The sequence below is a fragment of the Geotrypetes seraphini genome, chromosome 10 (assembly GCF_902459505.1).
Source record: "Geotrypetes seraphini chromosome 10, aGeoSer1.1, whole genome shotgun sequence".
In the NCBI taxonomy this organism is placed as follows: Eukaryota; Metazoa; Chordata; class Amphibia; order Gymnophiona; family Dermophiidae; genus Geotrypetes; species Geotrypetes seraphini.
This window is the reverse complement of record NC_047093.1, coordinates 47,005,087-47,271,158: the sequence shown is the minus strand read 5'-3', so window position 1 is coordinate 47,271,158 and position 266,072 is coordinate 47,005,087. Positions and strand designations below refer to the sequence as shown.

Sequence of the window (266,072 nt, the reverse complement as noted above, 5' to 3'; positions counted from 1 at the left end):
CCCCTTCCTTTTATATTTCCCCTAGATGGCTCTCTTTCCTATTTTATAATGTAATTCTTGACCTTAATCCTATCATTCCAGTAAGTCCTGTATGTTTTAATGTATGTTACCCTATTTTACTATTTTTATTGAGTACAAACCGCTTAGAAGACTGGCAACTGGTATACAATTTTTTATTAAACGTGAAACTTAAAAGGATGATTACGATGTCATTTGCGGTATTTTCTGACCGCGAATGACCGGGCGAGAGAGGGCAGCCGGAGAGGCGAGAGAGGGCAGCCGGAGAGGCAGGAGAGGGCAGCTGGATTGCCGGCGAGTGAAGGAAATCACTCACGGTATGCTCCGACTGCCTCTTCCTGTACTAAAGTCAGGCCTCGCCAATCAGGAGCTGCTTTGACACGCAGCTCCTAATTGGTGAAGCCCGATTTTAGTACAGGAGTGATTTCCTTCACTCGCTGTGCTCTGTCTTCACGGTTTTTCAACCTGGAACGGAACCCCCATGAATATCGGAGGAGTACTGTATAGTCCAAAGGCGTCTTTGAACAGGAATGTTTTTAAGTTACTCTTGAAGGTGTTTAGTGAAGTATTCTCTCGTAGTGGTTAGGAGCTGAATTCCAAAGCATAGGGGCTGTTACGGAGAAAATATTAGTTTGCATTGTGTTAATATGTTTTAATAAAGGAATTGAAAGCAAGTTTTGAGTAACTGATCGGAGGAATCGTTGGGGAGAATAAGGAATTAAAAGTCTATTGATGAAATCTGGTTGGCAGCTGCCTCCTCTCCCTCCCAGCACACTTACCACTCCAGTGCAGCAAAAGGTACTGCTACAAAGCCTTAGGTTGGGCTACTTCCTCCTGTCGCCTATATTCCTGGCGGTTCCTTTAAACTGCTCAGCTCAAAGGACTAGTTTTGCCTGGGATGGCAGAGGAATAGGAAGCAGCCTGTGTGACTGTGTAGCTCCTCCTTTTGCCATGGTGGAACAGTGAGTGTGTAGGGATGGAGGCAGGAAATATGGGGTCTAGTTAAAATGTAGATGAGCTGTTTGGAGAGCTAGGAAAAAGGTGGATTATATACACCTGTGCAGGGAGGGTGGCTAGGAAAAAGGTGGATGGAGTGTGTGCATGCCATAGGAAAGAGTTTGCAGGAAAGTACAGCACATGGGAAAGTCCAGTGGTGGTAGGGAGGGGATATTTTTTGTCTAGGGGGAGGTGCCAGCCTTTATAATGGTAGAATTCTGCGCTGAAAAGTTACAAAGTGTGCTTCTTTGAATGTAAATCGCCTTGAACCTTTTTGTTAAAGTGCAATTAATAAATTGTGTATTAGATTAGATTAGTTTAATAAACCAGATCAGTCAGGTACAAAGTGATGCAGTAGTTGTGGGTTCGTGGTAGGAAACACATGTAGAGCATGCATCTTTGAGTTATTTCCAATTTATATGTTTTTTTGTTTTGTTTGCAGGCATGCTTTTGTCTATGCAGTTCTTTTTCCCTGTATGTAGCCATATCTTTAGTGGAGGTGCGTTTCTGTGCCCGGGAGAGTCAATCACCTAACTTTCAGTGAATCCAGCTTTCTATGCTTCAAAAAGTGGACCTGCTTCTTCTATAGAAATGCACCAATTCATTTTTCTTGGAGGGGGGAGGAGGAGGCAGCATTATTTCTCTAGAACCCCTGATTCAGACTGACCATTCTCATCTATTTTTCTCACACGCAAAATTTGGCCTTGGGCCGTTAAATTTACAGTGCCTTTAGGCAGATGGAGAGAGTCTTACCGTCTTAGGGGCTGGAAAGAAATAATTTTTGAAACTCCTTTTTCAGTATTAAATGTCTTATATCAGTAAAGCACATGCCATTTTGCTATGACAAAGTACTGTGTGCTCCTGGAAGTAAAGGATAATAAAGAGTAGAGACTGTCTGCACCCTAAGCTCTGAGAGGGAACAGCTGGCAGTCCTCCTGTCCTTAACTCAATTCCCTGATGATCACTGGATTGTCATTTTAAAAGCAATAAAGTGGTGGTCAGAGTCATGATAAGGTCCAGGGTAAAAGTACACAAGAACATTGATATTTTCTTGTCCCTGAAGAAATGCATTTAGATGAGTTAGGTTGCAATAGGACCATGGTGGATTCATGCCATCATTTTGCTGCCCTTGACAGTTAAGAGTAAGACCCTGTTTTACCCAGCTTGGTGCAGTCTTTACCTAGCAAAGCTTGAAGATCTATGCCTGCCACACCAAGCTACCTGGCCAGATCCATTGCATCTTCAGTTGCTAGAGCAGAGGATCTCTGCCAGCTACCCTGTTTGTCCTGCAAGTTATTCTTCCCTGGTTTTTGCCGTCTGTTTCATGTGCTTTCCGCACTTGTACTTTGGGAATGGTTTGTTTAACCTATGTAGAAAGCAAAGGAATATTGCTGGATGAAGGTAACATATTACATTAAATCGGGGGAGACATGGTTTTCAAAATTTTGCATGGAGAAGCTCATACATGGTGGGTTTGGCGAATCAGTTACAGTATCCAGCTGCAAGGCTGACCACCTACGTGATCAAGTCTTGTTTTCCCACTGTGAAAAAAGGTTAGGTTTCCCAAATTATAACATAACAAAAAAATTTATTTATGAATCACCAGTACCTTTCAGTTCAAAGTGACGTAAAAAAATAAAAAAGAGCTGCTTGTATCAGGCAGGGTCTTTGTGGAATTCTTTACTATCAGCAGTTATATAAGAACACAAGAATTGCCATACTGGGACAGATCAAAGGTCCATCCAGCTCTGTATCCTATTTCCAACAGTGGCCATCCCAAGTATCTAACTAAATCCCAAGAAGTAAAACAGATTTTATGCTGTTTATCCTAGGAATAAGCATTGGATTTCCCCAAGCCATCTCAACAATGGCCTATGGACTTCTCTTTTAGGAAATTATCCAAATCTTTTTTAAACTCCGCTAAGCTAACTGATTTCACCACATTAGACTCACTGGTAGAGAATGACACAGGGCTAAATTTTTCCCTATTCTCGCAGGAACTCATTTTCCTGACCTGGCTCAGCAAGTTCTTTCCCTGTCCCTGCCCCATTCCTGCAAGCTCTGTCCTCATCTGCACAAGCCTCAAACACTTTAAAACCATAAGTGTTCAAGGCTTATGCGGTTAAGGCAGCAGAGCTTACAGGAATGGAACAGGGTCAGTGACAAAACTCACGTGGACAGGATGGGAAAATTGAGTTTCTGCAGGAACAGGGACAAATTTGTCTCCATGCCATTTTCTGCTCACTGGTCTATAATTTCCCAGATCACCTCTTGAACCCTTTTTAAAAATTGGCATTACATTGGACCCCTCTGGTACTATGCTGGATTTTAAAGAAAAATTACAAATTACTAACAATAGCTCTGCAAGTTCATTTTTCAATTCTGTCATTTAGGGTTCCTTTTATTAAGCTGCGCTGGAGTTGTATGCTTCGATGCTCATAGAATTCCTATGAGTGTTGGAGCACTTACCTCGCCGGCGCGCACTAAAAACCTCTAGTGCAGCTTGATAAAGGGAGGGGAGTTAGTTTTTAGAAAACTGCACAAAACTCTTCTTTTTTGTAAGTTAGCCACACAGAAATAAATGAGATTTTTTAATGGCATATTTTGAACTACCTTGAACTAATGATTCAGTTTTCTCTTCTTGTAATCCACAGTGAACTATCTGGGTAGCTGAAGGTTATAAACTCTATAGGTAATATAGTAATTAAAGGAATAGCAGATGACTAAGCCCCAGAGGTTGTCATTGAGTTTGAATTTTGGAACTGAATTAAGAGACCATGTTTCCTTTAAAAAAAGGAAACAATGAATACAATAGCTGCTCAATCTCATCTCTGATATTTGTAGCCTGCTCTTTAATATAGTTCAAGGTGGATAACATTGAAGTCAGTAAACAGAACTGGGAAGCTACACAACACAGTACACTTCTCCCTCAGTTTTGATTATTAGCAGTTTTTTGTTCCCTGGCTCCGCCCCCAAATTTACATTACTGCTCCCAGCGTTGCACAGAGGAAATTGCTGCTCCCCTCAGCCATCTTTCTCCCAACTGAAGTTCTGAGAAGTAGACTGTTGGATCATAACGCCTGTACTGTCCGATTGTCTCTAGCTGCCAGCGAAACTGTGCAGCAATGGACCCCATCATCTCTCCTTTTCTTAACTACTCTTTCATCCAGCATCTTTCCCTCCTTCCCCACCACCCCAGGGTTTACCATTTCTCCCATTCTCTTCCCCAGTTACCCTCCTATCCACCCCCCACACCATCCCTTGTGTCCAACTTCTCTCTCTGTTCCTTCCATCCTTAAATCCCATTGTCCACCATCTCTCTCCCTCTACTCTGTTTTTAGGCCCATTATTTCTTTCCCCTCCCCAGTCTGGCATATGTATGTCTCTTTGAACCCCCCCCCCTTCCCTCCGTTATGTCTACACCAGGGCCCCCGCCCCCAAAGGCCTGCATCCCTCTGAAGGTCTGTACTCCCCCCCCCCACGAAAGCATCATCCCCCGAAGGCCTGCATGTTCCCCCTGGCCTCCCAATCTTACCTTCACTGAATTACAGCAGCAGAGCAGCCTGCACAGAGGAGGCTACCATCGTCTTCAGAAGCACGTTCACTCTGCCGCAGTCCCGCCCCCCTCCTTTGATGTCATGGGCAGGATCGTGGCAAAGTGAACATGCTCCTGAAGATGAAGGCAGCCTGCAAGGATCGCTAAAGCACTGGTGATCCTGTGCAGGCTGCTCCACTGTTGTAATTCAGTGAAGGTAAGAGCGGAAGGCCAGGGGGGAAGCCAGAGGACACCAACACTTCCTGACTGACCCTCCACCCTTGCCTCCTAAAGCAGGAGCGGCAGCGGCAGTGGATAGCCATCAAGAGGCAGCACTGCCGCTCCTGTTGTAGGAGACTGAAGGCACGGGGAGGAGGGTTGGGCCCCAAATTGACAAGGCTGATTTTTTTCTAAATACAAATCAATTTGAATCGGAAATCAGGCAGCACTACTACAGGCCAGCACTCAGACAAGCTGCTAGCTCACTCCCTCTGCCCAACAGAAAGAACACTTTCTATTGGGGAGAGGGTACGACCTGGCAGCAGGCCTGATTGTGAACCTATGGCAGAAAGCCCAGCGCTAGTACTGAAACTGTTGTGCAGTGTCACGAAACGGGTATGAGTGCCATTCAGCATAGTGAAGGAAGGGGGACCAGACAGGAGGAGAGCCCAGGGAAGGAGGAAGGGGAGATGCTAAAACTAGTGTGAGCAGGTATAGAAGTACACTAGACACGTGCACAGACTGAATTAGCAATTATACTTTCTATTATCAGGCCAATCTAGTGTTGGACTATCGATTTGAACAGCATATGCAAAATAATTGTAATCCAAGATCTCATAAGTACTACAATTGTTACTGTACAGAATTCTTCATGGTCTAATGGATTCTTTTGTTAAATATTGATGGTCATGTTTTCCATAACGACTTGCAGAAGGCACACAGTATTTGGAACACTATGGATAGCATTTGCATTGAATTTCTTCTGGAACATATTAGCGATCCATAAATACTAATGTATTGTAATTAACTCTTTCTGGAGCAGTAATTCCAGGCACCGAGGCTAAAAAACAATCTTGTTCTTTAGCGAATCACTTCTGTTATTGATGTATCATTTCTAACTTAAGCAACCATGAAATATGTATATTTCTCAGGAAGAGACCATTTTCACATTCTCTTTCTTACAGCAAAAGGTGGATAGCCCCCTGTGGACAACAACTAGCTCTATTATTTTCAAGTTTTACTCTATTAGATTTCTATTCCCATTTGATAGAGGATATCAGCACCACAATTTTGTACAAAAAACGGTACAACTAGGCCAGGCTCAACCTGCCTGGAACAACTGGTATCATCTGATAAGCCAATGCTGGTTGAGATCAGATGCGCTCCCAAAGGTGTCCACCAGCGGGGGCAGGTTATTCTGTTGTAGGGGGCCAGAGGCTCGGTGTGGCACTTCTGGTTTTTAAATTTGAATTACATATTCTGCATCAATTCCCAAATGAGCTGTTAAGAGAGACAAAATTGTAGTTAAGATCTAACACAGCCAGCAGCATTTTTATGCCCTTTGATTGCCACTGAACCAGCCAGGATGTGCATTCACCTCTCACATACCTGGCAGTTAGATTACAGTTTTGCAGTGTTCTGGCCACAAGGCTCGCATCTCTGTGTTCAAATAGATATACAGCCAAATCATGAACGGAAGGGCTGATATACACAAAGCAATAGCCAATCGAACTCCATCAATAGCACTCCTGCAAAGAAAATATGCTATTCAGTTCCACAGAAGAGGACTAACACACAGAGAATGGCATTTTATATCTGGTTCCAGAAACACAGATCCCAATGCACTGTCCTAGAAAGCAGTGCTCATTGCAGTATCAAAAATATAAAACACAGATCAATATTCAGATACCATGGCCACCGGTTGTTGTTTTTTAATGCTAGCTACAGCAGTCAAAAAATATCCAAATATTCAGTGCTACTATCTGCACTGAATACAAAAATAATACGTTCCAGCGCTGACTGTATCTCAATGACAGCAATATTCAGTGTACTATTCAGATAACTTAGGACAGCCAGTCCTAAGATACCTAGAGAGTAAATATTGCCACACCTAGATAAAGTCTAGTCTGCCCTGGCTCTGACCCACCACCATCTATCTGCCTAGTACAGAAGTTGGTAAAGATATTCAGCTATCCAAATAATGCCTCTGAATTAGTGAGACAGTAGTAATGGGGAAGTGCAGGAGATGGGTGATCTGCATGGTATTAGCGCAGTAAAGCAATAAGGATCATGGTTTTTACCACAAGGAAGGGAAGCATTATCATGGTTATACCTTTAAAACATCAGCACATTAATTTGAAATGACAGCTACTTAAACTCAAACTTGTATCTTTTAACAGTTCCAAAAACTAGTACCTCATCTGAAAGAACATTTTCTCTCACTGGACTTAGCAACAAAAAAGGAAGGAGGGGTCCAACCTTGTCTGCAGAAAAAACCAACCAGGAGCAAACAAAAACAAACTGCAGATGTGTACAAGTTGCAGGCAGAATTTATTGTGACAAATATAAATTTATAAAAACCTTTTTACCAAACAAGGGACCCGACACGGTCCGTGTTTCAGACAAACCTTCGTCAGGGGTCCAATATGCAAAAAGGTTTGAAAAATATGCCACAAAAAATATAGAATAAAAAATCATAAACCAAAAGGTCCAATATGCCGAGAATCGCCAACTGCTGTAAAGCGTCTCACAAAATTTTTGTGGCATATTTTTCAAACCTTTTTGCATATTGGACCCCCGACGAAGGTTTGTCCGAAACACGGACCGTGTCGGGTCCCTTGTTTGGTAAAAAGGTTTTTATAAATTTATATTTGTCACAATAAATTCTGCCTGCATCTTGTACACATCTGCAGTTTGTTTTTGTTTTGTTTTTTTGTCTCTCACTGGACTTACCAGAGATGACTAAAGAGCACAGAAGAAACCCAAAATAGTTGTTGAATTCTTTTTTTACACGGACTTTAGGACATGACAAGCTATATAATCAGTACTTTTTTTTGTTAATGGTTAAACAGATTTTTTTTTTTTCCTTCAAGCTAACGTGTGACTTAATTCTATGTTTAAATTAGTGGGGATGGAATGAGAATGGAAAAACTTAATGGGAATGTAGACTCTTCATTACCATGTCACTCTACTCTGAATATCCCAAACAGCTGCACTTTATTACAGAGCAGGCACACTTTTAGCCACAAAAATGCTTCCATATATTGACCAGATAGAAAAGTGACAGGAGACAAAAGACCATACAGGCTTTCAGGATTTCCCCAATGAATATGCATGAGATCTATGTGCATGCACTGCTTTCAATGCATATTCATTGGGGAAATCCTGAAAACCCGACTGGATTGCGGCCCTCAAGGAGGGACTTTGAGATCCCTGATACAGGCCAATCCCTCAGAGATCCTAAGTGCTTGTCCCATGCTTAATTTCAGAGTGTGTGTGTGCGCTGAAAAGAGAAAAATGAATGACAGCTGTCAAAGTTTAGGCACCCTTCCAATTTATTACAAGACTTTCTATACTGCCATTTATCACATATAATAGTGGTTTATAAATTGGCCAGGAGAAAGAGGAGAGTTAGGAGAAGAGGTACACACCAGTTCTTGTACTCCATTACCTGAAATCTGTGTCAACCGTCAGTTATTGAAGAAAGGTAGAGATGTAAATGGGATGAAATTAAGTTTGGAGGGTAGAATGTCGACTATGCATGCTAGGATCAGAGCATCAATGATATCTGTGGCTGGCGTAGAACTATGGAATGCCTTGTCTGGTATCCTGCGGCTTTATATGATGAGGATGAATTTTAAGAAAATGCTGAAAATTCAATTATTTGCCAATGCCTTTTTATGCTAAGGTATATTTCAGTTGATAATCGCCTTTTAGATTTTTTTTGGACAACAATGTATGATTTAAAGCTTGCTTGTATGTCTGAATTGATTGAATTTGCACTCTATCCCTGTTTATAACAGGGATGATTAATGATGTTTAGACATATCTAGGTTATATGTGACAATCGTAGGGAAACAAGATTTTATGTATGTGATATGGAAACTGCATAGTTGTATGCGATATATATATTTTTTAATAATTTTTTTTTTTTAAACCCAAACATACAAAGACAGCCTTGAATCTAGGCAGAATAGGCTCAAACCAGATATATTCCGGTCAAAAGTTCTTCAGTAAAAAGGAATCAAAATATAGATGGCAGTCTCTGGTAATGACTCATCACACTTATGATAGAGGAGGCATTGATAACAGCTTGTCATTACTGGAATGAGGAAGACAAGAGGTATGCAGGATAAGCGACTCCAAATGAGCCTCAGGCAAGACAACCCTCATTGCTTTAAACACAATGACTAAACTAATGAACTTAATTTGTGAAACTTAGTACGATTTTTTTTTTTTTTTTTATAAAGCAGTAATTAATCAGGCCCAAAAAGTTTAGTCACTTGTTAGGCCTCCAGTTGTTCAGGTTGAAGACAAGACTCTCAGCTTGTGACTGTTGTGTTGTCTGCTTTATCCACCCTGGGCTTCTTTAAACAGCTCTCCAAACATTTGGAAATTAACATAATTCACTCTGACAAAAGCAGAAAGCAGCAATAGAAAACATCTAAACTTCCAGCTAGGAATTTCAACTAACATTATTAAGAAATGGAACTATTGAAGTCAAGGCAAGATCTGGAGGTATACCAGGTGGCTTTTCCTGAGACTTCTTGCCCTTTCTCGCCTCATGATCAGGATTTTTCTTTTGTTGTTCTCCATCTAGCTAAATACAGTTAATGAACTGAGAAAGCTCATCCAGCTCTTTAAGCTATTTATTAGCCTGGACCATATTTTCTGGTAACAAATTCCAAAGCACTTGCCAATAATGCATATCTAAAGAGAGGAGAAGGAAAGAAAGATTATAACTTTGGAAAGAGGGTGTTTTGAAGCAGCTAATTCAAAACTTTAGAAGGGGTAGAGATGTAATGACACGGGCAGATGGCTCCTTATAGATTAACCCAGTGTCCCGCAAACTTTCACGCGCCGCAGCACATTAAACGTAGTGGCCGTGGCGCGAGGCATCCGTAAGTGCGCAGATGTCGCCGTGATGCACGCGCATGTGTGACGTCATCACGTCGACGTCCATGCACGCGTGGAGGCCCTCCAGATGAGCCCTGAGATGCCAGAAACGGGTGCCAGCAGGGAAGAGGGCTGGAGATAAGGAGAGGCGCCGGCGGATTGTCTGTAGGCAGCCAGCCAGCGCCTCTCCTCCTCCCCAGTGTGCCACTGCACACCTGAAATCTCAGGAGGCACACAGTTTGCAATACACTGGACTAGCCAATGAACTGAGGCATGGGCTTTAGAGGACCAGAGGCCACATTGGGCTAGATTCACTAAGCAAACCGATCATGTACCGATCAGTTTGCAACCTGATTTTCCTAAGGCCGATTCACTAACCTCTGTCCCGGTCATCCTCCGATCCGCGCATGCAAATGATGGAGATTGGCATTAAAATGTAGGCAGACAGCGATTCACAAAACAAATCTTGAAATCCGACTGGGTTGGCCGATCAACAAAAGAAGCGGCTGCTGGGGACCAGTCGCTAATTGCTTTCCAACTGCATCTTGCTCTCTTGGCCTGGATTCTCCTGTCTGCTCTCCTGCCTCTACTCTCCTCTGGCCGCCCTGCTCCCCTCTCCTGCCTGACTCCTCAGGCCGCCTTGCTCCCTTCTCCTGCCCGACTCTACTCTCCTGCCCCGAATCTCGTCTCGCCGCCCTACTCCCCCTCTCCTGCCTAACTCTGCTCTCCTGCCCCGAATTTTGTCTCTCCGCCCTGCTCCCCTCTCCTGCCCCGAATATCTCCTGCCGCTCTCGAATCTCCTCCTCTTGACGCCCCGACTCTCCTGCCATTCCCCGCACTAAGAGCCCGTGGTTTTAACCCACAGGTTAAAACCACGGGCTCGTGAAGAAAAGTTAATCCGAAAAGTAAAAAAAAAAAAAGGTTGCTGCTCTTTAAGCATGCGCAGACCATCTACAGATCTAGGCCTTTGTTAGATGCACTCAATTGATAGCTGGATAGTCACATTAGAGCAGACATATGTTGCCATCTACAATCTCTTAGATCCTGATTAATCCTCCTTGTAAAAGTTTTTTTCACCTCTATAGATTACATTACAATACATTACATTAGGGACTTCTATTCCGCCTATACCTTGCAGTTCAAGGCGGATTACAAAAGAGCTAACTGGACATTTCCAGTCCAGTTACAACAGTTTTGGGGTTTTTTTGGTTACAAGGGAGGAGAGGTACCTGGATTAATTCTGGAAGAACTTGCAAATTGGATATTAAATTGACTGTACGTTACTGTGTGATATAACAAATAGATTACAGTTAGAGTACAAATAAGATTACGTAACATTTCAGGGATCTGAATACTTGGCTGGTGTTTTGGGGAGGAAGAGATTATTTAAGTGGAGGTTTTGAGGGAGAATTTATCTAGGAGGAGGGGGAAGGGTTGGGTTAAGATCTATCCTTTAACTGTTTGTAATGGATCCAATCAGCCTTGGTTTCTGTATCTGATCTTGCAAGCCCTCCGCCTTCCTGCACAACTCAATTCTGCAGTTAACAAGAGGAGTGCAGTGGGCTGAACCTGGGAAACTGGGTTCGATTTCCACTTAACCATCCGTTGCCCCAGGCACATAACTTAGATTGTGAGGCCCACTAGGGACAGAAAAAGTATATGTAAATTGTTCTGGATTGTACCACAGAAGACAGTATATCAAATCCATGAGCCTTGACCCCTTTCCCCCCTCCCCTCAGATTAGCAGAAACACTTACTTTTCAGAACTGCGGCAAAGTATCATCCATAGAATGATAATGACCAGTCCAGACAACTCCCTGCAAATATAACAGTTCTATCTTAAAAGAACAAGTCTTTGAGAGTATAAAATGTCAGATAAAATAAGTTCATTTTCAAGTAGCATTTTATCTCTGCAGGCCATGAGCTTACTATTGTGATCTCTAGACACCCGAGATATTACATTACTCACCTGCCTTCCTCTTCTTGTATAACATGACCCTTTTTGTGAGAGACCAGGAACCATCCAAGGCAAGTGGCACCCAAACAGCAGGCCAAAACGTGCAGATCAGACAAGATTTTCCAAAGAAAATTACCTGAATATCAGATGTGCTGGTGTTAACATAACATAACACGTCTGTAGCAACACCAATATTAAGCTTCATTTGGCTATGTGGCGCAGTGGTTAAAGCTACAGCCTCAGCACCCTGAGGCTGTGGGTTTAAATCCACGCTGCTCTTTGTGACCCTGGGCAAGTCACTTAATTCCCCCATTGCCCCAGGTACATTAGATAGATTGTGATCCCGCTGGGATAGATAGGGAAAAATGCTTGAGTGCCTGAATAAATTCATGTCCTGGGAGAACGGTATTGAAAATTGAATAAATAAAAGAAAAATAAATAAAGTTAGATCATTTAACTCATCAAAACAGCAATGAAATTAGACAGTAAAATTTGATTGAAATATGAGGTCGCAACCATATATAGTATAAATGGTATAATTTGTAACCCATTCTGAGCTCCCCTGGGACGACAGGATATAAAACTAAATTAATAAATAAATAACCATATATGGAAGCATATATACCAGTACTGTATTCGAGAAAAAGAGAGGGTTTTATTGTGTGTGTGTGGTGGGGGGTATTTTCATAAGAAAGGTTTGGACAAGTTCCTGGAGGAAAAGTCCATAGTCTGTTATTGAGAAAGACATGGGGGAAGCCACTGCTTGCCCTGGATCGGTAGCATGGAATATTGCTAAGCCTTGGGTTTTGGCCAGGTACTAGGGACCTGGATTGGCCACCATGAGAATGGGCTACTGGGCTTGATGGACCATTGGTCTGACTCAGTAAGGCTATTCTTATGTTCTTATCTCTGCTGATGCCATCCTAAACATGAAATGCTTGTTAGAATCTAAAATTAGTGATACATTGGCAAGCTTTAAAGACTCTAATATGACTGTATGAGCACATGTTGTGTAGCCTTAAGACAGCATAAGAAAAGCACCTGGTAATTACTCAGTGTCACAGGACACAGATGTTTTTGCAGTGTACTGTTGAACTATGAATAGATGTTGACTGGCTCAGGCATAAAAGGTTAAAAAGCACTCTTAAAGCACAGGAAACACAGATTACTACTCCAGAGAATCTGAATGACACTTGATGTGAAATAGAGCTAATGTTCTTAATTTTACATATTAAAGTTTATATGCTGTAGTAGCTCAAAGAAGTTTGGATAATTTCCTAAAAGAAAAGACCACAGACTATTATTGAGATGGCTTGGGGAAATCTACTGCTTATTCCTAGGATAAGTAGCATAAAATCTGTTTTACTACTTGGGATCTAGCTAGGTACTTGGGACCTGGGTTGGCCACTTTTGGAAACAAGATACTGGGCTTGATGGACCTTCGGTCTGTCCCAGTATGGCAATTCTTATGTTCTTATGATAGAACTTACAAAAATTGTCAAAATAAACTAAAAATAAAGTTACAACATACAAAATATTTGACACCCATTCCTAGTCAACCCCATAAAACCCTTCAACATATACTGTAGTTAACATGCTAATTCCACTTGAACACTTTATCTTCACTATCCACACATCCAAAGGCATTCACAAATAAAACATCCTTTTAATCCTTATGAGATTTGAAACAATCAATTTCACGTCTTAATCAACTGGTAATTTTATTCCAAGATATTGGCCTAGCTAGCTCATACCTTGCTCAGTCTCATCTCAGACACAGGAAAGGTAAATGCAGTTCCACTGGGATCACATATAAGTTGAAAACCTTCCCTCAAATAAACTGGTCCCTCACCCCAAATCAACGTAAAGTTAGAATACCTTGAAATGCCTTATGTTGCATCACATGCAACCAATGAAATTGCTTCATTGGAGCACATTGGGACCCTACCTATGTGGTCTTTTCTAGTTTTGTCAGGATCACTTTGGATTCTAATAAGAGAAAGCCGGCAAGTTTTCCATGCATGACTGCAACACTATCAGCCTGCCTTCAAACTTTTTTTTTGGGGGGGGGTGAAGGGACACGTCTTGTAGTTTTCCATATGTTGTTTAAAGCTGTAAATCCAGACTCTGTTTGCTTTCTCTTGCTGAAAATACTACAAGGACATTTATGTTTGAAAAGATATGTTCTTAACTTGTTGTGAAGTGAATTCAATTGTTTTTATAAGCCGTATTTGCAAACAGCTTTAGATTAGAGGCTCTGCTGGCCAAGGCTTTTCTGACCTTTTGGACTCCAGTCTTGAGATAGAAAAATGCTGATTTCTTTAAAGTTTCATGTGACCTGTGTCCATATATGGTTTGTGTTTACGTCACATGCTGACAACACTGATTCATGTAGAATGATATAAAAGAGATGTAAAGCTCACAATAAAATTGGACATGTTTTGGAAGATGATTTCTGGTCTTTAAGATATGTCCCCAGGTGCACCTGACTTCCAAATGGCAGAGAAAGTATGGGGCAGGAATTGGGACCTAATCCTTTTCAGGGGGGAGGCATAATTCTCAAGGAGGTGTGCATTTCCAGATGCATTCTTTGTCTATTGAGAACTACCTTGCCTTTTGGCAATGGGCTCTTCCCTCAACCACTTCTCTCTTTTTGTCCTGAGCTTGAATAGGGAGGCAGAATAGCAGGAAACCCCCCAGAAAAGACAATGAAGGCCACCCCAGAGCTCTCCATGGGCCACCACTGGCCCCCAAGCCTCACATTGAAGAGCATTGCCTTACTTAAATGATATCTAGTCATATGACCCAGCACTTTGAATTAACTGAAAGGAATGTAGTGTATATTTTAGAACAGTGTTCTTCAACCTTTATACACCTATGGACCGGCAGAAATAAAATAATTATTTTGTGGACCGGCGGTTGAAGAACACTGGGCTAAGTTGTTGGCCAGACCCCGCCCATCTCTACCCAATCTCCACCCCAGACCCCGCCCCCATAATAGTACTAATTGTAACACTATTTTTTCCATTCATTTTTCACAGATACACAATATAATCTTCTTTATTTATTTATTTAGATTTTTATCCCGTCCTCCAAGTAACTCAGAACGGTCTACAAGTGAACATACACAATGGAGTGTAATTGGACATATAAGATATACAATAGGTTTAAATGTTTGGACATACAAGACTGTGCAGTAGTTTAAATACAGGGAGTATACAGCAAATTAAGAGTAGAGTTTAAGTATAAGTAGTTTAGTTTAAATACAAGTTATTTGAGTTTAGATACAATTTATCAGCGTACAGACAGAGAGGACTATACTGAAATTTAGGGAGAAGATAGACAGGAGAGAGAAGAGAGAGGTGGGGCTTAAGGGGGGGTGTAGACTGAGGGTGACCTTTAGTTGAAGCGGAGGGTCTTTACCATTTTACGGAATGTCATTAATGAGTTCTGTAGTCTGAGTTGCGGGGGGGAGTTGGTTCCAGAGATGTGGAATGAAGTGGCTGTAGGATCGTTTGCGGGCAGTTTCTGAGAGGAGGGACCTTCCGGGGGGAATGCATAGGTGTATCTCCGATTTTGAGCGGAGGGTGCGAGTGGGGGTGTAGATGCGAAGCTTGGATTTTATGTAGGAGGGGGTTGTGGTATAAATTCTCTTATGCGCTATTGCCAGAGCCTTGAAAGCACAGCACTAGCTAATTGGGAGCCAGTGTTCAGCGCGGAGTGCTGGGGAGATGGGATCATGGTAGTTGAGGTTGTGTAGGAGGCAGATAGCTGCATTTTGGACCCATTGGAGGCGCTTGAGATTATTTTTGGTTATTCCATTAAATAGGGAGTTACAGTAATCCATTCTGGAGAGGACATATGCGTAAAGGAGTTGGGCCAGGTCAGGTGTGGAGATGTAGGGTTTGATCCTTCTCAGTTGGCGGAGGTAGTAGAAGGAGGTGGAGACTACTTGGGATATGTGGGCAGATAGGGATAAGTGTCCGTCTAAGGTTACTCCTAGGCTGTGTACCTGATCTGTTGCCGTTAGTAGAGTGGAGTCACATAATGGTTAACCACAACATTAAACTACACAAAGCACACTGACAGCAGATGTAAATTCTCAAAATTGACATAATTCAATCACTAAATTAAAAAATAAAATCATTCCCCCCTACCTTTGTTGTCTCCCTCCCTCTATGCTATGCCTTGGCCATTTTATGCTGCCCCCAGTGTTATCTTCAGGCTGGCTCCCTCTTCCTCACTGATGCAGTGCACAAAGCTGCAGGCAGCGGCTCCTTGCACGTCCCGTGCCTGAACCGGAAGCCTTCTCTCTGACGTTGCAGAGGGAAGGCTTCCAGTGCCTCAACTGGAAGCCTTCCCTCTGCAACGTCAGAGAGAAGGCTTCCGGTTCAGGCACAGGATGCGCGTAGGAGCCACTGCCCGTGGCTTTGTGCACGGAATCAGTGAGGAAGAGGTAGCTGGCTCGAAGATAACGCTGCATTGATTGCACCGTGGACCGACGGTTGAAGAACACTGTTTTGGGCTTGATGCATATGCTGGCCCTGTGGACCGGCAGGAAATTTCTGTGGACCGGTGGTTGAAGAATACTGTTTTAGAAGACCCAACTAAACATATTACAATAGCCTCGCTTATTGCATCTTACCTGTGATGTCAGGATGCAAACCCACCAGTAACGTCAGAAGTGACGGAACAGAATACAGCACCTGATCCAACAAGAAATAATGCACAAGGTTTTAGTATTATAACAATGCCACTCGGCTCCATGTATGAAAATAAAGACACAAAATTGCAATAAACTTCATGCAGGTTATTCTCCCTTCATATTCTGTTTAGGGTGTAACTGCTGTCCCATGAAGGTTACATTCTTCCATCACAACCTTTGTAGAAGTACAGTACAATTTTACTGCCATTTTGGGAAGAACCACTGTTCCCTGCAGATTATATCAGGATTTTGTTTCCCACCTCTTGCATTAATGACATCAGTAATGGCTGATGTGGGAGAAAGACGCTAGAGAATGACACGGTGGCGGTTTACCCGCGGCCACCGCATTTTAGCCGCGGGTCACCGCCGAAAACGGGGAAGAAAACTAGCAGTCGCTGCGGCGACGGGGACAAGGCCATTCACCGCCCGCGGGGCGGTGAATGGGTCTTGTCCCCGCAGTGAGGCATGAAGGATCGCGCGGTCCCCGCAGCTCACACCCGCCTGCCCAATCGATTCTAGTGTTTAGCCAGCTCTCTCCCTTCTCCTCACCTTAGTTTGTAGATTTTCTTTTTCGGCGACCCACACGCTATCAGAGAGCCGTGCACCCGCTGCTGCTCAGTTTCGATCTTCTGCTCTGACGCAACCGGAAACAGGAAGTTGCAGCAGAGCAGAAGATTGAACACTGAGCAGCCGCGCGTGTGCGGCTCTTTGGGAAAGCGTGCAGGTCGCTGAAAAAGAAAGCCTGCAAATTAAGGTGAGGAGAAGGGAGAGAGCTGGCTAAACACTAGGATCGATTGGGCAGGCGGGTGGGGGCTGCGAGGACCGTGCGATCGCTAGTGTTCCCGGCTCAGACTGTAAGGAGGGAGTGAAAGGGAAAAGGATTCTGGGCCAAGGTGATGAAAACGGAAAGAAAAACCCACAGCAGGAAAGAAAGGGAAGGACAGGCAGGTGAGCCAGATGCTAGAAGCAGGGGGGGGGAAGAAAGAGGGAAAAAAGCTAGATGGGGTTGAAAAGAAGAGACACACTGGTATGGAAGAGGAAGATAGGGGAAATCTGGACACAGGAAGGTAACAGAAAGAGGGGAAATTATGTGCATGGGGCATAGGGACAGAGACATAAAGGGGACATGCCATGGGGATGGTATATGGACACAGGGGGGGGGGACAATGGCAGATACATAGGGGAGATATTAGAAAAGTATATAAAATCGTACCCGTTTGAGGCTTTTATGTATGCAGCGGTGACGGTGACGGGGCGGTGAATGGGGTTGCAGTGGCGGTGACGGGGCGGTGAATGGGGTGGCAGTGGCGGTGACGGGGCGGTGAAGGGAATGGCGGTGACGGGGCGGTGCAGAGGATGGTGAGACGGGGACGGGGCGGTGACGGGGACCAATTTTTTCACCGTGTCATTCTCTAAAAGACGCTACCAAATCTCAGCGCTATTATATCACTCGCTCGGCATTTTGTGAGAAGGTTAAGTGAATACTTCAGTAGGCTGAAGACCCGGTACTAACCTCGACCCTGATGAAAATTTGAAACGCGTCGGTGGAGACCGGAGCAGCAACAGCACATAAAGCTAAGTCTATTAATTTGTGCAAGTATTTATAAGAAGTTATAAAAAGAAAAAAAATAATGAAAGTAATAAGTATTAATATCTAATTAAATAATTATGGGTCACACACAGTTTAAGGATCAATGAGGAGTGCTGCCACACCGTGCTAAGCTGCTCGGGTGGTGTTCTGAAAATCCTAATCTGGAGTGACAATTTAGAGTGATATAATAGCGCTGAGATTTGGTAGCATCTTTGAGTTTTGTTTTGTGCCTTAAGACTTTGGTTTGTGATGTGGGGGAAGTCATGCGACTTCCCTGCTCATAGATCCTTTTTGTTTTAATAAATAAGGAAAGCATTCAGATACATGTAAACAGGAACAATCTGGAAAATCAACAACTAAACTTAGACAGGCTTTAAATAAGGGATGTGACCATAATTCCCCTCCCACCCAATTCCTTTATACTACCCCAAAAATAAGCAGCTCCCCTTTCATGTATGGAAACTGCACTTTTGCTCCAGCCCCGACTTGTCTACACAGCTCCCCATGGTCATAAGATACCTTAATATTAAGAAAATCTTGCATGTCACCTAGTGTGATTTATTTTATTTTTTTCTATAGGAGTATCACAGCCCTAGCACTTACAGTATCTAAAAGTATAATGTGAGTGATCCAATTAGAAAATTTCCCTCCAAGTAGAAGTGATATGAGAGGAAATGCCACCAGGAAGATTATAAATGGCAAGATTTTGTAAGGAAAGTTGTCTTTCCTTCTTTTTCCGTCTCCTAGAAGCCAGAAGGGGAACTCAGAAGCCAGGAATCTCAGGCCTGATGAAAGGTTAATTCAAAGCGCTAACTCTTTTGGGGGATAAATAAATAAAGAATGATCTCCTACAGCTCTTGTGTACTTCTCTTCCCTTTCTGCAAGTGAAGAGGGTAAGGGGGTCCTGGAAGTACTAGAGTCCTAGGTGCTGACTAAAGTCTAGATCTAAGAAAAAGGAGGATAATATTGGACTTTTGCCTCCTTCACTTGGAAAGATCTGCCACAATCAACAAAAGACAATACAGTTTTAACACAAGGAATTCATGACTGGAATATTCACTCTTACTTGTACAAACAGTAATCCAATAATGTTGACTTTACTATTTGATTAGCTTGGACAGAGGCATTTTTTTAAGGTGACAGAGAAAAGCTGGAAGACTAGGAGGGAAGATAACGCCCCTAGTTTGTGCACAACCAACTAGTCACTGAAGGCCACCAATGGATCAGATTTTCAGGATGGCCATAACGAATGTGCAAATTTCTTTCATTCTTATTTGAGACGATATCCCCAAATCCTGGCCCATTAGCAATTTCAAGGACTAGAAATTAAGAGAGAGGAATGAAGGCTTTGAATAATTCTTCCCTCTGTTCTTCGAGAGTCATGAAGAGAAGTCTTCCCCTTCCACAATCTGTAGGTTCTGGAGCTGCAAGCACAAACTGGCAGCTACACTTTCATGCATTCACAGAACAATACCTAACACTTTCTAGAAGTCGTACTCACTATCCACATTCCTGCATCAGGGTCATTCACCTGCAAAATAAAGCAATGAAGATCTAATTATAGTCTGAATGTATCTAAGTTCACAGATTAACTTCTTGCTGTCTGAAAACAGGTCATTCTTACACAGATGGGAGTTAAGCTGCTCTTATGTAACCAGATTTTGTAAGGATGCAAGTGGAAGAGGACCACAGAGATTCTTCCTAGCTTTGTAGCGAATGACAGCTTCAGATATACGGACAAAACCAGGATCAGAAAAGAGCACAATCTCAACTCTCCTCTGCAACCAGTCCCACTGATTTATAGGCAAGTTCGTGGCTAAATAAAATACTTTTAGGCACAGGCAACCAGAACCTCGCCACTGACCTGAACGTAAGCAGCTAAGGCGAAGAAAAGCGCCATGATCAAATTACAAACTTTCCACGCGCAAACTCGACCCTTGCCCATACCCGCGAAACACAGCAAATCCACCACAAATACCGCCCATCCGTGACGTCACTGCCAGCCGCCCGCCTTCAGACCAATAACGTAGCGCCGTTCCATAAGTGACATCACGCCTGCCCGCCTTCAGATCTATAAAGTTAAAGTAAGCTTCCGGCTTCAGGATATGCTTATACTAAGGGAGCGAGTAGTGGTTGTGTGACTGAATCGTTTCTACGCGTTTGTGCTTGAGAAAATAGGGCACCGTGACGATCTCGTCGCTTTTCAGCCTTTGGGAATGCGGCACTGTAATTTCCCATCTGTTGTCCTTTAGATTAGAATATTTTTTGAAGTCCAAGGTGATGACTTTATAACGTTAATTCGTTCGATCACAATCGATGCAGTTTTGTAAAATGAATGTAACGCTGGAGCTGCCGGTGGTTTTCCTTATGGTCGTGATTCGGTTAAAGCTATCAACAAGTGAAAAAAAATTTAAAAACATAGTAACAGTAAACGACGGCAGATAAAAACCTGAACGGGTCTATCCAGTCTGCCCATTTGTTATTAAAAATACATGATTAAATTAACTTGTCTCTTCTTTGATATTTCTGGGCCATAGACTAAAGTTCACCTGGTATTGTCCTAGATTCGTTGTTTGCAGGATAGCTACTGTAAAGTCTGGCCTGTAAAGTCCTCCTCATGTTCCAAGTTAGTGGAGTTCCCATTGATGCCATCCCCAGCCCATCCTATACCAAATCACCATATATGGGACACAAACCGTACAAGTCTGTCCAATAAAGGCTTTAGTTCTTTATACCATTTATTTCTAATTAGAGATCCTTTGTGTTTATCCCATGCTTTTTTGAATTCCATCACCGTTTCCCTCTTCACCACCTCCCTCGGGAGGGCATTCCAGGCATCCACTACCCTCTCTGTGAAAAATAATTTCTTAACCCCTGCAACTTCAAGTTGTGCCCTCTAGTTTTACCATTTTCCCTTTTCTGGAAAAGATTTGGTTCTATATTAATATCTTTCAAGTATGTAAATGGCTGTATCTTATCTTCCCTGTCCTCTCTTCTAGAGTATACATGTTTAGGTCTTCCAATCTCTTCTACTTCTTTTGGTTCAAACTCCTTGCCATTTTTGTTGCCTTCCTCTGGACCGCTTCAAGTCTTTTTATATCCTTCGCCATCTGGCCTCCAAAACTGAGCACAATACTCCCAAGTGTGGCCTCACCAATGACCTATATAGGGACATTAACACCTCCTTTCTGCTGGTTATTCCTCTTTCTATACAGTCTAGCATCCTGCCACCGCCTTATCAAACTGTTTAGATGCCTTTAGATGAGGAGCGTACAACCTTTTGGCTTCCCTGGGCCGCATCGGTCAAAAAAAAATTTTCTGGGGCTGCACAAACGCTGCAGCAAGACAGAGGAGGAAGCCGGCAAGACGGTAAACACCCGGGGGCAGCAGAGTAACACTGCATTGCCCTCGACTGGGGCCGCACAAAATACTTCATGAAGCCGCAGGTTGGACATCCCTGCTAGATCCTCAGACACAATCACCCCAAGGTCCCTCTCTCTCTGTGTGTTTATCAGCCTCTCACCTCACAGCACATATGGTTCCCTCGGATTTCTACCCCCTAAATGCATCACTATACACTTCACATTGAATTTTAGTTGCCAGACATTAGACCATTTTAACTTTTGCAGATCCTTCTTCATGTTTTCCACTCCCTCCGAGATGTCCACGCTATTACAAATCTTGGTATCATCCGCAAAAAGGCTAACCTTCTAACCCTTCAGCAATGATACTCACAAACATATTGAACAGAATTGGTCCCAGCACTGATCCTTGAGGCACTCCATTACTCACCATTCCCTCCTCCAAGCAAATTCCATTAACCACTCCCCTCTGGCATCTGTCCATCAACCAGTTTCTAATCCAGTTCACCACTTTAGGCCCTAACTTCAGCCAGGAGTTTATTCAAGAGCCCCCTATGAGGAACCATGTCAAAGGCTTTGGTGAAATCTAAGTAAATTACATCTAGTGCACGTCCTTGATCCAGTTCTCTGGTCACCTAGTCAAAGAATTCAATCAAATTCATTTGGCACAATTTACCTTTAGTAAACCCATGTTGCCTCGGATTTTGTAGTCCATTGTTTCTAAGAATTTTACTATCCTTTCCTTCAGCAACATTTCCATTATTTTTCCAATAACCAAAGTGAGGCTTACCAGCCTATAGTTTCCCGCTTCATCTCTGCGACCACTTTTGTAAATTGACGTACTTTTATAAGCAGCAATTTTAGAAAAGGCACCTAGGTCAGTTTTATAAAGCATTTATGTGCTTACAGACAGCTGGTAATGTGTGAGATCACTATCCTTAGATTTTCAGCCCCTAGGGCCCTAATTTTAGAAACAGCACAAACAGCCTGACCTCTAGCGGTAATGGTGTAATTTACTTCTAGAGTTCTTAGAGGCCATTTGGAGAGCTCGAGCAAATGGATATCATGCTAATTCCTTGGACCTCCCCCTCCTCCCCGGTAATGTTGCCTATTTTACCCTTTAAGGGTGCTTTAGACCTTGAAGGTGTGGGTACCACTGCCTTAGGTGATTGAAGGGAGTCCTACAGTGTTTTCCTATCTGGGAGGTTTGCTGTCATGGGAAGGGTTGCATGGTGGGGTGATTTAGGGGCTAATTTCTTGAGGAAGCAGCGATTTTACAAAGTTGCTTTCTGTTGGGGGGAGGGGAATCTTTGTTTTCCCCATATTTAGCATTGTCAAATCACTGCTTCCTCTGGGTTAGAGGACAGGGTCTTGCAGCCCTGCTCCTGTTTTACAAAGGGTCTCTACATATGACAGAGCCTCTTGTCAAATAGTATGAAAAGCTACACATCCTGACTTGGACATGTGAGTCCCCTGTCCTTGTGCTTGCTAGGATCATCCGTGCTAACCTGGGTGGCAGTAAAAGAGGATCACTCAGATGCCAGTTCTGATTTCCGGTTAAGCATACAATATTTCAGTATTCCTTGTATATTTTGATCCATTGATGCTTTAAATAGGACTAGAGGCCTATGATGGTAGCTCCATATGTATAATCTATTTCTATGAGAACTGTTCTTCCTTTGACTTTAGGAATGTATAGTCTGGGCATACATAAGTGATTATACTTCCTCCGATAAAGCGGTATATAAGACATCATTAGCATTAGCATTATACTACCTCTGATTTTTCAAGGTATTTAGAGTCTTTCCACAATTCCAAAGATATACGAGAGCAGAGCAATCTTAAGCTGGTCAGTGGCTTGCATATTATTCTTTGATGTTAGAGCACATTTCAGTATCAATTTTAGTCTCCTCTAATATTCTTTCCTGGGCTTTTCTCTCAGCACTGGTCGCCGTACATGAAGAAGGACACAGTACTACTTGAAAGGGTCCCGAGAAGGGCAACTAAAATGGTTAAGAGGCTGGAGGAGTTGCCGTACAGTGAGAGATTAGAGAAACTGGGCCTCTTCTCCCTTGAAAAGAGGAGACTTAACGGGGACATGATCGAAACATTCAAGCAAATGAAGGGAATAGACTTAGTAAATAAAGACAGGTTGTTCACTCTCTCCAAGGTACAGAGAACTAGAGGGGATAAATTCCGTACAAACATAAGGAAGTTCTTCTTTACCCAGAGAGTGGTAGAAAACAGGAACACTCTTCTGGAGGCTGTTATAGGGGAAAACACCCTCCAGGGATTCAAGACAAAGTTAGACAAGTTCCTGCTGAACCAGAACGTACGCAGGTAAGGCTAGTGTAGGGATGGAGATCTGATAAGTTCTGATCCAGGGCATCAGAACAAAGGCAGGGTCAACACACAGGCGGTTCTGAACGCAGGCCAGGTCGGCACACCGACCTAGGCCCTGTGTGCGGATATAGGCCTGTGTGTGGATCCAGGCTTGAGTTTGGTTCTGAGGCCCTGTTTCTCATTCCCTCTCCCTCCTGCCACGTATACATTCTAAGCAAGGACAAGGGTTGCACCTTGAGCCCCCCGACTCTTACCACTTATTAACCTGACACAGGTTTATTCCTATCTTATCTCTTATCTTGTTTAAGCATCTCTTATATGGGCAACAATCAAACTTTGCCTGAGCAGGCATTGACTTAAGAGCTTAAGGAGTATGCATTATAACCTTTGGACTGTCACATGCTATAGTAAGATTTGAGACATATCAGAAATGTACACATTGGAAATCACTTTATTGTAACTGTTATTATGTATTCATATGTCACGTGATATAGTAACTATAAATCACATGAAATAGATAAAGTATTGTCTTGATCTAATCCTCACTGTAAATGCATTATGACATTATAACCTTGTAGAGCATTAGCTAAGTCATTAATGGAACTATGATTCTCAATAAAAGGGGGAGAGACCATCCATTTAGGTCGCCTCATCCCACTCTGAGCCTTGTGTGTGAAGCATCATTCCTACAGGCTAGTCTCAGTTAGGGCACTGAACGGACTGTTAGGCATGATGGACCACTGATCTGACCCAGCAGCTGCAATTCTTATGTTCTCAAGATCCTTCATTGACTTCTAGACATCTATATACAGTGGCATAGTAAGGGGGGGCTGTCCACCCCAGACACACTTGTTAGGAGCGCCAGCACCCGTATTCTCTGCCCCCTCCTTCTCTGCTCCCCCACTACCCCATGCGCGCACAGCTTCCCTTCCCCCAAACCTTTTTAACATTTGCGGTGCAAGCAGCAACCCAATTTTGCTGCTCACACCAGCATCAGCTCGCACCTAGGAAATAACATCAGAGGAAGAGCCAACGCTGGCGCGAGCAGCAGATTGGGAATTAGAAACATAAAACACAGTGGCAGAAAAGGGCTATAGCCCACCAAGTCTGCCCATTCCAAGTATTCGCTACCGAATTTACTCCCTTAAAGATCCCACGTGAGCATCCCATTTACTCTTAAAATCCGTCACGCTGCTGGCCTCAACCACCTGCAGTGGGAGTCTGTTCCACTGATCCACCACTCTTTCGGTGAAGAAGTACTTTCTGGAGTCTCCATGAAACTTCCCTCCCCTGATTTTCAGCAGATGCCCTCTGGTGGTCGAGGGTCCCTTAAGACAGAAGATATCATCTTCCGACTCAATGCGACCCGTGATGTACTTAAACGTTTCAATCATATCTCCCCTCTCTCTTCGTTCCTCAAGTGAGTACAGCCGCAACTTCTTTAGTCTTTCTTCATACGTTAGATCCTTTAGCCCCGAGACCATCCTGGTGGCCATTCGCTGAACCGACTCGATCCCCAGCATGTCCTTACGGTAGTGTGGTCTCCAGAATTGAACACAGTACTCCAAGTGAGGCCTCACCATGGATCTGTACAACGGCATAATGACTTCAGGTCTCCTGCTGACAAAACCTCTACGGATACAACCCATCATTTGTCTTGCCCTGGAGGAAGCCTTCTCCACTTGATTGGCAGCCTTCATGTCCTCACTAATGATCACTCCTAGATCACGTTCTGCCGTGGTCCTAACCAAGGTTTCACCATTTAGTGCATAAGTTCTGCGCGGGTTTCTCTTACCCAGGTGCATTACCTTGCATTTTTTAGCATTGAAGCCTAGCTGCCCTGCTCGCCCTGTGAACATTAGAAAGGTACGGGGGTAGGGAAGGGGCATGTGTGTGCGGCAGGAGGGGGCGGGGAAGGGGCATGTGGGGGTGGGGGACGGAGAAGAGGGTGGGGAGGGGCGCCTCTCACCCTCGCTACGCCACTGTCTATATATACCTTGCTGTTTAAGTTCCTTGATGGCACAATCATCAGTCAGAAAGATGTTTTCAGTTTTTATTGATTTTCCTCCCCAAAAGGTTGCCGTAGCACATTTGTCCAGGTCAGAAGTCATTCTGATGTTATCTGCAAAGCTTTTTACTAAATGGAGTTGTTCTGCCAAATATTGATCACTAGGACTGAAAAGAGTCCTATAAGAGATGCCTGTTAGTGTTTTATGCCTCCTTAAATTGTTGGGAGCAGTCAGAAGCTGTGCAGAGGCTCAGACTCAGATCTGCTTACATGCTGAAGATATGTACATGAACGAACAAGGTATCTGTGAAGATGTTGGGTACTTTGAAACTATTTTGCTTAGCCTTCTGAGTTTATTGTATGTTAAATGCAGCACTATGAAAAGTGTAGAAGAGTTGGAAGCTGTTTAAATGGAAATTCCTGATGCTGAAATGAAGCGGAGGAAAAGGAGAACCTGGTGTGGATTAAATTTGAGAATTTTAGCATTTATGTGTGTTTGTACGTGCCCTTGGGTCTGTTCCCAGACTCATTCCTCTGCCTAGGCGAGATTCCTTGTGGAGCCAGCACTATCTAGGGAAGTGCTGCTCTAAAGCAGGAGTTTTGTCTGCACATTACCCTGCCCACCTGGAGGCAGGCTCTTCCTCTGCATCCTAGGCTGTGGTCCTCCAGAAACTTCCTTGTCATCCATTAAAAGACCACATTCTCACATTAAAATAAAGTGTTAAGTCTTTAGTCAGCTTATTTAAATGATATAAACCTCCTTTCCACTCAGGAGGGTACGTACAAATTCTTCATACAACATGTTTTGATTCCTTCTCAATAATTAAGAACATCCACCCCAGTGTAAACAGAATTGAGCATCTCTAAGTATAAAGTTCCCACAATGCAAGGCTAATTTACCATCAACTATATTCCTTAGTCTGAGCAATAATAAATTTCCAGAATAAATGGTACTGAAAGTTTCTCACCTAATTCCTGCACATTGCATGTGCTAAACTTTGAACCAAATACCAGAGTTCATACCCCTCTCACCAATAATGTTCCCAGCCCAGTTAAATCATGGAGTGCCTCAGGAGGGGATATTCCATGGCACTTAACTAGGAGTACCACCAAATGCCCTCTCTGACCACCGTGGCACTGTCTGGGCAGAACTGGGATGTTCTAGGAGTAGAATTGGGGTGATCCCAGAAGATATGTGGGCACCGGCAATAGTAGTACTAACTTTGCCTATAACTTGTTAGCTTTGTGGCATATAGGTTGTACCCATATAACTTCATGGTATCACCTCTGACTTTAATATTCAAAGCCAGGTCTTGGACATGGCCTGGCACTGAATATCTGGGTGTAACTTGTGCCAGCTGCAGATTGATCCAATAACCACTGTTGGTAGTTGCATTCTTTATATAAGCAGTGTCAATGTTTATCTGTATAGTGACAATAAAAAAAATACACTCACTGAGGCTGCTAAAAATTGACTTGTTAGGTTTTCTGAGTGTCTCTTATTATTCATATTTATTCAATTGAGTAAAACACTGATTTACACACTAGAGTCACAACTGGCTTTGCCTGCTGTTCATTTGGTACATTTGGCATCTACGCAAAAGTCTGCTTTTTTTGCAACAGTTCCTCGAGGGCCTGTGGAATTCTCTCACAGTTACAATTCGTTCTGAGTTATCCTACGTAAAATTCAGGTCGATGGTTAAGACGCATCTTTTTGGTATAGCATTTTATGAGAAGATTTGTTTATTGGATCCTGTTTTTTGGCAACTATGTTTAATAAACATAAACATTCCAGCTGTGACCATTCATGTGATTGGGTAAGTGTATTATAATAGACTTGTGATTCTTGCTCTGCTTTAGCCATATGCCTTAACACTGTCGCTGATGACCCATCCTTTCTCCGTCTTTTGAATGTTTATATAAACTGTCCAGTTTTCAGTTCCATAATGATAACTGCTCAGCTAGGCTGTGTTAGGCAAAATTACTGATGCCCTACACCAGGGGTGTCCATCCTTTTGGCTTTCCTGGGCCGCATTGGCCGAATAAAACGTTTCTGGAGCCGCACAAACGCTACAGCAAGACAGAGGAGGGAGCCGGCAAGACAGTAAACACCCGGGGGCAGCAGAGGAAAACACTGCATCACCCTCGACCGGGGCCGCACAAAATACTTCACGGGGCCGCATGTGGCCCTCGGGCCGCAGGGTGGACACCCCTGCCCTACACCTTCCACTTGTATGTTTATTGTATCTGAATAGAGGTTTTTTTAAGCCATGAAATATCTAGGATGTGTGATGTTTTTCAACTACATTACATTATTTAACCCAAACACTTCATCATAAGAACATAAGAACTGCCATCTCCGGATCAGACCCATGGTCCATCGAGTCCGGCGATCCGCACACGCGGAGGCCCAGTCAGGTATACACCTGATGTAGTTTTAGTCACCCATATCCCTCTATGCCTCTCGTAAGGAGATGTGCATCTAATTTTCCTTTGAATCCCAGCACAGTGGATTCCTTAATAACCTCCTTTGGGAGAGCATTCCAGGCGTCCACCACTCGCTGCGTAAAGCAGAACTTCCTGACATTTGTCCTGGACTTGTCCCCCCTTAGCTTCAAACCATGTCCTCTTGTCCGTGTCGCATTGGACAATGTAAATAATTTATTTTCCTGCTCTATTTTATCGATGCCTTTCAGCATTTTGAACGTCTCGATCATGTCCCCTCGCCTCCTCTTCTCAAGGGAGAACAGTCCCAGTTTCTTGAGTCGTTCCTCATATTCCAAGTTCTCCATACCTCTTATTAGCTTTGTTGCTCGTCTCTGCACCCTCTCCAGCAGTTTTATATCCTTCTTTAGGTTGGGAGACCAATGTTGGACACAGTATTCCAAGTGTGGTCTGACCATCATCTGTGATATTCTTTTTTTTGTTGTTGTTGTTCTATGTAGGAGTTTCTTCTGGTATGTAAAATTATACTGCCTTGAACCCAAAAATCTGCTTCTGAATAACCCACTATCATTAAATTCAGTAGTGATTCCATTTATTTTACCTACTCTTGGTGTCAGATTGTCTGATAGCAGCTTCATCTTTATGTTTAGTTTTCTGAGGAAGGATGATGACTGCACAATTCACCTCTCAAATCACTTCTGTTTTCAAACATGACTGAGCAGAACAGTCAGTGGAGCTGCTGGAATATCTCTTAACTCCCTTTGTGGATGATACCATAATCTGCAATAGAGTGACCCCTAATGGTGTGGATAATATGAGGAAGGACCTAACGAAGTTTCAGAAATGGTCTGAAATTTGGCAGCTAAGATTGCTAAGAAATGCAAGGTCATGCATTTGGGTTGCAAAAATTCAAGGGAACAGTATAGTTTAGTGCAGGGGTAGGCAATTTCGGTCCTCGAGAGCCGGAGCCAGGTCAGGTTTTCAGGATATCCACAATAAATATACATGAGATAGATTTGCATCTCAAGGAGGCAGTGCATGCAAATCCATCTCATACATATTCATTGTGGCTATCCTAAAACCTGACCTGGCTCTGGCTCTCGAGGACCAGAATTGCCTACCCCTGGTTTAGTGGGTGAAGAACATTTGTGCATGAAAGAGAAGCGGAACTTGAATGTGATAGTACTGTGTTTCCCCGAAAATAAGACTGTCATATTAATTTTGGGTCCAAAAAACACACTCGGGCTTATTTTCGAGGCTGTCTTATTTTTTGGGTGTACAACGATCATCTCTCACCCATCCCCTTGTGCAGCATCTTTCTATCCCTCCCTCCCGTGCAGCAGAACCCCGAAAGCAATTTCATTGTGTTGTGTTAGATCTAATCTAAGCCTTCTATGCCACATTTTCCCTATAAAATAGAGCTTTAAATGGTTAACAATTAAACAAATTACAGATCATCCTTAAATAAACTGAATTTCAGATGTCATAACATTTCTGAACTCAAAAAGTCTTGAGATCTTTGTGGAACAGATAATATGAAGCCATTCCCCCCTGTTCAGCAGAACACCAAAGACCCCGCCAACCCATCCCCCTGCGCAGAATTTTTCCATCTCTCCCTCCCATGCCCCCATGCAGCAGAACCCTGCCGAACCTCCCACGAGGCCGATATACATCCATTCCAAACAGCGGCGGCGGCAGCACTGAACAGGCTGCTTCGCGGCCTTCCACGCCGGGGCCTTCCCTGTGCCATGTCACTGATGACATCATCTGTCATGTGGCAGAGGGAAGGCCCAGACGGGGAAGGCTGCAAAGCAGCCTGTTCAGTGCTGCCACCATTGCTATTTGGAACGGAGGTATGTCGGCCTTGTGGGAGGTTCGGCGGGGTTCTGCTGCGTGGGATGGGGATGCTGCACAAGGGGATGGGTGAGAGGGGAGGAAAGATGTTGCACCGGGGGGGGGAGGGGGAGAAAGCACTGCCACTGGTGAATTGGGGAGTGTCGGGGACATTCGGGAGGGGCTTTGAGGGTCAATTGAACTAGGGCTTATTTTTGGGGTAGGGCTAATATTAGGACCTACCCCAAAAATCATGCTAGGGCTTATTTTCAGGGAAAATTTTATTTTCGGGGAAACACGGTATGTGATGATCTTAAGGTGGCCAAACAGGTTGAAAAGATAATGGTGAAAGCTAGAAGGATGGGTGCATAGGAAGAGGTATGGCCAGTAGGAAAAAGGAGGTATTGATGTCCTTGTATAACAGTAGTCTCAAACTCGAACCCTTTGCAGGGCCACATTATGGATTTGTCGGTACTTGGGGGGCCTCAGAAAAAAAGAGTTAATGTCTTATTAAAGAAATGACAATTTTGCATGAGGTAAAACTCTTTATAGTTTATAAATCTTTTCTTTTGGCTAAGTCTTAATAATAATATTGTAATTTATAGCTAAAGAGACATATGATCAAGAAACTGTTTTATTTTATTTCTGTGATTATGATAAACATACCGAGGGCCTCAAAATAGTACCTGGCGGGCTGCATGTGGCCTCCGGGCCGCGAGTTTGAGACCACTTTTGTATAAGACTCTGGTGAAGCCTCATTTAGAATATTGTGGACAATTCTGGAGGCTGCACCTTCAAAAATATATAAACAGGATAGAATCGGTCCAGAGGAAGGCTGCTAAAATGGTTGGTGGTCTTCATCATAAGGCTCCATGGCCTCCTTCTGTTCCCTCCTCCCAGAGCAAAGCATGATTGCTGTCTGCCCCCAGCACACCCCTCCCTCCAAAGCAGCCCCCTTTCCCTCTTCCCCCTGTTGTGCCATGCCTGCCTGCTCCGTGGCCCCCTTCTGTTCCCCCCTCCCAGAGCAAAGCATGATTGCTGTCTGCCCCCAGCACACCCCTCCTCCCAAAGCAGCCCCCTTTCCCTCTCCTCCTGGCCCCCTGTTGTGCCATACCTGCCTGCTCTGCTGCTGCTGCCACCGCTGCTGCTATTCTTCAAAGCAGCCTGCTGAGGATCGCCAGCCGGCTGTAGCAAACCTCGCAGGCCACTCTCCACTTCGGTAGCACATTCCCTCTGATGCACGGGATCACGTCAGAGGGTACGTGCTACCGAGGTGGAGAGCGGCCTGCGAGATTCGCTACAGCCGGCAATCCTCAGCAGGCTGCTTTGAAGAGGAGGGCAGACAACGCAAGGCGGGAGGGGGAAGTAGCCGGTGTGTTCGAAAATGGAATTCTGCATGGAGGGACATTTCATGCTGTCAGGGAACATGCCATCGTAAGTGCTCATGAGTGCTTAGGGTTTTATTATAGAAGATATTATAATTTAATTTTTACATCATAGACGTATTGTAAAGTAAGTATGAGTTATGTTATTTATATAGTGTGATTTTTTTTTTCTTCTCCCTTTCTATTTTTAATGGAGTTCCTTTCATCATTTTAATTGGATTATTTTGTTAACCGCTTTCATCCTATTTGGCAATTTAAGCGGTATATAAAGAATTTTAATAAACAAACTATAGAAGTTTTTGCAACATGTTACTGAATAGTACCTATTATCCCCAAATTCTGTGTACGACCCCATAAGTTGTATGCACAAATTAGTGCATACAGCTGATTTGCACATAAAACTTAATTGTTTAACAAGCCCAATCAGTGCTAATTGGCAATGAACACCTCATAATTGATGGTTATTGGCACTAATTAGAAGTTAGGCACACAACTTGGACCCAGATTCACTAACTTGCCCGATCGGGCCCGATCCGGGCAGGTCCGACAAATTCAGGAAAGACAAATATGCAGATGGGATCGATCGGAAGAACGTCCCCATCTGCCTGCAGGGATCGCTGTTGTGCGATCCGCGCACATGCACAGACCATCTGTAGATGGTCTGCACACGCCCGTCTGAGCCAGGGCTGTTTTGTTTTGGTTTTTTAAAAACTTTTATTGAACAGACCCTGCTTTTGCAGCAACAGCAGTTCTAGGGTGATTCAGCAGACTAGCATGGCACCCTTCTGAACTAGGGCACACCTACTATGAGCCACAATGCCAAGGAAGCACAATAGAAAAATAACTTTTTAAAAAAAAATTGTTTTTAGCCCTGTAAGCCCATGGTTTTAACCCGCGGGTTAAAACCACGGGCTCGCAGGCCAGGGAAGGGCAGTAGAGATTTGGGGAAGATTGGGGCAGAGCAGGGCGGCATTCAGCTCAGAGCGAAAGAGGTTCCGCATCCCCACAAGTTCATTGGAAATTTCCAGGTAGCTCAAGTGATTAGAAAGTGTGCCAGGAAAAAGACTCCAGGCAGACACTGCCATATGTTGAGTTTTCTTTATAGTTAAGTGTGCATCAGTGCAGAGCAGGGTGGCATGCGGGGCGAGCAGGCAGGACAGAGAGCAGGGCTTCCAGTTGGAAAGACGTTTTCGACTGGTCCCCAGCAGTCGCTTCTTCAGTTGATCGGCCAGCCCAGTCGGATTGGATTGATTGTATTGTGAATTGCGTCCCTGCCTACTTTGTATGCGTTTCACCTCATGCGAAGGGAAAGCTACAATTCCTAAAGCTAAACATTGTCACCTACTGGTTTTTAGTAGAGATTGCACTTATTTCTAATGTGATTTGTACACATTTTCAAGAGAATTGTACAAAGCAAAGTATAACTGATTCAATGAAAACAATCAAAACTGAATGACATCAATGACAAATAAAATAACAATGAGAATATCCTCTTCTCTGTATACAAAATTCTTTTGTTGAGGAAGCACATTCCTACACAATATCAAATACAGCACCCATGCCTGAGACACTCCCTAATCCCCCTACTTATCCTGGTGTCTGATTAGATTGTAAGCTCTACTGAGTAGGGACTCTCTTGAATGTTTTAATGTTCAGTGCTGTGTATGTCTAGCAGCACTACAGAAATGATACGTAGAAGTAGTAGTAGCAAATACACTCCCTCCTCCTTATAAAACAAGATAAGGAGAAAATCTACAAACTAAATAGTCAAGCTGTAGCCTTTTCAAAAGCCACATACTTGTTCAAAAATGTTGGGTCTGATAATAGAACATTCCAAAAAATGGTAGCCCTTTGATGAAGGAGCATATATGAAGTAGAATGATGTACAGCCTTTGTTCTATTGCTTAACTTGTGCAACAACTGTTTTTGCCAAATGCTACACACCCTCATCGTGCCACCCTTGTATGTATTTAATAATTATAACCCCCTTTTACTAAGGCGTGCTAGTTGATGTAGTGTGCGCTAAATGCTAACGTGCCCATAGAATATAATGGACACATTAGCATTTAGCGTGCACTAAATCGGCTAGCGCGCCTTAGTAAAAGGACCCCTATGATTTAAAACTATTTAAAAAAACAGTGAAAGACAGTGAAAAAGTCATAATATTTCTACCAATGTGTCCCTAAATGATACACAGTCTAAAGCAGGGATCTCAAAGTCCCTCCTCGAGGGCCGCAATCCAGTCGGGTTTTCAGGATTTCCCTAATGAATATGCATTGAAAGCAGTGCAAGCACATAGATCTCATGAATATTCATTGGGGAAATCCTGAAAACCTGACTGGATTCCGGCCCTCAAGGAGGGACTTTGAGACCCCTGGCTAAAGTATGAAACTTTTCAACAGAAGCTGAAATGTATAATGAACTTATCTTTGCTGAGCTGTCGGCATTTCAAAGAGATGTCAGCATAGCTGATTGTTTGACAGATTTTCTTGTAATTAACTCTCACTTTTTTAGGGGCCGCAAAAGCTAGTTCTGCTGAGCTGGGTTTCGGGACTAACCCCTTCATCAGGAACCTTGCAGTTCTTAAATTTTGACCTTGAGAGAACTCAAAATAATGAATGGCGGAAATATGTGCACTCCCGGTAAGAACCCGTGCCCGAAAGGAAGGAATACTGAGCCATCGCCTTTCAACGTTTCTCCCAATGATGGATTGATGGATGATTAGATTGATATTTATAGAATCATATCTAGCGGCGCCTAAGAGAACTCAAGGGCCTCTCCATTAGGCCATCTTTTCTCTCACCTAGTTTGGCGGCACCTATGTCAGACATCTAACAACGCTTAAGTCAACCACACCTATTCTTCACCCATAATCACGCCTACTCTTTAACATAGGCATCTCTAGGCGTTGGTTGGTGCTTCCACGTAGGCGTTGCTAGGCACCTTAAGAGTTTGTTGCCAAACTCTTAAATTGAGGTTTATTTTTTGTATTGGTTGAAAACTGGCGTAATCAATTACCTCGCCAATTAAAAAAATAAAGCTCAACGCTGATCCCAAACTTAGTCGTAACTAGGCGGCCATGATTAGGGCACCTAGCAGTGCCTAAATGGGCACTGTTTATAAAATATGGCTGTTAGTGCCACCTAAACAGTGTTAGGTGTCATAGCTTTTAGGTGCTTTTAGGATTTTCTTGGCTTAAATGCCTATGCCTAAGCATGTGCCTAAGTCTACCGCTAACCATGCCCACTTTTAGGTAGGCACTTTGGACTAGGCACATATCAAGTTGTGTGCCTAACTTTCAATTAAGTCCAATTAACATCAATTGTCATATCCTACGATTTGTCTTCCTACCAATTGTCTTCCTACCATTTGTCGGGATCCTACATCTACCAATGGCCCTATTTTGTTAGAAATGTCAAAATTAAAAATCTAGTTAGTCAAATCTTAAAATAGGATTTGAGAACGACATTAATTCTGAATTCTTCAATTTCCAAGAAAAATGACTTGGAAACCAGAAAACTCATAAGCTTACATGAGCTTTCAGTCTGTGTTTTGTTAGAAATAAGAAAACACTCTATTTTAGGTAGAGAAAGTTCCATGTCTATGCCAGTGCTCTGTAATGCTAGAACATGAAATTCGGAATTTGGAACATTTAATTACTTGGTTAGCAACAAGAATTTCAAGCACAAACTCAGAGAAAAGCACACTGGTTTATTTGTCAATGTGTGAAGAACAAGGAGCTTAATATTTGAAAACCAAAATAGAAGGTACCAGCTGGCTTCCTCAGAGGAACACATTGCAAACTGGGGCAATTTTTGTTGCTTTTTTTTAAATCAAGTGCACTGCCTGATTTTTTTTAATAAAGGATATTTTTAAAAATCTGTTTTATATTTCTAGGTTAGCTGTTGGGTTATTTTCTGTGGTGAAAGCAGTTAGCTTAACAGGGTTTAAAAAAGGGTTGTATAATTTCCTATAAGAAAAGTCATAGAAATATAGAAACAGAGAAAACTGAAGGCAGATAAAGACCATATGGCCCATCTGGTCTGCCCAACCATGCCATCTATTATCTCCCCCTCTCCCTTAGAGATCCTCAAGCCATTATTGAGATGGACTTGGAAAAAGTCATAAGCAACAAAAATCTGCTTTAGTCTTTTGGGATTTTGTCAGAACCTGTGTTGGTCACTGTTGAGAACTGGATAGTGGGCTTGATAGACCTTTGGTCTGTCCAGTACATGGATGCTGATGTTCTTATGAACTTAATAAATAGCTAAGAGACAAGTGCAGTTTAGATATATAAACTGGCAAGAGTGGTGATAAGTAAACAAATGGCTAAATTTAAGGCAAATTATATGTACAGTCGAATAAGGGATGTAGGTAAAAGATATGTGGCCAGATAGCGATGTGAATTAAATAGATTCAGTGGTTAGAACTACAGCCTCAGCACCCTGAGGCTTTGGGTTCAAATCCCATGCTGCTCCTTGTGACCCTGGGCAAGTCACTTAATTCCCCGTTGCCTCAGGTACATTAGATAGAATGTGAGCCCACCGGGACAGATAGGGGAAAATGTTTGAATGTAAACTACTTAGGGACTCATAATCAAAATAGAAATACGTCTAAAAACCCGCCCATATTGGCACTTGGATCACCTGGGTACTTAGACATATTCAGAGACTTTTAGGCCTCTGAATCCTGCTGTGCGCCCAGAGCTGAAAGGGGCATTTTTGAAGGAGTGGTTAGGGCATGATGTGGGCTGACCTAGACTTAGTCGTGCTGCAGGGATAATTGAAAGTTTGACGAGGATGCCTGGATGGAACTTATACATTGTGACTTAAGCGATCTAAAAACAGGTCTAAGTGCCCAAAAGGTATCCAAAGTGACCAGATAACCACTGCAGACACAAAATACAGACCCACATACACTCCCGGTGATCACTGACCCCCCCCCCCTAAAAATCAGAATAAAACGTACATATCTGCCTCCAGAACATCAGCACCTGGCATAGGAAAGCCTAGTAGAGCTGCACAGAGGTGGCTTAAGTAGTCTGGGGGGTGGGCTAGTGAACCATAGAGAGGAGGACCCAGACCCATAAGCCACTCTAACTACTGTATTCATGGTGAAAAATGTGAGTCCCCCAAACCCCCCAAAACCCTACTGTACTGCCATATAGGTGGCACTTGCAGCCATAAGGGCTATTGGGGTTGTAGACAGGTGGGTATAGTAGGTTTTGGGGGACTCACCATGACTTGCTATAAATACTAAAAATAAATAAATAGATAAAATATTTCCTTAAGACAATTTGATTGGGAGGGGGTAGTTAATGAAAGTGTTTTATGACCTCTAACACATATTATTTGCCCCTCAACACATGATAAAAGGCAATAATATGTGTTCTATTACCAAAACACACATAACAATAAGTTCCATGGGACATGCATTCAAAATACCTCATCACTATGTAAATCAAGGTGAGTTGTAGTGAACACTGCAAGCCATGTTATTTCTGTAAAAATACTTCCAGCAAAAAGGGAGCATCAGGTTGTAAAGCCATATTCCAGTGCTCCAGGCCTACTTCTTAAATGGACCAGACAGTAGTAATCCTTGCCCCCCCCCCCCCACACACACACACATGAGTGCCCCTCACTCCCATAGGCTTCTCAGGTAGGACAGGATCAATCCCTACTCTCTCCTGCCCATTCCGGTTCTGGGTTCAAATGGCACTTATGACCTCTACTGGTAGTCTAACCTTACTTCCACTTAGAGTTATCATATGGCTCCAGAAAAAGGAGAACAGATTGAGACATCAGGGTTTTGCTTCCGTTGCTTTCAGTGGAGTACAACCCAGATGCTTCAATCTGGCCTCCTTACTTCCATTGTTTTCAATGGAAGTAAAACCTGGATGTCTCAATCTGTCCTCTTTTTTCTGGAGCCATTTGTAACCCTACTATTGCTAGTAGTCAGGTTTCTGTATAAGGGTCTTGCTTGCCCTTATATGGTAGCCTGACTCTTAGTGGTAGTGCTGTGAGACCACCACTAGGGGTTATCAGCACCATTTTGCTCCTGGCACTGGATGGGAAGAAGTGAGTGGAGATTGTTCCTGCTCCAAACACCCCCTCCCAGGATTAACCAGATAGGCCCAGGGGGGCCTAAGGGGAGGTGGAGTGGGGGGGGGAGATGGTGAACAGGGGAAAACTTGGAGGACCCTGTAGGCAGAAGGTAATTGGAGGCTGAGAGCTGGGAGGCATGGAAGGGGAGCTCTGAGTTGAAGGATAATGGGGTGAGGGGGTCTGGCCAAGAGGGGGAACATTGGAGTGGAAAATCACTACCGCTAAGTGGCTAAGGAGCACAGAGAGTGGTAGAAAACTGGAATGCTCTTCCGGAGTCTGTTATAGGGGAAAACACCCTCCAGGGATTGAAGACAAAGTTGGACAAATTCCTGCTAAACTGGAACATACGCAGGTGAGGCTGGACTCATTTAGAGCACTGGTCTTTGACCTGGGGGCCTCCGTGTGAGCGGACTGCTGGGCATGATGGACCAGCAGTGGCAATTCTTATGTTCTTTGAGGCCCTGTGCTCCCAGGATGAAAAAATTACTCTGCTTGTGAAATTCATCCCAAGATGTACCAAGAAAGTGCCTGTGGTACTGAGCAACTGCAGGTTAAATCACTCCTATGTGAAATTAAGGTACGATAAAAGTATGACTTTATGCATTTTATCAACTACCTTCTCAATGACCACAACTACGGATGAACCAATTGATTCACTTTCAGTTGGAGTAAAGCACAGTTTGGGGCTGGAATCTGAGTTTTGAAATAAAGTCGTCCTTCATTATTTTTGTGTCAAGAATCATATAATCATACGAAAATAAAAAGACAGAAACTTCCTGCAAGGGTAGATTGCTTTGAAACATCAGAGGGGGGGGGGAGGTACAATCACAAGTTACTGGAACAGAACATTTCTATTCAAGAACCTAACCTTTGTAAGCTAGATATTCTTCATACAAATATTATAGCAGCAATTAAATATAACCACCAGCTTTTCCTTTTCTTTTTTAGATGAATGTTATATAAAGCTTGCTACGCAATATTCAAATCACTATGCTTAAAGAGAAACTCTTGAGTTGGATCCAGAACTTCCCAAAGGAAGATTACGTTGACATTTTATTTAACTTTATTGTTCTATTCATTGGTAAGTAGTGTGCCAACTGTTAAGAAAAAGGTTTGAAGAGACATATTCTCGGTTTTACATACCGTATTTTTTGCTCTATAAGACGCACTTTTTTCCCAAAAAAAGTGGGCGGAAATAAGGGTGCATCTTATGAAGTGAATATACACACACACAAAACCCCCCCGAATTGAGCAGCCATTCAGAAGTGGCGCCTGCCCACCAGCAGCGTGCTCAGGTATTTGGTTCAGAATGGGGTTTTTTCTTGTTTTCCTTCTCTAAATCTGGGGTGCGTCTTATGGTGAGGTGCATCTTATGGAGCAAAAAATACGGCATATATTACGTACAGCCTAAGGAACAGGTATTAATATACCCAACACCAAATAAACAATTCAGAAAACATGGTTTTGCAACTCAACGTGGTCTCTTGTTTGGTTGATGCTTTGGCTTTTGATTTGATATAGCATTATAACTGCATGAGGAAGAATGGCTCAATAGGAGGAAGAACTGCCCTGAGTATTACATGCTGCATATAATGCTCTGTGTCCTTTTAAAGAACATTTTTCAAAACTACAGTAATTACCAAGGAAAACTGCAATCTAGGCATGTAAACCTGGTTGTCTGATACTTATCAGTCAATATGGCCAAATATGCATGCATCAGCCTACAACATGTAGATCTTAAGCCACATAAGTGTTCCAGGGAAGCATGTGTTTTCAGCAGACATGGAAAATAACACGTAGATACAATACAATACATTTCTTATATTCTGGGAATTTCCAGATCCCTTGTTTGTCATGGATTACAATAAAGACACCAATCAGTCACTAGGAATTTATAACATAAAATGAAAATTACATTATTAGAATTCTTATAGCCCACAACCTCTTTCATCCCAGCAATTCAACCTCCCCTCTTCTCAATCTAATCTAATCTAATACACAATTTATTAATTACACTATACTAAAAAGGTTCAAGGTGATTCATATTCAAAGAGGCCGTAAAATCTATGGGAAAATACAAATGCAATCAATAATTAAAATATCATCATACCATGAATATTACAAGAAGTCATATAAAAAAGTTTTTCCATTTTTACGAAACCTTAAGTAATTGATATCCTAATGTGACCAGGTAGTTTATTCCAAATTGTAATAGCAGCGTAAGCAAACGAAGAGTTGATTCTGTCGTTTATACCGTACTCCTGTAATCTGTGGAAAATGTAGTAATAAAGTACAACATAATATCTACAAATATTCAACACTGGGAACAGCAATTGAAGTTTATACTTCGACTTTACATCTCACCCACACGAGCTTACAGGATGGGCATTTCTCAGAGTCATCGCTGCCCTAAATGTTCTCAAACCAATGCATCCTTGGGCCATATGTTTTGGTCTTGCCCTGGTGTTTTTCAGTTTTGGCTTCGTTTGGGTTCTTATATTTCCGTTCTTTGGGGTCGGCGGTGGTCTCCGACCCCTAGAGCGCTTTTTGGATTCTACAATGTTGTCTCTCCAAAACCTAAAAGGCCTTTCAGCTTTTTTGGCTCGAGCTATACTACTTGGCAAAAAGGCTATACTTACACAGTGGCTGGCAAGTGATGCCCCGACTTATAGTCAATGGAAATCATTGATGATCATACATGCCTCCTTGGAACGTAGACATTTTATTGATCTTGACTCTGGACCGGGGCGCAAATTTACTGTGATTTGGGAGCGATTTTGGATGGCCCGGAGTAGACTTTTGAACTCCTAATTCCCTTTTTTTTTTGCTTTCTTTTATTCAGGGATTTTCTGTTTAGGTTTTTGTTGGGGGGGTGGGGGTTGGGAGGGGTGCTTTGGATTCTGTGCAATTATGTCTGTATTCTGCATTGTTTTACTACGGTTGTTGTTGTTTTTTGCACATTGAAATTGAATAAACATATTTAAACATAAAGTACCACATAATCTGGTGGAAGAATAATGCAAATGAGAGAAAAAGCAAAATCAGATTATCTGAATAGACATAGCAATATAACATCTCATAATACAGACGCACTGACTTTTACAATTCTTTATTCCAACTAAATACATTTTTTCTAACTTTCATCGGACAGCAGTTTAGTGAATCGGGTCAGGGAACAGGAACGATCACAAAACCAGTAAAACTGGTTTGCGACCATTGTTACAGGATTGGTAAGTTTAGTGAATCTAGCCCTTAGAACATCCCAAGTAGATTACATTACAGTAGTCCAATTATGAAAGTAGTAGCAATTGAACAATCAGTCTGATTAGAGTATGACACAGGGACAAATTTTTCCCCGTTCCCATGGAAACTCATTTTCCCGTCTCATCTCCACGAGTCCTTTTCCTGTTCCTGCCCCATTCCTTCAAGCTCCGTTCTCATCTGTACAAGCATCAAACACTTTGAAATCATAAGTGTCCGAGGCTGGTGTAGTTAAGGCAGAGCTTACAGGAATGGGGTAGAAACAGGGACAGTGACAAAAATCACGGGGACAGGATGGGGAAATTGAGTTCCTGCGGGGACGGGGGATTTTTCCCCGTGTCATTCTCTAAGTCTGATAATATGAAATTCAACATATTTCCTAACTTAACTTAATTTCCTTAATAAAACATAAAGGAAGTTTTCACTATTTTTTCACCTGAATTTCCATAGACAACTGGTTATCTACCTGAAAACCCCAAATCCAGACAGATAGTGGTCAGAATTGATACAAAAAGGTTCAGTGGCCAAATGCGCTCAAGATTTCCAAGTAATAAAAATCTTTCCTCTGTTTAATTTTAGTTATTAAGATTATATCAACTATTCAGAACCCCAACGCTGGTGCTAGAGGCAATTATCGCCAGACTAGCGCTGCTGACATAGAAACATGATGGCAGATAAAGGCCAAATGGCCCATCTAGTCTGCCCATCTGCAATAACCATTATCTCTTTCCCTCTCTCTGAGAGATCCCATGTGCCTATCCCAGGCCATCTTGAATTCAGACACAGTCTCTGTCTCCACCATCTCTTCTGAGAACTGTTCCATGCATCTACCACCCTTCTTGTAAAAAGGCATTTCCTTAGATTACTCCGGAGCCTATCACCTCTTAACTTCATTCTATGCCCTCTCATTGCAGAGTTTCCTTTCAAATGAAAGAGTCTCAACTCATGCACATTTACCTTATGTAGGTATTTAAACATCCCTATCATATCTCCCCTCTCCTGCCTTTCCTCCAAAGTATACAGATTGAGATCTTTAAGTCTGTCCCCATATTCCTCATGATGAAGACCACGCACAGTTATAGTAGCCTTCCTTTGGACTGACTCCATCCTTTTTATATATTTTTGAAGGTGCGGCCTCCAGAATTGTACACAATATTCTAAATGAGGACTCACCATAGTCTTATACAAGGACATCAATACCTCCTTTTTCCTACTGGCCATACCTCTCCCTATGCAACCTAGCATCCTTTTAGCTTTCGCCGTCACCTTTTCAACCTGTATGGTTACCTTAAGATCATCACATACAATCACACCCAAGTCCCACTCTTCTGTCATGCACATAAGTTCTTCATCCCCTAAAATGTACTGTTCCCTCGGGTTTTTGCTGCCCAAATGCATGACCTTGCATTTCTTAGCATTACATTTTAGCTGCCAAAATTTCAGACCATTCTTCAAGCTTTGCCAGGTCTTTCTTCATGTGTTCAGAGGTCACCAGCACATGAAACAATGTGGGCACTGAAGAACAGTGCAAATATCATGTAAATATAGTCAAATGATGCTCAGATCAAATGCAGACCTATTCACAGGAATCCTAATACCAGCTCCGAGTTGGCATTAAGATAGGATTTCAAACAGGAAAGGGGCACCAGTGTAGACACACTTCAGCTGGAGGGATCCTAGCCCAACATTACAGCCATTCAGCTGGAGGGGGCACAGAACACAATGTTCCATGTGTTGATGTCATCTTCTGTCCCTCTTCTGGCCCATTGCCCCCTGGTTCCACCCTGCTGATCCTCCCACAGAGAGGCAAGTGATAAGACTTTCCCTTGGTATGGCACTGCAGAGTGGGAAACAGCTGGGGCTTGGGTAGCTAAGCACTGTGCCCCCCCTCAATCATCAGCAGTATGAGCTCCTCCTCCTCCTAGGCCACCAACACTGCTTCACTGATGAAAAAGGGACTGTTTTCTTCCCAGCTCCCCCGTTCCTCAGTTTGACTGGGCATGCGCACAAGAGCTTTGATTAGTGTTCAGCTTTTGTTTGCATGAGCCAGGCAGGTTCCGAAAAATAACTTTCTGATGCTTAAAACAAATAGCGCATATGATTTGCATGCTATTAGTGCTGAATATTAGGAAATTATTTTTCAGCGCAGGGATTCTGAGCATCGGTCTGTGAGTGCGCAATTTCATACCTAACTTTGGGCATGCCCAATTACTGTCAGTTAAGTGTGGAAATTAAAGTATTCTATAACTGTGTGCCAAACTCTTGCCCATGCCCTTGCCCTAGCCATGCCCTCTTTGGAGTTGCGCGCAAGGTAACAGACATAGGTTATAAGATGGGGGTGGGGAAGATCCAAGTATAACTTCTAATTACTGCCAGTTGGCACTTGTTAATACCAATAATTGATTGCTATCATTTATTTACCCAATTCGTGTATGCATGGATGGTTATGCTTATGTCTGTTGATTTGTTATCCGCAAAGAAAGCAATTTACATACACTAGTTTCAAAGAAAACATCTGCAAATCAAAATTGTGTGCCCACCCTTTAGGTGACTTATATAGAAACTGGGGGGATAATGTGTTTCAATTTTCATATCCATAGGAAGCAATGACCAAACTTTTGCAGTTTGATATGAAAACAAAGAAGAATCTGTTTATGTTTAAAACTACTTGGTGTAGGAGAGTTGAGCAAAAACTGAGATGTTCTATACCAGTGTAGGGGGTCAACAGTTGACGCAGAGCTAGAGGCAGTGAGATCTGGAGTGGCAGGAGTTATGGTCAAAGTGACAATCATCAGGAGTCTCAGGCAGTATCAGTGTTATTGTGCTGTGAGGAGAAGTTCGGAGTATTTTTAGATTTGAGATGCTTTCTGTTTTCACCCTCATGTCCACCTGGGAGATTATTAACGGTTTCAGCAAAATGCTTAACCACTCGAATCCCTTCTTTTGGAACATGAATTCAAGTTTTGGAGAAAACCGTTTAGGAACAGTGGTCTCGTCTCTCAGGCTTATGTAAGATTGAAAGATGAAAAATCTTTAGGAGATGCTGATGAAAGATATGACTTAGCTGGAGGCTAAACTGGAAAATTTTCAACAACTGGTGAAAAGACATAATTTATGTTTGAGTCATTTTCCCAAGATTAAAGATGTAACAGCTACTATGGGTATGCTAGAAAAACCTAAAGTTGGAAAAACTATGTGAACTGAAGTTTTTCTCACGAATTTGATTGTGCTTGAGCAGAAAATATTTTTAAAGCCGATCCTGGGGTTGCTCAAAGCCACTGATTACATAAAGCTCTGTTTTTCTTAAAATTTGCAATTATTTTTGCTTAATGGAGCAAATTTCTTGGTGTTATAGCTATACTTTTATGTTTTCACCCTCAGCAATTATACATTGATAAAAAGACATTTTATGACAAGTCTGTTTTATTGAAAAAGAACAATAAATCAGTACAGAAGTAACACTAGAGTCTCCAATATGCTTATTATAACAAGTGGGGTCGGATTCCTTACAACCCCACTAATACAGGGCTCCTTTTACTAAGCTGCGCTAACCCCACGCTACGTGCCAGAAACTAACGCCAGCTCAATTGTGACATCAGCATCTAGCGCACAACTCCACTCTCGAAAAAAATTCGCTGTTCTTCTTCAATTCGACCTCTCCGCAGCCTTCGATGTCGTTCACCACGACATCCTTATCTTCCAACTCTCCGAAATAGGCATAAGCTCCACAGTCCTTGACTGGTTCTCTAAATTCCTACGTTTCCGCTCCTACACCGTAAACACAAACGGCTCCTCATCCCCCGCCTGGAAGCCGAAATGTGGAGTCCCGCAAGGCTCACCCCTCTCTCCTATTCTTTTCAACATCTACATGTCCTCTCTGAAACTCCTTCATCTATCCCCCCTAGAAACTCTCTACTCCTATGCTGACGACATCCTCATCCTCCTCGAAACCGACGCGAACCTCTCGAACCTCACTGAGAACATCTCCACATGTATTACGAACCTCCAATCCTGGGCCCAATCTGTACAAATGAAACTGAATGAGTCCAAAACCAAACTCCTTTGGCTCGGCCCAATTTCAGATCATTTACCCACCTCCATCCCTCTACCTTCCGGCCCCACTCTTCATCTTGAGTTTTCAAGCAAAGTCCTAGGCATCATCTTAGACTCCTCTCTCTCCTTCAACGATCAACTCAATTCCCTAGTAAAAAAATGCTTCTTTAGCCTCCACATGTTAAGAAAAGTAAGATCTTGTTTTCATCATTCCCATTTCGCCATCCTCGTCCAATCCACCATCCTCTCTAGACTAGACTACTGCAACTCCATCTATATAAGCCTAACTAAGAAAAACCTCCATAGACTTCAGCTAATTCAAAACGCCGCTGCCAAGCTTATTTTCGCAAAGGGCAAGTTTGATCACGTTTCCCCACTCCTCTCCAAGCTTCACTGGCTCCCAGTATACTCCAGAGTCCTCTATAAATGTGCCTGCTTAGCCTTCAAGATTCTACATGGCGTCCTTCCCCCCGTTATCCCACTCTTTTGGAATTCATCAAACCCACTCTCTTCTAGACCCTCCCAAAAACTGAAACTATCTTTCCCGTCTATAAAAGGTATATCCCGCGCAGGAAAACTTGGAACATCCCTCCCCTTTAGAACCACTAAACTCTGGAACAACCTCTCATCCCCGCTCAGAAATTCTAGCTCCTTCCAAGCCTTCCGTAAACGCTTGAAAACTTGGCTTTTCTCAAAAATCTAATCTCCTCCCGTTCTCTAGTACCCTGCCCCTCTCTATCCTCTCTGTCCCTCTCCTATACCCCTTCTTTGTAATTCCTTTCCTCTTATCCTCTGTAAACCGTGCCGAGCTCTGCGCTTGCGGAGATGGTGCGGTATACAAACCTAATGGTTTAGTTTAGTTTAGTTTAGTAAAAGGAGCCCACAGTATTACAACCACAAAAGAAGAGACAAACATTCTCCTGTCATCAAATAATGATAAAAAGACATTTTATGCATAAAGAAAAACTTCAATTTGCACAGTTTTTCCAAAGTCAGGTTTTTCTGGACAATTCTAAAGGAAATGTTTCAGTGGGTATTTGATTGAAGTTCTCAAGGTTTCTCTTCAGGCGCTGCCCTCTCTTTCAGGAATGTACTAACTTCTCCATTTAAGAAAAGTGAGCCTGCTTAAAATGGATGACAACTTAGATTTAACAACTTCCCTAAAGATTTAAAAAGCTTGCCGTACTTTCTACTCTTTATGGGGTCCTTTTATCAAGCTGCGGTAGGGGTTTAACACGTGGAATACTGAGCAGGCGTTAGTTGTTTAGCCAGCCGCGGGGGGTTAGTGCATGACGAAATGTCCCACGCGCTAACCCCACCAGCGCGGCTTGATAAAAGGACCCCTAAGATGTGCTGATTATTAGCATATGCTAAACACTAACCCCTTCCCCCCCTTTTACTAAACTGCGATAGCGGTTATTATCGCAGGGAGCCTTGCTTAATGCTCCGCACTGCTGCCGACGCTCATAGGAACTCTGTGAAAGTCGAGAGCAGCGCTGCTCCCTGCGCTAATAACTGCTATCACGGTTTAGTAAAAGGGGGGGGGGGGGTAAGATATCCATAGTAACATAACAGCCTACTGAACATATTAGGTCCTGATTCTGTAAACGGCGCCTAAGACATAGGCACCTGACAATCTTTGCTTAGGTGCCATTTATAGAATCGTGTCTAGCAGCGCCTATAGGGGTCCTTTTATCAAGCTGCGGTAGGGGTTTAACACGCGTAATACTGCACGTTAAACCGCCTGCCACGCTAGCCGCTAATGCCTGCACTGAGCAGGCGTTAGTTTTTTAGCTGGCCGCGGAAGTTAGTGCATGATGAAATGTCCGACGCGCTAACCCCGCTAGCGCGGCTTGATAAAAGGATCCCATAGTGGCCTAGGCACCAGCAGGTGGCTGAACTGTAGGTGCCCCCTATTTATGCCAGGGTTTTCTTCACCTAAATACCTGTGCCTAAGTTAGGCGCCTAACATGCAAAACGCACACAAGATCGGCCCATGATCCACCCCCTAACCACACCTACTTCCTGGTAGGCACCTTGGGCTAGATGCCTACCAAATTAAACCCCCCCCTCTCCTTTTACTAAGTCGCAGTAGAGGTTACTACCATGGCCTGGAGTGCTAGAACGGTGGAGCATTTAGCACCCTGGGACACAGTAGAAACCTCTATCGTGGCTTAGTAAAAGAGAACCTAAGTGCCTACCACCCAATTAATTATACATTAAGCTAATTATAAAGCGCTAATTGCTTGTTATCAGGGCCGATTAAGCTTTTTAAATAATTAAGGGCTCCTTTTATCAAAAAGTGGTAGAGCTTTTTACTGCAAGCCATAGAGGTAGATGCTCCGACTCTCATAAGAATTGAATGAGCATCGAAGCATTTACCTTGCTGGCCTGCGTTAAAAAGCTCTACCGTGGTTTGATAAAAGGAGCCCTAAGTTAGGTGCTCTGATCTAGGTGCCTAACTTTAGGCGTCTATTATAGAATCGGGGTCTTAGTATGTGCTAACTGTTAGCGGATGCTAAATCGATTAGCGCACCTTAATAAAAGGACCCCCTTAGTTTCCTAGGCTTTAGAATTGGATAGTCTGTTTTTTAAACATCGAGAGAAACTTTGGGGATTTACTGTGAGAATTTTTCTGGAATTTTCTAAGTTTACCCACAGGTTATTCTCCCCCTCTAAAATTTATCTCTTAGTCTTAGGTATTCTTTTCTCTTTCTTTCCCAGGTATTTAAGGTAAATAGCTCATGAACTTTGGATGTCTGTTTTAATTGAATGTTTTTAATACTGTCTGCTGTGTTGTATATATTTTAGTGCAAAGAGTTGTTTATCCTTAAAGTAAATAAATAAAGAAATTATTATTATTGATGAGACCAGGAGGGGAAGGCTTTTCTAATACACTTTTGTGTAAATGTTTTATCAAATATAAAACTATTTTATATTTTGATCCCTCACAATTGACTATGGGCTCCTTTTACAAAGATGCGCTAGCGGTTTTAACGCATGCACCGGATTAGTGCGCGCTAGCCAAAAATCTACCGCCTGCTCAAAAGGTGGTAGTGGCAATTTAGCATGCGCTATTTCGTGCGTTAAGGCCCTAGCGTGCCTTTGTAAAAGGAGCCCGATGGGTTCCTTTTAGTAAGCTTTATTAGGTGCTAACGTGTGCCTAATGTGGGACATGCTAGACTACTGTGTTGGTTTTGGAATGTGCATGCAGTAGCCATACAGTAAATATTTTTTGGGAATTTTTTAAAGGGTTGTGTCAGGGCCAGAGAGTGGGCATTGCTGCCCTAACCATCTAGATAATGTTTATGTTTATTAAAAGTTTTTAACCGCACTTTGATATATCAACAGCACGGTGTACAAAGCACAGTTACTTACCGTAACAGGTGTTATCCAGGGACAGCAGGCATATATTCTCACATGTGGGTGACGTCATCTACGGAGCCCCGACGCAGACAGCTTTTCAAGCAAACTTGATTGAAGATTCAAGTTTGCTGTGCTGCACCACGCATGTGTGCCTTCCTGCTCCACTAGAGGGCGCATCCCCTCCTCGTGGTCTCCAGTTCATATAACCAGCAAAGAAGCCAACCTCGGGGAGGAGGGCGGGTTGTGAGAATATATGCCTGCTGTCCCTGGATAACACCTGTTACGGTAAGTAACTGTGCTTTATCCCAGGACAAGCAGGCATGATATTCTCACATGTGGGTGACCTCCAAGCTAACTAAAATGGGACGGAGGGAAGTTGGCAATTCAAGAAAACAGATTACGTAAAACCGACTGGCCAAAACGGCCATCGCTCCTGGACAGTAGTGAGAGGTGAAAGTATGAACCGAAGACCAAGTGGCAGCCTTGCAAATCTCCTCGATAGGCGTTGACCTGAAGAAAGCTACAGAAGCTGCCATCGCTCGGACCTTATATCCCGTGACCCGACCATGCAGCGCGAGACCAGCCTGAGCGTAGCAAAAGGAAATACAAGCAGCTAACCAGTTGGACAAGGTGCGCTTGGAAACAGGGCGTCCCAACCGATTAGGGTCGAAGGACAAAAACAATTGAGGAACCGTCCGATGAGACTGAGTGCGTTGAAGATAAAAAGCCAAAGCCCTCTTACAGTCAAGTGTGTGAAGCGCCACCTCGCCAGGATGAGAGTGGGGCTTGGGAAAAAACACCGGAAGAACAATGGACTGATTGAGATGAAAATCAGACACTACCTTAGGCAAAAACTTAGGGCAAGCAGGAAGATCACCTTCCAAGTGAGAAACTTGAGATGAGACTTATCCATAGGCTCAAACGGAGGTTTCATAAGTTGAGCCAAAACCACATTAAGATCCCAAACCACAGGAGGAGGCTTGAGAGGAGGATGGACGTTCAAGAGACCCCTCATGAAACGAGAAATCAAAGGATGAAGGGATAGGGACTTTCCTTCAAGGTGCCGGTGGAAAGCAGCAATCGCACTAAGATGCACCCGAATAGAAGTCGTCTTTAGACCGGAATGAGACAAATGAAGCAAATACTCTAGAACCAAAGACACAGGAACTGACACAGGATCCAGATGATGAGAAGAACACCAGGACGAGAATCTGGTCCACTTCTGAGAGTAGCAGAGTCTAGTCGAGACTTTACGAGAAGCCTCCAACACCTCCCGGACTGACTGAGACAAAGGAAGAGAAGTCAGGGGGAAAGGAACCAAGCTGTCAGATGTAGAGACTGAAGATTGGGATGCAAAAGAGAACCCTGACTCTGAGATAGCAGAGAGGGAAAAACAGGCAGAAGCAGAGGCTCCCTGACGCTGAGTTGAAGAAGCAGGGAGAACCAAGGCTGGCTCGGCCACCGAGGAGCAATCAGGATCAGAGTGGCCCGCGCAGACTTGAGATGTACAAGCGTCCGCAGGATCAGAGGAAAAGGCGGAAATGCGTAGAGGAACTTCCCCTCCCAATCGAGGAGGAAGGTGTCGGCCTCGAGACGATCCGGGGAGTACATCCGGGAACAAAAGAGAGGCAGTTTGTGATTGACGGGGGAGGCGAACAGATCTATCTGAGGGGTCCCCCACTGCTCGAACACCTGTCGCAAGACCCGAGAGTGCAGCGACCACTCGTGTGGCTGGAGAAGGCGGCTGAGCTTGTCTGCCAGACAGTTCCGCTCCCCCTAAATGTAAACCGCTCGAAGGAAGATGTTTTGGGAAATCACCCACTCCCAGAGACGAAGAGCCTCCTGACACAGGGGCCAGGACCCCGTACCCCCTTGCTTGTTTACATAATACATCGCCACCTGATTGTCCGTACGGACCAGAACCACCCGGTCGTGAAGCAGGTGCCGGAAGGCCACAGCTGCCAGATAAATGGCCCGAAGTTCCAAGACGTTGATGTGACAGCGGCAGTCCTCCACTGACCACATCCCCTGAGTGCGTAGCCTGTCCAGATGAGCCCCCCAAGCATACTCCGAAGAGTCTGTGGTCAGGACCTTGTGTTGCGGAGGGGCGAGAAAGAGCAAACCCCTGGAAAGATTGGAAGAGTTGGCCCACCAACGGAGCGACCGTCTCAAATAAGGAGTCACCGTCACGGGACCGGATATCGGGTCACGATCCTGACGCCACTGAGAGGCCAATGTCCACTGAGGTATCCGCAGATGCAGTCGAGCAAACGGTGTGACATGGACGGTAGAAGCCATATGACCTAGCAGAGCTATCATGCATTTCGCCGAGACTGAGGCCCGCAGCAAAACCTGCTGACTCAGACTGACCAGCGCCTCCAATCGAGGAGGAGGAAGGAAGGAACGGAGGCGAACCGTGTCCAGCACGGCCCCGATGAACTGCAAGGACTGAGAGGGGCACAACTTGGATTTTGGGAAGTTTATCTCGAACCCCAAATCCTGAAGGAAGATAATAGTCTGTCGGGTCGCTGAGATAACCCCCTCCCTGGACGGCGCTTTGATCAACCAGTTGTCCAGGTAGGGAAATACCTGAAGACCTCGAGACCGCAAGGATGCTGCGACCACCACGAGACACTTAGTGAAGACTCGAGGGGACGAGGCCAGACCAAAGGGGAGGACCCGATACTGAAGATGGTACTCCCCCACCTGGAAACGCAGACACCGGCGATAAGCGCAGTGTTTTCCCCAGAAATTTTTTCCAGCCGGGTGGCATGAAAAAGTAGCCGGGTGGGGCGGGATGGGGAAATTTGGTGGTGGGGAAAATTAACCCCCTCTTTTACTAAGGTGCGCTAGCATTTTTAGCGTGCGCAAACCCCTGCGCTACGTGGCAAAACTAGCGCCAACTCAATGCTGGCGTTAGCATCTAGCGCGCATGGCAATTCCTCCGCGCTCTAAGCGCACACTAAAACCACTATCAGAACTTAGTAAAAGGAGCCCTAAATGTATACTATTTTTATTAGTTAATTATTATTATTATTTTCCAATGCTCAATAAGACTTCCTTTTTTAAGGTTTGACACTTGTGCCAGAATATTTTTACTAAATTTAAGAAGTATTTGCCCTCTTTCAAATTGTATAGAGGTCTAAAAAAGGGAAAGGCATTAATGAAGTCATTAGGTTCAATCTAGCCATTTATTTCTGCATGAATTTAAACAACTAAAAAAAAGATAAATATAGCTCATCCAGTCATACAAGAAATGACTGTACAGCAGGGGTGCACACACTTTTTGGGCTTGCGAGCTACTTTTAAAATGACCAAGTCAAAATGATCTACCAACAATAAAATTAAAAACAAACAAACCACAAAGCACACTGTACGCAGAGAAAATGTTAATTATCATTTATATTCTGCGGGTTTTCAAAGAGGTCAAGGCAGACGATTCTATGCAATGTCACCTCAGGAACAACTATACAAAAATAGACAAATATACCCCCTCCCTTTTTACTAAATTGTAATACTGGTTTTTAGAGCAGGGAGATGCACTGAATGCCCTGCGCTGCTCTCGATGCTCATAGGCTCCCTGCGCTAAAAACCGCTATTGCGGTTTAGTAAAAGGGGGCCATAGTGCAAAATATAGACAGCAGATATAAATTCTTAAAACAGACATATTTTGATCACTAAACTGATAATAAAATCATTTTTCCTACCTTTTTGTCTGGTGATTTCATGAGTCTCTGTTTGCACTTCCTTCTTCTGACTATAAATCCAATATTTTTTTCTTTCTGCCCCTCCCCTTTTCTTTCTGTCTCTCTTTCTTTCTCTCACCCCCTGCCCCCCCCCCCAAGCCATCGCGCCAATTTCTCCACTTCCCCGATTCTTTCCCTACCTCCTAAGCCACCATGCCGATTTCTCCCTGCTTCCACGAGCCAGACCAGGAATGTACAAGCGCTGGACTCACAAGACTTCACCTCTGATGTCAATTCTTACGTTGGAGAGGAAGAGCCAGGCAGCGATTGGCTGGCCCAGAACTTCCTCTCTGATGTCAGAATTGACGTCAGAGGTGAAGTCTTATGAGTCCGGCGCTTGTACGCGCCTGGCCTGGCTCAGGGAGGTAGGAAGAAAAAGATTGCCAAGGCAACGCGATCGACTCACATTGCCTTTGTGATCTACTGGTCGATCGCGCTCGACCATTTGGGCACCCCTGCTGTTATGGTATGGTATCCTGTCCTGACCTGAGGAAAGGGGTTTAGTCCCCAAAAAACTGCCTTATTTCCATTTCCTATTTATAAACTTTAATCAATAGATACAATACTACTTGATTCTACGTAAAGCAACAAAAAAAAATTTTCTACCTTTTGTCGTTTTTGCTTTAATCATCTTGTCTTCACTCTTCTTTCTAGCCAGCATCTGTCCGCTCTGTCTTCCATGCAGCATCAGCCCCTTCCATCCACTGTCCGCCCTCTCCCCGTTCCATATGGCATCTTCCCTCTTTTTATGCTCCTTCAATAAACTGTCTATCCTGTGCCCCTTCTCTTCTCCTTTGTACGATTGATTTCAGCTCTGCCACCTCTCCATTTTTCTCTCTCTGTCAACACCCCGTCCCCTATGATCTGGGAACTCTCTCTTCTCTTTTCTTTCCTTCGCACCCCATAGTCTGGTATCTTCCCTTCCCTGATTCTCTGGCATCTCACTTCTTTCCTTTTCTTCCATCTTTCCCTCTCCCTCCATGCTCTGACATCTTCTTCTTCCTTTCCCCCTGGTTTGGCATACTTTCCTCCTTCCCTCCAATCCCTGGCATCTCGTTTCATTCCCTCCCTCATCTTTTTTCTCCCTCCAGTTGGGTGCAGCAAGTCTGCTCCCTTTCCTCCTCCTGTCACCCAAGGCCTGGCGTCATGAACTTCTTCAGGCAGCAGCATTCACAATTTGCTACTGTTGCCAGCTTCGGGCCTTCTTCTCTGTCGGGTCCTGCCTTCATAGAAACAGAAGTAGGCAGGACCCAGCAGAGAGGAAGGCCTGAAGCTGGCAACAGCAGTGAATTGTAAATGCTGTTGCTAGCCGAAGAAGTTCATGATGCCAGGCTGAGTACCCGGGGCAGACTGCTACTCTCCCCCCCACGACCTTCCTATCTCTTCCTCCCTCCCATCACGAGACTCTAAACAGCACTGCTCTACTCTAAGCAGGCTGCTTCAGGGCTTTCTCCTGCCGTGATTCCCTCTGGCACGTCACTGATGAGGGAAGGAGGGAGAGATAGGAGGGTCAGATCGGGTTGGGGGGTGCCCGGGATGATGATGAGGCTGCTGCTGTCAGCGAATCCAGCAAGGGTGAGGCCCCAAAGCACAGCACTGGCGGGACCCCCCTGACCATTTCAGGCCCTAGGCCTGTGCCTACTGGGCTTATCCTTTAATCCGGCCCTGCTTCCCCTCCCCCCCGTATGCCATGACATCTCTCTCTTCCATTCCATGGTATGGTATCTCCTTTCCCTCCCTCCCATGGTCTTTGCATCTCTTTCCTCCTTTTCCTGATCTTCCTTCTCCCTCCTTCCCTCTCTCTCCCCAATTGGGTGCAGCAGTATTTCTCTTCCCCTCCCCCCATTAGGTACAGCAGTATCATCAGCATTTCTCTTTCCTCCCCCCAATTTGGTACAGCAGAAGCAGCATTTCTCTTCACCCTCCCCCCTAATTGTGTGCAGCAGCATGACTCTTCCCCCTCCCCCTATTGGGTACAGCAGCAGCAGCATTTCTCTTAACCCCCCCCCCACAATTGGGTACAGCAGAAGCACCAGCATTTCTCTTCCCCCTCCCCCTCTAACTGGGTACAGCAGCATTTCTCCTCCCATTCACACCCCCCCCCGTCTCACACACCCGGCAGATTCGCTACAGACAAAGGCAAGTTGCAAGTTTCCCTTCGTCGCTGACCTATCTCCCAAAGGTCAGCGACAGAGGGAAGCTTACAACTTGCTGCTCTTGCTTACTTCGGACCTTTCTCGTTGCCGGGTCCTGCCTTCGCGGAAACAGAAAGTAGGCAGGACCCGGCAGCGAGAAAGACCTGAAGTAAGCAAGAGCAAGTAAGCTTCCCTCCGTGGCAGGCCTATCTCCCGCATGCTCCGGTGCTCTAATGGTCCGTGCCGGCTTCTCTTCTCTATCCCGTCCCCCCCCCCCCGACGTAACTTCCGGTTTCGGAGGGAAGCCGGGTTCAAGTCGCTTGCTGGGTTTTGTTTATTTTAAAGTCCGGCGGGAGTCTTTCGCCAGCTCTTCAGGCTGCGCGTTAAGCAGTGGTGGCAGCAGGATTCGGCAGATGACAGCCGGGCGGCAATCTAAATTTGCTGGGCGGAGCGCCCGGCTGAAAAGCGCTGGGGAGAACACTGAAGCGGGATGCACCGGAACATGCGTGTAGGCCTCCTTCAGATTGAGGGAGCAGAGCCAATCCCCCTCGTCCAGCAAGGGATAAAGAATCGGAAGGGAAAGCATCCGAAACTTTTCCCGCACAAGGTATTTGTTGAGGCGTCTCAAGTCCAGAATCGGGCGCAGGTCCCCTGTCTTTTTCGGTACCAAGAACTAACGGGAGTAAAACTCCCGCCCCCATTGACCAGGAGGGACCACTTCCACTGCCCGCAGGCGAAGAAGATCTCGAGCCTCCGAGAAAAGGAGGGACAACTGCGCACGCTATTCCGCGCGTTAAGGCCCTAGCGCACCTTTGTAAAAGGAGCCCTTAATATCTATAAAAAAATTTTTATAAAAAGATTTTTGTTTTTATAAGTCTTCAGTATTTGTCTACCACCAGCCTAACAATTTATGGCTGAGGTGTTTGTTGATATAGATCAGAGAACAAATTAAATCAAGTTGTGTTCAATTACCAGACCTCAAATACCCGAGACACTACTCAATTGATTTCCCCTTACTGGGGTGGTATACTCATCATCGGTCTTTGGTAAAGTGACTTGGGCCTAACAATTTATGGCTGAGGTGTTTGTTGGCAAGTTCATCCTCATCAGACTTATTTTTCTTTTTCTGTGTGTGACATCTTCATTAAAAAGCATTTTATTTCATTTTATTTGATTTATTACTATTTTGGTAAAGTGCCCTCCAGTGAGATCTGTGTTCTTAGGAATTAAAATGAGGATCCATAGAGTGAGCGAGATCTTTGGTAGTTAAAAACGATCCCTGGGGACCACAGTTCCCTCTAAGCTGTGCGCTTGTGCGCGCGCACACAACTTGCCAAACCCGCGCACACAAATTAAAATAGCGCACACAAAAATTTTTTCCTAAAATGATTTTCACTGCTAAAATGAAATGTTGCAGAAGACCAGCTGTTCTGATTTCCCATTTATCACATTTATTGAAGCGCTATAATATAAATTTTAAGTCATTCACGTGATTCCGTTATCTTTGGCAGTTGAACTTGACACGACACGTGCCCCATAGGGCCATAGCCTATGGCCCATAGGATATGAAACACTTCCGATTCTTTGACTTCCTGAAGCTCCGCCATATTGTTTATTTCGTGGAATCGTAGTGTGCAGCGTGGTACTGCGGTTGTATAACTGTATTCGTTTATTAAATTGCAACCAGATATAACTCTTAAAATGTCTAAACCGCGAATGGTGAAAAGTGTAAAACGCAAGAGAGCTGCAACAGCTTTTAGGTCTGAATGGCTTGAAGAAATTGTTGAAACGGAGACACCAGAATCTTGAAAGTGTTCGACTGTGTGAAATATTTACCTATGACGAAGACGATGGAGTTGTGTGTTGTTATTGTCAAGATGCCAAAGCAACTGGAAAATTCTCTACTGGAAAAATATGGGATGATGTTTGGAAACTGGACTTTCTGAAACGCCATCTATCAAGTAAATCTCATACCGACAGTATTAAGAAACTCAGAAGTAAAAATCTGAATTTAAGAGGGGACTGGTTAACATGTTGCTTGAAAGCCCAACCAAAAAAGAAAACAGGCAAATTAGTAATGAACGGAAGCGTTCCAGTCTTGATGAAATTAAGGTTCTTGTCGACAGTGTTGTGCTGGCCATTAAGATGAATATCTCAATGCTCTCTGTTCAAGATATCAATGAGCACATGGCGAAGTATGTTAGTATACCTGATAGCTGGAGAAGCAAAAACTATGCGTTTGAATTTCTTGGAATTATCAATGGCATCGTGCAAGATGATCGTATGGCAGACATTAAATTAGCAACGTATCATACGTTAACTGTTGATGAAAGCACAGACATTTCTGTCAACAAGTACTTAATACTCTACTTTAAGTATCGGCCAGTCAATTCAAATGAGTATAGGACATTTGGTGGGATGCTACATTTGGAAGCATGTGATGCTACATCAATAGTAACAGCAATTAGGGAATTCTATAGGAAACATGAACTTGACCTGAATAAAATGGTTATGTTCACCTCTGATGGTGCCTCTGTTATGTTGGGCAAAATAGATGGTGTTGCAGCACAGCTGAGAAAAGACATTCCACATTTAGTGCAGCAACATTGTGTTGCACATCGAGAAGATTTGGGACTTTCTGATTCATGGAAAGAAGTAGAAACTGTAATGAGAAATGTGTACATGGTGTTCTGTCGGTCTTCTACTAAACGATGCAAATTTCAAGAAATAGCAGATGCATCTGAATGTGAATCAATTGCTTTCAGACCTCTGAATGAAGTGCGCTGGTTATCTAGACACTTTGCACTTAAAGCAATTATTCAAAATTATGATCCCCTGTTAAAATATTTTGAAGACAAAGATAATGATCCTATTGCAAAGTACTGCTATAAGAAGCTGAACAGTGAACAATTTCATATTACATTTGAAGTTTTGAATGATGTCTTATCAGAACTGGCTTCCTTAACCATGGCATTTCAAAAACATGGTTTGACACCATTGGAAGCTTATCATCTTGCAAATTGAACAAACTTCGAATGCAATACTTAGGCGACAAGGTTAAGTGGAGTGATAAAGTCAACAGTCTTCTTGACAACAGGATGAGGTCTGGAGAAAAAGTTTTAGTGGATACTAATTCCATATTAACCTTCATCAACATCCTATGTTTGCATCTGGGTGAAAGATTTCCTGAAAATGAAGTTGAGGAATGGTCTGCTTTTGACTGTACAGCAATATCAATATGCGACTTTGACTTCAGAATGCGACTATCACAATGCGACTTTGACTTCGGACATATCAGATCTCTTTGTTTCAAGTATAAACAATTTCTTCCGGAGGAAAGTGTTATTATTCAGCAATACAATGACTTTAAATTCTTTGTTGCAGAAAAAAATCAAAAGCAATCTGATAAACAGCTTTCCAGATATGATGAAATTTGCATTTCAGAATGATCAATTTGCAGATTTAGCAAAATTGATGGACATTGGTGCCATATTCTTAGCATCTAGTTCAGATTGTGAGTGTGGTTTTAGTCTAATGAACAATTTAAAGACTAAACAAAGGAATCGTTTACATTTAGAGCATTTGGAAATGCTGATGCGTGTTAAGAGTCACCTTCAAGATGGAGGCTCAACAGATCTTGACAGAATTTATTCGGACTGGATAAATATGAAAGATCACAGGAAAAAACTTTGAAAACTAAATTGCTGTTATTTTCTAAATTTTAAGTATAAAGTACAATGATACCTTATTTATAGGTAGCACTCAATGAAACATTTCAATGAAACATAATTTATGTTTATTGAAATGAGACTTTATGTTACATAAAGTGTAACTAAAATTACATTGTGTTTTCGTTAATTCAGACTAAACTCAAAGACCTGCCCATAACTGAACTCCAGGCCCTCTGGCAATCATTTTTATAGCGCACACAAATTTAGTTTTTCTTGAAAATGCGCACAGATGAAATTTTTTGCGCACACAGCCTATGAAAAATTAGAGGGAACATTGCTGGGGACCCCAAACCACGGCTGCTTTCTTTTTAAGGCCATGTGTTTTTAATTCTGTGGGGTCTGCATTTTAACGTCTACTCTTGCTGGTTTCTTTCTGTTTGTGGTTGGAATTCGTGGTGGTGAATAAATACTGCATGAATTTCCTGCTATCATATCCTAGCTCTCCCTTTTATTATGTCCAGCTTTTCTGCACCCCAGTGCTCCAAATGCCTACTACCAGATCCCAAGAAGCTAAAGCATACAGCCTTAAAGAGAAAGCGACTGTGGCATTGAATCCGCAGGGATCCTCATTTTAACTCCCGTGGACCTCACGGATCCCTCACCCCTGAGATAAGCAGATTTTTAATGCCATGTGGTTGAGATCCACGAGGTCCGCATTTTACCCCACACCTGTGGAACAGGACACTAGGATATTACCCTGGGTGAGGGGGGACTCCAGATCACCTGCTAGTCCACCCCCTGACATCACTGTTCACAATTGAAACATGCTGGACTGGGGAGCAGGGTTAAATACCTGCATATATTTCCAGAATACTGCAAATAATGCTCTGTTTAATATGCCCTGTTGTTTTGGTGCAGTATTGTGATTTTTTTTTGTGTGTGTGTGTGTGTGTATGTGTATGGAGTGCATTCAGTGAGGTTTAGGGTCTCTCACCCCCTCTTCCAGGAGTGCAGGAATTTATGTCTCTTCTCACACCCTCCCAGGAATGCACAGCTGATAGCTCTCTCACACCTCCTTTCCCGGAAGTGCAAGAACGCGGGCTCTCTTCTTGTCACCCCAATCCCAACCCCCGGGACTGTAAAGATTTTGATTCTCTCACACCTCCTTTTCTCGGGGTTGCAGAGATTAATTTAGGTTCTCCCATCTTCTCTCTCGGGACTGGAGGTGCAGGAGTCACCGTGACGTCTTCTCGCACCAACCGCCTCTCCCACGAGCGCAAGAGGTTTTGGATTTTCACGCGCCCCTTTCCCGGGAGTGCAGGAAAGCAGAGTTAACCGTCTCAGCTCCGCCCCGCTGCATCGCCCGGCCCAGCCGCTAGGGGGCCGCTGCTGTCGGCCGCTTGCTGCATTGCAGCGTCGGAGCTGCGGTGCTGGAGTCTCTCACAACAATGGCGACTCCCAACCCGGGCAACAGCTCCGGCGGCGGCAGCCCGAGTGCGGCCTTCCCGGGGACGCCGCCGCAGGCCCCGGAGCTCAACAGCATGCAGGGTAAGCGGGGACAAGAGGGGGGCCCTTCCCGGAGTCGCCTCAAGTTGCCCGACCCGGGCCTCGGTGGAAGCTGGGCCGCAGTCGGCTGAACACGCCGGTCTGGCCGGCTCCGGGCTTCAAGACAGGCGGCGGTTCCGGGGCCTGTCCGCGCAGAGCCGCTGCCGAGTACTATCTTGCCCTCCTCCCCGGGAATATCGCCGCTTTCGCTGGGTTTCGCTCCACTTTCTGTGGCAGCGGATACGCTAGAGGAGCCCCGGGGAGAGGGGGCAATGCAGAAAACCCCCAAAGGCCTGAGAGAGCACCTAGGAAAAGGGGTGAGGGGGTGATGCTTGAGCCTTTTCCTTTATCCCAAGGAGAACCCCAGTAGCTTGAGAGTTCCCCAGGGAGAGGGTTGATGTAGCATTTCCCCAGTAGAAAATTCCTGCTGGCTAAGGGGCTACAGGAAAGGCAAGAAATTATGAGCCTTTTTTTTTTTTTTTTTTTTCCAAAACCGTGAGTACTTAGAGAAGGATGACTTTGGAATTGTTTTGCAGAAAATTCTCTGTCCTCCTTGAACTATTGTAATAATCTTTTTACAGACTTCCATACTTCTTCTCTACAAGCCTTTCAATATATTCAAAGTGTAGCTGCTCAGCTACTAAGTGGGACAAAAATGTGGGGGCGTATTTACCTTATATTGGCATCATTTCACTGGTTCCCTTTTGAGCCATTTATTTATTCAGTTTTCCTATACCGTTCTCCCAGGAGAGCTCAGAACGGTTTCCATGAGTTTATTCAGGTCCTTAAGCATTTTTCCTTGTCTGTCCCTGCAGGCTCACAATCCATCTAATGTACCTGGGGTAATGGGGGGATTAAGTGACTTGCCCAGGGTTACAAGGGGCAGCGTGGGTTTGACCCCACAACCCCAGGGTGCTGAGGCTGTAGTTTTAACCACAACGCCACATCTTGCCATTTCTACAGCCTTTCAATGCTCTAGAAATGATAAATAGTATTAGTTCTTCCTTTGGAATTAAGGTTTATGTTGAAAATACATCAGCCTGTTAGGGTGCTTGGCCACACAAACACAACTAGGGCTACGTTCAAGTGTCTACTTTGAATTTAGCAAAGAATGTAAAGACCCGCAAATGTGTGTTACCTTCTGCTGGCTCTCAAATTTTGAGCCTCATTGCTGGCAGTACTTAGGATGACGGATGATACATTTGATTTTAAGGAGAATGTTGAAGGCTCTTTTTGTTGAAAAAACTTGTCTCTGCTATAAGATAGATCAGACTGGATAGGCTATTTCACCTTTATCTGCCATCATGTTTCTATCAAAATCATATGTTGTCATTTAGTTTCATGAATGTGATTAATTCAAGTAGTTGTTGGTATTGTTTTTATGTGTTGTATTCTTGTATTATGACTGGTGGAGGGTTTGGAACACCCCTAAGACTTTAGATTGGTCAAATATAAATATAGTACATATAAGATGCTATTACTATAGAATGTTTTTATACTCATGAAACTGGATTTTTTAGGTTAATTTTGAAAGTGTGGCAATCTATTTCTGATGCATATGTATGTATGTATTGTTATCCCAGACAACCCCCTCCCCAACCTGATACGGCTTTAAAGACAAGTGCTAAAAATACTTTAGATAATTTTCAAGAATTCAAAAATATTTATATTTATTAAAAAAATGCATATTTAACAAATGTGGACTGATGAAGAAGTGATGTTCATGCATTATGTGCAGTGAATACCTCTGATGGTCCAAAAACACTAAAAGGCATCTATTGAATGTGGTTATGTACTGTTTTGTTTGGGATACTAAGGTGCTGCATACTTTGGAAGAAATATTAAGTTGGGTGCTTTCTGCACTATACAGTATATGTATTGTTATGATACTTTATTTGCGAATTGTATAAGACTTTTTGTCCTTTCAAAGGAAAAAAAAGTAATAAGGGCTTGCATTTTGGATGGTGTGAAAAACTAGTCTTAGGGCTCCTTAACGCGTGGAATAGCGCGTGCTAAAATGCCGTGCGCGCTACCCACTACCACCTCCTCTTGAGCAGATGGTAGTTTTTTGGCTAGCACGCACTAATCCGGTGCGTGCGCTAAAAACGCTAGTGCACCTTCGTAAAAGGAGCCCTTAATGGTTAGATTGGCAGACTAAGAACTCAGATTTAGATTGTGCTAATGCTCCTTTTTACCTTGGGCAAGTCAGTTTTCCTTCTGTTGTCTTGGGTACAGACTTGGGACTAGATTTACTGAAGTATTGTATACATTACTTACCTTTTTAAAATCCAAGCTTAAAATAAGTAACCATTTGGTCAGTAGCCTGTAAAGGATCTAAGGGGCTCCTTTACTAAAGTGCAGTAAAGTTTTACACTACAGCATACAAACAGGAAAAATTAATGCCCAATAAGTGCAAAGCCTTTGCAGTAAATGCAGGGGGACAAACCCAGCACCTGCCTTGTATTTATCACACAGGACAGAGCCTTACCAAACAAGTACTGTGTTATATGCCTGGGCAGATTTGTGTGGGGCCTCGCTATGTAGCACAGGCCTATGCAAAAACTGTAGAAATGGAAAATCTTGGGCCTGGATTCTCTAACCCAGTGGTTCCCAACCCTGTCCTGGAGAACCCCCAGGCCAGTCGGGCTTTCAGGCTAGCCCTAATGAGTATGCATGGAGCAGATTTGCATATCTGGCACCTCCATTATATGCAGATCTCTCATATGTATATTCATTAGGGCTATCCTGAAAACCTGACTGGCCTGGGGGGTCCTCCAGGACAGGGTTGGGAACCATTGCTCTAACCAGCGCCACTAGGTGCCCAAGCTCAGTTTGAAAAAAAAAGTTTAAATGATGTTTTTAACTGAGTTTCAAGATGCCTAAAATAATTGGTGCCAGAATCATGCCTCTGTAGGCGCTTTAGGCCGCCTAACACCATTGTAGGCAAGGCTAATGCTGGAAGTGGCATTAGGCGACCTAAAGTGCCTATAGAGGTGCAATTCACATCAAAGGTAGGCACCAGAAATGTAGGCCTGGAACCCCATGGCCTATATTTTTGGTGCCTACCTTTGCCAGAGGTGTGATTCTGTACCCAGCACCATCATATGATTGACACGTGATCAGCGAGCACTTTGAAGGCAGCTGCTCAAACAGTGATTGAATCTGGGTCTCAGTGATTGTGCTACCTGTCCCCTCTGGCCCTGCTTGTTTTACCTTTCATCTGATTCCCCCCACCTCAGTATCCATTTCCCCAAAGATCTCCTCCTCTAAATTAAAGCCCTGACCACATGTGCACAAGTTTTCACAATTCTTCACCCCCCCATGACCCCCCTTCCCATTATCTCCTGGACTTATTTGAAGGTGATCCTTGGTTGTGTAAAGGGCTGGAGTGGTCACCCTCCATGTCTGCTCCATTTGTCTCTGAGTTCCAAATGATGCCCATGACTCCTAATGGTAGTCTTGTGGTACTGCTGTTGGGGGGAGGGGGGGGGTCACTTTTCCATATAAGGGCATATTGCCCTTATGTGGAAGACAAACCTTTATTTGATCAGGGGGTGGGGGAATTACATCATGGGGTATGAGAAAGTAGTCAGAAAGATTAGATTGGAGGGGGAGTATCAAGAGCTTGTTGGCCAGGCTATAGCTGCACTTTCTCCTCTTCAGGTTGTGGTACATACAGCTGCATTATTGACAGTCATGAAAGTTAGCGTGTGGTACTGCACTTTTCGCTAGCTGTCACCAGTGGCCACTCAGCTCCATTTTTTTCATGCCTATTCACTGCCCCTACCTATACTGCTTCAGCAAGTGGTCCCAGACCATCCCCATAGTCTTGAAGTTATAGAAATGTACACCCTTTTGAGAGGAATTTAAATGCCCATCATATCTCTCTTCTCCCGCCTTTCCTTCAAAGTATACCTAAAGTATACTAAGTATACTCTCAGTTATCTGGCACCCTTGAGGATTGGTAGATGCTGGATAACTCTAGTTTCTGGTTGCTTGAGAGTTACTCTAAAAATAGTTTTTTATACCTTCACACCTCACTCTCTCTATCATCCCCCCATCCCCACTTGTAGATCTAGCATCTGTTCCTCCCTTCCCACCCTCCTTTCTGGTGTGGGTCACTTTCTCTCTTCCCTCCCTCCAAACTTATGGGTCCAGCATCCATCCATCTCCCCTCCTCTGTCCTTCACCCTGCTGGACCCCCCACCCCGGGTCTGTCCTTCCTTCCTCCACGTGGGTCTAGCCTCCTGAATCCCCCTCACTTACCCAAAGCAGCAGAGATAGTGTTGTAAACAGGCTGCTTGCGGCCAGCCTCTCTGGGAGAGGAAAGGTCCTCCAGGGCTGACTGTGAGCAGCCTGTTTACAGCGCTGCCTCTGTATCTGGCTGTCGCTGCTGCCAGGGAAGAAGGGGGCTTGACGGGTCAGGACTACTGCCACTTCAGGTAAGTGAGGGGGGAGGGTTAGATTTGGACTGCTGTTGCTTTTGGTAAGTGAGGGATGAAGGGAGGGAGGGTGGTTGGTGGGTCAGGACCATTGCTACTTTGGTTAAGGGAGGGAGGAGGGGAGTTGGCAGGACAGTGCTGCTGCTGCTTCAGGTGAGGGAGGGAGGAAGGAGGGTTGGTGGGTCATGACCACTGCCGCAGCTGCTGCTTTGGGTAAGGGAGGGAGAGGGTTGACGGGTCAGGGCTGCTGCTGCTGCTTTGGGGGCTGGAGGGAGGCTGATTTTCTTTTTTGCTGGCAACTTTTTTTGCAGTTGGGTGAGTGACGGTTGCTTCAGTACCGGATAATCAGGATTCTACTGTATTAAGGTTAATGGAGATGGGGACAGACTTAAAGTCTGTGGGGAGAGACAAAGATAATGAATTTTGAAGACTGTCACAATATTTTAAAAAGTTATTAATCTGCAATATAAGGGATAATACTATTTAAAAAGTGCAGAAGGGAAAGTATCTTGTGTATTCTTTGTAGTAGCTAGCTTATGGCCCTGGTTTTCTAAGCCTGCTGACCTCTAGCCCAGAGCAATTTTAAGTCAGATGCTTTGAAAATATGACTCTTTACAGCTCTGTGACAGTAACGAAACCTAAATGCTGATCCAGTAAAAGGTGTAAACAACATAGCCTAATGTGTTTCTGTCAAACTTGGTATCAAATACAGCTACAAATTACTTGTGTTTGCAGCTTTCTTTGCCAAGGACATTTCTGAGGAGCCTGTTATGGTGGGACGAGCCACCTCACATGTAATAACTTCAGAATTAGCTTGTTTGATTGCTGTAGTGTAAAGAATTAGTTTACTGCAGTCTCCTAACAGGTGTTCTGACTGAGGAACTGGTGATGATTCCCCATTACTTTATGTGCTCCATGTACTGATGTGTTATGACACTATAGTCATAAGGGAAAACATCCACTCTTTAGCGTTCAGGCTGCATCACTCTGACTGGGTTGTATTTCCCTGCCCACCAACAGATTGAAGTAGAGAAACTGACTTATCCCAGTGACGTCACCAGTGTGCTCTGTGGAAAACTCCAGTATTTTCCAGGGCTGTGCAGTTGGTACATAAAACCTTTAACTCCAACTCCTTTATGGTATCTCCACTCCCACTCCTTTATTTATTTTTCTGCAAAGTGTGGCTTCTTGGGATTTTGGTTTAATTTGTGGTGTTCATTTTTGGTCAGCTATTAATGGATTTGCCATTTGTGTTTTGTTTGTGTGAGTTGAGCTTTAACTTATTACTGCGCTACACCGTTAGGTTTCTTGCAGTTTACAGAGTATCTAAGGGCTGTACAGGACCAGCATATGTTTATATTATAAGTCGTGGACATTACGAACAACATATATCACTGAATGATGTACCAGCTTGAGCCTTAATACAGATGAAGAGAAACATTATGACCAAACTAAGGACTTCATGCACCAGTACCTACTGTCACAGGCTAAAGAAGACCTGCTGAACAAACATCATGCCAGAAGGCTAAGAGATCCTATATATAGAAGTAATTCAACAAACCATCGTAACGGTGTTTACCTGGTAACTCAGTTCAGAAACAGAGTCAGTACCAAGCAAATTTTCTACACTGTCTGCTTGAAGAAGAAAAACCAGTTAAAAAAAATTATTTTGCCTGCTAAACCTTCTAGATGCTCCCCCAGTTCTTTTGAGAGACCATCTCTCTCTTTTCTCTCAGCGGAATGGCCAATTACATCCCGTTCTCTGCAGTCTCAGTTTGACAGCCTGGAAATTGAAAGTTTACTACTAGTTCATCTTCCACTTGCTCAACCTGTGAAGACAGATCTCTTTGCAGCAAGGCACCTTTCTACTAGCGAGTTTTATTACTCTTAATGGAAAAGCTTTTTCTTTTTTTTTTCAGTTCAATAATTTTTATTAAGTATTTTAAAGGATACAAGAATCATTTAAAGTACATAGAAACAAAATAAAGCTTTCTGTATATAAAATATATAAATCTATGTTTAACTGTATAGGAGCAAAGGCTCCAATTATTAAAAATGTATGTAAGGGATATATAAGATAAAGATGAGAGAGAGCAGTAAAGGAAAAAGGAAAGAAAAATGAAAGAGAGAAGAGCGTACATAGGAATCTAAGAATGACCATGGAGATTTGTTGTATTTCAAGTTCATGCAGGTTCGGAATGTAACTCTCTTCTCATATGCATAGGATTCAAATCTATGATACATACTCAGAGAGTTCCACCAAAAGGTATAATCTAGTAGCGAAGGTGATTTCCAATTTTTTAGGATGTGCATGAGAGCAGTCACCAACATGGTATCAATGAGTTTAGGTGGACAATTTGATTGTGTGAAACATGGGTGTTGAGAGCGAAGGATTACAATGTCCATAGAGATTTCTTCTGAGCAGTTAGTAATAGATTGTATGGTGTTCCAGACGTAGGTCCAAAAAGAACGGACTAGAGTACAATGAAATAACATATGATCAAGAGTTCCTTCCTCTTTCAAACAGTTCCAGCAAACAGAGTCTTGCTTTAAGTTAGCTTTCCACATGCGAAGTGGGGTCCATATTGCCTGCCACATAAGAAAGTACATTGATTGTGATACTCTAGAAGATAAAAGCGGGCGATTTGTGGATGACCAGAAAAGCTCCCAATCAATGTCAGAAAGCGGAGTGGTAAGTATAGCGTCCCAGTGCTTCATAGAGTGAGGTGAAAAAGTGAAGGAGTGATCTCTTAAAATACTGTAGAAGGATGATATCGCCTTGCCTTTTAATAGAGACAGAGAAGACCAGTTGTAAATAGTATTTTTGGAAGTCATATAGTCAAATCGTATATGCAAAGAAGGCAACACTCCAGTGAGAGAACGCCATTGTGAATAAGTAGAAGGAGGCAGCGAGTATGTAAAGCACAGTATATCGAATGGAATTAACGAGTTGAGGGTAAACAATTGATGGACAAACCATATACCTGCCCGCTGCCACCTTTTCCATGATAGAGATTTGTCGTGATTTTGAATTTTGGGATTGTTCCAAAGGGACATGAGTGGACTAACATTAACTGAGATTTCAGTCAATGTATCTATAAGATAAAGAGCATGCTGCGTTGCACCCAATAAAGAGTATCTTTTTAAGTGCCTTGGTATTGACACCGTTAGTAAGCATGAGATGTGTAAAGGCATACATAAAAAACATTCCATTTCAAACCAGGCAGGAAGATCTTGAGTGGGAAGATTTTGAGTGGAGGAGTTAGTGAGCCAGTAAGCTCCATATTTGGCTAATGAAGCAATATAATAGTGATAGAAATCAGGAAAGTTAAGACCACCGTTGATCTTAGAGGCTTTCAGTTTGGCGAGAGCAATTCGAGGTTTTTTCTTGTTCCAAATGAATTCAGATATTTTCATATTTAGCCAATGAAATAATGATTTCCGGCATAACAGAGGAAGCATAGAAAGGATATAATTAATTTGAGGGGCCAGAGTCATTTTGATGGATGCAATTCTACCCCACCAGGATAAAAAAAGTGGAGTCCATCGAGATGTAGTGTTTAGAACTAGATTTTTGACTTTAGATATATTAAGATCTTGAGCATGAACCGAATCTTTATGTATTAAAATCCCCAAGTATTTCACAGCTTCATGTGACCATGAGAAAGGAAAATGAGCCAAATCTGATGGAAGTATATTATCATTTAGAGGGAAGATCTCTGATTTCTCCCAATTAACAGAGTATCCGGAAAGGAGGGAGTATTGAGTGATAATATGAATAAGATTGGGAAGGGAGAGTAAAGGGTCCCTCAGAAAAAGTAAAACATCATCAGCATAAGCTGCTAATTTGAAATCTCGATCAGAGGAGGGAATACCTTTAATTGAGGGACTTTGTCGTATAGCTGAAAGGAGTGGCTCCAACACTAAATTAAATAGCAATGGTGAGAGAGGACAGCCTTGTCGAGTACCTCTATGGAGGGGAAATTTATTGGATAAAGAATTGTTAATCCTAATACGAGCTGTGGGTTGATGATATAGCGTTTTTATGCAGTTTGTAAAAAATGGGCCAAAATTATACCACTTCAGGACACGGAAAAGGAAAGGCCACTCCACTCGGTCAAAGGCTTTTTCAGCATCAATAGCTAGGCCTATTACAGGGTCTGACATAGTTTTAGCATGAGCGTTAATATAGTGAAATAGGCGCAGGTTGTCTCCTATATATCTTTGTTTAATGAACCCTGTTTGATCTTTATGTATAAGCAATGGGATTATTTTGGTAAGTCTTAATGCAAGTAATTTTGCCATTATCTTGTAGTCTAAATTGAGGAGAGAGATGGGGCGAAAGTTTTTAACCAAAGTGTCATCTCTGTCAGGTTTAGGGATTACTACAATGGTGGCCTCGGTGAAATTGAATTGCTTGTCCGGAGTGGAGTGGAGGAAGTCATAATATTTAAGGAGATGAGGAGCTAGTAGGGTGCGAAATTGCTTAAAGAATTCGTTCGTGAAGCCGTCTGGGCCAGGGGCTTTCCCAGCAGGTAAGGAAGATATGGCAGTTTCAATTTCTAATATAGTTATTGGAGAATCAAGTTCCAATTTAACAGATTCTGGAATGGTCGGATGAGTTAAGGAGGTAAGAAATGAGTCTATATCTGCTTCAGGAGTGGTAGATTCGGATTGGTATAAAGAAGTATAGAATTTTTCAAATTGAGAGGAAATTAGAGATCTGGTTTTGACTAATTGACCTGATGGATTCTGAATAGCCGTTATATGTAGTCTTTTAGATTTATTTTTAAGGTATCTGGCCAAAGGACGACCCATTATATTATCTCCCATGTAATGACCAGAGTTAGAGATAAAAATATCACGCCTAGCTATATATGAAACTAAAGTATTATATTCATATTTAAGATTTTGAATACGTTGGAAAGTATTTGGGTCATGTATGTGATTAGACATATGTTGTAATTCTAAGGTTTTGATGGAGTTTTCTAAATCTTTTTCCTTTCTCATGGACTGTTTCTTTTTCCAAGAGGCAATGGAAGGGCAAATTTCAGGATCTTTAGAATTATTTTCAAAAAAATCCGCAGTGAAAGAATTGATTTTTTCAATAATTTCCTCGTCTAGCAGTAAGGTGTTGTTTAGTCGCCATGAGGGGGATTCCTTATGTGGGACTGAGATGGATATATATAAAGAGATGGCAGCATGATCCGTGAGAGAGATTGGATGTATAATGGTATTGGTGAGATCTTGAATAAGAGAAGGGGATAAGAGAAAATAATCAATTCTCGAGTATGTATTATGTGGAGGTGAAAAATGTGTGTATTCTCTACCTTTCGGGTAAAGCAAGCGCCAAGGATCCACAAGAGAAAAGGCGTCCTTTAAAGCATGAAGAGCTGTGAAAGACTTGGATTTGGAGGGTTTACAAGAAGAAGATCTGTCAATATATAGATCTTGAATTTGATTAAAGTCCCCTCCCAATATCAGAGAACAAGTATCAAATTCAACTATCGCCAGCTGAAGCTCTTTGAAAAAGTCTGGGTGGTCTTTGACCGGGCCATATATATTAAGAAAAATAAAATTAGTTGAGTGTATCGCAGCATGTACTAGACACCATCTTCCTTCCGTGTCTATTTTAAAATTGTGAATAACGGGAAATAGTTTATCATTGAGAAATATTGACACACCATTTTTCTTTTGATGAGTTGCAGGGGAATATAAGTGAGTTGAAAATTCCTTTAGTTGAAATTTCGAGGCAGCAGCGGGTAGGAGGTGGGTTTCCTGCAAATAAATTATATCAGGATGTTTATTGGATACATAATTAGCTATCTTTTTCCTTTTAATGGGATGGTTAAGACCATTCACATTAAAGGAAAAAACATGTAAATCAGCCATAATATATGATATATATTGTTGAATCATAGATTATATCTCCTCTGTCCAGAAAAAATAACTGATATAATTGTAAGCTCGGGCAGACACTCCTGTCTAAGAAGAGAGATAAAAAAAGTGTGAAAGTAAAAGAAAAGAAATCAATAATATCAGCATAGTATATGGTCAGAAAAAGAATGGACCACACTATTCTACATATTTTAAAACATTTTAAATGTGATCCTGTGACCACGGAATAATAACACATATGGAACAACTAGTAAATTCCACACCTATTCAATAACAGAAAATTTGAGATTAGTGTGCTTAATTTAGCAGAATATATGACATAGTATATACAATTCATTACGAATTATAAGAAGATGAATAGACAAAATAGACAGTGAATTTGGAACTATCCAAGCAGGATGTCATATCTCTATATTGATCAATCTAAGGTAGGTTTAAAAGATGCAAAAATAAGATGAGTTAAACCGTTGGATCCATCGCCAGGGCGCCGCCAGCTACTGTCACAGGTATAGAATCTATAAATTGTTGAACAGCTATTGTGTCTGTGAAGGTGTGTGATTTCCCATCATGCCAAATGCGTAGGGATGCAGGATATATAAGTGCAAATCGCACTCCTCGATGATGAAGTATGGAGCATAGTGGTGCCATCGCCTTACGAAGGGAGGATACATGTAAAGAGTAGTCATTGAATAGTAGCAATTTTTGTCCTTTATATTCAAGCCGGCCAGATTTCCGAAAAGCTTGCATGATAAGCTCCTTTTCTTTCCAGTTGATGTATCTAGCAATTGTTGTTCGCGGGTGGTTGTTATCACTTGTACGTTGGCCCAAACAGTGTGCCCGTTCGCATAAAAAACCAGTCGTTGGGGTCACCAGGCCAAGTTGCTTTGGTAGCCAAACTTGAAAGAAATGATAGAGGTCTTGGTCTTCTTGGAGCTCAGGTAGCCCCACTACTCGTATATTATTACGACGCTGACGGTTCTCCTGAGCATCTAAACGTTCTGTCAATGCTGTCACCTGGGTCTGTAAACTAATCACACTCTCCCGTTCATGTAGTACTGCGTCCTCATTTTCAGATATCCTCTGTTCTACTGCTGTAATACGGCCAGCCTGTGTTTCAAAGCGGTCATTAATGCAGTCAACTGCTGATTGTAATTTATGAAGTTTATCTTCCAAGGATTTAATGACCATTTTTGAAATTTCCTGTGCCCATTCACTCCAGTGTATCGAGGTTGGAGTGGGAATTGGTGACGCTGCCATTTTGAGCATGGAGCAGTCAATTTTGTGTTTCGGCGTTTTCGCCGATTTTACTGGCATGTCGGGTTGTTGCGCACTAAAAGAGGGCTCACTTACCAACAACCGTCGACAGGGACCCCAGTTGTGGCGATCTGATTTGTTTTGTTTATTAGGCAGACGAGTTCAATAACTCCGAGATATTCGGTTTCAGATACAAATTAAAGTTCCTTGCATCGAGTTCTCTCCGATTGTATAAAAATATAAGATATAAAAGCACGGTTTAATTTAAAACTAGGTGCGGGTGTAAGGAGCCGTTACACCATATGTGTAATCATCGCGGCAATCAGGCCACGCCCCATTTTTTTTTTTTTTTCTTTCCCTTTCCTTTCCTTCTTTCTTCCCTTTCTTCTTCCCCCTCGGCGGCCCGCAGTGGGCTGAGAAAAGAAAAAAAAAAAAAAAAAAAGCTTTTTCTATCTGGCCGCATTCTCACCAACAGGTTCCTCTACATCAGTGGTCTCAAACTCAAACCTCGGAGGGCCTCAGAAAAAAATAGTTAATGTCTTATTAAAGAAATGACAATTTTGCATGCAGTAAAACTCTTTATAGTTTATAAATCTTTCTTTTTGGCTAAGTCTTAATAATAATATTGTAATTTATAGGTAAAGAGACATATAATCAAGAAACTGTTTTCTTTTGTGATTATGATAAACATACGAAGGCCTCAAAATAGTACCTGGCGGGCTACGAGTTTGAGACCACTGTTCTACATTGTCCAATTAACTACATTTTATTATATCCTCTACATCTGTCAGATTCTGGTCTCAAATCAAACTTGCTCATATTTTATCTTGCAACTATTTTGGCCTTCCATACGTTTGTGGACAGTAAACCAATTTCACCCTCTCATTTCTCATCTTATGAGAAGTCTTACTAATCTTAGGCCTCCAGCGTGGGACCTGCATTTGGTTTGGGATCTTTTAATGCAGGCCCCCTTTTCAGCCATTGGGCTCATGCTTCACTGACATTCCTTACTTGGAAGACTGTTTTTTTTTTTCTCACTACTTAAATTCCGCCAGAAGAGTTAGTGAACTTCAGGCTCTGGTTACATATTATCCTTATCTCCAATTTGTTCCTAACAGACTACAATTATGAACACATGCTAAATTCCTTCCTAAGGTTGTTGTGGTCTTTCATCTCAACCAATTTATAACTCTACCATCATTTTTTCCTCCTCCGCATTTCTCTCCAGCAGAGCATAATTTCCACATATTGGACCAGAAAAGCATTGATTTTTTTTTTTTAAATCTCAAAGCAACTGCTCAATTCCGTCAGCCCACTCAGCCTTTCATTTCCTACAGTCCAGCTACTCGTGGAACAGCAGCATAAAAGAGAGATCTTTCCTGTTGGATAGCACATTGCATCATTTGCTGCTACACAAGAGCACACCTCTGACTGCTGGCTTCAATTGGGGCTTATAATGTACGAGCTAAGGCTTCTTCAATAGTGAAAGTAAAATCCATTCCCATTCAAGATATTTGCACGGCTGCAACTTGGTCTTCAGTGCATACTTTTGCGAAGCACTGTGGCCTGGTTCAGAGCTTAGCACACGATGTACGTTTTAGACAATCAGTCTTACGGAACTTGTTTGCACTATGGCTATTTTTTGCCACCACCCATCTCCTCCTTTGAGCTTAAGACTCACCAACTAGTGTGCCTGCATATCCCCTACTTGTCTCCAGAGAAAGCAAAGTTGCTTACCTGTAACAAGTGTTCTCCGTAGACGGCAGGAGAATGCAGCCACACTTGCCCGCCCTCCATCCCCTCATCTCAATCCTTTTCATTGCTAGAGACAAAACTGTCAAACTGAGAGGAGGGGCTCTGGGTGTAGGGACTCCTGCACATGCCCATAAGCTCAAAAGCTTACCTAGCTAGGGGAGAGCACCGGCACTCAGGTTCAGTCAGAGGATTTCACCGTGTGGCTTTATTCCCCTTCTGTCTAAGGAGAATACCTGTTATAGGTAAGAACTTTGCTTTCACTCAATATCTTTAAAGAATTTGAATGCTGTTGCTAAAAGTTTGGCTTTTCAGCTTAGCATATAGGTTAAAATTTGAGCCAACTTAAGCGTGTCTGGTTTGTGATTAATGTTGTCTTTTCCTCCTAGATTCTTCTTACTCTTTCGTTATCTACTTCTGTTTTAAGTTTAATTGCATGCTCTCTTGTTGTTATAGGTTGTTCAACTTTCCTTTTTTATTTTATTGTAAACCCCTGAGATCTATTGTGTGTAGCCCAAGCAATATAGCAAATTTTAAATAAATCATAAACTATTATCGGTGAAATAAGAAATTTACCCCGCTTTTATGAAGCTGCATTAGGGTTTTTTATTGCAGGCTGCAGTGGTAAAAGCTCTACGATAAAAAATCTTGATGCAGCTTCATAAAAGGGGGGAGGGGTTAAGTATTATAAGTGAAAGAACACTACAGGTCATGGACCTGGGGGGCCGCCGCGGGTGCGGACTGCTGGGCACGATGGACCTATGGTCTGACTCGGCAGAGGCGATGCTTATGTTCTTATGTGCATGACATACAATTTATTAGGAGTCAGAGTTGGAGTCTGCACATTTTCAATGACTCCAGTAACCCAAAAATTGCTTCTGACTGACTCCACAGCCCTGGTATTTTCTCCATTTCCAGTAGATGGTAGGTTGTTAATGCAGATGTTCCTGGTCTCTGGCCTAGTTCCCAGCCATGCAGGCTAAAGCAGTATAGCTAGGTTGCGCATAATACTATTGCTACTGATCATTTCTATAGCACTGTTAGATATACACAGTACTGTACATTAAACATGTAAGAGAAAATCTCTGCACAAGAAATAAGGAAAAAATCCAACAAAGGCTGCAGTGAAATAAAACAGATGAGAAAACAAAAAAAAAAAACCTGCAGACAGAATGTACAAGATGCAGGCTATGTTTATTGTATCAAATATAAATGCGGTTAATAGTACCATCCTTTAAAACAAACCTAAGGACCCGACACGGTCCGTGTTTCTGTAAACATGCCTTCCTCAGGGGTCCAGTGTTAGTAAGGTTTGCAAGTTTCTGCCGAATGTGTCGGTGCGCGATTAATTCTACGCTTATACAGGCTTATGTTTAATTCATATTGCGGTTTATTTCAAACCTTACTAACCCTGGACCCCTGAGGAAGGCGTGTTTACTGAAACATTGACCGTGTTGGGTCCTTAGGTTTGTTTTAAAGGGTGGTAATATTAACCGCATTTATATTTGATACAGTAAATATAGCCTGCATCTTGTACCTTCTGTCTGCAGTTTTTTTCTTGTTTTCTCAGAGACAATCCCTGCACAATAGAGCTTACAGTCTAATTAAAACAGGGTTAAGTAGGGGGTTAGGGAATTTCTCATAGAAGGAATGATAAAACAGGCATCGGTACTTTACAAGTGAGTGGAAGTTAGGAGTTAAAAACAGCCTCGAAAAAGTGAGCTTTTAGCTTAGATTTGAATACTGCCAGAGATGGAGCGTGACGTACTTACTCAGGCAGTCTGTTCAGGCATACGGCACAAGATAGAAGGGATGGAGTCTGGAGGTGGCAGTAGAGGGGAAGGGTACAGATAAGAGACTTACCTGATGAGTGGAGTTCCCAAGGAGGAATATAAGGAGAGATAAGAAAGGAGAGATACTGAGGAACTGCAGAGTAAATGTACTTATAGTCAGTAAAAGGAGTTTGAACTGTATGCAGAAATGGAGAGGGATAATGTGAGCATTGCGACACTGCTAAAATATAAGTCATGCAACAGAATTTTGAACAGATTGAAGGGGGGGAGGGATGGTTTAGTGGAAGACCTGTGAGAAGCAAGTTCCAGTAATCTAGGCATGAGGTGATAAGGGTTTTTTGGTAGTGTGCTCAGAAAGGAAAGGTTGGATTTTGGTGATATAGAGAAAGGAACAACAGACTTTAGCAATCTGTTGAATTTGTGCAGAGAAAGAGGGAGAGAAATCAAAGATGACCCTGAGGTTGCGAGCCAATGAGTCAGGAAGGATGAGAGTGCTATCCACAGAAATAGAGAATGGAGGAAGAGAAGTGGGTTTAGATCACAGGTGTCAAACTCAAGGCCCACGGTGCAAATCCGGCCCGCCTGGTCGTTTTATGTGGCCTGATGTCCCCAGTGTTACTTTGTTGCCGGCTCCCTCCTCCTCACAGTCGTAGTATGCACGGAGCTGCGTGTCCCACACCTCATCCAGAAGCATTCCCTCTGATGTTGCGACGTCAGAGAAAAGGCTTCCGGTTCAGGTGCAGGATGCATGAGTTGCTACTGCACTTGGCTCTGTGCACACTACAGCTGTGAGGAGGAGGGAGCCGGCCACAAGGTAGAAGGAGGGAGCCGGCCACAAGGTAGAAGGTTAGACACCCGCCAGAGGGAGGCACAGCATGGAGGGAGGGAGAATGATTTTATTTTCAAGTTACCGTAGTATTTGAATTGTGTCAATTTTGAGCATTTTAATCTGCTGTCTATCTTTTGCACTGCTCAGGAAGAAATACAATTGTTTCTTTTTCTCTGGGGGTTGTACTGCATGCAGAATCTTGAATCTTAGGGTGTTTTTAAAAAAAAAATATTAGTACTGTACTTTTAGTTTTTGGTCCCTTATTTGCATAGGAGTTATCTGTGTTCTGGTAGGAATGAATGTTGAGAAGTATATAGTGTGTTTTGTGTAGTTTAATTTTGTGGTTAACCATTACCATTATTACATTACATTAGTGTTTTCTATCCCGCCAATACCTTTCAGTTCTAGGCGGTTTACAAAAAGATGTTAATAAGATTATATTGTGTGTGTATATATGAAAAATGAATGGAAAAAATGGTGTTATAATTAGTATTATTATGGGGGTAGGGTCTGGCCCTCGAATTAGCCTGTGTTTTGGATTTCTGTCCCTTAATGTGATTGAGTTTGACACCCCTGGCTCAGTCTTGGCCATGTTCAGTTTTAAATGGTGTTGAAACATCCAGGCAGCAATGTCGGACAGGCAGGCTGAAACATGGGCCTGGATTCCTGTAGAGATTTCTGGTGTAGAGGTAGATCTGAGAGTCACCAACAGATAATACTGAAAACCATGGGAAGAGATCAGAGCATCGAGGGAATGAGTATAGATAGGGGAGGGGAGGGGGGAAGAAATGTTCTCAAGACAGTGCTCTGATGTACACTGATTGACAGTAGAATGGCAGTGGAGGAATATCCACTATTGCATACAATAAAAGTGTGATGAGAGAGATAAGAAAACAGAGCCCTGAAATTCAAGTGAGGACAGCATATCGAGGAGTAGGTGGTGGTTTTTCCTTCATGATGACCGGGGTACAGGCTTCCATGTGCTATGGCTATATGAGACCTTCTACAAAAATGAAAATCTAATGTTGTAATAAAATATATTAAGAGCATAAATATTCAATGATAGTGCTCAGTGAAAGCCATTCAGAACTTCAAGGCATGAATAGCACGGGACTCTACCAGTTCTGGCTTAAATCCATCATAGTGCTATGATGGATTTAAGCCAGAACTGGTAGAGTCCTGTGCTCTTCATGCCTTGAAGTTCTGAATGGCTTTCACTGAGCACTATCATTGAATATTTATACTCTTAATATATTTTATTACAACATTAGATTTTCTTTTTTGTAGAATGTGTTAACTAGAACAGAAAATTTATATTTATATATTTATAATTCCCAAGAATATTGAGTGTATGGCTATATGAGAACCATGTTAACGTTGGCTATGCAGCTGTCAGGGTCTTCAGAGGGGACTGATTTTGATTTGTTGTGTATTCAGTGGCCTTCACAATGGTTGCATGGAGATAGCTCTGACTGCTTCATTGGGCTATGGATGCAGTATCTAAGAAGCTTCTCAATTGTCCTTCAGAGGCTGATTCTTGGTTACTTTTTGGAGAGTATTTTGAGAAGTTAATCAAGAATGTTGGGGGCTCACCCTCTCCGTCTCCCAGAATTGAGCCAGAAAGGGACACAATGTAATCCCTTGGTTAAGTCTCGTTCTTGGGGTGTTAGTTGCTTATGCTCAGCTAAGTAGCAGTCTGGTTCAGTTCCTTTCCTTAGCAAGCCATTTTAGTAGGGCCCTTTTCACAGCCCCCATAAGATCAGGAAATCCAGGGCCTTCCAGTGCTGCCAGAGGCTCCAGGAATTCCGAGTGAGGGTGTGCCAGGCCCCTCAATGGCTCAAATAGGGTTAGATTGGCCCTCTTCAGCCACAAGTGGGCCCTTATTGCCTTGGACCAGTAGGTACCCAAGGTGGTCAAGCAGAACTATGTCTTAGTTTTCTCATCCAAATGGGAGTATATTTTGTGATATTTCAAACTTAGTCTTTAATAAACTGAATCTTCAGTGGCTTTGGCATAAATATTTGATTTGTGTTTCATGGGATCATCACTTTCCATTCATTTTGAAATCCCCCAGATACTTAGATTTCTTTCCTGATTCTACATCTTTCAAGTTTCAGTTCAGCCTGCCCTCTTCCATTTGGCAGTGATGGCGTTTTCTATTGGGCCTAAACTCAGATTCATAGAAACACTGGCAGTTCTTCTCTTTGTGCCAAGCCAGCAGCAGTTGCTGGCTTATAGATGCTTGGGTGATCTGGTGCCCAGGAATTTTCCACTTCTAATCTATTAATTTCTGTGTAATAGATATGCTATTAAATATCGGAGACCGTTTTTTTTCTGTATAGAAAACTAGGCAAGAAATGGAATTAACTGGTGATCAGACATTGTGTATTTTTACAGCAGTTTAGCTACTGATTAGTGTGTGCTGATTTCTCTGTAAATTCAATTGAATTGGATTGTTTTCTCTTAGGATATTGAGGATTTTTTTTTTAATAGATAAGTTAGTAAAAAGTTTGATCAAATTTGGAATTCTACTTGCTGAAATACTGTAATCCTATTCCACAGACTTTTGACACTGTGGTGTTAGTTCTTAAAGTTAGTAGATGGAGAGAAAAACATAGAAACGTGATAGCAGATAAAGGCCAAATTGCCCATCCAGTCTGCCCATCCGCAGTAACCATTATCTCTTCCTCTCTCTAAGAGATCACACGTGCCTGTCCAAGGCTTTCTTGAATTCAGACACAGTCTCTGTCTCTACCACCTCTTCGGGAGACTGTTCCACGCATCTACCACCCTTTCTGTAAATCACTGAAAATCATTTATTTAAAGTGGAGAAAAAGCCTCAACCATAAATACTATACAGGCGGCAATCCAATGAGTTTTTTTAGCTGTTCTAATTCAGTATCATAGGCTTCTTGTTCTTTTCCCTTTTTCCCTGGTGAGATGTTTCCCTGTTTTGAAAATTACATTTTTGATAATTATGGAGTTTTTTTTGCCTATCAATACAGACTTAGAATGGCTAAAAAAACTCATTGGGTTGCCGTCTGTATAGTATTTATGACACGCAGCTCCTGATTGGTGAGGCCCGACTTTAGTACAGGAAGAGGCGGTCGGAGCATATGGAGAGTGGCTTCCTTCACTCGCTGGTGCTCCGATTGCCCTCACCTGCCTCTCCAACTGCCCTCTCCTGCTTCCCCTTCTCGGTCGGAAAATACTGCGAATGACTGGGACCACAAATTTACGGGGGAGCACTGTACCACATAAGTCAGACTTACCAGCCTGAGGTTCCCTACTTCTTCCTTACTACTACTATTTATCATTTCTATAGCACTGAAAGGCATAAGCAGTGCTAGACAGTTAACATTCAATAGACAGTCCCTGCTCAGAAGAGCTTACAATCTAACGGCCCGCCAAGGTAGTCTTTAATGCAACATCCTCAGATTCATTCACGACTGAATATGGTATCCCACAGGGTTCAATTTTATCTCCTCTACTTTTCAATATCTTTTTGGCCCCTCTTTTAATACAGTATAAGGTTTCATGATGTTCGCTTATGTGGACGATGTCCAACTAGTTCATCCGATAGATTTAAATAACCCAAATGAAGCAATGCTCATAAACCAAAACCTGGGAAAAATTAACTCTTGGCTTGATTCTAATATGCTTTCCTTGAACATCAAAGTCCAAATTGATGATTTTTCCCATCAAAGAAGGACTTTCCCTGCAGGCTCCTCTAAAACTCAAAACTCTCTCAATGATGTACCGTCATTAAAATTACTTGGAGTCACTTTTGATGCCAAATTTAATTATCTTCATATTAGTACAGTGGTCCAGCGTTGCTTTTATCAGCTGTGCATGATTAGATCTCTATCCAAATTGCTACAACCCACCTCTCTGAATATTCTGATCCACTCCCTTGTGATTTCTTGTATAGATTATTGCAATGTCCTTTACAAAGGCATAACAAAAAAAAAATAAGAAGACTCCAGATCATATTTTTTTGCTTTAAATATAATTTTTACTGCAGTGTTCTGTACCATCACGTTACTCCCCTTTTACATAATACTCACTAGTTACCAGTAGAACACAGAATCACTTATACAGTAAAATCCTTTTGTTAACATTCAAAACCTAATAAAATAACCAGCCAGAATTTATTAATAATCTTCTTATCCCATATAACCCATCTAAGACTCTTCGATCGTCTGCTCAAAATCTTCTTTCTATCCTGTCATTAAAGTACATAAACACAATGAGGTCTACCATTTTTTCCGTGAGAGCTCCCTCTCTTTGGAATAGTATCCCGACTTACTTACACGAAGAATCAATTCTTAATCATTTCAAGACAAAGCTAAAGACATTTCTATTTCTTGACGCCTTTGAGATCTAACTGCCCTTTTTAGGGTGACCTAGAATGATTTTACCCTCCTATAGTTTTTCCTCTAAATATTATCTTTTACCATGAAAATTGTAGTTCTTGCCTATGTACCTTTTGTCCCCGTTTGTCATGGTTTTATGTCTTTGAATGTTATTGTCGTCCCTAGAGATGCCCTGTCATCTTAAATCTGTATTTTAGCCAATGTATGCTTTTGCGAATTTGTACACCGCCTAGAAGGCTGATTGGGCAGTATAAGAAATTTAAAATAAACTTGAAACTTTTGTGGAGAGGGACCACATTTGCCCTTCTCCAGTCCTCCTGTACCACTCCTAACTCCAGAGAAGCATTGTAAAGGTTAACCAGCAGAGCTGCCAGAATTTACCTAATTTCCTTCAGTACCTTTCGATGTACACCATCTGGCCACATTGCTTTGTCCATCTTTAGTTTAGGTAGCTTCTCACGGACACAATCCTCTAAAAATCTATTATGGGCTACCACACTTCCATCCCTATTTGCATTTGTCTTCTGTGGTCCTGCTCCTGGCGATTCAACTATGAACACAGAACAAAAATATTTGTTAAGCAATTCAGCCTTACCTTTTTAGAAGCTTCTACGTATTTCTCCCCTTCACCTTTGAGTCTCACAAAGCCACTTTTGCACTTCTTCCTATCACTAATATATCTAGAAAAAAATGTCTTGTCCTCTCATTTTACCTTGTTGGCTGTATTTTCTTCAATTTGCATCTTTGCTTTCCTGACTACTCGACCAGCCTCTCGTAACTTTTCCAGAAATTTTTGCCTATCTTCCTCTTTCTACAATCTTTTTGTAGTTTATGAAAGTTAATCTCTTATTCCTTACCTTCTCAGCTACTACTTTTGAGAACCAAAGCGGCCGCTTACTTTCATTACAAAATGGTTTGTTGCCCTTACAATAGCTCCTTTCAGTTTTGCCCATTGCTTTCCTACTTTTTCCAGGTGTTCCCATCCAGCCAACAATTCCTTGACATAATCCCCCATCTGAACAAAAATTTTTTTTTTAAAAAGTCTAGAACCTTCACTTTTGAATGAGCCCTCTCTACACCAGTTTTAATATTAAACCACACCATGCAGTGATTTCTGGATACCAGATGATCACCCACTATAACATCAGAAACACTTTCCCCGTTTGTAAATATGAAATCCAGTATGACCCCATATCGCATGGGTTCCATTACTAACTGCTAGAACAGTTCTCCTTGTAGAGAATCCAGGATCTCCATACTTCTAGGATACCCCACAATAGGGATATCCCAATCAACAACTGGCATGTTAAAATCACCTGTCTATAGTACTTCCCCTTTTATAGCTATATTCTGAATGTCTGCTATTAAATCTATCCACTTCTATCTGTGAAGGAGGCCTGTATATTACACCAATGTATAAGAATACATTTTCCATGCCCTTTTTCCAGATTGCCTCTTGCTTACTCTGTAGAGCACCATCCGATTGGTGAGCCCAATTTGGGGGGGGGGGGGAACGAATTGATTCAAATCAACGAATCGGGCAGTACTAGTGTAGACTGGTGTAGCTGGATACTAAGGAAGGTAAAATTTAGATATACCTGTTAAATTTCCTTTTTTTTTTTTTTAAGTCCTGCATCAGTCTGTGACTTGCCCTAAAATATTTTGGTTCAAGAGACTCATCAAGTTTTCTGTTTTCTCTTTAATTGGTTTCATTAAATTTTTTGTTTAAAAAAAGAATTGCTGCAGTGACTAGATGGGGTGTGAGCGTGATATATGGGACCTTCTGCTGCTTTGGCAGAGGCATGCTAGAGTTTTCCAGAGTGCACCTTCCTATAAAGCAGTGGTTCTTAAACCTGTCCTGGGGGACCCCCGCCAGTCGGGTTTTCAAGACATCTGTTATGGATGTGCATGAGGCAGATTTGCATATAATAGAGGTGACAGACATGCAAATCTGCCTCGTGTACTCTTGAAAACCTGACTGCCTGGGAGTCCCCTAGGACAGGTTTAAGAACAACTGCTATAAAGCATCAATGCTGCTGGAAGAAATTAATTTCTCTACCTCCATCTGCTGGTAGGAGTGGAATACTAGCTGCTTGTGCAAACTGGTGCAGCAGGACTAAAGGAAAGAAAACTAACAGGTATGAGTAAATTACACCATATTAAGGTAATAGAACCTTGTATATCTACTTTCTAAAGATGAAATGGAACAGAATCTTTAGTGAGTTTCTTTGCTCTTTGGCTGACTGGCTCTGGTCTTAGTTGAATTTAGTTTTAGTTTTAGGAGTTTAATGAATACTGAACTCAAACTGGGTAGTGATAAAACAAAGACTCACAGTAATAATAGTGACCAATATAATGCACTTATAAAATTTCAGAGGTGCCCAGCATGTGCTTCTTTAATTCATTCTGTTCTGAATAACACAACTTTCTAGGCTTCAGGCTGGCAGGGCAGCAGCCTTCTTACTGTTTTATCTTGTATCCTGCCATCTAGAGCAGTTTTGAGTTTCAAGTTTCAAGTTTATTAATTCTTTTGATTAATCGCTTAATCATAGTTCTAAGCAATGAACAATTTAAAATACATTCAAAGGGAAACAATACAATACAAACTTGAGACAATACAATAGTCATCAAATTCATAACATAAGGTAAAAAAGGGATAATGAAATACAATTTAATATAGGAAAGTAGTTTGTTTTACTTCGTATTTATTGTTATTTATCAGGTAAACGCAAAGCACTGAAGTTGAATTTCGCCAATCCTCCTTTCAAATCGACTGCAAGATTTACCCTTAGTACCACAGCAGCTCCCTTCCAAAATCCTCACATGTGAGTATTCTGTCTGCAGGCACCAAACCAAATGGGCTTGCTAAGTGTAACATTGAGTGGAAGCATGTTCTGTGTCCTAAAATGGTATAAACTTTCTACACATTACTATTTGATTCCCCTGCAATGCTTGTTTTATGTTAATTTGTGTACTTTGCTAGATTTGTCTCACTGAATTTCATGTCTAAGTGCAAAGCCAGCAGACAAAATGTTCAAAATGTTTTGGTTTTTTTCTTCTGAGCAATGTCCTGGTTCAGTTGTGGAGTAACTGTTCTTTTTAAAACGTGTTTTGTGTAATGCCTGTTTAAAACTTCTGCTTTGCTGTCAAAATCTGTTTTTGTATCCCTAGCCTAGTCAGGGTAGTTTTATATTTATATGAACCACACTAGTATCTGTGTTCATTTCACCTTATATCAGATAGCATTATAACAGTGTGAAGGACTTCCCTAAAGTGCTGAAGAGAGGTTGAGAGAAGGGCCAGGAAGAAACAAGGCAATAGGCAGGGGAAAAGAACAGAGAATATACTGTATAAAAAATAGAATACAGGGAATAGAGAATGTGTAGGACCTTCTGAAGAGATGTCAAGGAGAAGGCAGAAGTAAAGTATGAAAAAACTGCTAAGGCGCGAGCAGGGCTTCAGGGGGAGGGTTACTTCTGGAGGGTAAAGTAATATCTTTTAAGTAGCTAACTGATATGCATTTTCACTAAGTAAGGCACTTTCCCTTTGTAGAATTAATTTATATCACTTATGTGGTGCCCTAGACCAGTGTTTCTCAACATCCGGTACATGTACCCCTGGAGGTCCGCGGGTCGATTGTTGGGGGTATGCGGCATGGCCTCGGCGGAGAATGTTTCCTGTCTGCCTGTCAATCGAAGCTGTGCTGCCGCCACCGGAGATCCCTCTTTCCTGCTTGCCCCACCTGCTGGAATCCCTGCCTGCCCCCCCTCCCGAATCCGACCCACAGGGCTTCCCTCCGATGTCAGAGCTGACGTTGGAGAAAAGCCTCCAGGTCAGCGGATGTGTGTTTGTGTTCCCAGTTACCTCATTGCCATACTTGCTCCTTCAGCCTTCAGCATCTTGTTGGGGGGACACGCAGCCGGTATGGAGCTGTTCACACACACATAGCTGATCCAGAAACCTTCTCGCTGACATCGGAGGGAAGGCTTGTGGGTTAGTCGCGTGCAAATCACTGCTGGCTGCGCCTTCCCCAACAAGCCGCTGAAAGCAGATGGAGTGAGTGCAGCTTGAACAAGTAAAGGGGCATGATCTTTCTGGGAGAAAGGAACGGGGGAAAGAGCATGTTGAGGCATTTGAGGGGCACAATTCTGGGACAACAGCTGGAAGGCAGGGGGAGGGGATGCAAACTTGACTCAGAAGGAAGGGAGGTGGCATGAACATGGGACTTGGAAGGGAGGGAGGAAGGGGGCACTAACTTGGTACATAGGAAGGAGAGAATAGAAAGGGAGACTTGTTGGGCATGAGTGTGTGAGTGAGAGGAAAAGAGATGGTTGCACATGGGGAAAGGAAGAAAGAGTAAAACTGGGCATAGAGAGAGAGGAGCGAGGTAGAGATGTATGGGAAAGAGAAGGATGAAAGGGAAAAATGTTGCATATGGTGGTTAAGAGGCGATAAGCTCAGGAATAAGGAAATACTTTTTTTTTTAAATAGAAAGGGTGGTAGATATATGGAATAGTCTCCTGATAAAGGTGTTGGAGACAAAGACTGTGTCTGAATTCAAGAAAGTGAGGGGCAGGCACGTGGGATTAGAGAATGACACGGGGGAAAAAATTTGTCCCCATCCCTGTGAGCTTGTCCCCATCCCCGAGAACCATCTGATCCCATCTGCACAAACCATCTCCCTTCTGTGTTCCTATTTTCCCCATTTCTAATATCTCCTCTCTGTATCTGTATACTCCTCCTGTGTTCGGAGATACAAAATCTGTTTTATTTAATGTTATAGCCTGTCCTGCCACAAAATTTGCAATTTGATATAGTATCATGGGAAAAAAAACAAATTTGCCACTCCTACCTCCATCCATACATATCTGGCCTCCACTGAAGCTTTGAATTTAGCTCTCAGTACTTTAGTACTCAGTCCTCCATAGCCCCAGGTATGTTAGATAGATTGTGAGCCCACCGGAACAGATAGGGAAAATGCTTGAATACCTGATTGTAAAACCGCTTAGATAATAATAATAATAATAATTTTATTCTTATATACCGCCAAAGCCATGAAAGTTCGAGGCGGTTTACAACAAGAAAAGCTGGACAATCAGCGAAGTGGTCACAGTATAAAGTCATCGAATACAAGCCATGGTAGTTCAAGGTATAAACCTTGATAGGCGGTATATAAACACCTAATAAACTTGAAACTCATGCCTTTTTCAGGATGACTTAAGATGGGGTAGGTGGTGGTCTTGGTGTTCTTTATATTGCTAATTACATCTGTATGGACCTCAGATCAATGCTACTTGGAAACATTATATTTTTCTATACCTAGGGCTAGAGTGAAGCCTAAAGAATAGAAAAAATAAATACATATGCTGATTTTTTCAAAGGTCTTTTATCTGAATATCTAAAAGTAAAAGTAGCTCAGTCTTCTCAAAGTTGACGAAAATAACAAATGTATTAACAAGAATTCAGAAACATAAATTTGTTTTATGAATCAGTTCTGTATCAATTAGACAACATAGTCAGATAAACATTTTTCCACATACAAGTCTAGAATGCAGCAATGCTGTAGAAAAACAACAAAATTAGTGTAGTCCTGCCAATGTCAGTTTCTTACTGTCTGGATAAATCTGCCACTGCTGCTCAGTTTTCAATAAGAACTGATGTTGTGACTTTGATTTTTGTCATGAGAGCAATGTCACATTCAGCCTGTTCATTCACCACTGTAATAGCACAGATTGTCTCTACATTCTGCTGGAAGTCTTCTCATGATTCCTACATATCTGAGTCTAGATCTAGAGAACATAAGAATTGCCACTGCTGAGTCAGACCAGTGGTCCATCATGCCCAGCAGTCCGCTCACACGGCGGCCCTCTGGTCCAAGACCAGCACCCTAACTAAGACTAGCCCCACCAGCGCACGTTCCTGTTCAGCAGAAACTTGTCTAACTTTGTCTTGAATCCTTGGAGGGTGTTTTCTCCTATAACAGCCTCTGGAAGAGCGTTCCAGCTTTCTACCACTCTCTGGGTGAAGAAGAATTTCCTTACGTTTGTACGGAATCTATCCCCTTTCAACTTTAGAGAGTGCCCTCTTGTTCTCCCTACCTTGGAGAGGGTGAACAACCTGTCCTTATCTACTAAGTCTATCCCCTTCAGTACCTTGAATGTTTCGATCATGTCCCCTCTCAATCTCCTCTGTTCGAGGGAGAAGTGGCCCAGTTTCTCTAATCTTTCGCTGTACGGCATCTCCTCCAGCCCCTTAACCATCTTAGTCGCTCTTCTCTGGACCCTTTCGAGTAGTACCGTGTCCTTCATGTACGGAGACCAGTGCTGGACGCAGTACTCCAGGTGAGGGCGTACCATGGCCCGGTACAGCAGCATGATAACCTTCTCTGATCTGTTCTTGATCCCTTCTTTATCATTTCTAGCATTCTGTTTGCCCTTTTTGCTGCCACTGCACATTTTGTGGACGGCTTCATCGACTTGTCGATCAGAACTCCCAAGTCCATTTCCTGGGAGGTCTCTCCAAGTACCGCTCCGGACATCCTGTATTCGTGTATGAGATTTGTGTTACCGACATGCATCACTTTATACTTATCCACGTTGAACTTCATCTGCCATGTAGAGGCCCATTCCTCGAGCTTGATTATGTCACGTTGCAGATCTTCGCAATCCCCCTGCGTCTTTACTACTCTGAATAACTTCGTATCATCCGCAAATTTAATCACCTCGCTCGTCGTACCTATGTCCAGATCATTTATAAAGATATTAAAGAGCACGGGTCCAAGCACCGAGCCCTGTGGCACCCCACTGGTGACACTCTTCCATTCCGAATATTGTCCATTTACCCTCACTCTCTGTTTCCTATGCTCCAGCCAGTTTTTAATCCACGTGAGTATTTCACCCTCAAATCCATGGCTTGCAATTTTCCGAAGTAGTTGTTCATGCGGAACCTTGTCGAAAGCCTTCTTCTGAAAATCCAGATATACAATGTTGACCGGATCGCCCTTTATTGAGTGACTGAACATGGGCCATGTTCCTGTGCAAATGCCCGTGGCAGAGGTCAATGCAAAGAGGTCTTCAATTTGATAAAATCCAGGAATAGAGAGCTCTCAGAATGGACATTATTAAGTAGTGTGTGATTATAATCTGGGGATTACTGCTAAAATCTGGCAGTCTTCAATCGCGCCAAAAGAAAGATTCACAGGCTACTTAGAAAACTCTGAAAAAGGACTTTATTATTTCTGTATTTTATCAAATTGAAATTCTCTTTGCATTGACCTCTGATGCAGGCGTTTGCACAGAAACAAGGCCCATATTGATTCGCTCAATAAAGCGAACTCAATTTTTCCCCATTCTACAGTGCCCTTGGTTCTTTTCTTCTCTTGCTGTTTCGTGTGTACTTTGACTCCCTCTCATCATTGTCCTTTCTATTGGGTCTTCGTCAAGAAATGCATCTGGAAGCTCTTATCATTTGAAATAGTGTCTTGGACTTGATTAAGACAAAATCTTCAAGACTCTTGTCCTAGAATGACTCAATATCATCCTCATTTTTTATGGCACTTATCAGCAACCTCTTTGCTGAAGTACATAAGATCATAAGAATTGCCATACTAGGACAGACCGAAGGTCCATCAAACCCAGTATCCTGTTTCCAACAGTGGCCAATCCAGGTCCCAAATACTTAGCTAGATCCCAAGTAGTAAAACAGATTTTATGCTGCTTATCCTAGGAATAAGCAGTGCATTTCCCCAAGCCATCTCAATAATAGCCTAAGGACTTAGTAAATGAAATGACGGCAGATAAAGAAGACCTGAACGGTCCATCTTGTTCAGGAAATTATCCAAGCCTTTTTTAAACCTCTTCCTCTCTAAGAAAGCCTGGGACAGGCACATGTGATCTCTTAGAGAGAGGAAGAGGTAATGGTTACTAGGCAGACTGGATGGCTCATTTGGCCTTTATCTGCCATCATGTTTCTGTGTTTTAAATTTGGATGTTTGTTATAGTTTTAAATGGCTTGCCCTAAGTTACTTTGATGCTCCCCAGTACTGTTTGCTTTTCCAAGGGTAAGGGGCTGTTTTTATAAAAGATGTTTTAATCAATTATCATTTCAGGTTGCCAGCTAGGGCACTGATTTTTGTTGATTATCTAGTTCCACTTCTTATTTATAGTTTAGGAAATTGCTGAAAGCCTACTTGTATGCAAAGTTTTTAGAAGATTGATTGTTGCATTTCACTGTAGATGTTCAATATTTGTTAAACCGCATAGAACTGTAAGGTATTGCGGTATACAAATGGTATTTTATGTTATGTTATTGACATATATTTGAGGCAAGCCTTTCTTCCCTTTTCTTGTCTGTTTGGATTGGTTCATAGACAAAACCGCCGAAGACAAAGGCGCGCGCCGACAACTGAGCGCAAGACGGAAGCGCGCACCGAAGAAAAAGAGTGTTTTTAGGGGCTCTGACGGGGGGTTTTGTTGGGGAACCCCCCACTTTACTTAATACAGATCGCGGCGGCGTTATGGGGGGTTTGGGAGGTTGTAACCGCCCTCATTATACTGGAAACTTAACTGTTTCCCTGTTTTTTTAGGGAAAAAGTGAAGTTTTCAATTTAATGTGGGGGGTTACAACCCCCTACAACGCAACGCGATCTGTATAAAGTAAAGCGGGGGGGGGTTCCCCCCACACACCCCGTCGGAGCCCTTTAAAACATTCATTTTCTTCGGCGCGCGCCTCCGCGTTGCGTTCAGTTGTCTGCGCGTGCCTTTGTCCCGGCGCGCTTTTGACCTGACACTGTTTGGATTATGTTATTTAGGAACAAATGGGAACGGATCTCATCCAACCAACATTATCGGAGAGGGGCACAGGATCAAGTTTTATTTACCCCCCTCCAGGTCTGTTCCTCGACTCCATAGCCGGACCGCCAGAGAAGTAGGTCAGAGTCCGAGCAATAGTGCAAAGACTCAGACATTTGTGCTATAGAACCAATTCCCGAAGAAGAATTGGGCTCAGGCAGATACTCTTTATACTTCATAGTGCTCAAGAAAGGCACAGAAGATTAGAGGCCCATTCCCTTGCTTTCACATGGAAATGGTCAGTTCCCTCATAACGGTGATGGCTCCGGGAGAATTCCTTGCCTCTGGATTTGATGGAGGCATATTTTCAAATCCCTATCTTTCTGGCTCACAGGAAGTATCTGAGATTTCACGTGCTTCAGTACCACTTACAGTTTGTGGCACTCCCCTTTGGCTCCCTGCACCTTTACCAAGTTGAGGGTAGTTGTAGCAGCCTACCTTCACTGGATGATGGCCAGGTGCATCCTTACCTAGACAATTGACTGATCAGGGCTACCTCGCTGGCATACTGTAAATGCCACAGTCCAGCAGGTGATGGTCCTCTTACAGGACCTGGGCTGGATAGTCAACTTTCGGAAGAGTCTTCTTCACCTGACACAATGTTTGGTGTATCTGGGAGCCCTCTTTGACATGGCAAAGGGCCATGTTTTTCTTCTTGAACCACACAAACAGAAGCTTGGGATGTAGATCCTTGCAATCTTGGCCCTTCCGTGTCCCACAGTCTTGCAATATCTGTAGGTGCTGGGATCGATGGCAGCCTCCTTGGAAGTGGTGCCCTGGGCAAGAGCTCATATTCACCCTCTCCAGCCCTCTCTTGTATTCAGATGGTTCCCGCAATAGCACTCCCTGTAGATGTGACTCTCGTGGACGGCGGAGGCGAAGCACAATCTTCATGGGTGACTCCAAGGGGAGAACTTATTGAGGGGCATACCACTCTGAATCGACACGTGTGACCCTCATGACTGACGCCAACCTCAGTGACTGGGAGGCCTTCTGCTGCATTCACCCTCTCCAGGGCACTTGGTCCCCGTTAGAGAGCAGATGGCCCATCAATTATCTGGTACTGAGAACAATTTGGTTGGCTTTGCTACGGTTGCAGTCTTTCCTGATAGGAAAAGCAGGATGTTTTCAGACAATGCCGCTGAGGTCTTACGTAAATACAGGGGGGCACCAGAAATACAGCCCTTTGTTTGGAGACTCAGAAGCTGTTCCAGTGGACAAAACTTCACTTGCAGGCCTTCTCAGCAGCCCTTGTGTCAGGAATAGAGAACGCCTAAGCCGACCTTCTCAGTCGGCAGATCCTGGATTCTGGAGAGTGGTCTTTGTCTCAATGGGCGTTTTCCCTCATAGTAAAGACTTGGGGCAAACCAGGCATGACTCATGGCCATGGCCAAGCATGCGAAAGCATCTCGCTTTTACAGTCACAGAGTCGAACAGGAAAGCATAGGGCTAGATGCCCTGGTTTAACCTTGGCCCACAAATCTGCTTCTCTGTGTGTTTTCACTGTGGGTCATGGTGGGTCGGGTCATCCATGGGATAGCCACCCATCGGGATCTGGTAATCTTGGTGGCACCAGCCTGGCCCCCGAAGAACTTGATACGCAGACCTGTAGCATTTAATAATAATAATAATAACTTTATTCTTATATACCGCCACAATCTTGCGACTTCTAGGCGGTTTACAATGAAGAGAAACTACAGACAGCGAATTACAGAGTATAGCATTGAACATAGTAACAGGAGAATTACAGGGTCTGTGTATTACACGGTTTCACAATGAGTAGCATTATACAGTCGACGGTATTCAGAGCATAAGTAGGAGAAGAGAAAGGAGATTGTGCTTTGAGTTACAAAGGTGCAAGACTGCAAAGGTGAAAAAGATAACATAAGATGTTGATGAGAAGTAAGTTGTTAACTTGGTACATTTGAACAAAGAACGGGCACCAGTGGGAAAACTGGTAACAATTAAAGGTAGAAATTTTGGCAGAAGAGGGTAGACGGACTTCTTGAGATGGGAGGAGGCTCCAATTTTAGGGGAGAAGTCTGGTTAGGTTATAAATTTCTTAAACAAGGTGGTTTTTAGTTCTTTCCTAAAGATACTATATGATTCTCTGGCGGCATCAGTGAAGTAGCCTATTCAAGTTTGCAGTCTACCTGCTTGGAATTTGAATGTTCTATCAAAGAAGGTACGATATCTACAGCCTATGATATTTGGGTAGGTAAAGAGGTTTCGGTTTCTGGTAGGCCTAATAGAGGAGTGGAATTCGAAGTGAAGTAGTAGGTAGCTGAGGGCCAATCCCCAGATTAGTTTATAGCAGAGGCAGGAGAATTTGAATAGAATTCGTGCTTCAATTGGTAACCAATGAAGGAGTTTGTAGAATGGACTAACATGATCGCTCTTCTTTAGTCTGAATATTAGACGGATGGCCGTATTTTGAACTATTCTCAGTTTTCTCACATTTTTTTTAGGTATTCCCAAGTAGACAATGTTACAGTAGTCCAGGGTGGATAAAATCAATGATTGTACCAATATTCTGAAGGATAGCGGGTCGAAGTATTTTTTTATGAGAAGCAGACCTCTGAAGTTGCCTGTTCACCCAGGGCTTCTCAGTCAAGGCCCTGTTCCAATGAAGAAGCTGGAGTGCTTTGGTCTTATGACATGGCCTTGAGTGCACGGCCTTGATTAGGGAGGGTAATTCAGAGGTTGTCATTACAACTCTCCTTAGGGCCAAGAAGTGGCGATAATTGTAGCTTATGTTAAGACCTGTAAGACCTTCCAGTTATGGTGTGTCAAGGAGTGGGTGGAACCAGAAAGAGCTCCTGTTTCAGTGATCCTTGCTTTTCTTCAAGCTGGCCTTAAAAAGGGACTTGCGGTTTTGTCTCTCAAAGTGCAGATAACCAATATCTCGTGCTTATGGGCTCAGAGTGGCCTTCGATCTCACTAGGACCTCACTCAGTTTATGATGGGGCTCTCAGGCTGAGACCCCTGTTGCACAGACCATTCCTATCTTTGGACCTCAATGTGGTCTTGAAGGGTCTGACCCATACTCCTTATGAGCCTCTTTTGAAGGCTACCCTGCTAGACCTTATGGTCAAAACAGTGTTTTTGGTTACCATAGTCTCGACAAGAAAGATCTCGGAATTGCAGGATCTCTCCTACAGGGAACCATTTCTCTGTTTCATCAAGTTGGGTGTTTCACTGCGCATGGTTCCTTTCTTTTTTCCGAAGGTGGTGTCTGCCTCCCATGTTAATCGGGAGCTTGATCTGCCTGTCTTTTTCAGCTTATGGGTTCAACCAAATAAGATAAACTTCTGCTCAAGCTGGATGTGAACAGGGTCCTGCGCATCTACCCGGAGAGGACTAATGACTTAGGCTTTTTGATCATCTTTTTCATACTGACCAGTCACTCGAGATGGGGCAGGCCAGCTTCCAGGGCGACCATTGCCAGTTGGAGCCACATGGTGATTTCTTCTTCCTACATTTCCTGTGGGGAAACAGCCTTCTATTTCTATTGCAGCACATTCCGCAGGAGGTTTTGCAGTCTCCTGGGTGGAGTACCAGGCTGTTTCAACTGATGAAATCTGTAGAGCAGCTACTTGGGCTACTCTTCATACTTTTGCAAAGTTCTACAGAGTAGATGTGGCAACTTCAGAGGATGCTACCTTTGGGCCTTGGTCCTGTGGGCAATCTCATCTGTCCCTTCCTAGACTTATGGCACAGTTTTAGTACATCAGCTCCCATATGGACTCCTGTGTATCTGCAAGAGAACAACAGATTAGGTTCTTACCTTGGTAATCTGGGTTCTATTAGGATACACAGGAGTTCATACTATCCTCCCTGTGTAGACTTGTTTTGATTCACCTTTTTTCTGCCTCAGACATTGTCTTGGGACCCATGCTATTGTACCTAAGATAAATAAAAGATGTGTTTCAGATATTGGGTATTTCCCTTCTCTTTCCTCCTGGGAGGGTGGGGTCCCAAAGCTCCAGCTTGTTATGCTTTGCAAGTTGGATCTGAGTTACTCATGCGAGTGTTAGTTATTCTCTGTTAAATGTTTACTGATTGCTATTATATTTTCTGAGTTTCAGAGTAGAGCAGAATGTATTTTTTGCCAGGGAAGTTCCCTATGCCTGTTCTTCTCTTTTCTTATGTTTCAGTGGAGTTCGATTGCTTTGGTACCAACTGAGGAAGGTGCTGTGCTCCTCCTGCAGTTCAGAGAAATGGGAATCAACAGCTCAAGTATGGATTCCTGTGTATCCTAACAGAACCCAGATTACCGAGTAAGAACTTAATCTGTCGTTATACCTATTTTGTACTTTATTATACTGTAAGAAAAATTGAATTATTTAGTTTGTCTTTTTTGTTCCAAAGAAGACTGGTTTTAGTTTAGCAAAGGCATAATGGCAAGAACTAAAGCCTCATTTTTTTACACCTGAGGTTCAGAAATGGTTTCCTAGCATTTATATTTACATATCTTTTTAAAAAAAAAAAATTCTTTATTCATTTTAAATCATAAACAACTGTACAATAATATATCCATTAAATTTCAATGTAACACTTGAAAATCTTAATCATATCATCAAGAACAAAAGTATATATCCCCACCCTACTGAAGTTAAAATTCATGAATCATTTTCAAACAGACAATAAGTGTACAGAAATACAATCATTATAGTTTCAATACAACACTTGAACATCTTTCCAAATCATTTACATATCTTAAAACTTGGCTCAGGATCCTGCTGTAGATGTTTAGTTATTTACAAAATTGTCATCTGATGTCATTACAATGGTGAAAGGTGTGACTTGCCATCCTAAATCTAGATGCTGTTTGGCATGCTTTCTATATCCTTGATGTGCTCTATTTTGATAACATCATCAATATCTTCCTTCTCCACCCCGACAATATTCATTCTTCTCCTTACTAAGGCCTGTAGAGTATAATATTATGATGACAAGCTCATAAATTGAGGAATGTATTTTGATCAATATGTGCAGCCAGCCCTTAGAAGGTAGTAAACTTTAAAACTGAAATGAATGACAAGTCTATTGTTGAAATGTAATCCTGAGAACAATTGTAAATGTTTTTAATTTTAGCTTAGCTAAGACAGTGAATTAATTCTAGATTTTGCTTTTCCATCCAGTATATTGTTAATTTATTTCTTTAGTAGAACTGTGCATATTTGATCAGTGAATTTTTTAGTAAACAGCACCATTTAAAAAGATGTATCTACAGACTTGATGGATGTCTCATGGCTGGATTTGATTTTATTTTGTTACTGTAATATTCATATCCACCAAAAAAGTATTGAAACCTAATGGCAGATTCTGAAGATTTACCCATTCCTGCACAATAAAAAGGTTTTCTTTGTTGTTTTTTAAACTTTCCTAAGGATTCAGAAGCAAGATACAATAAGAAATCTAGAGGCACCTTACAAAATACAAGATGCGAGGATGACTGGCGGCAAGATGTACAGCACAAATGAACAGGCAACAAAAAACAGGCTGTACGTGCTTTGTCAACAGGCTGTGTGCCATGTAAATTTCTGAACATTTCTAATGCGATCAGAACTCTGCCCCTGGGTCCCTGTCAGAGAACTTTCCTATTAAATAACTCTCTCTCAGGTTCCTGGAAGCATACCCACTGCTATGAGGTCTGAAGTATGTTTCACAAATAGCAGGATTTTTCCTGAATATTTAATGTTATATGACGCACAACATTATATCTGCTTTAAAGCCCTAATACATCCAGGGAATTTAAGTGTCAAATTCAAATTTATGCATAATTATCTGAATATATGTAATGAATTGGTGGGCTGGAATTGATGTCTTTTAGCTCTCTTAATCCCTTCCCCCAGTGCAAAAAAAAAGAAAATTACCATGGTGCCCAGTGTCTTTCCTCACACTTCCCATTTCCTCACCTTCCATTTTCCATCTCCTCCCACCCTCCACCTCAAAATACTTGGTGGCTTCATTATACCCCTCTCTGAACACTCCTAAAAAATCTGTTTTGGCGTAAGTGCCTTCCCCCACTGCCAGCCCCGTAGTAGCAATGTCCAATTGCTCCTGCCCGTTGCATTGCTACCTTTCAAAATAGTGGTGCCTGGTCCCTAGCAGTGTGCTCCAGTGCACCAGTAAAGGTCAGCCATCCAAATATAGTAGTGCTCCCCAACTTGGTCAGATAGGGAAGGGAAGCATTCCTGTATTTGACAGACTGCTAGGGGTTCAGGTACTGCCATTTTATAAGATGGCTGCCAAGAGGCAGGATGTTGCTTCGACTGATCCCAAAAACAGGTCCTGGGGTCTGTGTGGGAGGGCAGGGTTCTGCCAGCATCAAAGATTGTTTAAGCTAAAATCTTCCTGGGCTTGGGTATCTGGGTCAAGAACGTCCTGGCCCAGATAGCTCTGGGGGTGGGGGGCAAATAATACAGAATTACATGATTATATGCACCCTCATTAACTATACAGGAAATTATGGATATGCACATAGGATGCACCTGAATGCATCTTGTATTGCAGATGGAGACTTACAGTAATAAATACTTGGCACTTGTGTGTATAATTTATAGTTGTTCATTTTATAGAACTTTGAGCTTTTAGGTTAAACTTGAAACCTGTGGAATAAGATACTGTTGATCATCCATAAAAAGTAAGAAGGTGGCTGTGTTGCTAGTTTATTTCTATGCTGTCATTATGGGTCAACAACAACACACTCCTAATTTGCCAAACAAATCCTAAACTAGAAAAAACAAGGAAGGCAACCAAGTCACATCAAGGTCTGCGAGGGGGAAGCTCAAAGTGCCTAACTTGGCTCACAACTTACAAACCAAATATAGTGTAACATGTCAGAAAACATGTCACATTATATGATGTTATAGGGCGCTCTCAGTGTGAACCCTCAGTGATAGGAGCACAGCTCCGACACTTCACTTCTGGGTCAAGGCAATAAGCCTCCACCCGCACACCATCATCGAGCGCCCTGTGTGTGCAAAAATCAAACCAAACAACAATCAAAGTGAGTAAATGAAACTCAACACGAACAACCTGAGCGACCCCCACACAGACCCTGCCAGCCAAACCCCCTCAAAAAGCTCACACAAAATCACAAACAAAGTCAAAAGCCATACCAAAAAGTGAAAAACATATCCAAAAGAAACAATACTTATCCAAAACTGTCACACAAACGGAAAAACCGCGCCAGGAGGAAAGGTTCATGCCTCACAAACTTGCTTTACTTCTTCGAGGGAATAAACAACCAGATAGATAAGGGGGAATCCATAGACATCATTTACCTTGACTTCCAAAAAGCCTTCGACAAGGTACCTCACGAACGGTTATTAAAAAAGCTGTGGAACCACGGGGTGCAAGGAGATATCTACCGATGGATCAAACACTGGTTGGCAGGCAGGAAACAGAGGGTTGGAATAAAGGGCCAATATTCAGACTGGCAATGGGTCACGAGCGGAGTTCCACAGGGGTCGGTGCTGGGACCTCTATTGTTTAATATATTTATTGATGATCTGGAGACCGGGACAAAATGTGAGGTTATCAAATTTGCTGATGACACCAAACTCTGCAGCAGGGTTAGGAACACAGAAGACTGTGAAAACCTGCAAAGGGACCTAACGAGACTGGTAGACTGGGCAAATAAGTGGCAAATGAGTTTTAACGTAGAGAAATGCAAAGTCATGCATGTAGGGAAAAAGAACCCGATGTTCAGCTACAAAATGGGGGGAACACGGCTAGGGGTGAGTAACCTTGAAAGGGATCTGGGAGTTATGGTTGACACATCACTGAAACCATTGGCACAGTGTGTGACAGCCTCAAAGAAGGCAAATAGAATGCTGGGCATCATCAAAAAAGGTATCACAACCAGGACAAAGGAAGTCATCATGCCGCTGTATCGCGCAATGGTGCGCCCGCACCTGGAGTACTGTGTTCAATACTGGTCGCCGTACCTCAAAAAGGATATGGCGGTACTCGAGGGAGTGCAGAGGAGGGCGACTAAACTGATAAAAGGTATGGAAAATTTCTCATACGCTGACAGGTTAAAAAAGCTGGGGCTGTTCTCCCTGGAGAAGAGGAGACTTAGAGGGGACATGATAGAAACTTTCAAAATCCTAAAGGGCATAGAGAAAGTGAATAAGAACAGATTCTTCAAACTGTGGGGAGCCACAAGCACTAGGGGTCACTCGGAGAAATTGAAAGGGGACAGGTTTAGAACAAATGCTAGGAAGTTCTTTTTTACCCAGAGGGTGGTGGACACATGGAACAAGCTTCCAGAGGAGGTGATAAGCCAGAACTCTGTACAGGGGTTCAAGAAAGGTTTGGATAGGTTCCTGGAGGATAAGGGGATAGAGGGGTACAGATAGAACTTGAGGTAGGTTATTGAATTGGTCAGTAACCACTTCACAGGTCGCGGACCTGATGGGCCGCCGCGGGAGCGGACCGCTGGGCAGGATGGACCTCTGGTCTGACCCAGTGGAGGCAACTTCTTATGTTCAACTGCGCTGGTTTCGGGAGGAGCCCTTCTTCAGGAACCTAGCCTCCAACAGAACATAAGCAGAGAGGAAGGCTGGAGGGCGGGGTGCCCGGGAGGGAGAGCACACCGGCTAAAACAGATCCACAGGTGACATCATACACGAACCAACCAATCATACTGTGCCAGCACTCAACACAATCAGAACCACAGAATAGAGAGAGAGAGAGGGGGGGAGGGAAAGAGGGAGGGAAAAGGGAACACCCACCAATAGGAACACCACAATCAAAAGAGTCCCCCCCCCCCCCCCCCACACACACACACACACAAGCACACCACACACTGCATCCAAAATCCACTATCCAAAAAGAGCCAAAAACCCTATTAAACAATGGTATTCCATTCCACACTTTCGTTAAGGCCATTCGGCTGAACAGATTGTAATTGAAAAATACAATATTGTTCCCTGAGATTCAGATGAGCTTGACGATCCCCCCTAAAGTCCCAAGGGACTTGCTCAAGCACAAACCAGGATAGGTCAGTAAAACAGTGACCAAGATCAGCACAGTGGGGTACCAGAGGGGCAGACTGGGATCCAGTACGGATCCGGCTTCTATGTTCTTGCAGTCTGACCCTGATACTTCTGCTGGTCCGTCCCACATAGCACAAACCACACGGGCAGATGATGACATAAACTACCCATTTAGAATCACACGAAGTTTGCGCTCTGAGGTGGTAAGTGCGTTGAGTCCAGGGATGATGCCAGGTAGAAATTGACAGAGATAAATGACACATATCACAATGGTTTTTGGTATGGTTTTTGACTTTGTTTGTGATTTTGTGTGAGCTTTTTGAGGGGGTTTGGCTGGCAGGGTCTGTGTGGGGGTCGCTCAGGTTGTTCGTGTTGAGTTTCATTTACTCACTTTGATTGTTGTTTGGTTTGATTTTTGCACACACAGGGCGCTCGATGATGGTGTGCAGGTGGAGGCTTATTGCCTTGACCCAGAAGTGAAGTGTCGGAGCTGTGCTCCTATCACTGAGGGTTCACACTGAGAGCGCCCTATAACATCATATAATGTGACATGTTTTCTGACATGTTACACTATATTTGGTTTGTAAGTTGTGAGCCAAGTTAGGCACTTTGAGCTTCCCCCTCGCAGACCTTGATGTGACTTGGTTGCCTTCCTTGTCATTATGGGTCAGACATGGTTTACTAAATTCTAGATATATAACCACAAAAAAATATTCATAAGATAAATCAACACCAGAGAAAAGACCTTAGTGTTTCCCAGGAGCATACCCGGGAAACTTTCTATGGCAAGTATTCAGTTGCCACAGAGAAATACATCCTCGGTCAGAGAAAAACTCAGTTTCAAGAACTATAATCACAAAACTTTTTTTTAATTAGATTTTCATAAAACAGTAGGAAACCAGCACTTATCTTAGGTGATCACTCTATATCCTCTGATATTGAAAAATTCTCCGTAGTTGAACCCTAGTGCTGTATAGTTGTAACGCACAGGGGAATGATTTAGAAAATCACACACTTTTTTCCTCTGCTCCTCTCACTTGGCTGAGGAATACAGAGCCCCCTACAGTTTTTATTTCTGCAAGCAAACCATGCAGAATATCTGGGAGTCCGGTTTGACACTATCCAAGGATGTGTTTTTCTTCCCGAGCCATGCAAACAGAAGCTTCAGAAACAGATCATGGATCTCTTAGCGCTCCCGAATTTCACTGATTGGCAAGATTGGGGTCCATTGCAGCCTCCCTGGAGCTTGTGCCCTGGGCCAGGGCGCACATGCGGCCTCTGCAAGAGTTCCTCTTGTCTTGACTTGCAGCATCATCCCTTTCAGATGCTACTTCCCTGGATGAGCAGCCTTAACTGGTAGATTCAGGGAGAAGCTCTAGCATGGGGCATGCTTCTTTGAGTCACAGAGCGGATTACTCTCATGACCTACACCAGTCTTTCTGGTTGGGATGCTCATTGCGGGGATCGCTCCATCCAGGACCAGTGGACTCCCCATTAAAAGGATTGGTCAATCAACATAACATGATAGTGAATTTCTAGACCACATAGCCATTAGTTCAATGTGGTTAACAAAAGATTTTTTCTCGTGTTGTTTTTTGTGGTTTTTGTTTTATTACCCTTATTTTATATTTTTAAACTGAATTGTAAACTACTTAGACTTTGAGATAGGTGGTATATCAAATAGAAAATAAATTTGAAACTTGAGGGAAAAGTGTGTGAGCTATCATATTGACTCCATCGGGAACTAACAGAAAGATGATTACCAAAGGTAAGAACCTAATCTTCCATTCCTACAGAATGCTATTCTTTCATATTTCCCTTTCTCTCATTTGAAATGCCAATACCCCCAACTCCCAAACTATTTTTATCTCATCTCCTTCAGTGAGCATCAGTAGCCTTTAAGTATTTTAATTCTGCTAAAATTAGTAAAAAGTAGTATTGAGAATAACATATTCATTTTTTTTTTAAAATAGAGAGAGGTTGCGAACACACAGCATCGAATCATCAGGAAAGTTAAAGCTCTCGCCAGAACAGCACTGGGATTTTACTGCTGAGGATCTTAAGGATCTTGGGGAGATTGGACGAGGCGCTTATGGTTCTGTCAACAATATGATCCATAAACCCAGTGGTCAAATTATGGCAGTCAAAGTAGGTGTTGAACAAAAGGACTGCATTTGTGATTTTGTTTGTGTTCATTAGAGGATTCATTTGTAAGAAAGCAATAATTCTGCATGATGATTTTGATTAGATTTAGTCCTTGAAAATCATATTTTAAAACATAGTGAATCTAATATAATAAACACTAAGCGCGCATGCGCACTCTTACCTGCATGTTTCGTTTTCTGTGAGCTGTAGGGCCCTGCCGGCAAGTGTGCGCATGCGCGCTTCTACTCCCTCCCTCCCTCCCTCACTGTAAGTTCGCCGCCGTCGTCGCCCCCTCCTCCCCTGTGCACCCTTTCCCAGCGCACACGAACCCCCATTGACCCTCCCACCGTGAGACGCACAAACCTACTGGCTCCAGCAGCGGTCGCATCATACTAAAAACACTGCTTCGCGGCCTTCCCATGCTCTGATTTTCTCTGCCGGCGTCTCTGATGACGCAGCAGAGGAAATCAGAGCATGGGAAGGCCGCGAAGCAGCGTTTTTAGTGTGATGTGGCCGCTGCTAGAGCTAATGATGGAAATAAAACCCTAAATTAGTCTATCCAACTCAACTGAGATCCCTCCGCTTTGGATAGATGAGCATATTAATCCCCATTTCCATAGCATCCTTCCTACTATTCCAGACTAGTGGGATAGTCTTGCCCATCAACCAGCAAGTGGAGATAGAAATCACAAAGAGCTGTCTTTTTATATAGGTCCTATCTGACCACAGCCCTTCAGTATTTTCCAAGCAGGTGGATGGTCATGACTATCGACTCTGGATTTTGGGTAGGCCGCTCCTGGTCCAGTTGGTCAACTGTCTCCAGTTGAGTCTCCTGAGATGGGCCTTTGAGGTGTATGCTTGGTGGTGCTATCCTCTGCCTCCTACCTCTCCTCCTTTTCCCCAATTTTCCCTCTCCTGGGTGCCATCAGTTCTTTGCAGCCTCTTCTACTACTTAAAAAAAATCTAGTGTTGGCCCTTTAAATTTTTCAAAAAAAGAGAAGGAAAAAAAAGCACACGGGACCGAAGTCAGTGAGGCTCAGACACAGGATTGGCAGTATAGACTTCCAAATTGGTTGGGTGAGCTGTACCAGTTGGGAGATTGCAGTGCAGAACTGGAGAGAGGAATAGTTGGGGTGAGTCAACAGTTTCGGGGGAGAGGCAGAGGCAGGAGACTTGTGGCGGCTTCACAGTAGAGCAGTATTGGCTTCCGTAGAGTCAGCAAAACGCTGTTTGCACTGTGGAGTGTGGTGGGAAGCTTTGGGCAAATGCCCCTATAAGTCTCTGAAGGTCCGCTCTGAGGGGGACAGTTTGGGGAGAGTGCCGAAGGGAACCACATACCACAGCAGTTGGCTTCACAACCTTCAGTTTCTGCAGAGTTCTTGGGAATAGTGGCCATTTTGATGCCATGTGGTCCTGCAAAGTCTATTACTTCACACCTTCATGCATCTCTTGGAGCTTCTGGGCCTTCCTTCTCTGGGATCTTGGGCATGGTTTGCCAGACTGATGCCTAGTGCAACACCAGGACAATCTCCTCAGGCAGGGTCTTCAGGTCCTTCTTTGGGATTTCAGGCTCTGATGAAGGCCTCGGGTCCTTGCCTGGTGGGGGGGCCCTGCTAGGCCTCTGGCTCCCAAATGTCCCTGTTTGGACCTTCAGGGGAAGGGAGCAGAGAGGGTTTGCTCTCCCTACCTCCTTTTGAGACTGCCTCGATCTGTTCAGAGAGGGCTTCAGCTAGAGAGCCCTTGGAGTATGGGGAGCTTCCCCTGAGTAGGAGAAGTATTGCTTCTCATTCATTCAGCAGTTGCAATAAAGTAACTTATCTTACTATTTGATGCTCCGGTCATTTCACTTGAACTTCTTGCTTGTAGTAACTTATTTGAATGAATGTGAGAAATACAACGTGCCAGATGTAATTTGCCCTGAAAGCAGCAGAAGGAAAAAGTGATCTGCGAAATGCTGGCTGCATCTGGGCTCTACTTTTAAGTCCTATACTTGGAAACAGGCGTAAAGAATAATTTACTGCAAGCAAGAAGTTCAAGTGGAATGACCGGAACATTAGTTAATAAGACAAGTTACTTTATTGCAACTGCTGAATGAACGATTGCATAGATTGTTACAATGTAACTGGTAAAATGAGTAGTGCTGACCTTAGCTTTGAGAAATAATTAGGAATTTCAGAAACGGGTTTAAATCAATTTGATAAGACTACCAAGTATTTCAGAGAAAAAAAATAAAAGAAAGAAAAGGGTTTTGTTTTTTTTTGCCAATGACTGTATGAGCCAAAATTGGCAGTTTTGCTGAATCACGTGACACTGGTCAACAGTGCAAGAGGCTCTTAATTCTGAGGCCTTTTCCCCCTTGGATCAGATTAAAGTTAATATTTGAACTAAATTTCTGATATAATATACTGAAGTACTGGGAAATCAATAAGGAACAGTACCACTCTCTAGTGGAGTTATATATTTTGATTAAGGATGGTTTATATTACCTTTTGAAAGTGCTGGCTAAAGTTTCAGTGTATTTTATTTCGGTCCACGGAATGTTTTTGGTTCGGCAGTGGGCTGGTGATTCCACCTCTAAAGTGATGCTGGCCTGGCTGCCTTTCAAGAGGCAGATACTGTTTGGTAAAGGGCTGGATGACCTCATGGATTCGGTAATGGATCAGTGTCCCAAGCCCATGCCTGACAGTAGAGCTAGATCTCGTGGGTTCTGTGTGTCTCCTTTTTTGGGGATCCCGATAAAATTTTTGGAACTACAGGACATATTCTCCTTCCTCGTTGCTGAGGTCTTTTCAAGGTTCCAGGGATCACTTTGCGGGCTATAGGCGCTCTCAGCCTGTCGTCACCCATCCTGCCCGACCTCCCTGAACTTCACAATGATGCCAGGGAGCCGAGGGCCCCTCTGTAGATATGGGGTTGGCTCTTGGAGTTTCTGCCTGCCTGATGCGCATTACGGCAGACCAGTGGGTCTTGGAAATTATTCGATCTGGCTACAAGCTAGAATTTGTCCAGCCGCTGACAGACTGGTTCGTGTCTTCTCCTGCCAGGAGACCGGCCAAGGCGAGGAAAGTCCGGGCTACGATTCAGCACTTGCTGGATATTCGAGCAATAGAGCTGGTGCCTTGCAACCTTTCAGGATCAGGTAGATACTCTATTTACTTTATCGTATCGAAGAAAGGATCAGACGATTGGAGACCTATTCTGGATCTGCAACACATGATGCATTGGTTCCAGATGGAGACCGTGAGGTCATTGCAGTTTCTGGACTCCCTGGATCTTACGGAGGCATATTCCTACATTCCCATTTTTCCAGGGCACCGCAAGTTCCTGAGATTTCATGTGCTAGATCAGCATTATCAGTTTTCAGCTCTGCCATTTGGTCTGGTGATAGCACCCTAGACATTCACCATGGTGGTTGTGGCGACTCACCTGAGGAAGATGGGGCTACAAGTTGACTTGTATCTGGATAACTGGTTGATCAGTGCGCCCTCATTGGAAGAGGGACGCTGGATTGTCAACTTCAATAAGTCATCTCATGCCCACGCTGTCTCTGGAATACATGGGAGTTCTGTTCGATACGGCAGTGAGCCATGTTTAATTGCCCGAGGTGTGCACACAGAAGCTGTGTGCACAGATTTCAGAGCTATTGCAAAAGGTGGCGCCTTTGGTGTGAGACTACCTGCAGGTTCTGGGCTCCATGGTGGCCACGCTGGAGGTGCGTTCTCTTCAACAGGCATTGCTCTCTTTTTTTTTAAAATCTTTATTCCTTTTTATTTCTCTCAATAAGTGTACAATATTATTACAATTAATTCACATAACTCACTTGACATTCTTAAACAATATTATTATACATGTTTTAATTCCCCCCCCACCTCCCATCCCTTCCCATATCAATAAAATAATCTATCCAAACATATACATACTTAGACATCCCCTTCCATAATACAATTAATCATACATTAACCTATCCCTCCCCCCACCCTTTCTTCCTCAAACTCTTTTTTCATTTTATTATATACATTAATGCACAACAAATATATCTCATCATATTACATATATCCCCTAATATTTCATAACAACATATTTCCAATAATTTTACCCCCTTTCCTTTTCTATTCATACATATATACCATGTTTCTTATATCCATTAATCAGTTGAAATATACCACTATTTAATTAAATTATCCTATCCCCCCACCCCACCCCCATTTCTACAAATTATCCCCTAAGGAAAAAGAATAAATCTTAATCATTATAATATTCAATTAATGGCCTCCACACCTCCTGAAACCTTTTAAAATGCCCCCTCTGCACTGCAAGAAATCTTTCCATCTTATACATATGGCATACTGAGTTCCACCAGAAACTACAATTCAGTCTAGAACAGTCTTTCCAATTAGTCGTTATTTGCTGAATTCCCACACCAGTAAGAATCATCAGTAATTTATTGTTTGCTGCAGATATTTGGCATTTAGCCCTCATGCACATTCCAAAAACCACTGTGTCGTAGGACAATGCCACATGACTCTCCATCATTAGGTTAACTTGATCCCAGATTGATATCCAAAATGCCTGAATACATGGACAATAAAATAAAAGATGGCCTAAAGTTCCAACTTCAATTTTACAATGCCAGCATCTGTTAGACTTAGAGCAATCTAATTTTTGTAATCTAATAGGGGTCCAGAATGCTCTATGCAACAAAAAGAACCATGTTTGCCTAATAGATGCCGACATCGTACCTTTAATTCTCCAAGACCAAATACGTGGCCATTGAGATGCATTAATCTGATGCTTAATCTCAATGCTCCAAATATCTCTTAATCCATTTTTAGGTTTCTTATTCAAATAATTAGATATAATTTTATACCACTTTGCGGCCTGGTGTCCCAGAAAATCTGCCTGGAAACATAAGAATTCTAAGCTGTAATGATCATTTAAAGATTTCCATTCAGGGAACCCAGGCATTGCTCTCTTGCTGGGCATCCCACTGAGATGCCCTAGAAATGAAACTACCATGGACTTTGGGGGTCAGAGCAAGCATGACCTGGTGGCTTCACCCTCATTCGCTCTGTTAGAGTGTTCCATTGCACATTACCTCCTGGATTGTGATCACAACGGATGTCAACCTTCAGGACTGTTGGACTTGGTCGTAGAGGAAATGACCCATCAATCGTCTAGAGCTCCGGACCATTCATCTGGCTCTGCAAGATCTGCAGCAGATCCTGGAGGGCAGGCTGTCTGGGTCTTCTCCGATAATGCGTGGAGGCAGGCAGAGCAGGCGGTAGCTGAGGAGGAGAGAGCTGGGAGAGAGGTAGGCAAGCAGGAGGAAGCAGGACACGGTGGGAACGAGGAGCGGGTAGCGGCGAGAGTTAGCTCCGCCCACCCGCACCGCGTCATCACCAGCGTCGGCGCCGGACTCCCTTAACAGGAAGGGAGCCAGCGGCGCGAAGAACTTAGCTAGACCGCGTGGAGGCAGGCAGAGCAGGCGGTAGCTGAGGAGGAGAGAGCTGGGAGAGAGGTAGGCAAGCAGGAGGAAGCAGGACACGGTGGGAACGAGGAGCGGGTAGCGGCGAGAGTTAGCTCCGCCCACCCGCACCGCGTCATCACCAGCGTCGGCGCCGGACTCCCTTAACAGGAAGGGAGCCAGCGGCGCGAAGAACTTAGCTAGACCGCGTGGAGGCAGGCAGAGCAGGCGGTAGCTGAGGAGGAGAGAGCTGGGAGAGAGGTAGGCAAGCAGGAGGAAGCAGGACACGGTGGGAACGAGGAGCGGGTAGCGGCGAGAGTTAGCTCCGCCCACCCGCACCGCGTCATCACCAGCGTCGGCGCCGGACTCCCTTAACAGGAAGGGAGCCAGCGGCGCGAAGAACTTAGCTAGACCGCGTGGAGGCAGGCAGAGCAGGCGGTAGCTGAGGAGGAGAGAGCTGGGAGAGAGGTAGGCAAGCAGGAGGAAGCAGGACACGGTGGGAACGAGGAGCGGGTAGCGGCGAGAGTTAGCTCCGCCCACCCGCACCGCGTCATCACCAGCGTCGGCGCCGGACTCCCTTAACAGGAAGGGAGCCAGTGGCGCACAGCCGTTCGGCGCGCGGCGAAGGCGAGCGGCAAAGGCGCTCGCCTTAGCGAGAGCGCCTTTGCGAAGAGCCGTAAGAAGAGCCAGACCGCTACACCCTAGAACACAAGGAGAGGCAGCACGGTAAGTGGTAGCAGGCACACAGGGAAAGGGTAACAAGGGCACAGGAGGAAAGCCGCATACAGACAAGAGAAGCAAGAGGGACAGAAGGCACTGAAGACAGGAAAACAGGTAGGTCCAGGGAGGCCGCACCCACACAAAACAAAAAAGTAGCGACAGACACAGAGGGCATAGAAGTGTAGCAGTAAGAACAGAAGACAGATAAAGGACAGGCATAGAGAGCACAAGAGTGTAGCAGTAAGAACAGAAGACAGATAAAAGAGACAAACCCAAGAGGTAACAGGGGGAACTCACAAAAGCTGAAGGCAGTGGTGGAGGGTTAAGAAAAGACAAACTCAAGCAAAAAGGTTCTGACAGGCAGAGAGGGCTACGAAGAACAGGACAGGCGGAAGGAAGCAGAGGACAAAGAGGATCAAGAAGAGCCAGGATCAAGAGTGAGTGCGCAAGCAAAGAGCATACGAACCTCTAGAAGGCGGACAAGCATGGAAGCTGAAGGAGCCCAGGGATTGAGCTTCCCAGTGTTCTGCACGGACTGCCACATGTACGACTATCTCCCCTCGGGGAGACAGTTGTATGTGTGCGGACGATGTCAGGAACTGAAGAGCTTGAAGAGTGAGGTCAGTCACCTGAAGCACAGGATCCAGGAACTAGAGGGACTCTACATCTCAGAAGACCCATTCCTGACAGCCGATTACCCAACGAGAGAGAGGCACTTCAAGGAACAGGTCAAGGAACTTGAGAAGTTCATTGAGGATGCCTACAGGAGAGTAGAAGAAGAACCCGAGCATAGCACGCACAAGGAGGATGAGCTGAGCGAAGGACACGAGCTATCCGACATGAACGAGGAAGGATCCCATGGAGGGTACTCGCAGGAGGAAGAAGCAGGATCCTACCAGAACCTAGAGGGAGAAGAAATGAGTGCCACCGAAGACACTGATATGCGACCACAGCGAAGACTGAAAGAAGGGAAATCTGCAATCCTGGTGGGAGACTCGATCTTGAGACAGGTGGACAGTCACATAGCAGGAGGGAGAGAGGATCGGCTGGTGACCTGTCTCCCAGGAGCAAGAACCAGGGACATCATCGACAGAATCGAAAGGATCCTGGAGGGAACAGAGACGGAAGAGACGGCAGTGATGGTCCATGTCGGGACGAACGATGTCGCCAGGAGAGACTACAGCAGGAAGACACTCACCGAACAATTCATGATCTTGGGAAGGAAGCTGAAGATGAGGACACAGAGGATAGCGTTCTCGGAGATCCTACCAGTACCGAGGGCTGATGTGAAGAGGCAGACGGAACTACAAGCAATAAATGCTTGGCTGAGGAGATGGTGTGAAGAAGAGGGGTTTCAATTCGTTAGGAACTGGACAACGTTCTGGGGAAAGAACAAGCTCTACAGGAGAGATGGATTACACCTGAGCACGGCGGGAACTAGACTACTAGCAAGCAACATCAAGAGAGGAATAGAGCAAGCTTTAAACTGAGAGGAAGGGGAAAGCCGACAGTCAACCAGATGTTGATGATTCGGAAGACAGTATCCCAAAAGGATACTGAGTGGGGAAAGTGCAGGGAAGACACCAACAACGTCAAACAAGCAATGGAATACCAGCAGAGCCAGACAAATCAGGAAAGGGATAGGAGGAATCTACTACATGGGGAAGTCAACAAGGGGCAAGAAGAAGAAAATGAACGTAATGAAGAAACACACCACGCCCCACAGGAGGAAGACAAGAGAGACAATAAACAAAAGTCTGCAGAACAAGAAGGGGACGGAAAGGAAAATGGATCGCAGGGGAAACCAACAAGAAAACAAATCCATCGAGACTTAAACTGTATGTACACTAATGCAAGAAGCCTGACAAACAAAATGGGGGAACTAGAAACCAGGGCCAAAGATGAGAACCTAGACATCATAGCAATCACGGAAACATGGTGGAACGAGGACAACAAATGGGACACAGCACTACCAGGGTACAAGCTCTACCGAAGAGACAGGACACATCAGAAAGGAGGAGGAATAGCACTTTATGTAACGGATACAATTCAATCGATCAGAGTGGACACACCAACAATTAATGAACAACTGGAATCAATATGGGTTAAAATACCAGGAAGAAAGGGAACCGAGATAAAGATGGGGCTGTACTACCGCCCGCCCGGACAAACAGAAGCAATAGATGAAGAACTGAGAGCTGAGTTGAGGCGAGAATGTAAAAACGCTAACACCATAGTTATGGGAGATTTCAACTACCCAGGGATAGACTGGAGCCATGGAGTTTCCAATTGTTCAAAGGAATTGGAGTTCCTAGAGGCTGTAGGGGACTGTTACTTGGAACAGCTCGTCAAAGAACCAACGAGAGGGGCAGCTATTCTGGATTTAATCCTTAATGGGCTGAGAGGACCTGCCCAAGAAGTGGAAGTAGCGGGACCTTTAGGGAACAGTGACCACAACACGATCCAATTCAAAGTGGAACTAAGTATGCCAAAGGGGAAGAGAACCACTGTAACAACGTTCAACTTCAAGAAAGGGAACTATGATGCCATGAGACACATGGTAAAGAGAAAACTCAAGAACAGCACCAGAAAGGCACTGACGGTGGACCAAGTCTGGACCCTTTTTAAGGACACAGTGAACGAGGCGCAAAGCCGATATATACCCAGATTTAGAAAAGGGGACAGAAAGAATCAAGCAAAGGACCCAGCATGGTTAACAAGAGAAGTTAAGAATGTGGTAGGAGATAAGAAAAAATCCTTCAGGACATGGAAAAAGGATAAAACTGAGGAAAATTGGAAAAAGCACAGGAAGCACCAAAAAGAATGCCACCGCGTAGTCAGAACAGCAAAGAGAGAATATGAAGAGAAACTTGCAAAAGAGGCACGAAACTTTAAACCTTTCTTTCGATATGTGAAAGGGAAACAGCCGGCGAGGGAGGAAGTGGGACCCCTGGATGAGGGGGATAGGAAAGGAGTGGTAAAGGAGGAAAAGGAAGTGGCGGACAGATTAAACACGTTCTTCTCGTCGGTCTTCACAAAAGAGGACACATCCAATGTTCCGGAACCGGAAAAATTCTTCAAGGGGGACCAAGAGGAAAAATTATCGTGCATGGAGGTAAGCCTCGAAGACGTACTCAAACAGATAGATAGGCTAAAAACTGACAAATCGCCAGGCCCGGATGGAATTCACCCAAGAATACTAAGAGAACTTAGAAACGAAATAGCGGAGTTACTGCAACAGATTTGTAACCTATCCCTGAAAACAGGGGTAATACCGGAAGACTGGAGGATAGCAAATGTTACACCTATCTTCAAGAAGGGAACCAGAGGCGACCCGGGGAATTATAGACCGGTCAGCTTGACCTCGGTTCCGGGGAAGATGGCCGAATCATTGATCAAGAACAGTATCAGTGAGCACATAGAGAAAAATAAGCTGATGAGAACAAGCCAGCATGGTTTCTGTACTGGAAGATCCTGCCAAACGAATCTACTGCACTTCTTCGAGGGGATAAGCGGACATTTGGACAAAGGTGACCCCATAGATATAGTATACCTAGACTTCCAGAAAGCCTTCGACAAGGTACCTCATGAGCGCCTTCTAAGGAAACTGTGGAACCACGGGGTGGAAGGGGACATACACAGATGGATCAAAAACTGGTTGGCAAACAGGAAACAGAGGGTAGGAGTAAAGGGACACTATTCTGACTGGAAAGGGGTCACAAGTGGCGTCCCACAAGGGTCAGTGCTGGGACCACTGCTATTCAATATATTTATTAATGACTTGGAAACAGGGACAAAGTGTGAAGTTATAAAATTTGCGGATGACACAAAACTCTCCGGTAAGGTTGGATCTGTAGAGGAATGTAAAAAACTCCAAAGGGATCTGGACAAACTGAGTGAGTGGGCAGATAAATGGCAGATGAGTTTTAATGTGGAGAAATGTAAAGTTATGCACATAGGGAAAGGGAACCTGATGTACAACTACATGATGGGGGGGATGACATTGGGAAAACGCAACCTAGAAAAGGACTTGGGGGTTTTGGTGGATAAAACAATGAAACCGGCAGCACAATGCGCAGCGGCCTCAAAAAAGGCGAACAGAATGTTGGGCATTATCAAAAAAGGTATCACTACCAGAACCAAGGAAGTTATCCTCCCGCTGTACAGGGCAATGGTGCGACCGCATCTGGAGTACTGCGTCCAGTACTGGTCGCCGTACCTAAAGAAAGATATGGCGATACTCGAGAGGGTCCAGAGAAGAGCGACAAAAATGATAAAGGGCATGGAAAACCTCTCGTATGCTGAGAGGCTGGAGAAGTTGGGGCTCTTTTCCCTAGAAAAGAGGAGACTTAGAGGGGATATGATAGAAACTTATAAGATCATGAAGGGTATAGTGAAGGTAGAGAGAGACAGATTTTTCAGACTGGCGGGGGCAACAAGAACTAGAGGACACTCAAAAAAATTGAAGGGAGATAGTTTTAGAACAAATGCTAGGAAGTTCTTCTTTACCCAGAGGGTGGTGGACACCTGGAATGCGCTTCCAGAGGGGGTGGTTGAGCAGAGTACGGTTTTGGGTTTCAAAAAGGGATTGGACGAATTCCTGAGGGGTAAGGGAATCCAGGGGTACAATTAGAGGGTTACTATACAAGACAAAATGCTCTTGAGTAATAGATCACTACAGGTCATTGACCTGGGGGGCCGCCGCGGGAGCGGACTGCTGGGCATGATGGACCTATGGTCTGACTCGGCAGAGGCCATGCTTATGTGCTTATGTGCTTAATGCGACGGCGGTGGAGGAGGAATCGACAGGGAGGAACCAAAAGCTCTCCCTTGGCTCAGGAGGCCCATCTTCTTTTCCTTTGGGCAGAGCATTATCTTCTGGCACGGACAGCGGCACATGTGGCCGGAGTGGACAATGTTCAGGCGGACTTCTTTAGCCATCAGACTCTAGATCCCGGGGAGTAGGCCCTGTCACTTCAGGCATTTCAAGCAATTGTACAATGCTGGGGGCAGCCCCGCATCGACCTCATGACCACGGCATGGAGCAAGAAAGTGTCACTCTTCTTCAGCTGCAGATCAGAGCCCAGAAGTAAGCGGCTTGATGCTCTCATACAGCTGTCACCTCCAGACATTCTTTACGTTTTTCTGCCCTGGCCGATGATCGACTGGGTCCTTTGGAGGATTGCAAATCATCTGGGCCGGATAGTCATAGTGGCATTGGACTGGCCTCGAAGACCATGGTATGCGGACCTGATGCAGCTGCGGGTAGGGTGCTGTCTGCGCCTGAGCGCCTACTCAGATCTTCTCAATCAGGTTCCTGTTGCCATGGACAATCCGGGTCGCTTTGCTTTTACAGCTTGGCTCTTGAGCTCGCCGCCTTAGAACATAAGGGCTATTTGGAACTCGGGATCGATATACTTCTCAGATCTATGAAGTCCTCCACGGTGTCCGCTTACGCTCAGATGTGGAAACTTTTCAACAGTGGTGTGCACAGGATCAGGTGTACCCTTATTTGGCTCCTGTGTTGCGGGTCCTTGCCTTTCTTCAAGCTGGTCCAGATAAGGGCCTCTTGGTGGCATCTCTGCAAATCCATGTGGCTGGTCTGTCCAGTTTTCGATCTCTAAAGTCGGTTCTCGTTAGCTTCGCATCCAGATGTTGCTTGTTTCTTCAAAGGGGTTCTTTGGTTCCAGCTGCTGCTTAAGAATACGTTCCCGGCCTGGGACCTTAATGTGGTGGGCTTTGCCGAAGCTCCTTTTGTGCCTCTTCGGGATGCTTCTCTCCTGGATTTAACACTCAAGACTGTTTTTCTGGTTGCCATCACTTCAGCCCATAGGGTTTCTGAACTATAAGCATTGTCTTGTCGAAACCCTTTTCTCTGAATTTCGGAGACTGGGGTTTTGATATGGACAGTTCATTCCATTTTGCTGAAAGTGGTTTTGGTTTTCCATGTCAATCAGGAAATATACTTGCCTGTTTTTCATCCGACGGGTTGCAAACATCAGGATCGACTCTTGAAGAAGTTAGATGTACACAGGGTGCTTCTGCATAATCTGGAGGTCACTAACAAGTTTCACCTTTCTGATCATTTGTTTATTCTGATTCATTCCTTGAAGCAAAGTGCTCCTGCTTCCAAGGCCACAATCTAAAGGTGAATCTTTTGAGCTATTTCGTCCACATACATTCTTGTAGGGAAACAGTACATTCTACTCAGAGTGTGGCTTCTTCGTGGGCCAAAGCTAGATATGTTTCTCCGAGGGAGATTTGCAGGGCAGCAACGTTATTGTCTCTTCACACGTTTGGCAAGTTCTACAGCAGGGGTAGGGAACTCCAGTCCTCGAGAGCTGTATTCTAGTCGGGTTTTCAGGATTTCCCCAATGAATATGCATTGAAAGCAGTGCATGCACATAGATCTCATGCATATTCATTGGGGAAATCCTGAAAACCCGACTGGAATACGGCTCTCGAGGACCGGAGTTCCCTACCCCTGTTCTACAGAGTGAATGTTGCTGCCAGACAGGACTCGGCTTTTGGGTCTTTGGTCTTAAAGGCTAGCGCAACAAGCCCACCTTGCCTATTTGGGGAGCTGCTTTGATACGTCCCTATGATCTAGAACAGGGATAGGCAATTCTGGTCCTCGAGAGCCACAGGCAGGTCAGGTTTTCAGGATATCCACAATGAATATGTATGAGACGGATTTGCGTGCACTGCTTCCTTGAGATGCAAATCTATCTCATGCATATTTATTGTGGATATTCTGAAAACCTGACCTGCCTGTGGCTCTCAAGGACCGGAATTGCCTACCCCTGGTCTAGAATATCTCACCTATTGCAGTGGTCCCCAACCCTGCCTTGGAGGACCACCAGGCCAATCGGGTTTTCAAACTAGCCCTAATGAATATGCATTAGAGATTTGCATATAATGGCAGTGACAGGCATGCAAATCTGCTCCATGCATATTCATTAAGGCTATCCTGAAAACTCTATTAGTCTGGTGGTCCTCCAGGACAGGGTTGGGGACCAATGACCTATTGCACTGAAAAAGGAGATTATGTACTTATCCTGGTAAGCTCTTTTTCAGTAGATAGGTGAGACATTCTATACCCTCCCCCCCTGCCCTTTCCTTGCTGTGCCTGCTTTCAGTTGTCAGAGTTCAGTGCCACGGGGAGACCTTTGGGGCTAGGAAGAGTTTGTAAATATGGTCCACATTTTATGGGAGTAGTTCCTGAGCGCCTTTGAAGCCTATGTTGGCGGTTAATGGTACTATTTAGTTGTTTTTGAGCAGAACATTAGTTTAGCCTGTCGTTACAGGTGCCTCTACTTCACAGATGTTAGTGCATTTATATGCTTGGGTACTGACTGATGGGAGGAGCTGAGCTAGCTTGTGAAGTACACTAGAGACGGAGTGAAAAGCTTGGAGTGGATCTTCTGCAGCCCATTCAGCAAAGCACATGAAACATATTTAGTATACTAAACCTCATTCCCAAAAGGCTAAGAAAATAAGAACAGAATCTTTACTCACAGTGCTGTGGTTCAGAGCAAGTAGACATGGCTGATGTACAATCTTGACATCATTGTGACATCATCAATATGCACCTAGATGGAAGATTATCACTAAATAAAAAATAGGAATATGTGCTGGGGTTCCTGACCATACTAGGGATTTGCACCCACCACCTTGGCAAGATGCAAGAAGTACCTTTAACCACTGAGCCATTGGAAGAAGTGCCTTTAACAACTGAGCCACAGGAGGTTTCTTTTAGGCAGTGGTTCCTGACATGTAAGATGATACCTTAGGAGATCATAACCATCTCAGGAAAAGAATGTTTCCCTCTGGATCCTGTAAATGACAGAGTGCAAATGTAAATGACAAAGTCCACAACCCATACTTTCTTATGAGACCAAAAAGAAACTGTTAAGGTACCGGGGGGGGGGGGGGAGTGTTGAACTTATGACCTATTTAAGAAATGCCTTTAACCACTGAGCTACAAGAACTTTTGTTTAGGCAGGGGGTTCCTATTATTTTTTTTGTGACATTCTGCCATCTAGGTGCATATTGATGTCACAATGATGTCAACATTGTGCATCAGCCATGTCTATTTGCTCTGAACCACAGCTGTTGTGAGTAGGGATTCTCTTCTTTTTTTCCTTAGCCTTTTAGGAATGAGGTTTAGTATACTATATACGTTTCATGTGCTTTGCTTAAGTAATGCATTATTAAACATCTTTTGATCTTAATATTAAACTCGAGTCCTCTATACCCCCAAAAATAGAAGCCCCATTCACCTATATTCGGATACCTCTGGCACACCTAACTCGCACCCAACTCATGCTCAAAAGTAGACCTGCTTTTGCAATGCCTACATTTTAGGTGTTAGGTAGATGTGTTAGAATGCTGAATGGGCATGCGATTCTGTAAATGGATGACTATTTCAAAGCAATGTCCACGCCTATCCCGTTAAGTGCAGCTTTTTTCGATGGGCATCCACAAAATTGTGGATGTTTATTTTGTGAATTGCATTCAGCCTTTGACTATCTAATTTCCAATTATTGCTTATTAAAGTTGTTAATTGGGCTTATTATCCACTTTATTTGGACGCCTAAGTCGGTGGATGTCCACATTGTGGATTCTTAAAGTTAGACGCCCTTTACAGAATCTGCCCCTTAGTGTCCTTTAAGCTTGCGAAATATATTTTGGAATCCGTGGCTCCTCCAGCTAATTTGGGACTCTGACCTCCTAGACATGCTGCTTAGACCTGCAGTCACAGAGTTCCTGTTGAAACTCCACTGACAACATCTTGGGAAAAAAAACAAAACAACTCCCCTCCTCCTCAAGAAAACACAAAACAAACTGCAGCCAGTACAGGAAAGCAGCCATTGTGGTTTTTTTCTTGCTATCACTAGCTGCAGCTGCCACTATTGCCTTCATTTCTGCTATGTGGCTGCTGCCATTCTTACATAAAGAATCTTTTTACCATTCATGTTGTGGTTGCAGGCAGTTGGACTTTAAAGGGCATATTTGCCTTTGCACCTGATTGGTTTGTTTGTTTGTTTAATTTAACAAACAAGTCTCCCTAAGGATATTTGGCAGGCCAAAGTGTTCACAACATTTTAAGTATATTCCATCAGGTCTCTTCAGTTTCCTTTTTAGCAGTCAGAGTATACCTCTGTATAAGATGGGTATGCTCTGTTCTGATGTGGCTATTAAACTTTGAAAGCTTTAAAAAAAGAGAGAAAAATCCAGAAGGAAATTATGATTCTTGTTGGATTGCCAGCCAGGATAGACTTCCTTGATAGATGCTAGATGCATTTAAGAACATAAGAACATAAGCAGTGCCTCCGCCGGGTCAGACCACAGGTCCATCCTGCCCAGCAGTCCGCTCCCGCGGCGGCCCAAACAGGTCACGACCTGTCAGAATCATCAGAAGGGGCTCCCTTGCCACCTTGGCTTCCCATTTAAGTCCTGCCTTCCTATCGAAGCCCTAGCCCTCCGGTCTTTCACATGCACGACCTGGTTGGTTTTTACTCATTACCTGGTTAACTTTCTATACTTGTGTTACATCCCAGCTCCTCCTTCAGTATCCCATGATCCCTTTATCCCTCAGGAATCCGTCCAATCCCTGTTTGAATCCCTGGACCGTACTCTGCCTGATCACTTCCTCCGGTAATGCATTCCAAGTGTCCACGACCCTCTGGGTGAAAAAAAACTTCCTTGCGTTTGTTTTGAACCTATCTCCCTTCAGTTTCTCAGAATGCCCCCTCGTATTAGCTGTCCCCTTCAGTCTGAAGAATCTGTCCCTATCCACCCTCTCTATGCCCCTCATGATCTTGAAGGTTTCTATCATATCTCCCCTGAGCCTCCTTTTCTCCAGAGAGAAGAGCCCCAGCCTATCCAGCCTCTCGGTGTATGGGCAGTGTTCCAGCCCTCTTACCATTCTCGTTGCTCTCCTTTGGACTCTTTCAAGTACCGCCATGTCCTTCTTGAGGTGCGGCGACCAATACTGAACGCAGTATTCCAGATGTGGGCGCACCATCGCTCGATACAGTGGCATGATGACTTCCTGTGTTCTGGTTGTTATGCCCTTCTTTATGATGCCCAGCATCCTGTTGGCTTTTTTCGAGGCTGCCGCGCACTGTGCATTTGATAGTTGAAATATTCCAGCGCCTTTTGGTTTCACTGCAAGTATGATTTCAGATGTCCGATAGAGCCATTTTGGTATATCACTGCCATCTATCAGTTTGACTTTCTGGAAATATCTATTGCGGTAGAACAGCTAGCCTGCTACACATGTTGTTTTGATGACTATTAGGAGCAGAAGTTAAGTTCTTACCAGCCTCTATGTTTGATGCCATCAGATTGGCTACAGTGGGAGTCTCACTCCCCAACGACTCGGCTCCCACTGCTCCTCCAGGGCTGTCCAGCTGTCCCTCTTGCCAGGTAAGCAGGAATGCCTCTCCTTCCACAGAGCCTTCTCTCACAGTTTGAAGAGGAGCCTGAATCTTGATTGGGCTAAGAGAATCCCGATTCAAACTAAGGTTCGCCGTGAAATCTGGCGTTCTTCTCGAGGCTGGTAGTGTCTCTCTCTGATGATGCTTCACTCCAGCGTCAAGCATCGTCTGAGGTTTCTGGAGCTTGCGGCAGCCGGAGGATTCGGCTGCGTAGCTCCCTTCCTCTTCCCCATTGAGCGCTGAGATAAGACCAAGCAGCTAAAGCCGCGAAGATCAAAAATAACAATCTGAGAGCAAGCAGGCTCAAAAGACACTCAACCCTGCGCCTCAAACACAGAAAAATACAGCCTCCAACGGAAGAAGAAGGAGTAAATCAGAGGCCCTGATACAGAGCTCATCGCCAGACGTCCAACTCGAACGCCATCTTGGATCCTTCGAAACTAAAGTATTTTAAAAAATAGATTCCAATAAATAAAGAAAAGATAACTTTCAATAGAATAAGCTAACAGCTGCCAAAGTTTTCTTTGGTCCTATTTCCTGATGAAGCTAACAGTTTGAAGCTGCTAAGCGAAACTTGATGGCTACTGTCGGTTGGACCATTGTTTTCAAGCTGAAAGAGAAGATATGCTTTTGAAAGTTGTCTTTTCTATATTTGGTGGAATCTTTATTTTTGGTGGTCATCATGCTTCCCATGTTAGTTTCCTTTAGAGACCATGAGACGGTGCTGTTTGTGGATTCATCTGGAAATCCAGATTTTTGTCATATCATTTCATTCTTAAAGACCTCATTCAATCATAGTGTTGCTGCATCTAAGGCAGTTTGTTTTTTTTACTCAACCTTTCGAACCCACAGGCTTACTTCCAGGTTTTTCCCTTGGCCACCATATTCCTTTTTGGTGGCATCACATTCCGTTCTCTGGGGCTTTGAGACTTTTCATTCTGGACATCCTTTAGTCCCTGCGCATTTTTGGGCTACATTTGCGAAGGGCACTCTGGCTCACTTTTACCAGTACTGTTTAGCAGTCCAAATATTACCTTCCTTTTCATCTCTTCCTTGAAGAGTTGGATTCCCTATGTAGCTAGTTAGTTCCTTTTTGAGGCTTGCAATTTGTGTTGGGACTTGCTTGCAGTTTCAAGTTTTCAAGTTTATTAAAAATTTTATATACCGCCTAATCAGGCTTCAAGGCGGTTTACAGAGTTAAAAAGGGGAATTAAAAAAAAAGTATACATAATGAATAGGACAGACAGTACGTAGCAATGAAATACATACTAAAAATGAGACATTAGGGAAAATGGGGAAGGAACTACATTATTTAAAGAGAAAAAAGGAAGTAGGGAGGAATAGGAGAAAGGGAAAACACAAAAATTGGCAATAGTGCAGGTCTAAAACACATGTAAAACATCCTTAAAACGACGGTCATAGTCCAAAGGCATCTTTGAACAATGTTTTTAGGTTGATCTTTGGGGTTGTGCATCGTAGTTCTCTCTTTTTTCTCTCTGACTTAGGAGCATTTGGCTTACAAGAAATTCAGGCAGGAGAGCTTCACCTGGCTTCTGCCTCCCCCCCCCAAGTTTCTTTTGCCTTTACAAAATTCATAAGAGTTAATGTTCTGGGGGCCTCACTAGCAATGCATCCAGATGTCTGTTTTCTTTAGGGAGTAGTTCACTTTGAGCCCCTTTGAGGGCTGTTGTCCATTTTGGAATCTTAATGTTCTTTCTCTGGATAAGCTCTTTTGAAGCATCACTTTTGCTTTGGCCAGGCTTGCGGCAGTGTTATGAGCCTGATGCTGCCAAGACAGTTCCTCATTTTATTTTTCTGATGCAGGAGTCACTATCTAGTTTGTTCCTTTGTTTCTTCCAAGGGTGAACTTGTTTCCATCTGAATCAGCTGACTTCTCTAAGCATCTTTTGCAGAGAGGGCTATCTGAGGGAGTTCATTCCCTTAGGTGTTTGGATGTTCGCAGAATTATGATTGCTTACCTGGAGGTTGCCATGGTGGTCAGGCACTCTTGACTAGCTGTGCTATTTACGGACGCAAGTAGAGCGACCAAGCCTCTGCTAAGTTATAGTCATCTTCTCATCAGCTTATATTTTAGTGGGTAGATGTCTGTTGAGTCTGAAGGTGCATACTACGAGAGCATAGGCTTCTTACTTTATGGAGTTGTCATTGATTTCTTTTGAAGAATTTTGCAGATTTAAACTTTAGTTCTCTGCCCTTACCTTTTTGAAATTTTCTGTTCGGATATTTTGACCTCAGGGGATTTGGTGTTGGGGCCTCAGTCCTTTCGGCAGGGATTACATTGTCCTGTCCTACTTGAGGACTGCATTTTTTTTTTTTTTACATCCTGCAAGTCTTTGGATTGATATGTGGGATGAAATAGGAGGAAACATTAGTTCTTATCTGATGATGTTTTTTTCCCTTAGTCTCAACAGATCATAGGCCCTCCCTTGGACATGGTGTCTGTCTTCTTGCCTGTGAGTTTTTATCAGGGTTTGTTCGCAAATGCAGTTAAATATAAAGACAATTTAAAAGAATAAAGTTAAGTGGCTAGGAACAACGTGTGTCTACTGTGGAGAGTATGACCTCTGGCAGATTTGATTTGTGCTGTTTTCCTTTTCCAGTTTCTCGAGTCATTGTTCCCGTTGCCTTTTTTTCCTTTGTCTGCACTGCTTTGTTATTGGAAATATTGAAGGAACCTGCTACACAATATCCTATATGGCAGGGTTCTGTTCTCTCTATCTTTACTTGCTGGTAGATGGATATAACCTGCAAGTCTCTGGATTGATCTGTTGGGACTAAACAAAGTAAAATTATCAGGTAAGAACTAATTTTTCCATGTGCAGAAAAAAATCTACTTCTGTTGTGTGATGGAATAGCTCAGTTTACATTATAAAGTAAACTTAATGATCCAATTAGTTGAAAATGCTTAATAGTGAAACTAATAACTTACTGGTGGCCATTTACTGATACACAATGTCATTTTTTAATTAGAGGATTCGGTCGACAGTGGATGAAAAGGAGCAGAAGCAACTCCTTATGGACTTAGACGTAGTAATGAGAAGTAGTGACTGCCCTTATATTGTTCAGTTCTATGGAGCACTCTTCAGAGAGGTGAGATATCATGTCTATTGCAATGAGCTCTCTAAAACCCATTTAATAAACAATGTGCATAAATCGTGACTCATGCACCACTCATAATATGCCCATACCTGAATTTGCAGTTGTAGTTTTATAAAGAGGCATTCTGAGTATATACAAAGGCATATTAATGTAAAAGCTTCTATAAAATTATACCTGTATTTGTTCAATTCTATGGAATATTTACTGCCCTGTGCTCTTACTCCCAGTGAAATTCTGTTCAAAAAAATTATTAATTCTGTGCACAAAATTAACGAATCTGCAGTTTGTCAAAATTTAAACAATATTTTTGCTAATTATCCATATTTCATTTAAAACATTTAAAATAAAATGTTTTTCTTCTACCTTTGTTGTCTGGATGTTTTATTTGTCCATGATGTTGGTTCCAATTTCTTTTTTCTGCTTTCCTGTCATCTGCTAATTCTCCTTCAAGCAGCTGCTATCCTTTTGTTTTATCTACTCTCTCCTGTCTATTCCCTTACTAAACTGCCTCTGACATATTGATCATTCCTTTTTAGCTTTTTCTGCCTCTTATCCTTCTCTTCTTTTTCACTTTTCAACTACCTATCAAATTTCTATCTTCTCTCCCATTTCCCATCTTATTCCTTCCTAAGCCCTCCATTCCTTTTCATCTTCAGTGTACCCCCATTACCATATTTCTACCCTCTGTTATATCTATCCTCTTATCCATTTCCTTGCCACCCTCTCCTCCCTCTCAGGGTTCTACCATTCTCAGTGTCTTCCTTCCTCCACCCTCATAACCTGACATCTCACTCTTCTGTCTTCCCTCCTTCACTCTCCCCTATGGTCCAGAGTTTCTACCACTCTCTTCCTTCACTCCCATTGCCAGTCGTCAGTCCCATCACTCTATTCTGCTCCTGGGTCCAACATTTCCCTCCTCCTCACTCTCCATCTCATCCATCCCCATGTTCAACACCTGTCTCTCTCCCCCCCATATGCAGCATTCTCTCCCTTCCTCTGTCATATTCAACATTTCTGATTCTTTCCTACTGTCCACCATTTCTCTCTTCCCCTGCCTTGTGCCCTGGGTCAAACCTATCTATCTTCCTCCCCATATGTGGCTTCCTCCCCTCATCCTATGCCAGCATCTTTCCTTCCTCTCACCCTCCCCTCCCCTGTGCCAGCATGTTTTCTTTCTCTCACCCCTCCCCTCCTCGTGCCAGCATATTTCCTTCCTCTCACCCCTTCCCTCCTCTCCCTGTGCCAGCATGTTTCCTTCCTCTCACCCCACCCCTTTACTCTTCCTAGTAAGGCTTGCTTCATCAGGTTAAGGTGTTGGCAGTGATTCTCACATGCTGCCTGCTGCTAACCCGGAAGCCTCCCCTCTCTGCGAAGAGACTTACGGGTTAGCAGCAGGCAGCATGTGAGAATCACTGCCGATACCGTGACCTGATTGCCAATGGATAATAAGGGAGGGGGAACACCTCCCCTGACAGTGTCTTGGTGGGGGCATTGGCTCCTATTCACTTCCCACGCCACGCTCATGCTCCCCCTCCCTGGTACATCTTTAAATCTTCACCAGTGCGAGCATCTTCTCTGGCCTGCTGCTTACGCCGGCCTGGCTTCCCTCTTAAATCACTTCCTGGTCTTGGGGAGAGCAGCAGGCCGGAGAAACTGCTCGTGCTAGCAAAGATTTAAAGAGCTATGGGGGAAGGGAGGTTGCATGGAAGGAGGGGGTGAAGAGGAGGGAATGGGGGTGCCATTGCCCCGGGCGCCTCCTACCCTCGCTATGCCACTGCCAGTAGCTGATACTTTCCAAGATTCTGTGCAGGAAAAGGGAAATTCTTTGTAACTGTGCAATTCTGCGTAAATTCTGTGTTGTGCAGTTGCGCAGAATTCCACCAGGAGTACACTTTGTGGTGGGTGCTCTTGGTAGTGGACTAAAGCCTATGTATCTCATTCTATGGAGCATTTTACAGAAAATATTGGTGTTATTGTCCTCAGTTCTAGGGAAAACATTTTAGATACAAATTACATTTCTCCCTCCATATTTGTGGGTTCAGCATGTGCAATTTCGATTATTCGCAGTTTTCATCTTGCTGACTCCGTCCCCCAAATGTCATTGTTCTGGAGTGCCGAGAAAAAAGTTCAGTGCTTTTTGTCAGCATGGTCGGGCAACTGGCAGTGTTGGAGAAAGTGTGCAGAGAGAAAAGTTCAGCACTTGCTTCAGTGTGGTTGGGTAAACGGCAGCGTTTGGGGGGTGCAGAGAGAACCATGCAATACAGTATCTTGTTTTTAAAACAATTGCAAATACTAACGATAAAACTGTATTCGTGATTTCATGGTATTTGCGAGGGCTATACCACAAATCCCCACGAATATGAAAGCGAAAAGTTATTTACCTTTTTTTTAGTATTTGCGATCCGTCTTTGACACTATAACCTACGAATATGGAGGGAGACGTGTATATTCACAGAGAGGTAAGATAATGCTCTTGCATTGTTTAATGGAGCATTTTTCAGAATAGTTATTTAGAGCTGTACTGAATATTCATATTAAGTTCAACCTCAAATAGTGCCCTGAATACATTATTTGTATTTGGCTGAATAATGATTTAAATTTGACTACAAATAATCTGGGGCTGTACAGTGCTAAATCATACTGAAATAAACACCTGATTTTTTAATTTCATGTTGCTTCTTTTATTATTTGTTAGTTAAAGTTCAATACTCATTATTTGTATTTGACTAAATAGTATACTGTTTGATACAGTTCTGTTGTTTACCATCACTTTATTATTCTTTGAAGGGCCTTTCAAGAGATGAGAGAATATTTCTCATTAAGTGTTTTGGAATCCTCCTATTCTCTTTAATGAATGAATGGATTGATTGATGTCTCCCACTGTTTAGCATAATTAATCAGTAATCATATCTAGTAGCAACATGAGCACTAATAGAAACAACCAAAATTCCTGGAATCTCTCATGGTCTTGAGGAAGGAGGGGGGAGAAGAGAGGCCTATACAGGTGAAGATTTTAAGTCCTCCATGATACTGGAGGTGAAGATAGGCCCCTTGAAATCCCCAGGATGAAAGAAATAGGCCAACACTGTTTTAAAGGCCTAAGAATTAAACTGTCAGCTTTTACACAAATTGTTCTTGCTGAGAAAGCAAGTCAAGTGGAACTTATCCTTCCACCTAGAAGCTAGCCTGACCATCTGCTGGAGAGTATCATAAAAATAAGGAAACGAATATAAGAGGGATTAGCACATACTATTAACCAAGAATATAAAATTAACTATTACACAAGGAAAGTCCCGGAATAGGCCGACCCTTTACTCAGTGAATTGATGACCTTGATATTAAAATGGCATTTGACGGGACATAGGTAGCATTTTTAGTAAACAGGACGTTGTGCACAGTATGACTCAAAACAAGTAAAATTGTAAACCAATTAAGAAACTAAGTGAAATGACAATTGTAAGTAACCAATAGAAACTAGAAATGTAATATCTACCAACATGGCCTTAGGCTGCCAAAATGTATATAAGATAGCCTTATGCTGATATAGACAGAACAGATCCGAGGTTTTGTCAAGGCGACTTGATATACCTATACTCTGTTACTCCATATGCTGAAAGGTTTATTCTTGTAAGCTGTTATTGTTTATTAATAAAATATATATTACTTTACCAGCATATTAAGTGTCATGAGGTCAATTATTGAAGGCCCAAACAGGGGGCTTCTCAGTCTTAAATGTGTGTGCACACCAAAGAAATAACAACTGTGGTCCATCATGCTATAGATTTGGCTTTTCCTCTTTTGAGGATTTCTGCCAAACATAGTCCTATCAGGTTTTCAAAAACTGTACTTGACTTACTTCAATTTTTTTGATATGCCATGTTTTGAACTTTACTGTAAAGTAGGGAAAATATAAAGAAAACAAGCAATATCAATGAAACCATTCCAGAGTAAATGGAGCAATATGTAAAAGAGTTGAAAGCTGGGAAAATTGCTGTTTGTGTTCTGGAGTGGAGGAGTAGCCTAAAGGTTAGTGCAGTGGACTGAGATTCCCTACGCTAAGTGTTCAATCCCAACCTGCAATCCGGGAGTTGCAGAAATCCAACACTTTTCTGAGCTCATTCTCCACCCCTTTGGCCTGAGAGCTAGCAAACATATCCAGTTACAATTTCTGCAAACAATCCGTGCAAAAGTCTTTGCAATTGCTCTGCTTCTTTTTCTTACTTTTTTGCTTAAAGTTCGTTTTCTCGGTGGCTTCAGTGCCTTGAAACCCCTTCTGGTGGTCCCCTATTGGAGGAAAGGACTTGGTCCCGTGGTACCAGACTGCTTCTTCACAGAGAAACTTAGGTGGATCTGTGGAGCCAGCCTGCTGTGTGCCACTGTTCCTAAACTCAGGGTCCCTTCCCCTGGGAGTTTGCTGCCGGGTGACCTTGTCACGGGTTTTAAGTGCAGGCTGTATGCATCTGGAATGAAACCCATTTGGGTTTCAAGTCGCAAGCTGCCTTTTCCGCCCCTGACTGCTTGACACGATCCGAGGGGTGGAGGTCATAGTCGGTGTCTGGCTGACTGGCAGTCTGAGGATTTTCATCTCTAGTCATTTGGAGCAGTTTCTGAGGCAGAAAGTCCTTTTTCTCCCTTCAGCTGTTGTTAAAATCGCTGACAAGAAAGCCACTGCAGAATTGTGAGTAACCCTCCATGTTTTCCAATGGGAACTTAAGGGGTGGCTTGTCCAACATTTTTAAGATCATTTTTTTACAATTTCTGAGGCTAGGGTTCAGGTCTCCCACCTCCCCAGACTCAAATTGCTATTTTTTATTTTTGTTTTTTTGGTCTTTTTGGTGCAAATTCATGGCGGCAGCCATCTTGGATTTTAAAAACTATCTTTTTTTCTAACTTTTAATTTTTGCCTCAAAACCCCTTCATTTGATTAAAAATTGTTTGGGATGGACTCCCTAGTCCCTAATCTGTTGAATGTGGACATTGAGGCCCTGATTCTCTAAAGTGCATCCCGATTTTAGGCGTCCTACAGCTGTCTAATCAGCCAATCGGGATGCACGTTTTTAAAAAAAAAAAAATGCTCCCCAGGCAAGCCTGAAGGCACCTCCGGGAGCCTAGGGAGACCCGCAAGATGCCTAAGCTCGTCTAAGGGCCTTAGGCGGGCCTTAGGCTGAACCTAGGCGGCCCTACGCGTCTCCCTAGTAGAGGAGAAGCTTAAAATGTAGGCTAGCAAAATGCTGGCCTACATTGTAAGTAGACGCGGCCGCTATACTTATCGCGGCAAGGGATCTCTCTGCCGCTATAAGTATAGCGGGCCGTGGCCCCCTGACCAGGAGGGTGCCCAAACCCTCTGCCCGAAGACGCACCCCCTCCGACACTACCGACCGCACCCCCCCGACACTACCGATTCCCCCCCCCCCCGACAATATCGATAGCTGGCAGGAGGGTGCCCAATCCCTCCTGCCCGAAGACGCACCCCCCCGGCGCTAATCCCCCCAAACCTCCACTCCACCAAACCTGTTCTTAGAAGGGTCTTGCACGTCTTAAGCCGGCAGGCACGCCTTGTCGAAATGAAGCGGGCCCGCCCCTTCCCGGCCAATCCCACCGAAGCCTAAGGCCTGATTGGCCCAGGCTCTAGAAGCCTGGACCAATCAGGCCTTAGGCAAAGCGGGTCCACCCATCCCCACTTAATCTAAGGCCTGATTGGCCAATCAGACCTTAGACTTAGTGGGGATGGGCGGACCCGCTATGCCTAAGGCCTGATTGGTCCAGACTTCTAGAGCCTGGGCCAATCAGGCCTTAGGCTTCCGCGGGATGGGCCGGGAAGGGGCGGGCCCGCCTCATTTCGACGAGGCGTGCCTGCCGGCTCAAGACGTGCAAGACCCTTTTAAGAGCAGGTTTGGTGGAGTGGAGGTTTGGGGGGGGTTAGCGCCGAGGGGGGTGCGTCTTCGGGCAGGAGGGATTGGGCACCCTCCTGCCAGCTATCGATATTGTTGGGGGGGGAGGGGGGATCGGTAATGTCAGGGGGGGGGTGCGTCTCCGGGCAGAGGGTTTGGGCACCCTCCTGGTCAGGGGGCCGCGGCCCGCTATACTTATAGCGGCAGAGAGATCCCTTGCCGCGATAAATGTAGCGAGCTGTTTCTAATCTAACCAGTTTCTCTAACCCGCGTCTGTAACATGGACACCGGTTACAGAATCGGGGTTTAGTTTAGGCCGATTCTGAATAGGACGCCTCTCCCGGGCGTCCTATTTAGAATCAGGGCCTAGGTGTCTTGCGGGCCTCGCCTTCAATATAGGCGGCCTGCCTGGGGAGCATTTTTTTAAAAAAACGTGCATCCCGATTGGCTGATTAGACAGCTGTAGGACTGTAGAATCAGGCCCTGATTGTGCCGGATTGGCACTGAATCAGCAACTGTGTATCGCGTGTTGTAGCTGTAAGGTTTGTTAGAGGCCCCCACAATGTATGGTTGGTGGGGTCACTTGAGAGGCGCCCTTACAAACGCCAGGTCCCAGGTTCAGTTCCCTCACTGAACATTCACCAGGAAGTAGAATCAAACAGGCACAGCCAGAGGTGATTGCATAAAGAATATATTATAGAAATAGGCTTACAGAAAAGCAATATTTATAAGCATTACAATTAAGCATTACAATTAATGAGAGAGCAACGCAGTTTCCCTGCCTTACAGAGTTCAGAGGAAAAGAGAGACATAGAAGCCTGAAGTTCCAGGGAAAGGCAGAGAGAGAGAAAAGGGGGATAGGGTGATGGTCCAAGCTTCGTGTTCCAAAGAGAAGGATAGACAGAGAAAGAGAGAGCTCAAGAGATAGAAGAGAGGACCAGAGTGCCAAGAGTCAAGAGAAGAGAGGGGGGTGATGCTGCAAGGGGGCTTTTATAGCTTGGAATCTTATTCTGAATATAGAAACTATTGAGCTAGACAGCCGAAGAATAGGCTATGGTCAAATGTAATTTCCAGTATGCCTCTGACAATAGTTTCTGATTAACTTTAGTTATCTGTGCACCTGGACCCATTGTCCTAAGCACCCTCTTAATCAGACATTAACACCTTTTAGCTAATCATGATTTAATCAGGGCTACTTAAAACCATCTTTTCGGGCGATATGAAACAGTGTGCCTTCACTCAGGGTCTATCTGCATTCACATGCCAGTCAGATTGATATAATTTCCCATAGGCCTTTGCTGACATCAGTTATGCCAATTGAAAATGCTGAATGCCAGCAATAGCTATGCTGACAGTAGCATGCTGGGGGAGGGAGTCGGCCTGGGTCCATGCCTTTGGAAAAAAATCTCACCCTGAGGCCGTCCTGGAGTCTGGTGAAAAACAGCTACATTCCAAGTCTACGAACTCTTTTGGTGCGGCACATGTGTCTCAACCGAGCTCTGCCATGATTGCAGGATTAGCATTTTCACCGGATGTTATTTGGCATCTCTGAAAAGCATTGTCTTCAGATCCAGTCTGTTGCGCCTGTGGCGGAGCTTTCTGTTCGGAAGCCCTCTCATCTGGCTATGTCAGACCTCGATTGCAGTAGTTGCCATGCAGATATTATGACTTCTGTTTCCTGACACCGCTTCTATTTTGGATCTGGCAGATTTGGGTGCTGACCCTTCTGTCGCAGATTTTTAAATAGGGTTCTATATGCCTTTTTTATTGCTGATCTGAAAGAGCTCCATTTGAATTCTCCACATTCCACTTCTCAAGCTTTGGTCATGGACCGTTCTCATGTGCCTTTTTTCCTTCTCGTCCACAGCTCCTTGGTCTGGTTTCAGAACAATGTGATACCCCAGAAAGCTCTTCCCGACCTTTGAATGCTGTGTCTCAGCTTTATCCCTTGGATCCTGATTTTATTCTATTGCAGTGCAGGATATCCAGTGTGCAGCCCCCCCCCCCCCCCTTAGTGATGGGGGAGTGAGGTTTAAGGACTCTCAGGATTGCAGTGTGGATATTATGTTGAATATTTTTTTTTTCTAGTGGCATTTTTGTATATCAAAGCTGCGGTGTCCGCTTTCTTCATGGCGCGTGTCCGTCTTTCCGGCCTGCGCAATGCGTCCTCTGTGGAGATGCATGCCTGTCCTCCACTGGTGCTGGATGGTGTGGATTTTGTGCTGGATGCCCTTTATGATCTCATTCGAGTTCATAGTGCATTCTCTGCTTGTGCAGTGTCTGTGTACTGGACTCTTTTGATCTTTCTTTGGGCTGGGGACGCTGCCTCAAGGGCCTCCTTAAGCAGATGTCCTTTCAAGGGCCAGCTTCTTGTTGGTACAGATCTGGTTGACCTCTACACAAATGTTAATGAGTGCCACCCTAAGTCTCTCCATATGAATGTTTTGCCGAGCATCGGGAGGGGATTGTAGTGCTTTTCGTTCCTCTCACAAGTGTCGGGGATCCACAGATTCTTCCTCCCAGAGGCATTCCCAGGACTACGCCCCCTACAACTTTTCCAATTCCAGACTTCCTCAGGCCTCAGATTCCCGTTCAGTGGCTGCACCGAAACAGCTCTGATGATGCTAGGGGTCGGGTGGGGTTTCCTTATACGGAGGCCAACTTCTTGGTTTTATCAGGAGTGGACTTGACTTTCCTCAGATCGATGGGTGCTGGCCATCATTTGGAAGGGGCACAAGTTAGATCTTTTTCCTGCGTCAGGATTTGATTCTGGATTCTGGCAAGTCAACTGGAAAAGAGTCCAGGATCCACGACGCTCTGCAATGCTTTTTAGACAGCGGGGTGCTGGAACCTGTTCCAGAACACAAATTGGGCTTAGGCAGATATTCATTAGACTTCCTCATGCTACAGACAGAGCCTGTGGAGTTCCATTCTGGATCTAAAGTCGGTCAACCTCTTCTTGCGGATTCTTCTTTTCCGCATGAACACAGATCGCACAGTACTAGCTGCTCTCTCTCTCCAGGAGAGATTCGGGCGTCCTTGGATTGCACAGAAGCTTTCCTCCATATTTCGATCTACCCAGACATCGCCGATTTTTGTGTTATCCATGGTCTACAACAGCTTTTCCAGTTCGCAGCTATGACCTTTGGCCTTGCGAAGGCACCCCACATTTTCACCAAGGTGATGGTAGTTTTGGCGGCTTTCGCCACTGGCAGGGGGGGTCCATGTCCATCTTTCCTTGGACAACTGGTTGATCCGAACTCCATCTTGTCAGGAGTGCGAAAGTGCAGTCAAGATGGTAGTGTGTCTGCTACAAGCGTTAGCAAGTTCAGGAAGAGCTACTTGACGCCTTCCCAGTCCCTGGAGTACCTGGGCCTTCTCTTCGACTCCAGACAAGGCCATGGGTTTCTTCCCGAGGCATGCAGATAGAAACTTCAAGAACAAATTAGAGATCTTCTGGACTGTCGAGCTCCCACGGCATTGGTATTATCTGTAGGTTCTGAGGTCTAAGGCAGCCTCCTTGGAGGTGGGCCCTTGGGCTGGAGCACACATGTTCCCTTTATAGGAATCCCTCCTCTCTCGGTGGTCTCTGCAGCGTCATCCCCTTCAGATGCCGCTCCCCTGGACAATGCCAGCTCGCAGCAGCTTGAGCTGGTGGCTTCAGGGGAGGCTTTCTGCCAGGGCTAGTTTCTTCGGATTTCTGAGTAAATGACTTATGATTGATGCCAGTCTGTTGGGTTGGGGTTCTCATTGCGGGGACTGCTCTGTTAAGGGGCAGGGGTCTCATCGTCAGAAACGTTGGTCAATCAATTGTCTGGAGCTTCGGTCAATTCGGCTGACGCTACTCGTTCTCCAGCCCCTTCTGGGAGGCACAGTGGTGCGAGTTTCTCCAATTACATCTCGGTGGTGGCATTCGTAAATCATCAAGGGGGGTGCACAAGAAGCTCTCCTTTGGGCCAGCAGGCTCGCATGCTGTTCCACTGGGCGGAAGCACATCTTCTGTCTCTCTTGGCAGCCCATGTGGCTGGAGTTGACAATGTTCAGGCAGACTTCTTCAGCCGACATGGTATGCAGATCTCGTCCATCTTCATTGGGACAAGAAACTCTGGCTCCCTCTTCCTCGATATCTTCTCAGTCAGGGGCCGGTGCTCATAGAGAACCCACGGCATTTTGGTTTTGCAACATGGCTCTTGAGCGCTCAGCTTTTGATGAAGCGTGGTTTTTCCAATGTAGTTGTTGTAACTCTTTTACACTCGATGAAACCCTCCACTATGGTGTCTTATGCCAAAGCCTGGAAGGCTTTCCAACAATGGTGTGCTAAGGTTCATGTGGAGCCTAAGAGGGCTCCCATTTTGGTGGTCCTGGTTTTTCTTCAGGCAGACCTAGAAACAGTTTTACCAGTGGCCTCCCTTAAAATTCAGGTTGCAAGACTTTCATGTTTTAGAGCGTGCAGAGGCAGTAGTTCGCTTACTGCTCATCCAGCTGTGTCTAGGTTTATGAGAGGGACACTTCGTATGTGACCTCCTTTGCATCTTCCTTTTCCTTCGTGGAATCTTATCGTTTTGCAGAGCCTTGAAGAGGCTCCATTCGAACCACTGAAGGATGCTTCTCTTCTGGATCTGACAGTCAAGACTGTCTGGGCGCCATTGTCTTGGCCGGCATGTTTCAGAGCTTCAGGCTTCTTTGTGCTGGGATTCCTTTCTCTGTATTATGGATGCGGTTGTGGTTCTCCGTACTGTGCCTTTCTTCTTGCCGCAGGAGATTTCTGCCTTCCATTCAACCAGGCAGTTTGTTTGTCTGCATTTCCTTCCATAGGTTCCGGGGCAATAGGATCAGATCTGGAGCAAGTTGGATGTCAGGAGAGTCTTCCTCAATTGTTTGGAGAAGACTAGTGGTTTCTGGCTGTCTTATTGCCTATTTGTCCTGACTGCTGTGCCTCGCTGGGATTGGCTGGCATCCAAATTTTCGATCGCGTGATGGTTTTGAATGGCAATTTCCACGATTTACTTCGCTCACAGCAAGCAACTGCCAGTTTCTCTTAAAGCCCACTTGACTGTTTCTGCATCGTGGGCGGAGTCTCGCGTGATTAATTCAGATGAAATTTGCAGGGCAGCTACTTGGTCCTCTCTTCATACTTTTACCTGGTTTTCCCGGGTGGATGTGTTGGCTCGTTCTGATGCTGTTTTTGGGACCTCTGTGTTGAGGGCAGGTCTTCTGTCCCTCCCTAGATGCTACCATTGCTTTGGTACATTACCTAGTGTATGGAATCCGGAAGGGACATAACAGAATGGAAGATTAGGTTTATATCTTCGGTAATCTTCTTTCCATTAGTGCCTGTAAGATTCCATACGATCTGCCCTCTATGTGTATACTCAGCTGTTTGGCATAACCTGCTTCTTTCTGCCTTGATTATTCTCCTTACAGACTTGAATGCTTTCCAGCCAGTTGACAGATCCTGTGGTGAGTTTTCTTTGAGAGTGTGCATTACCGAAGGCTTTTCTTGGGGTGCTCGTCGCACATAGCGGATTAGTTCTACATTGTTCCTCAATGTTTTTTTCTGAGTTGCCTTTGTGCCTGTTTATTACTTGTTCATGTTTTCCAGGACAACCAGTTCAAGAATTGTTTGTTGATGGGGATCTTCCCCCGTAACCCCTTGTCATGGATTTGTTCAGGTATGTGACTTGGCTTTGGGACTTAACTGGATATGTTTGCTAGTTCTCAGGCTAATGGGGTGGAGCATGTGCTCAAAAAAGTGTTGGATTTCTGCAACTCGTGGATTGGGATTGAACACCTAATGTATGGAATTCTACAGGGACAGAAAGAAGTTTATCGAAGGTATAAACCTAATCTTCCATTGCTCTAGGTACAAAAAATCTTATATTGTAAGCCAACTAGGGATAGAGAAAGGACCTATATATGTATAAAGCACTGCATACATCTATAGTGCTATAGAAATGATAAATAGTACTGGTGTGAGAAAACACTGCAAATATAATAATTCTGCTGGCCATTAAATATAATATGGGTTTCCTGTGAATTGGAAGTAGAAGTTGACTAAGGATATGGTTAAACCCAGTTTGCTGAAACTGATAAGTATATGGCCTTAAAATCAGGCACGCTGCTGGCCTCAATCACCTGTAGTGGAAGACTATTCCAGCGATCAACCACTCTTTCAGTGAAAAAGAATTTCCTGGTGTCACCTCGTAGTTTCCCGCCCCTGATTTTCAACAGATGCCCTCTTGTTGTCGTAGGACCCTTGAAAAAGAAGATATCTTCCTCCGCCTCGATGCGGCCCGTAAGATACTCGAGACGTTCAAGTATCTTACGGGCCGCATCGAGGCGGAGGAAGATATCTTCTTTTTCAAGGGTCCCACGACAACAAGAGGGCATCCGTTGAAAATCAGGGGCGGGAAACTACGAGGTGACACCAGGAAATTCTTTTTCACTGAAAGAGTGGTTGATCGCTGGAATAGTCTTCCACTACAGGTGATTGAGGCCAGCAGCGTGCCTGATTTTAAGGCCAAATGGGATCGGCACATGGGATCTATTCACAGGGCAAAGGTAGGGGAGGGACATTAAGGTGGGCAGACTAGATGGGCCGTGGTCCCTTATCTGCTGTCTATTGTTTCTATGTTTCTATGAGTATGAAAAAATGAGGTGGATGGGGAGAACCTTATTTTTAGATACTCTTGGACAGAATTGCTCTTATTCTTCCTGTAGCTGCTTAAGTGCTACCTTTTAATCACGTTCTAATTTATTAGGTTTATACCATTGCCAAGCGTGTGATCCTTTTGATCAGACACTGTAAGGTCTTCATGCTATTTTTCTGAGTAGTATAATTTTTCTTTTTCAGGGTGACTGCTGGATCTGTATGGAACTTATGTCTACCTCGTTTGACAAGTTTTACAAACATGTATATAGTGTATTAGATGATGTTATTCCAGAAGAAATTTTAGGAAAAATCACTTTAGCTGTAAGTATATTCTTTTTTAATCTTATCATGCTTTATATTTTAACTAGTTTTATTACAATGAATCACATTTCAGGGAAGACGCACAGAACTCATATCAACCTTAGTCCCCATTTTCATAAGCAATTTACCCACATATTTTCTAATCCATGTACATTGCTCTTTTAAAACTTTTTCAACTCCCCCTCCCTCCCCAAATCTACAGCATATTTGGAGGGCAATGGAGTTCCTACTGCTTTCATAAGCAAAGGTATACACCCCAAAAAGCCCAGCCAGCTCCACAGCCAAAACTAGGGATGGGGTTTTAACTGTCTTCAGCAGAGCAAAGCCTCCAAATTGCCCAGAGAAACCATTAAGTTTAAGTTCTCAACATCAAAAATTGCTTACTAAGAAACTTTCTTTCCCATTTCAAGCCAATGTGGTTGAACCTGTTCCATTGTGAGAAAGAGGGAAGATATTTTTTCCTGATCACAAGGCAGGGGAATTTTGTCCCATCCAAAATTTAAGGGTCCTAAATAAGTATCTGGTCAAAGAAAAGTTCAGGCTGAGTTCCATAAATTCTTTCATTCTTCTAGAAAAGGGTGATTTGTTATGCTTTCTGGACCGTAAGGATGTTTACACCCACATATAGATACATCCAAGTCACAAGAAGTATCAGATATTTTTGAAGGGAAATGCTACTTTCAGTACTGAGCCCTTTGACCTTGCATCAGCATCAAGAGTATTCACAAGGTACTATATCCAGCAGTTGTAGTACCTTGTATGTAAATTGTGGGTGCACGTTTCCCTAGTTAGATGATTTAGTCAAAAACACATCTGAGGTTGGAGCAAAAGAATGTTAGTTTATGGCAAACTCTAGTAGTTCTAGCAAACAATCCTTAGTCACAGCTCAGTTCATAGAAATTTGTATTCGTTAGGAGCCTTGCTAAGGATAACTCTAGCAAAAGCAGTTTTTTCCAAACAGTAGGTTTCAGTAGTAGAAGTGCACAAACATCAGCAGGTATCAACTGGTCAAATGTTGAGAATGCTAGGCTTCTATAACTCATGTGACAATTTAAGACAAACTCAATAGGACCTATCTACCTAGTGGACCCAGGCCATAGCAAGTCTTCAAGATGTGTATCAATCAACACTTCTCCCTGGCAATTGCTGGCCTGGTGGATGGTTCATTTTAATATGGCAAAAAGATTCCCTTCCAAATTTCTCAAATTCAGAAAATCCTTATGACTGGAATGGGGAGCTCATATAGATGGGCTCCACACTCAAGGCCTCTGGTCTGCTCTTGAAAAAGCTTCATCAGATAAAATTTCTTAGAGTTAAGAGCAATATGGAACACTCCAAAGCAGGGGTGCCCACACTTTTTGGGCTTGCGAGCTACTTTTAAATTGACCAAGTCAAAATGATCTACCAACAATAAAATTAAAAAAAAAAACACAAAGCACACTGTACGCAGAGAAAATGTTAATTGTCATTCCTATTCCAGGGTTTTTTCAAAGAGTTCAAGGCAGATGACTCTATGCACTGTCACGTCAGTAACAATCATACAAAAATAGACAAATATACCCCCTCCCTTTTTTCTAAACCGTGATAGCAGTTTTTAGCGCAGGAAGCTGTGCTGAATGCCCAGTGCTGCTCTCACTCCCTGCACTAAAAAACGCTATTGCGGTTTAGTAAAAGGGGGCCATAGTGCAAAATATAGACAGCAGATTTTGATCACTAAATTTAAAATAAAATCATTTTTCCTACCTTTGTTGTCTGGTGATTTCATGAGTCTCTGGTTGCACTTTCTTCTTCTGACTGTGCATCCAATCTTTCTTCACTTCTTTCAGCCTGTATGCTTCCTCTCCTCCAGACCTCATTCCCTCCCCCAACTTTTTCTTCCTTTCTCCCTGCCCTTTCTTTCTCCCTGCCTCCCTTTCTTTTTTCTCTCTTATGCCCCCTTTCTTTCTTTCTGTTTCCCTTCTTTCCTTCTGTCTCCCTGCTTGCCCCCTTTCTTTCTCCCTGCCCTCCCCCTAGCCACTGCCGCCGCCATCGGGGAACAGGCCCCCAAGCCGCCGCCGCCCCAAGCTCTCCCTGCATCGAGCCGACTAGCATTCCTCTCCCCGACGTCAATTCTGCCGTCAGAGAGGAAGTTCCGGCCCAGCCAGGCAACGATTGGCTGGCCCGAACTTCCTCTCCAACGGCAGAATTGATGTCGGGGAGAGGTAGGCTGATTGGCCCGGTAGATCGCCAAGGCAAAGTGAGTCTATCATGGAACCCGGGATGGGCTCCGCGATCGACTCACTTTGCCTTGGCAATCTACCGGTAGATCGTGATCGACCTATTGAGCACCACTGCTCTAAAGGCTTTCAGAAATTAGTTATCCAACCAAATCACTCTAATCCAGACATTTAGGCAGTATTACATCAGCAATCATGGAGAAACTAAAGCAGTCAATATGGATAGTGGGCGATTGCTTCCTGGAACAACTTGTCAAGGAAAATACTAGAGGAAATGCAATTCTGGACTTAATTCTAAATGGCCTGCGAGGACCAGCACAAGATGTAGAAGTAGAAGGGACGCTGGAAAGCAGTGATCACAATATGATCCGCTTTGATCCGGACGCAGGGGAGAAACATCAGTCCAAAACGACAGCCACGGCACTGAAATTCTGAAAAGGGAATTACGAAGGGATGAGACTCATGGTAGGGAAGAAGAGTTAAGAAGAGGATAAGCACTGTAAAAACGCTAGAGCAAGCTTGGTCCCTTTTTAAGGACACAGTCACCGAGGCACAAAATATATATATACCGCGTATCAACAAGGGATCCAAGAGGAAAAAGAACAAAGAACCGGCGTGGCTCACTGTAGAGGTGAAGGAAGTGATCAGAGACAAGAAAACTTCATTTAAGGAATGGAAAAGGTCAAAAACGGATGAAAACTGGAACAAATACAAACAACATCAACGCAGGTGCCATAAGGCGGTAAAAGGGGCCAAAAGAGACTACGAGGAAAAAATAGCCAAGGAGGCGAAGAACTTCAAGCCGTTCTTTCGATATATTAAGGGGAAACGACCCGCAAAGGAAGTGGTGGGACCGTTGGATGACCATGGAATAAAGGGAGCAATAAAGGAGGACAAAGCAATCGCTGACAAACTGAACACATTTTTTGCATCTGTATTTACTGAAGAAGATGTACACAGCATACCGGAACCCATCAGGCTATATGCTGAAAACGAAGACGGAAAGCTAACAGGATTGACGGTCAGTCTAGAGGAGGTATGTAGGCAGATTGATAGGCTTAAGAGCGATAAATCCCTGGGACCGGATGGCATCCATCCGAGGGTCATCAAGGAACTGAAAGGGACCATAGCTGAACTGCTTCAACTAATAGCCAATCTGTCGATCAAATCGGGAAAGATTCCGGAAGACTGGAAGGTAGCGAATGTTACACCTATCTTCAAGAAAGGTTCGAGGGGAGATCCGGGGAACTACAGACCGGTGAGTCTGACCTCTGTACCGGGAAAGATGGCAGAGTCACTGATAAAGGACAGCATCATTGATCACCTTGACGGAAACGGGCTGATGAGGACCATTCAACACGGTTTTAGCAAAGGCAGATCGTGTATGACGAACTTGCTGCACTTCTTTGAGGGAGTAAACAGACAGATAGACAAGGGCGATCCAGTCGACATTGTATATCTGGATTTTCAGAAGGCGTTCGACAAGGTTCCGCATGAACAACTACTTCGGAAAATTGCAAGCCATGGAATTGAGAGTGAAATACTCACGTGGATTAAAAACTGGCTGGAGCATAGGAAACAGAGAGGGGGGTAAATGGACAATACTCGGACTGGAAGAGCGTCACCAGTGGGGTGCCGCAGGGCTCGGTGCTTGGACCCGTGCTCTTTAATATCTTTATAAATGATCTGGACATAGGTACGACGAGTGAGGTGATTAAATTTGCAGATGATACGAATTTATTCAGAGTAGTAAAGACGCAGGGGGATTGCGAAGATCTGCAACGTGACATAATCAAGCTCGAGGAATGGGCATCGACATGGCAGATGAAGTTCAACGTGGATAAGTGTAAAGTGATGCATATCGGTAACAAAAATCTCATGCACGAATACAGGATGTCCGGGGCGGTACTTGGAGAGACCTCCCAGGAAAGGGACTTGGGAGTTCTGATCGACAAGTCGATGAAGCCGTCCACACAATGTGCGGCAGCAGCAAAAAAGGCAAACAGAATGCTAGGAATGATAAAGAAGGGGATCATGAACAGATCAGAGAAGGTTATCATACCGTTGTACCGGGCCATGGTACGCCCTCACCTGGAGTAGTGCGTCCAGCACTGGTCGCCGTACCTGAAGAAGGACACGGTACTACTCGAAAGGGTCCAGAGAAGAGCGACTAAGATGGTTACGGGGCTGGAGGAGCTGCCGTACAGAGAAAGATTAGAGAAACTGGGCCTCTTCTCTCTCGAACAGAGGAGATTGAGAGGGGACATGATCGAAACATTCAAGGTACTGAAGGAGATAAACTTAGTAGATAAGGACAGGTTGTTCACCCTCTCCAAGGTAGGGAGAACAAGAGGGCACTCTCTAAAGTTGAAAGGGTATAGATTCCGTACAAACGTAAGGAAGTTCTTCTTCACCCAGAGAGTGGTAGAAAGCTGGAACACCCTTCCAGAGGCTGTTATAGGAGAAAACACCCTCAAAGGATTCAAGACAAAGTTAGACAAGTTTCTGTTGAACAAGAACGTGCGCTGGTAGGGCTAGTCTCAGTTAGGGTGCTGGTCTTAGACCAGAGAGCCGCCGCGTGAGCGGACTGCTGGGCATGATGGACCACTGGTCTGACTCAGCAGTGGCAATTCTTATGTTCTTATTTCGTACAGCATGATGTGCATATCTGGCAGGGAAAGAAAGCTATCTGGCAAATAGGCTGAGTAGTACAATCTCACAAGTGGTCTCTGAGAAAGGATGTAGCCCAGAAAATTTTTTTGAGAGTGGGACATTCCCTTGATATATTTTGTGACCACTCACTATAACAAGAACAACAAAAGTCCCTCATTTCTACTCCAAACTAGAATCACCCAGCATTCTAGCCTTAGATGCCTTCCTCCTCCATTGGAGGCAGGACCTTTATCCTCAAAACCTCTCATTGCGAAAACTCTTCTGAAACTCAAACAGGATCAAAAAAACATGATTCTGATTACTCCCTACTAGCTGAGACAGACATGGTTTCCTCCTATCCTGTAACTTTCTACCAGGAAATTTTGGAGACTGGAACATTTTCAACATTGATCACTTAGGATTGGGGGAACGAACCCTTCTGTATCCTGACATTCAGTTCCTAGCCCTCACAGATTGGATGCTGAGAGGGTATTGTGTTTCAGGTTCTGTTGGCTTCCTGAAGAGTTTCCATTAGGAATAGGCTTGCTATTAGTATAGTGATGAAGCTTTAGATCCCTTTTCTATTTTATAAAAAAACTGCTTGAATACTTCTACATATTTCAGTCTATCAACTCTATCATGTTTATGTTTATGTATATATATGTGTGTGTGTGTGTATATATATATATATATATATATATATATATATATATAATTATTTTTTAAATTAAAACTTGATATACTGCTCAGCTTAATACAGATCTAAGTGGTTTATGTTTAATAAGAAAATACCTAAGCAACACTCATTCAATAAATCAATCTTTAATTTTTTATTTTTTTTAAAGGTGGGAAGTTCATTTTAGTTCAATAGGTGCTTATCAGCATCAAGTAGAAGCTAAACCCATCTCTGCTCAGCCTTTAATTCATGTTTTGTGAGGTTTGCTTCTGTCAAAGCCTTCCATTAAGCCTCTAAATATAGTCATGGAACCTCAGTGTTGTATAACCCAGTGGATGAAACTCCTTTTGAGCTACTGGATACCTGTCACCTGAAGTCCCTATCATGAGAAGTCTTATATTTGGTGGCAGTCACTTTAGCTTGCAGGGTCGGTGATCTTCAGGCCCTAGTAGTGGATTTGCCTTGCACATGGTCTTGCACATCCTTCCTAAGTTCCTTTGTAAGGTAGTGTCGGATCATTTAATCATTTAATTGTTCTAACAAAATTTTTTCCAAACTTTGTTCCCACACAGGTGAAAGTGAACTACACACTTTGGACTTTAGGGGATCCTTGGTCTGCTATCTGGAGTGAACTAAAGCCATTAGAAAGTCCACTTAGTTTTTCATTTCTTTTGATCCGAACAGGATGAGAGTTGCCATTGCAAACACACTCTTTTGAATTGGCTAGCTGACTGCATTTTTCTTCACTTGTGTGAATGAAGCACAGCTTGTGTGTATGAAGCACAAGGATCAGGATGATCAATCTAATATAATTGCTTCCTGAAGCTTTAGATGCTTTTATCCCTAACTTCTCCAGGATTCATTCTGCCACCCACTTTGAAATGTTATTTAGCAATTATGATTTTAAAATTTAGAAAAACGTATAAAATTTATTAATTGCTGGAAAGTGCCTCTCACCGGGTCCATAACCTGATTTCCAGTTATACCGGGATAATTCACAGAAAATCCTCACTGACCTCTCTGGCCCTATCTAGTGCTGGGGAGTTTGAGAGCAGAGACAAGTTATCTAGATAACTCCAGTATTCAGTGCTGGTACCCTGATAAATATCTGGATAAACTGGGACATTCTAGTATTAGGGAAGGGCTCTTAATGTGTCTGAATGATTATCCAGGTACTAGTGCTGAATAACAGCAGCCAACTTATACCCAGATTTTCAGCGCCAATATTCGGTGTGGACCAGTGATGGATATCTGGGTATGATGTCAAATGTTGTGGTTTTTGATTTAAAACAACTCTTGACAGCAGAGTTTAAATAATAGGGGGAATGGGGGAAGATTATGATTATATTATTGAGCCTACAAAGAATACTGGAAAGTTCCATGCATATAGGTTTACAATTAAAAGGGAAATTATTACTCGTACATATCTTTGTTTGTACACCTTGTATCTTTACCTGTATATGGTCAGCTATAGTGACAGTAAGTCAGGGTCTATCATACATAAACAGAATAGGCCCTTCATTGAAACAGTGAAAATAATATTTATTGCAACACATTGGTTCCAAATTAACACTAGGTCGGGTTTTTTTGGGTTGTTTTTTTTTTTTTTTTTTACTTTGGAATAGAGAAAACCTTGTTGTGCAATCCAGTAAGCTGTTTACTTGATTTATCCTACCCTGGAATTTCTGTCAGGTAGTCGGTCTCTGGCCAACTCAGCCATGTATTCAATTTTGGCAGGTAGATGAGTACCTGGCCTTAGTCAGGAAGGCAATAGCAAACCATCTTGCTAAGTCTGCCAAGAAACTGTCACATGACTAGCAGCCCCTGTAAGTCATTTTTGACTTGGTATTTGTGTAAAGGAGGCCCACTTTACATTTACTATGGAATTAAAATGCTTTCTTTTCATCATGATACAAGTCTTAGATAGCAAAGAATGAAAATGAACAAAATAGACTAATCCTGTTTAGAAACTCAGAACATTAACACCATTCAGCTTTTCTAATTCTAATATCCTATACATATGTTCTTTTTTAGACTGTGAAAGCACTAAACCACTTAAAAGAAAACTTGAAAATAATTCACAGAGGTAAGATTGATTTGATTTCATCTTGCTCTCCATCATTTTCTATCCTTTCTTCGTTTCCCTTTCTCTTCCTCATATTTCTCCCCATTGCCTCATATTCCTCCCCATGTTTTCTCTCCACTTTTTTGCCTTCCTCTTCTCATACTGATGTGTTTGATAAAGCCATCATTAACATTAAACATGTTAGCATAACACGACATATAAATATCATTTGACCTACTAGATGCCTAGTTGCCTTTACCTACAATACTATATCCCTTTCTTGTCCTTAACTTTGTGATATAGATATCTTGCAGCAGTTAGCAAGAGGACTGAGTGTGTGAATATCTTATAACTGTTCCATCGTTGTTGATCTTGCCACCATAACCTTTGGAGCTTGGTCCAATAAGACCAGCTTTATTCTCTGAGGTATAATAAGTCCTCACTACATGAGTGATGCCACCAGTGGAGTCCAAATAGGAAAGCTTCTCTAACTCAGTAATTACTAGAAGTTTTTGAGCCATTTCACCAAACATGCATGTGAGCCACTTCACTAAAGATGCATGATACTTCTGGCCTGCCACTGTTGTGCAGAACCAACTCAGTCTTGGTCTTTTTGTAAAAAAGATCATGTGTCACTAGAGTTTGTCAAGTTGTGATTCTTCTTGGTTTAACTGACTGTTTTATATGTATTCTTGCCTAGCTCTGTTGCTTTTGTGTTGTACTTTTTCCTGGTAGCATCTTAGGTTTTCAGCCACTTATAAGATACTTTTATTTTTTGTACGCAGCATAGTGTGAGCCTTTGTTGAACAACAACAACTTTTCTGCCGTCATCTTTCTATGTTTCTAACTTGGACTCACAGTTTGAAGCACTTTTTAAAATTTCCTTTGTCAAAAACAAATTATTTATTTTTACTTCTGCTATTTTTGTGAATCCTATGTTCCAGAAAAAAAAGCCCCCAGCATCTTTAAGAACTACAACAGGACCATATCCATTATTGATAACCCATAATTGATGCCTTTCCCCACCTGGAACCTGATCATGATTCTTCTCATTGTAGATTGTGTTCACAAATGTCCAAGAGGTCTAGCTACTGATAACAATGAGCTGTCCTGCCATCCATTAGGTATTCTGTTATTTTATTGTCCCCCGATTCCTTGGATAAATCTTTTGTACTAGTATTCGAGACCATAACAAGTGCTTTCCTAAAATTCCAGAGACTATTGATTATTGGTGACATTAATCTTCATTTAGATGATAATGCTAATAAGGATGTTATCGACCTCAGCAGTTTTCTCACCTCTCTGAGTTTTCCTCCTCTTAAGACAAGGTTCAAGGTTTATTAACATTTGATTTATCGCTAAATCTGTTTACAAAGCGATGTACAAAATAAAACATAAAATATAGAGATACAAAATTAAAACTCAATAACATAAGTTTGAGACAGGACAAACTTGAGACCGCTCCAACTCATGAAAAAGGGACCTCTCTTGATATCATTAGCTTTCTTGATCTTACCAATCATAAAACTTTAGTTGAGGATATTCATTGGTAACAAGTTCCATGGGCTGATCTCTTTCTGGGTGCTTCGTGTCTTCCTGTTTTTATGTCCCATCTTGGGGCTCAATCTTGTACTCCAAAACTTACTACCTTCCGGAAGAAAATCACGAGTGAACAATTGTGAACCCAATTTCTCAAACAGTTTGTTTTCTCCCTCAGACCTAATGCCTCAGAAGTCAACTGACACAATTGGGTAAACCTTTCTGAGTCCACCTATTGTTCACTTGCTCCTCTATCGACTAAGACTGTTTCTTACTCTTGCAAGACTCCCTGGTACCTTCCTTATCACAGAGAACTGAAACAGAAATGCTGAGCACTGGAGCGTAAATGGAAAAAATTAAGATCTCCTGCTGACAGACAGTCATGGAGGGATAGTATAAGGTCTTATAATGCAACATTAAAAAAAGCTAGGAAAAATTTCTACGGTGATAAAATTATCAGATCCAACAATCAAAGTAGCACCTTGTTTAACATCTGGTGCTCGTTAACTACTAACAATGACTTGTCAATACACCCTTCCTCCTCAGTAACGGATGACTTAGCAAAATTTTTTAATGAAAAGGTTGCTGTTATAAGAGACTCTTTTCCATCATTAGTTTCTTATAATTCTCTGGTTTCGGGTGATACTAATCCAATCGCAATTCCAGCAGATAGATTCTGGACAGCCTTTGAGTATGTATCCGAGATCCAGGTCGTAAACCTGTGTCATAAATTAAGATCCTGTAAAAGTGCTCTGGATCCATTCCCTGCATATCTATATGAGAAAATTCCTACTTATTAATTCTGCTTTATCATCGGATCTTTTTTCTGCAGAGATGGGTCACATTGTTCTGTCCCCATTATTGAAGAAAGCTGACTTAGATCCATCCTTACCGTCTAGCTATCGACCTATAGCGAATATTCTTCTACTGACTAAAATGTTAGTCCATTATATCTGCTCAGCTTTCATCATATTTAGAGAGATTTTCCATTCTTTTATCTTGCCAACATGGATTCTGACTTAATCTCAGTACTGAATCCCTACTGATCTCATTAATCTCTACGTTTCAGCAATTGCAATCACACAATAAGTTTGCAATTTTGCTACAATCGCTCTATCTGCTGCCTTCAATGTCGTTCACCATGATATTTTGATTTACCAACTTTCTGAGATAGGTATTGATTCCACAGTCTTAGATTGGTTTTCAAAATTCTTATGATCTCGTTCATATACTGTTAATATGAATGGCACCATGTCATCCTCTTGGAAGCCTTTATGCAGAGTCCCGCAGGGATCACCTTTATCACCTATTCTTTTCAACATCTACAAGACTACTGTGAAGCTTTTCTGTTTATCCCCCTGCGAAACACTGTTACATATGCAGACGACGTCTTTGTTCTCCTTGAGATAGACTCGAATCTCACTAACCTCGCTGGGAATATAATAGAATCTATAACGAAACTTCAGTCTTGGGCCCTTACTGTACAAATTTATTTATTTATTTTAAAAATTCCAATACCGTTTTATATCAAAATGATTACATTCATAAAATGTTAAAACAAATCAGGATAAGTAGAAACAGACAGCATTAGTTCTAACAACAGTCAATACTCAGAAAAATGCATCAACAAATAATTGTGTTTTTAACAGTTTTCTAAATGAACTCCTGTCTCTGCATTTCCAAATTTGGCCAACAAGGGCATTCCATAATTTTAACCCTGCACATGAAAAGGTCATTGCATTGGTTTCTGCATATTTTGGGTTGATGTTTGTTTTCAACAATGCAGACTTTTCCGAACGCAGTGATGTTGTTGGTTGATAACTAGACCTCTTACTCTTAAAGAATTCTGGAATCATGCCATATAGAAATTTGTGACAGATCATAATTGCTTTGTATTGGATTCTAAATACAACTGGCAACTAATGAAGTTGTCGAAGATATGGCGTAATGCGCTCATATCTTGATGATCCTGTTTTCAAATGAAACTGAACGAGTCCAAAACAAAGTTACTTTGGCTTGGCCCAAAATCAGAGCAGCTACCTTCATCCATTCTGTTGCCTTCACGATCCTCACTGCAGATTGAATTCTCAAGTAAAGTTCTGGGTGTCATTATAGATTCAACACTTTCATTCAATGACCATCTTAATTCTCTGGCAAAAAAATGTTTTTTTAGTCTCCATATGTTGAAGAAAGTGAGATCCTGTTTCCATCAACAACATTTTGCTGTCCTTGTTCAATCAATCATACTTTCGAGGCTGGATTATTGTAATTTGGTCTATTTAAGCTTGACCAAGAAAAGCTTTCAAAAACTTCAACTGATTCATAATACCGCTGATAGACTGATCTTTGAAAAAGTAAATTTTCTCTTTCTGCAAAAACTTCATTGGTTTCCAATAATTTCCAGGGTTTATTTTAAATGTGTCTGCTTAACATTTAAGATCTTGCATGGCATCCTTTCTCCTTTAATTCCCCTGTCTTGGAATTCTGTAAGATCTTACAGGTATATAAGAAATAAAATTATTATTATTATTATTACCAGATCTACTCAAAAATTTAAATTGTCCTTTCCTATGTCGAAAGGCGTTACCTACATTGGCAAATTAGGGAAGTCTCTACTTTTCAAAATTACAGAGTTGTGGAATAATTTTCCTATTCAACTGCGCAATCTGGGCTCTTTCTAATCATTTCAAAAACATCTGAAAACTTGGCTATTTTCAAAGTTGTAAATTCTGCCCCTCTCCATACTATTCCAATTTCATATTGTATCTGTTCTCTTTTCTAATTTCTTGTAAACCGTGCTGAGCTCTACTGTTATAGAGAAGATGCGGTATATAAGTCTAAGGTTTAGTTTAGTTTTGTCTTTGTGGCTGTGAAAAGTAGTGGTCCACCGATTACATTGACCTCCATATCAAGTCAAGCCCAAAGAAGAAGATAGATTGGATTTACCTTTTGCTGAGGGCTCATGATGATAAGTGTCAGGTGGTGGCATAAACATACTTCATTGGAACACCGTACTGAGGGCACCGAGGTCGCCAGTGTCCTCAAAGTGCTTTTGACATGAGGACTGCCCACTTGGGGGGGGGAAGCCATATTTTAGCAATCTGTCTGCATTAGTAAACAAATTCTGCAAAATTATATACATTGACATAGATCAAGTCATGTGAAAGCATAATAAATATTTAATAAACACAAATACTTATTAAAATATTAGTTGATTGATTATGCTTTGCATAAAGTCACCCTACTGCAAAATATAAATGATACAAGAATAACCTTAGTGAAGTGAACTAGCAAATAATAATAATAATAACAGCTTATATACCGCAATACCGTGAAGTTCTATGCGGTTTACAGAAGATTAAGCAAAGGTAACAAATTGAATTGACTTTAAGAGTGGAGGAAGAAAGAGAATTAATAGGACAGGAAATTCATTGTTGACGAGAGAGTGATCAAAAGGACAAGTTAATCGCTATAGAGGGGAGAGAGAAGAAAGGATCAGTTGTCTAGATGCTTTAGGAACAAGTGTGTTTTTAGACATTTCCTAAATTCCCCATAAGTAGTGGGCGAAAGCAATTGTTCTAGGTCTTAAAAACAAAAAATCTAAGAAAAGAAATATTGTAAATATGGATTAAATCCCTCTAATAAACTTTTTAAAAATTTTGACTACTTATGAATAAATACGTATTTCTCAGTAAAATGGAGTAAGGATCTGGCACAAGCAGTTGCTTCTACCAATTTACTGTGGCTAATACACTCTGTTCTACACTGACATTCTCTCAGTTCTGCGAAAGTCACCCAAACAGGGATAATCTGTCATGCTTATGTCTCTCAACATGGATTTTTTTTTTCATGGAGTGCATAGACTCAGGGCCAGATTCTCAAAACTTTAATGCGGTTGCTAAACTGGTTTCCGACAATTTAGCCTGCTTGCATTTTAACGGCAGATTATCAAAACGGCTTATCTCTGTCTTTAGCGAGCTTTCTAGCAGTTTCCAACACTGCTATGCAAATGGGCTCAACATTGAAATGAGCACTCCGGTGGATTCTTTAAAATTGCAGAGCCATTCTTCAAGAGCAACGTTGGCTTTTGGCAACAAAAATCAGTGATTGGTCCAAGGGTGCCGGTACAGTTACAGCACTGTTTAAAACCTTGGCAGTGGGAGAGATGCCCACTTTCTCCCACTGCCAAGCAAACCCCCCCCCCCTTACAGCAGTGGGAGAGATGCCAATTCTCTCCTGCTGCCAAGTGAACCCCCTCCCCCCAGCAGTGGGAGAGATGCTCATTCTTTCCCACTGCCACACCAACCTCCCTCCCCCCCGCATCTGATGCCCGGCACCATCTCCCTCTTACCTAGATTTAGATGACTAATTGGAAGAATGCCTACTCTCTGGATGCATCGGGAAGGGTCCTAAGGCGCCCAGGTTAATCAGAGCCTTAGGCTCCTTGCTGATGCATCTGGGGAGGGGCCTAAGGCTCTGATTGGCCCAAATGCATCTCTCCTGCTGCTGGAGGGTGGGGGGGGGGGTTGGCTTGGCAGCGGGAGAGAGTGGCTTTGTATTGATTTAGCTTCATGCTTGTGTATATAAATATGAAGCAAAGATGATTTATTCATTTATTTATTCAATTTTCTATACCTTTCTTCCAAGGGAGCTCAGAATAGTCTCACATTGTTTGTCACGTTGTACATTACCAAAACATGATAGTACTGTGGATATTAGCTTATATGATGACTGATTTCTAATGCTTTGCATATATATTGTATAATGGTTCTTTAGTTGTCTGTAAAAATTGTTGAAAGTTAATATGAATAAAAATTTCTATAAAGATACATCAAAATGCAAAAGTCAGCCTTTAACCAGTAGCCTTGTTGATTACAAGGCATCATGCTTTCTACAAGGGCTGTTTTGCATATTTATACATATATGTTCATTACAAATAAGCATTTAACCATTGAATTCCTGAGCTGAAACTTAATTGTTCTCATATGGCACAATGAAGCCAAGCAAAGGCTGTATTAAAGTGTATTCCAAATCACGCAGAAAGCCTTGCAGTGGAGTCTGCACTCTACTGCAAAATTAGTCCTTGGCATGCTATAGGTAATAAGCACATAGATTAATGCTGCATTAAAATTTGCAGCACTAATCTGCAGTTCATTGCTAAATGCCACCTTTCCTGTTGGTACCTGAGTGGTGATTGGCTCAGATACTGGCACAGATACTAACCCAGTAGCGTACCTAGGGTATGTGATACCTGGGGCTGATCATTTATTAACCCCCCCCCCCCATATATAAAAAAATATATTTTTAGTAATAATCATGAAATGAATGGTCAGAAAATAAACAGGCAGCTAGCTTTACTTTCCCTCCATAAGCTTTGCTCAATTGCCAGCCTCAGTCTTGAGAAAAAAAATATCAGGTTTCATGAACATTAACTCCCTTTTTCTTTTCTTTGAATCCTACTTGCCTGCAGTGTCAGTCAGTAGAAGATATCACTTTCGGTGGCTCTGGAAGCTTTCCCTCTCTGCTTCAGCTTTCTGTCTCCGCAGAGGCAGGATGTTGCAGAGGGAAAGCTTCCAGGTCATCAATTGCATTCCAGAGTGCTTTACTTTTTAATTCCGAAAGTTTTGGCAAAGAAAGTGCAAGATATTTTTTATAAGATATCAAAAACTTTTGCCTCTATTATTTTTTAACTACCTGTACTTTAGGTCTATGGAATTGTAATTTCATAATATTAATGACACCTACCAAATCATCTCTTACAGATATCAAACCTTCCAATATTCTTCTGGACAGAAATGGAAATATTAAACTCTGTGACTTTGGTATTAGTGGACAACTGGTGGACTCAATTGCTAAGACAAGAGATGCGGGTTGTAGACCATACATGGCTGTAAGTCAAAAGTCTAATGCTAGAATTTAAATTAAATCATCATACCCTGGAAATGAACTATATCAGAAATATATCTTTACAATAACACATTAAATATTAATTTTAAAAATGTTTTGGTATGGTTGGACTTAATATTAGCAGTGAATCATATTGGAGCAAAGTAAAAGATAAAGCAATATGTTTAGATGTACTGTATATGTAGATACTACTAAAATCTATATGTTGAATCTTTCTTATTAATCTAGTATATTATTGATATTAAAATATGTGAAATTAAGGGCCTAGATATTGTAACCCACACTGTAGCCCCGACCAGGGCTCTACAGCACTCCTAGTGGTTACATCAAAATAGCACACCAGCGTGTGACCCGAAATGGAGTCACCCTGCAGGACTGGACTTTAGACAGGAACCACAAATCAAAGCTACAACAATTGTAGTTCATAGGAGAATAATTCAATTTTATTCCTTCCTTCACAAAGGTAAGTAGTTCATCAATACAGCAGAAAAATTGTCAGAACTCCAAACAGCAGCAAAACAAAAATGCCAAAAGAAGCAAGAAAATAAACAGCACAAAATAAAGTCCAAAACTTGCTCTCAGTATTAATTTAGTCCCAGCTGCACCTGAGGATTCAGCTCTCCTCAGAGCTAGCACTGCCTGCTCCCAAGCAGGTAGTTTCACAAACAAAAATACAGTTCATGGCACTTGTTCACCAAACCACAGTGCCCAAAGTTCCAATAAAGCCTCTGGCAGATTCAGTCCACTGCCAGGAAAGGAGAGTGTCACAGGTTTTGCAAAGAAAGGCCTCAAGACAGGCTTTCAAAATTCCCTCCCTGGGTGTTAGCAAAACCTCTCCCCACAATTCACACTCCTAGCTTTGCAAACAAACAAAATAGTCCAAACAGTCCAGTGAAAAACCAAAACTCACTGTTTGCAGCATGAGGCCCAGTCCACCTGCATGGCCTCAGGAAAGCCAGGAGCACACTCTGCAAGACTTTCTTCACAATCCATGGGTTGTTCCTCCTCTGGAACAGGCAGCTCCTCAGCTTGTCCGGCTTCTAATAGCTCCATGGGAATTGGTCTATTGCTCCTGCTTGGCCCAGGGGACTCCCTAGGGAAAAAAGGTTTGAACCTTCTCCCTAGCTGGCCTCCCTGTCTGCTCTCAACTGCTGGTTTAAATACTCTGGGGCAACGCCCTACTCTAGTTGAGTCAGCAGTGTTCCAGGGGCCTCTTGGGCTCCCCCGGTGGTGACTAGGGTATAGATCACCTAATTCTTCCTCAGACAATTCAGGCTCCCTCTGGTGGTCAAAGGAGATATTGTCAGTCTCAGGAACCACATGTACCTTCCTGATTCCTCCCCGGGATTTCATTTTTACTTTTTCCCCTGCCCTAACTGGGACCTTGGCAAGGAGAATACCTGGCTGGTCACAATATGCATATTTAGAGGAGAGAGAGCAACTAGGGGAAATGTATCATGCCTAGATATGCATATTTGGAGGAGAAAGAGCAACTAGGGGAAATGTTTCATTATCTCAGATATTATTAATAGAATAATCAAACAGTTTGCTGATTAACGTTCAGAGTTAACCAGTTAAATTGTGGCCTTTAAAAATAGCAGCCCACAGATCAGTTTAATTTTAAATGGGCAATTAATTTGTTAAAATGTAACTGATTTTGTCTGGGATATATCAAAGGCGTTCCAAGGACAAATATTTTTGGTCCACATTTCTTTATTAGGCTAGCCTACATAAAAGCTAAGTAAAAGCAAAAAATAACAACTTGGCAAGAGCATATCAGTGAATTGTACAGTGGTCATACTGAGGTAATGTATGTATTGTTGCCATAGTCAAAGTAAGCAGAATATCTGATGCCTGTCAGTTTGACATACATTGGTTGAGGGCTTCCCAGACCATCTTCCATTGTACAGTAGTACTACTTTGTCTTATCTGCCCTTGTTACCTCTTATGTTTCAACTTGTAGACCAACATTCCACCAGAATTTCAAAATGAGCTGAGTACTGTTTTCCAATTGTTTAGAATAATTTTCATCACAAGAATAAGTAATATGTCTAGTAATCTCCAAATTGGAGTCAAATCAACTAATAAACCATATGATTTCATTGTTACAATATTATAGGAAATTTCACTATTGACAAATTTGTTTTATGTGCATTTTTGGTGCAAAGGACATATGAGACCTGACAGTAGGCAATATTCCCATACTTGCGAGTTGATTGCAGAAGGATGAAATTTACATTCTTCAGCTGTGCCTCCTCCTCCAGTGCTGTAGAGTCCCCTTCAGTTTTTTCCTTCTGCAAGAGAGTTGAGAAGGTGTGATTCTGATCTGCTCTGATAGTCTTTTATCATTTTCGGGCTTTTAATCCAAGTTTGAGGCTTTCCAGTGCTGGAGAGGTCCCTGGTGACTCCTTGACAGTTCAGCCTGGGAGAGGATGCAGACACTAGGTCAGATGTCTGCAACTGGCAAGGAACCCTCAGGATTCTTGTCTGGCAAGCCTGCTTTGGAATTGTGGAGCTAGGGATCTTGAAGCTAGGTTGCATCATGATTTATCAGGTGCTTAAGCGCAGGCTATTTGACCCCGGTTTTTGATCCAGCAGAATTTAACAGGTGTCAGCTGTGTAAATTACTCCCCTCGGTTGGTCTTTATGTCCAAGTTTCCAAGTTTATTTAAAATTTGTTATGCCGCTCATCATATTTCTAAGTGGACTACATAGATTTAAAATCGAGGGTTATACGTACTCATAGACCAGGACAGACGTACATAAAAAAACCCAGAACACTAAAGGATAGGGGGAGTGAACTCCATTGGCAAATAGAACAGAAAAATATACAAGGCCAGCACACTAAGGGAGGTGACCTGTCTGAAAAAAACTCCTGTGATGAAGAGTTGTACATCAAAGGCATCCTTGAATAGGAAAGTCTTCAACTTTGATTTAAAGTGGTCTAGCAAAGGTTCTTCTCTAATACGGATTGGGATAGAATTACAAAGTAGGGGGGCAGTTACTGAGAAAATAGATAATCAAGTTGTGTCATAATTTATATGGTATAGTGAGGGAATAGATAGCAGATGTTGGGTGTGTGATCGAAGTGTTCTTGAAGGTGTATAGGAAACTAGAAGTCTATAAATTCTGGGGCATTGGTTAATTGTGCTTTGAAAGCTAAAGTGGGGCTTTGATCAGTAATGGGGTAACAGTTGTATTTTTTTTGCTTTTGTTAGGAGTTTGTTCGCTGTATTTTGTATGATTTGGAGACGTCTGAGTTCTTACTATATTATCCCTTTGTAAAGTGAATTGTAGTCTTACTGGAAGCACAAAGATCCCAGGATGTGGAACTGGTGTGCTGTGAGGCAGTGTCTTCCCCATTTCTAGCTTCTGTGACAGCTGCAGCAGGCTAACCTAGCAAACTGCGAGTTCTGCCTGTTGAAATCTATGGGAAAATCAGGAGGGGTCTGAATTTGCAGGTTTCAAGGGTTGCTATAGCTGTTTTTAGGGCCCCCCTTCTCCAAAAATCATTTATACAAATTTTTATCCTTGGGTGGGTTTTTCTGACTACGTTGCCATCTTGGATTTTTCTGATTTTGAATAAAAGCCTCCAACTGCCTCAACCCCACCTTGATTTGAATTAAAACCACTTGGATTGGACTCCTCTAGTGGAGATATCATTGTATCGTGCCAGTGGAACATGGGGCACGTGAGGGAAGAGCTCCTTATGGCACTTTTTAGGTGGGGGGATCATAGAGGACCCCTTGTTTGGAGAAAATAACCTCTCTGGAGCCCTGGGATGGAACTCATGCGAAACGCAGGTGTATGGATGCTGCGGAGCCCAGAAATACCAAAGTGAAACCCAGAAAGGCACCCTGTGGTCCCTAGTCAGGGATTTACCCTGGATTTTGTAAGTTTGTTATATAAAGCCTACTTAAATCTCCGCCCGCAGAATGCTTTGAATCAGACAGTGGGCAGGAGAATTGGCTTCTAAAGCCAGTTTAAGTAGACTCCCCTTTAAGAGACAGATGCTTTTTGGAAAGGGTCTGTATGATCTTATGGTCAGTGTAGCTGATCATTTATTTCTATTTATTTAAGTATTTATATACCACTTATAGCCTAAGTGGTTTACATTCAGGTACTTAAGCATTTTTCCCTATCTGTCCCGGTGGGCTCACACTCTTATCTTATGTACTTAGGGCAATGGGGGCATTAAGTGACTTGCCCAGGGTCACAAGGAGCAGTGTGGGGCAGGGTGCTGAGGCGGGACTCGCGAGAACTGCTTGCAGCCATTCAGAAAGCAGTGCGGGCCCAAGCAGGAGTGTGTAAAGCTTGGCCCTGACCGCAGGTCCTGACTTGCGCGCCTGCTGCCAGAAAATAATGCAGAGCCGTGGAGGGAGGGAGGGATGAATTAAAAAAGGTACAGGTTGTTATGGGTTTTTTTAAAGGTAGAAAGGGGGGTATGATATAAAAGCTACAAAGGTGGGATATGATTAAAAAGGAACAAGGGGGGCTATGATTGAAGGTACAAGAGAGGGTATGATTAAAGGTACAAGAGAGGGTATGATTAAAAGTACAAGGGGATATGATAAAAAGGTACAAGAGGGGGGATGATTAATAAAGGTACTGGGGGTACATGGGGATGATTTAAGGTACTGGGGGTGGTATGGGACCTGCCTGCCTGTCACTAGGCCTGCCTACCTGCCCTGTGCCCTGCCCCGGCCTACCACTAGACCACCAGAGGGGGGACAGAGAACAGAACCTGGCAGGGAAGGGGGGGACAGGTTGCAGAGCCGGGCAAGGAGTGTGAAGTTGGGTGCAGAGCCTGGCAGGGAGAATTTGGTTTAAATGGGTTTTTTTCTTGTTTTCCTCCTCTAAATATAGGGTGTGTCTTATGGTCAGGTGCGTCTTATGGAGCGTAAAAATACGGTAGCTATCTCGACCCCAAATTATTTACACAAGATTATTACCATAGATAACTTTGTCGATCTTAAAAACTATGCTTTTTAAAGATGCTTTTGCAATAATAACCATCCTTTTAAGGATGTTTTAAACTCTTCAGTATCCAGTATCGGGTTTTAATTTTCTGTTTCTCTACCCTTTCATTTTTTCCTATTTTTGTTCTTTCCTATCATTGATTGTAGTTCTTCCCTTTTTCCTCGTGTGCTAGTTTGTTTCATTCTGGTTAGTCACGTCAGTCAAGAATGTTTGTCTCTTGATGTTTCTTTGATGTAATGTATTTGATGTTTCTTAGTTCCTTTCATTTTATAATTTTTATTATGTAAAACCGCTTTGATTCCAGATAAGGCGGCATAACAAATTTTTAATAAACTTGAAACTATCTCATTGACATACATTGGCATGTGGAAAACAGTCGCCATTTGCCTTGAAGGCACACTCTACTAGAGGTGTGGCATCCTTGTGGGCGGAGACTAGAGCAATTCCTCCTGAAGAGATTTGTAGAGCAGCTACATGTTTCACTTTCCATACATTTATAAAGTTTTATACAGTGGATGTGACAGTGAGAGAATTCCACTTTTAGACCTCGATGTTAGGGCAGGCTTATCGTTCCCATCCTAGACTCGGGAGACTGCTTTGGTATGTTACCTATTGTCGGGACTCATGTGTCCTTTGCACCAAAAGGAAAGATTAGGTATATACCTCGATAATCTTCTTTCTGGGAAAAGAAAATACGAGTCCTGACACCTTGCCCTATCAGTCTAGAGTTTAACTGCTTACTGTTCGGACAAACACATGTGTCCTAAGCTGGAGATTTTCTCCTGTCAAATATATACAAAAAGACCCAAAAAACAAAGAGTAGTCCTATGAAATCCATAAGTTTAATGCTGGGTGCATTTTGTTGGGTGGTGTCTGTTTGATCCACATAAATTGTCTAAAGTGTTGTTTAACCTTGTTTACTATTTCTTACAGAGCAGAACAGAAATATTTTTGTAGGGAGTCTTCTCGTTCCCCCCCTCCTTATTTCTCTGTTTTAGTGCTATTCGATTGCTTTGGTATAAACTAAAAGGAGTTCTACAGCACCTCACCTGTACCTTTTTAAAAAGTTGGAAGCAGGAAGCCTGCTCTGAGGCTTTTGCTTTGGGCCCGCCAGTCCTAAATGACGGGCTTTCCCCTCCCCGGTGCATCAAGCGGAGAGGTCTTAGGCGTCTAGTTAATTAGGCCTTAGGCACCTCCCTCTGTATCCAGGATACTGAGGGAGGAACCTAAGGCCCTGATTGGTCAAGCCAATTGGTCAAGCCAGTCAAGGCTTTAGTCTCCTCCCTCAGTATCCTGGATACAGAAGGAGGTGCTTAAGGCCTTATTGGCTTAGATGCCTAAGACCCTACCCCTTGGGAGGGGCCTTAGGTGTTTGAACCAATCAAGGCCTTTGGCCCCTCCCCATGCATCACATGATGCACTGGGGAGGGGAAGGCCTATCATTTAGGACTGGCAGCCCAAAGCAGGAGCCTCAGAGCAGGCTTCCTGCTTCCAATTTTTGAAAAAGGTACGGGGAAGTTTGGGGGAGGTTCGGGGTGTGTGTGTGTAGGGTGTTGGTGGCAGGAGGGAGTGGCCATTTTTGGGGGGGTTGGAGGGGATGGTGGCTGGGGGGGGGGCATGGCATGGGGTTGTTCTGCATGGCAGGAGGGAGTGGGTTTCCCTCCTGCCTATTTGGGGGGAAGGGGAGGGGATTGGTTTAGGGGAGTCAGTGGCGCAGGGGAGGGGGATTGGTGCGGGGTGGGTTGGGTCTTTTTTTTTAAATGGAGCAGATTGTGCATGTGTAACACACACACATTTGTGCCGTTAAAAAAAAAGTAGCCTACGGGCCTCTGGAATGCTGGAGACTTTTTGGTATCCTCTATTGTTCTTTGGGGGAGGGGTCTAGCTTCGGGTTAAGATGGGCTTGGGGGGGATGAGGTGGGATGTATACCATTTGAAAAGTTTTGAATTGTTGACTATTATTTGTGTTGACCACTGCTCTTATATCTTTTGTCTACCTTCACAATAGAAACAGATTTGAACATTAAAAAAGTAGCCCTAAGAGCAGTGACAGGAGGCTGCTTCCCCTGTCACTGCTGTTAAGACTCTGCGCAAGTGTCAGTCGCTCACTGAACGATTAATCGGTCGCATTTGCATGCAAACTTGATAGGGCATTGATTGCTGTTTGAGAATCAGCCAGTAGAGATCCAGTCGGTATCTTTAGTGCATTTAGCCCAAAGTCAGTTATCAGTTTAACACCTTGTTCACTGTTGTCAAAAACTATGACAAGTCTTCTCAATGTACAGAGAAAGACAGTATAGTTGTTCAGTGTTCTCCCTAGAAATTTTTTCCAGCCAGGTAGCATGAAAAAGTAGCTGGGTGGGGCGAGATGGGGAAATTTGGTGATGGGGAAAATTAAATGTGCAATATTTTTATTAGTTAATTGTTATTAATTATTTTTCAATGCTCAATATGATTTTCTTTCTTAAGGTTTGATACTTAGGCAGTGTTCCAGTAGCATTTAAGCCGCCCTTGAAAAAAAAGTAATGCAGATCCTCTTATTCCAAATAACTACTAGCCAGTATCAAACCTTCCATTTCTTTCAAACCAACATTTTCTTTCAAACAAACCAACTTTTCAACCAGCTTCAAACTCATGCATCCATAGCAATCTGGTTTTTGTTTAAGAAAGCGCAGAGACAGTAGTTCCTGCCTTAGGGCTCCTTATACAAAGCTGTGATAACAATTCTGCCACAGGAAATGCACTGAAGCCAATAGGAATTGAATGGACTTTGGTGCATTTGACATGGGAGAATCGCTACTGTGGCTTTGTAAAAGGGGCCCTTACTGAGTGAACTACATAGTCACCTAGACCAGTGTTTCTCAACTTCTTCAAGTCAAGTACTCCCTAAGTCTAATAAATACCAACTGAGTATCCCAGAATTTTGTGTAAAGCTTTGAAATAGTTCTAGAAAGTTGTTGTAAGGATGGAAGATTAAAATCTTCCATAGTACTACATAAAGTATGAACAGTAGAAGAAACTTGTAGAGCAGATGTCTGAGCATTTGTAGTAATTGTGTTCCTTATTCTATCAATCTTGTTTTGGTAAAAAAGTTAGCTAAATCTTGAGCAGTTGGTAAACTAAGAACAAAAAACAAGCATTCCTCCTTTATGATGACTACAAAGAGAAAAAAGCTCCACAGATCAAAAGCTAATTTTTAATGTTGTTTAAATGATGCTCTTACATTCAGCATTGTTGTTTAACCCATAGAGCTTAACTGATTTGCTGGAGCAAGCACTCAATCTCGCCCCATGTTTTGATGATTTGCTGACACAAAGTTGTTCAAAGTTGTTAAATCGCAAGAGGATTGTGAAAAATTGCATGAGGACCTTGGGAGACAGGGCATCAAAATGGCAGATGACATGTGGGAAGTGATGCATGTGGGAAGGAGGAACCCAAACTATGGCTACGTGATGCAGAGTTCCACATTAGGAGTTGCTGCCCGGGAATAGGATCTAGATGTCATTGTTGAGGATATGTTGAAACCCTTGGCTTAATGTGCAACGGCTAAGAAAGCAAATAGAATGCTAGGAATTATCAGGAAAAGAATGGAAAATAAAGATGAAAATGTTATAATGCCCTTGTATTGCTTTATGGTACTGCCGCACCTCGAATACTGTGTGCAGTTCTGATCACTGTATCTCAAAAAAGATGGTGAAATTAGAAAAGGTTACAGAGAATGGCGACAAAAATGATAAAAGGGATGGGTTGACTTCCCTAGAGGAAAGGCTAAAGTGGCTAGGGCTCTTCAGCTTGTAGAAGACGACTCAGGGGTGATACGATAGAGGGCTATGAAATACTGAGTGGAGTGGAAAGAAATTGCTTGTTCACTCTTTCCAAATATACCGTATTTTCACGCATATAACGCGCGCGTTATACGCGTTTTTACCTACCGCGCATACCCCTCGCGCGGTATATGCGTGAGCGCGGTATACCAAAGTTTTAAAACATAGTTCCCACCCCGCCCGACGCCCGATTCACCCCCCCAGCAGGACCGCTCGCACCCCCACCCCGAACGACCGCTCGCACGCGCTCCCATCCGCACCCGCATCCACGATCGGAGCAAGAGGGAGCCCAAGCCCTCTTGCCCGGCCGACTCCCCGACGTCCGATACATCCCCCCCCCCCGGCAGGACCACTCGCACCCCCACCCCGAACGACCGCCGACTTCCCGACAATATCGGGCCAGAAGGGAGCCCAAACCCTCCTGGCCACGGCGACCCCCTAACCCCACCCCGCACTACATTACGGGCAGGAGGGATCCCAGGCCCTCCTGCCCTCGACGCAAACCCCCCTCCCCCCCAAGAACCTCCGACCGCCTCCCAGCCGACCCGCGATCCCCCTGGCGACCCCCACGACCCCCCCACCCCCCTTCCCCGTACCTTTGGTAGTTGGGCCAGAAGGGAGCCCAAACCCTCCTGGCCACGGCGACCCCCTAACCCCACCCCGCACTACATTACGGGCAGGAGGGATCCCAGGCCCTCCTGCCCTCGACGCAAACCCCCCTCCCCCCCAAGAACCTCCGACCGCCCCCCAGCCGACCCGCGATCCCCCTGGCGACCCCCACGACCCCCCCACCCCCCTTCCCCATACCTTTAGTAGTTGGCCGGACAGACGGGAGCCAAACCCGCCTGTCCGGCAGGCAGCCAACGAAGGAATGAGGCCGGATTGGCCCATCCATCCTAAAGCTCCGCCTACTGGTGGGGCCTAAGGCGCGTGGGCCAATCAGAATAGGCCCTGGAGCCTTAGGTCCCACCTGGGGGCGCGGCCTGAGGCACATGGGCCCAACCCGACCATGTGCCTCAGGCCGCGCCCCCAGGTGGGACCTAAGGCTCCAGGGCCTATTCTGATTGGCCCACGCGCCTTAGGCCCCACCAGTAGGCGGAGCTTTAGGATGGATGGGCCAATCCGGCCTCATTCCTTCGTTGGCTGCCTGCCGGACAGGCGGGTTTGGCTCCCGTCTGTCCGGCCAACTACTAAAGGTACGGGGAAGGGGGTGGGGGGGTCGTGGGGGTCGCCAGGGGGATCGCGGGTCGGCTGGGGGGCGGTCGGAGGTTCTTGGGGGGGAGGGGGGTTTGCGTCGAGGGCAGGAGGGCCTGGGATCCCTCCTGCCCGTAATGTAGTGCGGGGTGGGGTTAGGGGGTCGCCGTGGCCAGGAGGGTTTGGGCTCCCTTCTGGCCCAACTACCAAAGGTACGGGGAAGGGGGGTGGGGGGGTCGTGGGGGTCGCCAGGGGGATCGCGGGTCGGCTGGGGGGCGGTCGGAGGTTCTTGGGGGGGAGGGGGGTTTGCGTCGAGGGCAGGAGGGCCTGGGATCCCTCCTGCCCGTAATGTAGTGCGGGGTGGGGTTAGGGGGTCGCCGTGGCCAGGAGGATTTGGGCTCCCTCCTGGCCCGATATTGTTGGGGAGTCGGCGGTCCTTCGGGGGGGGGAGGGGAGGGATGTATCGGACGTCGGGGGGGGGGGGCATCAGGCTTTCAGGATGGGGACAGACCTTCAAGGGGGGACAGTGCACGGAAGTCAGGGGGGGTGAACGGAGAGTCGGGACAGCGCACGGAAAGTCAGGGCGGGCGAAAGGAGCGTCGGGCAGCATGCGCGGTATACCCGTGAGCGCGGTATATCAAAGTTTTTATGCAAATCATCGTGATTTCTGCGCGCTATATCCGTGTGCGCGTTTTATACGGGTGCGTGTTATTTGCGTGAAAATACGGTACTAGGAACCTACTAAATAATAGATTTAAAACAAACTGGAGAAAATATTTTTTCTCATGACGTGTAATTAAACTCTGGAATTTGTTGTTGGAGAATTTGATGAAATCAGTTTAGCTTAGCAGGGTTTTAAAATGGTTTGGATAATTTCCTAAAAGAGAAGTCAGGCCATTATTGAGATGGCTTGGGGAAATCCACAGCTTATTCTTGGGTTAAACAGCATAAAATCTGTTTTACTACTTGGAATCTTGCTAGGTGCTTGGGACCTGGGTTGACCACTGTTGGAAACCAGGATACTGGGCTTGATAGGGCTTTGGTCTGTCCCAGTATGGCAATTCTTATGTTCTTAAGTAGCTTTTGAGCTTGTGAGATTTTTGAATGCAGTGTGGACTATCGGAGCTGTTACTGTTTTAGTGATGATATGGCTTTTATATTCAGTCAACTGCACTGTTATTTTACGTATTATTCTGTCAGTGTAAGTAATATTACATAGGTATTTAATGTATATCCCAAAGGAAGAGTTGTTGCAGGTCTGATTTTGTTTTCTGTGTAATTGGTTTCTGTCATCCTGTACAAGCCATTTGAGACCAATGTGGAAACTCCTGCACCAAATGGCCCACTTACACAGAACTGTATGGTGCATGGAACAGGAAGTTACTGTTCTGGCAGTGATTGCAGAAGAGACTGCAGCCAAAAGAAAAAAAAAAACACAAAAATCTCAGGCACCAGTGACATATTTCTACTCTCTGTGGTTCCCTGGCAACTGAGATTTGTTGAGCTCTGTTATAATACCTCTGTACAAATTCATAGTGCAACAGCACCTTAAATATTGTGTAGAGGGTAACCGAAATGGGAAGTTTTCTATTTTCAGCCTAAATCATATCTATGGTTGAAATTCATGGTTGGGTGAAACCAAAGCCAAAATCGGGAGGTACAGCCTCTCCCAAACTAAAAGCAGGCTGTACAGCCTCCCATTTCTCTCCTCTTGTCCTCTACTGAAAGCTGCTGTCCAACCACTTGTAAGCCCTCCCTGGGGTACTTTAGATGTCCTGGTGGTCTAGTGGCCTTGATGGAACTGGACCAATCCCCACTTGCTCCTGCCCATGCCAGCTCTGCTGTCAGTATGACTGCTGGGACTTCTCATAATAGTGTTGCAGCAGCCATTTTGAGACTGGAACCGGCATGGACAGGAGTAACTGGGGATTCCTCTTGCTCCTTTAGGCTCCAGTTTCAAAATGGCTGAAGTGACCTTCCGCAGCAGTCTTGCGAGATTGTTGTGGGAGACCCAAGCAGCCATTTTAACTGCAGAGCAGGAGTAAGTGAGGATCGCTCCTGCCCTGACAAGACCAGCAGGGTTTCTAAGGTATGCCCTCCTTGAGCCTATGGGTGATGGGAGAGCAGTGGTTAGGAAGGGGCTTGAATTTCTACCGAGGAGCTGTGCTGTCTGCTTTGTTGGTGAAGGGGGAGTAAAATTTTTCTTTCAGCCAAAAATGCCCTGGCATTTTTGGCCAATACGGAAACGTAACATAGTAGATGACAGCAGATAAAAACCCGAATGGTCCATCCAGTCTGCCCAATCTGATTCAATTTAAATTTTTAAATTTTTTCTTCTTAGCTATTTCTGGGCAAGAATCCAAAGTTCTACCAGGTACTGTGCTTGGGTTCCTACTTCCGAAATCTCCGTTAAAACCTACTCCAGCCTATCTACACTCTCCGTTAAAACCTACTCCAGCCCATCTACACACTCCCAGCCATTGAAGCCCTCCCCAGCCCATCCTCCACCAAATGGCCATATACAGACACAGACCGTGCAAGTCTGCCCAGTAACATAGAAATTGACATAGAAATTGACGGCAGAAAAGGGCCATAGCCCATCGAGTCTGCCCATCAGTACTTTTTAATATTTTTAATATTATTTTCAGATTCTAGATCCTCTGTGTTCATCCCACGCTTCTTTGAACTCAGTCACAGTTTTACTTTCTACCACCTCTCTCGGGAGCACATTCCAGGCATCCACCACCCTCTCAGTAAAATAGAATTTCCTAACATTGCCTTTGACTGAATCTGGATTTGGTGCCGAGACTGAAATTTGGTCGGCCTATAGTGTACTGTTGTGGTTGACCCATTTTTTATAACGAATATATTGGAACTAGAACAGGTTCAGAGAGTAGTGATTGACAGTACTTTTTAACCCTGTTTTTAAGACACACCTAGGTAATCGAGTTTTCAAGATTACCACAATGAATATGTATGGGATAAATTTTCAAATACCAGAGGCATACATTCATTGCAGTGATCCAGAAAAACTGGCAAGATGTACCTTTAGGAGAGAATTGAGAACACACCGATCTAGGACTAAGTACGTCTTTTTTGTACCAGAACAGCTTCGACACTTCTTGGACACAAAGAAAATTATTAATTAATTAATATAAAAGTGCTGCAGAAATTTGGGCTGTGTGTCATGTTAAGCCTTTGCCTCAGATTTATTGTGTGATTTGCTTAAATCAATGGAGACCTCCTTGTCTCATTTATTTCTTGTTTCTCTCTATTTTCAATTGAGGTCTAAGAAGGAGATTTAATAATTGTTTTAGAAAATGAATAAGGGTTTTCCCTTTTTCAGCTTTTCCTTATATAGTTTTTTTCTTTTTGATATTTTGTGGTTAAATTAATTGTTTTCCTTAGTTGTTTAAAATGATACTCCGTATTGCTGTAACAAGTGGATTATAAATAAATAAAAAAGAGAACACACCGGTTTCATGAGAAAAGGCTAAATAAATTAGGACATTTCAGTCTGGGGAAGTCAACAGAAGGAGATAGGATAGAGGTCTCTAAAATTGTGGGTGGGGTTGAACAGGCAAATAGGAAATGATTCTTGCCAACAGTATGAGGACTAGAGGACACACCATCAAAATAGTAGGTGATATTTTCAAAACAAATTGGAAAAAAATCATTTTTTTACTCAGTATACAGTTGAGCCATGGAATTTGCTTTAACCATATCCTTTGGCAACAGTTAACATAACAGGTTTAGAAAGGGTTTTGACAAGTTTCTGGAGGAAAAGTCCATAAACTATTAATAGCTAGGTATAATTGGGAAAAGCAAGTATGAACAAAGAGAATTGGGTCAATTCTTTGGGTTCTTGTGATCTGGATTGTCTTGGCACTGATATTGTACACTTTTTTTTAGGGCAGTTAAAAACAAGAAAACCACAAAACAAAAAATTTGCATTCCTCAGATGCGAGTCGCCTCCAGTACAGAGGTCAGAGAAGTATTAGAACAGTGAAGAAAGTGATAGAAGTATCCAAAAAATTGCTGCTAGTGGAGTGGTAGCTACAAGCCCCCCCAAAAAAAATCTGCAAAACTGAAATAAGAAATTGTAAGGCAAGAAAACTTTTTCTTTGAAAAATTTAAAGAGATAAGGGAAAAAGAGGCCACTATGATTTCCTGAAGATACAGGAGAAAAAGTTAACATTCATAAGCAAGAAGAGACTGGAGGTGAAGAAAGAAAATGGAGAAAAGTATCTGGAATAGCGTAGTCAAGCTAGCAAAGATGCAAGGGAACGGGAAAAAGCAGGGTAATACTGTCAAGAGGAAAACAAGATATGCTAATGAGAAAAGGCAATGCAAAGTGGCATTGTGAGACTCAGATGAACAGGATTCGTTTGCAGAGGTAGAGGCTGATGGGGTAGAACAAAACTGCTTAACATTATTTCAAGTTCAATAGGTATGTCATTCTGGATGTATGGGTAATATCCCGGTGCTCACGAGTCATGCAGAAGGAATCCACTCCAGCTTTTGAATACCTCCTCCTTTGCTAGAGGGCTCTGCTGCCCCTTTCAATTTTTCCTTCTGCACAAGTCAGGAGGAGTTTTTCTGATCTACTCTGTTTATTTCTTTAATTTTTTTTTCCAGTCTTTTTCATTATATTTTGGTGCTAAGAGCTCCCGTAGTCGAGGGTTCAGCTTGGCCTATGTGGAGGAGTAGACTGAGGTCTGCAGCTGACAGGCCAATCCCTCTATGGAAACCTGTTGGCCAGTCTGCAGAAACCTTTTGGAGCTTGAGGTCCATTCCCCTTGTAGCATTGCTCACCTGCTGCATCGCAGGGGTTTGAGTGCAGGTTGTCAGGCATCCAGGGTAATTAGCAGCATCTTGCAGGGTGCCGACTGTATTTTGCCTCCCCCTCCCCCTTTTGTGTCCATGGGGGTTCGAGACTGTTAGACACCGGTCAGACTGGCAGCCCAAAGATTTAGTGCTGGAGGAGCGATCTATTTGAGGCAGTGATTTCTTCTCACACTTCACAGCTACCTTTGGAGATTAATTAAATAGTCACTCTTAGTCAGCTCAAAGTATAATATTTCAAAGATATATCAACTACTGATGGAACTTATGCTCAGAGACTTAAAGGCAATAAACAGGGGAAAACCCCCCAACACAACTGCCTCACCACCCAATCATGGCATGTTCAAAAAGATTTTAGTTGATGTCAAAGTTGTTGAATTTTTGACATTATATGCCTCACAGGCTATGTAATTCACTATATTCGCTTATAATTAAGGGCTTAAATAGCAAACTTATCTTTCAGCTTGCGGGTTCCGACGTGACACGTTTCGTTCCTGCTTCAGGGAACCAATAATGCAATGCAAAAAGTTTATGAATTTAGGCGATGTAGTCTCTGAAATATGAAATTAAAAGAATTAATACTTTATTTAGGATAAATTTAAGAGTTTTTACTTCTAACTACTTTAAACTAATCATGGCTATTAGAGAGGGAACTCACCAAAAAAGTTTCCGAACTTCTTACATGGTAGCCAGGTTTGCAGTGGATGGGCACCCTAAAAATGCCCTTGTGCTTAGTGCCGTGCAGCATGTGAAGGCGGGCAGGAGTGTCAGCTTAGCCTCCCTTTTGCTATCTAGAGCTGAGGAACGGTCATGGTGGGAGGCCCGTTGGTTGGGAATAAATCCTTTTATGAGTTCCAAATTGGTGGTCATCCTAAATGCAGGGGTACAGAGGCCATGTAGCCCAAGAGATGCAAGCCGGAGTCATTTAGAGGAGACTCCATGCTGCCTAACATGGCTTTTTCTCCGGAATTTGTCAATCTAATGTGGAGAGCATTTCTGAATGTCCAAAATCTCCAAGGGGCATCTGGCAGTGCATGAGGGGGCTGAGGCTCCCAGGGCAAGTCTGCCAGAGGCTGGCCAGGATATGGTGGGCCCTTCCGAGGGAGACTCAGAGGATGAAGGGTCTATTTCTATGCCCTTACTGTTACAGAGTGAGCCCTCCCTGTAAGGTGATGCATGTGTGCTAGATACAGTGGCGGCCCTTGATCAAGTGGATGACCCCCATGGTCTGCCACCTGTTTAGAGTCTTGGCTCTATTAGAGCTTATCACTGGCTTTCTGCAGGAGGTGAACTTGGACTTCCAGCAGGTCTCCTCTACTCCCTGCTCTATTATGAGCAGAGTGAGAGCCTAATCTTTAGGAGCATTGGGATGCTCCTAAAGGGTCCCTTAAAGTAGCCAAGACAGTGGCTTGGCTGTATCCAATGGAGTGTCAGAAACTGTTCGTCCAGCCCAGGGTAGGTTCCTGGTAGCGCAGGTAACCGAGCATACATCTCTACCAAGTGAGGGAGGTGTGGTATTAAAGGATATGCAGGATTCAGAGTGAATGTGATTCTTAAGACAATTCGAAGTGTTGGCCTTGGGAATCAGAGTGTGCAGCAGCTTTCTTTGTAATATACACCATCAATCCACAACGGCATATATTAAACTTCAAAGCGCCTGCTTTCTAATCAATCTTTTTTTTTTTTTTCTTCAGATAATACATTTCTAACTACCTCTATGGTCTAAAGTTTCAGCCAACCACCATTATTTGAAGGCTTGTTTCTCTTTCTGGCTTTTATTCATCATCAGACCTTAGTTTTTTTAAGTGCTTGTGCTCTATATTCTGTTTTGTGCAAATCAATAAGCTTTTCTTATACAACTTTAAAGCTTATGTACTTAGCTTTAGCTATTTTCTTCATTCTTTTTTTGAACCTCGGAAAGGACCTTAAGGTTCAACAAGTTTTGCCCAAAGGCTTTTTCAATAACGGGTCCCCCCTTTTGTTTTGCTCCACAGCATCCCAACATGTGTTCTTCTTTGCATGGAAGAACACATGTATTATCTGAAGAAAAAAAAAAGATTGATTAGAAAGTAGGCACTCTGAAGTTTATTATATGCCGTTGTGGATTGATGGTGTATATTACATAGACAACGTCATAAACAACATTGGGCTATTTTTAATGTACCAGCTTTCTTTGTGACACACACCTGTTATATCAGGTTGCGGAGTCTTGAGCTGGCGGAGGGTGAGCCTTTACCCCATCTCCTATTAGCTAGTGGATTATGTAGCAGATGCTCTCTACGACATCATCAGAGTCATGAGCAAAGTTTTGGCTTATTAGATCTCAACCCACAGAATGCTCTCGATCCAGAAATGGGCAGGAGATTCTGCCTCTAAGGCAACCTTCAATGCTTCCTTTCAAGGGACAAATGTTTGCAAAGGGGCTGAACGATCTCATGAACAACGTGGCAGACCAAAATCTTTACCCGACAGCAGACCTCTAGTCTAGAGGCTCTAGGCAGAATTTTTCATTGCTCCAGGTGCTTTTGACAATTCTCAGGAGGAGCCTCTTCCCAAAGATCCCTCCAGGGATCCAAATAGAGATTCTTAGGTTCCAGGCAGAACCAGGCCTCGCGTTCTCGTTCCACTACAAGCTCCAAGAAAACATAATGGCGCCAGGTTTGGAGTAGTTCCCATGAAGATAGGGGGCCAACTCTCAGACTATATGGAGGCCTGGACGTAGATCTCGTCAGACTGTTGGGTACTGGAGATCATTCAAGTAGTTAGAAACTCAAATTTGCTCAGCCTTGACAGGGTGACAAAAGAAAGCAAGCAAGGTCACAGCTATAGTTCAGAGGCTGTTAGATGTTTAGGTCTTAGAGTCTGTGCTACCCAAAGATTCGGGCTCGGGCAGATACTCCATATACTTTGGCGTGCTCAAGAAAGGCTCAGACGATTCTGACAAGACCCATTTTGGATCTTACGCACATCAATGCAGTGCTGAAAGTTCTGCAATTTCTCATGGTGACAGTACAATCAGTCAATAATGGTGGTAACGCAGGGAGAATTTCTGGCCTGTCTGGATTTGACAGAGGCCTATCTGCACATTCCCATATTTCCAGACCACAGAAATTTCCTGAGATCTCATGTCTTGAAAAACCATTACCAGTTCTCGGTCCTTTCCTTTGGAATGGTGATAGCACTTTGCATGTTCACCCAGGTGATGGTGCTGGTAGATGCCCATTTGTACAAAATTGACTTGCAGGTTCATCCATACCTGGACAACTGGCTGATCAGAATTTCGTCATTCCCAGAAGGAGGAGAAGCAGTGGCTCACATGGTCCGGGTCCTTCCAAGTCTGGGTTGGATAGTGAATTTCTGAAAGAGCCAACTGGTTCCATCCCAATTCCTGGAATAACTGGGAGTCATCTTCAACACAGCAGAAGGCCATGTCTGTCTACCAGAGGCACACAGACAGAAGCTTTGTACTCAGATAACAAGTTTGCTGGCCATGCCAGCTCCATCGGCATGACATTACCTCCAAGTGCTAGGCTCCTTGGCAGCCATGATAGATGTAGACCCCTGGGCGAAGGCTTACATGGGTCCTCTCCAGAACGTGTTGCTATCACAGTGGTCACCTCAGTCAGACTCCCTGCAGATGTCTCTTCCATGGACACCAGAAGCCCGGGTCAGTATGGACTGGTGGCTCTGCCCACAGAGGTTTTCATGGGGCATGCCACTCAGAATAGCCTCATGGGTAATTGTGACAATGGCTGGGAGGCTCACTTCAGTGTTTTCCTGATCCAGGGGCATTAGTTGGCCTCCCAAAGAAAGTGGTCGATCAACAAATTAGAACTTTGAGCCATTCGAGAGATGTTGCAGAGATTGTAGAGGAGTCTGGAGGGACAAGTGGTTTGAGTCTTTTTGGACAGTGCTACAGCGGCGAGGTATGTCAATCACCAGGGAGGCACCAAGAGTGCACAGTTGAGTCTGGAAGCTTGCTTACTGTTCAGGTGGACAGAACTTCATCTTCAGGCACATATAGCGGGAATGGGCATGTCCAAGTCAATTTCCTCAGCAGACAGACACTGAATCTGGGTGAGTGGACGCTGTCTACAGCAGCCTTCTAAGCCAGGGTCATCGCTGGAGTTGCTCGACATTCGATCTGATGACAGCAAGAAACAAGAAAGTGGACAGATTCTTCAGTCAAAGATTTGAGCCTAGAAGCACAGGTCTGGATGCTCTGGTCCAGTCATGGCCAAAGAGCAAGCTCTTGTATGTGTTTCCTCCATGACCGGCCAAATTCACCACAAGATTGACTGCTCCCTGATGGCTTGCATTCTCATGGCTTCAGATTGGCCACTCAGACTTTGGTATGCAGACCTAGTGTGTCTTTAGACAGGCACAAGTCTTATACTATGAGTATAACTGGACCTTCTTTCTCAGAACCTAGTGGTCATAGAAGATCTAGATCGCTTTGCTCTTATGGCATGGCTCTTTAGCATGTGGTATAAGAATGTAAGGGATACTCTGAGGTAATCATTGCTACTTGGCTCAGATCGGCTTATGCTAAGGCATTGGAAACTTTCCAGCACTGATGCATTAAGGAAAAGGAGGAACCTTTCTCTGCACTGATATCCGTGACATTAGCCTTCCTCCAGGCTGGGCTTGACAAGGGGCTTACAGGGGCATCCCTCATAGTTGGCGTCCCATCCGGGCATAGCCATATTTCTAAAAGGGGCACTGCGTCTCAGGTCCCCAATAAAACTCCTGTTCCCTACATGGAACCTTAACGTGATTTTGCAAGGCCTCAGCCAGTAGCATCCTTGATGGATCTGATGCTCAAGACAGTCTTTCTTGTGGCCATTACCTAAGTGAGAAGAGTCTCTGAGCTACAAGCTCTTTCTTGCAGAGAGCCTTTCCTCAAATTCACAGAAGCTGGAGTTTCTTTGCACACCGTTCCATCCTTTTTGCTGAAGGTTGTTTTGGTTTTCCATGTCAATGAAGAAGTCAGATTCCTGGCGTTCCAGTCCACAGGTTCTAAGGAGGGCTTAAAACGGATGTGAGAAGAGTGCTTCTTCAATATCTTGAGGTCACCAACGAGTTCAGACTATGTGCCCATCTTTTTGTAGTTCAGGAAGTTTTCCCGTACCCCTCTTTTACATGTGTTTCTATATGGGACTATTGCCTGCTTTGGTACAAACTTAAGGGGGCAGCAGAGCTCTCTAGTGAAGGAAGAGTGATTCAAAAGCTGGAGTAGATTTCTTTTGCATGGCTTGCGAGCACTGGGATATTTCCCATCTATCCAGAATGACATACCTATCTACTAGAAAAGATATTAGTAAGGTAAGAACCTAATCTCTTTTTCTGTTCAATGTTTGATAAAAGCAGAGAACAGGACAATAGAATACTGCCACAAATAGGAGTAAAGAAGATAGTGTTTATGAGGATCTAGCTAAACTAAAAATAGATACAGCAATGGGACTAAATGAGATGCATCCATTGGTATTAAGGGAACTTGAGAAATTTCTGGCAGCTCCAATGTCCAACCTTTTGAACGCTTTTTTACAGCCAGGAGTGGTTCTGGAGGACTAGAGACAGGCAGATGTGGTTCCTCTTCACACGAGTGGAATTAAGGAGGAGATTGGGAACTACAAGCCAGTTAGTCTGACCTCAGTGGTGAGTAAATTAATGAAATCAGAACTAAAATAGAGGATAGTACAGTTTCTGGAATCCTAGGCATTATTAAAATTACAAAAGCTGATGGCACCTTATAGATTAGCCAATTTGAGACAGATTTGCGGACATAATGTGTTTTTCATCTCAGAAGCTTTTTGCCTCCATAAATTGGCTAGTCCAGTGGTTCCCAACCCTGTCCTGGAGGACCACCAGGCCAGTTGGGTTTTCAGGATAGCCCTAATGAATATGCATGGAGAAGATTTGCATGCCTCGATTATATGAAGATCTCTCTCATGCATATTCATTAGGGTTAACCTGAAAACCCGACTAGCCTGGTGGTCCTCCAGGAGAAGATTGGGAACCACTGGGCTAGTCTATAAGGTACCATCAGCTTCTGTCATTTTTTTCTATTCCATACTAATACATTTTCCCCTCTGAAAGTTTTTTTTTATGAGTGTATTGTAGGAGCTGAGGTAGATCTGGTCAGATGAATTTGATTAGTTTCTTTGAATGGTTACAAGAAAGCTGAATCAGAGGACAAACATGCATATAGTGCAGTTGGATTTCAGTGAAGCCTTTGACATTGTTCCATGTGAAAGATTTATAAAGAGACCGAGCACCTTTATATGGGCCGTAAAATGACTGAGCTATAGTAAATGGAATTCACCCTGAGAAAAGAGGCATTAGGAGTGGTGTGCCACAGGGATTGGTCCGTGGTCTGGTTCTTTTGAATATTTTTGTAAGCAAATTTCTGTTGGACAAGGTTTACCTTTTTGCAAATTGTAACAAAATCTGCAACAGAATAGACACTATGGAAGGTGTAGAAGAACATGAGGAGTGGTCCAGCAAAGTCTGGTAAGTAGTTTAAAGTTTGAAAGTCAAGAATTAATGCTAAACATACAGGATTACACATTTCAGAGGCAAAAACCCAAGAGCATGGTACATTATAGAAGAGATTCTCAACCTAGTCCATAATGAATATACATAAGAGAAATTTGCATATACTACCTTTACTGTATGCAGATCTTTCATATGCATAATCATGGATATCCTGAAAACCTCACTGGCTGGGTGTGTCTCAAGGACTGGGTTGAAAACCCCTGCAGTAGAGATTAGGTCAGTGTGTGTCAAACTTTTTTTTAGCTCCGGCACACTAAACAGAGCAAATGTTTTTCATGGCACATTATAATTGAAACTAGTCATTAATCCTGTTACATTAACGGGTGCTAGAATATGTCTATCTGTCTTTCTTTCTTTCTGTGTCTCTCCCTCCCACTGTCTGTCTTTCTTTCTGTCTGTTTCTCTTCCTGGCCCCCTTTTCCTGAATGTGTTTCTTTATTTCTGTTTCTCTCCCTGCCTGCTGTCTTTCTGTGTGTCTGTTTTTCATTCTTGTGCGCTGCCTGCCTATCTTTCTGTCTCGCTCCATGGCACCCTTTTGTCTCCCCCCAAAGCAAACCAAGATTGTTCCCTGGCCCCCTTTCCCTTTCTCCCCCTCCCCCACTTCCCTGTGCAGCAACAGCAGCATTCCCCCTTCTGTTTAGCAGCAACAGCATTCCCCCCTTCCCTGTACAGCAGCATTCACTCACACTTCCCTGTACAGCAGCAGCATTCCCTCCTTCCCTGTGCAGCAGCATTCCCCCTTTCCCTGTGTAGCAGCAGCAGTCCCCCTCTTTCCTGTGCACCCACCCATTGCCTGCTCCCCCTGTTCCCTTCCTTTTCCCTCCCCCGTCCAGCAGCATTCATTTTCTGCTCCCCCTGTGCATATGCCCCACAGAAATTTACTTGCCTCACAGAAAAGCGCTGCACCGCGCTGTTGCTGGCCTCAGTGTCTTCTCTACAGTGCGGCCAACCCTAGCGGAAACAGGAAGTTGTGAGAGGGCGGGCCGCAGTGGAGAGGAGATGGTGAGGCCAGTGGCAGCACAGCGCAGCGCTTTTCATTTAAACACTGTGAGAGGGAGGAGGAGGAAAAATAGATGCCGGCAGGGGGGTTTGGAGGTCAGGGCGTGTGCGGCAAGCCGTCGCTGGCGCCTGAAGATTTTAAAAGGGCGCTTGGCGTTGGGAAGTTGGGGCGCGTGCGGCAAGCCGTCGCTGGCGCCTGAAGATTTTTTAAAAGCGAGTATTTTTTTTTTAGTTGAAAGACGCGGCGTTGGCTCCTTTCATGATCCCCACCTGCGTCGGAAGTCCGACGCAGGCGGGGATCGTGAGAGCAGCCACCGCTGCGTCTTTGAAAGAACGAACGGCGGCGGCGAAGGGAGAGAGTACTGTAGGGGCATGCGGCTCCTACCTGCGGGTTTCCTTCCGCCGCTGCCGCTCCTTTTCAAAGCGGCCTGCTTAGGTTCATGGGCGGCTGTATTGAACCTCGCAGGCCGCTCTCCATATGATAGCATGTTCCTTCTGACGCCCCATTTCTTTGTCCATCTTTAGTTTAGTTGCTAGCTTCTCATGAACATAGTTCTTTGAAAATAGTTCAGGATTTACCACATCTCTATTTGTTTTTGTATTCTGCAGTTCTTTCCCCTGGCACTTCAGCAGTGAACACAGAACAGAAATGTTTGTCAAGCAATTCAGCCTCAGCCTTTTCTTTCTCAGTTTCCACATATTCTTTCCCTTCACCTTGAAGTCTCACAATGCAACGTTTGCACTTATCCTATCATTAACATATCTAAAAAAAAAATGTCTTGTCCCCCCCTCCCCCTCATTTTATCATGTTGATTATTTTTTCTTCCATTTGCATCTTAGGTTTTCTGACTAATTTATTGGCTTCTCTTTTCCAGATCGTTTTGCCTGTCTTCTCTTTCTGCAATCTTTTGTAGTTATGAAAGCTTACCTATTTTTCCTTACCTTTCAGGTACTAGTTTTGAGAACCATAATGGCCTTCTTTTACTTACTTTCCTTACAAAATGGTTTGTTGCTCTTATAAGAACCTTCAGGAGGGAAATAAAAAACAGGTGGTCAAGAAATATGTCAAGACAAACTCCTGATACAACCAATATCTTCACTCCAAATGTTACAACCAATAGCTTCCCTGTAATCTTCTGGAAATGACCAGAATCTCTTCCTTTTGTAATCCACCTAGAACCGCAAGGTATTGGCGGAATAGAAGAAACTAATGTAATGTAATATTTGCAGCTCCTTTCAGTGTTGCCTACTTTTTTCCTATGTCTTCCAGATGATCCTAACCAGACAACTCTTTGATGTAATCCCCCATCTGTACAACGTTAGCATTTTTGAAGTCTAAAACCTTCATTTTTGAACAAGCCCCCTCTACACATGTCTTAACATTAAACCATACCATCTGGTGATCACTGGAAACCAAATAATCACCCACTGTAACATCAGAAACACTTTCTCCATTTGTAAGCACTAAGTCTAGTATGCCCCCATCCCTTGTGGGTTCTATTACCAATTGCTGGAATAGCTCTCCCTGTAGAAAATCCAGAATCTCCCTGATTCTAGAGACCCCTCAATAGGGATACCCCAGACAGCATCTGGCATATTAAAATCACCTATTAGTAGTACTTCCCCTTTTACAACTCTATTTTGAATGCCCTCAATTAAATATTTGTCTGTCTTCTGACTATGAAGGAGGCCTGTATATTACACCAGTATAAATACATTTTCTATTCCCTCTTTCCAGGTTGACCCACAGTGCCTCTTCCTTACCCTGTAGGTCGTGCAATTGTTTGGCTTTAATATGATCTTTAACATAACACCACTCCCCCTCATTTTCTTCCTACTCTTGTCTTTTCTGAACAGACTATAACCCAGTATAACTATAGCCCAGACATGGTTCTCCATGAACCATCTCCATGATCACCATGAGATCCAAGTCAGCCTCTTCTATCACAGCCTCTAGAATCAAAACCTTATTTCCCATACTATGGAGATTTGCATATACTGCTTTCCAGATGACATCCCTTTTTCCAATGTGTGCAGAGATAGACAGTGATTCATTTACCTGGGGGCTTTGATTATCCAGTCTCAAGGATTCTAGTTTCAGTCCTTCTTCAGTAGGTTAACTAGTCTACTACTGAGACACTTTTTCCCTTCTTTGATGCACACCATCTCTGCTCAGCAGCCCTTGAAAAATCATCTCATGGTCCATGAAGCCAAAATGCTCCCAACCACTATCTGCATAGCCATGTATTCTTAGAACTTCTCCTGTTTCAAGAGATAGGTTGATCAAATTTTTAAAAATACTTTATATATATGCATGCAATTCCTTTGATATAGTGGATGTGCCTTTTCAGCTGATATTAGGGGTGCATTGAGGCTTCAGTGATTTTATTTATTTTTTTTTTTTTACTGGTGAGCCCTTAGATTTTTGTTCTGGTTTATTTTTTTTAGTTACTGATAAAAGGAAGCCTGGTGATATTTTAGTAGTTTTCTTATTTTTATGATGAGAAATTGAGGTGTTGAAAGATGAGGAGCAGATTAGATTATTTGAGGATGTGCTCATCCAAAAAATACCCTTGTGTTTTGAGGTTGTAGAAGTTTTCAAAATTGTGTAAGTAGCGATACATACCAAGAGGGGGGATCAAGTGTGAGTAATCTCAAGGTGGCCTTTTCATCCTGTGAGAAAAGGGAGGGTGGAAAACCGAGGAAAAGAAGCAGGGGAAAAAAGCTTGGGCATAACATGCCAGGTTGAGAAGAGGACAAATAACATGGAGGAAGGAAGAACACTAATAAGAAAGAACCTCTTTCAAGGGAGAGTAAGAAAAGGGTGATATCTTCAGGATGCAAGTGTTAAAAAAGTGGTGAAGTGTGTCTGGAAGGATAGAGTTGGGAAGGAAGAAAACTATCTAAAGAGAGCAAGAGAAAGAAAGAGGAATAACATCTGAGAAAGGGAATGGATGCAGAGAGGAATATTGTGTCTGTAGAGAGGAAAGATGAAAGTATAAAGAAAGAGATTGTGTCTTGAATAATTATTTAATATTTTTAGAAAAATTATTAGATGTAAAAGTACTTATAACCTTCATCCAAACTACATTACTAAATATTGCCTTGGTAAGAATACTTAAGAACATAAGAAGTTGCCACCACTGGGTCAGACCAGAGGTCCATCGCGCCCAGCGGTCCGCTCCCGTGGCGGCCCATCAGGTCTATGACCTGTGATGTGGTTCCTGTCCATTTCTGTAACCTACCTCTTCTTTTTATCTGTAACCCTCAATCCCCTTATCTTTTAGGAACTTATCTAAACCTTCCTTGAAACCCTTCAATGTGCTCTGGGCTATCACAACCTCCGGAAGCGCGTTCCATTTGTCCACCACCCTCTGGGTAAAAAAGAACTTCCTAGCATTTGTTCTAAACCTGTCCCCTCTCAATTTCTCCGAGTGACCCCTTGTATTTGTGGTTCCCCACAGTCTGAAAAATCTGTCCCTGTCCACTTTCTCTATGCCCCTCAGGATTTTGAAGGTTTCTATCATGTCTCCTCTGAGTCTCCGCTTTTCCAGGGAGAAGAGCCCCAGCATTTTTAACCTGTCAGCATATGAAAAGTTTTCCATACCTTTTATTAGTTTAGTTGCTCTCCTCTGGACCCCCTCTAGTACTGCCATGTCCTTCTTGAGGTACGGCGACCAGTACTGGACACTTCATGATGATTTATTTAAATAGAGCATATACTCATTACTAAAATTAAATCCAGTACCATCCTGAATTCTCCCAGTACATTCTGTTTTATTTTGCCCTTTAGCTGAGTCTTGAATACACACAGGGACTTATGTACTAAGCATTTTCCTATAGATCAAAAATGGGGGAAAACATTTAATACCGGGCTTCCTAAATACATCCTACAGACCATACAAACAGTTTTTCACAAGGAAGGGGGCGATGGGAAAGGAGAGTCTGAAGTATGGGAACAAGAAGAAATAAATAGAAGTGAGGAGATGAAAGAAGGAAATGAAAAGGAGTGAGTAGAGAGTGGGGTGGAGATATGGTATGAAGTATTGGGAGAGCCTTTGGAATCCATTATGAAAAACCATGGTATTGGAGATGAAGTAAAAGGTAGAAGAAAAAAAAAGAATTAAGGGGTTGATGCAGGAGGGGTTTTATAATAGGAAATAAGCTGAGGCTATTGAGGGAATGAAAGGAATGTCCATGATGGAAGCTGAGGGGGTAATAGTTGAGAAAGGAGGAAGAAATGGGGGACATTGGGAGACTGAGGATTGGAGAGGGCAGGAGAATGAAGGATCTAAACTAAACTAAACCTTAAGCTTATATACCGCATCTTCTATATAAAGATAGAGCTCAGCACGGTTTACAGAAAATTAAAAAGAATACAATAGGGATAGGGATAATTAGAAGGAAGCGAAGATCACAATTTTGAAAAAAGCCAAGTTTTCAGATGTTTTCGGAATAATTGTAGAGAGCCCAGATCACGCAACTGGACAGAGCTCAGTAATTTTGAAAAGAAGAGACTTCTCTAATTTTCCAGTATAGATGATGCCTTTCAGAGTAGGAAAAGATAATTTAAGTTTTTGAGTAGGTCTGATAATCTCAGATCTTGTAGAATTCCAAAATAGAGGAAGGAAGGAACAATACCATGCAAAATCTTAAATGTAAAGCAGGCACATTTGAAATAGACTCTAGAAATAATTGGGAGCCATGAAGTTTTAGCAAAAGCGGAGAAACATGATCAAATTTACTTTTTGCAAAGATCAGCCTAGCCTAGGGATGAGACCTTAGCTGGGTCTGAGGATCAGTATCAGTCTTGCATTTTCTATTTTCCAATATTAGGTGTATTAATGTTATGGGCCTTGTGTAATAAGGGGTGAGTGTGGCACAATGATTAATGCTACTGCTGTGGGTTCAAACCCATGCTACTCCTTGTGACCCTGGGCAAGTCACTTAATACCCCCCCCCCCATTGCCCCAGATACATTAGATAGATTGTGAGCCCACCGGAACAGATAGGGAAAAATGTTTTGAGTACCTGAATAAATTCATGTAAACTGTTCTGAATAAATATTTCAAATGCTGTCTTTTAATATGTGGGATTGTTAGTTTTAGTACTAAAAGTTAGTGTGGTTAAGTAAGTTTCGGTCTAGGTTCTCTAAGTCTCTGCAGGGTTTTGTTTTAGTTTGAAGCAGAAGGAGAATTTTACTGTTCTTCAGTTGACAACACTATGAAGAGTTTTGTGTTATTTGCAAAGTGTAGCAGGAGGAGAGTTTTCTCTTCCTAAGTTCACAACACAGTTTGAATAAATTTCTATGTATGTAGTGAGAATCGTGGTGTTAGGAGGGCTTAGGCAATTCTATATAGGACGCTCATGTGCGATTCTCAAAAGTCGCTTATACAGCTTCTGAGACCAGGCAGCTTATACAGAATCTAGCCTTTAATGCCCTTCTCCAAGAAAATCATGTTAACCTTTTTTGGTACACGAAGGGGCATATTCTGGTGGTTTTCCAAGCACACAGACAAACAGTGAACAGTGAAAATTATTGTGCATTGCTACGAATTGAACTTAAACCTGTTATTGAGAAAGACATGGGGGAAGCCACTTATTGCCCTGGATCGGTGGCATGGAATATTGCAGAAGAGACAGTTCAACAGCTTGGGTTTGAATGTCTTCCACATCCTTCTTACAGCCCAGATCTGGTACCTAGTGATTCACATCTTTAGCCCACTGAAGGAGACGCTACGAGGTTGCAGGTTTACCTCTGATGATGAAATAAAGGAAGTGGAGCTCACCAGGCTTTGGAAACAGCCAAAATAACTCTTCTCTGCAGGAATGCAACAGCTAGTTCAGGGGTGTCCAATGTCGGTCCTCGAGGGCCGCAATCCAGTCGGGTTTTCAGGATTTCCCCAATGAATATGCATGAGATCTATTTGCATGCACTGCTTTCATTGTATGCTAATAGATCTCATACATATTCATTGGGGAAATCCTGAAAACCCGACTGGATTGCGGCCCTTGAGGACCGACATTGGACACCCCTGAGCTAGTTGAATGATACAACAAATGCATCGATTTGCATAGGAACTTTGTGGAAAAGTGATATGTTCAATTGTTCACAGTTACTTCTATTAAAGCTGTTAAATGTATTTTGCTTTTACTTTTTGATTTACCCTCTTAGTTATGGAGAAAATAACAAGAAAAGTCTTAATTCTCTCATCAGCAGCAAACAGGACGAGGAGACAAGAATAGAAAGTATATAAAATACAAGCAAGCCATCCAAAAATTGCTGGAAGACTTTCAGCACAAATGTTAACAGTTTAGGAATAAAGTTTCAGATCTGGAAACCCTAATGGTGAAAACAGACTTAGACATTGGGGTTATTAAAGAAATATGGTTCAATGATTCTCATAAATGGGGTATTGCCTATAATCTGTTTAGGAGAGAGAGAGATGTGGCAGAAAGGGGGAAGGAGTGTCTCTCTGCATCAAAACAATATAAAAACTATTGTTGATTTCTCCAGTGCTACTCAAGCCAAGAATAGTTGTTCGTGCGGGGGGTGCCGGTTTGAGCAGTGGGGGGGGGGGGGGGCGGTTATCGGGGGGAGGTTTGACTGTATTTTCCTTTATACTAGAACAAGATTCCCAAATTTCCCATACTTAATTACAAGATTCTCTAATAATTTAAACGTAAATGTTGAGCAAACATCTAGGGCCCTTGCATAGACCCAGATAGACCCAGCCAGACGAGCACATTTTCACTGCATGTTCTCTAGTACTTCAAATCGATTACATCACTTGCAGTCTGCAAGACCGATCCAGCTGTTAGTTTTTCGTATAACCTTGCCTCCAATGTAGCTTGTCCAAGTTCTGGCTAACCCCAATCCAATAATTCCAGACACAATAGAGTATCTAAAGAATAGGTTAGCCCTCTACAGTCTCTGAAACCTCTTAAGATCCTTTCAGGGAGCATCACTATCCGTATCCTTGTCAGAAGAAGTCACACAAAGTGATAACCTGTCAGCTAGCTTACTCTGGAGCTCACTGCTAGAGGAGTTATATGTAACTTATTCAGGATGCAGATGAAAGCCTTGATCTTCTCCTAACCCTTTGATACTTGTGACAACCAAACGAGCTTGCTTTTTTTGTTTTTGTTTTGTTGATGTGATGAAATTTCTGTAAGATTCAGGACTTTATGGAAAGGATAATGTTTAAATAGTTGGTAGATAGAAAGTTTTAAACCAGAATTATTATTTATATGTCGTGCTTTGTCTATGAATATTAGTAGATGTGAGATTGTAACCTGCTTAGATTAGAAACAGAGAAATATGATGGCAGATAAGGCCAAATGGCTCATCTAATCTGCCCATCTGCAGTAATCATTATCTCTAAGAGATCCCACGTGCCTATCCCATGCTTTGTTGAATTCAGAGACAATCTCTGTCTCCACCACCTCTTCCGGAAGACTGTTCCATGCATCTACCACCCTTTCTGTAAAAAAGTAGTATCTTTTCACTATGACTTATAGATCTCTTCCTGAATAATAATGTCTTCTGAAGTAGGATTTAAATCTGCAGGAAACATTTCAAGTTATTTATATCTAATAATGATTTTACCTTTTCTTGCAGCCAGAAAGGATAGACCCTAGTGCATCCAGGCAAGGTTATGATGTGCGTTCAGATGTCTGGAGTTTAGGAATCACGCTGGTGAGTTCACATCTCATTTCCCTTGTTTTGTTGGAATTACATGACTGACTGTGCTTATTCCTCCCTTATAAAGTAGGAAAATCAGTGACTTCTGTTAAGAAAAAGCTACTACATGGTTATTTTGACACAGACCAATCGTTGCAGGGCTCATTTTCACAGGAGATTTCTCCTGTGATTATTTGAAAAGTAACACTGAGATGTCAAGGTAGTGGAGTTGAAGAAACAAATTGCTAAAATGTGCCAAGTATATTGTCAATTTGAGATTATGTAAACATTAGACATGGTGTTTGTATCCATTCTTCATGAACTTGTATATGTTCTAAGAGCAAACAAGCAAAATGTAGAAACATAGAAAATGATGGCAGAAAAGGGCCACAGCCCATCCAGTCTGCCCACACCAAAGACCCACCCCCTATCTACCTCCATGAAAGATCCGACATGCCAATTCCATCTTTTCTTAAAATCTGGCACGCTGCTGGCCTCAATTACCGAGATGTAACCGTCTGCCTAGACAGACCGTCTGCCTAGACAGACTGATCAAGCCCCATGACAGCTTTCCCATGCTTCTCATCCACGTCGGAACGAACGACACTGCCAGGAACACCCCAGAGAGCATTTCAGAAATTTGTGATAATACAGAGAGGGTCAACTTATAGTTTTACTTGCTGGTTCCTAAAAGAGCCTTAGGATTTGTTCTCTAATTGTTCCTAGCCATCAGTAAATTTGATAATATTCTAGAGAAAAGATAATAATGGGTGGTGGTGGTATACAACTGTTAAATGGGGAAAAACATTTACACAGATAACTATGTTTGGAGCCAATAAGGATTTTTTTTTTTTTTTTTTTTTTTTTACTGCTTTAGAATTCATTACTGATAGAGGATTTTTTAAGCCTTCCTCATAAATTGCTGTTAGGGCAGCTTTTGCAACCTTCAGTATTATGCGACACATGAATGCATTCTTACTGATACTCTGGTCCCTCAAAAATGCTGGCATTATAGCAATTTCCAAAGCTCACAGGTTTTCTTGATTCACCAATCAGAAGCTAGAATCTGGTTGAGGACACCACCCCCCTAGTGGATGTTAGAAGAGATAAAATTTTCAAGGACAATTGTAATTGTTATGACACGAACGCAAGAATGGGTACCTACTTTTGTGTTTTTGAATCAGATAATCATAAAATAAGTGAATTTGTTGGACCTCTTGTTTCAACATAAAATTAAAAAAAAAAAAAAAAAAAATAGTGGAGAGGGAAAATACCAGTAATAGTTGGAATTAGAAATTGTTAAATGAATGAATGAATAGTTTATCAGCTGAAACAGCTTCTAGTGCAATAGGTTTGCCATTCTGGATGGATGGGTAATATCCCAGTGCCCGCAAGCTGTGCAGAGGGAATCCACTCCAGTTTTTTAATCCCTCCTATGTCACCAGAGGGCTCCGTTGCCCACTTCAGTTTTTTCCTTCTGTTGGTTTATTACGGTCTGTAGCTGACAGGCCGATCCCTTGTGGTACTTGTTGTGGCCAGCCTGCAGAAGCATTTTTGGAGCTTGGGCCATTCCCCTTGTAGTATTGCTCGGCTACTGCATTGCAGGGGCTTGAGCGCAGGCTGTTAGGCATCCGTAGGGGGCTCAGCGTGATCTTGCAGGGTGCTGGCTGCGTTTCACCTCCCTCATTTTTGTATCTGTGGGGCTTGAAGGCTCAGTCTAAACACCAGTCAGACTGGCAGCCTGAACATTTAGCGCTGGAAAGACATTCAGTTGTGAGGCAGTGATTTCTTCTCCCAGATTCCACTACCCTTTGGAGCTGAGGCAGACTGCAGCATATTGCCAGCACAGGTCACAGTGAATAAGGCTGTTATAGCCTATGAGGAAAATTGGCAGGGGTGGAGGGGGCGGCAGGTGCCTGTAAATTTTAATTTTGATGGTTTCTGCATGGTTTGTGCTGGACAGGCACTTGAAGAATGTCCTTGGGCCACGTAGCATGTGAAGGAAGGGAATGGGAGCAGTCAGCTTAGTCTCCCCTTTGCTCTCTAGGGTGTGAAGTCCATTGGTTGGGGCTATATTTCTTTTGGAACCCCGAAGTGGCGTTTGTCTTAAATGCAGGGGCGCAGAGGTCGCAGAGTTCAAGAAAAACAAGCTGGAGTCCTCTACAGGAGACTCAGCGCTGCCTAGTACAATATTTTCTCCAAAATGTGTTAATTTGATGTGGAGAGCCTTTCAGGATAGCTGACCTTCCAAAGGAAAGTCTGGCAGCACTTCTGAAGATGCATGAAGGGGCAGGGGCTCCCAAGTATCTGCTGCAGCTGCCCAGGATCTAAGGGGCCTTTCAGGGAAATTCAGAGGTTGTAGGGTCTCTTAATGTGCCCTTGCTGTCTCAGGGCATGCCCTCCCTGTCAGGAGATGCAGAGTCGCGGACAGGTGCTTGTGCATTAGACCCTGTAGTAGCCCTCGATCATGAGGATAATCCCACAGTCCTTCGTCTGCTCAAGCCCTCGGCTCTACTGATTCTATATGGATGTTAAACTTGTACTCCCAGCAGGTCCCCTCTGCTCCATCCTCTTTTATGAGTGGAGTGAGAACTCAGTCTTCTACGTTTCCCTAGCATCCCGATATCAATGTTTTGGTCATGGAGCATTGGAATGCTCCTGAAGGGTCCCTTAAAGTGCTCAGGACTATGGCTTTGCTGTATCCTATGGCACAGAAGTGTTCAGTCAGCCCAAGGTAGATTCCTTAATAGCGCAGGTTACCAAACGCACCTCTCTACTAAACGAGAGAGGTGTGGTGTTAAAGGCACAAGCGGAATAGAAATCACTAATGTAATGTAATGTAGATGTGATTTTCAAATGACAATTTGAAGCTTTAGCCTTAGGAATCAAAGCGGCCACAGTGGTTTCTTTTGTGATCTGTGCCTATCATACCAGGTTGTGGAGTTTTGAACTGGTAATTGACAAGCCTTTGCCCCAGCTGCTATAAGCAGGGGTGGATTATATGGCGGATGCTTTGTACGACATTATCGGAGTCATGAGCAAAGTTTGGCTTATTCAATCTCAGCCTGCAGAATGTTCTGGATCAGGCAATGGGCTGGTGACTCCACCTCCAAGGCTACTCTCAGCAGATTCCCTTTCAAGGGACAAATGTTCAGTAAGGGCAAGTGTAGCAGATTCTCAACCAAAATCTGCCCGACAGCAGATCCAGACCCTCTGGAGGCTCACGGTGCGTTAATTTTTGTGACTCCAGGTGTTCTCAGAAGTATTCAGGAGGATCCACCTCAGAGATTCAGACATAGGTTCTCAGGGCCCATACAAAATCAGGGCCCATATAAAATCAGGCCTCCAGTTCCCATCCTGCTTCAAGCTCCAAAAAGACACAATGATGCCAGGGTCAGAATGGTTCCCCTCAAGATAGGAGGATGACTCTTGGACTTTGTGCAAGCCTGGACAAGCTGTTATATGTGTTCCTACAGTGACCCATGATAGCAAGGATCCTCCACAGGATCGCAAGCCAACGGGGAAAGGTCATTTTTGTGGCTCCAGATTGGCCATGCAAATCATGGTATGCAGATCTAGTTCATCTTCAAACAGGTCCTGGGTGCTGCCGGACCTCCTGTCTCAGGGACCAGTGGTCATAGAGGATCCGGATCACTTTGCCCTTACGGCATGACTCTTGAGCGTGAGTTGTTAGCACACAAGGGATATTCAGAGGTAATCATTGCTACTCTGCTCAGGTCTAAAAAGCCGACGCCGGTCTCTGCCTATGCTAAGTATTGTAAAACGTTCCAGCTCTGATACATCAAGGAAAAGTAGCAGCCTTTCTCTGCTCCGATCTTCGTGACATCAGCCTTCCTCCAGGCTGGCCTTGACAAGGTGCTCAAACTGGCATCCCTTAGAGTCCAAGTAAAGGGACTCTCTTGTTTTAGGGCTCGATACTAAAGAACTATGCTAACGTCTCATCCAGATTTAACCAGATTCCTAAAGAGAGCACTATGTATCAAGCCCCTGGTGAGACCTCCATTCCCTTCTTGGGATCTTAACATAGTTTTGCAAGATCTCAGCCAGGCTTTGTTCAAACAGCTGAAGGAAGCGTCCTTGATGGATATGACACTCAAAATGTTTTTTTCTTTTGGGTGTTTCTCAGCGAGAAGGGTCTTGGAGTTGCAGGCCCTTTCTTTCAGAGAGCCTTTCCTCAGATTTTTGAATCTGGATTCTCTTTGCGTACCATTCCATCCTTTTTGCCGAAGGTTATTTTGGTGTTCCATGTTAATCAGAAAGTCAGATGGCCGGCATTCTAGTCCACAGGTTCCAAGAGAGAGGACTAGATTCTGAAGTAGTTGGATGTTAAGAGTGCTTCTCTGATAGCCTCAACTCAACTTCAAGATATCTGTGACCATCTTTTTGTGCTTATAAATCCAGCTAGACATGATGTGCCCACTTCCAATGATACGATTTCCAGATAGATCCGTAGAGCCATATCATCAGCATATATTGTTTATGGGAAACAGTCCCCTGTTTCCATAAGGGTGCATTGAACTAGAAATGTGGCTTCTTTGTGGGCAGGTGGTCTCCCCTGAGGAGATTGTAGAGCAGCGACTTGGTCCACTCTATATACAATCTCCAAGTTTTATGGAATAGTTGTAGCAGCAAAGGAGGACTCCACCTTTGTGACCTCAATGTTACAAGCCGGTGGAGTGAACCCACTCTAGATTCTGGGACTCCTTTTGTATGTCTCAGCCATCCTGAATGACTCACCTGTTGAACTAGAACAAGAGATTAGGTTCTTACTTTGCTAATATCTTTTTTGCTAATACCTTTTCTATTAGATGTGTCATTCTGAGCCCTCCATCCTGTCATTTATTTCCTATGCCTGCCTATTGTCTCACTCAGAATGTTTGTATCCAAACCTATCAATTGGATGCCAGTTAGACCTTAAGAGTATGAAGAATAGACTGTTGCTAGGACATTTTGGAGTATTATTTAAACTTTATTAATGCTTCTGTTTGACATGATTGTTTCGCTATTCTGGTTGTTCATTGCAAAAAAAAAAAAAAAAATGAAGTTAAAAAAAAACACCTACGCAGACCTGTCGATAACACAGCTTTCATAGACTAAAGAGGGGCTAGTGGATGAATAACAATCCTCAAAGCAAACTAAGGGCTAGATTCACTAAACCTCACTTACCTTTCTAGTTCGTTTCTGATCTGTGTCAGAGTCGTCACAGCCGACCAATTCAGGAAGCCTCAACATGCAAATTATCTCAATCGGTGGCACACCCCCACAGTGACCACACGGATCACTGTAGAGCGATCCTGACACATGCGCAGACCATCTTCTTTGCCTGTAGATGGTCTGCACATGTGCTTGTTCTCTTGACAGCATGGAACAGAAGAAAAAAAAATCAGCTGCAGAAAACACGGCCGCATAGCAATCCAGTGCTGTTTGAATAAACCGGTTCCCTATCCAGCCTTGTAGCAGGAAGAAAGAAAACAGCAGGGAAAAGCTACAAAAGCCCCCGAGAAGTCCTGCTTATAGCCCCATGGTATTAATATGTTTAATTAAGGTGCTTGGGCAAAGCTGAATGGAGAGAGTTTAAGTACAAGAAAGGCAGAGAGTGCTGCTGTATGAGAGTCATGCTGGCAAAAGCTGAACGTTTCCAAGTACTGGAACAACAAGAGGCTGTAGAGCAAGGCTGGCCTACGGCATGCCCAGGTGAGGTACCGGTTCAGGGCGCCAAAAGTCTATCTCACTTTCCCAGCATTCTAATTTGCGAAAGCATGTTTTGCTATAACCGCTGTACTCTCTTCTCTACATGGCCATCGGCACAGGTTTAAACTTGAAAACAGGTACTTTTTTTTCTGATAGATAGAACCCTGAAACCGTCGGCGCAATGTGCAGAAACAGCGAAGAAAGCAAATAGAATGTTAGACATGATAAAGAAGGGAATTATGAGTAGATCAGAGAAAGTTATAATACCGCTCTACAGAGCCATGGTCAGACCGCACCTAGAATACTGCATCCAGCATTAGTCTCCATACCTAAAGAAGGATATAAAGCTGCTAGAGAGGGTGCAGAGACGAGCAACGAAGCTAGTGAAAGGTATGGAGAACCTGGACTACCAGGAATGACTTAGGAGACTGGGGTTGTTCTCCCTTGAGAAGAGGAGACTGCGAGGGGATCTGATCGAGACTTTGAAAATACTGAAAGGATTCGACAAAATGGAGCAGGGAAAGCAGTTATTTACAATGTCCAGTGTGGCACGGACAAGAGGACATAGACTGAAGCTGAGGGGGGACAGGTCCAGGACGAATATCAGGAAGTTCTGTTTCACGCAGCAAGTGGTGGACACCTGGAATGCTCTCCCAGAGGAAGTAATTGCAGAATCCAACGTTCTAGGATTTAAGGGTAAACTAGATGTACATCTCCTTAAGAGTGGCATAGAGTGAAACGGGTAAGGGTAAATTAGATGCACATCTCCCTTGAGAAGCATACAGTGATATGGGGACTAAAACTATGCCAGGGTACACCTGGCGGGGCCTCCGTGTGTGCAGATCACCGGACTTGATGGACCCAGGGTCTGATCCGGAGATGGCAATTCTTATGTACTTATGTTCTATTTAAACCAGCAGCAGTGCTGGATGTTGCTCAAGGAGGAGAGCACAGCAGCGAGAGCAATACAACATGCTCCTGCCGCTATTTAAAGGGTAAGGGGGAGGGCAACACAACCCCTTGAGCATGTACTGTGTGAATTTCGGTGGTCAGAAGCAGTGTTCCCTCTAAGCGGGCGGGTGTTGTGAGCAAACTTTTTTCACCGTGAGCCAAAAATATCGGGCGCCAGCAAGTTATGAGCCAACTCGCCCGATTCTCCTCTCGCCGCCCTGCCATCTGCCGTACGCCTCTTCCGATCGTGCGCTGTGACGAGAAACGTGTGCGCTGCGATGTAATATTTTGTGCGCCAGCGCACGCCAGCGCAGCTTAGCGGGAACACTGGTTCAAATGGTTTTATTTATTTCCCCAAATTTATTTTTGTTATACGCATTGAAAATATTTGATATTGCGTTTAAATCAAAATCTCAATAAACTTGAAACGAGTGCCCGTGAGATTGTGGGAGGGTTAAATACTCAAAACTTAGAAGTTTTTGCTACGCCAGCTTTCTGGTATCTTTACATACAGTGGCGTACCTAGCATATGTAACATCCGGGGCCCATCATTTTTTGGCACCCCCCCCCATCTGTAAGAAAAACATGATTTTTAGTAACAAACCACACGTCACACATGAGTACCTAGGAAAAGGCAGCATCTTACATATTGCAGTGAGCAGTACATCAATACACCCATTGTAAAACTAAACAAGCCAGACCAGCACAGATCAATCCTACACCGTCAATCCTAACAGAAAACCATGTCTTTCGAACACACAGAACACAGAAAACACCTTCGCCTAGTAAGGAATATGTAATCACAAACTAACCCCTCCCTCTTTTACAAAACTGTAGTGTGGATTTTAGCTACGAAGGTAACAGCTCTGATGCTCATAAAATTCTGAGCATCAGAGCTGCTACCACCAAGGCTGGTGCTAAAAACGCTTCACAGTTTTGTAAAAGGGGGGATAAAATAAAAATACATAGACAAAGGTTAAATTGAACCAGCAAGAAGCTGGACTCTGCATACAATGCTTCACAGAAACAGTGACACATGTCTCCTAAAGCAATAAATAAATAGAAATTTTTTTCTACCTTTGTCTTCTGTGGTTTCTCCTTTCCTCATCTTCTTGTAACTCTCTTCCTTCCATTCACTGTCTGCCGTCTCTCTTCCCCTATATGGCATCTTCTCTCCTTCTATGCCCCTTCCAGAAACTGTATGCCTCCCCCTTCCATCTCTCCTTTCACCCCATTGGTCTGGCATCTCTCTCCTCGCCTTCCCTCTCCCACACCTCTCCTCATAGTCTGGTATCTCCCCTTCCCTGATTCTCTGGCATCTCTCTCCTTTCCTTTTCTTCCATCTTTCGCTCCCCCTCCATGCTCTCACATCTCCCCCTTCCTTTTCCCTTAGACTGGCATACCTTCCTCCTATGCTCCAAGCCCTGGCATCTCCTTTAATTCCCTCCCTCATCTTCCTTCTCCCTCCAGCTGGGTACCGCAACACTCTTCCCTGCAGCTCTGCACTTCCCCACAATTGCCATGCTTCGGTTCCTCTTCTTCCTTCCTTCCTCCCCCCCCCCCCCCCGCGGGACCCTGCGGCACCATCAACTCTTACTCCCTCTAATGTCGGCCCTGCAGCTCCAGACTTCCTCGCACCTTCTCCCCTCCCCCTTTGGATCGCTATTATTTTAAATGTTATAGCCGCGGAGCTGTATCCATCAGTGGAGATGTCTAACCTCGGCCTGCCCCGGAACTCTTACTGCAGCAGCCGCCCGTCTAGGCAGGAACAGGAAGTCACTGTTGCAGTAAGAGTTCCGGGGCAGGCCGAGGTTAGACATCTCCACTGATGGATACATCTCCGCGGCTATAACATTTAAAATAATAGCGATCCAAAGGGGGAGGGGAGAAGGTGCGAGGAAGTCTGGAGCTGCAGGGCCGACATTAGAGGGAGTAAGAGTTGATGGTGCCGCAGGGTCCCGCGGGGGGGGGGGGGGGGGGGAGGAAGGAAGGAAGAAGAGGAACCGAAGCATGGCAATTGTGGGGAAGTGCAATCCCCCCAATGCGTCCCCTTACCTTACCTCCCCTTACCTTTGCGACGCGTGTGTGCGCTGTGAAGAGAAACTTTGCGCTGCGATGTAATATTTTGTGCGCGAGCGCAGGCCAACGCACCTTAGCGGGAACACTGGTCAGAAGTGCTCCAGGAAAGGCTTTGCACTGGGCTAATGGAGCAGGGCGGCAGAGAACTAGGGAAGCAGAGAGCAGGGCAGTCGGAAAAGACGTGAGCAACTGGTCCTCAGGAGTCGCTCAGGTTTGTTTCGGCCAGCCCAATCGATTTATTTAGTGAATCACTGCAGGAATGCATTTCCCCTCATTTGCATGTTGGAATCGGATCAGGTACGGACAAGATCGTCCAGAAGGTTAGAGAATCGGGTTGGGCTCGCAAACTGCTTGGGACACAATCAGTCAGTTTAGTGAATCTAGCACTAATGCTGTAAACATACTGATAATAACTTCTTCAGTAAAATACCTTGCTATACCATTTCCATGTAAACTTTTAATCAACCAACGTTTCAATCAGTCCCAATCACTATTTCAACTAGGAGGTAGATATATAGATCAAATGGATCAAAGAGGATTTAGTTCATAGAAACTCATATAACTTATATGTTATTTCAGGTCCACATCCTGTGTGATCACTCTGATGTAATCATCTATATCATAACCTTCCCATCCCTTAAATTGGCAAAAAATGCTCAAATTGGTTTGCATGTGCTTTATATCTCAAAGAAAGAAGAGAACAGCAACACTTATCTTATATATATGGATTACCATATCCAACATTGGTTTATAGATGTAACATCCGATGTTCCAACCTACTTAGGAGCGTTTCAGTCTGCAAAGACTTTCATCGGGAGAATTTGGCAATTTGTTGCTGAACTCTATGTTTAAACCATGCACTTTGCTGCATAATGGACAAGAGCTAGCAGTTTAAACTTAGAGTTCAGCAACAAATTCCCCCAATGAAAGTCTTTGCAGACTGAAACGCTCCTAAATAGGTTGGAGCATCGGGTGTTACATCTAAAAACCAACGTAGGATATGGTAATCCATGTACATAAGATAAGTGTTGCTATTACTTTTGTATTTTCATGTTTATATTGTTTTATTGTGAAAGAGTGTATAATAAATCATTTTCAGAACATCAGCATCCACAGTTTTTGTTTTTTATCATTTGATTGATTCTACTATGAATTATTGGGTCTTCTTTTTTTGCTTTGTTGTGTTAAATTAATTGAATACCCAGTTGCATGTTTTTGAGATTCTGGATGTAAGTCTGTTCTTATAGGTATCTATAGATTACTATAGTTTATTTATATTCTTTCAGTATGAGCTGGCCACAGGGCGATTCCCATACCCAAAATGGAACAGTGTATTTGATCAGTTGACACAGGTGGTAAAGGGAGACCCACCCCAATTAAGCAACTCGGAGGAAAGAGAGTTTTCTCCAAGCTTCATTAACTTTGTCAACCTGTGGTAAGTGCAAAGACACTTTTTCTTCTAACCTCCTAAAACTTGCTCTAATACATGGACCTAGAATTCATATTTTCATACCAATTTTTTGCATGCATTTGTTTTTTTTTGTTTTTTTAGTGTTGTCTATAATGCACAAGATTGGGAAGGCCAGTTGAATTTTGAGGAGTCTTGGAGCCATATTTTCTGTAGAGGATTACTTTTCCAAAGAGAGAGACTAAGCTGTATCTTCCCCTCAGCCTCCCTACCCTACCTGTCCTCATTTATTCAACCATGTGTTCTATAATACTAACTCTCTCTTCTTCCTCCTCTTCTTTTTTTCCTTACTTTACCTGAACTTTTTATTTTTATTTTTATATATATATATATATATATATTTATTTATTTATTAAATTTGGGTTGGTTTTTTTTTTTTTTACAGAAAGCAACCTAAAAAGAAAATACAACTTATTCACAAAACAGCAAACAATAGAGCTAATTACCAAAGAACTTCACATAAATATATTGTGAATCTCCCTCACCTAACTTCCCCAACCGAGCAGATCCCCACAACCCACCCATCCAAATTCCCCCCACAGCAATAAGCAGCAACCAAACACAGGTTCTCAGGCCAAACAAAAACAAATGGGGGAGGGTGATATACCCAACAGGGCTCTACCTCAAGTGGCACTCAATAGACTCTTTCCAGGTAAAGTAGGAATCCCACACCTTATGATAAAAAGGCATAGTGTGACTGCAAAGTGCTGTCAATTTAGACATAAGCTGTAGGGAGTCCAAATAAGCCCGTACCCTGCAGAGACCTGGGACACCCCTATGTTTCCAATGGGCCGCAATGTCAAGGCGTGCTGCTGTGAACAAATGCAGAGCAAAAATATGCTCCGCTTTAGAGAAACCCAGAATCGGAACATTTCATAGGCAGCAAGCCATCAATAAGGGACAATGTTTTCTCACAACGGCAACCAAGAACTGGCCCACTACTTGCCAATAGCCTTTCACGCCAGGACAACTCCACCACACATGACAAAAGTCACCTCGAAGCCCACATCCACACCAATAAAGCACAGATCCCGAAGGATAAATCTGACTAAGCCTAACTGGGATATAATACCAACAGTAGTAGAGTTTATATCCATTTTCAATGAAAGCATAAGAGACCGAGGTAGCAACAGAAATTTATACACAGCGCCCCAAGAAGAGTGAGAAGGTGTAGCCCCTTAATCTATCTCCCATTGCTTCCTATAAGGGTCCGAGGTCGGAATACGAGCCAGCAAAGCTTGGTATGAGCGGGAAATCCCACCCCGACCAGTTCCAATTTCCAGAGCCTGTTCCAATTTCGTATTACTCAGGCAAAGGTCCCAAAACGCGTGCTTATATCGAAAAGAACATAATTGAATATAATAGAAAGAATCCACTGCCAATAACCCAACCCACTGCCAATACTCAAATGAGTGTAATTGGTCCTCCCAACATACCCAAACCCGCGTGAGACCACTGCCGACAAAATGGTTCCTCACCCCCCGGAAAAAACCCTGGAGTCAAACAAATCAGTGTCTGCCTAAAATATATCCGCTCAGGAAACATTTGACATCGCACCTGGTACCAGACCCGCAATGTACACTGCAAATAAGGATTGGAGGTATGGGTATAATGTCGCACAGTGTGGATAGGTGCCCAGGGTAACTTCCACAAAGAGATCGTAGGCAAGCACTTCTGCGCTATCTGTATCCAGGGCCTGTCTAAATAGGAACACCAAGCAGCAATTTTCTGCAATCGGGCGGCCTGGCAATAACCAAAAAACAGTTTGGGCCGATACAGGATAGCCTGACGTACCCATGTTTTTTTAAAATTCCAAATGAAAGCAAACACCTTCCTGTTGAGACGGTGAAAAAAGGAATCTGGCAATGAAATAGGAAGAGCCATGAACAGATAGAGCAAGCGCAGGAGAAGCATCATTTTCACTGCTGCTATTCGACCAGTCCAGCTCAGAGTAAGTTCCTCCCATCCCTCGAGATCTTTTTACAAATTGCCTAAAAGCTCCGGGAAATTAACCGCATAAAGCTGGGAGGAAGTCGCCATAAGCTGGACTCCCAGATATTTAAGGGAAGAGGAAACCCAACGATAAGGGAAATCCCGCCGAAGTATCCGCGCAGTCTCCAGGGAAACATTGATGTTCAAAATCTCAGATTTGACTAGATTCACCGTGAAACCCGACGCTCAACCAAACGCTTGCAAACAAACCGAGACCTCCCGCAGGGAGGATTCAGGATGCTGTTAAAACAAAAGAACATCATCTGCATAAAGCAAAACTTTGGATTCGCGAGAGCCCATAGTAACCCCATGAATACCTCCGTGGGCACGGATCACACAAGCCAGTGGTTCTATGGAGAGTGCAAATAAGAGGGGAGAGAGCACCCCTGCCGAGTACCTCGATGCAATTCCAAAGGCGCCAAATAATTCCCATTCACTTTCAACCGCGCCAGGGGGGAAAGATATAAAGCTTTATCCCAGTGGAGAAACTTTCCCGTAAAGCCCATATGGGCCATGACCTGGAATAAGAAGACCCAATTAACCCTATCTAATGCTTTGTCTGCATTGAGGTACAAAAGCACCGTTGGAGATCCCTCACGCTGGGCATACCACAACACATGCAAAGCCATCTTGATATTATCAAATGTTTGTCTATTGTGAATAAACCCAGCCTGATCAGCATGAACTAACTTAGGGATAACTAATTGCAATCTAGTGGCAAGCACCTTTGTAAATATCTTGTACTCTGTATTAAATAGAGATATGGGGCGGTACAAACCACAACTGATGGGTGTCTTGCCAGGCTTGGGAATTACCAAAACCACCGCTGTTTGCCAGATAAAGGAATTTTTCTATACTAGGAAAACAAACTTTTCAGTGGTAGCCCCAACTCTATGGAATGCTTTACCATCTCATCTCCGTCATGAAAAATCTATCGACAAATTTAAGACTAACCTAAAAACATTTCTATTTCAAGACGCATTCAATTGCGCTTGAATTTCTCTTCTTAAACCCACTAACCGCTTTCAAGAAGCGATCCTACCCCTAATGTTTTATCCTCTCTTTATCCATTTCCTTTCTACCCCCTTTTTTTTTTTCTCCCCCTTTCTTATCTCTAATAATGTAACTTTTACCCTCTCCCCCCTTTCCACCATCACTTTCAAGTCCTTCTTGTCGATGTTCTTTAATGTCCACTTCCCCTTCTTTCCATAGACATTTCTTTTAACTATTATTTTTTTATCTCTATTTTAATATTTTATTGTAAACCGGCTAGATACTCGTTGATGGTCGGTATATTAAAAATCAATAAACTTGATACTCAGCAGGGGTGTCCCTGAGTCCAGGGTCGCAAAGACCCGCACCAACAAGGGCGCAAGCAAATGTCGATAGGTTTTATAAAACTTATTGGTATACCCATCTAACCCGGGAGCGGTATGTAAGGGTAAGGCCTTAATAACATCCAGAATCTCCTGTTGGGCGATGGGACCAGAAAGCAGGCCGTGTTCTCCCTCCGATAGAGTGGGTAAAGACAACGAGGAGAGATAAGTCTCTACCTCTGGGATCTTCCACAGCTTGTGGTTGATATAAATCTGCATAGTACACCTGAAAGGCCGCCCCAATGTCATCAGTGGAACGACACTCCTGCCCCTCCAGAGTGACAATATAGGAGATAAAATTCCGGGTTCTCTGCTTTTTCAGTTTGTTAGCCAATAAACGACTAGACTTATTGAAGTAAAAATGCTCTTGATGCACCTTCTGAAGGTCAATACTAAGGGCCGCTAGCTCAAGATCTTTAAGAGCAGTGCGGAGTTCACATATTCGGGTCTGAGTGGAATCCGAACCCGGGGATACCCGGTGAACCTGTTCCAGCACAGAAAGCTGTTGCCAAAGTGACTGCTCTTGCTGCTGTCGGGATTTATGAATATGAGCCTGTAAGGCAATGATTTCACCACGCAAAACAACCTTCAGACTCTCCCAAAGTAAACAAGGCTCAATATTGTGAATATCATTGAATTCTAGATATTCCTTGATCGCAGCTGCAATCACCTCGCCATGCACTGGATCTGAAAGCAGATAATCCAGAAAACACCAGAGACACCAAGAGGGTGAGGCACTAATCTTTGAAGGGAAACCTGTACTGGCATATGATCTGAAAGCGTGCTAGAAAGATTGAGCAGGAGTCCAGCTGGGGCAGCCACTGGCGGTCCCCCAACCATAAATCAATCCAGGAGCCCGAGTCCTGGAGCGGAGACTGAAACCTGAAATCATGCTTTTGGGGGTGCATATGTTGCCATAAATCTACCAGTTCCTACTTAGCAATCAGAGAGAGAAGACGCTCCTGGTCCTTATAGGCCGAGGGACCCTGTGTGGTGGAGTTGTCCGAAGTCGCATAGGAAGTCAAATTAAAATCCCCACCCAGCAGTATGAGGCCTTCAGTAGAACGGCCCAGCACCTCACTCAGCTTGTCCAAAAAAGCCCCCTGACCCACATTAGGGGCATATATATTGACCATGGTGTAAGTCTGGTGACCCACTGTCGCAGCAGCAAATAACACCCAGCAGGGTCACGTATCACACTGTGGACCTCCCCTGGAAAAGAGGAGGCTAACACAATACCCAGTCTCTATGTTTTTTTATTTTCCTGAATATTAGAAGCAAAATACATGAGAGGGAATTTAGGATTATGCAGTAGATATTCATGTCTAGATAACAAATGGGTTTCTTGAAGGAAAACTATATTAGCCCATAGGCGCCTCAGTTTCCTATTCAGTAGATGACGCTTAATGGGCACATTCAAGCCATTAACATTGAAGGTCACACAGCAAAACTGAAACCCCTCAGTCTCTACCAGGGATACCATGTTCCAACAATCAAAAGAACTAGCTGACCATCCACCCATCCATCACTGCCCCCCAACCCACAGGGGAAAAAAACCACCAAAAGCACAAAAAAACAGAAAAAGCCTGAAAACCTTTATATAAACAAACCAAAACCTTCCTCACCCCTCCCACTTCCCCTTCCTCCCCCCACCCTGCACACAGCCCTTGGTTAATACCATACAGGAAATATCACACCCCTAGGTGGATAATCCCAGAAAGAGGGGAGGCGCTGAGAACCTGTGCTCCCCACCAAACCTAGAAAGAACTTGAGGTCCCCCTGTAGGAGGCCCAAAATTAAACTTCCATTCCCAAAGGGAAAGCAACACGTCTCCAAGTCACAGCCCAGTTGCCCAGCCCGCAATCGAGCTACAACCCAAATGGGAGCACACCAGGCCAGCACAGGAAACCCCATGCTAGGCAACTAAACATAAAATCAAGCAAAATCCCATAGGGAGCACCAAGAACCGCGCAGCAATCAAAAACAGATAAACATTAAAAGAAAATTAGACAGTCACCAGTCGGGGCATCCTCAGAAAGAGGCAGAGCTGGGGCTGGGCGCAGAGGCCTACCACGGCCCCTTGTAACTCGCTGCCATCGTGGCTGAGCTCTCCTCATGCCCACCAAATGAAAAACTGAGGCAGTACCACCAGCCGAGGTAGTCAGGGTCCCAAAATCCACCCCAGGAAAAATCTGGGCGGCATCTTCCAGGGTGTGCACAGTTTGTAGAGTCCCAAGATGAAACAGGAAGGCAAAGGGATGTCGATAGCGAATCGTCTTGGTACGAAGGTATTGCAGGACAGGTCTCAAATCCGCTCTCCTTCGTAGGGTGACCGCTGTCAGGTCATGGTAGAGTTCAATCTCCTGATCCTCCCATCGAAGTAAAGGCTGTAGTTGAGCCTTCTGCATGACTACATCCTTAATAGTATAATCCTGGAAACAGGCAATGATGTCGCGGGTCCTGTTATCCCGCGATTTCTGCAAGGCCCGATGTGCTTGATCCAAATGGATATCCTCCGGGACCACCACAGACAGTAGGGAACTCACGATCTGGCAGACCACCGCTGCACAATCCATAAACTCCGCCGACGCTGGGAGCCCCAGATACGAATGTTGGACCGCTGATTGCGGTTCTCAAGATCTTCGATTTTATCGAGTAAGTTATAGCTGCGTTTGCAAATGATCCTTGTGCGAGGCCTCCAGGCAAAGGAAATCCGTGTGATATTCCTCGAGGCGGCCCTTGGACTCGTCCACCCGTCTCCCCGCTAAAGTTGTTAAATCAGAGTGAACCGCGCACAGATCTGCCTGTATTTCTTGGAACATGCCCTGGAGTTTGGCCATGGTGTCCTCAGCAGGCGAAATCGCCAGCCTGCTAACTGTCGGTGAAGGAGAGTCTGGGGCTGTGCCTGCACGTAGCAGGGCCACGGCTGATTTCGGGCAATCTCCCGCACGCGTTTTATACGCATAGTCTTTGATGGTGCATTTCCCCAATTGGGCCATCCCGGGTATAAAAGGATGCACCACACCAGCGCTGAAAATGGGGTGCCACTTAAAACTGCCAACCACAAGGTCAGACACCAATTATTGCTATAATACAGGTGAGGAGCACGGAACCTGATGTTCAAGCGGCCATCTTGGTTGATGACGTCAGCGCGCCCCGCACCTGTACTTTTTAAATTATTTTTCTCCTTTACAGACATAGCTTGGCATTTTATTTTTGGGGACATGGATTAATAGCTCTGACTCCTCTTCTTACTTCCACTTGACACCAAGCCAATTTATATTTCAGTGCACTACTCTCTAACCATCTCCCCATTGCCAGGAGATATAGTAACAGAGATTAATGTAGATGGGTTTAAAAAAGGTTTGGACAAGTTCCTGGAGGAAAAATCCATGGTGTGTTATTGAGACAGGCATGGGGAAGTCAATGCTTGTCCTGGGATTGGTAGCATGGAATGTTGCTGCTGTTTGGATTTTTGCTAAATACTTGTGACCTGAATTAGTCATTGTGGAGACAGGATATGGGACTAGATGAGTTATTGGTCTGATCCAGTATGGCTGTTCTTATGTCCCATTTCTTGTAGACTTGGCTTACTCATTATCCCTTCACTACCACTCTCATTTCTCATCTTTCTTAGCAGGTGTAACTACCTTTCCCCAACTGACTGGACTTGTTTTGCTGCTCTACTGTATATGATTTTGTAAAATACTTTGCCCTGGTATAGTAAAGCCACTATATCAAATACCAGAAAACCGTGATCCTGGGCATATCCTTGGTTTTTTGGACTGTTCTATTCTCCCACCTCCTGCAACATTTCTGGTACTCATTGATTCTAGGTCAGTTGCATCACCATGCCTGCAGAATTCATATGATGCCATCTGCCTGCCCAGAACCCTGGAAGCACAGTAAGGATTGCAACTTGAAACCTCAAGAATCCTATGCTGGATTAGAGGACTGTTAACTGCGCCAACCCTCCTAATGGCGGACGGAAACCCCCCAAAACAAATCCAAACCTGCGAGTGTGACTCCTGAGTTGGCCCCTTCGCTCCTCCTGGGGCAGGCATACCAGCCTTTTGGAACGGAAGCTTCCTGCACGCGTGACACAGGGCTGCTCGGACTGGAACCTTCTTGCCGCTGAGTCCCACTTTCCAACGTAACTTCCAGCTGGAAGTTACGTCGGAAGTAACGACTTGATGGCAACTTTACTGACATGCCCCTCACAGGAACACTGCTGTTAACAGTGGATGTTTCTGGGAAGGCTCCCAGGGGCTCGGTTTGGGCCTTACGGTCCTCTCCCAGCTCCATGCTGAAAGATTTGGCTACAACTTTGAAAACCACATCAAAATCAGCAAAAACCTATTCTACGACTAAACAGGTTGCCTCTCTAGCTCCTTTGGATCATGGCCAGCTACCACCTAAACATTTTGCTCTGACTGTTTTAGCTTCAGAACCTCCTTTTCAGGGTTCTGAGAGTATTCAGTCACTTTCTAATTTTTTCAGTCTTTTACAAGAGTTTATACAGGTTAGGGCTGCTTTATTTCAGCCTTCTTCTCCTGCTCCCCCTATCCCTCTCCTCAAAGCACAACAGTGCCCTGCTTGTGTGGAACAACTTTCTTCAGACAATCCTGTTTTATCAAACTTTGTTGGTATTCCTCAGAGAATGGATTGAGGTCCCTGCACCCCATCTGTTGATCTCCAGATCATGATGATGTCCTTGTATCAAACCTTGACCAGCCTTCTTTACCTCTTTTGCAGCCAGTCCCAACATAGGAGTTTTCTTATCCTAAGTTCTTACAAAAGGTTTTTACTCTTTTGAATCTTCATCAGGCCACTTTGCCAAACAGGCAGTAAGGATTTTCAAGCTATCCTTCAGTCCTGTAAAACTCCATCAAAGGAAATTATTTCATTGCTAGTACTTCAGATATTACAAGACCTACAGCGGGCTAACTGGCAAAACCCCCTATCAGTCTCCACAGCTTCTAAGAGACTTGAATTAAAATACAAGGTGAAAGAGGCGCTTGGTCATGCTGCTTCAACTCTCTCACCATTTCATAGTTAGCTATTAAGAAATCAAAAACATCAAAATTTCCTGCTAATACTCCCCCATGAAAAGATTGTCGTCATCTAGATTCTGCTGGTCACAAGGTATATAAGGGCTGTATGCTTTCTTCTAGGATTATGGCTCATCACCTTCAAATCCTGCATTTTCAACATTCAGTTCTTCAACAACTTGACACTGCTTCTTCTGAAGCCATTCAAAATCTTCATGTAGCACTACAGGAGTCTACTTACCACTTAATTAAAACAACTATGATACCTATGATATGATGACCAGAACTGCGGCAGTGGCTATAGCTGCCCGATGCACCGCATGGCTTACTTAGAGCATCAGACCTCAGAGAAGACCTACATGACAAGCTTGCAGATGTTTCCTTTTTAGGAGATAGCTTGTTTGGAGAAAAGGTACAAGCCATAGTCTCGCAGCTTAAAGTGGATTCCCTTACCAGTCGGAAACTCTCAACGTATCCTGTGGATCACTCTCAGCAGTTTTGTCACCCTGCCTCTTTTTTCTTATTGTAGATCTTACTATCAACAATTCTTTCAGCAATATTAACCTAGGTGACAGTTCACAGCTTATACAAGAGCCAATATGCAATGATCACAGTCGTCGTCTTATGCACAAAAACAACATCTTAGAGACTGTAAGCTGTCTTCTGTATCTCCACTGCCTTTACTTAAGCCTTCGCCTAGTTTTTGGCCTTCTGCCGGCGGGAGGACAGTTAACCCAGTGCTTTTCATCTTGGCAGGACATCACAGCAGACCATTGGATCCTCAGCATCATTTCTCAAGACACCTCTCAGACACCACTACCGTCCACTGTGCCTCATCAGCACATTCCTCAACTTCCAGCAGAGTTCTCTTCTTCAGAACAATGCTATAGAAAGGGTGCTCAAGGGTCTCTCGTACGAAGAGAGACTGAACAAATTGCAGCTCTACACTCTCGAGGAACGTAGGGAGAGGGGAGACATGATCGAAACATTTAAGTACCTCACGGGACGTGTTGAAGTGGAAGATGATATTTTCTTTCTCAAGGGACCCTCGGCCACAAGAGGGCACCCGCTCAAACTCAGGGGCAGAAAATTTCATGGCGACACCAGAAAGTATTTCTTCACAGAGAGAGTGGTTGATCATTGGAACAAGCTTCCAGTGCAGGTGATCGAGGCAGACAGCGTGCCAGACTTTAAGAATAAATAAATTGGGTCATTAGGGCATAGACAGGGGGTGGGTAAGCAGAGTGGGCAGACTTGATGGGCTGTAGCCCTTTTCTGCCGTCATCTTCTATGTTTCTATGACTTGGGTGTGCTGGTGGATACAACAATGAAATCATCGGCACAGTGTGCAACATCCTCAAAGAAAGCAAACAGAATGTTGGGTATCATTAAGAAGGGTATCACGACCAGGACGGAGGAAGTCATCATGCCGCTGTATCGTGCAATGGTGCGCCTGCACCTGGAGTACTGTGTCCAGTATTGGTCGCCGTACCTCAAGAAGGACATGGCGATACTTGAGAGGGTCCAGAGAAGAGCGACGAAAATGATAAGAGGTATGGAAAACCTTTCATACGCTGATAGGTTAGAAAGGCTGGGGCTCTTGTCCCTGGAAAAGGGGAGACTTAGAGGAGACATGATAGAAACCTTCAAAATCATGAAAGGCATAGAGAAGGTAGACAGGGACAGATTCTTCAGACTACGGGGAACCACAAGTACAAGGGGGCACTCGGAGAAACTGAAAGGGGTCAAGTTTAGAACCAATGCCAGGAAGTTCTTCTTCACCCAGAGAGTGGTGGACACATGGAACACGCTCCCGGAGGTTGTGATAGGGCAGAGCACGCTACGGGGATTCAAAAAAGGATTGGATAAATTCCTGAACGATAGGGGGATTGAGGGGTACAGATAAAAGTAGAGATAGGTTAGGAAGAGTATAGATAGAAGAAAAAAGGGGGATTATAGGGCTAAGTCAAGGAACACCTGACAGGTCATAGACCTGATGGGCCGGTACGGGCTGCTGGGCGCGATGGACCTCTGGTCTGACCCAGCGGAGGCAACTTCTTATGTTCTGAGATCCACAGAAACCTCTCATTCAGACCAACGGGCCCTTCAGGTCACTTGAAGAGGCAGTTCTTTTCTCCTTCACCTCTTGGGGGAAAAAACACAAAACTACAGCTTTTTGGCTGTAGTTTTTTTAAATTTTGTTTTATGGGGGGGGGGGTGGGGTTCCTGCCAAGGAATAAGTTGGTAGAGTTGGTACTTACATGTTTGTTGGAAAGCACTTCCAAATCTATTTTGTGACCTACACAAACAGTTACCGTATATACTTGAATATAAACTGAGATTTTGGGGCCAAAAAAACCCCCAAAATGGGGCTCTTTAGACTTGTCTCCAACCTACCCTTCATCTTCAAGATTCTGGAAAAAACAGTGTTAAACCAATTGCATTCCTTCGTCAATAAACAAGGAGTCCTATCCACCTTCCGATATAGATTCAGGAAATTCCACAGTACTGAAACCGTCCTTCTCGACATCATTGACTGCTGGAAATTCATGGATAAGGATAATGATATGCTGCTGGATATCAGCATGCAGTTCAACACTATTGACCATCCTTTCCTCATTGAACGGCTCTCTGACAATGGAATCTGAGACATTGCACTATGATGGTTCACTTCCTTCCTGAATAATAGATCCCAAAGCATTCTGTTCAATGATGTGCTATTGAAACCAAAATCGATCATATAATGTGCTCCACAGGGCGCTCTACTATCCCCCCTATTATTCAATCTCTACATTAAACCTGTCTTAGACATAGCCCTTAAATATCAAATACAGATTCACTCCTTCACGAATGACATCTAACTGTACCTACCACTAGGAGAAACCTGTGACGCTTCGATTTTGAAACTCCTAAACTGCCTCTCGGAAATAAAAAACTAGATGTCCATCAACAAATTACAACTTAACACCTCCAAGACGGAACTCCTTTGGATGTGTAAGAACACAGCAACTGTGCCCATCCCTCACTGCACTGGGACTCAACTACAATAACTGCAAAAGACCAAGCACGCAGCCTAGGAATCCTTGACTGTCACTTTCCAACCATGTCTCTCGAGTGGTATCTTCATTTTACTACCTGCGACAACTCTGAAAAATAAGGAACTACTTTTCAGAGTTTGACTCCATCCAACTATTCTATGCTTTAGTACTCTCCTGCATGGATTACTGCAATGCACTATTCAATGGTCTTTTGGCGAAGAACATATGATGTCTCCAGCATGTACAAAACGCAGCGATCAGGCTTCTATAAAAACTCCGTGCCTGCGACCCTGTCTCCCAGCCTCTAGCGTCAGCTCACTGGCTGCCTGTAGTCAAACGTTGTGTCTTCAAGGCTCTGATGCTAGCGTTCAAATCCTTGCACAACATGGCACCCTACATGACAGCTAAGTTTCCTTTGTACGTGCCGAACAGGTCCCTCCACTCCCAGGATGAAATATGCCTCAAGACACCCCCTGGTCATGCCCCTCAACTGCAAACTGCCAAACAATGTTCCTACTCCCACTTCATACTGAGCTTCCCTCTTGCTGTTTCATGGATCAAGTGAGAGGAAGGTAAGTTTTCCCTTTTCCATTGTACTGAATATTTTCTGAATGAATATTTCAGTGTCAAGCTCAGGTGGTGCTGAGCTTTGGAGAACTGCCTTTTTTCCCTTTTGGAATTAGCCCAAATGAAGAACGGAACTGTGCTAAATAGACTGAATTGATCCCAGAAGTTGGGCAAAATGAGGGAAGAGAGACTAGTAGAATATACAAAGGGCTGGGATAAAAGCAAAGATTATGTAATAGCCAAGTTTCCATATTTATTTCTTATTTGATATACCACAGATCAACACAACCCCAGAATGCAGGAATTGCTGATAAGGAAAGTGAGCACTCTGACTGTAGTATGGACTGGCTGAGGGGAAAGACAGTAGTTATCTGTGCCCCTGTAGCTGCTGGCTGCGGCTTGGTCAATCATAAGGTATAATGGGCACACACAAGAGCCTTGCTATATTTGGGAGAACTATTAAGGTATTGTGCAGACATTTGATAATCTGGACTTAAAGGCCAAGAGGTCTTTGCATTAAGTTGACTCTTGACAATTTATACAAATGTAACTGCATTGTTTGATGCTAATTTGCCTTTTGTACTGTTTTAAATAAAGTATATAGGTAGCTTGTGCCAACACAATCCATACTTTTGCATAACTTTGAAATTTTTGGTGCATAAATCCCTTGGATGTAATTGAGGCTTAAGCACACTGTGTATGTGTACGTAAAGTCTTTCTGATGCTGCTGTGGTTCCTTGGCACTTTGTGTTCCTTTGTGGTGCCCTTTCAAAGCACCTGTATGTATACCCTAATAGTGACAAGGTTTCTGGTGTATCCCTGCAAAGGTAGCATAATATGTGTTTCTTCTGAGGACTGTGAAGCAGTATCTAGAGACCATACATGTCTAAAAACATGTCTAATCTTGTAGTTTTATTTATCAGGGGAAGAAATTCTCTTTTTGGGAATCTTTATAGTTAAAATATTTTCTTAAAGATAATGAGAAATTAATGCCTTAGATTTTTTTAGAAGTTAATTGATTATTCACCCACCTTATATTAGTATATGATTTATCTTATTTCTTTATTATATGTTTCGTTTATGATGTGTAGTTCTCTCTCTCTCTTGATGTGGGCTTGTAGGTCTTTTTCTTCTTGAGATGTTTTTCTTTGATGAATATTAATTGGAAAACCTAACTTATAACATTTAGAAAAACCATAAATACAAAAAATTATGTCTCTTCTTACATTTCAGCCTTACAAAGGATGAATCAAAAAGGCCAAAGTATAAAGAGCTTCTGGTAAGTCAGAAGTGCTTCTACAAGTCTCATTGGAGCTCAGTTTTCTTGTATATAAAATTAGAACTAATTTTTATTTACTAGTCTGTTCTAAGGAATTTATGGGGGTGAAGTTTGGTGGTTTAGTTAAAGGGAAAAAGTGCTTTTTAGCATTATGTACTTTTGAGCCAGCACATCCTTCAATTTGTGTACATATGTAGTGGAGCTTTTCAGAGGGTTGCACAGTGCTTGATTAATTACATTTATTTTCCCACTCACTGCCTCCAGGTTTTTAAAGAAAAAAGCTCTCATTTCAGGAACATATTTTTAAAACTGAAATCTGACTTAGAGCTCCTTTTACAAAGTCGCAATAGAGGTTTCTGCTGTGGGCCAGCAAGGTAAATGTTCCGACGCTCATAGGAATTCTATGAGTATCAGAGTATTTACCTCACCAGCCCATGGTAGAAACCTCTACCACGGCTTTGTAAAAGTTGGCGTTGGTTTGTTCTTGATTGTATGTTTACAGAAAAATGGGAGAATTCATGATCCTCATTTAATAAATTCCTTAGATTATTCGGATAAATGTAAAAAATCTCATACTGCCTCTTTAAACCTTGAATCAGCCCACTGAGTTGCCTCGGTGTCACAAGTTTAACCCTTTTCTGCCTATGTTTACCTTTCTCACCCTTTGAAGATTCCTTAACATAAATCTTTATTTATATACCGTGAGTGCCTTTTGGTTCAAGGCAGTTTACATAAAAATGGCTGAGAAGAGTCCATGAGCTACATTAAAGGAGAAGAGAACTGAGAGCCTGGAGGATTGCAGAGAGGGAATTAACAGGACCTAACTGAGAAGGGAGGTTAATAAGTAAGGGAGTTCATAGTCTGAGAGTAGCAACATGGAGTTGGATCAATGGAGTTGGCAGAGTTTTTCTGGGGATTTAAGGTGGGACGTTGATTTTGGAGACCCGAAAAGCCAGTAGACTTCACAAAAAGTCAACAAAACTAGGTTGTAACAAGAAATATTTCTCATATATCAGGTTGGGACCAGCAGTATTGTTCTGGTCCTCATCTTGCTCCATTGCATCTATAGATAAAACTCCTGCTTTTTGTAATTGCAGGACCAGAGGAGCAGTGAAGCAGAAATAGAATTGGTTCAGTATATTGTGCTGAGTCAGCTGGTAGCCCTTCCTTTGTCTCACAGTAAAGGCCTTGGATGGTACATGCTGTAATGTGCTGTCATACTACTTGTCATACCTAGTCATGTGAAGTGTTCAGCGGAGTTAGGTAGTATACAAATTGTCTCAGGCTGCTGAGTGAGGACATTGAGAGTATCACCTTGCGGGGGGATGTTGTTCTATTAGGTGACTTCAATATGCCTGATGTAGACTGGAACACACTCTCAGCGACAAATTGTGACAGCAGGAGGATATTAGCGTCCATGAAGGGAGTACAGCTTAAACAAATGGTGCTAGAGCCTACTAGGGCCCAGGCCATCCTGGACTTGGTACTCACGAACGGGGAAAGTGTCTCGGAGGTCTCGGTGGGAGAACCGCTAGCCACCAGTGACTATAACATGGTATGGTTTAACCTTAGGAAAGGCTTCCCTAGATCTCAAACAAGAACAAGGGTACTCAATTTCCGGGGCGCTGACTTCGAACGCATGGGAGATTTCGTTCATCAGACACTACAGGTTCAAGAAGCGACCGATAATGTGGAAGCTATGTGGTCAACCTTGAAATCGACCATTCAGGAGGCAACTGTCCGCTACATTAAATCGGTAAATAAACAACAAAGAAACAAGAGACCCAAATGGTTCACTGATGAGGTCTCGTACCGAGTAAAGGAGAAGAAAAGAGCATTTCTCTCATACAAACGCACCGGGGAGAAAGAAGCGAACATTGAATACAAGACAAAGTCCGCAGCGGTCAAAACAGCAGTCAGGGAGGCCAAACTTCGAATGGAAGAAACTCTAGCGAAGAATATTACGAAAGGGGACAAATCCTTCTTCAGGTACATTAGCGAGAGGAAGAAGAACACAAATGGTATTGTACGCCTTAGAACGCCAGACGGGAGTTATGTAGAAACAGATTCAGATAAAGCTAAACTGCTGAATGATTACTTCTGCTCTGTCTTTACCTGTGAAGCACCAGGGCACGGGCCACGGTTGGAAACAAAGCAAAGCATGGAAGATCCATTTCAGAATTTTGAATTCACAACTGCTGATGTTTACAGAGAACTGTCAAAACTCAAGGTGAACAAAGCCATGGGGCCGGACAATTTACACCCACGAGTACTCAGAGAGCTATGTGATGTTCTAGCGAAACCATTAGCCATGCTCTTCAATCTCTCCCTAAGTACGGGGAGAGTCCCCCTGGACTGGAAAACAGCTAACGTCGTTCCTCTGCACAAAAAGGGATGCAGAGCAGAGACTGCAAATTACCGACCGGTGAGTCTCACATCAATTGTGTGTAAACTCATGGAAACTCTACTCAAAGGTAAATTAGACATGATTTTGGATGAGGGAGACCTAAGGGATCCCCGTCAACATGGATTCACTAGGGGTAGGTCATGCCAATCCAATCTTATTAGCTTCTTCGATTGGGTGACGGGAAAGCTAGACCTGGGAGAGTCTCTGGACATAGTGTACTTGGATTTCAGCAAGGCGTTTGACAGTGTTCCGCACCGCAGACTATTAAACAAGATGAAGTCGATGGGTCTAGGCGGGAAGCTAACTGCATGGGTGAATGATTGGCTGAGTGGAAGACTTCAGAGGGTGGTGGTCAACGGCACCCTCTCTGAGACATCAGAGGTGACTAGCGGAGTGCCGCAGGGCTCGGTCCTGGGACCATCCCTTTTCAACATATTCATAAGAGACTTGACCCAAGGGCTTCAGGGTAAAGTAACACTGTACGCCGATGACGCCAAACTGTGTAATATAGTAAGTGAAAACAATCTTAAGGATAGTATGACGCAAGATCTGATCATGTTGGAAAACTGGTCCTCGACATGGCAGCTGGGCTTCAACGCAAAGAAATGTAAGGTCATGCATCTCGGCTGCGGAAACCCATGCAAAACTTACACCTTGAACGGAGAAACACTAGCTAGGACTTCAGAAGAACGGGACTTGGGAGTAATCGTCAGCGCAGACATGAAGGCTACCAAACAAGTGGAGCAGGCCTCATCCAAGGCAAGGCAAATGTTGGGATGTATCAATAGAGGCTTCATCAGCCGCAAACCTGAAGTCATAATGCCGCTCTACAGAACCATGGTAAGACCTCACCTGGAATACTGTGTGCAATTTTGGAGACCACACTACCGAAAAGATGTGCTTCGAGTTGAATCGGTCCAGCGAATGGCCACTAGAATGGTCTCCGGACTCAAGAGTCTCCCATACGAGGAAAGACTGGATAAACTGCAGCTCTACACTCTTGAGGAGCGCAGAGAAAGGGGAGACATGATTGAGACGTTTAAGTACATCACAGGTCGTGTCGAGGCGGAAAGCGATATATTCTTCCCTAAGGGTCCCTCGGTCACAAGAGGGCACCTGTTCAAACTCAGAGGAGGGAAATTTAATGGTGACACCAGGAAGTATTTCTTTACAGAAAGGGTGGTGGATCAGTGGAACAAACTTCCGGTGCAAGTGGTCAAGGCCACCAGTGTACTCGACTTTAAAAACAAATGGGACATCCACGTGGGGTCCTTACGGGGGTCGAGCTAGGGAACTAGGTCATTAGCACTCAGACTTGATGGGGTGGGTCAGAAGAGTGGGCAGACTTGATGGGCTGCAGCCCTTTTCTGCCGTCATCTTTCTATGTTTCTATGTTTCTATGTTTCCACTTCTCAAACCTTTAATTCTTGTGAAGCCTTGAAACATCAAATGCTTCTTCTGAAGCAATCCCCATCCCAATGTTTTACCACTCCCCATTTACCTTCCTTTTTTACTAATTTTACTTCGAAGTATTTTAAACAACCTTTCCCTCCCCAACTTCCCTTTTTGTTCCATGTATGTCAATGTGAATTCGTCTAGTATTTTTAATATTTGATAAAATATTGCTGCTATTTACCTATTTTAATTGTTTTCTACAATCTTTTATATTGTACACCGTTAAGACGGTATATCAAAAATAAAGAAACTTGATGCTATGTTATGTTATACATGTTGATCTTATTAAGAAAGTAGCATCTCATTTGGTATCATTTACACACAAATTGTTCCTTAGAAATAATAATAGAAAACATTTGTTTTTTGCTGTCTTAATTTAGAAACACCCCTTCATCCTGATGTATGAAGAGCGTGCTGTAGATGTGGCAGGATACGTGTGTAAAATCCTTGATCAAATGCCCGTGACCCCCAGCTCCCCTATGTATGTGGACTAATGGTGCTGCTACACAGAACTCCAGGAAAAGGGCTGAGAAGAAAAATAAGATGTACACAAGTGTCAGCACCTCTTGCAGTGTTTTAACGCTCGCCCAGACACCATGTGCAATAAGATTGGTGTTCTTCTCATCATGTCTGTATACTCTTCTCACCTAAGAAATGCATCTTGTCTAATACCCCATCACACAGTGTTAGTAGTGATCAGGAGAGAGGGACAGGCCCCCAGCTTGCTCCTTCACATACAAATTCATGAAATGTACAAGTAAGTACAGCTCAGTGTGTTCACCCAATTTGGATGGCGCCCAGAATGTATTTCTAGACTCTAAAGTGGAAAAGTATGGAGGCTGTTGTGTGATTCGCTGGAATGTTCCTGCTGTCAGACTCTTCCCAGAGATCAGTCAGGCCCTGCGTGTTGCCTTTGCTTCCTAGTCCCTGTGTAGCAGGGCTCGGGAGGATATGTTCTCTCTTCACAAAGTGCAATAGATAATGCCTTTTCCACTCTCTTACTGCTGTGTTCCTGGAACAGCATGCTTTGTTCAGTTTCCTTTTTAAAGAAAAGCATCGTCCTCATGTTTTTAAATATAGCAAATATGCCGTTACCAAAAATGTGTTGGGTTTAAAGAGGCTAAAATTAAATTATTAAGAGAAATGTCATCCTGTCCTTTGTCAGCTGAGATGGTCCTTGCAATGCCTGTGGACTCTGCAGGAAGAGTTGTTCTGCCTGCTTCAGTTCCTCAGCCTTGTAATTTCTGGGATCAGATTTGGATCTTTGCATCCTCCAGCCAATTGTATATGGGCAGTTATAGTTTTTAAAGTGCAGGATATTATATTTGCCTATAAAATTTTTAATAATGCCTATGCTGAATGTTCAATTAGTATAAGGTTTTGTTTTTACTAACCTTATTCCCCTATATATTCCCCTACCAAATAATCCCCTTTGATGCCTAACTAAACACAACTCCCTGTCTTTTTTTTTTTTTTTATAGATTGAAATATATGCTATGGCTGAGAGGTATTCCCTGTCTAGAAAAACACTGACTTGTACATGCACAAAGAACTGCACATACATATGAAAGCACTGCTCCCATAGCCTTCCTTACCTTGGGTCTTTTTCCAAACTCCCATTGCTCTAACACAGGGGTCAGGAACCTTTTTGGCTGAGAGAGCCATAAACATGACATATTTTAAAATGTAATTCCATGAGAGCCATACAATACGTTTAAAACTAAATACAAGTAAATTTGTGCATTTTATGTAAGACCACTGCAGAACCTGCTCTCTCCACAAAGGCGAATTTCTCTGTCCATTCCTGCTGAAAAGTACGATACTCCTCATCTTTTTTTCTTTTAGCCATCTTCTTCAATAAAAGGGTTTCTGCAATTAGCTAGCTGACTGAGGTGAGGAGGATATCACCCCAGGTAGTGGTCTTTGGGGCAGGGCAGAGGTAATGAAGGCAGGGTAGCCAATTGCGGGTGTAGCTGGTGGGATGGGAAGCCGGGGTCTCGATTTGGAGCTGCCTGTGAAGGACGATGCGGCTTCAGGCCCGTTCGGCCGCAGATGCTGCGGGGCAAGGTAGGGTGGGTCCCAAGGATGCCGGATGCGGATGCGATGCAGGGGAGGGCATGGCCTGCGCTCGGCGGAAAAAGGACATGTTCTTCTTTCCCAGCATGCATCAGTCAAGCCCCAGCCAAGGATCTTTCCCATGCATTCATATAGTCATAGAGGGACACTGGGGAGATTAGGGGGGGTTCTGAAGCAATAACAAATGAAGTAGGCACACTCACAACTTGTCCCCTTCACTGGTATAGCTTGCTGTGGTCCAGGCTAGAATCTGCAGCTGGGGGAGGTGCCCCACTGTGCAGAGCATCGGAAGATGGCTGCCGCTGTCCCCGTCCTGGCTCAAATCCGATCCGGCTTTGTGTTGGCGTCTCCCGCTTCCGGGTGACCGGCAAAATGTCCCCGATGGTCTGGGTAGGTCTACTCGGGTGTCCTCTGCTGCAGTAGAGGAGCTCGTAGTGTGTGTGGCCGCTCTCCTTGGCCCCGCCCCCGGAAGTCAGAGTGTCACGTTGGCAGCGAGCCAGATGCAGCCATCAAAAGAGCCACATCTGGTTCGCGAGCCATAGGTTCCTGACCCCTGCTCTAACATACACTCAGCTCAGTAGATCTGATAGTTTATAAAAGGTATTTTTCTCAAATGTCCATATCTTTGCTGGTCTTACTGCAAGATGCATATGCATTGCAAGGTAGGATGTTAGTGTTACAGTAAGTTTGACATCTTTCTCCAGTAATGAGTATGTAGGGTTACCATATGGCTCCAGAAAAAAGACAACAGATTGAGACATCCAGGTTTTACTTCCATGGAAAACAATGGAAGTAAGGAGGACAGACTGAGACATATGGTTTTACTTCCATTGAAAGTAATGGCAGTAAAACCCAGATGCCTCAATTCGTCCTCCTTTTTCTGGAGCCATATGGTAGCCCTAAGAATATGCCACCTGGCTCTTTTTCATCATAGTTTCAGAGATGGTTTCTATGACAGCTGATCCCTTGGATAGGTATACTGTAGTATCTTCTGTCCTTGGCTGCCTCCTATCTTGATTGGTCCTGTTGGGGTGAGCATAGAGATTTGAGTATTTGTTGGCCCTACCTCTGGGTTGGTTTAGTGTGGGGTCATTACTGCTGTTTGATTTCCTGTCTTGTGTCTTGTTCCAGTTTCCTGTCTAGTTCTTCCAGATCTCGGTTCCAGATTTTGTTGGGACTCCTATATTTCCAGGTGTTTCATGTTCATGCATGCTTTGTTTCATTAGGATTCTTGCTTTGGACAGCTGCTAAGTTAGTGCTGTTTTTAGCCTGCCCTTAGCACTAAGACTAATGCTGAAGAAGACTGGCCTTTAACCAGCTCTGTGAATCTGAACTCTCTTGATTTCTCCCCAAGGAACCCTTTCTCAGTGGCCACCCACTCACTTCCCAGCCAGAGTCCATAACAGCCTCATTTCCAGGCGTTCAGGCTAAAGACATGCTAGGACTTCAGTGGACCGATCCTCATTCAAAGACTGGCATTCCTACCCATGTTTACACATCATCATCCAGTCAGCAAAATACAATGCCAAGGTTTTCTAGTTAATGCAGTCAGATATTGGAGTGTAGGTAATGAATACAGTAACTCATTTTTCCCCTTTTATAGGGATTCTGATTAATACACAGCACTACAGGGCAGCAGTCACCAGACACCATACAAACATTGACAGATTCTTTAAGCAAAAGTCTCTTCACCACTAATTATTGACAAAACAAAGCAGCACCAACAGCTGAAATCCCAGTTTTCCAGCAGAAATTTTTACAGAAATCCCAGACGTGTTCTACACTGACACAGACATTTTTCCGTTGGTTCATTTTTCCAACTGAGTTTCTTTAATATCTGAAAGAGAGCCATAGTGAACTGCTGCTTTTATTTTTATTTTACTTGTGAGATCACTTTACTCCTCTCTTTCTCCTATTCTCAGTATGGCTTTATTCCCACACACTGGACGTTCCCCAGAGAGGTCTGGCAAAGCTATTGATTAGTAATCATCTAAAGCAGTGGTTCTTAAACCTGTCCTGGGGAACCCCCACAGCCAGTTGGGTTTTCAAGATATTCCTAATGAAAATGATATTCATGAGGCAGATTTACATATAATAGAGGTGACAGGCATGCAAATCTGCCTCATGCATATTCATTAGGGATATCTTGAAAACCCGAGTGGCTGGGGGTTTCCCAGGACAGGTTTAAGAACCACTGATCTAAAGCCATGCTATCAGTCAGGCCCAGGCAGGATTTAGGGGTACTGTCTGTGACCAGGAACTCTAGTTTTCTTTTTTATTTGTAGTCCGTTTTTGGACTTTTTCAGTTCTGCTTTTGGGGAAGCTGAAATGGGGGCTTTTAATGCAGAACAGAATGTTGAGGGGAAGAAAAGGATGGTCCTTGGACTTTCCCATAATGCAGATGACTGTACAGAATGGCAATTTAATAGATTATTAATAATAGATTATTATAAACTATTATGGATGAGGTGTTTAATACAGTGTATCTTTATTAAAAAAACAAAACACAAAAACAAAAAATAAGGTGTATAATGTTCCCAAGCTGTGAAAATAGTGTAAGAAGTGTACAGTGTGAGATCTGCGGGGTATTTTCTCTTGTACCATAGACAAATGTATAAAAATGATAAAAACCGCTGATGTGCAGGGATATTGCCTTATTTGTCTGTAAAATGGAGCTTGGAAATGTAACATCTGGCTGGAAGAGCTCTAGGGTATTTTATCCTTTTATTTTGGTTTGACCTTCTCTATTTAAAGATATTATACATGGAATCTAAGTGTTTATGTAATGGTTCTATACTTTTGCCTGCAGGTCAGTTGTAATAAAACTAGGATGTAACTGTGACCTTGTTACGTGTGCTTCCTAAGGTCAGACACTTACAAAATAGCCAAAACAATTCAATGACACTTCTAGGTATTTATTTATGCTCATTTTTCTGGTTGTGTTGGATATTGCATGTGGTTCTGTTTGTTTGTTTTACATAAATTCTCAGAATGACTTAATGCTACATAATTACTGTTTTCATGCAGGTTCAATGCTGAACTGCTTTCTATCTCAGTATAATGGCATTGGACCCATATTCTAACTTCTAACCATCTGTGTGAAACTTATATACAAAATGGGAGTATCTGGTATATTGAACAAAACACAAACTAAACTGAAATTAGTGTAGTTCAAACAGAATGATTTCTCATTCTGTATCATATAGTTTTATTCAACAACCTTAAAAAAAAAGTGGTGGAGAAAGAGCATGCTGAGCTTGGCTCATGGAATTTGTTCCAACCCCCTCTATGTGTGCCAAAAGGAGATAAGGAAGTCATAGGAGCCACACTATTAGAACCAGTTTATTGATATGACCAATCATGGTTGTGTTTCTGCATATGCCTGCATCAGGTATCCTAACACAGAAAATGTTTAATTGCACACACAAAAATGCATTGATTATTAAAGTTAAAAAATAGATAGAAAATAAAAGTTAAAAACATAAAATTGTGACAAGTGATATGGATGGGTATAAAAACCAAGAAGCTATTATAGAAATGGCATAAAAAGTACACAATGAAATAATACAAAAAAAGAAATAAAATGAGAAATAAAAATTTTCTGATCCAAAGAGGAACAATCATAAAAATGGAAGGATGTGCGTCTGTCGTACTTTAATTCACTCTGCCCAGAACTCTGTGATCTATCAGCACAATAAAGATTATTCAAAGAGATATGTAGATCCCAAGAATAAGCAAAAACATCTATTTCACTTACCATGTTAGTAAAAGAAAAAAAAAGAAAAAAGAAAGCATATATACAAACACCATTAGAAACTGTTTAAAAGCCAAATAAATACATAGAAACATGATAGCAGATAAAGATCCAGCCTGCCTATCCTCAGTAACCAGACCAAACAGAATTTTAAAAAAGTCTTTATTAGACGTATTCCCAGTAATAAAAGTCCCCGATGTGGCCATGTTTTGCCAAAGACGCTGCGTCTGGGGCAATAGACCAGCTGTTAGATAACACACTAATTACAATACACCTTTGTACCAGAAACCTTATCTTTTTCTATTTAAAAGAGATGGGAATTGATATACACTTCTCTCTCTGTATCCGTGGTTTCCGTATCTGCGGATTCGCTTATTCGCGATTTTTCGGCTGCTGACTCTGCCCCCTAATTTTTGTCACTGAACCCTGCGTTTCACATTGGAAATGGCTGCTTCCAGTGGTCCATGGAGGAAATCGCTGTTCCCATCGTTGTACAGAGCAAATTGCATGGTATATTATCTTTTTCAGGTCTATTTTACCGAAAAACCGTGAATAACATGCAAAAAGTTATTTGCGGTTTTTCGGTATTCACGGCTATGTTCTGCCTACATCCCCCGTGAATACGGAGGTAGAAATGTACCATCTTTTCTATATGTGGTTACAATCAAAGCGGTTTACATATTTTGGACAGGTACTTACTTGTACTTGGGACAATGAAGTGTTAAGTGACTTGCCCAGAGACATTAGGAGCAAATCGCTTTGCACAGAAATAAGTGGTGTTGATATTTACCGTATTTTTCGCTCCATAAGACGCACTTTCCCCCCAGGAGAACAGGAGAGAGGGCAGATGTTGGGGGATGGGGCATAGAGAGGAGGGAGATGCTGGATGGAAGGTGAGAGAGAGAGATACAAAGAGGATGGAAATATTGATGGGAAGATGCAGGATGAAAAGAGGAGGAGGGAATAAACTGTATAGAAAGAGAGAGACAGAAGCCTGGATGGAAGGGGAAGAGCCAGGAGGGAGATGATGAAAGGGGAAGTGAAAGGGAAGAGAGGGGGCACTGTAAGAAGGGGGAAGTGACTGAACAGAAATACTGATGGAAAGGAAACGTGGAGATGCTGGATGAGAAAAAAGGAGAGAGGAGGCAAATGCTGGATGGAAGAGGGAAGAGAGATGAGCAGATATTTGGGTGGGGGAAACAGAAAGGAGGGAGATAATTACAGAAGGGGAAAGAAAGGGCATAAACTGTATAGAAAGGGAGAGAAGGGCAGAGTTAGTGAAAAACGGAATAAGGGGAAGTAAAACAGGAGAGCCTGTATGAAGTAAAGAGATGGAATGCTGCTGGTAGACCATACAAAAGAGGGAACTTGAAGACTAGATGTCAAGAATGAGTTAAATCTGGACATAAGAGGCAGAAAAATAAATTGAAGAAAGCTGAAAGGAAAAGAAGAGAAAAATCCTAGAAAGCAACTTAAGACGGAAGAAAGTAGAAACCAGAGAAGTGAATGGCCAGAAAACAAAGGTAGAAAAAATAATTTTATTTTTAATTCAGAATAAAGTAATGTGGTACCTGTGTTTATAAAGGTTAATAAGTAGAAACAGAATTAAGATAATATTTTTTCATTGGACTAATTTTAATATATTCTTGGCCAACAGTCAAGAGACCAAAATCTCCTTTCTCAGATCAAGACAGTTTACTGTCTGGGGAAGGAGTTGTTGGCCCCCGAGAGCTAACTGGCAGATGTTTTAAATCTTTTCAATAAAATATCATCTTGTTTTCCTCTTTTTTTTTTTTTTTTGTGGGCTCCTTTTACTAAACTGCAGAAAAGCTTCTTACTGCGGACTGGTGAGGTAAATACTCCAACACTCATTCTATTCCTATGAGCATCGGAGCATTTATCTCGCCAGCCCATGGGAAGAAGTTTCCAAGTTTTATTAAAATTTGATTTGATCGCTTATCTTGGTTTACTAAGCGATGTACAATTTAAATTTAAAAAGGGTACGTTTTGATATAAAATATAGTCACAAAGAGAACACAAAATGACTGACTGGTACAAGAGAAGAGGGGGGGAAGAAATACAATCTTTTGTAGAAAAAGGAACATTTAAGGTAAAGAACAGTATGGAGGGATTAGATGCATAGAAATAAAATATAAGTAAGGAAGTTCTTCTTCACCCAGAGAGTGGTAGAAAATTGGAACGCTCTTCTGGAGTCTGTTATAGGGGAAAACACCCTCCAGGGATTCAAGACTAAGTTGGACAAGTTCCTGCTAAACTGTAACGTATGCAGGTGAGGCTGGACTCATTTAGAGCACTGGTCTTTGACCTGGGGGCCGCTGCGTGAGCGGACTGCTGGGCACGATGAACCACTGGTCTGACCCAGCAGCGGCAATTCTTATGTTCTTATGAGTTATAAAGTGTAAGCATCCTTGAACAGAAAGCATTTCACGTTACTTTTGAAGCAGTCTAAGTTCTTTTCTTAAGTATGTTGGTAGGGCGCTTAATAAAACCCAGTGTATATTTGTAATGTACTGTGTGTATAATACCATCAGGGTAATGTAATGGAAAATTTTTTTCATCAACTCGGTCCTTTGCTCGTGAAAAAAACATTTTTGGCTCAGATGAACTCTTCTTAGAGAGAATATTGGCTCACTTCACTGATAGCTTCTTACCTGCATGGGCATGTACTTGTGAAATCTATCTAGTACTGGGACGTTTGCAGACACACTTTCTTGAGAGAAGGCCCAGTAACTCTGTTCATAAGTGCATGGTCCAAGTGATCTATTTTTGATACAGCATTGAGAGCTTCTGCTTTAAGTATTGGTGCCCAGAGACTTGCAGGTCTCCGGGCTTCAGACCTTAGGTATGATGTGCAGGAAAAACTTGCTGACATGTGCTGCGGTATGGAGAGAACTATGCTGCTACCTGCATCAGTACAGTAACACTGTATAAATGCTTTATGCCTAAAAAATTAAGGTGGGAGAGTTAAGAGTATATAACAATAAATGAAGAGGTAGATATATAGCAGTGGTCTCAAACTCGCGGCCCAGGAGCCACGTGCACCCCCCTCAAGGTACTATTTTGAGGCCCTCGGTATGTTTATCATAATCACAAAAGTAAAATAAAGTTTCTTGATCATATGTCTCTTTAGCTATAAATTACAATATTATTATTAAGACTTAGCCAAAAGGAAAGATTTATAAACTATAAAGTTTTACCTCATGCAAAATTGTCATTTCTTTAATAAGACATTAACAATTTTTTCTGAAGCCCTCCAAGTACTTACAAATTCAAAATGTGGCCCTGCAAAGGGTTTGAGTTTGAGACCACTGTATATAGGTATCTTAGAGACCTGGTAGAAAGAGTCTAGCCAATAAGGCTGTTACCAGAATACAAGTTATATTACAATGATAGGGTGAGTTAAATTGGAAGGGGGATGGCCATTTCTATTCTGTCAACTTTCAACTAATGGTTTAAAGCAGATCACAACTTAAATGTATCAAAAAAAATTCAAAAGATTATATCTAAGCATAATATTGACAAAACAAGTAGGTCTTAAGGGATTTTTTTTTTTTTTTAAAAAGAGAGATATGGTTCACAATTCATGAGTTGATGAATACCAAACAGCTTGATAACTGAAAGAATTCTCAAAAAATAATGTATAATGCAGCCCAAATACTATGGGAAAATAAGTCAAAATCCAAATGATCTGGACAATCTATTCCTACCAGAAAATGGAAACAAGCGTACTAGCAATTCAGATCTGGTACCATTGAAAATCTTACACTCATATATCAAACATTCCATCTTAAACTTGATCCTAGCTTGTACAGGAAGTCAGTGCAAATCAGTCAGTTCTAGTGTCACTGTCATATTTCTTCAAGGAGTAAAAGGAGAACTAAGGGAGAACGAAACCATAGTGAGAGAGAAAATTAATTATTTGCTTTGGTTTTTATTGGGGAGGATGTAAGAGACATGTTCTAGAAAAAGTTTTTAAAGGTGGTGACCCTGGATGATGTGCTAGGCCAAATTGATAAATTAAAGAGCAGCAAATCACCTAGACCATCAATATAAGAATGATATATTACCCCAGGATACTGAAAGAACTCCAAATTGAAATTGCAGATCTACTAATGGTAATATGTAATTTATCATATTGTCTACACTACAGTACCTGAAGATTGGAAGGTGACCAACATCATGCCATATATTAAAAAGGGTTTTGAGGTGATCCAGAAAATTACAGACCAGTAATCCTAACAGTCCTGGACAAAAATGAAAATATTATAAAGAACAAAATTAATGCATAGATAAACATGGTTTAATGAGACAAAGTCAGCATGGATTCAGAAAAGGGAAGTCTTGCCTCTGATTTGTGGATAAATGTGAACTAGTTGATGTGTTATCTAGATCTTCAGAAAGCTTTTGACAGACCCCCTCATGAGATACTTCTGAGAAAATTGAAAAGCAAGGGGATAGGAGGCAATATTCTGTTGTGAATTGTAAACTGGTTAAAAGAAAGAAAACAGTAGGTTTGCATAAATAGGCAGCTGTCTAAATGGAGGAAGGTAAGATATTCTGAAAATAGGAGCGAAGAGAGAAAGCTGTAAAGTTTTAAATTGCAGGAGGATATTTTGGAGGCAGGAAATCTGGGCATTTAAATGGCAGATGAAATTAAGACTTTCTATACTGTCTTTAATTGTAAGTAACAGCAAAACGGTGAACAATCTTAAAAAAAACAAACACTTAATTTAAAACAGATAAGAAAGGAACTACAGTACAATTTTTTTAATAGGAAAGAAGCAAACATGCAAAAAAATAAAAAAGGAGCCAAACCATCAGTTAGAAAATGCTTTATTAAATAGCCATGTTTTAGTGGCATATTTAAATTAATGTGGCATAGCACCATGAATTAATGAAAGGTTTATGAGTGGGTAAAAAGGTTTATAGTGGGAGGAACAGATGTAACTGACGAAGGTCATTCTGGTCGCCCATCAACATCATGCACACAAGAGCACATTAACAGGGCAGATGCCTTCATTAGAGAAAACCAACAGATAATAGTGTCGCAATTGGCTGCAAATTTGGATATCAGTTATGGATCTGTATTTGCCATAACACATGATGACTTGGGATACAGGAATGTCTGCACATGATGGGTTCCCAAACAGCTTACTGATCTGCACAAGCAACAGTGTATGGAGGCTGTGTCACGAGTTCCTGAGATGGTATGAAGAAGATCTGAGTATTCTGGTGAGAAATGTCACCAGCGACAAGACATGGATGCATCACTGTGACTCGGAGAGCAAAAGACAAAGCATGATGAAGTAAAGGAAGCGGTGCTCACCTGGCTTTGGGAGCAGCTGGAAAACTTCTCTGCAGGAATGCAGAAGCTAGTTGAACGATACAACAAATGCATCATCTTGCATGGGATCTATGTGGAAAAGTGATTTGTTCAGTTAACTTCGATTAAAGCCATTAAATGTATTTTGCCTTTACTTTTTGATTTACCCTTCGTACTTCTGGAATAGCCACTTGGAAACAGGATACTGGGGTTGATGGACCTTTAGTGTAACCCAATAGGGCAACTCTTATGTTCTTGCTGTTTGGTAATAAATTTTTTTTTTTCTGTGTGGGAAGTTATTTTTGATCATTGCATATTATACAGTGTACTATTAGAAATTTCTTAAATCATTTAAACATAAATCTGAAGCTAACCTAACATTGTTGGTGCTTCTTACAACCAGAAGACTTGGGGTCTTCAACAACTCATTTATTTTATTTTGATTTAGCCCACACCTTTTCAGTGGTAGCTCGAGGAAAGAGACATTGAGAACAATAGGTGTCCATACCACTATTCATGTTCTTTCTCCTGGTTCTGTGCAGTTTTCATTATGCTCTTTGCCCTAATGCCCCTTTCACAGTGAATTGGGGTCTTCATGCCATTGTTAGTACCCTTTTCCTCTGTTTCCCCCTGAACCTCTCATCTTCAGTGTCTCACTCCCTAACCAGCTTTCTATGACTCCTCTTTTACCCTCTCCCCAGCTGTTTCTACCTTCTCAACCCCCTTCAAAGATCTTCATGCCCTCTCATCCTTTCTCCAGATCCCTTTGTCATTCATAAGTTATCCCCCCCCCCCCCCCGCCTTTCTTTATTCTCTCATACCATCCTTTACACCAGTGCTTCTCAACTTAGTTCTTAGGGCACATTTAATCGGTCAGATTTTCAGGACATCCACAATGAATATACATGAAGTAGATTTGCATACCAAGTAGGCAGTTCATGGAAATCTATCTCATACATATTCAGTTTTGGATATCCTGAAAACCTAACTGGTTAGGTGTGCCTCGAGGACTGGGTTGAGAAGCATTGCTATGTGCTATCTGATATCTAACAATTACTATGTATTGCTCTCTCCAAATTTCCACTCAGTCTCTTGTGTCCCTATCGTCTCCCATCCCCAGATCCTTACTCTTAATCACACTGTGTTCACAATCCTTTATCTGAGTGTATGCTTTCTTCTACAATCACTAAATTATAGCCTTGCTTTCCCACAATTCCTTACTCATGAGTCCCTAGCTTTTGATACCATGACCTTTGACTCCCTGATTGTCATCCAGGGTCTCTGACCTTAACTTCAATTTGCCAACCTTAGACACCTGACTTTTTGTCCTCCCAAACTTTGACTTTTCATCCATGATCTTTGATTGCTGATCTTCACCAGGCCCCACTTCTGACCCACCCACCTTTTCCCAAAACTATCTTTATCTTTATTAAAAATGTCTATACTGCTTATGACTATATAGTCAATTCAAAGTGATTTACAAAATACAACCAAACTATGACCTTTTGATCTTTGACCCTCCACTTTGTCTCTATCCCAACTTCAATTATCCCTCTTTCATGCACTCCCTAGCCACATTTGTACCCTCTCCCATCCTTTTTTCATGCCTCTCACCCTCTCTTCATTCTCTTTTGTCTTTCATAACAGTTCTCAACCCCCTCTCAACCTTCCCTCTTTTCTCACCCCACTCCATACCCTCCCTGATATTTATCATTTACTTGGTACTATCTCATCCAAAATCCCACCAAGTCTCTTGAGTCTCCATAATCTATTATATTCTGCCTCTTGTTCTGTCTATGTTCCTATTCTTTCAATGAGTGTATGCTTCTACAGTCACAAATTTCTTCTTGTCCCCCCCCCCTCCTTTGAGTCCTTTCAGTGCTGCTTCTCATGGCCCCATCCTTTCCCAGTTCTCACTCAGTCCTTGCCCTCTGCCTACCCCCCAGTCTCTGCTTTTGTTTCACCTCAAATCTCAAAAAAAAAAAAAATTCCCTCTTGTCCCATGACTGTCTCTGATGATTATCCAAATCCAGCAATTTTTCTCTACTTTGGCTCAGTGCTGCCTCACTTTTGCAGCTCTGCGTAGGTACTGGAATTTTCAGTATTTGAACTGCAGGGCTTTCTATCTACAGAACCCTGAATGGTTCAAATATCAGTTGTGTGGGCACTAAAGGGCAAGGTTCAAACTTCCGAGCTACCACCTTTGCCCCCAATCTTTGTCCTTTGGCCTCTAACATTTATCCTTTGATCTCTGACTCCTTGATCTTTAACCCACAATCTTTCACCCCCTCCCCCCAACTCCCACTGTTCTACTAGTGTAAACTTTCTTCTACAATTGTCAAGTTGTTCTTGTTTCACCCTACATTCCTTAGTCCAGGTGTTTTTGAACTTTGAACTAGAGAATGACACGGTGACAAAATTCATCCCCATCCCCGTGGATAACCGCGGGAAATAATCTCATATCATTTTCTAGTGTCTATTTCAACCTCAGTCCTTCTACACCAGCATTCTTCAAAGCAAAGTTTGTGGGTCAGTGGTTGTGGCCATTCATATTCTGATTCTTCCCTCTCTCCTTAAAGCATGACATGAAGATGGTTTCCCGCGGTTATCCGTGGGGATGGGAACGGTGATGAATTTTGTCACCATGTCATTCTCTACTTTGAACCCACAGCCCATAACTCCAATCTTGATTCCTGATCGATTGCACCTGACTCTTGACACCCAACCTTTGATACTAAACTTTGACTTCCTGACTTTTGATTTCCATCCTTTGACAGTTATCACTTTTGACCCCTCACCTTTTATCCCTTTCACCCCCTGACCTGAGATGATGATTTATTTATTTTCATAATGCCTCAACCAACAGCTCTAGGCAGCTCATAAAAGAGGAGGATATAAAGCAAAAATATAATACAATAAATAACAAGATCCAGCTTGAAACATTAAGGAAACTAGCCCCAAAGGAAACAAGTTGATTATAAAATTTATGAAAAAGCTAAATCTTAAGCAGCTTGCGAAACCTCAAATACATTCCAACCCCATTTCAACTGGCAGAAAGTTCCAATCTCAGAAACTGTTTACCAGTACACTTTTTCTTAACACATACATGGGGTAGGCAAACTTGGTTTGATTGAGGAAAAAAAAAAAAAAGGGACCCTGTCTAAAGAGAAAGAAAGGTCAACAAGTAATTGGGACTCAGTCCATACAGAATTTTAAGAGAAAAATGTAGCTTAACACGTGTTGCAACAGCTAAAGGATGTAAAAGTAATACATGATAATCACCCTGAGCTACTTTCTGAAGGTCATCCAATTAAAATAATTTCTAATTTGCCATATACTGTAATTTAATTTACCAAAAGTGGAACTGACACCATAATTAATTTGAGACTCGAGTGACAGTGAATAGTACAACTTGGACATTTCCAGCCGAATGTCCAAAAGTTGCAGCAACAAAAATGACCATTTTTGAATGGCAAACTGCTGGATGTCCAAATATATATATATATATATATATTTATTTATTTTTTTTTTGGGGGGGGGGAATTGGCTACATTGACATTTTGACCCCCAGGACATTTAACTTTATACCTCATTTTCGATCAGAAAAACAGGTTGAAAACATCCTAATTCTGACCATTTGAATGTGGGTGGGGTCAGCATAATAATGGATCTCAACAGAGCAATGGGCCACCTAGAACAGGGGTGCCCATTATGTCGATCATGATCCACTGGTCGATCGGGAAGGCAACGCGAGTCGATCGCGGAGCCCATCCCGGGTTCCATGATAGACACGTGTTGCCATCCCGATCGACCGGCCGATCAGCCTTCCTCTCCCTGAGGTTCCCCACCGGTCATCACTTCACGCACACCCATTCTCGCTGCGCCCTTCCTTGCCCGACTGCGAGGACCAGTCTTCCCTCTCTCGCTTTCTTCCTTAGACAATCTCTGATAGACTGGGGGATGATGTCACTTCCTTCGGGAGAAGGCGGGAGGGAGGTCTAGGGAAGTCACAACCCTGGAGAGCTGAGCACCGGCTGCCCCTGGTGGAATCAACAGAGCAGCCAGACTGGAGAAAGGCGGTCGGGAGCAGGAGGTGCTCTGCCCAAAAATGCAAGAACTGCTGCTGCTGCTCTGGCATCTTGAGCCTGAAAATGGGAAGTTGGGGGGGGGGGGGGGGGCTACGCATTTTTGTAAGTGCCGTGCTGAAAGGAGACTGGAACGGCTCTCATGGAAGGATTTATAGACTGGCTTTTTCTTTTCCTCGGCTCTGGGCATCCGGAAATTTGGGCCTGCGGAAGCCTCACGCTGACCAGCATTCCTCTCCCCGATGTCAATTCTGACATCAGAGAGGACTTTCTGGGCCAGCCAATCGCTGCCTGGCTGGCCCGGAACTTCCTCTCCAACATCAGAATTGAAGGGGAGCGGAACGCTGGTCAGTGCAAGGCTTCTGCAGGGAGAGCTTGGGGTGGTGATGGCTCGGAGGCCTGTTCCCCGGTAGTGGCGTCAAACCTAGTGGCTTGGGGGAGGGCAGGGAGAAAGAAACAAAGGGGGCAGGCAGGGAGACATAAAGCAAGGGGGGCAGGGAGACAAAGAAAGAAGGGAAACAGAAAGAAAGAGGGAACAGGGAGACAGAAAGAAAGTGGGCATGGAGAGAAAGAAAGAACAGGAGGCAGGGAGAAAGAAAGAAAAAGTTGGGGGGAGAATGAGGTCTGGAGGAGAGAAAACATATAGGAGCCTGAAAGAAGGGAAGAAATATTGGATGCAGGAGTGGGCTGAAGTCAGAAGATGTCAGAAGAAGAAGTGCAGCTAGAGTGAAGTGAGAAGTCAGAAGAAGAAAGTGCAACCAGACTCATGAAATCACCAGACAACAAATATAGGAAAAATTATTTTATTTTCAATTTAGTGATCAAAATGTGTCCATTTTGAGAATTTATATCTGCTGTCTACTTTTTGCACTATGGCTCCCTTCTACTAAACTGCAATAGCAGTTTTTAGCGCAGGGAGCCTATGAGCGTCGAGAGCAACGCGAGGCATTCAGCGCAGCTCCCTGCACTAAAAATTGCTATGTGGTTTAGTAAAAAGGGAGGGGGTATATTTGTCTATTTTTGTATGGCTGTTATTGAGGTAACATTGCATAGAGTCATCTGCCTTGACCTCTTTGAAAAAAAAACCGGAATATGAATGATAATTAACATTTTCTCTGCCTTTCAGTGTGCTTTGTGGGGTTTTTAAAATTATTTTATTGTTGGTAGATCATTTTGACTTGGTCATTTTAAAAGTAACTCGCAAGCCCAAAAAGTGTGGGCACCCCTGACCTAGAAGGTATTGCTGTGAACTTCACATAAAGGATGTCAGTTGTATAATCTCAAACTAGTTACCCCAGCAGCATATAATAAAATATACTATTTTCCTAGTTGTATAATCTCACCATAACCCTCTTATAATTTATAGTGAGTCCTTCCCCCCACAAAAAACCTACTATACCCTCCTGTGTACCACCCAATAGCACTTATGGCTGCTGATGGCACCTATATTGCAGTATAGAATGGTTTGGGTGGGCTCACATGTTCTACCATCAATCTAGTGGTTAGAGTGGCTTATGGGCCTGGGTTGTCCTCTTTGGCTCACTAGTCTTCCCACCAGGCTACTTCAGACACCTGTGTGCAGCTCTACTAAACTTCCCTATACCATATGCTGCTGGTTTAGAGACAGGTATGTACCTTTTTGTTCTCATTTTTGTGTGGTGGAAGGAGGTCAGTGAGCACTAGGGGAGTGTAGGGGTGTCTTACCCTGATGTGTGCAGTGGTCATCTGGTTAGTTTGAATACCTTTGTGGCATTTGGACCCTTTTAAAACAGGTCTGGTTCCAAATGTATAAGTTCTGACCAGGATGTCTTGCAAAATGTTTGATTATTGCTGCAAGACATCCATGTCCAACCTTGAGACCGCCCAAAGCCCGCCCATAACACACCTCTACCACGCCCATTTCATGCTCTGGATGTACAGAGGCTGGAACACCTTGCTAGATGTACAGAAAGATGGTTTTGTTCATTGGCACTTGGACTTCTTGGCGATTAGGATGTTCAAGTGCCGATTTAGAATGCAATTTTGGATGTCCATTTTTTTTAAAATTGTGAGCCTGATAGTGGCATAAAAAAAACAACAAAAATATGTTAGAGAAGCATATCAGTCAGGTATAATAAAAAAAAACAACAACTAAGAACTAATGTGAAAATAATCCACAAAGAACAGATGCAGACATGCTTGCAGAAGGAAAGACTGTGGAGGACGCTAAACCGATCAGTGAAGTACTACAGAGGCAGAGTGAAAAATCCAAAGTGCATTCCTTCTGCAGAGCATGCGAGTATGGGGGAATAACCCTATTGTCTAGAATGACTCACCTATTGCACTGGAATTATGCACTGGAATTAAATGAAAAAAAGACAAGTTCTCACCTTCATATGTTACTATGTGGGCTACTCTTAAGCAACTTCGACAAAGAAGTTTCTAATTTTGAATCAACATAGTTAAAAAAATGAATAGGTAGCTGTAATGACAGGATTATGAAGCTTGAGCACATGTTTTATACCAGAAAGCCTAGTAAGAGGGATAGGTTTAGAGACTTTCTAACAATAACCAATTAGATGAAGATGAATCAATAGGAAGGAACCACTCAGCACCTTGTTTAAGAATAAAAGCTTTATGATACAGAAGTAAGTCCAGAAAATTAACTCCTCCATGATCCCTTCATGCTTTTAACTTGTGAAAGGCTATTGTAGGAGGTTTATTACATCAAAAAAGTGTAGCATTAGTTTTTCAACTGTTTTATAAAAAGACTGAGGAAATAGCACTGGAAACATAATGAAAATATAAATTATTTTAGGCACTATCATCAACTGATGGGGGGACATGATCAAAACATTCAAGATAATGAAGGGAATAGACTTAGTAGATAAAGACAGGTTGTTCACCCTCTCCAAGGTAGAGAGAACAAGAAGGCACTCTCTAAAGTTAAAAGGGCATAGATTCCGTACAAACATAAGGAAGTTCTTCACCCAGAGAGTGGTGGAAAACTGGAACGCTCTTCCGGAGGCTATCATAGGGGAAAACACCCTCCAGGGATTCAAGACAAAGTTAGACAAGGTCCTGCTGAACCAGAATGTACGCAGGTAGGGCTAATCTCAGGGCGCTGGTCTTTGACCTAAGGGCGCTGCGTGCGTGGACTGCTGGGCATGATGGACCACTGGTCTGACCCAGCAGTGGCAATTCTTATGTTCCTACCTCGAAAGATGGAGTGGAGACCATGATTTAATAGCAGTCCTGACTTTATCAATAATACGGCCCATACGGACCACATCACGGAAGCATACCACGATTCACAATACAAGCCAGAATACACTTCAAATTCCTTTGCCTACTATTCAAAGTTATAAACGGAAACAGCCCTACCTACTGGAACAATCGACTAACTCATTCCACCTCATATAGACACAGGAGAACCCACACAATATTCACACACCCGCCAACCAGAAATGTCAAACAAACAAAAAAAATATGACAACCTTCTGGCAACCAGAGCAGTAAAACTAGACCGACAACTCACCAGTCTGCTGACTTCAATCACAGACTACAAAACTTTCAAAAAAGAAACAAAACCACTACTCTTCAAAAAACACATAAAACCAATATAACACTACCAATATTGCTCCAAACTCTACCTGTATTACCAATCTATTCCTTAGCAAATTAGAAAATATTCAGACTATTCCTCAAATTCTTCTTAATATGTACTTCTTAAGATCATAACAATTCTTATGTAATCCGCCTTAAACCGCAAGGTAAAGGTGGAATAGAAATAACTAATGTAATGTAATGTAATATTAAGTTTGTAAGATGTTAACAAATCTCTATCAAAAAGAATTCCAAGGTATGTAATATGAGAGTAAACCCACTTTAGCGGGTAATCAGAAAGAGAGAGAAAAGCATATATGCACTATTAAGAGGAATAAGTTCTAATTTATCCCATTTATTTTATACCCTGATAGTTTTGAAAAACATACAGTAACAAAAATAAGTTCAGAAAGAGAAGTGAAAAGGGTTGTAAAGGTACATCAAGATGTCATCTGCATTAGCAGATAGCTTGAATTCCAATGAACCTATCTGAACCCTGGTTAAACGGGAATTACAGGCAGTCCCCAGTTTAAGAATGCCCAACATATGTCAAACATGTACTTATAAACCGGGGTCCTGCCTCTCCCTTCTTGTCCAAATTCGACCCACTTCCTCCCTTCCGTGTCCTAACACACCCCTCATCATCTTTCCCTTCGTTCTGCGTCTCAAATTCATGCCTCCCGCAGGTATTTACTTCCTATTGCCGGCTCCCTCTTTGCAAAGCTGCGGCTCGTGGCTGACCTGGCAGCCTGATCATGTCTCCTGCGGGTGTTTACCATCTCTGGCCGGCTCTTTCCTCCCAGTGGTACATCTCTTCACAAAACACGACAGCTCATGGCTGACCCAGAAGCCTTCCCTTCTGTGTCAGCTGTGAGCCGCATGCTGGAACCAGCGGCCACAGCTTCACAAAGAAAAGTACCACTGGGTGGAAAAAGCCAGCCATTGGAGGTAAACACCCACGGGAGGCAAGAAGGATCAGGCTGCTGGATCAGCCGTGAGCCGCAACTATACAAAGAGAACTGCAATGGGAGGAAGGAGCCGGCCAGAGGAGGTAAACACCCATGGGAGGCACAAATTTGGGACTCAGAATGGAGGGAAAGACGACGAGAGGCGTGTTGGGACATGGAAGGGAGAAGGAGAGTTGTGTTTGGACAGGAAGGGAGGAAAAAGGGGCACATTGGCACAGGAAGCAAGAAGCAGGGTCATGGGACACAGAAGGAAGGGGGGAGCACAAAGGATGGAAGGAAGAAAGAAGGGAGGGAGAATGAACTTGGGAGATAGGATGGAACAATGGAGGAAGTGAGGGAAAGAGATGCAGAGGTGGGTGAGGAAATAGAAAGGGAGAATTGTTGGGCATATGTGTCTGAGTGAGAGGGAAAGAGACAGTGCACATGGGAAAATGAAGAAAGGTGAATTGGGCATAGGGAGGGAGAAAGAAATATTGGACATGGTGATGGGAGAGGCACAGATGGACGGGGAAGAGAGAGATAAGAAGGAGAAATGTTGGATATGGTGGTGGAGAGGGAACAGTGGGACGGATGAAGAACAAAAGTAAGTGTAAATCTATCTTTTCTTTCTATTTAAACTACAGTACTTTGTTTTGAGGATTGTTTCTTTAATGTTTAATGTTTTTAAAGACTGTGTACTGTACAGGATCTGGTTTATTTACAAATTCAACTTAAGAGCGGTTTAAAAAATGGAACTCGTTCTTAACCTGGGGACTGCCTCTACTCCTTATTGCTGCTAGCGAAATTGAAAAGCAATAGCAAAATAGGGCATCCTCAGAAGGAAAAGCAAAAGCAAACAGGACTTTAAATAAATAATTCCATTCCACCCGATGAAAGGCTTTTCCAACATCAAAGGATACCAAAACATACGGTTGGGCCTGTGATCAGGTGTAATGAAGTACATGGCAAAATAACCTAGTATTATCAGAACCACACTTACTTCGTATGAAGCCAACCTGATCTCTATGAATAAGACTGGTATACATCTTTCAAGTCTATTGCTTAACAATTTTGCATAAATTTTACAGTCTGTATTTAGGAGTGAAATGGGACAATAGGTTGGGTTTGCTTTTTTTAAAAAACATTTTTATGTTTTCTTTGCTTAAAAAGCTTAGAAGGATATAAGGTACATGGGATAGTTGTTAGTGGTAAGAAATGAAGCATGAGAGCAATTATGCCCCAAGAGGCAAACTAAAGAAATGAAAATATAGAGGACTACAATGGCTTTGTTGTGTCTTGTGAGTACACTTTTCTATTGTTTGCCCATTGTTCTTTGTGAGAGTGTGGATGAGCAAGAAAGGCCAGGATTCACTAAGCAAACCGATTCTGTACCGATCGGTTTGCGAGCCCTCCCTGCACTATTCACTAAGGCCTATAGCGATCCGATCCCAATCCTCCCATGAAAATTAGTAAAACCCCATGCAAAATAGCCATTTTGAGTTGAGTTTTACTACTGACAAACCCGACTGCTGCAGACCTGTCGGTAACTGAGTTACTGACAGGTCTGCAGGTTTTTTGACAGGCCTGCCTGTTTTTTTTAATTCATTTTTTTTCCCATGGCACAGATATTTTGCGTGTGTTACACACGCAAAATATCTGCCCCATAAAAATAATGAAAAGACAGACAGACCTGGAAAAAAAAAAAAAGACCGATGGTCCCCCCTGACAAATGCAAGGGCCCCCCCAGCAACCCACATATAGCAGGAGGGATGCCCACTTCCTCCTGACACCACCTGATGCTGCCCTCTCTGCCTGCACAAATATGGCAGAAGGGATGCCAACTCCCTCCTGGCACCAACTGACTCCCCCCCCCCCCCGGCACAGCCCGGCACGGCCCACCCATGACACGGAACGGCCCGATCACGTTAAAAGTTGGGAGCAGGAGGTATATACTTGGGGGCAACTATTCAGATGTAGAACCTATATGAAGAGATATAAAGAGGAGCAGAAGAAAAGGGAGAGAAGTGCCAGGGGCAGAGCAGAAGATGCAGGAAGGAAGTTTAACACAACAGAGAAAGAGGTGAAAGGCGGGTGGTAGTGGTGGGGCAGAGGCAGAGCTGTTTGTCAGATGCTTTACACACTGCGTGAAAAAATGCAAAATAATCCAACTATGTTTTGTATCTTTCCTGTGATTCCTGGGCTGGGGGCTGGGGGGCTCCGTCAAGAACTCAGTTTCAAGCAGCACTCAAGGGGACATTGGATTGTTTCTTAGAGCTTTAATACACTCGCGTTTATTCTTAGAACGTTTCCTTTTTAAGCTGAAGCCAAATCCATGTTCTTGAAAAGGTGCAGGCTAGAGCATTATATATCAGAAAGGGAACAAAAATAAAAGCAGCCGACATTTATTAGACGTCCCTGAGGCAGCTGTCACATAAGCAGCCTGTCTAAAATCCTATATATGTGATCTTGTTTATTCAGAAAGATAGAAAGGAGCGTTCTGAGGCCAAGCAGAAAGTAGTGACACTCCAGATACTATGCACATTGCCCTGCTGTCGTATGATCTGGATTCTTCTTCACTGCACCAAATGATATGTTTGAATTGTTATTTCTGCATGTCCAGCTCTTTAATCTGATAAAACCCACACTCAGACACACTTCTCTGCTCTTGTAAGGACCCAGACAGCAAGTCAGTCATCAATCTTTAGCAAGTTATACACTTTAATGAACTTTTGTGCTAGAGCCGACATTTAGGGATCCTTTTACGAAGCCGCATTAGCGCACACACCTTTTTAACATGCATTAACCCCCGCCGCTAGCCAAAAAAACTACTGCCTGCTCAAGAGGAGGCGGTAGTGGTTAGCGCGGCCGGCAAATTAGCACACGCTATTACGCACGTTAAACCGCTAATGCGGCTTCGTAAAAGGAGCCCTTATTTTATTTATTTAAAAATTTTATAGCCTGCTACATCCATAGTTCTGAGCGGGTTACATAACAACATTTATAATAACTAATGTCAAACAAATATTCAACATAAAATTAAAACATAGTAAAATGTACACTATTTATAGTAAATACAAGGTTAAAAAAAAAAAAACCCCAAAACAAAACCCCAGAATAAGGAAAAAAGAGAATCACAATTAAAGAAACTAGGTAGTGAGGAAACTGGCATTGTAGATGGAGTTTTAAGGAGGTTACATAACTTACATTCATTCAAAGACTGAAGGACCTTAAGGAGTCTACAAGGTGGAAATGAGGAATTTGAGAAGTGCTTTAGAATGGGTGATTTTACTCTACCTTCTGGAGAAAGGTGGGTAATGCAATCACTGTGTCTGTCTATTCCACATTAATAGTTTTCCTATTTGATGTCCTATTCATTCAGGTCTTGTTAGAGGAATGATAAGGATTCTGAACAGACACCTTTTCGGTCCACATTAGAGAATGTCTTGGGGACAAATTTTTCCCTGTCCTCGTAGGAACTCAATTTCCCCATCATGTCCCCGCGAGTTTTGCCTTTGTCCCTACCTCATTCCTGTAAGTTCTGCCTTAAGGCCCTGATTCTGAAAAGTGCCGTCCCGATTTTAGGCAGCTGTAGGCATCCTACAGCTGTCTAATCAGCCAATCGGGATGCACGTTTTTTTAAAAAAAAATGCTCCCCAGGCAGGCCGCCTATATTGAAGGCGAGGCCCGCAAGACACCTAGGCCTTGATTCTGTATAGGACGCCCGGGAGAGGCGTCCTATTCAGAATCGGCCTAAACTAAACCCCGATTCTGTAACCGGCGTCCATGTTACAGACACGGGTTAGAGAATCGGGTTAGATTAGACACAGCCCGCTACACTTATTGCAGCAAGGGATCTCTCTGCCGCTATAAGTATAGCGGGCTGTGGCCCCCTGACCGATCACTGGCAGGAGGGTGCCCAAACCCTCCTGCCCGAAGACGCACCCCCCCGACACTACCGACCGCCCCCCCCGACACTACCGACCGCCCCCCCCCGACATTACCAATCTCCCCCCCCCCGACAATATCGATCGCTGGCAGGAGGGTGCCCAATCCCTCCTGCCCGAAGACGCACCCCCCCTGGCGCTAACAACCCCCAAACCAATCAGGCCTTAGGTTTCGGCGGGATGGGCCGGGAAGGGGCGGGCCCGCCTCATTTCGACGAGGCGTGCCTGCCAGCTGGACGTGCAAGACCCATCTCGCCGTAAGAACAGGTTTGGTGGAGTGGAGGTTTGGGGGTTGTTAGCACCGGGGGGGGGGGGGGTGCGTCTTCGGGCAGGAGGGATTGGGCACCCTCCTGCCAGCGATCGGACAGGCCGCGGCCCGCTATACTTATAGCGGCAGAGAGATCCCTTGCCGCGATATGTATAGCGGCCGCGTCTACTTACAATGTAGACCAGCATTTTGCTGGCCTACATTTTAAGCTTCTCCTCTACTAGGGAGACGCGTAGGGCCACCTAGGTTCAGCCTAAGGCCCGCCTAAGGCCCTTAGATGAGCTTAGGCATCTTGCGGGTCTCCCTAGGCTCCCGGAGGCACCTTCAGGCCTGCCTGGGGAGCATTTTTTTTAAAAAAACGTGCATCCCGATTGGCTGATTAGACAGCTGTAGGACGCCTACAGCTGCCTAAAATCGGGATGCACTTTGGAGAATTAGGGCCTAACTGCACAAGCCTCAAGCACTTATGATTTTAAAGTGTTTAAGGCTTGTGTAGATGAGAACAGAGTTTGCAGGAAAGGGACAGGGGCAGGGAAAGAACTTCAGTGGATGGGAAAATGAGTTCCTGTGTGGACGGGGAAAAATTTGTCCCCATGTCATTCTCTAGTCCACATATTCCATATATATGCATGTGCCATTGTCCATCTCTTTTTATTTTTTAAGTTCAATCAGTTTTATTAGCATTTTGTCATATAAATACAAACATAGACCTCATATTCATAATAAGTCTTTACAGAGTGTAAGTACAGGCGGTCCATGACATATCAGGAAAAACAGAACAAAGAAATAAGAACATAACCCAACTAACAAGCTCATCAGTCGTGTGTACAGATCTTAGATAAACACACAGGTATAAGAGGATATAATAACATTAAAGTGTGTCACGTAAAATTATAAGGTGGCTCATACAGTCATATACTTCCAAAAGATGATACAATAAGACACGTCTTGTGTTCGTGACTCATGACTCTGGCTCACCAGGACGGCGATGAGGTAACTCAAATGCTACTTCACTGGACAGTGGTGCCCACATGTTTGTGAACTTCCGGAGCGAGTTATTGCGTTCAGCAGCAATCCTTTCATATCGGGCATGCAAACAAACAGTGTTCCACCACTCATTATATGAAACATTCGAAAAATCTTTCCAATTGGCTAAAATAATTCGAATTGCAATTAGTAAAAGTAATTGTATTAAGTGGCTCATCTCATCTCTAATATTTTTTATTGTTTTGCATTTGACTTATGCCAAATTTTCAGCATACTGATTTTTATAACTTGTTTGGGGGGGGGGGCATAATGTTTGAGGATGTGTTTTCTAGGGAGAAGGCATATATCCATGTGCAATTCTGTTACTTTGTAACTTTTTGCAAACTGTACCAACTAAATACTTTTTTCTTTTCCACTTGATTCAGGATATGTCATGGGTGGCATGAGAATTTTGATGGATTTGTTTGGGACAAATCAATGTATATAAAATATATACATAAAATTGCTGACCTCTAATGTTTCTTTGGTTTTGTATTTAATCCATTCTAGATTTTAAAGAACATATCAGGATGGGTAAGGAATCATCATAAGGGTATATATGGCATATCACACATTTCTGAAGTGCAAACATGCAATTATATCACCTAATGACTTAATTTAATAATTGATTGACAACAGTTATTAAGGAGATGCACGTTGTCAACTAGCATGGTTGGGATATTCTTTCTAGGAGGGGAGATTTATCTGTGCATGAATAAGCAGATATCATTATACCAGCAAATAACCTCAATTTTTACACTTATCCATACTATATTTTGAGGACATGTTAAAATCAGTACAAGGATCCTGATGTTTTGTTTTGGGGTTTTTTTTTTTTGGGGGGGGAACTTGTATGAGTCTAGTTCTATCACTTTGGGCCTCTTCTATTAAACTGCGTTAGAAGTTTTTAGCGCAGAGAGCCGTGCTGCTCCCAATGCTCATAGAGTTCCTATGAGCGTCGGAAGCAGTGCGGGCTATTCAGCCCGGCTCTCTGCGCTAAAAACTACTAGCACAGTTTAATAGAAGAGGCCATTTCTGATCCATAACAAATTTTTAAAAGGCATTTAACTGGGGATGAGAGGAATCAGAGATGACTATATTTTCTTTATATGGGGTTGCACAGCAGAAATGTTCAGTTCTGTTTCAACTTCTGACTCCAAATTTTTCAGATTATTCAAATGATACAAGTCCATTGAAGTCAATGGAGGAAGCCATTTTGCACTCTAAACAATGAGGTTCCTCTCCGTTTTTAATCAAACTTGCTTACAAGTTGCTGGTAGCTGTTTGTCACAGAAATCACAGCTTTCCAAGCACCAAGAATACTAAGCCTGAAGGCCCCCATAAACCCATAAGAAGGGCAAAGAAAAACTAATAATGGCATGAACATGCCAAGCCACCATCAGAGTGTTTCTGCTTTACGTGGAATGCATCGGAGGGGCTGAAACCAGCAGGACTTTGCAAATAGATGGACTCAAAGGTTCCATGGCACTTCTTGTTGGTGCTATGGTTACGGCTACTGTGGGCCTGAAAGCGCACAACAGGGCAGGCTGCAATGGCAACAGAAAGAAGGGAGGTTTGAGGTGAAATGCTGGTGAAGGGAGGTGCAGAGAGAAAGGGAGCGGCGTTGGACTAGAGGGGGTGATTCTGGATAGGTGGGCGGGAAAGGAAGAAAGTGGCAATGCTACACTCATGGAGCAAAGAGAGTGGGTGAGTGGAAGGAGAGGGAAGAGAGTAAGGGCAATGCTAGACTAGGCGAGGGGAGTGTGGAAAAAGGGTGCTTCTGGACTTGGAGGGAGGAGGGGTGATAATGGATGGGTGGGAGAGACAGAAAACAAGGGTAATCCTCAACTGGGGCAGAGAGTGTCACTATGGGGTGAGAGGAGGGTGGTAAGTGCTGCCCTCCCCCCTTATAAATGGCATGCTACCCCAGTTTCAACTATCATATCAAGCCCCTTAAAAACCAATGGCCAACCCAATCGCTCACTGTTTGTTCATTCTTCTCCCTGCTGTTCAGCCTTTTTATTTCTGTTCAATGCCTCTCTCAACCATTTAGCCTATCACTCTGCCCTTATCCCTCTACCCACCTCCAGCCTCCTTCCTCCCATTGGCAGCAGAAGCACATGACAATGTCATCTACTGCCATGGACTAGTCTTGCAATAAAAGCTGTAATCTCACAGGACTTATCACAAGCCTGGTCCTGCAGCAGCAAGAGATAAAACCTCATTAAGTGCTTTATTGCTGCTAATGGGAGGGGGATTGGAACCAGGGTGATGGAGAGTCTGAACAATAAGGAAGCTGACTCAGCAGCCACAGGGAACTCCTGTGGAAAGGGGTGAAAAGGAGGAAGAGTGTGTAGGAGATGGATTTGAGAAGGGGGAAAGGAAGATCATGTTGATGGGATAACGGCCAAGGGAAGCATATAAGAAAGGGGAAAGAGTGTGTTAGAGGGAGGAGTGGAAAAATGATGTGAAGATCAAGAAGGCCAAGGAAAAGGTTAAAAGGTAGTATAAAGAGACAGGACAGTAGAAATAGAGAGAAAATGGAAACGAGTGAGAAAAGTTGAAAGGGGGGGATGGAAAGCTTGATAGGGATAAGAAGGGAAGATTGAGTGACAGGGAAGGTGCAAGAACTGCTGAAAGAATAAGAGAGAACAGTAGTTGAGGGTTCACGAGGTGGTACGTACAGAGGATAGATATTGGTGACAAGGGAGTGAGTGGGAGAAAAACAGGGCATATAGTAGACAGTGAAAAGGGTGAGTGAGTGAGGCAGGGACAGAGGGAAGACTTGGGAGGAGATGTGGTGTCCCGAAGAAGTCTTTACAAGTAGCGCAGAATGCTGTGGCAAGAGTGATTGGTGGCATTTCACACATTGTTCAAAGTACACTGGTTGCCAGGGGTTTGGAGGGTTCAGTTTAAAATTTTGGTGTTAGTGTATCAGGCCTTGTATCAAGCTTTGCCGAAAGTAATGGCAACCTCTCTTGCCTTATACGAGTTGTCTCAATCTTTGTGTTCTCAATCTAAGCAAACTGCTGGTTGTTCCGTCAACACGGACTGTAGTTAAGTCAACTGTTCTGGGGATTTTGTGGTGGTGGGTCCTCGGCTATGCAATGCCCTTCCAGAAAATGCTTGTCAAATGCCTTCATTTTTACTTTTCCATAAATGTTTGAAGGCTTACTTCTTTCAGAGGGTTTTTAAAAAATCTGTGATGGATTATGATGGTATCAGAGTTTGACATTATTGTTTTATTATCTACAGTATATGTTTGAAAAATGCAGGGTTGTGGAGTCGGTAGATAAATGTTCCGACTCCGACTCCTCAGTTTTTTGTACTTCTGACTCCGACTCCGACTCTGACTCAGGTAAACAAATGACCCCGCGCGTAAAAACAAGATCTTCATCCGCGTAAAAAGATGTTGTGCGTATGGTGGGAGAGCTTGGTTGGATGAATTTTTTCGAGTCTACACCAGGTGATTTCTACCAACGAGGTATTGATAACCTTGTTGAACGTTGGAAATAAGTTGTAAACAACAACAAGGGAGAATACATTTATAAGTATTGGTGCTCCGAATTGTGCGTTGCGTGCCATATAGTGAAGCACGTGTTTGTTTTGCGGTTACGTGAGGCACTGCATGCATTGGTCTTTATTCTTACAGTAGAGAAGTCATTAATTATAACTTTTTATGAATTGGGACATTTAAACTTGCTTTTTAAAAATTCCAATCTAAATTTAGTCGGAGTCGGTGCATTGTTTGGCAACTCCGACTCCAGGTACCCGAAATTTCCTCCAACTCCGACTCCTCGACTCTGACTCCACAGCAAAATGTGATCATTATTTTTTAATATTGTATATTTTGGGGAAGTTTACGAATTGCATGTTAGTATTTTAAGAGCAGGGTGTGTTTACCTATGTTTATGTGTTTAACCAAAAACCTATGTAGGATACAAAAGAAAACACATAAACTTAGGTAAACACACCCTGCTCTTAAAATACTAACATGCAATTCGTAAACTTCCCCAAAATATACAATATTAAAAAATAATGATCACATTTTGCTGTGGAGTCGGAGTCGAGGAGTCGGAGTTGGAGGAAATTTTGGGTACCTGGAGTCGGAGTCGGAGTTTAAATAAATAATTAATGGACTTTAGATAGATTATGAGCCCACCGGGACAGGTAGGGGTAATGCTTGAGTGCCTGATAATTTTGATACATTTTATGTTCAAATGTGTTTTATTATTCCAAAGATAAACAAGCAATTACAAGTAGCAGAATCTTCCAGTAGCAACACTTCAATTTGATACATCTAATATAATAAAATGATAGGCCGCGCATGCGCACTAAAAAAAACGTGTTCCTTGATCTGTCGCGAAAAGACGAGTGCGCATGCGTGGCCCCGGTGGTGGCTTTCAAATAAAAAAAAAAAATCACATAGCTGCTGCGGCCTTCCTCACCCCCGGCTCCTCTCTCGAACTGGACCAGGATTGACAGAGAGGAGCTGCGGCAGCGGCTTTCAAAGACGAAGAAGCTGCGTCTGCCTACCCTTCCCCCCAACACAGCGCATTCCCCCCCCAACGAATCAATAAATGGAGCCGGGCCGCACTACGCAACAGACCAGAGGAGTTCTTTGCCGCTCACCCCCCTTCCCTTGCCGCTGACCCGAATACCTACCCGGCGATTCAAGAAGCCTGTGCAGCAGTCTTCACACGCTGCTTCAGGCCCTTCTACTGCCCTGATTTTCTCTGCCGCGTCTCTGATGATGTCATCAGAGACGCGTCAGAGCAAATAAGGGCAGTAGAAGGACCCGAAGCAGCGTGTGTAGACTGCTGCACAGGCTGCTTGAATCGCCGAGTTACAAGGGAAGGGAAGGGGGGGGGGGGCGCAAGGACTCTATCGAGTAAATAAAAAAACTCTGGACAGGAGGAGCAGGAAGAGGTGATGATGGACAGGGGGGAAAAAGGAAGGGAGGCCTATTGTTGGACAGGAGGAGCAGGAAGAGGTGCAGATGGACAGGGGGGGGAATTAAGGGAGAACTGCTGATGGTCAGGGGGGGAAATGAAGGGAGGCCTACTGCTGGACAGGGGGAGCAGGAAGAGGTGCTGATGGACAGGGGGGAGGTAAAACAAAGGGAGAAGGGCTGCTGCTGGATAAGGGGAGCAATGAAGAGGTGGTGGTGGACAGGGGGGAAAATGAAGGGAGGCCTAATGCTGGACAGGGGGAGCAGGAAGAGGTGCTGATGGACAGGGGGGAAAAATTAAGGGAGGCCTACTGCTGAACAGGGGGAGCAGGAAGAGATGCTGATGGACAGGGGGAAAAAATAAAGGGAGGCCTACTGCTGGACAGGGGGAGCAGGAAGAGATGCTGATGGACGGGGGGAATGAAGGGAGGCCTACTGCTGGACAGAGGGAGCAGGAAGAGGTGCTGATGGACAGGGGGAAAAATTAAGGGAGGCCTACTGCTGGACAGGGGGAGAAGGAAGAGATGCTGATGGACAGGGGGAAAAAATAAGGGGAGGCCTACTGCTGGACAGGGGGAGCAGGAAGAGATGCTGATGGACGGGAGGGGGGAAATGAAGGGAGGCCTACTGCTGGACAGAGGGAGCAGGAAGAGGTACTGATGGACAGGGGGGAGGTAAAACAAAGGGAGAAGGGCTGCTGCTGGATAAGGGGAGCAGTGAAGGGGTGGTGGTGGACACAGGGGAGGTAAAAAGAAGGGAGAATGGACAGGAAAAAGTGGCTAAGGAGACAGAGAGAGAAAGAAATAAATCACCCGAGGGAGGAAAATGCTGCACAGGGAAGTAGGGAGGGGGGAAATGCTGATGCACAAGGAAATGGAGGGGGAGGGAATGCTGATATGGCTACTGTACAGTAAAGTGGACAAGGGGAGATAAATGCTGCATAGGGGGCAGAAAGAGAGACAAATAGAAAGAAAGACAAATAATAGGAGGGAGAGAGACAGAAAGAAAAGAAGAAAGACACAAGGGCAGGGAGTGAGACAGAAAGAAAGACAGACATACATATATTCTAGCACCCATTAATGTAACGGGCTTAAAGACTAGTTTTATAATATTATACTCTAAGATATATCATTCCTTCTATTCTATTTCACTTCTGTTCAATCATTTCAATCACTTAACTCATTTATTAGCATCATGCATCAAAAACCTCAGATACACCTCTCCACCGTCCAATATGTATTTTTGTTAGCGGGGAGTTTTCGGTGGTGAATTCTCATAGGTTTGAGCATTTAAATAATTTTTTAGATATGTTTTTGCTTTTTAAACTTGACTTATCTGACTTATCTGAATGATTGTAGGTTGTAGATCTTTTAAAAGAGTTAAGCAGTTCATGTGGCTGAATCCGACATGTTTTGCAATAGCTTCGACAGGGATCCGCTCTACAACATAAATAAATATGTCTTACAATAATTTTAAAACGCATCATTCTATATGGAAAAAGTCTGTACTTTGTTTATTCATTCAATCTGTAACTTTGTTTATTCACTCAATCTGTAACATTTCTAATCATTGTAAACCGCATAGAACTTCACGGTCCTGCGGTATATAAACTGTTATTATTATTATTATTATATTCTAAATGTAGTGACTTACCACTGCCGCTGTCATCTGACTTATATATGTGAATTTTTAAAGTAAGATGGCGGCGGCGTGTGCAGGGCTCTTTTTAAAACTGAGTTTGCCTGCTGTTCATTGGTTATGCTCACCTGCCCAGTACCGACTCAATCCCGCCCCCTGGAGAGAGATGCACAATACGTGGTGAGATCAAGACATACAAACGTTATCAAATAAAGCAGGTTTCAGCAATATTTTCTTAAGGTGCTCATCCGAGTACCCTCGAAATTTATTCATGTCATTTGCCATTTCTATTTCAAACTATGGTTAATTCCACAAATGGTCTAGACCAGGGTTGTCTAACCTGTGGCCCAAGGGCCGCATACGGCCCCGTGAAGTATTTTGTGAGGCCCCAGTCGAGGGCAATACAGTGTTTTCCTCTGCTGCCCCTGGGTGTTTACCTTCTTGCCGGCTCCCTCCTCTGTCTTGCTGCAGCGTTTGTGCATTTGTGCGGCCCCAGAAACATTTTTTTCGGCCAATGCAGCCCAGGGAAGCCAAAAGCCTGGTCTAGACCATTTGTGGAATTAATGATAATTTTGATAGGCAGTGTATAAATACCTAAAATAAAATAAATAAATGAGAATGAGAGATGGAAAGTGGGTAAGTAGGAAAGATGTGAAAAGAGGGAGGGAGAGAAGAACATTAAGGATAAAACCTGAGTGTAGATGCAGAGAAGATAGAATTGGTAAAAAAAAAAGACAGGAAATCTAGGTTAGATATATAGGGCTCCTTTTACTAAGGTGTGCTAGTGGTTTTAGCGCACGCAACAGATTAGCGCGCACTAACCCCGCGCTACATGGCTAGAACTAACGCCAGCTGAATGCTGGCGTTAGCATCTAGTACGCACAGCATTGTAGCGTGCGCTATTCCGTGCGTTAAAGCCCTAACGCAGCTTAGTAAAAGGAGCCCATAGCGAAGGAAGAAAAGAAGTCTGGAAGTAAGAGAAGAATTGGTAAAGAGACACCGAGAAAAGAACTTAGGAGAAAACTGACACACACACAAAAAAAAGAAAATCAGCCTGGACAAAAAAATAAAATGTCCCAACAAAGGTAGAAAGGCAATAAAAGATTTTAAATTTAGGGAGACTGATAACGAATCAGTTTTGGAGAAATGTACATCTCTTCTACTTTTTGTATTTTGCACAATACAGGAGGGAAATGTGCTGCAGTTTCTTTTCCCAGTATTCTCTTGCTTATAGGGCCTATTTTACAAAGCCGCGTTACCAGCTTCTGTGTGGTAACGGTCCTGAAGCCCATAGAGATTTAAAGGGCTTTGGGGCTGTTGCTACGCAGCTTTGTAAAACAGGCTGATAGTGTCTTGACTTTCTGTATTAAGTATAATGCAGTACAATTTATACATTTATATTCTACCAAATCTCCCCTAAGAGCTTTCGTAAAATGGATTTGTTATTTGTATCTTTGATATTTTGAATGTTTTATTGTACTCTACATAGAATTGTAGGATATGCGGAATATAAATGTGTAAATAAATAAATAAATTACAGAAATTTAACTGGAAGAAATACAACGAAGTACAAATTTCTCTGTAAATAAAGTTCTACAACCATAGAAGAAATAAACAGAAACATAACTCAAAGAAATTTATAAAATAAAATGTTTTTAAATAGTGGAAATAAAGCAAGTAAGATGATTGAGAACCAAGAGTGTGACAGAGGTGATGGATTCTGCTGCTAGCACATATATAGCCTCTTTTACAAAGCCGCACTAGCGGCTGCCCTGCGCTAATGGCCCCGAAGCCCATAGAGATTTAAAGGGCTTCAAGGTTGTTGCTGTGCGGCTTTGTAAAAGAGGCAGATAGTTTCTATGTAGGAATCTGTAGCTCATTCCTAATTTCCACAACAGAAATGTGTATTCACCACAAATGTAGCAGAATGTATCACAGCTGTTGGGACATCAGCGAAACATTTCTGCTGTCACAAATCATCCTATAGCAATTAATAATTAACTGGCTTACTAATTAAGTTACTTGAAGCATCAAAATACACTCAAACTGACAGACATGTAATGAAGATTATCCCTGTATGTGAACTACTTTTATATAGCCTTTTCAAGCAGCATCCATCAAGCCCATGTCCAAGCATGCCCAGTCTGCATCATTTTCATGGACGATATGCAATCTTCCCTTAATATATGCCTGGACATGCCCACACTATATCCAGCAATAGGTCTATATTAGGAATTAGGCTAAGAATTAATTGCATTAGCCTAAAAGTATAACAAGAAATTGTAAACATGCATGTTTTTGGTAAAACAATATGTGATGCGTAATTTTAAATGTGATATTTGTGATCAGCAGCCAAAAATCTGTAAGATATACCCAAAAGTGTTGAAGAAGCAAAAGCTTTGTTTTCCAGTGTCAAGCCATTGTAACATCACTGATGAGGTTGGTTCTTAGGCATTGGTGGAATGAGGCTTTATGACATCACAATCTCGGCTCTAGAATGTTGCTACTCTGGGTTTCTGCCAGGTACTTGGGATCTGGGTTGGCCACTGTTAGAGACAGGATACTGGGCTTAATGGACCTTCAGTATATCTCAGTATGGCAATTCGTATGTTCTTATGCCTACCTGAAAAGTAGGTGTGGTTAGAGGTGTAGAATTGGAGTGGTTGACTTAGGCGTTACTAGGTATCTGAATTAGGCACTGGCAAATTAGGCCAAGTAAATCCTGGCCTAATATACCGCCGCCTACCTCTAGGACGCCTAGCGATGCCTAGGTGCCGCTAGGCAGGATTCTAGAAACAGCGCCTAGCAGTAGATTGACAACCTTTGCAAGCGGCATCTACGATGTAGACGTGCTTAGGCACCGTGTGTAGAATCTGGCCGGAACTCTATATAGCTGCGCAATTTTAGAAATGTCTTTCTTTCAAGGGTAAGAGAGACTTTACACATACAGCGCCATCATATCCCCTCTCAGATGTACCTTCTCCATGAAGAAGAGCCCTAATCTCTTCGGCCTTTCTTCATAAGAGAGGAGTTGCATCCTCTCAATCATTTGTGTTATCCTTCTCTGCATGTTTTCTAGTTCTGTGACATCTTCCTTTTGTTATTTGGCTACTGTACATGGATCAAAATAGAAACATTATGATTTTCCCAATGTTATCCCTTTCTGAATAATTCCTAATGTTCTATTTGCCTTTTGCCCCCCTTTTATTGTCATCATACTCTGAGCTGAAGAGTTCAAATAATTGTTCACAATGACTCCAGAATCTCTCTTTCTGGGTGACAGCTCCTAATATAGAATCCCACACCTGAACTTGCAACTGTTAACCCCAAACCCCTAATCACTAAACATGAACACTATATGAACTTACGGAATATTTCTACTTCTGTGTAAACAACTTGGCGCTTCCTGGCCTTGCAACACACAAACTGACATTAACATTACTAATGTTATCAGATGTACAATGCTATACTCTTTAAGTAGTTGTACGAGATATACACTGCTATACTCTCTAATTCGCTGTATGTAAAACTTCTCTTGATTGTATTTACAGTTTCTTTTATTGTAAATCGCCTAGAAGTTGCAAGATTACAGGCGGGATATAAGAATAAAGTTATTATTATTATTATTATAAAGTTATTATTATTATATTGTAATTGGGATTATATTTTTCCCTAAATCATCATTTTACATTTGTCCTCATTAAATTCCATCTGGCTCTGGATGCCAAGTCCCCCAGTTTGGCAATGTCCTCCTATAACCCCTCACAATCTGTTCATGAGTTGTTGACATTGAATAATGGTGTGCCATTTGCTAATTCAGTCATTGTTTCCCTTTCCAGGTCATTTGTGAGTAAGTTAAACACTCGGAGTCTCAGTGCAGATCCCTGGGCCGTGCCACACTTCTGTCTGAAAGAGAGATTTAGTTTTACTCTGTATTTCCAATCTGTTAACCACTTGCTAATGAACAGTAGGACATTGCCTTCTATTAATATCCTGAAGAGTGACTGGTGAAAAGCCTCATTAAATGCCTTTTCAAAATCCAGATAGACTACATTCGAGGGATCACCCTTATTCCCGTGTTTGTTTATATTTCCAGAGAATTCTCACAGACTGGTAACTAAGTTGTCTTTTAGTATCATAACTGGTCATTTAGAAGTCCCTGTCTTAGCAAATGTTTATTTTGAGATTCATACATTGGCTGGAGAGAAGCTTCTGGAGGGAAGAAACGCAAGCAAATAATACCTCCAGCACTGGGCTTTCTTCATGTAAACAGTTTGCATTATGTTCAAGGTTGGAGCCTGCCATGTGTGATATGTCAGGCTTAATGCAAAAAAAAAAAAAAAAAAAGGAGCAGATTCTGCCTTCCCCAAGGACCTTGATGGTTCTAAAAAAATATTTTAAGAAAGAAAATTTGTATACTGATTACTTACACCTGTCATCCTACCTAGGCCAACACTCTGCAGAACTGCAAGGAGTGAGGTGCCCTGCTCAGACCTCTGTGTGTTTTTTTTTTTTTTTTTTTTACAGTTGTTTGTCTTGCTGCAATGTAGCAAACTAATCACTAATATTTATTATTGATTAATTTGCTTGTTAGTGTTGTTTTGCTCAGGTGCTCATTTTTCGCAGTCTTCACACTTAGAACCCTTAGACTGTTTTTCTGCCTTCTCATTGGGTCTTTTGAAGTATTTGTGGCAGCTTGTTTATTACCCCGGATGCTTACTCCATACAACGCAGCTAGGACTCTTCGATCATCCTCCAATAATTTATTAACAGTTCCATCTTTGAAAATAATCGGAACCAGAAGACAGGATATGTTTTCGGTTATAGCACCTTTTCTATGGAACTCCATTCCTCAATTTATTAGAAACGAAAAAGACCTTGTCTCCTTTAAAAAATCCTTAAAAACTTATCTCTTCAAAGATGCTTTTAATCTATGATTTTCTCAACCAAAATTTCTTTTTAACTTGCTATTTTAAAGTCCTATTCCCCTTATGTTATTTTCCTTTATATGTTCTTCAACTCCTGAAAAGAAATTGTAATTTCTCTCTTTTTTCCTTCCCTATTCGTGTATTGTCTTATTTAGTTTGTCTTTTATTTATTATTGTATTAGTTGTTATATTTTAATTTGTATTGTACATCGCTTAGGAAATTAAATAGGCGATTTATCAAGCATTAATAAAACTTGAAACTTGAAACTTTTTTGGAGTTGATTATTGTATGCAATGTAGCAAATGACATGATTGGAGCTGCTGGGAGAAATAAAAAGTCCGAGAGCTTGTCTCGACGGATGGCTCTAACGCGGAGCTGGGAGACCCGCGGGGCCGTCCATCGGGAAGGGATTAGTGAAGGGGGGGGAGTTAAGGAAGGAGGGAAATGTTTAAATCGGGGGGATAGAGGCCTTCCCACCGTGGGATTGGCCTCTGATAAGGCAAAAGTCGCGGCCCTAGTGGGGGGTTGGTAGAGCATATAAGGAGGGCACTCGGAGGACCTTAACGGTTTCCGGTCCTCTGAGACAACTTTCCCGCCCTCCCGCCCGTTAGTACCTGGGGGTGAGTGTTTGATTCAGTTGGCGGTATCCCGAGCTACTGGCGGCTGGTCTCATCATGGGGATGAGCGGTGGGCCGGTTGGGAGCAGTGTTCCCGCTAAGCTGCGTTGGCCTGCGCTCACGCACAAAATATTACATCGCAGCGCAAAGTTTCTCTTCACAGCGCACACACGCGTCGGTAAGGTAAGGGGACGCATTGGGGGGATTGCACTTCCCCACAATTGCCATGCTTCGGTTCCTCTTCTTCCTTCCTTCCTCCCCCCCCCCCCCGCGGGACCCTGCGGCACCATCAACTCTTACTCCCTCTAATGTCGGCCCTGCAGCTCCAGACTTCCTCGCACCTTCTCCCCTCCCCCTTTGGATCGCTATTATTTAAATGTTATAGCCGCGGAGCTGTATCCATCAGTGGAGATGTCTAACCTCGGCCTGCCCCGGAACTCTTACTGCAGCAGCCGCCCGTCTAGGCAGGAACAGGAAGTCACTGTTGCAGTAAGAGTTCCGGGGCAGGCCGAGGTTAGACATCTCCACTGATGGATACAGCTCCGCGGCTATAACATTTAAAATAATAGCGATCCAAAGGGGGAGGGGAGAAGGTGCGAGGAAGTCTGGAGCTGCAGGGCCGACATTAGAGGGAGTAAGAGTTGATGGTGCCGCAGGGTCCCGCGGGGGGGGGGGAGGAAGGAAGGAAGAAGAGGAACCGAAGCATGGCAATTGTGGGGAAGTGCAGAGCTGCAGGGAAGAGTGTTGCGGTACCCAGCTGGAGGGAGAAGGAAGATGAGGGAGGGAATTAAAGGAGATGCCAGGGCTTGGAGCATAGGAGGAAGGTATGCCAGTCTAAGGGAAAAGGAAGGGGGAGATGTGAGAGCATGGAGGGGGAGCGAAAGATGGAAGAAAAGGAAAGGAGAGAGATGCCAGAGAATTAGGGAAGGGGAGATACCAGACTATGAGGAGAGGTGTGGGAGAGGGAAGGCGAGGAGAGAGATGCCAGACCAATGGGGTGAAAGGAGAGATGGAAGGGGGAGGCATACAGTTTCTGGAAGGGGCATAGAAGGAGAGAAGATGCCATATAGGGGAAGAGAGACGGCAGACAGTGGATGGAAGGAAGAGAGTTACAAGAAGATGAGGAAAGGAGAAACCACAGAAGACAAAGGTAGAAAAAAATTTCTATTTATTTATTGCTTTAGGAGACATGTGTCACTGTTTCTGTGAAGCATTGTATGCAGAGTCCAGATTCTTGCTGGTTCAATTTAACCTTTGTCTATGTATTTTTATTTTATCCCCCCTTTTACAAAACTGTGAAGCGTTTTTAGCACCAGCCTTGGTGGTAGCAGCTCTGATGCTCAGAATTTTATGAGCATCAGAGCTGTTACCTCCGTAGCTAAAATCCACACTACAGTTTTGTAAAAGAGGGAGGGGTTAGTTTGTGATTACATATTCCTTACTAGGCGAAGGTGTTTTCTGTGTTCTGTGTGTTCGAAAGACATGGTTTTCTGTTAGGATTGACGGTGTAGGATTGATCTGTGCTGGTCTGGCTTGTTTAGTTTTACAATGGGTGTATTGATGTACTGCTCACTGCAATATGTAAGATGCTGCCTTTTCCTAGGTACTCATGTGTGACGTGTGGTTTGTTACTAAAATCATGTTTTTCTTACAGATGGGGGGGGGGGTGCCAAAAAATGATGGGCCCCGGATGTTACATATGCTAGGTACGCCACTGTATGTAAAGATACCAGAAAGCTGGCGTAGCAAAAACTTCTAAGTTTTGAGTATTTAACCCTCCCACAATCTCACGGGCACTCGTTTCAAGTTTATTGAGATTTTGATTTAAACGCAATATCAAATATTTTCAATGCGTATAACAAAAATAAATTTGGGGAAATAAATAAAACCATTTGAACCAGTGTTCCCGCTAAGCTGCGCTGGCGTGCGCTGGCGCACAAAATATTACATCGCAGCGCACACGTTTCTCGTCACAGCGCACGATCGGAAGAGGCGTACGGCAGATGGCAGGGCGGCGAGAGGAGAATCGGGCGAGTTGGCTCATAACTTGCTGGCGCCCGATATTTTTGGCTCACGGTGAAAAAAGTTTGCTCACAACACCCGCCCGCTTAGAGGGAACACTGGTTGGGAGCCGTGCCTGGTGGGTCAGATGACCCTGGACAATGGGGCATGTGGGGACATGCCACCCCTCGGACCCTTGCTTAGATGGCAGGGTCGGGGGCCATTTACATCTGAATCAGTAGCTCGGGATCTGGGTCGCAATGGTGATACCATTGTGCTGGTTTAAGGGATAAATTGTTATTTAATGTTGTTGGTTATGTTATTTATAATATGTAAATGTTATTTAAATATGTTAATTGTCAATAAACAGGGCTGCGGCCAGGTTTCTCCACTCAGGTTTACGTGTCTTCTTGGGGTTTGATTAAGGGTTTGATGGGAAGGAAGATGTTTGCATTAAGAAAGCGGGCCGCTCCAGCTTCCGCTGTTATATATTTGCAAAGGTTTGGGAGAAACATAGAAGGGGTTTCCTGAAATTTAACTTGTCTTTAAAACCTTTACCCTTAGTCATTTGTAGAAAACCAAATGCAGCAGGCCCCCTTGCCTAGAATTTTCTAACATCCAGAAATGTTTTTCCAAAGTAACCATAATATGCAAACTAATCCAGCTCTTGTTCCAAACATAGAAAAATAGAAAATGTTGGTAAAGACAATATGGCCTATTCAGTCTGCACATCCATGCCATCCATTCCCTTCCTGTCTAGGGTTATCAGACGTCCGGATTTATCTGGGCATGTCCTCTTTTTAGAGGCATCCGGATAACTTTTCAAAACCCGGCACTTTCAAGTTTCAAGTTTATTTAAAATTTCTTATACCGCCCAATCAGCCTTCCAGGCGGTATACAAATTCGTAAGAACAGAAAACAAACTTTAACTAAAATACAAGTTTAAGCTGACATTACGTCACCAAACTGTAACTTTTAATAACTTTTAAAGACTTTTAGAAACAAAAACAAACAAGAACAAAAGGTAAAAGGCAAGAACTACAATAGTCAAAGTAAAAGAGCACAATTAAGGAAAAAGCAATAGGAGGGGCTGCTCTAAATAACGTTAAATTCAATAGTATTTGCGCTTGATTGCCCTTAAAGGACAGTTAGGTCTCAAAGGCATCAAGGAAATGTCATTAGCTTCGTCTTAAAGTTATTAAGGTTTGATTCTTCGCGTAAATAGTTTGGAATATTATTCCAAAGAGAGGGGTCAGTGACAGAGAAGATAGTAGACTTTGGGTTTTGAAAAGCTTCCCGCTTGGGACTGCATCAGTTGAGGCTGGGGCATGACTAGTAACCCTATTCCTATTCCTGTCCCTTAGACATCCTGTTTTCCTATCCTTTTCCTTCACTGAGAACTCCGGTTCAGCACCAACTGCCTGATTCATTCTTGGGTCATTTTTTAACTTTTCCCCTCCGAGTTTTGCGTATTTTATTTTGTTCATTTCATTTAACACATTTGTTCTGGTATTTTTTTTTAATGCACATTAGATTAATTTAGTAAATGCTAACCCCCTCTTTTACGAAACTGCGATCGCAATTTCTAGAGCGGGGAGCTGCGCTGAATGGCCCGCACTGCTCCCGATGCTCCTAGGTACTCAGTGACCATCGGGAGCAGCACAGCTCCCCGCGCTAGAAACTGCTGTCGCCGTTTTGTAATAGAAGGCCTTAAATGTTAAGGCAAATACAACAAAAAAGGCAGAAATAGTCAAAACAGGTTCGCCAAGGGGGCGCTCAGAGTCAAAACTGTGCACACCACACAAGCCACGTAAAGACTGGCATGGATAATACCATAATTAAAGGGTGCTCTCAGCGTGAGCGAGCAGCGACGGGAGACAAGCTCCAACGCTTCACAGATCAGGTAGACGTAGAATACCCCCACCTGCCCACCATCACTGAGCACCCTAAGTGTGCAATAAATCAAAATGAAAAAATTCACAAATCAAAATGAGTGAATCAACTAAGGTGAATAACAGGTGAAACCTGAGCGGCCCCTAAATGAACCCTGCCAGCCAAAACCCCAGTGCAAAGTCAAACAGCAAAAAAAAGATAAACTTAGCTGAAAAATGAGGAAGGAACACATCTCTGAGGCACAAAATTGAAGCGCATCAGGATACCAGGTTCAACCAGACTGGTTTCGGGGACAAACCCTTCTTCAGGAACCCATGACCACCACTGAGAAAAGTGGGGTCGGCTGTTAAGGCAGCAATGAATATACAATTCTATATTTCTTGTTCTGCCTCCACTGTCAAGTGTGCATGTTTTGCATTAGTTTTTTGGGCTTTTTAAAAATATTGTAGCTCTAATATGTGTTGAATGCTGCTATCACTTCCTATTGTGTTCACTGCTATTGTCACTTCTTGGTTGTCCTTCAGTCTGTGCTCTGACAGGTCAACCTCTCTGTGTGACCCTTTCTCTCCAGTCACAGAAGTCCTGGCAGATTCATGTGACCACATCCCTCCGCTCACTGAAGTACTGGCAAGCGCTGCCTTCAGTGATCTTAAGTGACACACACTGTGCCCTGGTCTCAGACACTGCCCTGTTGGTCCCTTTGCTTATCCTTTAGCCTTGTGGGCTAGGGTTACCAGATTTTGTCAAAAAAAAAAAAAATAAAAAAGACGCTAGGCACTACCCTGTTCTGCCCTGGATGTGCTCCAGTTGCGGCCCTGAGACTCCTATTGCTGCCGGTGGTGGGGTTCTAGAGAGGGAGAGGTATGGATAGTAGGAGAGGCACATCCTGTAAGCAGTTGGCCAGCCCCAGCGCCAATCCCCGGGCATCTTGCGACACACCTAGAATCTGCTGTGGCACACAGTTTGTGATACACTGGTCTAAACTATGAAAAAGTGTCACGGCCATTTTCATGGCAGTATAGGAACGTCCATGCTATAAACTTGTCATACAGATATCCATGTGGAAGAGCCTAATGGTTAGAGCAGCCAGCTGAGAACTGGAGCTGTGATTTCAGGGTGGCTGTTTTGAGTCCCACTGCAGATTTATTTTGTAATTTTTGTTTTATTTTATTTTTTATTTTTTTCACTTTAAATTGTGAGCGCTTCAGGTACAGCAGGGGTGTCAAAGTCCCTCCTCGAGGGCTGCAATCCAGTCGGATTTCCCCAATGAATATTCATGAGTTCTATTAGCATACAATGAAAGCAGTGCATGCAAATAGATCTCATGCATATTCATTGGGGAAATCCTGAAAACCTGACTGGATTGCGGCCTTCGAGGAGGGACTTTGACATCCTGAGGTACAGGAAAGTAATTATGACCTCCCATACTCCATTCAGTGGAGAACTGCTCAATGGACTACCTTTCTGTAACCTGGATGTGCCAAGTTCCAGCTCTGAACATTGACATCCCTTTCCCTTCTGCAATTAGGGTTACCATATAAAAAAAAAAGAAAACCCTGGACATATGACTCCACCCTGTTCTGCCTCCATCCCCATCCCGTTCTTCCCCAGCCCCTCCTGGTTCCGCCTCTAGTCTCACCCCACTCCAGCTTCCAGCCCCGCCCCCAGAAAGCTTCCTCTCTTTGCTATGAGCTCCGGCTGGGTCTGGAGGGCCTGGAGCATGTGCAAATGCGTGTGATGTTATCCGTGAATGTTGAGAGGCCCTCCAGATGTGGCCGGAGCTTGTAGAGCAGTGGTTCTCAACCCTGTCCTGGGGATCCCCCAGCCAGTCGAGTTTTCAAGATATCCCTAATGAATATGCATGAGAGAGATTTGCATATAATGGAAGTAACAGGAATGCAAATCTCTCTCATGCATATTCATTAGGGATATTTTGGAAACCCAACTGGCTGGGGGGTTCCCAGGACAGGGTTGAGAACCACTGTTGTAGAGACTTTCCAAAACTCAATGCAAATGCCGGGTTTTGGAAAGTCCGTCTGGGAGCCCAGACAGTCCTTTAAAAAGAGGACATATCCGGGTTTCCCCACACTTCTGGTAACCAAATCTGCAATCAGAGTTGGATGTCCATCTTTTGGCCCCTCCCTGGTCCTGCTCAAAACATGCCCAGGCTATGTCCCCTTGCTATATGGTTATATAGCAGTTTTAGATGTCCATAGTTTGGCTTTATAAAATTGGTATTTGGACATTCATTCAATATGGATGTCAAAATGCTAGTTTTCAGATGTCCAAAACATGAATAGAGCTTCTAAAATAAGCATCATGGTATAATTCATACATAGAAATAACCAAGGAGATTTTCATTCTGGAATGGAATACCTTGTAAAAAAAAATAAAAAAAAAAGCAGGAAAGTTTTTGAAACCAATGTTTGATGGGTGAGGAAAGGACAAAACTGTTTCGACTCTGAGGCTTTTTCCTTTCCCCACAAGTAATGAAGTTATTATGGTTATAATGAGTACTTAAATGTTTCACTGATATGATAACAGTCTTGTATGTTGGATTACCTGCAGTGTATATCCATTCTTTACATGTAGTGCAGTATTCTACCGTTTGTCTTCTGTATGGATTATCCAAATATGAACATCACCCCTTTTCTTACGAAACTGCATTGGCTATCATTGAGTAACCAGGTTAGATTTTAAGGTCTTTGTTTTGGCCCATCAAAGCTTATAACAAGAATAATCTCAATACTTAAAATATTGTCTCCACTGGTATAGATCACAATGGGCTCATCGGTCAGAGGATTCATGTTTGTGTGGAGGTGCTCGATTTTCAGCTCTTCCACCTTGAACATCCACACAGAAACATAGAAAAAAGGGGTAGATAAAGACCATATGGCCTATCTAGTCTGCCTAACCATACTATCTACTATCTCCTCCTCTCTCTTAGAGATCCAAAGTACAGTACTCCCCTGAAATTCACGGGGGTTCCATTTCAGGTTTTGAGTCTGTAAAAAGGCAGGAGAGGGCAGCTGGGGTGCCGGTGGGTGCAGTAAATCATACCCGGTATGCTTCGGGGAGGGGGGAGGGGGGAGGGGAGAGGAGAGGAGGAGGAATCGGCTGTGCAGAAGGCTGATTTGTGGATTCATTCCCTGTATTTTCTGACCAGAAGAGGCAGTCAGAAAATACCGTGAATAACTGAGTCCGCGATTCGTGAATCGCAGATTTGTGGGGGAATACTGTACTCGTCCCAAGCTTTCTTGAATTCAGATACATGTTTTGTCTCCACCACCTCTACTGGGAGGTTGAATCAAGCATTCACCACCCTTTCAATGACAAAGTTTTTTCTGCGGATACTTCTGAATTTATCCCCTTTCACCTCATGCGTATTTATGCCACATAGATATTTAAACATCTCTATCATATCTCCCCCTCTCTCCTTTCCTCCAAAATATACATATTGGCCCAGATAGGCACCCAAACTTAAAAGTGCCTATGGAGGCGCTTTAGAGCACCGAACACCACTGTTGGCGTGGCTAACGCTGGAAGTGGCATTAGGTGGCCTAAAGTGCCACATCATAAGTTGGTGCTGGAAATGTAGGCCAGGAAAACCCTGGCCTATATTTCTGGCACCTCTCTTTGCTGGAGACTTGATTCTGTACCTGGCGCGATTGACTACGGCACCTGTTACAGAATCGGGACCATTGAGCTCTTTAAGTCTGTCCTTGTACACCTTATGACGAAGACCACTGACCATTTTAGTAGCCTTTCTCCAGACTAAATCCATCAGGTTTATATCTTTTTGAAGACGCGGTCTCCAGAATTGTACAAAATATTCCAAATGAGGATTTATTTAATTGCAGGTCTGACAGAATGGAATAAACTACCAGTGACTCTTAGGGAGCAGAAGAATTTGATTGCATTCGAGAGATTACCGAGATTGCATTTGCTGTTGCAGGTCTGATACCTCTAATGATTGTAGAAGGACTTCATGTTGTTTGTTCTGTTTTGTCTTATCACTGTTAATAGTTTTTTTTTCTTATTGTTTTTCTTATCAAGTTTCATTAAAATTTTGATGTATCGCAATATCATTAATTCAAAGCGATTTACAATTAAAACAGGGTCTTAATTATTAACTAAAACCAACACAGACGGACATGATGTACCAATACATAAGGGGAGTAGGGAGAACTACAATAAGTATAGTAAAGTATACATTCAAGGAAAATACAAACGGAGGGTAAGAAACTTTAAAAGTGTTGATAAAAGTATAATAGAAAATTAAGAACTTTTTTTTTTTTAATTCAATTTCTCAGAGCCTAAAACAGAGGACAAGTGAGTTTAAGCAACAAATGGGATCAATAGAGACTCCGATAATTAGGTCTCAAAAGCATCCTTGTACAACCAGCATTTTAACAGTCCTTTAAATTTACTTAGTCATTTTTCTTCCTTAATAAATGGTGGTAAGGAATTCCATATTCTGGGCGCTGTAACTGCAAAGATCATGGTGGTGGAATTATTAGGTTTTTGTCCTCTGATCTCAAACTTCTAGTAGGAATATATGGAATAATGTACCTTTCTAAAAATGATGGAGCTTTAGTTGTTAATATATTGAATGTTAATATTGCTAATTTGTAGGAGATTCTGTGAACAATTGGAAGCCAATGAGCTTCTTTAAGAAGAGGCATCACATGATCAAATTTTTTCCTATTCGTTATAATCTTAATTGAGGTGTTTTGAATTAGTTGTATGTGTGTTCTGTACTCAGCTTTGGAGAAAAGTGGAATAGAAATGAAAAAAAAAAAAAAAAAAAGAAACCATAAAGATAGCAACCAGTTTATTAGTGGTTTATATTCTCTTGTATAATGAACCTACAATCCTGGGCCCACACTGTGCAAATGAAATTGAATGAGTCCAAAACAAGACTTCTTTGGCTCGGTCCAAAACTAGATCACCTACCCACCTCCATCCCACTACCCTCTGGCTCCTCTCTGCAGCTTGAGTTTTCAAGCAAGGTCTTGGGCATCATCATTGATTCCACATTGTCCTTCAATGACCACCTCCAATCCTTGGTAAAAAAAAAAAAATGCTTTTTCAGCCTTCACATGATGAGGAAAGTTAGATCCTGCTTCCATCAAAAACATTTTACCCTCCTTGTCCAATCCATCATCCTCTCCAGATTGGACTATTGCAACTCTATCTACTTAAGCCTAACTAAGAAAAACCTCCACAGACTCCAACGGATTCAGAATGCCACGGCCAAGCTCATCTTCGCTAAAAGTAAATTTGACCATGTCTCCCCGCTCCTGGCCAAGCTCCACTGGCTTCCGATAATCACCAGGGTCCACTATAAATGCGCCTGTTTAACTTTCAAAATCCTATATGGTATCCTCCCTCCCTTTATCCCTCTTTCTTGGAATTCCTCAAACCCTAATACCACCAGATCCTCCCACAAATTAAAACTATCCTTCCCCTCGCTAAAAGGCATTTCCCACACAGGAAAGCTAGGGACCTCCCTCCACTTCAAAATCACTGAGCTCTGGAACAACCTTACCTCCCCTCTTCGGAACTTGAGCTCTCTCCAAGTTTTCCGCAAACATCTGAAAACCTGGCTTTTCTCAAAAAATGTAAGTCTCCCTCCAACTTAGGAATCAAGGAAACTCTTATATCTTGGCATCCCAAGTCCTCTAAATTTTCTTCACACTTCTACCTCTAACCCTCTGTTGTAGTTCCTTCCTATTTCTCCTACTGTAAACCACGTCGAGCTCTACGAACGTGGAGATGATGCGGTATACAAACCTAAGGATTAGATTAGATTAGATTAGTGGAGAGTTTTGCCATTTTTATTTTGGTTTCCTTTTAGCTCCACTTTCCTTAATTAGTGTGTGTTTGGTTGCAAAAGGCAGCCCAGTCTTATTAGAAAGCATGAGAGAATCTATTAAAGTGCATTAATTGTTCTATTTGCCTGCCTCAAGGAAAAACTTTGAGGCAAATGAATTACCTGCAATTGGATTACCTGTGTCCGATAGCTTACCTGTTGGCACTGATTTACAGAACTTAGCAGTTTTGGAAAGCTCGTATTCTGATATTAAAGAGAGAGCTACACTGATTGTTAGTTTTATGTTTGTGCAAGATCTTAATTCTATAATGAGATTATTTTTCAAAAGCTCTGTTTCACAATTTTGTGGCCCCAAAGATTGGTTATATCATGATGTAACAAAATTAACCCAAGAAAGGCGCAAGTTATTTCTTCCAATGAGAAATGAGACAAAGAAATTGGGTGCTACCTTTATGTTAACCTACTCCTGCAAGTGTATTATTAAATATATGGGTTTGAAATATATATTTTATGCGCCTGATCACCTAAGATCCTTTTTGGACCTCAAGGGGTTTGATGTATTAAATCTTTCCCTAAATAGTTTCTTGTAACTTATCTCTTGGCAATTTTGATTCCTCCTTTCCTTCTATTTGTGGTCTAAGAAAGCATTATTTCCATAACTTGGCTTTTCTCTAACATATAACATCTCTTCTCCTGTTTACATCCCCTCTTTTCAAATGCTCTTGTAAATCTTTCTCCTCTCTCTTCCTATATTTTAAGCTTTGTAAACCGTGTCGAGCTCCACTTCCGTGGAGATGATGCAGTATATAAACTTAAGGCTTAGTTTAGTTAGTTTAGTTTAGATTACTTCTTAGTCTGTACTTAGATATATTTTCATGTTGGATTATGACTCTGTATTTCCTTAAACAAGTTATACTTGTGAAAAAGTTATAATTAATTTTAAAAAAGTACATGAAGGCTTACAGTATTATGATCTCAGTAAGAAAAAGGAGAAAAAAACAGAAACTACAAGGCAAAAAGAAATAAATAAAAATGAAAAACCATGCGAGCAGATCAGGATGCACGAGTGCAACAAGTTAAAGCCCAGCCATGTTCCATAATCCTGAAACACGGAAAGCTAGCAAAAAAGCAGTGTTATGTGGATAAGTTTACCTTGAGAACTGTAGCCACAGATTCAGCCACAGATTGAATAAATGTGCTACAAAATACATCCTGTGAAAGTTTTTCCAGGAAATTTAGGCCTGTTGTTTTGTGTGGGGCCCTTAGGGATATGAAACTGTGGCGTTTGCTCAGATAATTCCAAAAGCTAGGCTGACAAACCTCTTTTAATCCTGCTACCTCAGCTTCAGGATTTTAGCCCTGCTTCTGTATACGGCGCCTGCAATGTGACGCATAGCGCTTGTCAATCTTCAGTTAGGCATTGTTTACAGAATCATGCCTAGCGTTGCCTAAATTGGACTTAGGCGCCCTCCATTTAAGCCAGAGTCTTTTTGGTCTAATTACTGGCGCCTAAGTCTAATTGAGGCACCTAGATACATAACATGCCCACTTTATGGTAAGCGCCTATCACAAAATTAAATTTAATTTTTTAAAATTATGAACTCATTATTGCTCATTAATGGCATTGATTAAGCTAATTAAAAAATTAACCCCCCCCCCCTTTTAACGAAGCCACGTTAGGCTTTTTTTTATTGCTGGGCATGGTGGTATTAGCTCTGACGCTCATAGAATTCCTATGAGCATTGGAACTAATACCTCCATGACTGTGATAAAAAAGCTTAATGTAGCTTCGTAAAGGGGGGGGGGGGGCGGGGGATAACTTAGGTGCCTAGATCAGCACTTTTATCGTCAGTGGTTAGGACCCCCAATTTGCTGAAAATGACATATAGGGACCAGTGGCGTAGTAAGGGGGGTCGAGAGGGGCAGTCTGCTCCGGGCGCCATCTTCCTCAGGGTGCTGGCAACCTTTCTCCTCTCTGCCCCTCCTTTCCACTCTTTCCCCTGCCCACATTGGCTTTGGCACTCTCTCGGAGATCATTTCCGAGGCCCTCACCTAGAAAGCGACGTCAGAGAGCGCCGAAGCCGATGCGGGCAGTAAGTTGTTGGCTGTTGGCACTGAAGTAAAAAAAGGCACGGGGCACGGCAAGGGGCGGGGAGAGGCACCACCGCCCCGGGTGCCGCTCACCCTCACTACGCCGCTGATAAGAATGTTTCTGATAAGAATGTTCCCTGATTGGCGAAACTTAAAATCTCTATAGCTTGTAGGTCCTATGCTTCCAGACAGATTTTTTAGGACATCAGGCCACTTGGTGGGATAAACTAATTTCTGAATGCTTGAATAAAAAACCAAAATCTAGTCTAAGAGACATTTGGAGCATTGAGATAAAGCAGTATATTTCTGCATCTCGATGGCCACAAATTTGGACTTGGAGGATGATATGTACAGCGTCAGCATCTAAGAGACAAACCTGTTTTTTCTTGTTATGTAGATCATTTTGGACCCCTGTTAGGTTACAAAGGTTGGACAGTTCTTAATCTAATAGATGCTGGCACTGCCATCTAGACATTGGGACACTGGATCATCTGTTGTTCTAGTGTCCTTTGATACTCAACTTTTGTAAGTCAATATGGGGACAGATTAATCTTATATTGGAATCAATAATTCCATTAACATATGAGGTAGTTGTATGTGGAACATTGCTGCATATTAAGCCCTCCCATGGACCGCAATAAATGCAGGCTTTTCTTAATTATGACAGGGATAGTCAGGAAAATGGTAACTCACAATTGGAAAAATTGTGATCACCTTAATTTTCCTTTTTTGTGGGCAAGTTTATGTTTGTGCTATAGATATGAGAAGATGAATGCTGATATGTTGGGGCATAGTAATTTATTTAAACTGGTTTGGGGCCCGTTGACATCTTTCATTACTTCATTATAGTTGTCTTTCTCATTACATTACATTAGTGATTTCTATTCCGCCAATGCCTTGCGGTTCAAGGCGGATTACATCAAAGTTATCAAGAATTGCATTAAAAGTTTGCAGGAACAGCATAAGTGATGTCATAATATTTACTTAAGAAGTATCAAAGAGTTGTCGAGCTCTTAAGGTGATAAATGTTGGGTAATTCTTACCAAAGAGAAGTCGAGATCTTAAGGTGATAAGTATTGGGTAAATTAGAAGCATTTTAGACTTTGTTGGGTAGTTAGAAGCACATTAGAGAGTATTAAGGGTATAGAGAGGGTTGGGGGAGGTTGGGTAGGGGCTGGTCGTGCTAGAAGGGTTTTATGTATTTTTTGAAGAGTATGGTTTTAATATCTTTCTTGAAGGTTTTGTAGTTTGTGGTCGATGATAACAGAGTGGTGATTTGTCTGTCCAGTTTAGCTGCTTTGGAGGCTATTAGGTTGTCATATAGTTTTTTTCGTTTGACATTTTTGGATGATTGGTGTGTGAATAGTGAGTGGGTCTCCATTGCCTGGTTGAAGAGGATTGAGTTAGTCGGTTATTCCGGTAGGTTGGACTTTCTCCATTAATAGCCTTGAAAAGTAGGCAGTAGAATTTGAAGTGTACGCTTTAATTTATTTCCATATACATCCAGGACAGGGTGGGGATATCTCTTTGGTTTATTCTTTGATTAAATGTGTTGGAAGGGATATTTTTCTTCTGCATTGTTATTGATTGAATATAAGTGCTTATTTTGATTATTAATGTATGTATAAATCTTGGCACTTTGTATTAGTTTTGGAAAATTAATAAAGATTGAAAAAAAAAAATAAGAATGTTTCTAGGCTGGAACCAAATAGAACCAATTTGATTCTCGAACCTAAAAATCCCTCTTTAAAGTACTTTGGATTCAGATGCAACCAAACACATTTGCCTGGAATGCTTTATAATGATTTTCACAATAAAACATAAGAACAGAAACAAATGGTGACATGTTTTACTAACTTAACAGAGCACTGTGAATATTTATACATCAGAAAAAATAGTGAATCAACAATTGTATTCAAATCTATTTCTACCTTCTTTATACAGCACGCAGCAAATGAAAGCTTATCGTACAAATGTCTTTATAAAGTGTCACAAAAAACTCATAACGCCAAAGGCAGTTACACAGGCAAGTAGGTATATACAGAGCATAAGAAGTGCAAACTCAAACACAACATTATATACAGACTCTTTCACTCACTCTCTCTCCCAAACACACTTGTGACAGTGGAGGCACGGCTAGAGATCTACTTTACATTACTTATTTTGTCCCTGTTTCCATAACGATGTTCTATCAAAATCTCCAAAAATATATCTGTGCACCATTTCCAGTAACACATATATTAAATACACAGTCAGTATATTTCTTTTAAAAATATTTTTGTCAGCAACAATATTTACTTTTGCAAAACAAAATTAAAATACGTTGTCTGAAATGTAAACATTGTTGTCCTTTGTTTTGTGATGGCTTGCAAGTAGCAGTCCTCGGAGTTACTGCAGTTCAATATAGCAGACGGAGTAGTAGAGCCCTAAATCATTTTTACAGCTGGAATGTCAGAGATTGAACAAGGCCTATGGTGCTCCTGTAGGGTGAAGCATATGGAGGACTACATAGCTCTTGGGGTCTTTATCAACACAGTTGCTGTTCCCAGAAAGGACACAAGGGGTCCTTTAACTAAGCTACGGTAAAAAGTGGCCTTAGTGTATCCTTATGTAGGTATTTCGGCCCTGATTCTATAAAAGATGCCTAAAGTTAGGTACTTAGATTGGCACTCCTGACTTCTACCCTCCCCCTTCCCCCTTTTACTAAGCCACGATAGAGGTTTCTACCAAGGCCTGGAGCGTTAAATGCTCTGACGCTTATTGAATTCCTATTAATATCAGAGCATTTAGTGCCCCGGGCTGTGGTAGAAACCTCTGCTGCTTAATCAGTGCTGATAATTGAAAGCGTCATTAAAAAACCATTAAAAAAATTAATTAGCTGCTAGGCGCCTTCCACTTTGCGGTAGGCTTCTAAACTAAGGCACCTTCTGACAAATAGGCGTGGTTAGGGGGCAGATTCGGGGTGGAGTTTGGGCATGGATGGACTTAGGCCCTGGTAGATGCCTACCTTAGTCGCACTCATTTAGGCCAAGAAAACCCTAGCCTAAATGGCAGAGCATCTAAGGAGTCAACGCTTAGGCGCCACTAGGCATAATTCTAGAAATGGCGCCTAAGGTTGATTGGCAACCACGCCAAAGTTTACACCTAGGGGTTAGATGACATTTATAGAATCAAAGCCTTCCTGCATGCTAAGGCCATTTTTACTGCCATTTTCAATTTTTTGGTGTTAATGACCATGCACTAATGACATGTACTGTGTTATACTCAGGTACTGATCTCCCAAAGGGAGATGTAGAGCAGTAAGAACACTGAAGAGGTAACTATATACCAATGGACTCTTTGCTTTTTCGTTTAGATTTACAGTAATTATTGGCTTTTCCAAACCCAAGTTCAAGGAGAGAATAGCAAGTATCAAAGGCACATAGGGCCTGATTCTCTATAAGACCCCGATATTGGTGGCCGCCTAAAAGCGGCCTCCGATCATGTGTCAATCACACATCGTGTCTACACTCCCGCACAGATGCCTTACATGTGGGCCAGTATTTTGTAGGCCTACATGTAAGGCATCTGTCTCACATCTATGGATGCACGTACTGACGCTTAAGCCCATGAAAGGCCACTTCTGGGCAAAACCACGCCCATACCACACCTTGGACGTTCTTAAGCATGGCTATGCATCTCTGTACATGTGTTACAGAGGCCTACAATGCCTCAGAAACTTTTTTTTCTAAAAAAAAACATACGTCCTGATTGGCTGCTAGATGGTGATAGGATGCCTGCTGCCGCCTGCAATCAGGACACGTGTTTCAAGAATCAGGCCCATATAGTACATTAGTATTGCTGAAAAGGTACCACAAAACCACAATGATAACAACAAAAAGGTACCGATTTATCCAAGGTCATGTCTTGGCACTACAAACACTGAGAAGACCATGATTTATCCAAGGTCTACACATTGCACTGATAACACTGAAAAGGCACTGAAGTTTCCTAAGGCACTCGTATACCATTCCGCCAGCGTTAGATTGGGTGCTGGGAATGCAGCATTATGCTTCCATGATAGGAGTAAGTTCTGCAACTGTATTCTGCTACTGATCATTAATTTATCTAAACATGTCCAATTTACAGAAAAACTGAACTTCATTAACAGATAATGATAAAAAGAAGAGCATTCCTTGGCACTAAGAGGGAAATTTCATAATAGGTTGCTGATGTGTGAAGGCCATATAGGTAGGGAATACAGTGGGACAGGACAAAAAAACTTTCCACTAGAGCCAGCTGGATAAAATCAAAGATCTTTTATTTCAGTGCAGAAAAGCATACAGTAAACGAAGATCCAACACAGCACTGTGTTTCGGCTTATCGATCCGCCTGCATCAGAGGTCACTGTAAACTTAACATCGCTGTAAGAGACATCAGTTCTTAAAACAAGGTAAATGCATCAGTTCCAAGAAAAAGCAGCAAATAGGAAATGGCAAGCCTGTACTGCAAATCTACAGCTCCATGAGCAAGTCGACTGGTGGAAAGTTTTTTTTTTCCTGTCCCATCGTATTCCCTGCATGCACTTCGTTTGTGGGCCTTTTTCCTGTTGGACTCTTTGTAACACAAGGCCATATAGGTACCTCCCTCTGGCTTATTTTATAAAGATAAAGAGATGCCTAGGGTGGTCATTTTAGAAGGGCTATTCGCATTTGAGACATGCATAAACAGACACGTAGATGTTTAGGCAAGATGAAACATTTAGGAGCTGATTCTACAAATGGTGCCTAAATCGACCAGCGCTTAAAAAAAGGTGCTGGCCATGTGTCATTCATGGTTAGATGTCATTTAAAGAATTGCGGCTCGAGGGGGAGGAGTCAAGATGGCGGCAGCACGAAGCTAGCAGTCATAACAACTGTTTAGGAGCGTTTCATCTATAACTTTTTTTTAAATAATGCCTCATTCGAAACAGAAGGGTAGTGTCCGTCCTGAGCCCACTGCAGTTAGGACTTCTACCCCTACCCAGAGATCTATCCTGGACTTTACTGCAGCTCCCTTTAACCCCGGTGTACCTAGAGGTTTGCATGAGCTTTCTCCGGCTGGAAGAGCGACCGGGGATATTGAGCTGGAGGCTTCTCTCTCCCCTCCAGTGGCTGTTCTGCCCCCGCATCCTACTCAGCTTGTGGTCTGATTGGGGGAGCTTGGGAGACCCTGAATCAAGGGGTTGGACTTGCGAAGGTTGAGATCGAGCAGGGAGCTTCGCAAGCCGGCTTTACAGCCGGCTCTGAACCATCAAAGACCGCGGCGGCGATTACCCTTGAGAGAATTTGGGACTCTCTTGAGCAGTTGACACCCAAGTGGCCAGATCTTCACAAGAACTAATAACACTTGTAAGTACGGTAGACGCCTTGGGGAAATCCTTAGATAAAACTTGAGAATTTTCTAAGGAGATAAAAGATGTAAAGGACGATGTGGCAAACATTCAGGTGCTAACTAATAGTTTGGTAAAGGAAAGAACAGTGCTGAGTAAAAAAAAAATTGAGCAGCTGGAGAATTACAATCGGAGACTGAATGTCCATTTATTGAACTTTCCAAAAGCCATTGGGGTGACACCTATTGATATGTGGAAAAGATACTTAATTGAAATATTAAAATTGTCCCCAGAACATATTCCACTACTTAATAGAATTTACTATTTGCCTATAAAGAAAAATGTTGGATCCGCCCCAGGAACTGTGGAACTTCCACAACCAACTATTGAACTATTAGAAACTACAGTTTCTGAATTTACAGAGAGGACCACACTGTTCATATCTTTTGTCTTTGAACAAGATATGAATGCAATTATGAGACTGTATTTTGAAAGTCCTCAATTATTATGTCATGGAAAGAAAGTATGGATGTTTCCTGACGTCACTAGAACAATGCAGGAACGAAGAAACTTATTTCTTGCTATGAGGGCAGAGACTTTAACCCTTGGAGTGACATTCTTGTTGACATACCCGTGCAAATGGTTGATAAAATACCAAGGAGTTAAATATGTCTTCTATTCACCAGACCAGTTACATGATTTCTTAAATGTGAAGAATCTGGTGACTGGGAAGGTTTAAAGTAACAGCAGAAAGAATGGGGGGTTAAAGCTGTTAAGCCTTTCATAACTTCTATTTTTCTTTTTTGTTTCTTATCTCTTCAATGTATTCAATACCCCTCCCCCTTTGAGTTTGTGGTCTAAGAAAGATTACTTACTTTTTCCTTGTAAATAAAACAGTATATTGTTAGTTTATATTTGGTTGTTTTTCCTTCTGTTTTGCTTGTACATGAGGAATATTCTTGTGAACTATGTTAAAAATTCAAGAAATAAATAATTTTAAAAAAAAAGAATTGTGGCTTGCACCGCCTATGTTAAAACGTAGGCCTGAAATGTAGGTGACGGTTTTAAAGGCCTACATTTCAGGTGCTTAAGTTTCTGGAGAATCTCCCTTAGCGGCGCCTAACCATAGAAACAGCCATTTAGGCGTTAGGTGCCACTAAGCGCATTGCGATAGGCACCTATCTTGTGTTGAATCAGATAGGTGCCTATCACCCAATTAAATTTTTTTAACCAATTATTGAGGCAATTAAGGGGATTTTGACAATAAAGTTAGGCGCCTCTTATAGAATCAGCCCCTTAAGTTCTCATTTTACGAGGCTGGGATCTGCACATCAGAACCCCAAATACATGCAATGGCAAGGGGGCATGGTTTGAGCACGTTTAGGGCAGGACTAAGGTACACAGAGAAAATATAGATTTAGGACCTGATTCTATATATGGCGCCTAAAAAATTAGCACGCTGATTAGAACGATAGCGTGATTGAATCAGGTATGCGTACCTTTTATAGACTTGTGCTAGCACCTGTCACATAGCTTAGGTGCACCCATTTAGGCCAGCTACAACCAGACCTAAATGCCTGTGCCTTAACTTGTATGCATTGGGTCTTCTTCCTACTGAAGCTTTGGAACCTGGGGCTTCTATGCAGATCGAGTTCTCCTCTAAGATATTGGGAGTCCTTTTTTTATTCCTCTCTTACCTTCAAGGATCAAATAAATTCCCTGGTCAAGAAATGCTTTTTTAGTTTACGGATATTGAGGAAGGTTAGACATTTTTTTTTTATCATCGATATTTCTCTATTTTGGTCCAATCAATCATATAATCCCGACTAGATTATTGCAATGCTATTTATTTTGGCATCACAAAGATCTGCCTCCAAAGATTACAATTAATTCAGAATAGCGCTGCGAAGTTGATTTTTGGAAAAAGTAAATTTGACCATGTAACCCTGTTACTCCTGAGTTTTCATTTATCTTAGAATTCAATTCAAATGTGCTTGCATCTCCTTCAAAATTTTATATGGTATTTTTATTCCCCTCGTTCCCTTATTTTGGAACATTTACAGATTTTCCTATGCTAGAGGCATCCAACAATTCAAACTCTCCCTTCCTTCCAGAAAAGGAATTAAAGGAGTTAAGATCTATAGTCAATCTTTGGCTTTTAAACTTTCGCAACTATGGAATGATCTCCCCTTAACTCTGAGAAGCCCCTGTCCTTTCCAATCTTTTCGTAAATTTTTAAAAACCTTTCTATTTGCTAAACATTTTGAAAATTAATCTTCTTTTGAAACTTTTGAGCTTCCTAGACAATCGCACGCAGGATGTCAGCGCATTGGATTTAAACAGTATTTTAAAGTGTGTGTGTGGAAATCTCCCAATTTTACTTAGAAATGTTGGCACTCCCGTTGCCGCTCCTGTGTGGGGGATGGGGGAAACCCCCCATTACAGAGGAAACTAATTTTTCCCTAAAAAACAGGGATAAAGGCTGTTTCTTCTGCAATGGGGGGTGCCCCCCCAACGGGAGCGCCAACATTTCTAACTAAAGTGGGGGGATCCCCCCTCACACACACCTTCACAGTGCTTTAAAATACTGTTGAAATCCAGCGCGCTAATGTCCTGCGTGCGATTGTCTACGAGTGTTTGTCTGCGTGCGATTGTCTTACGCGGTTTTGTCTATGAGCCGTTCACACATATAGTAAACAATGAGATCCTTTGATTAAACTAGCCTGTGTTTACCACTCCCCCCAGTTAAAAAATGCTTACTGCAGGATGCACGCTGGCGTCCTGTGGTAAATAGGCATAATTACAAGTCTTGGTCTTTCAGAATTCATGAAATACTGGCTATTATGATATTAATTCTACAACTTTCAGAATGATTCTGCTGGTGATGGAGTAGGAATGTGCATTTGTTGGCACGCCTTAAAATAATTAGTGAAGGGATCATACGGTATTTAACAATAGTTTTCCAAAAAGATCCTAAACAGTATGAGAGAAAATATGCTATCAATCAAAAATTCTCATCATACTCAAATTGTAAAACATATAGAAACATGATGACAAATAAAGGCTAAAAGGCCCATCCAGTCTGTCTTGAAGAAGATCAACATCTCTAAATGATTAGAGATGGATCCTCATATAGGGGAGATCACTTGGAGCAGCAGAAACTCATGAGTATATCCTCACCTTTAGATGTACTCATCAGCTCTTCAAATACAAGTCTCTCTCGAAAGTAGTTTTGCTTATTTTACTTTTCTAGAAAATTCCGTCATATCAAAACAGTTCAATTATACTTGTATGATATCCAATATATCCGGGACAAGTAAAAACAAAACAAAGTCACATAGCTGTTTTTCTTAAGAAATAATCCAAATTATTGGGATTGAGGGGTACAGATAGGAGTAGAGGTAAGGTTATAGGGATGGGATTAGAGGTAATTTATAAAATTAGTCAGAGACCACTGTTCAGGCAGTGGGCCTGATGGGTCTCCGCGGGAGCGGACCACTGGGCGAGATGGACCTCTGGTCTGCCTCAGCGGAGGCAATTTCTTATGTTCTTATATCCACTTGATTATAGCTGAATAATGAGTCTCCAATATTCAGTCCAGTAGTGGACGTACTTTTAAGACAGACTTTATTATAAAGAGCTGATAATTATATCTAAGGGCAAGGATACACTCATGAAAGTCTTCTGCCCTGAGTGATCTCCTATATATGATGTTTCACCTCTAATCATTTATAGATGTCGAGCTACTTCATATCTTTTAGAATTTGAAAGTAATGAGAATTTTTGATTTAAAATGTATTGAGCACCAAAATAATTTAACATGCGCTAACTCTCAAATTAACACACAAAACATTACATTTGCAGGTGTTAACAATTCTAACGCACCTTAAAACCTTTTATTAACATAAAGGTGTAAAATAAACAAAAAAGGCCAAATGAATCATAAAAATGTGAAAAATGCAGCCCCAAAGAGCAGTTCAAAATACTAGAAATGTGCATTTGTTTGAAAGGACATGGTAACTGTCAAACAGGCAGCTTTAGTGAACATTAGCTCCATAGGGATTATTTTGGAAAGCCTTTTCCATGTGCAAAGCATGTTTTCCATACAGAAACAGGTTCTTATAAAAATGCACTATTATATTCATGCTTAAAGATAGGCTCACAGCAAGACAGAGCCTATCTTTATGTTATCTGCATGTAAGAATCCCCAGGAGTTATTTAGACAGATCTGGGGCAGATTTGTGATGTGTTTATTTCATAAAATACCTGGATACACATTTGGAGGATAATTATATAACAGGGATTGCATAGCAGGGATTGGATGGATTCCTGAGGGATAGAGGGATCGTGGGATACTGAGGGAGGAGCTGGGATGTAACACGGGTGTAGGAAGTTAACCAGGAAACGAGTAAACCAACCTGGTCGTGCATGTGTAGACCGGAGGGCTAGGACTTCGATAGGAAGGCAGGACTTAAATGGGAAACCAAGGTGGCAGGGGAGCCCCTTCTGATGATTCAGACAGGTCTTGACCTGTTTTTGGGCCACCGCGGGAGCGGACTGCTGGGCAGGATGGACCTGTGGTCTGACCCGACAGAGGCACTGCTTATGTTCTTATGTTCTTAAGATGCCCATGTAAGATGTTTAGAAAGAAGATTATTTATTTGAAAAGTATAAACAGGCTGAAAGTTACACCTGCTCTGAAAAAGATGTAGATTTGGATGCTTGTTTGACACATTTGTGTTAATAAAGTTTTTTTTTTTAAAAACCCACGTTAAAACTTTTTAATGTGTGGAAATAGACTATGCGCCAAATTCTATAAATGGCACCCAGAGTTAGGTTGAGAAGATCTGTGCTAAACTTGTATTATTCAAAAGGCGCTCTGTATGGAGGGTCCTTGATAGGTTACTAGCTTAATACAGATTTATTTATTCATTCAGTTTTCTAAACCGTTCTCCCGGGAGAGCTCAGAACAGTTTACATGAATTTATTCAGGTACTCAAGCAATTTTCTCTGTCTGTCCCAGCAGGCTCACAATCTATCTAATGAACCTGAAGCAATGAAGGGATTAAGTGCCTTGCCCAGGGTCACAAGGAGCAGTGTGAGTTTGAACCCAGAACCTCAAGGTGCTGAGGCTGTAGCTTTAACCATTGTATTGCACTTAACTTTGGGTGCAGCATTTACGCCTGCTGAAACCTGGTGTAAAGGCTGGCAATCAAGTAATGGCAGGCATGCAAACGACTCTATTCTTCAACATTGAGCCTAACTCCTGGGAATGCCTATGCCCCTCCCATTGCTACGCCCACTTTTGAGGCAGGCGTTTTACAGAATAGGGGACAGGGCAGATCCATGCATAACCCCAAATGACTGCCAATTAACACCAATTACTGATTGATAACAGCTCATTAGTTAGTTTTTGCACAGATCTGGCATCTGTGCCCAACTTTGGGGAACTTGTATAGAATCTGGGGTTATGTTAATTAATTCATAGCATTAAATCAATTTTGTCTACATTTTATAATGGCACCATAAACCAAATGCACACCAATGAAGGCACATCACTTCTATTAAACACTCCTTCTGATCACTTTGGAAGAATAGATGTATGCATAATATATTAGGGATGGACTGTTGTTTGAAGTGAATGTTGTCCACCAGTAACGCTTCTTCTAAAGAGAGCACTTGCACAAGCTATTGTGCTTGCATACTGTGGGCAAAGAGGGTATACTTTGGCCTTGATTCTATAAATGTAGGGTTACCAGATGTCCATATTTCCCTGGACAGCTTTTCAAAACCCGGCGTTTAGTCTGGGTTTTGAAAAGAAATCGGGTCAGGAGGGGGCATCCATGCATGTGCTGCAGTGATGCCATGCGTATTCACGCACATGCGTGGATGCCTTCCTGTCTGACGAACAGGCAGTGGAGACGGGGCTGAGGGCAGAGCTGATGGCGTAATGGGGTGGGGTTGGGCGTTACCGAGCAGGCCTGGCGGCGGGTCTAGGGGTCCGGATTTTACTGAAGTAGAATCTGGTAACCCTATATAAATGACATCTAACTCATAGGTCCGAACACCAAGAAAATTGACCCTAGGGTAATATCGAAGAAACAAAGAGATTGTGGAGAGTCGATATCCAAGATGAAGGCTTTATTCAAACAAATAGATAATCCACATAAACATGTCTAGGGCCTGAACCTCTGGGAAATGTATGGTCGCTGTACATGAAGAAGGACACAGTACTACTTGAAAGGGTCCAGAGAAGAGCGACTAAAATGGTTAAGGGGCTGGAGGATTAGAGAAACTGGGCCTCTTCTCCCTTGAAAAGAGGAGACTGAGAGGGGACATGATCGAAACATTCAAGATAATGAAGGTAATAGACTTAGTAGATAAAGGCAGGTTGTTCACTCTCTCCAAGGTAGAAAGAATGAGAGGGCACTCTCTGAAGCTAAAAGGGGATAGATTCCGAACAAACGTAAGGAAGTTCTTCACCCAGAGAATGGTAAAAAACTGGAACGCTCTTCCATAGGCTGTTAAAGGGGAAAACATCCTCCAGGGATTCAAGACAAAGTTAGACAAGTTCCTGCTAAACCAGAATGTACGCAGGTAAGGCTAATCTTAGTTAGGGCACTGGTCTTTGACCTAAGAGCTGGCGCGTGAGCGGACTGCTGTGCACGATGGACCACTGGTCTGACCCAGCAGTGGTAATTCTTATGTTCTTATGACCCAACACGGTCTGTGTTTCGACAATATAGTTTTCTTTAGGGGTTCCTATTTGGTCCTAAATGCAGGCATGTGGATTAAATAATGAACGTAAAGTCTCAACTCTGTGGAGGTGCACTCGATAATGAAAGTGCATCTCCACAGTGTTGAGACTTTACGTTCATTATTTAATCCACATGCCTGCATTTAGGACCAAATAGGGACCCCTGAAGAAGACTATATTGTCGAAACCCGGACTGTGTTGGGTCTGTATGTTTCCCAGAGGTTCAGGCCCCAGACATTTTTATGTGGATTATCTATTTGTTTGAATAAAGCCTTTATCTTGGACATCGACTCTCCATGATTTCTTTGTTTCGTCTAACTCATAGGTGCC

At 43.1% G+C, this 266,072-nt stretch overlaps 2 protein-coding genes across 6 annotated transcripts; one reads left to right on the top strand and one right to left on the bottom strand.

The window, feature by feature from the left end:
* Positions 1-4,577: 4,577 nt before the first annotated feature.
* TMEM220 (transmembrane protein 220) lies at positions 4,578-19,920 on the bottom strand. 5 transcript variants are annotated; one of them, XM_033962446.1, is made up of 7 exons: positions 19,542-19,898; positions 19,419-19,448; positions 16,267-16,327; positions 11,634-11,757; positions 11,422-11,481; positions 6,158-6,297; positions 4,579-6,049 (listed from the first exon to the last, which is right to left on the bottom strand). In XM_033962446.1, exons 2-6 carry the CDS (start codon positions 19,425-19,427, stop codon positions 6,165-6,167), a joined length of 387 nt encoding a protein of 128 aa, XP_033818337.1. In that variant the 5' UTR covers positions 19,428-19,448; positions 19,542-19,898; the 3' UTR covers positions 4,579-6,049; positions 6,158-6,164. The 5 variants fall into 5 exon arrangements, 4 of the variants coding, with proteins under 4 accessions (XP_033818335.1, XP_033818337.1, XP_033818334.1 ...); XM_033962443.1 differs by having other exon boundaries at positions 4,580-6,049; positions 19,782-19,920; XR_004540975.1 differs by lacking the exon at positions 11,634-11,757 and having other exon boundaries at positions 4,578-6,049; positions 19,782-19,920.
* Positions 19,921-58,750: 38,830 nt separating this feature from the next.
* On the top strand, positions 58,751-209,568 carry MAP2K4 (mitogen-activated protein kinase kinase 4). Its single transcript, XM_033961139.1, has 12 exons — positions 58,751-59,177; positions 82,241-82,343; positions 93,761-93,874; positions 99,352-99,526; positions 119,144-119,263; positions 132,017-132,136; positions 139,715-139,766; positions 147,047-147,174; positions 177,213-177,290; positions 187,304-187,452; positions 200,743-200,788; positions 205,031-209,568. Exons 1-12 carry the CDS (start codon positions 59,078-59,080, stop codon positions 205,142-205,144), a joined length of 1,299 nt encoding a protein of 432 aa, XP_033817030.1. The 5' UTR covers positions 58,751-59,077; the 3' UTR covers positions 205,145-209,568.
* Positions 209,569-266,072: the final 56,504 nt, after the last annotated feature.

Bases quoted from the DNA above. Each gene is read 5' to 3' on its own strand.
- TMEM220 (XM_033962443.1), bottom strand. From the start codon at position 19,862: ATGGGCAAGGGTCGAGTTTGCGCGTGGAAAGTTTGTAATTTGATCATG. The intron at 11,758-16,266 runs GTAAGATGCAAT...TCTGATATTCAG, and splicing joins TTTGCATCCTGACATCACAG to GTAATTTTCTTTGGAAAATC. The intron at 6,298-11,421 runs GTAAGTGTTTCT...TTTTCTTTGCAG, and splicing joins CTTTGCCGCAGTTCTGAAAA to GAGTGCTATTGATGGAGTTC.
- MAP2K4 (XM_033961139.1), top strand. From the start codon at position 59,078: ATGGCGACTCCCAACCCGGGCAACAGCTCCGGCGGCGGCAGCCCGAGT. The intron at 119,264-132,016 runs GTGAGATATCAT...TTTCTTTTTCAG, and splicing joins ATGGAGCACTCTTCAGAGAG to GGTGACTGCTGGATCTGTAT. The intron at 200,789-205,030 runs GTAAGTCAGAAG...GTCTTAATTTAG, and splicing joins CAAAGTATAAAGAGCTTCTG to AAACACCCCTTCATCCTGAT.